The 288358-nt window shown below is 43.6% G+C and overlaps 6 protein-coding genes across 6 annotated transcripts; 2 read left to right on the top strand and 4 right to left on the bottom strand.

Annotated features, from left to right (window-relative positions):
- Nucleotides 1-13528: 13528 nt before the first annotated feature.
- Nucleotides 13529-24889, top strand: LOC309552923 (uncharacterized protein; the record flags this gene model as incomplete). Its single annotated transcript, XM_082253830.1, has 3 exons — nucleotides 13529-13761; nucleotides 17069-17610; nucleotides 24828-24889. The coding sequence occupies 3 exons, from the start codon at nucleotides 13529-13531 to the stop codon at nucleotides 24887-24889; spliced, it is 837 nt and encodes a 278-aa protein (XP_082109956.1).
- A 5247-nt stretch (nucleotides 24890-30136) lies between these two features.
- Nucleotides 30137-31129, bottom strand: LOC309552922 (olfactory receptor 6B1-like; the record flags this gene model as incomplete). Its single annotated transcript, XM_082253829.1, has 1 exon — nucleotides 30137-31129. The coding sequence occupies one exon, from the start codon at nucleotides 31127-31129 to the stop codon at nucleotides 30137-30139; it is 993 nt and encodes a 330-aa protein (XP_082109955.1).
- A 25793-nt stretch (nucleotides 31130-56922) lies between these two features.
- LOC309552921 (olfactory receptor 5G25-like) lies at nucleotides 56923-57693 on the bottom strand (the record flags this gene model as incomplete). Its single annotated transcript, XM_082253828.1, has 1 exon — nucleotides 56923-57693. One exon carries the CDS (start codon nucleotides 57691-57693, stop codon nucleotides 56923-56925), a length of 771 nt encoding a protein of 256 aa, XP_082109954.1.
- A 22885-nt stretch (nucleotides 57694-80578) lies between these two features.
- LOC309553397 (NXPE family member 3-like) lies at nucleotides 80579-106222 on the bottom strand. The gene is made up of 6 exons (XM_082254575.1): nucleotides 106148-106222; nucleotides 101198-101698; nucleotides 97812-98032; nucleotides 96280-96353; nucleotides 81438-81644; nucleotides 80579-81116 (listed from the first exon to the last, which is right to left on the bottom strand). Exons 1-6 carry the CDS (start codon nucleotides 106199-106201, stop codon nucleotides 80584-80586), a joined length of 1590 nt encoding a protein of 529 aa, XP_082110701.1. The 5' UTR covers nucleotides 106202-106222; the 3' UTR covers nucleotides 80579-80583.
- A 55660-nt stretch (nucleotides 106223-161882) lies between these two features.
- On the top strand, nucleotides 161883-162653 carry LOC309552920 (olfactory receptor 11A1-like; the record flags this gene model as incomplete). The annotated part of the gene is made up of 1 exon (XM_082253827.1): nucleotides 161883-162653. One exon carries the CDS (start codon nucleotides 161883-161885, stop codon nucleotides 162651-162653), a length of 771 nt encoding a protein of 256 aa, XP_082109953.1.
- A 6926-nt stretch (nucleotides 162654-169579) lies between these two features.
- LOC309553395 (NXPE family member 3-like) lies at nucleotides 169580-282748 on the bottom strand. The gene is made up of 6 exons (XM_082254573.1): nucleotides 282626-282748; nucleotides 236752-237246; nucleotides 208180-208400; nucleotides 198803-198876; nucleotides 176113-176319; nucleotides 169580-170194 (listed from the first exon to the last, which is right to left on the bottom strand). The coding sequence occupies exons 1-6, from the start codon at nucleotides 282677-282679 to the stop codon at nucleotides 169662-169664; spliced, it is 1584 nt and encodes a 527-aa protein (XP_082110699.1). The 5' UTR covers nucleotides 282680-282748; the 3' UTR covers nucleotides 169580-169661.
- Nucleotides 282749-288358: the final 5610 nt, after the last annotated feature.

The raw sequence follows: 288358 nt of genomic DNA, 5'->3' as shown, positions 1-288358 counted from the left end.
TCTCTGACCCTCTCCTGTAGTGTGTCTGCAGTCTCTGACCCTCTCCTGTAGTGTGTCTGCAGTCTGTGACCCTCTCCTGTAGTGTATCTGCAGTCTCTGACCGTCTCCTGTAGTGTGTCTGCAGTCTCTGCCCCTTTCCTGTAGTGTATCTGTAATCTGTGACCCTCTCCTGTAGTGCGTCTTCAGTCTCTGACCCTCTCCTGTAGTGTATCTGTAGTCTGTGACCCTCTCCTGTAGTGCGTCTGCAGTCTCTGACCCTCTCCTGTAGTGTTTCTGCAGTCTCTGACCCTCTCCTGTAGTGCGTCTGCAGTCTGTGACCCTCTCCTGTAGTATGTCTGCAGTCTCTGACCCTCTCCTGTAGTATGTCTGCAGTCTGTGACCCTCTCCTGTAGTATGTCTGCAGTCTCTGACCCTCTCCTGTAGTGTGTCTGCAGTCTGTGACCCTCTCCTGTAGTATGTCTGCAGTCTCTGACCCTCTCCTGTAGTATGTCTGCAGTCTGTGACCCTCTCCTGTAGTGTGTTTGCAGTCTGTGACCCTCTCCTGTAGTGTGTTTGCAGTCTCTGACCCTCTCCTGTAGTATGTCTGCAGTCTGTGACCCTCTCCTGTAGCATGTCTGCACTCTGTGACCCTCTCCTGTAGTGTATCTGTAGTCTGTGACCCTCTCCTGTAGTGCGTCTGCAGTCTGCGACCCTCTCCTGTAGTATGTCTGCAGTCTGTGACCCTCTCCTGTAGTGTGTTTGCAGTCTGTGACCCTCTCCTGTAGTGTGTTTGCAGTCTCTGACCCTCTCCTGTAGTATGTCTGCAGTCTCTGACCCTCTCCTGTAGTATGTCTGCAGTCTGTGACCCTCTCCTGTAGTATGTCTGCAGTCTCTGACCCTCTCCTGTAGTATGTCTGCAGTCTGTGACCCTCTCCTGTAGTATGTCTGCAGTCTGTGACCCTCTCCTGTAGTATGTCTGCAGTCTCTGACCCTCTCCTGTAGTATGTCTACAGTCTGTGACCCTCTCCTGTAGTATGTCTGCAGTCTGGGACCCTCTCCTGTAGTGTGTTTGCAGACTGTGACCCTCTCCTGTAGTGCGTTTGCAGTCTCTGACCCTCTCCTGTAGTATGTCTGCAGTCTGTGACCCTCTCCTGTAGTATGTCTGCAGTCTGTGACCCTCTCCTGTAGTGTATCTGTAGTCTGTGACCCTCTCCTGTAGTGTGTCTGCAGTCTCTGCCCCTTTCCTGTAGTGTATCTGTAGTCTGTGACCCTCTCCTGTAGTGCGTCTGCAGTCTCTGACCCTCTCCTGTAGTGTATCTGTAGTCTGTGACCCTCTCCTGTAGTGCGTCTGCAGTCTCTGACCCTCTCCTGTAGTGTGTCTGCAGTCTCTGACCCTCTCCTGTAGTGTAACTGCAGTCTCTTACCCTCTCCTGTTGTGTGTCTGCAGTCTCTGACCCTCTCCTGTAGTGTGTCTGCAGTCTCTGACCCTCTCCTGTAGTGTGTCTGCAGTCTGTGACCCTCTCCTGTAGTGTGTCTGCAGTCTGTGACCCTCTCCTGTAGTATGTCTGCAGTCTGTGACCCTCTCCTGTAGTGTATCTGTAGTCTGTGACCCTCTCCTGTAGTGCGTCTGCAGTCTCAGACCCTCTCCTGTAGTATGTCTGCAGTCTGTGACCCTCTCCTGTAGTGTGTTTGCAGACTGTGACCCTCTCCTGTAGTGTGTTTGCAGTCTCTGACCCTCTCCTGTAGTATGTCTGCAGTCTGTGACCCTCTCCTGTAGTATGTCTGCAGTCTGTGACCCTCTCCTGTAGTGTATCTGTAGTCTGTGACCCTCTCCTGTAGTGCGTCTGCAGTCTCCGACCCTCTCCTGTAGTATGTCTGCAGTCTGTGACCCTCTCCTGTAGTGTGTTTGCAGTCTGTGACCCTCTCCTGTAGTGTGTTTGCAGTCTCTGACCCTCTCCTGTAGTATGTCTGCAGTCTCTGACCCTCTCCTGTAGTATGTCTGCAGTCTCTGACCCTCTCCTGTAGTATGTCTGCAGTCTGTGACCCTCTCCTCTAGTATGTCTGCAGTCTGTGACCCTCTCCTGTAGTATGTCTGCAGTCTGTGACCCTCTCCTGTAGTGTGTTTGCAGTCTGTGACCCTCTCCTGTAGTGTGTTTGCAGTCTGTGACCCTCTCCTGTAGTGTGTCTGCAGTCTCTGCCCCTCTCCTGTAGTGTGTCTGCAGTCTCTGCCCCTCTCCTGTAGTGTATCTGTAGTCTGTGACCCTCTCCTGTAGTGCGTCTGCAGTCTCTGACCCTCTCCTGTAGTGTATCTGCAGTCTCTGACCCTCTCCTGTAGTGTGTCTGCAGTCTCTGACCCTCTCCTGTAGTGTGTCTGCAGTCTGTGACCCTCTCCTGCAGTGTGTCTGCAGTTTGTGACCCTTTCCTGTAGTGTATCTGCAGTCTCTGACCCTCTCCTGTAGTGTATCTGCAGTCTCTGACCCTCTCCTGTAGTGTGTCTGCAGTCTCTGACCCTCTCCTGTAGTGTGTCTGCAGTCTGTGACCCTCTCCTGTAGAGCGTCTGCAGTCTCTGACCCTCTCCTGTAGTGTATCTGCAGTCTCTGACCCTCTCCTGTAGTATGTCTGCAGTCTCTGACCCTCTCCTGTAGTGTGTCTGCAGTCTGTGACCCTCTCCTGCAGAGTGTCTGCAGTTTGTGACCCTTTCCTGTAGTGTGTCTGCAGTCTCTGACCCTCTCCTGTAGTGTATCTGCAGTCTCTGACCCTCTCCTGTAGTGCGTCTGCAGTATCTGACCCTCTCCTGTAGTGTATCTGCAGTCTCTGACCCTCTCCTGTAGTGTGTCTTCAGTCTGTGACCCTTTCCTGTAGTGTGTCTGCAGTCTGTGACCCTCTCCTGCAGTATGTCTGCAGTTTGTGACCCTTTCCTGTAGTGTGTCTGCAGTCTCTGACCCTCTCCTGTAGTTTGTCTGCAGTCTCTGACCCTCTCCTGTAGTGTATCTGCAGTCTCTGACCCTCTCCTGTAGTGTATCTGCAGTCTCTGACCCTCTCCTGTAGTGTGTCTGCAGTCTCTGACCCTCTCCTTTAGTGTGTCTGCAGTCTCTGACCCTCTCCTGTAGTATGTCTGCAGTCTCTGACCCTCTCCTGTAGTATGTCTGCAGTCTGTGACCCTCTCCTGTAGTATGTCTGCAGTCTGTGACCCTCTCCTGTAGTGTGTCTGCAGTCTGTGACCCTCTCCTGTAGTATGTCTGCAGTCTGTGACCCTCTCCTGTAGTGTATCTGTATTCTGTGACCCTCTCCTGTAGTGCGTCTGCAGTCTCTGACCCTCTCCTGTAGTATGTCTGCAGTCTGTGACCCTCTCCTGTAGTGTGTTTGCAGTCTGTGACCCTCTCCTGTAGTGTGTTTGCAGTCTCTGACCCTCTCCTGTAGTATGTCTGCAGTCTGTGAACCTCTCCTGTAGTATGTCTGCAGTCTGTGACCCTCTCCTGTAGTGTGTTTGCAGTCTGTGACCCTCTCCTGTAGTGTGTCTGCAGTCTCTGCCCCTCTCCTGTAGTGTATCTGTAGTCTGTGACCCTCTCCTGTAGTGCGTCTGCAGTCTCTGACCCTCTCCTGTAGTGTATCTGTAGTCTCTGCCCCTCTCCTGTAGTGCATCTGCAGTCTCTGACCCTCTCATGTAGTGTATCTGCAGTCTCTGACCCTCTCCTGTAGTGTATCTGCAGTCTCTGACCCTCTCCTGTAGTGTGTCTGCAGTCTCTGACCCTCTCCTTTAGTGTGTCTGCAGTCTGTGACCCTCTCCTGCAGTGTGTCTGCAGTTTGTGACCCTCTCCTGTAGTGCGTCTGCAGTCTCTGACCCTCTCCTGTAGTGTATCTGCAGTCTCTGACCCTCTCCTGTAGTTTATCTGCAGTCTCTGACCCTCTCCTGTAGTGTGTCTGCAGTCTCTGACCCTCTCCTGTAGTGTGTCTGCAGTCTCTGACCCTCTCCTGTAGTGTGTCTGCAGTCTCTGACCCTCTCCTGTAGTGTGTCTGCAGTCTGTGACCCTCTCCTGCAGTGTGTCTGCAGTTTGTGACCCTTTCCTGTAGTGTGTCTGCAGTCTCTGACCCTCTCCTGTAGTGTATTTACAGTCTCTGACCCTCTCCTGTAGTGCGTCTGCAGTCTCTGACCCTCTCCTGTAGTATGTCTTCAGTCTGTGACCCTTTCCTGTAGTGTGTCTGCAGTCTGTGACCCTCTCCTGCAGTGTGTCTGCAGTCTGTGACCCTCTCCTGTAGTGTGACAAGAGTGTCCTTTAAAAGCAAATGGAAATAAAAATGATTCTTTAATGTTTGATTGTTTTTTTTTTTTATAAAGTTTTGAAAACCGTTGGGCAGTGGGCTGGGCATGGGCAGTGGGCTGGGCATGGGCAGTAATCGTGATGCATCGTGATGCATTGCGGAATCGAATCGTATCGAATCGCGACCCTAATAATCGTAACCGCATCGAATCGTGAGGTAAGTAAAGATGCGCAGCCCTAGTATCTTCAGTAACCATACTTGGTGCGATACTCTAAATCGCTGTGAGAAAGGTGCGATTACATAAAACGATAATAATGAATTTAATATTCTCAAGTGAAAAAACTATAACTTTGTGCAGTGATGCAATGTAAAAATAAATGTGAATAGTGTTGCTAGATATATAAATATAAATGACACCAAAAAAATAATAAATTGTAAAAAAGATATAAAATACAAAGGTGTATAAGTGTAAAATCCTCTAAAAATCCTACTCCTAGGTTTGACTAGGTAAAAAACAGTCTAATAGATATACAGTATAAAATCTGCAGGGAACCGCATATATAAAACCTAGATATTAAAAAGTAGCAGACATTTGTATCAAAAATATCCCAACAATAGTATATTAAAAAAATATAGTCCAAAAGATACAGTCCAATCAATTTCTTTCAAGTATATCACAATTTTTCAGTTTGTCATAAGGTGCAAGATCATATAATTTCCAAAGGTGACTTCAGTGCAGGTGCCTTAATATATCTCTTATGGGTGCCAAATAAGGTGATCACTCTGTGCTCCCCACACCCCCAGGACCGCACTCACCAGAAATAATTACCCCTGCAGGGGTAACAGGCCTTGGTATATTATTGCCTCATATGCTTTTCGGATCCCCCTTGGTCTCCCTGGACGGTCCTACAAGCTCTGGGTGCTGTCCTTTGGATATCCTAGCTATAGCCTGCCCGAGTCCGGTCACTCTGCACCTTACATATGTATTCTACGGGTATATATATGGGGAAGAAAGGGCCTCACATAGAGTAGTATTGTCGGGTAAAAAATGTTTATTACGTCCAAAATAATACTCACAATAACAACGGTATCAAACAGCAGGTAAAAGTCAATAGCGGTCGCGCACTTCCGGGACGCCGTGCGTTCCACAGACCGGATATGCGTTCCAACCAGGCGGATATGATGTGATGACGCTCTGCGCATTTCGTCTGTCCGACGTCATCAGGAGTGAAAGGTTCCCTGCTGATTTTATACTGTATATCTCTTAGACTGTTTTTTACCTAGTCAAACCTAGGAGTAGGATTTTTAGAGGATTTTACACTTATACACCTTTGTATTTTATATCTTTTTTTACAATTTATTATTTTTTTGGTGTCATTTATATTTATATATCTAGCAACACTATTCACATTTATTTTTACATTGCATCACTGCACTAAGTTATAATTTTTTCACTTGAGAATATTAAATTCATTATTATCGTTTTAGGTAATCGCACCTTTCTCACAGCGATTTAGAGTATTGCACCAAGTATGGTTACTGAAGATACTAGCTGTTGATACTGGATTGTAAATAGAGCACATTAGGATCTAGAAGATCGCTCTCGCCACAATAACATTAAAATGTGGGGCGTTCCGGAATCCATCCAGCCCTCTGAATTACATTGTTTTGCATCTACTATGTTCTCATCTCTTGTACCAGAATTATCTCCTATAAAGCTCACTATTGATAGGATTCACAGGCTCCATAAGCCACGGCACCCAGAAGATTCCATCTGTAAAGCCCAACCCATTAAATAATTGACAGAAAATTCTAATTCTTTGAAACTAGCGCCTTTATTGGTCCTTCTGAACAAACAAACAAAAAAAATTCAAATATCAATTTCCTATATAGGAGTTTTAATTTGTATCATATTTGATACAGCAGGTCATAATGCTCAAAGAATATATTTTTTTGAACAAAAAAAAACACAAACAAATCAACAAATCCAAAAAAAACAACAATGCAGCAATTTAACTGGCAGGGTGGAAGTCTGTAAGACATAACATTTCAGTTATTTTTACTCATTTTGCGGTTCACAACCTTTTTATTTTGAGTGATGGTAGGCTTGAAAACAGTTTCTGTCCTTGTTTTTTTCAAGTGTAATATAGGGGAGAGGGGATGGGAGTCCCCTATCTTACACTTGAAAAAAGAGCGCGCATGCCCATTGAGAGCCGTGCGCGAGCTCTGAAACGCATCGTGTCATTTCCCATCTCCGGTGACGTCACGCAGCGTGCACTGCGTTCCAGCGTGGTCCTTGGCACCCAGCCGTACCTGGAACCCAGAAGACGGAGGATCCTCTGCACAGCGTCCATCCATCCACCCGACCGGCACGGAGTGTTCCATTCTTCGGGACCCCTGGGACAACATCCATCTCCTAGGAGTAAGTATCTCCAAGGGTTTGAGAAGTTGGATTCATCCTTTTTTACATGGATAGTGTAGGACCCACTGATAATGGGGTACTTTGACGTAGTGGTGGGCTTGAGCACGATATGGCCATATGGTGGGACCAAACCCCCATTTTTATTTATTCATTGATTGCCTTATATTTGATAGTCATTTCTTTTGCATGTGTGCGCTTTTTTGTAAATATGCATGTCTCTTGGTCTATAGCTGCACCAGCTTTAGAAATGCATGTTCAGGGTGTGCTCCCCCAACCTCTTTTTTGTTTGTAACATCCATCTCCTGACATGCCACCGGAGTATACAAGCCAAAACTCTACTTCCATCTAGTGAGTTGTTACTACGTAGTGATTTTAAGCCTTAATAAATTGCTGCACTTAGAGGCGCTCTGTCTCTTTCTTGTACATGTACCCACAGCGTTGACTTCACTGTGTTTCTTGGAGCTAGCCCTTACAGCAGCAACCACCACCTACTGCAATATTGACCTACATCGTTTGGGACTTTATCTTTGGACTATATTCATGGACTTCTTTTATTGTCATTTACAGTCCATTGATTTGTCCCTCCCCTTATCACCCTAACAGTGCCATGTATTGGTCACTATTTTGTATATAGCCATCATCCCATCTAGCCTATACCAGAGCGCTTGCTTCCTTATCTGATTATGTAGGTTTTGGCTTTCCAATCCCAACGTTTCACATTGCCCAGTGGTTCAACACCAATGAAAGAAGAGAGCAGGTTCACAGCTTTGTTGTTATACCATCTCACAATGATGTTTTCTTCCTGATTTACTCTGAAATCCAGAGACCCCCTTCCCTTTGTCTTCAGTTCTTTCTCATCCATCAGTTTGCAGTTCTTCACCCTGTTCATTCGGACTGTCCCTGTGTAGTAGATTCCTCTTTGTTTCAAATGCTCCACCAATGGAACTGATGTAAAGAAGGTTGTCAGCAAAAACTTTGTGATTTTTTCCTGCTGGAAGGGTTGAGGGCATTTTCAGGACAACATCTCCTGTAGCACCAACATCTGATTTCTCTTTGTCTGGATTTTCTCTCCCTTGGCACACGTCAAAGTCGTAGAGATAGCCACTTTGGCCGGCATGTCCTCACATCTTGAACCCCCACTTGTGAGGTTTTCCTGGCATGTAGCATCGTAGATGTGATTTTCCTTTGAAAGGCACCATGATTTCATCAACAGCGTGACATTCTTCAGGAGGTATGCAAAGAAATTGTTGGCGTAGTTTCTATAACCATAGCCTGAGTTTCCACACTTTATCCTTTTTTGCATCCTCAGACACATTGAGGTTGTCCTGAAAGTGAATCAGCGTCAGCAAATTCAGGAATCGACCCCATGACATCACATCACACACTGGGGGGTACCTTGTCTCCATCTCCCAGTAAGCTCGTACGTTGGGCATCTGTACTAACCCCATGTGCATATACATACCCAGAATTTGCTCAATTTCTTGGGCATTTGTGTTCACTGACTTTCCATTTTCTTGCACACTGTACAAGTTTGTTTCTTCTGCAATTTCCTGTAGCATTTCCTCAGTCACAAAATCTTTGAAATACATATATGGTGTCCAGTCAAGCCTCTCTTCAGAGTTTTTCTCAACACGTTCCACAAACTCAACAGATGGAGGTTCAAACTGTTTTCTTTTTCACTTTGCCCCTTGCCAACTGCTTTGGTGTTGTGTTCTCTTCTGGGACTTCTGGGCCTTCATCATCATCATCATCATTACAATCTGGGGTTTCCTCTTTCTCATCATCAATACTATCTGGGTTTTCCCCAATCCTTGCAGTAGGAGTCCATTCCTCATCCTCCTTCTCATCCTCATCATCATCTTCCCTGAGCTGCTCCATGTCGCTTGAATTCCCATCCATAATCATCTTCAGAGCATCTTCAACACTGTATTTTTTTGCCATCTAAAACACACATTCACACAAAAAACATATTATTGTGTATTTTTTCTTTGAATTGGTCAGTTTTTAGTGAAAATCAGTAAGCAAAATGAAGTTGCTATCAATCATACCATTGCAACACCCAACTAGTCATCAATCATCATGATACAGCAAGTTGCATATCACATTTTTTTGCGCTGAATGTACCAAATAATGTAATTTAAACATTTAATTAGTTTACTTGAAAAATAAAAAGACTGTATGTTGCTTGATGTTATTTATAATGCATGAAATACAATAAAATAAAAATTGACTGATTTAGAGTTACATGACCTTATACCCCTTGCTGTATCAAATTTGATACGTCATTTTTAACACGGTTTTACTAAACCATAGATTATGAAATATTAAGTAATTTCACATTGCATCAACCAAGTAACTGTTCCTATTGATGTTTCACATTTTTTTTTTTCTTACCTTAACTTTTTCAAAATTGGCAAAGTTCTTCTGCAAATACCAGATGTGTCCACTTCTTGGTTAACCACTTAAGCCCCGGAGGATTTGGCTGCTAAAGGACCAGGGGTTTTTTTGCGATTTTTTACTGCGTGACTTTAACGGACAATTGCGCGGTCGTGCGACGCTGTACCTAAACGAATTTGACGTCCTTTTTTTCCCACAAACAGAGCTTTCTTTTGGTGGTATTTGATCACCTGTGCGATTTTTTGATCACGCGCTATAAACAAAAAAAGAGCGTAAATTTTGCAAAAATAACAATATTTTTCACATTTTTTTATATGAAATTCCCCAAAAAAAAAAGTAAAAATCAAAATTTTTTAACATTTTTCGGCCAATTTGTTTTATGCTACCTATGTTTGGTAAAAAAAATCGCAAAAAGCGTATTTTGATTGGTTTGCGCAAAAGTTATCGCGTTTACTAACAAAGAGAAAGATTTTTGTCATTTTTGGTGTTTTTTTTTTAACGCGTAATGGCGGCGATCTGCGATTTTTTTTTCGGTACTGCGACATTGCGGCGGACAGATCGGACCCTTGACTGACATTTTTGACACTTTTGGGGTTACCAGTGACATTACTGCAGTAATCAGTGCTATACATATGCACTGTTACTGCAGAAATGACACTGGCAGGGAAGGGGTTAACTTTATTGGACAGGGAGGGGTTAAGTGTGTCCTAGGGGCGTGCTTTCTACTGTGTAGGGACATTCCTATTGGTGTAAAAGCAAAGATCAACCGTTCTACATAGTAGAACGGACAGATCTTTACTTTTACACAGGGAGAACTGACAGGCAGCTTGTTTACACAAGCTGCTCTGTCTTTCTCCCTTCACAGGAGCGATCGCAGTGTGACTGGCGGACATCGAGTCCGCCGGTCACACGCACTGACTTGCCTGTGAACGAGCCGCGATAGGCTCGCAAGTCAGTGACAGGCGAGTGACGTACCGATACGTCACTCTGCCTGGCCGGGGCTGACCGCCGCAGTATATAGTCGTGCGGCGGTCGGCAACCGGTTAATGGCAGTCTTGTAGCATGGCTGGAAAGCTGTCTAGTGAGACGATTACTTCCCCCTGGTGGATTATCCATGTACTGCATGTATATAATTGTATACATCGGGTTTTTCAGGGAAAATATTGTCACGCCGCTCATGCAGAGGGCTCAAAAACTCATGTATCACATATGATACGTTTGGCGTTATAGGGCTAGGGATGTGCTGCTCCGCATACACTTCTATCCTGCCAAAGAAAAAATCCTACAAGTGTCCAGACACCTGGGTACTCTGCCTGCTCCCTACGCAGATATCCAATTATTTGCCAACCTATCTCAACACACATTGCAACAAAGAAGGCAATTGAAATCTCTCACCAAAGCTCTGTCGAACCATAAAATTATTTATAAGTGGCGACACCCAGCAACCCTGATGGTCCCACATAACAGTATTCCTCACACAATCTCTACCATTGAGGGCGGCATGAAACTCCTCCACTCGTGGGGTATCATCCATGACCCCCCCCCCCCTGGGGTATCAGGACCAACAACGGAAGTCTTCCTCCCCTCGTCCGTGACAGCGACCTGGGCCCATGAGAACAAAACCCCACCCATGACCTGCGTATGCTTCCAGTACAGAGCTTCCAGAAGTCCGGCTGGACTACTACCTTAATGTTTAACGTTCAGACAATCTCCTTTGTCTACATCTCGTGGACTATCCCCACTTTCACATCAGCAAGCCTATAAAAAGGAAACATCTTGCTGATTGGATTACACCTGTTGGTGTTATAGTGCGCCATTTAATTCACTGTTAACACACTTTTTTGTTTGTCTTTTCTGTATATTTTTCTATTTTTTTCTCTCTTCTGAGGAGCAACACATAAAGTCCATCATACTGCATTTGCCTGCTGACCACTGGAGGACAGCCAGCCCTGAAGCTGCATCACCTTTTCTACGATCACTTCCACTTTGCTTTACTCCAGAACATTCTCTTCCGAATCCAGGGAGTTTGTAAGTACTTTTCTATTATTACACCACATCAAAAACCACCATGTCCTTTAAAGTCATATCACTAAATGCAAAAGGGATAACCCACCCAGCCAAACGAGCTTCCATGTGGACTACCACCACCTCTCTACAAGGGGACATTTTGTGTATCCAAGAAACGCACTTCGCCCAAAGTTCACCTCCACGTTGTAGCCACAAGCAATTTCCCTTTGTCTACCAAGCATCCGAGGAGAAAAAACGTAAGGGTGAACTCATAGCTATCAGAGACACGATAGCCTTCCAACCGTATGAGGATATCCATGATCCTAAAGGCCGATATATTATTCTTAAGTGTTCTATAGATAATAAGCATTATACTATCATTAATCTCTATGCACCCAACCAACGGCAAATGGCGTTTATAAGAAAAGCCGTGCGTAAGATAAAAAAACTACAGTTTGGCAGTCTACTAATCTGTGGAGACTTTAATCTAGTACCGGACATTGCTATGGACTCAACTGCCAATCCCAAACGGGATGAGTCCCCTCTCTGAAAATACCTATGGTCAAATGAATTATTTGACGTGTGGAGGTGCTGTCATGGGTCAGAGAGGGATTATACATTTCTCTCCCTGCATCACGGACCTACTCACGTATAGACCTCTGCCTGTTTGACAAATGGCTTCTAGACCGCATTATAGCGACAGAAATCCACACGGTCACTTGGTCAGATCACTCTCCAATTAGTGTTACCGTAGCTACGGGTCCGCCTTCCCACTCCACTTTTGTGTGGCGTTTACATAATCACCTCATCTCCAACCCATCCTATGCGGACGAGGCCCAAAAACAATTGGATGAATATTTCTCCTTTAATTTACAACCAGACTCTGGCCCGCTGGTCGTGTGGAATGCCCACAAAGCTGTCCTGCGTGGTGTGTTTATGCAATTGGGTTTTAGGGAAAGGAAGAGAAGGTCGCAGCATATAGATGACATTACTAAGCAACTCTCCACCATTGATTCCCAAAATAAACAAAACCCCTCCCAAACTCTCCATGTGCAAATTTTCGCCTTGAGACAGGAACTTAGAGCTATTTTATTAGAAAGGTATAGAGATAGCTACAAAAAATGGAAAGCATTCACCTACTCCACTAGCAATAAAGCTAATAAAGCCATGGCCTTAGGCATTAAAGGCCAACGCCTTAAAGCTAGGATCCCATATATCTTCCACCCCAACCTAATAGCAGATGCTTTTAGCTCCTATTAAGAAACTCTCTACAATATTAAAGATGACCCAGTGACTCATCAACCCACACCCTCCGAAATACAAGCATTTTTAGATCGCATCAAATTACCTTCCATTCCCCTCCAACAATTGGAGGACCTTAACCAACCCTTTACCGCTCAAGAGATAGCTCGAGCCATATCCAATCTCCCTAACCTGAAATCACTGGGTCCAGATGGTTTCACGGCCGAATATTATAAAAAATTCTCCCGTTCATTAATACCTCTGCTGAGTAAGGTTTTCAATTCTGCTGTCGCCTCCTCTTTTTTCCCTAATGAAATGCTGAGTGCAATGATTGTGACATTACCGAAACCGGGAAGGAACAAAACCATCCCCAAAACTTCAGGCCAATTTCTCTTCTAAACATGGATGTGAAAATATACGCCAAATTAATAGCCACTAGACTTCTTGACGTCCTCCCAACTATTATACACAAGGACCAATCAGGTAGCAGGTCAACAACACAAGATCAGCCTCTTTACGGATTACGTAATTCTCATGATTACTGACCCAACAAATTCTTTGCCGGAAATTCAGAGGACGCTGCAATGGTTTGGTGATGTATCCTTATATAAAGTCAATGAAACTAAATATCATATTCTAAACATTGGTGTAGATGCTACTACCAGCAATCGAATGCAACAACAATTCCCATATGCATGGGCAGACCATAGTTTGTCTTATTTAGGTATCCAACTGACTGCATCACCAAAAACATTATATAAATTCAACTATGTACCCGCATGCACCAAACTCCAGACTGACCTTAAAAAACTGGCGTCCTCTGAGTTTTCCTGGTTAGGGAGATTAGCAGCATTCAAAATGATGTATCTTCTGCAACTATTATATTTGTTCAGAACGCTGCCGAATCCCATCCCAAAACAATTTTTTAGATCTGTACAATCTATATTATCCGCATTTGTATAGCAAGGCCAGAAATCTAGATGTGCACATGTCAAATTGATCAAACACCGCAAGCTAGGAGGAGCTGGCTATGTGGACATATATGACTACTATCTAGCCTCCATCCTCACCCAACTAAGAGAATGGTTTAAACCTGCTCCATCCACACTCTGGAGCGATATAGAATCCACATACTGCAACAGACGCGACCTATCGTCCTTGTTACTATCCACCACTTTGGGAGCTAAGACCCCGACTCATTTCCCTCCTTCTATGATCGCCATGGCCAAGGCCTGGAAATTACTGTCCACACAAAGTTCAATCTTTCCTGACCGAATAGATCTCAAAATCCCAATATCAGCGCTGTACACACTCATAGACCTCTCTTACTTTTCTGACTGGCACAGACTTGGCATTACAGAAATGAATGACCTTTTCCATGACTCTAAAATCATTCCATTCCACACCTTACAAGCTAATTTTAATCTACCTAACAATGCCTACTTTACCTACATGTGAGTAAGACGCTATGTGTCTTCCCTAACTATGTGGCCATTAACTATTCACAAACCGGCCTAGACCTATTGAACGTCACCACCCACCCCCCACCCCCCACCAAAAGGGAATAACTGTCTTCTATAATCTCCTCCAACAAAAAGCAATCTTCACCAAATCCTCTCCCCACAAACAATGGGAAAGGGATCTGGAAACCCATTATTTTTCCGATAGGCATTGGATACAAGCGTATAATTCCATATATTCTTCTACTAGCTGCTCCAATCTATGGGAACTTTCCATTAAAATCTCTATGAGATGGTATCTCACACCTGATAGGGTACACAAGTTTGACAAAGACAATGATGGCAACTGCTGGAGACAATGCGGTCATAAAGAGGATTTCTTACATATCTTTTGGCAATGCCCACTCCTACACACTTAAACAAGCAAAAAATTGGGGGAGCAAACCCTGAACATGTATGTAGCTATGAACCAAGCGACATGTATATTAAAAAAGAATAGCGCACACATGCAAAAGAAATGACTATCAAATATGGAGACAATCCATAAATAAAAATGGGGATTTGGTCAAACCATATGGCCATATCGTGCTCAAGCCCACCACTACGTCAAAGTACCCCATTGTCAGTGGGTCCTACACTATCCATAAAAAAGGATGAATCCAGCCTCTCTAACCCTTAAAGATAACACTCCTTGCTGGGAGAGATGTGCAACTGTACTACAAGAGACTCCTCCTATATCTACTTGATAGTGGACACTGATAGAGTACAGGTGTGTGTGGGAGGTGGGGTGCTCAACCCCAGAAGTCTGGTCAGACCGAATACATAATAAAAAAGCAAAAAAATGGGGGAGCAAACCCTGAACATGTATATCTAAAGCCGGTGCAGCTATGAACCAAGCGACATGTATATTAAAAAAGAATAGTGCACACATGCAAAGGAAATGACTATCAAATATGGAGACATGGTCAAAAATGGGGATTTGGTCGAAGCATAATATGGCCATATGGTGGGACCAAATCCCCATTTTTATTTATGGATTGTTTATTATGTATTCGGTCTGACCAGATTTCTGAGGTTGAGCACCCCACCCCCCCACACACACACCTGTAATCTATCAGTGTCCACTATCAAGTAGATATAGGAGGAGTCCCTAGTAGTGCAGTTGCGCATCTCTCCCAGCAAGGAGTGTTATCTCCAATGGTTTAGAGAGGCTGGATTCATCCTTTTTTATGGATAGTGTAGGACCCACTGACAATGGGGTACTTTGACGTAGTGGTGGGCTTGAGCACGATATGGCCATATGGTGGGACCAAATCCCCATTTTTATTTATGGATTGTCTCCATATTTGATAGTCATTTCTTTTGCATGTGTGCGCTATTCTTTTTTTAATATACTCCTACACACTAACTGGAGCTCAGTCTTTCAACTTATGTCCAATGTCTTCCATTCACACATTGAACCAGCTCCGGGATTGGCTCTTCTTTCCCTTGGAATAGGGGACTTTCCTAAGCATTTAAGACATACCATGACACATATCCTCTTAGCTGCCAGACTCAGCATAAGGAGGAAATGGAAACAGGTGACCGCTCCGTCCATTCAGGGAGTCATAGACCTCACCAATACTCATTTCACATATGAAAGTACATTGTCTCTTAAAAACCACTCAAAAGTTTGTGTGAACGAACTATGGCAACCTTGGTCTCTATGGCTTGAACAATGATTGCTCATTCCTCCCCTCCCAAACATGTTACCTCCACATTAATAGACATATCTTCTACTGCCCCACGCTGGGGCACAGCTGTAGATCCCTGATGGGGTGCCCGAGCGTGGAGCCATGCGACTGCCTCAATGAGTACAATTGATCATAGATTTATGACTGTGTGTGTAAAGGCTGCCTCCAGATGTAAATTCTATTTGTTTCATCAAGCAAAGCATATGCGGTGCAAGGATCCACATCCTTAGATTGTTCACACTTCTCTGAATGCTTTACTCCACCTGATAGTCCATCTTCACCCAATTGTTCTACTGCACTTATATGACCACTAATTATTTCTTAGTGATGATTACTATATCACTCAAAACTGTTATACTGTCATTGATACTTCAGCTTGTGGCGGAACTACCTGGTCAGGAAACGCTGTTTGATTCGTTGTATTGTTGTATGCTCTTACTGTTTATCTCTGTTTTAAATCCAATAAGGCTGGGTTTCCACTAGTGCGACTTCAAAGTCGCGCGTCTTCAATAGCGACTTTGTACTTTGATAAACGCGCGACTTGTGTACGAATTTACGACTTGTTGCGGCTACGACTTGTTGCGACTTTGATGTATGCGACTTGCACATAAAAGATTCCTTTTCCTGCTAGTGATGTAATTCCTTTTCCTGCAAGTGATGTCATTTCCTGTTTTGGAATAGTAGTGTATGTTGCAGGAAACATGTTGGCTATGCAGTATGTTGGAGCAGCAGTAATTATGGCTGCTGTAGCAGCTGTTATTGATGAGGAAGAAGAGGACAGGAGAAGGAGAAGGCATCGCTTCTGGATCCATCCTGTCATCTCCCAAAGGGAAGAGAGAGGCCAGTTCAGGATCCTTTATCATGACCTCCGTGCTCATGAAGACAAATTCTTTAATTACACACGGATGTCAATTAAAAGGTCAGAACATATGTTCATGTCAACTCTTTAACAAATATGTCTCTATGTATGTTATTTTTTACATGGATAATGTTGATAAATGCCATATATGTTTTTTTTTTACAGTTTTGATGAATTGTTGGCTCTGCTCTCCACACATCTAGAGAGACAAAACACTAGATTCAGAAGGAGTATTCCGCCCATAGAAAGACTGATTATCACATTGAGGTAAATTTTCCAACCTACTTACCTCCTGAGGCATTTGGAGAGACACATTATCATGTAATTATCATGTAACATATATGTAGTAGTGGTTGTGATTATGTTTGCCATGTTTTTTTCAACAGTGTCTTTCTCCTGCCTATCTTCTTCCTTCATTTCCTCAGGTACCTTCGTCCAAGCCAGTTTATGCATCATTCTAACATTATTTTTTTATTTTTAGGTACCTGGCAACTGGACATACCTTTACAAGTTTACATTATGAGTTCTTGGTTGGCAAAACTACTGCCAGCTATATTATCCATGATACCTGCAGAGCCATCTGGAATGTTCTTAAGGATTTGGTCCTGAAGAAACCCACTACAGAAGACTGGTGCAAGATAGCAGAATATTTCTGGGACCACTGCAATTTTCCAAATTGTGTTGGTGCAATTGACGGAAAACACATTAGAATATTGAAGCCCATTGGCAGTGGAAGTAAATTCTTCAACTACAAAAAATACTTTTCTTTTGTCTTACTAGCAGTGGCTGATGCCAAATACTGTTTTAGCTATGTAGACATAGGTTCGTATGGAAGCAGCTCAGACTCGAGCATATTTGCGAGATCCACATTCGGAAGAATGTTGAGGGAAGATGGACTTCAGCTGCCACCGGACTGTCCACTACCAGGGACAAACGGACCACCACAGCCATTTGTTTTTGTTGGAGATGAGGCTTTCGCTCTCAGTCATCATCTCTTAAGGCCCTATTCAAATCGGTCTCTGACTGTGGAAAAAAGAGTTTTCAACTACCGCTTAACCAGGGCAAGACGAGTTGTTGAATGCGCCTTTGGAATTTTAGCTAACAAGTGGAGGTTCCTGCACACATCTATCAATTTAAAAATGGATAATGCAATATGTGCAGTCAAAGCAGCATGTGTTCTTCACAACTATGTTGCACTTCGTGATGGGTACAATCATGAAGATTGTGGCATGAATGACATGGAGGGTGCAAGTTTGAGTGCCAGTAGGGGCACAAGCAATGGTGCTACTGTGCGTGAGGGATTCACATCCTTTTTCATGTCTGCTGCTGGTTCTGTCCCCTGGCAGCTGGACGCTATTTCATAATGTATCACACGTTCCAACACAGTCCAATTTTGAATAAAATTCTGTTATGTTTTCCTTATATTTCTGTGCAATTATAACCAAAGTCTGCATATTGTTCCAGTTCTAGCTATAATAAAAATACATTGCTTAACCTTCTGTTTTGCTGTTTTCTACTGTAGATATAATTATATAGCATACACACATTATTGACAGTACTATAGAAGCAAAAATAATCCAAACAAAAACCACAGAGTAGAGTAACAAGGTAATTTTTTTTATTTTTTTTTTTTTTCAAAATTTAGAAAAAAATAAACTTTTTATAACAACATCACCAATGTTTTGGAGATACCAGCACCAAAACAATGAAAAAATAAATTAACAGGTAAAATGTTAACAACACCAAAAACAAAAAAAATTACAATTCCTGGTATATAATTGGAGATTCAGTGGACCCAGAATGAGAAATATTTGATGGGCCAGATGGGCTTGGGTAATCACTTGCAGATCCCTGACGGTATTGCCTTTCCGGGAAAGGCGTAACCTGCATGGGAGCAGGTTGGTAAGGTCTTGGTGTGCCAAGGGTGGAGGCAATAGGGGGCGGTATTGGGTGCAACATGCGGGGCCTGGAGATATTCGGCATGTTGCCATACTCATCGTAGTATGGGCGATTAACTTGGTGCCCATACTGTGAACTTGGTGGTGGTGGTGGTGGTGGTGGTGGTGGGTACTGGTAATTGGGGGGATATGTGTGGTGGGGGGGGGGGGGTTTCCATACATGCTGTAGAGCTTGCCTCCCCAACCACAAAAGATTGGGCGGTTGACATGAGAGCCATCCTTAGTGCATACTTTTTCTCAGGGGGGACCTGCTTGCACATACCCAACAGCACGGTCATGAAAGCAGTGTCATCACACATGCTTTCCTTCATGTGTGCGTTCATTTCCTTCACCACCTTCAGAACCTCCTCCATGGGTTTACCACCCCTAGGATTCGCCCTTGATGAAGACCTTGAGGAAGATCTTCGTGAAGGCCTTTGTTCTGTACTAGGCCCTGGTTCAGCCTCCACCGCAGCAGGAGAATCAATAATGGACAATGGTCTTGATATTACTCCCTCTGATTCCTCACCATCAGGGTCAGGGTCACCAGGGTCTTGGCATCCCTCCTCCTCCTCCTCCTCCGCTGCCGCCTCCTGTGACCCCTCCTGCTGTTCAGAACCAAGTGAGGAGTCTTGCCAGCTTGCTTGGGTTCTGAAATATAATGAATACATTTCAAATTTTAGGAATATTAATATATTTTATATGTCAACTACAGTATCTAAAAAAATGCTGACAACTTACTCTCGCATCTCCAACACCGGCCTTAAAAATTCCAGCTCCTGGGCATGCGCATAAGGGACAATTCTGGAGGACCCAGAACCACTCCTTGCTTCTCGTAATTTTCTGAGATAGCGGTTATAGCAGTCCTTTATGCTTCTCCATCTGGTTTGTAAGGAGTGCACTGAAAAAAAGAAAATAACGGTACTGTACTGTACATATGGGGGCAAGCAGCAATGTGATAAATTGCATATATGAAACACTTACATTTTTCAGTCCGTTCTGTACTTGTAAGACAGTCCCAATTTTCAAAATAGATCCTTGCAATCTCCAGCCATGCTCTCTCCTTCCTCACATGGTCCTTATATAAGGGGTCTCGGGTGTCGTATATTGAGGGGCGAGCTCTGACCAGACGTATAATCTCCTCATTATCATGAGAAGTTCTTTTATTCTTCCTGGATCTTGGCATGCTTGCTGTATATAACACTCTCCTCTCCTCTGCTAACTATGGGAAGTGATGTTCTTGGGAGGTGCAGAGATCATGTGATTTGGGGCGGAACATAACAATAAAAAAAATTTACTGTAAACTTCCGTGCAAATCGCAACGAAGTCGAGACGAAGTCGCGTTCAAAACCGTGTACTGCGACTTCGTTGCGACTTACATTACCTTCTATGAGGGACATATCGCACTAAAGTCGGCCCAAAGTAGTGCAAGAAGCAATTTTGAAGACGCTGCGTCTTGAGTCGCAGCAGTGGAAACGGTCCATATTGAAAACAATGGGTTTTGACTTGTCATGCGACTTGACATGTGTCAAGTCGCACCGCAAGTCGCACTAGTGGAAACCGAGCCTAAAAAGTTTTATAAAAAAATAAATAAATGAGAGAGAAAATAAGAACGAAAATAAAATAAGTAACAAAAAGGAAGAAAATAAACAATATTACCACCTGAAAGGTTTTTTTTTTAGTTTTCATTAAGGTCATTAAATATCAATCAATCTTAAATATATCTTGCTTAAGTAGGAGATTCTGGGTAGTGTGCAACCCACATCTACCACATGTTCAGGAAACGGGTATATGAATCATTAGAGTAGGCAAAGAACTTCTCATAGTTATAGTGAGTTTTCACTCTAATAATGGTGTCTGTGAGATTTGGTGCATCTATTGTCTTCCATTTGGAGGTGATGGATAATCTCGCTGCTATTAATATGTGGGTAACTACTGCCTGAAATTGTGTAGAAAATTTCTCAATACCCAAGTTGGTACAGTCTTTCTCAACCTTTACCACCAAGGAACTCTTGAAAGAATTTCCCAGTCCTAGTAAACCCCTGCTAATAAGTACTATATCCGTACATTAGTATGATGGTCACTGTGAAGAATGCTGCTTCCATGTGTGGTCAGATAGCTAAAAATTCCATTGGTGTCAGCAGTTACTTATCTGAGAGGGATACATTTCTAACGGCTCAAAAAAACTCTTACAACCTCTGAAGGAATACTGTGGAACCTTGGCTGAGCAAGGCTGCATTAGATGTGAAAGATTACTTTGTGCTGTGCAATATATAATGGATATATACTGTAAATATATGAAATAATTAGATAAGTATTCATTCGCTAAATCATTTTTTTTTATTCCTTTCACTTGATTGGGTATTTAATCAGCATGCCCATACAGTACATGGATCGAAATTTGCTGAACCAGGCGAATGACCATCCCTATTTGACCAACTTAAAGCTTCATAAATAATCATAAGCAATTTCGGCTATGGGCCCACTGTAGTACATCCAGTATCTGCAGCTGGTTAGAAACAGCCCTTCCAAAGAAATGCAAAAGCACATTTTTGTTAACCGCTTGCCGACCGCCGCACGACTATATACTGCGGCGGTCAGCCCCTCACAGGCAGAGTGACGTATCGGTACGTCACTAGCCTGGGAGGGTCTGGGGAGCGAGCGCGCGCCGCGCTCCCGCGCGGTCACAGACCCCCCCGCACGTGTGACCGGCGGACCCGATGTCCGCCGGCCACTCTGCGATCGGCGGGGGAGAGGGAGAATGTCAGGCAGCTTGTGTAAACAAGCTGCCTGTCATTCTCCTCGGTGTAAAGACACTGATCACACGGATCTACTATGTAGATTAGTTGATCAGTGTCCTTACAGCTGAAGCCACAGCCAATCACAGTAGAAAGCACGCCCCTAGGGACACACACAGCCCCTCCCTCCCAAATAAAGTTAACCCCTTCACTACCAGTGTATTTTTACAGTAACAGTGCATATGTATAGCACTGATTACTGTAGAAATGTCACTGGTAACCCCAAAAGTGTCAAAAATGTCAGTCAAGGGTCCGATCTGTCCGCCCCAATGTCGCAGTACCGCAAAAAAATCGCAGATCGCCGCCATTACGCGTTAAAAAAAAACAACAAAAATGACAAAAATCTTTCCCTTTGTTAGTAAACGCGATAACTTTTGCGCAAACCAATCAAAATACGCTTTTTGCGATTTTTTTTTTACCAAAAATATGTAGCATAAAACAAATTGGCCGAAAATGTTAAAAAATTTTGATTTTTACATTTTTTTGGGGGGGAATTTCATATAAAAAAATGTGAAAAATATTGCTATTTTTGCAAAATTGACGCTCTTTTTTTGTTTATAGCACATGATCAAAAAATCGCACAGGTGATCAAATACCACCAAAAGAAAGCTCTGTTTGTGGGAAAAAAAGGACGCCAAATTCGTTTAGGTACAGCGTCGCACGACCGCGCAATTGTCCGTTAAAGTCACGCAGTGCCGAATCACAAAATACCCCCTGGTCGTTTAGCAGCCAAATCCTCCGGGGCTTAAGTGGTTAAACAAACTAGTTAGATTGGTCAATAAGTCAATAGCATGTTAATTTTGGATCAATAAAATTTATCATCAAAAGGGCACATTTTATTTTATAATTGTTTTAGTTGTTACAGATTGACATTTACTTTCATATTTAGGGGTCTACATTAGGGGCTAGTTTGATGCTGCGGTGCATGTTAGAATTTTTAAGTAGTTCAGATTTAGCGCTTTGGGTGGTTTTCATTAAAGATGAATAATTTACTTTGTATGAGTTTGTGAAATGTAACAGTATTTGTTATATTGATTTTTTTTTTTCAGTGATGATGACATGGTGCAGAAATGGCTGTGCATTAATCTCAGAGTACATATTTTTGACAAATAAAAATAATATAATTATCCATTTTTGTATTACTTAAAACAGCATGGTTTATACTGGAACTCTAATTTTTGTGTGGGACATACTGTATGAGTTATGACTCAGTGTATGCATAATACATTGGTCTGTTTAATATGCTGTGAGTAGCAGGTGACATCATAACAGTATGTGTAGAAACAGAAAAGCGGCTAAACTCCAGAATTAGCAAAACTCAACAAAGACTTTAAAAGAAATTTAAAAAAAAGCCAATCACTTCTGTATTTTTTTATACAGAAATATGACCGCATCTATACAATAGAAAAAGTTACAATACTCTCTAGTAGGGATGAGACAAATATACCTGGATCGGTTTAAGGCATGTTTAGTGAACACAAGTAAAGTTCGGGTGCCGAATCCAAACTTCATTGAAGTCAAAGGGAACAAAATGTTAAAAAGCAGAAATGGCCATTTTTTAGTCTAATAGGTAAAGGGTTAACAAACAAATATAAGGGGAAAGGGGATGAAAGTGCCCATCAAAGGGGCTCCATTAAGGAACAAACTGCGCTATTACTTAGAAAAAATCAAGTTTAATGAAAAATTGTACATCTCAAAATATAAAAAAATCACCATACCTTCACCACACATAAATTAAAACCCAGTATGACAATGTTGTTGCATACTGAAAAACAGACAACCCGGGCTCACATGCAAACTCGCACGCACACACTGATAAGGGCAGCGAAGGGTGGAAACTGCAGGGGTGGTGGATGACTGACCCAACCCCTTTAAAAGCCTCAGACACGATAGTCACAGTGTCCTGAAGAAGCTCATTTGATTGGATGAGCAAAATGCATTGACGTCAGCACGTCATGTGATCACTCCATGCAGCTATCTACAAGGTGAATATCCACACTGAACAGGACATCCTGGCAACATGAATCCCTTCCATCGGGAGAATACTGATAGTAATTACAGCGAGTAAAGGAACTCAAGACTTTGTTCGATATTCAGTCCTTTTGGCAATAAAGTTACTAATAAAAAAATCCATTCCTTCTCTTTACAGAGTCCGTCCAGGCAGGTCTGGAAGTGGACGGTTTCAAAGTGCTGTGCTATGGGACCCTGATCTTGTTTGGTTTTATTTTTATTTTTATTTCTATTCCTAATGCTACTAAGGTGCTGGCCAATGCATAATTAGTGCATTAGTGAGACAGGCCGATCTTTCAACCAGTTATTAGAAGGTGTGCTTACAAACTCTGAATGTTCTAGGTTATCCCTCAGATTACGCGCTCTCCTAGCCACCAGTAGGGGTCTGGGGCCCACAATCTGATAGATTCCATCTGTGACGAAACGTCGTCGGGTCACGGCGTACTGACGTCATCGGATTGCGACCGGAGAGTGCGGGCGAGCGAAGCCGTCCGGCCGGCGGTTGACAAACATTGCTCCTTCATTCCTGGTCTTGTTGTAAGTTACTTTGCTTTTATTTGGAAATAAATTTTAATGGTTTTACGCTATGGGAGCCTTTTTTTCTTCATGTGGGTGAACACTTGCAATACCTCCGGATATTTGAGGAAACAGCACCCCAGATTAAGGGTCGGGTCCCTGGATGCTTGATCACCATACAGGCTTGACTACTATTTATATTTGGTAAGAGGCGACCCCTATTGGTGTGTCTTATTATTGGCTCCGGGTTCACACTGAATTGTGATCTGCACGTTTTTGCTATATTTCTTCTTTCATATGGTAAGAGGCGAATCTAGCTATAAGAGGTGGTGGTTCAACACGCAAATTTCACACTTTTGCCCTCCTTATTGGCTATTCAATTATTGTTGTCCGGTAAGAGGCGCCTTCAGCCAGAACACGTCATACATTTTTTGATGTTTACCCTTATCACCTTTGGTAAGGGGTACCCATCACATTTATTATTTAATTTAATTTTTATTTTTTGCATGGTCTTTTCAATTCACTGTTATTAGTGATCAACCTTATTGGTGGAGGTTTATTCATTCACACAATTGAACTTATTTTTCAAGAACACTGTGGTGTTTAAATAATTTAGTTTGTAAGGTTTTACGCTATTGCGTTTTTACCTTTACTTCCATGATCCAATGACCATTGAGCTAACCGTTCACGTGGACCTGGATCTACTATCAAGATGACAAGTTCTATTCAAAGAATCTGCCTTTACCTTACCTCAATCTGGTAAGCATACACCCTTAGGGGTTCCTGGTCCTGGATTACATCTTCACTTTATGCTTGGACTGTATGGACTTTATATCTCCATTGATCATTTCATAGCGCGACTTATTTTTACAATACAAACTCTGAATGTTCTAGGTTATCCCTCAGATTACGCGCTCTCCTAGCCACCAGTAGGGGTCTGGGGCACACAATCTGATAGATTCCAGGGGACCGTGTCAAGATAGGCCAAGGTTTAGTTACTATTGCACCCACGTCTTCCCAATAGGTTCTGTATCTGGTAATGATGTTGTCTGGGGCAGGTTGATCAGTATTTCGGCGTGGCTTCCTAGTTTTCAGAAGTTCACTTATTTTCAGCAATGAGGCCCTTTTACAGGAGGCTCTAGTAGTTTTATGAGAGTATCCCCTATCGCAAAATCCCTGGTAAAGGTAATCTGCTTCACACTTATAGTTTTCCTGCCCCGTTGGGATGCCTCTAATAAGAAGTTGCGTGTGGTGACTAGAGGCCAGTAGAAGGGAATTTGTGACAGTCTCCTTCCTAAAAGTCCTGTCTCTAATTTCCCATCCTTAATGAAGATTGAGAGGTCAAGAAATGAGATATGATCATGATTGAAGGGATTGAAGGTGTACATAAGCCTAATGTTTCTATTATTCAAATTAAATTCAGCTAGGAAGTCTTATAACTCCTCACATGAGCACCCCCAAACCATGAGCACCCCATCTTTGTATCTCAGCCACAGCTGAGCGTGGCTGAGGTACAATGATGAACAATAGACTATACTTTCCTCCCACCAGCACAGGTGTAGGCGGGCATATATGCAGGTGCCCCTGGCACCCCCATGGAGGTGCCCCTTATCTGCCTGTAACTCACCCCTAAAAACTGGAGACAGTTGAGGTTTAATGCCAACTCAAGGAGTTCCAAAATTAACTCATTTTGACCACTCATAGATGGAAATTTGAGTTCCAAAAAAAGGGTAACCCCAGCCATCCCCCAATGATGGAGAATGGAGGTGTACAGGGACTCACAACAAAAATAAACTCCACCTACGTTACACAATCATGTAAATGGGAGATGACAGTACCACTGTTTTTTTTTTTTTTTTATCCAATAGCATGGGAAGCTGGGCATGGCCAATGGTATTTTAACCAAGGAAAAACATTTTTTTTAATGTTTCCTTTTGGTGGAAGCAGCTTTAAGGGTAACATTTAAAAGCCATGCCAAAATCATGGAAAGTCCCCCCAAAAAATCCACATCATAATGTTATCTGAGCATACAGCTTGGCTGGCAAAGAAAGGGGGAAAGGGCATGCGCCCCACCTTCCCTGAACCATACCAGGCCACATTCCCTTAACTTGGGTGGGTATCTTATTAAGGGGGGGGGGGCTGGTAAAGCACTTTGTCCCCATGTTGATGATCACCTTGGCTCTGAGGTTGTGGGTAGTCTGTGGGTGGTCTACGAGAATAGGGCTTATTGGAATCTGATATCCCTCTGTACAAATAAAGCGCCTCCAAATACCACTCTTTCTTCCAGTCCCAGTGTCTTCCACTGTTCTGTTCCACCGCAGAAAGGTTTGAGTATGCAATCCTAAGGGGTCTTCTCTATCCAAGGGGTCTCCTCTATCTACTGCCTAAGCAGTAAAGGCTTATCCAGAGCACTACCTGACTGCAGTCCCTGTCCTTTATTGACAAATGCCATCTGTTTCAGACCCATATCCTATGCCACTTGGTCTCTCAGGCATTCTAAGAACATTACCTGCTCTTCTTTGGAAAAAAAATATTAAAGGAAATACATTATTTGTATCACAATAAAATAAATACACACAAACATTGTATGAACATTTTATTAATGTTAAATAAAAGTGAAGAATGAAGACAAAAGGTAAGTTGTTAGGCTACATAAAAGTCCAGGAAAACATGAGAGCTGAAGAGTGTACCTAACCTCTTCCAAGTTGGAAACCTAAAAAAAAATACTGCTGACTACTTAAAGGCAAAAAAATAGTTAAGAATACAGATAACCTTGGAATGTATTTGTTATGTAGGTATTAAAACATCAAAGAGTGTTCTGGAAATAAAAAATATATATATATACATGTCCATTGCATTATACCATCAGATTGTAGTTTTCAAAAAGGAATTTCAAGAGAAAGTAGGAGAGCCTAAATTGTGGGGGCAAAAAAGGTGTAAGTATCTATCCACTGTGACAGGATGCAGCTCTGCCATTGTGAGAATATAGGGAAATGTGACACAGGATTTGTGTTTAAGGTAAATGTGATGTTCCAGACTAGTGTTTATGGCCTGAGAAAGCTGTGTACTTGGCTTTCTCCGGATTCTGACGTTTTGGATCAGAACATTCAATTCTGTGTCCAGGTTTTGCTGGAGACCTGTACACAGGTGTGCAGGGTCATTATAGACCAGGCCGATGATAGCTCAGAGCTCCCAGTTTGGGAACAGCTCCCATTGGGGGAGCTGAAAGGTCTCTTTGAGGGGTCAGAGGGACCATCCAGAAGCCAACAAACAAAGGGTCTCAGTTCAAGGAGTCAGGTCAGCTCCTATTGGGGTGTCAGGAGAACCCCAATCCATAGGCCAGAGGTGGGCCATGCAGCTGGGCACTTTGACTAAAGGCTGTAGAGCCAAGTATTCCAAGAGAGTTGGACAACTCAGTCAGAGTAACTGCTAAGCACAGTGTGGTACTGCAATTGAAGCTGAGTGAGCTTATAAGCCAGGTGACTCTGCATTTTCCATTTACCCTGCATGGGAAAATTTGTGTTGGACTGTTGTTTTACTTTCTGCCATTTTAATAAAAGTGGGCTACAAGGCCCTTAAAAATAACTCCTGTCTACGTGGACTCACTGTATAAACGCATCTACCACAAGAGCTACTTACCCTATGTCACAACCCCAACCAAATACCTTCCCCCCAAAAAATTTAAAATTAAATACATATTGAAAAGTAAACATATGCAAACAATATTTTCTGACAAAGAGATAGGGTTCAACTTTAGGGAGACAATTAAAAATCAAACAGATATTATACAATCAAGTTTAAACATAATCCACAAACAGCTAGTTATTGAATAAAGTGCAGGCAACCAAGAAGGAAAGCGCTATCCAGGTGTTGGTATTATCATAACAGTTTTCTAATGATGAACAGGCCAATGGATGCAAAGAACCGTTTATTGGAAAGGTAGCATTGATAAAAGACAAAGAAGTCAATGAAAGTCAGTAAAATGCCGTTACTGTACCAGACTGGTCTAACCCGATAAGGATCGGTAAATGGCTGCTGTATCCACTGGATGAGGCAATGGAATGGCACTCTGGATGGAAGTGCTGGTCAGGAAAGCCATGTGCAGATGGGAGCCGAGCCCGGGCCCACTGGCACTCACCGCATAACGTCACCGTGACTCAGACACACAGGGCGGAAGTGTTGTACCCGGGAGCAGGAAGAACCAGCCTTAGAGACATGAAAGACTACCAGATGGATGTGGCTTATGAAGGGGGGCGGTGGAATCAGGACATATTCCACACTCCGCGTTCGATTTAAAAAAAAAAAAAACAGAAATAAAAGGTGGCTGGTACTGGTACAGTAACAGCATTTTACTGACTATCATTGACTTCTTTGTCTTTTATCAATGCTACCTTTCCAATAAACGGTTCTTTGCACCCGTCGGCCTGTTCATCATTAGAGAACTGTTATTAAAATACCAACACCTGGATAGCGCTGTCCTTCTTGGTTGCCTGTTGGATGGTCATTTTGTACTGGTTTGGTTTGGGACAATTTACAGTGTGGATGCCACAGTGTTTAGCTCTGGGACTTTGTTGCATATGTATCAAATAAAGTGCATACTGTTCAAACTATAAGGGAATTAGATGGCAGATGCTAATTTCTTAGTACTTCAGAGCAGTTTTCAATTACAGTACATTTATGTACTGTGAAGTGAACACATACATTGACAACCACTTAGAGGGCATAAACTGTTGCAGTCTTTTATATAACATGGCTGTGGGAGTGCTGTTTCACTTTTTGAGCAAAATCGCAAGCGATAGACAGAATGATACAAGTTTGCTGCTAACTCAGCTGTTAACTTTTTTCAATGTAGTGTAATTTCTTGACAGTGATATGAAAAATAGTGTAATGGGTTAGCTCGGTAGCGGGTGTGGGTGACCCCTTGGGTGGGTTTGTTACACAGAGAGACAGCCGAGGAGTGGTTGAAAACAACGGTCTATGGTTTATTCTTCCAATTTGCTAGAAAAAAGTGCAAGCATCCAAACAGCATAAATCAAACAAACATAAAATAAACCCTGGCCACTTGGGGCGTCTACCTTCACAACACAGGAACCTACCTATGGTGTCTGTCCCAACCTAATGCTGGGCAGACACTGCTGGTCATACAGCAGAAGACCAATAGTCTATTTGTTTTCTTTTCACACAGAAAAAGTCAACACCACCTCACCATCAGAAGTCTCTCTCAGCTCACTGCTCTCCTTAACACACAAAGCCTCAGGATGCAGCAATCAGTAGTCATCCTCTGGATAACATATAGCGTGCATCCAAGGTATTTGATCGCTTCTCGGCCTTTTGGCTAAGATCAAGTGTAGTATCTGTTCTTATCAGTGTTGGAATGGAACCTGAAGGTTAGTATCGGTGGTGGCCGAAGTTAACCGGGGCGCTCTGGGCGTAACTGGAGGACCGGAGTAGGCCAAACCAGAGAAAGCCGGATGGTTCCAATGCCTTCCTGATTTGAATGGGTCCGCCCCTACCAGTTTGAAGGGAGCAAGAAAGCTGGGGAAAGACGGTTAGTATTGCTCCTGGATGTAATTGGTGAGGAATTGGGATGGCGGTGGGAGGGCCTTTCCTCCTGGGTTGAATCTGGCCTTGCAAAAGGCTTGTCCCCAGTTGAAGGCAGGCTCTCTCTAAGCTGTCCACGTTCCAAACCTCCTGGTAGGTAAGGGCTACACTCGGTCTGGCCATTGGGCCGGGGTAGAAAAAGCCCGTAGTGTATGTGCCCCTGGGGTGGCAGCCCAGGGGTGCCTTAATTCTCACTGGTGAGGGGCAGCTCGCCTTGAGTTTTTTGGCACCATGGTCACTGCACCTACGCACACTTTTTTAAGCACCTGCCTCTTGGGCAAGGCCTTTTGGCTTCGACCAGAGGAATTTTTATTCCGGCCGGAAAGGCCTGCCCTTGTATTTTCACAAGGGCACTAATTCACCTCTCCACTTCCCTTTCCCCACCTTTTTGTTTGTGTGTGCTTTTTCTTTGTAGTTTGTCACTTTCTGTCACCTTTTTTTCACCTGCACGACTTGTAGGGTGTGGGTCCTCAGGCCCTACCTTGAGTCTTGGGAGGGGGTGGATATGGCCTTTTGGCTTGGTCCGCCCTCTCTCATGGGGTCTCCCTTCGGGGGAGCCCCACTTAGTACTCGGTGGGGGCTGTTTCGGCAGTCCCCCTGAAGAACGGGGTCAGTCCGGTTTCGGCCAGACAGACCATGAGTACCTTAAATCCCTGTCAGGAGTCTTGCGCCCCGGGGGATCGAGGTTCGGGTCCTACCTCTTCGGAGGGAAGACCATTTGTGTTTGCACACCCTGTGCACTTTTTGTGTTCCTCACGTTTGTGTGTGTGCACTTTTTTATGCACCGGGTGAAGTCTTTTGAGTGTGTTTCACACGCTACGGCTTTAAAAAAAAAAAAAATTTGAACTATATGTTTTAGGAGATAAACCATACAGTTTTTAAGGTCTGGACCTGGTTAAAATGCCAGCATGACCATCATTGATAAAATCTTTGTAGACAATCATAAAACAAACTGCATGCTATTTCTTTCAATAAAATAATCCCGCTTTTCTTGCACACAGATAGGTGTTTCTGTATGACTGATTTAATTTCATGGTTCCTCAAGCTGTATATTATAGGGTTCAACAATGGTGTGACCACAGTGTACATCAGAGATACCAGCTTGTTCATATTCAAAGACTGTCCTCTTGAAGGAACCACATACATGACAAACAGTGCCCCAAAGTAGGTACATACAACGGCCAGATGGGAGCTACAGGTGGAGAAGGTCTTCTGCCTCCCGGTAACTGAGGTTATCCTTAAGATGGTCAGAAAAATATACACATAGGTGATGGTTATAAACACAAATGGCATAATTGTCAAGAGGCTAGAAACTATAAAGACTTCATATTTTACTATGGAAGCATCTGAACAAGACAATTCAATTAGGGGGCCAAGGTCACAGAAAAAGTGATCAATCACATTAGAGCCACAGAACCACAAAGTTTGCAAAAAGAAAACTGTGATGAGTGTTATGGCAAATCCTAGTGACCAACAAAATACAACAAGATAATAACAGAGTTTCAGGTTCATAATTGCTGTGTAATGCAATGGCTTACATATGGCAAGGTAGCGGTCAATGGACATGACTGAGAGGAGAAGACACTCCGTGATTGCCACAGAACCTAATAAATAAACCTGAGTAATACAACCTCCAAAGAGCACAATGCCACCCTCTGATAAAATTATATGAAGCATGTTTGGAACTATATTTGAAGTCAGCAAAACATCTGAAAAGGACAAGTGACCAAGAAAGAAGAACATAGGAGATTGAAGATGATGACTGGTCAACACCAATAGAAAAATTACCACATTTCCAGTTATAGTCACCATATAGATGAGTAGGAACCACAAAAAAACAATATACTTGAAATCTTGTAGGTCCTCAAACCCGATGAGTATAATTTTAGTTATATCCGTCCTGTTCATTGCTTATACCACAAAAGAAATCTATAATAAAAATGTGTGACTGATACCATAATAAAAATAGTTGTATTGTAGAAAAACACTCTTCTGAGCAATAGTATTCAAGTTATCCAACAGTATACAGTGAGTGGTTTAGTGACATCCACACCCAATCACTAATATCTCCTTTAGGTGACATTCACATTATCCCATTTGGAAATGCCAGCAGCATCTCTGTGATTCTGCTCATGATTGCAAATTGCGGCAAAATGTGCAACGAGCGTTTGGGGGGCATATTTCTTAATGGCCCTACAAAGGTGGTGCAATTTTGCCATGATTGTTTTGTAACAGAATCATGCTGCAATTGTGGAAAAGTGCATTATTAAAAATCACGCCATGTTTGTTGCCCAAAAAGGAGCAGGAGCATCTTTTGGGTAACAAACACTCATAGGGCAGCCCATTGAAGTGAATGGGCCGCTGCCCTATACGTGAGAAGAAGGAATGTGTGTAATTTATTATTTTAAAATCGCAAGCAGGAACACTCATTCCTGCAACATAATATCTGAATGGGGCCTTAAACCTTAACATGTCATTTCAGATAATGATAATAATAAAAAATAATAATAATGATAGGATAACATTATAATATTATAAACCGAGTGGATTTATAAAGGGTACTGAATGTTCACTTAAGAGTAAGGGTGAGGCTGTGTTCATTTTGGGCAGCTAATAATGTGCAAGGAAATCAATATCAACATTTTCTACTATGACAGCGAATGTAGAAAAGATGGATACATTTTCTCTACTTACCAATATTTTCAATATTTTTGACACATTTTATTATTTAGTGAGTCTATATTAGCATCATTTATGATGAAATGACATAAGAAAAAGACAGAGGGATAGAGCAAAATAAAGATAGATGATAGATAGATAGATAGATAGATAGATAGATAGATAGATAGATAGATAGATAGATAGATAGATAGATAGATAGATAGATAGATAGATAGATAGATAGATAAATCGATAGATCGATAGATAGATAGATAGATAGATAGATAGATAGATAGAACAACCGGTATGCAATGTGTAATAATAATTGTGGGTAGCCCTACACGTTTATAAATTCAATGACTTCTATATTCATTGGGGCCTTATATATACAATTGAGAATTCTCTCCAGGAGAATATCTTGCTAGGATAAGTAATCCCTAGAAAACAGTGCTCTTCAGTAAAAATAGGAATTATTTAACTATTCCCAGTTATCTGGTCTGTAATTTCTGCCAATTTTTGTTTTATTTTGGCCTATTTATAATTAAACTTTTATTTAATGTGAAAGAAAGCAGAAAAAAAAAAACTTATAAATAATAATATCAGTATTTTCTCAGCAATTATTGCCAGAACCTGGCTGTCCTGCTAACTTAGAGACATTGTTACCTTGCCCATTCAAGAAATTACAGCGTCCCCATAATTATCTTGCCGTTGTCTCTACTCCCTTTTTTGTAACTGGGTTACATTGCTTACTAATTGTTGCACAAGCTGATACTGGAGAATTTATAGCCAGAGCGATGAAAGAGTACCAGCAAAGTGAGTATTAGGCTCCACTGGGATGGACAAAAATGTGCGGTTGAGCCAAGTTTTTTTCCCACTGCCAACTGCCCTCCCTTAACCTGCAATAGGCAGAGGATGGGGATGTTTACATGTACTGGCCACTATGCTTCGCTTTATGTTTGATGCAAAATTCTTTTTTTTTTATCAATTATATATATTACGAACATGAAGTACAATACAAAACCAGAGTGAACACAAGCAGAGGTACAATCATGTCAAGGATGCAGGAACTCTAGCATAAAAGGACATGGGTGTTCATATAATATCAAACGTTAGCAACATATATGAATGAAGACAAGAAAGTCTTAAGCTGAAGAATAGTGCAAGTTCATCAGGTGGTTGCATGAGTAAACGTATCTTATATAATTCAAAGAAAAATCTAAGCAACAGCAAAAGGTGTAAGAAGTTGGAGATCGGAAACATAAGATAGGGGTTCGTCAGAAAGGGTAGGAGAAAAGAGAGGAATTAGTAGATAGATAATCGAGATGCCTCAGGGATGCACTGATCAGAGAACAGTTGTAAGGTATGACCGGTATGGCTAATTGAAAGGGTGGGGGGATATGAAGAGACAGCCACAAATAGGCAGGACAAACAGGCACAAGGTCAAAATAAGCAGGAGAGAAGCAAAAAGGAACCTAGGTGTCCAACAGTCAAGGAATCAGGAAATCCCATCATGTTCTATCGCACTGACTTTTTCCATTTCACAAATATCTTGCACAATCATCAGTCATTCTGTAACAGAGGGTACGGAACTCGACTTTCAATGTAACAGAATTAATGCTTTGGCCGCATTCAGGAGATGTTTGAGCAAGGAATTTTTATAAGTGTGTAAAGGCCTGGGGGAGATGTGGAGTAAGCAGAGTTCAGGAGAGAGATGGATGTCCTCAGCTAAGATAGCGGAGCTCAATTTTTGGATACGCCGCCAAAACATGAAGATAAGAGAGCAAGACCACCATATATGGGGCATCGTACCTGTATCTTGATCGCACCTCCAGCAGGTGTCAGTGCAAGGGGGTACCAATGTTTAAGTTTATCAGGAGTTGCGTACCATTGTGTAAGAATTGTATACGCAGTTTCCTGCATTCCAGTGCTCAGTGAGCATTTGTGTGTTGACAAGCAAGCCCTTTTTCGACTGAGAATCAGATATAGGTACATTCAGTGAAGAAACCCATCTCTCTCTGAACCTATTGGGTTTCTGGTTGTGGTGAGCCTGCAACCAGGAGTATGCCAAAGAGATAGTTCTGTCTACTCTTTTACCTTGTGTGCACACCTTCTCTAAATGTGTCAAAGGTCTGTTGAAGAAGTGTTTTGTGTTATGGGAGGCAAGATAGCTGCGGAGTTGGAAGTGTGACCAATAAGGTAGAGGGCGGCCCTGCTTTAGCTCCGAGAAGGTTGTTATAGGTTTAAATATCCCCTATTAAGCAGTCCAAGGCTAGTAGAGGAGAGGAATGGGTTTTCCAAAAAGTCAATTTATCAACTCCAGGATAGAACCCTGGGTTGTTCACCAGTGGCGTAAGGGGACCTGGTATAGAGGGAAAATAATGGTTAATTGCAATTTGCTGGAAAGCTTGTAGGGTGGGTCTAATCAGCAGGTGGGAGATCAGAGATTTGGGGCAGTGTGGCGGGGGGATCCAGGGGGCAGAAGCCAGTGAGGAAGTCGAGAACTAATTTTCAACTGATACCCATTCTTTAGTGGGGGCATGACAGTTCCAGTCAATCACCCTAGCGAGATGGATGGCTAAGTAGTACTGTTTAAAGTCAGGCAAGCCCATGCCACCTGCAGGTTTGTCAAAATGTATGCAAAGTTTTTTGCGGTTCCACACAAATTGTATCTGTAGAGAACGGAAGCGCTTAAAAAAGGCAGAAGGTATGGAAATCACTAAAGCCGGCATGAGGTATAGTAGTCTTGGCAGAACGGTCATCTTGAGAATAGATGCCCGGCCAAACCAGGAAAAATGTTTGGACATCCATGACTGCAAATCTCAAGTAATATTAGATAAAAGTGGTACGAAATGATGTGCATAGAGATTTTTCAGGTATTGTGTAATCTTGACCCCCAGGTTTTGAATGGCAGTAGGATCCCACTTGAACGAGCAGGAGTGTTGAATAGCTGAGAGTTTGTGTGGTGCAAGGGTCAGATTAAGGGCTTCAGATTTATGGTAGTTTATCTTCATATTGGATGTGTAACCGTATGTCTTGAAGGTGTCTAGTAAATTTGGAATCGACGTGGAGGGTTGGGAAACATAAAAGAGCAGGTCGTCTGTGTAAGCAGCAATTTTATATTCTCTATCTGCTATGGAAAGTCCCCTAATGGAAGAGTGTAAATTGTATGAAGGGTTCCAAGGACAATATGTATAGCAGGGGCGAAAAAGGGCATCCCTGGCGGGTACCATTTTGAATATGAACAGGGTCTGAAAGAGTACCATTAATTTTAACATTAGCTGTGGGGTTATGATATAGCCCCACAGCTATATGGAAGACAACAGATATGGGAGACAACGCAAGCATGTTGTCTCCCATGCCCACATGTCTGCAAGTCACAAACATGAAATCCCACACCACCCTGTCGAAGGCCTTCTCCACATCAGTGGACAGGAGAAGGCCTCCAACTTTATCCAGGTGGCATTTGTGAATCAGATCAGGCTCACCGTTTTAAGTATGTTTTCCCGAGCATCCTGGCCAGGCATGAAACCAACCTGCTCTGGCACAATCAGTTACAAGTAGAGGTTTGGCCAGAATTTTAGCTTACAACTTAAGGTCTAGATTCAACAATGAGATGGGCCCGTAGCTAGAGCATTCAGAAGCATCTTTATTAGGCTTGGGTATCACTGTAATGTGAACCTGGGTAAAGGAGCTCAGGACATCACGATTAGTGAGTAGCGAGTTGTAAGCGTCAAGGAGTGGCGTCGTGAGCTGGCGAGTGAAAGTCTTGTAATAATGACCAGTAAGGCCATCAGGTCCAGGGATCTTATTTGGTTTCAGGAAACCAATTGCTATCAGGAGTTCCTCTTCCATTATAGGTTGTTCCAGGGACTTAGAGTCAGCTAGGGATATGTGTGGGAGTTTGCTTTTATGAAGAAAATCTTGGATAATAGAGGCCCTATTGCCCTGCAGGGAGACTGGTTTATGTTGGGCGGGTAAGTTGTAGAGGCTGGAGTAATATACCTGGAAGTGCTTCGCAATCAGGTGGGTGTGTATGCCGTGTATATTAGACGTGAGTTAGTGCCCTGTCCAAAAACTTCCTGGTTTTGTCCCCATGTTCATAGTAAACTTGTTTGCAGTAGATTAACAGTTGTTTAGCCTTAATGTCCATGAGTTGTTTCAAGGCCCGCCTAGCTGATAGGAGAGCTTGAAGGGTGTCGCACGCCAGGGAGCATTTGTGTAGGGATTTTAGTGATGCAATTTGGGTGAGGAGAGCGGCAATTTCTTTATCTCTCTGTTTTTTGCTCTGGGAGCCCCATTTGATAAGTTTGCCATGGATGGTGCACTTATGGGCTTCCCAAACTTTGATAGGGGTAACAGTCGAAGAGGCATGCGTTCGGAAAAAGTGTCCTAATTCGGAGGAGATGTATTCCCGGATGGTAGGGTCCGTAAGTAAAGAGGGATTAAGATGCCTATTAAAGAATGTGTTCACTTTTTGAGAGCAAAGGTCAAGTGTCAGGGAGATGAGGGGTGATCTGAAATGGTTTGGTTCCCAATTTCTGCCACCACAAGGTCTGGTAGGCCATGTTGGGTGATAAAGAAAAAGTCAATTTGTGAATATTTATTATGTACAGACGAGTAGCATGTGAAGTCTTCATGCAAGGTTCTCCAGGTATCAACAAGGGTGAGTGAGTTTAACAGCTCTTTAATTATTTTCAAAGTTCTGTATTTAATACAGGAGTGACCATTGGAGGTGTCCACTAAGGGGTTAAGAGGGACATTAAAGTCACCTCCCAATATGATACAGCCATTTTAACTCATCCACAACCTGCTTGCAAAAAGTGATGTTTGCTGAGTTAGGGAAGTAGACATTAGCTAATGTCACTGGTCTGCCAGAAATGGATCCCATCAGGAACAGAAATCCTCCTTCAGGATCACTCAATTGTTGAGTGAGATCAAATGGGGTGTCTTTACTGATCAAGATGGATACTCCTTTGGCCTTCTTGAGTGGGGAAGGGGCATGAAATGCTTTGTGAAAGTAGTTGGTAGTCAGTTTAGGAATATATTTGATTTGAAAATGCGTCTCTTGCAAAAAGACAAAGCGTGGTTTGGTATTTTTCAGTGTTCTTAAAATAGATGACCTTTTCTCAGGTGTGTTAAGACCTCTGCAGTTGAAAGAAATCAATGTGGGGCTTCTCCCAAGTGCAGAGAATGTCATAGTTGCACTTGGTTAAGTGTATAAAATGTGGATGTGGAAGTCAATTCCGTACTCACCCCACCAGAACCAGGTTTATCAGAACTGACCTTTGAGACGAGGCGGAGAAGGTAAAATGAGAACCAGAGATCGTCAATCAGATGATATGTAGCCTAGGAGAGGCGGGCTGTCCCAAGGTGGCTGTGGGAAATATGACTAGGCAAGGTATCGGGCAGGAAACAGAGTGAAGAAAAAAGAAGCAGGGGGAAGAAAAAGTATGTGTGAGTGGGTACAAAAATGCACAATACAAAATTAAAGAGGCAATGCACTATTCTCAAATACGTAAAACAGTAGGTATCAACGTCTAACAATGCAGAGCACTGAAGGCGAAAAAAAGAAATGTAGTTATAGTGTAACAGTGCAAGGTTCTTGATGGAAAAGAACCAAAACTTAACTACTGACTGTCGGGGTGAGTGGGAGGATCAGTCAGCGAAGCTTATCAAAAGTATCAAAAAAGTCCAAGGAAAAAAGAAAAATATCAGGTTCAGCGTTAAGAACCAAAGCCCCTATAGAGGCAAGAAAAATAAAAACTCGTAATAGTAGGTCTCCCCCCCCCCCCCCAAAAAAAAAGGGCAGCACGTGCACCAAAGGATTGTGCGGATTAGGGATCGCGGCTCTAACCGTCAATCGGTGAGTTCAGATCGCAGAACTTCAGGAACAAAGTGAGCATGCATATGACAGAGACAGATGAGTTGATCAGAAGTGAGCTCTAGGTCCCGGGGACTTGGGGTTCCTGGGGTGGGTCAGCGGACGTCCCGGGTACCTCCAGAGTTTTTGTTCAACTTAAATTTCTTGCTGCTTGTCGGGGTGGGGACGTAAGAGGTGATGAGAGAGGGCTGATAGGTAGATCTGGGGTTTTGAAGTCTGCATACCATTCAGGAACTTCTGTGAAAGGAATCTGCAATGCCTCACAAAAGGATGGTAGATCAGCAGGAGTGTGCAAGAGGTATGTCTTCCCGTGAAAAGGGACACTCAAAGAGAAAGTGAACTTCCATCTATAAGCATGACCTTTAATTCTTAGGGCCTCCAGCAGGGGGCGCATCGCTCTCCTATTGGGGTAGCTGATAGGAGACAGGTCTTGGTAGAGAGAAATGGGATCTTCATTGGATAAAATTTGTGCATTCTGTCTCGCTTTAGTAAGAATTTCTTCTTTTAGACCGAAGTTTTGCAGGCAGCATATAATGTCCCTGGGCGGTAGATTATCAAGGCCTTTAGGTTGGAGGGCTCTGTGCGCCCGTACAAATAAATTTTGGATTCATCCGGTCTTTCAAAGAGATTGTTAAATATTTTAAGAAGAGCCTGTTTGATGTCCTCAGGGGGGACCGATTCCGGTGGCAAAAGTCTTTTTAATGTCGACTGCTATAGCCGTCATATCCGCAAATGTGAGGGGGTGGTCTGGGGCACACTCATCCCTTATCATGTCCTCTGATGCCGAGAGAGACTCTTCCCTGAAGTCGGCCTCATGTTGGAGCTGCGCCATCTTGTCTGCTAGAGCAAGGGACCGGGCCGCTGCCTGTGCCTTGAAAAGGGAAGAGATATTTTTGCTTGAAGAAGCTGGAGTGGAACGATGCTGGCAATTCTGCGATCCGTGGCGGAGGATCCTGCCCATCTCTGTGTGAAGGGGAGACTGTAGGGTGAAAAAGGGCTGTCGGGTTCTCTGTGCTCCTTTATTGTGCTGCCATCCACCACGCCGTCCAAGCCACGCCCCCCGTCCGCTGCAAAATTCAACTGACATGAAGTGACAGGTGGGCAGTAAGCCCACCAAATGCTACACATTCCTATAAATAGAGAAGAGTGGCAAATGCCCTGCAACCGTGTGCAATGCATGTGATTGTGGTTCTTTTGACAGCAAAATGGGGTTAAAATAGGTGGTGAGAAGGCATCACATTGATTCCTCACATAATGTGACTAGGCTTTGGAGCACATCTCGAACTCAGATCGGGCTTCAGAGGCAAGGAAGATTTAGATGCATGTCTAAATTTACCCTTAAGGGTCAGAGGAAAGCCAGGTGATTGTCACTAGAGATGTACCGAACGGTTCGCCGGCGAACGGTTCCCGGCGAACTTCGAACGTTCGCGTTCGCCGCTGCGGGCGAACATATGCGATGTTCGGTCCGCCTCCTATACATCATCATTGAGGCAAACTTTGACCCTGAACATCACAGTCAGCAGACACATTCCAGGCCAATCAGCATACCTCCCTCCCACACCCTCCCACCTCCTATAAATAAGCAAGGGCAGCATCCATCTTAGATCATTTCTGTGTTACTGAGAGCAGGGAAAGTGCTGGTGCTGCTGCTGCTGTTATAGCTGGGGACAGTTCCCGGTCTTGTTAGCCAGTGTTCTTGGTTCACTCCTGCTGTAAGGACAGCACCCCAAAAAGCCCTTCCTAGGGCTGGTATTTGAGGTTTTTTTTTGGATATATATATGTATATATCTATTGTCCCCAAAAGCCCTTTTGAGGGCTGGTATTTGTGTAATTTTTTTGTTCTGTGATATATATATATATATATATATATATATATATATATATATATATATATTGTCCCCAAAAGCCCCTTTGAGGGCTGGTATTTGAGTATTTTTTTAATATATATATATATATATGTAGCATGTCCAGAACCAGAAAAAAAAGATCATATAGGTGTAAAAGGGGTTCCCACCATCCCTGCTCTACTGAAAAATTATCTTTTTTTCTGGTTCTGGACATGCTACAGAGCTGAAACTTCACAGGTACACTTTTTAGACCCCCTAGACACTAAATCACACAAAAAAGTTCTTAAAAATTGTCATTTTTCATAGAAAGCCAATTATTGGAAAAAAAAAAAAACTTAACAAAAAAAAAAAATTCTTTGGATTTATTGTCTGGTGGGTCTAAAAAGTGTACCTGTGAAGTTTCAGCTCTGTAGCATGTCCAGAACCAGAAAAAAAAAATAGAATCAGGGTTAGGGCTAGGGTTAGGGTTAGGGTTAGGGTTATGGTTAGGGCTAGGGTTAGGGTCAGGGCTAAGGTTAGGGTTATTTTTAGTGCTTAGGGTTAGAGTTAGAGGGGTAGGGGTAGGTCTACTAACTCTAACCCTAAGTATCTCACCGTAACCCTAACCCTAGCCCCTAACACTAAACCTAACCCTAACCCTCTAACCATAACCCTAACCCTCTAACCTTAACCCTAACCCTCTAAGCCTAGCCATAAAAATAACTCTAACCCTAAACCTAACCCTAAACCTAACCCTAGCCCTAACCCTAACCCTAGCCCTAACCCTGACCCTAGCCCTAACCCTAATTCGTATTTTTTTTCTGGTTCCGGACATGCTACAGAGCTGAAACTCTTTTTTTATTTTTATTTTTTCTTAATTTTTCCAATAATTGGCTCTCTATCAAAAAATTACAATTTTTAAGAACTTTTTTTTGTGTGATCCCTCTCCGGCATGCCACAGTCCAGGTGTTTGTCCCCTTGAAACAACTTTTCCATTACTATTGTGGCCAGAAAGAGTCCCTGTGGGTTTTAAAATTCGCCTGCCTATTAAAGTCTATGGCGGTTCGCAATGTTCGCCGGTTCGCGAACATTCGCCGATGTTCGCGTTCGCCGTTCGCGAACAGCGAATTTTATGTTCGCGACATCACTAATTGTCACACAACAGGTAGGAGCCTGAATTGATGAGGTTGGCCTCTCTTGTATCTTCGGCCCAGGCCCCACTGAGAGTGGAACAGATGGTGCCAAGGGACAGGAGGAACACGAGTGCCAGCAGGGGTTGATTGCAGAACTTGGGGCTGGAGTTGTAGACTCAGAGTGTCAAGCATCAAGTCAGGAACCTGAGGCGATGCAGGGTAGATCAGCCAAGATTAAACGGGGAACTTTACTGGAATTGCAGGTTCTGGATGTGTGGCTTGCCGGGAGCTCCCGGAAAGCTTGACACAGGAGCACACCCTGTCTCCTGTAGCTGGGATAAGAGGCAACCAGCACAGGCATTTAGAAGTAACGTGGAGCCAAACTGGAAACAGAAGCATAGTTAGAATGATAGCTGGAGTCAGCAACGAGTAGGCAATGAGGTACCGAAGCAACAGACAGGGACAAGGCCAGGAGTAAGCTGAGTTCATAAACAGTATCAAAGGCCAAATCAATAACAAGCCAAGTCAGCAATGGATATCAAACAGAATACATGGAGGACACAGGGGAACAACTGAAGACCAGTCATCACTGAGTATGAATCTGAGCATCCTTTAAATGGGCTGTCTGGTGCCAATGGATACTGTGGATGTGTTCCTGCAAGTGAGCACATTCTTGCCCACATGCACTTGCACAATTCTGTGAATATGGTGCGCCTGGATGCAATTCTATGGGCAATACCATGCACACTTGTGTGTGTCCAATGTGTCACAGCAGCTTCCTGACAGTGTTCTTGCAATCACTGATACCTGAAACTTTATTTTTCAACCAGTCCAAATGGGCCTGAACTAGTGAAGACAAACTTCTACATCTAAGACTCAATCAATGAGATAAGAAGATGGGGAAATGTAAAGATACATTTTTATGATTTTTTATTGATCTCATGCACCTAGTATGACTTTAGAACTGATTAGTCAAATATAAAAGGTCGGTAGCTTGTCCACTATCTACATGGAGTTTATATGTTCTTCTTGTGTTTGGGTGGATCTTCACCATATAATATGACTTCAGAACTGATTAGTCAAATATAAAAGGTTGGTAGCATGGGCACTATCTGCATGGAGTTCATATCTTCTTGTTTTTGCGTGGATCTTAACCATAAAAAAATGGTCCAAGTGTGTGTAAGAAAGAATAGATCATGTAATCCTTTGGGGGTACGGGGACTAATGTAAATAATACTATGTACTCTGTGCTCTGTATTGGTACTCTTCATTTCCTCTTTCATGCTACTGGTTTGGAAGTACCACCTGGAGCACTGTTGGTAGGCCTTGAGTTAGAAGCATTATATTCATCCATTCTGCATGGAAGAGTATTGTTAGGATCTGGGTCTGAACCTGATACCTCTGTGATGTCTGGCCGTGGCACTTCTCACTATGCCACCGGGGATGATGGACACCTCCCTGCCTGAATCCTTGGATACCCTTACTTTGCATCTTTGGAAACTTTGAATTCTTTGCTGCTCCCATAAACTTCCTATTTACGCCATGTCTCTGAACTTCCTGTTTGCCAGATTATTGTGCTCTCTCCAGCCAATATTTTGCTTTCTTTGCATACCTGCTACTGTCCTTATCTTTGCTACCATTTGTGATCAGCCCTTGGCTTGTTAATCGACAATGCTTTCACCTGATCCCATCCAGCTACTACTTGTTACTGACCTCTTGGCTTGTACATCAACTATGTTTCCGCCTGATTCTATCCACGCATTTTCTGGTTCCTTATCTGCTTTATTCGCTACCTGAGCATCGGGTGAACCCTTGTTATCCATTAGAGGGATTTGTGAGCCTTATCCCAGACTGTGACAGAAATTGAGAACATTTGAGCAATTCCTTGACACTTTAGAACATCGGCGCAGTAACACAATACATTTTTGATGATGTTTCTGAAATTTGTGCTGATGTGGGTCACTGGCAAAAAACACCAGCATGCACATTGACTCAGTTTTCAAAGTTCATGTTGGGAGGCTTCAATCATTTGTCCGAGACACCCATCACTTCATCTTTTCAATTACTGGTTTAACTATCACTTGGAAAACAGCTGGTAGGGCTTGATGTAGAAGTCCTATATTAATCTTTTCTGCATGGAAGGGGATTGAAAACAATGAGGTGATACTTTGACACTTTGGATACACTAAAACACAAACACAGTACTTTTTTCTGATGTTTCTGGAAATTTTACTGATGTGGGTCACTGATAGAAAAGCTTTATATGTACATTGACTTGCTTTGATAACCTCTTGTTTAATCGCTTTATTCTTTTATCTGAGACACTCATTACCTCATCTCTCAAATTACTGGTTTAGAAGTACCACTTGAAACACTGTTGGTAGGGCTTTATGTAGAAGGCCTACATTCATCTATTCTGCAAGGGAGATTTGAAACAGTGGTAGATTCCTTAAGACATTGGATATGATGGAACAGGAATACAATACTTTTTTGCTGTTGTTTTAATTACACACAATGTTTTCCTGTTCAATGGGTCAAGAAAAAACAAGCGGAGCGCCTCTAAGTGCAATACGTTTAATGAAGAAATGAACATACAGTGTGAAATGACTCACTAGATAAAAGGAAATGAAGGCTTAGATGCAACGTCCTAAGGTCAAGCTGTCCAATAGCTGATGCCGAGAGAGAAGACGTCAAGATGGTGCTATCCGGTGGATGGGATGGCGGGGAGATGCCGGCTCTTGCTTCCCCGGGACCGGACTCTCGAGGCGGGCTGTGACTCAACGTCGACCGTGTGACGAAGGCAGGGTCAAGGTGCACACGACGCGTTTCTGAGCGTGCGCCAAGCTCGTGGGGAGCATGCACGCTCTTTCCTCAGGTGTAGATGCCGAGACCACTGTAAGCCAGGGAATTTATACACACACAATGTCGACGGTCGACGCTGAGTCACAGCCCGCCTCGAGAGTCCGGTCCCGGGGAAGCAAGAGCCGGCATCTCCCCGCCATCCCATCCACCGGATAGCACCATCTTGACGTCTTCTCTCTCGGCATCAGCTATTGGACAGCTTGACCTTAGGACGTTGCATCTAAGCCTTCATTTCCTTTTATCTAGTGAGTCATTTCACACTGTATGTTCATTTCTTCATTAAACGTATTGCACTTAGAGGCGCTCCGCTTGTTTTTTTTTTTTTCTTTATCCTGTCTACAGATTGACTCCTGTGTAGCTGAGCCGGCCCTTTGTGCATACGTTCATCCCATAGCTCCTCTTCCTTACTATATGGACTTTGCCCCACATCTAGTTATGTAGGTAATGCCTTCATATATTCATTTATATATTTTTTGCTATGTATTGGTCTGACATTTTGCTCCCACATCAGTTGTACCCCAGTGTATCAGAGCGCCAGCCGTCCTTTCCATTTGTGTTCAATGGGTCAGACTACATCCAAGCTTTGTGCCCACTTTGCTCCATCCTATGTCAACTTGTACCTGAGGGGGGGGGGCATAGGGTCTCATCAAGGGATGATCTCTTTATGTACTTGTGCCATGTATTATCATGGTACAGGTTTATAGATTACATATTCATCCTATGAACAGGTTCTTTGACTTTTTTTGGAGATATCAGTAGCAATGTTAAATCATAGTGAATATAATCTCAAGTTCAGTTGAGGATGGACAGCAAAAGATTCAATTTTTAAATGTAAAAATCAAGTGGACAGGTTGTAAACTGATACATAGAAAAAAGGTAACACCATATTGGGGGGAACATATTCACATCCAAGGTCTCCTTTGTGAAGTATACTATATGGACAGTATCTTAGATTTCGCAGGAACTGTACATAAATTCATGATTTTGAGAGAGAGGCAGGAGAACTTAAAGTAGATAAAAATAAATTGAGGACAGTAGGGGAGGATATGTGAGACATTAGGTAGAGTGAAACAGAACAATTCACATGTTAAAACTTGATGAGGAACCTTCCTGCAGAAAGTTGTACCTGGAGCTGCGTCTTGTCCTTTAGTGACATAGGCATTAACTTGGCTGCCTTTCCCCTGGGAAAACCACATATATATCTTTCCCGACACATGCCTCCTCCAACTTTTCCACTCCCTCCTCACTCTATTCCTCCTTCCCTGCCTTCTTCAGCATTCCCCCTATTCCTCTTCTTCCACCCCCCAGTACTTAACTTCCACTTTCATTGAATGCATGTTGTGGAACCAGCGGCACTTTTGGTTGTTACACAGTGAATGCTAGACTTCATGTTTACTGTGTAAGTGCAATTTCCATGACATTTTATTTAAATAAAAATGTTTTACACTAAGAGTGGCTTCTCCTTTTAATATTCCTTGAATGAAAGTCCAGTGGCACTGAGAAGATCAAACAGGGGTAAATAGGGATTGGTTGGAGTGACATTGGAAAGATATTTCTGGGTAATTCTGTCTTCCATCCCTTGCCTTGTGGTGTATCATTATATCAGCATGCACATTTTGATTTTCCTGTTCTTTTTTTTAACAACATTTTATTGAAGTTTATCAGGACAAATCGGTTATAAAGTATGGTACAGGAACAGAAAAGAAAAAATAATACACTATGGCAAAACAATATTGTACATCTCGTGAGAGCAGCCAAGGAGCCTGCAAACTTCCAACAATAGCAATACAGCAAACAAACCAAGGTATTGGGGCAACGATCTGAAATATGTATCGCAAATAATACCAACAGGGGTGAACAGGGGAACAGGAAGGAGTGAAGGGTGGGAGTGTGGGGTAGTCAGGAGGTGAGATGCCAGAACTTAAAGGAGAGCAGGAGAAAGGAAGCACAAAGTATCAAGTATTATGCCATAAGTTCATAGAGAAGTAGGTATGGTGAACTGTGTGGCACATCCAGGTCAGGAGGAAGGCAACTGGATCATGTGGAAGGTGGAGGATTAGCCACTGACAGGTAAGTACGCCATTTTCTGAGGAACTTTCATTGGGCAGAGCCACGGTTATGGGATAGGTCTATGAGGTCCCTCCGTAGTAAGATGCTGAGGTCTTGGCATACCTCCTTTATGGTTGGGGCAGAGGAGGCAGTCCACTGCTTCAGTATTGACCTGCTCGCAATCATGAGACAGTTCAGGAGCCAGGGTTTATGACAGGCTAGGGATTTGCTGTCAAACTTTGAGAGGTGGGCGAAGAGTGTATCCAAGTGGCCAAAAAGAAAAGCGTAGATGTCCTTGGGTATGGAAAGGCCCAACGTGGTCAGAATCAAATGCAGAATCTTGTCCCCGAATAGGGAAATACGTGGGCACGTCCAGAATTTGTGGAGCAGTGTAGGTAAGTAGGATCCACATAAGGAGCAAAGGCGGTAGGTGTGGTCTGGCGACCATTTCAGGCATGGGAGATATGCTCCATGGAGAATTTTAAGTTGTTGTTCCCGCCAGAACTCATTCTGTATAAAGAGGCACGTGGTGTTGTAGCCCTTGAGAATACGGTGTTGAGCCTTGGGGGAGCCAAGAAGTTTATGCCATTCTTGGCGCAAGGGGATATAAATGTGGGAAATCATGTGCCTGCCCTGTATTACCCACTGATCTATTAAAGTAGGCGTAAAACATTTATGTTTGTCTATACATACAGACTGTACAAAACATATATACTGCTGTAAGAAGAGATGATGTGAGAGGGTGATACCATAACATAAGGATAGATCAGTTATGCTGTGAGGTAGACCCGTAGAATCAGCATTCAGTTGTGAAAACCTGGTGGTCAGACCCAATGAGGCCCACTGAGAAAAAGCCTGATCTTGCTGTGCCTGGGGGAACAGAGGGTGGTTACAGATAGCCAGGTGAGAGGAAAGCCTATGGGGGGCTTTCAATTTCTTCTGTATTTCCCTCCAAGCCAGGACTGTATCCCTGATCAAAACATTGTGTCTCAAATTGGGTGGGAGATCCCTGTGCCTGTGATCATGTGGCCTGACCATTTGAGATTTGAGGTTCAGGTTAGTATATCTAGAGTCTCGGGTTATCCAGTCCAGGCCACCCTGTATCAGGCAAGAGAAATTGTATAAGTGGACATCAGGTAGGCGGACCCCCCCCCATCTCTTTTAGATAAGTATAATTTGGGTAGGGCTATGCGTGGTTTACGGCCCTTCCATATGAAATTGGCAATAGCCCTATTGAGTCTGCGAACAACATTATGCTTTAAGAGGAGAGGGATAGTCTGGATTGGGTAAAGGAGCTTATAGAAACTCATCATCTTGAAAAGATGACAGCGGCCCATAAAAGAAATAGGTAGATTGTGCCAATTCTGTAGTTCGGCAATTATCTTATCAATAGTGGGGGAGAAGTTTAAGTGGTAAAGGGATGTGGGGTGTTTGCCAATTTTGATACCCAGGTATGTGATGGAAGTGTGTACCGCTTTGAGCAGGGAGCAGGAGGCCCAAAGAGGTTGGTGTGAGGAGTGAAGAAGCAAGATCTCACTTTTTCAAAAATCTATACGAAGCCCCAAGCATAGGCGATATCGCGTAAATATGTTCTGTATGACAGGTAGGTCGTGTGAAGGGTCAGCTGTAAATATAAGGACATCATCTGCAAACAGCGCTGTGCACAGTTCCAGGTTGCCTACCAGAATCTCCCTTAGATGTGGATGAGTTGTGAGGAGTCTGGATAAAGGTTCAATAGCTAAATTGAACAGGAGAGGGAATAAGGGGCATCAAGCGTAACTATAGCTGTGTCCGCTGTTGAGTTGGCCCGCGTATTCCAAAGCTGTAATGACCTTTCTAATGTTGGAGGTGGCGGACCTCCCTTGGGTAAAACCTGTCTGGGCGGGTTGGATGAGGGAGGGGAGGGTGGAGGCGAGCCGGTTAGCCACTATCTTGGAAAGAATCTTTGCATCTAAGTTGAGTAAGGAAATGGGGCGGTAGGAGCCTGGATTGGTGGGATCCTTGCCTTTCTTATGAATGAGTTTGATATGGGCTTGGTATCCAGTGGGTAAATAGGGACCATCGTTGTATATGGAATTATACAGATCTAGGAGGGTGGGGGCTATCGCGTCAATAGCTAATTTATAAAATTCGGACGTGTAACCGTTCGGGCCAGGGGTTTTGCCAGGGGCTAATGCCTTGACCGTAAGAGTTATTTCGTCAATTGAGATCGGAGCATTGAGCGAATTTCATTGTTCCTGGGTGATAGTAGGGAGCGAAACTGAGGACAGGAGAGACTCCGCCTCTGATTCGTCAATAGGGTCAGGGCCATAGAGATTTTCATAGAAGGTTTTAAAGACTGCATTTATTTCCTGGGGAGAGTCGACAGTATTGCCCTGGGGATCAGTAAGGGCTGCTATAAGAGTCGGGGTGAAAGGGGGATTTTGCACATGGATGCTAGAAATTTTCCTGGTTTGTTTCCAAATTTGTGGAATTTCCAGTCCTGCTGGGAAGCATAGATAGTCTCCTGCACCGCAGCCCATTCATCGAAGGTTGATTTAGCTGTGCGCCAGTGGTCTCTACTTCCCGGAGTGTTAGAGAAGTTGAGAAGCCTTTGAGCCTCCCTAAGAAATGCGCTAGCTTCTTTATAGGCTATAGCAATTTGTTTCTTATGGGCTGAGGCGTAGGAGATAATGCGGCCTCTGAGTACAGCTTTACCCGCCTCCCAGAGCAGCACAGGAGAGCAATCAGGGGAGGAATTATCATGTAAAAAGTCAGACCAGGAATCCTGGATAATCCCACGAGCTCAGGATCTTTGGCTAAATAGGAGGGAAAAACGCCATGTAACTCTATTGGGGGGTGTAGTGAAGGAGGAAATTTCAATGGAAACAGGGGCATGGTCCGACACAGCGATGTCATGTATGCGGGAGTGGGAGGTGTGGGTGAGTAGGATATCGTTCGAAAAGATGTAGTCAAGCCTCGTGAGGGTGTTATGCGGGTGTGAGAAAATGTGTATTCACGATATGAGGGGTGAGCGAGACACCAGGCATCTGTGAGACGTAGGCCTTCAGTAAAGGTCTGGAGCAGGGAGGTGGATTTAGGAGGACAGGCCATGGGGCATTGTGGGCCCCCAGACCTGTCCTCATCGACATTTAAGGTCGTATTAAAATCACCTACTACAAGAAGAGGGAGATGGGCATAATGGGCTAGACGGGATGTAAGGGTTTGAAAAAATTATTTTGTAGGGGAGTTAGGGGCATAAATAGCAGCCAGCACCCAGGTTCGGGAGGCCATGGTTAACTGAAGTATAAGAATACGCCCATCGTTATCAGAGTAGGAGGCTGTGATTTTGCAAGCTAGATTTTTATGGACTAAGACCATAACCCCGGCCTTGCCTTTGACTGCTGGGGAGCCAAAAACCTGGCCCACCCAGAATCTGCGCATGCGGGCAAGGTCTGGGTCAGGAAAGTGTGTCTCCTGCAAGACTGCAATGTCTGCCTTCAGCCTTTTAAGATGTCTGAGGATAGCCATGCGTTTATGCGGGGACTTTAACCCGTTAACGTTCCAGGAGACGACTTTCATTTAAGGGGGGGGGGGTTGACCTGGAGTGGTAAGGGGGCAGAAATAGCAACCGTAAATGTGCATATAATACAGTAATGTAGTTCAACCAAAAATATCAAAAAGAGAAATGTAGCATAGGATGAAGGCACCTGTAATGGACTTGGGTCAGGAGAGGGAAAAGAGGGACCCAACAGGGGTCCAGGAGGGAACAACATCGGGTACATACCCAGTGAAATCTCGACTTCTCGTCTTTCCTCATATGATCAGAGCACTCGCTAGGAACAGCGTTACCGGTAGTCTGTGATGTTCACCCTTCGAATTGTATAAGAAGACAGAAAGAGGACCACAGGGACATAGGCCCAGGATGATGGAGAGGGAGGCTGGCAGCGCAGACTTCCGGCAAGTCTAAGGCCCTAAGAGAAAATAAAAGAAGGCGAGGGATCCCCAAGGGAGCCAATGGTTAGGCAGGTAAAACAAAAATAAGTGCATCACGTAACAACAGTACATGCAATACCTGCAACCCAGAGAGAGACATTAAAATGCAAAGGAACATGTCATAACATAATAAAGAAAAACAAAACATGTTATAGATGCCTTAGCCAGCTTGCTTAATCAGAGTGGAGATGGAGGGAGAGGCACAGGATTTCCTTAGAACTAGAGCAATCATTCTGAAGGGAGTTCAGTGAGGGTGGGAGCAGTGATTTGGGCCCAACAAACAAAGTTTCTTGGCAGGGTCTTTCCTAGGGCTGCATTGATCCCTCAGGCCCGGGGATCTCAGAGGCATGGAGCTGCCAGGGGTTTCCAGAGAGATGTGCAGATAGGATTGAAGATACTGGCTGGCCTCCTCAGGATGAGTAAAGGACTTCTGTTCTCCAGATGGGTCAGAGAGGCGTAGTGTAGCAGGATAGGCTAAAGTAAACTTTATGGCTTTTTGGAATAAGACTTGACAGATGGGCTGGAAAGCTTTCTGTCTTTTGGATACCTCCTGCGTATAATCAGCAAAGATTAGCAGCTTATGGCCATCAAGTTGCAAAGATTTTGAATTTCTGAAGGATTTCAGGATATTCACTCTATCCATATAGTTGAGGTAGCGTAAAATGACCGGGCGTGGAGAGCGGCGCTCATTTGAGGGGGCCCCAAGTCGGTGGGCTCTTTCTGTGGTACAGGGTGCAGTGAGGCCCAGGGCAGAGGGGATTCTTGACACGCAGATGTCATAAAGGGAGTCAACATTAAAAGTCTCAGGCAGCCCAATGATTCTAAGGTTGTTCCTTCTGGAATGATTTTCTAGATTGCCTAATTTCTCCAGAATGTACCTTTGGGTTTGCTTGGCCTGCTGATCCTGGGAGAAAGAGGATTGGAACTCGTCCTCTATGTCAGACATGCGATGCTCTAACTCCGCCAGTCTGCCAGAGTGTTTCCCCAGCTCCTTCCAGGGTTGTGATATGCCCAATGCTATCGCTTTATCCACTGCAGCCGCGATGGTGGTAGAAAGTAGGGCTGCCACAGCTTGTGCCAGGGAGACGATATGGGCACCCGGGATCACAGGTGGAGGATCGCTCTGGGAGTGTGAGGCGGGCGGCGGGGTTGGGTCCGCCATGTTTGCCCCATGTAAGGCCTGGTCCGCGGGCTCACCTCGGGGGTTGTGTTAGACAGCATGGCACCATGAAAAACAAATCTGTCCATAATGACCAGTCCCCTAGTAGCGGGAGAGACTGCCGAGGAGGTCAGATGGCTCTGATGGGCTATGGATAGAGTTTATAAGTAGGTGATGTCGGAGCCGCCGTTCAAAGCGTCCGCTCACATAAGGCGCCGGAACCAGAATTGATTTTCCTGATCTTACAAGAGGTCAAATCAATCTGGTGAGTGTGGAGAGTTTGCTATGGACATGGTAGACTGGAGCAGACGATAAAGTTATTGAAGCATGTGGGTGTATAAGAACAAAACAAATTATTTTTATTAGGGCTTTTATTGGATTTTTGTCATTCACAGCTTTTGTATTAAGTGCCAGCGCTGTTTTTGATATATTTGTTCAATATCTGACACCTTGGTGTTTATTACAGCAGCTGTACACAGTTTTTACAGGGAACACGGGTGTTTACAGTTTATTTTATTTTTTTAAATAGTTTGTAGCACGTGTGGTTTCACAATTACATATTTTTACCCAGAATTATCGTCTTTTTTTTTTTTTTTTAATATTTTCATTTTTGCTAAAAGTTATTAATAGATTTGTTTTTTATACAAAGTTTATTATATATTTTTTCCTCTGAAGCCCGCCCATTCCTTGGTCAAGCAAACATGGCCAGAGATGGCAATGGGTAAAAATATTGGCTGTTGGGAATGGGGGACGACCCAATTAATTTTTTGGGGGCTGTAACTTTTGCAGAGAGTCTCATTTTAATCCCCATTGGCCCTCATTATCCTTTTCTTGTGAGTCTTTCTTTAGAGGGAAAATGGGTCAGGGTAGGCAGCAGCAAAAATTGAGCATAAAATCCTGCAGCTATAGACTGCAAGCCTTCTTTTAGAGATGAGCCACGAAACTCAAAGCAGCACTCACCATCACTCACCCCACTGTCTCCACTAACAGCATTCCTGAGCCAGGATTTTGTGATGGAGCAGAAACCCCCCCCCCCCAATGTTCCCACACTCCCAGTACCTGCATGTCAGCTTGGTACTTCAACCAGCTGGTGAAAACGGTCCTATTAACTAGTATATAGCTTGTCAATTCCACATTAACATTTTACCACCCACAATCACTATTTTATATCTTTTTTTGAAACAGGTAATTCCACTTTTGTGGTGGAGAAAAGAAGAAAATAAAGAAAAAATGATATAGCGTATATACTGTAATTGCGACACAAGTCATATTGTAATTGAATATTTAAAAAAAAATACCTTTCCTTTTCAGTCTGCAGCCGCTGTAATTTTCTGAAAATGCAAAATGGCTGCCTGGAGGTGTTCTATACACAGAATGTATACTGACCACACCCCCAGAAGCATCATTTCCTGCTTGTGTGATCGGCTCACCAACTTCCCCAGAAGTCTACACTAAGATGCAAGTCAGATTTCAGGCATCCCCTGAAAAAAATGTAATTTTTAATTACTTTTGCATATTTTTGATTGATAGGAATACATCTAAAGGGATGCAGACCCAATAGCTTTCCTCATTTGTGCCCTGCAGCTGATTTACCAAATGTCTTTTCGTGTTCTTCTCACTTTTGCTGCGGCCAAAATTTCCACCTCCTGCCATTTCTCCATCTTATTCCCCTTTCCCTCTTTGCCTTTACCAAACATTAATTGACCTCCCCAAATCCAAAAAGTGCTGAAGCTTTATTTTTTTATATGAGAACTCTCTCTGCTGGTCCTGTTATTACTACCTTGTGTCTCTACATTAAGGACTATGTTTACCTTAAAAATGTGGTGCCACTGGCCAATTTGGCCAAGACCTGATACCCGATACCCATTCATATGGGGGGCTGGGATCTAGGGGCCCTCTTTTTAAAGGGGGCTTCCAGATTCTGATAAGCCGCACATCCCCAACCACAGCCCACGGTTGTCAGGAAGAGGCCCTTGTCCCCATCAACATGGGGACAAGGTTCTTTGGGGTGGGGGGAGAGAACCCACCCCCCCATATTGAGCGCATGTGGCCTAGTATGGTTCAGGAGGGGTGGCGCTTGCTCATCCCCTCCCCTTTCCTGCATGCTCAGATAAGGGTCTGGTATGGATTTTGGGGGCTACCCCATGCCATTTTTTTCTTTATTTTTTTGCTGGCATTTTTTTTTGTTATTCAGCTGCCAGCAGGGAAACCCATTGACAGCTTAGGACTCATCAGTTGTTAAGGATTCCGTGGCCGGCTTCCCGACCCCTCTCCTTAACAACCAGATTACATTTCACCCTGGCAGAATGCACTGTGCAGCACTTAGTGCATTGCAGGGTATTTGTGGGGGCACGCACCGGGCAAACACCCTGAAAATTCGGGTGTTCAGGGAATGGCCGAACAGGAAAATGTTCAGCCTGAACTCATGCTCGGACCGTACCATTCACCCATCCCTAGTTGTTAGCTCGGCCTATTCAACTGCAAAATTTTACCAATCCCCCACTTCTCTCTGTCCCTCTCCACATGCATAACCTGATTTATTTTCCATCAAAGCAATGCTTCTGCTTTGACACCCAAGAGCCTGGCCAATTATTTTGTGTAGGTAAAAGGGTTCTATGGAGTTGTAGTTTTGAGGGTTTATTATCTTCAATAGGGACTGACCTTCAAGAAGCTGCCTCTACCAGACTTTTAAAAGCCAGGTGATAATATCACATGGAGTAATGAGGGTTGTTTCTTGCTTTGGGAACAAGGTAAAAAAAATAATAATAATAATAATGCTGGGACATGATTAGGAGAGGGAGGGGAGGTTGTTGTTGTTTTTTTTTTTTTTTCTTGTTTTTATAAATAACCTATTTTTTAAAGGTACAGGATTTCGAGCTGTCACACTGTTACTTCTAGACATGTGCAGCATGGAAAAATGTGTTTTATTTTGTTTCGGATAGATTTTTTAGGTTACTAATTTAGCTTTGTTGATTCGTTTCGGAATTCACTTAGTTTGGTTTTGTTTTGCCTAATTTAGTTTTGTTTATTATTTTCTTCCAAATTCCAAATTTTCAGAACAATTCAAATTCAGATTGGTCGAAAAATGATGGACCAATTTGAATTCTGTGTGAATAATAGCTGGTTGTTAAGGAGCGGACTGGGAAGCCGGCCTCCGCATCCCTATCACCCAATGACTCATCAGCTGTCAGCGGGCTTCTCCACTGAGAGCTCAAATGTCAACAGAAGAATGCTGGCAATAGAGGATTCAGAAAAAAAAACAGTGTGGCGTCCCTCTCCCAATTCATACCAGGCCCTTCGGGTCTGGTAGGGATTTTAAGTGGAACCCCATGCCAAAATTTAAAAAAATGCCCCCCCTTAAATCCATGCTAGACCCTTATCTGAGCATACAGTCTGGTAGGCCAGGAAAGGGGGGGATGAGCGAGCCCCCCCACCTCCTGAACCATTACAGGCCACCCGCCCTTTAACATGATGGGTGGCAGAGACCACCATCCCATAGAGCCTTTTCCCCATTTTGATGCCACCGAACCTGGGCGATGGTTGTGATGGTCTAGGGGTAGGGGGATTATCAGAATCTGGAAGCCCCCTTTAACAAGGGGGCCCTCAGATCCCACCCCCTATATGAATGATTATGGGGCACCATCCTAATAACTACCATAACATGGTACCCCTAAAAAAGTGTAATAAGTGAGTACAGACACAACACGGCGGTGCGGCGGGCATCGTGATTGGCAATGGATCTACATCGGGGGACATTGTTTTTTATTTTTTAATAAAGGAAGTGTCAAACACTTGTGTAGTGTCTTTATTCAAGTAGGGGGTTCACAGAGGGGTTATGGGATCTGGGGACCCCCTTGTCAAAGGGGGCTTCCAGGTTTTGGATTCGCCCCCCACCCACAGACCCCCACGACCACAGCCTAGGGTTGTGGGGAAGAGACAATTGTTGCCATCAACATGGAGACAAGGTGTTTTGGGGTGAAAGGGAAGAGCCCCCCCCCCCAGCCCCAAAGCATCCCCCATGTTGAGGGCATGTGGCCTGGTAAGATTCTGGAGAGGCGCTTGATTGTCTCCTCCCTTTCCTGACCTGCCAGGCTGCATGCTTGGAAAAGGGTCTGGTATGGATTTCGGGACCTGCTTTCTTTTTTTTTGGCATGGACTTCTCCTACAATCCATACCAGACCTGAATTTTCTATTGCGGGTGTCCTGTCAGAATACTGCTACCCATCAGAAAATGTAACGGAAGTGACGTTCTGAGCAAAAAATGCTTAATGTGCATGCACCATGCACTCCAACATGACCGCTATGCATTCCAATATGTTTCCTAACCTGACAGAACATGAAGGCAGAAGCGAACATCTTCTTACACCCAGGCAAGTCTTCAATTGCACACTTATTTTAGCTGTAAACTCACCTTATATACTGAAATACAGTATTACATTTTTAGTATTATAGTATTATTAGTATTAAAGTAAATACAGTGATAAGCCTGCAGGCAGAAGGTGGCGACAGTCATCTTGGTACACCCCGCACTGCTCAGCGGCAAACTGATTATATAGTGAAATAGACTATTTCACTCGGTCATGGTGAAATGGTCTATTTTAGTATATAAGGTGATTTAACTCCTAAAATGTGTGAAATTGAAAACTTGGTTGGGTGTAAAAATATGTCCACTGTCGCCTTCGTGTTCTGTCAGATTAGGAAACCTATTGTAATGCATAGCAGCCATGTTGGAATGCATAGGGCATGCGCAATAAGCAGTTTTGTTCGCAACGTCACTTCCATTTTCTGATGGGTAACAGCATTCTGATAGAACACGGAATTCTTTTATTCACATTTCAGCTCTCAGAGGAGCAGCCATCTGACAACTGATGAGTCATCGGTTGTTAAGGACATGGCAGCCGACTTCCCAGCCCGCTCCTTAACAACCAGCTATTCTTCACACAGAATTTGAATTGGTCGATCATTTTTCGACCGATCAGAATTTGAATTGTTACGTAAATTTGGAATTGGTTAGAAAACTAATATACAAAACAAAATTAAATGAATCTCAGTGAAATGTGTTACTATTTAATTCAGAGATTCGGATACATCTGGATCTCCAAATAACGAAACATTTGTCTGAATTTTTATTCAAACCAAAACGAATTGCACATGTCTAGTTATTTCTTCTACTGTTTAGTTCTCAAAAAGTTCCTCCAGAGGTTGCTAGGAGTTCCTTTAGCGGGGGCGTGGCTAGCCGGGAACCGAGATGGCTGCGTAGAGATACAGCTCCCACTCCACTGAGGTATTCAGCGGCCCGCACAGTTCACCCAGCCGACTGATCCACCCGCCCTGCTCGAGCTCTGCTCCCTTACCTTACAGGGAAAATGACCAGAAAGAGGAATGAAGACCCCAGGCCACAGAAACTCACGGCCTTCTTTGTTCTGCAGTCACATGGAGCCAGGCAAAATGGCGCCGGCTCCTCTCCTCATGCACTTACCCACTCTCCGCAACTCTCTACACAGGGAGGCTCACCTGGGAGACACGCTAAAGACACAGACAAGTCACCTCAAACTTACAACTCTACCCCCATGTCAGGCAGCCCTGCTTAGGCTAGATTTAGACTTGATGAGGACCACAGGGGGGAGAGGGGGAGCCCAGATAGCGCCACGGAGGAAGACACCAGAGACCTGCCTGACTCCATTGAGGAGTTTCCCACCTCCGACAGGCCCATAATAGACACTGTCCTGAAGGACATGCTGGTCTCCCTGAGAAGTTCCCTGCAGTCTGATATGGCCTCCCATATGAACAGAAACAGAGTGGATCATGTTGAGGAGTTCCTTGAGCAATGAGCAAATTCTGACTGTCAGATGAGTAACCGCTATCAACAATGATCTATTTAGCTATCTGTAGGGGGGGATCCCAATGGCCACAAATGTAAGGAGCAATGTACTGCGAACTTTAATATAGTACATTATTAGTAGGGTTTCCTGATTCTTGAAAATCATACTGAAATGGAAAATGCATGTATCCAGTGAAGGCTAAACAGTTAACAGCACTAAAGCTAATGTTTAAAACAAGTTAGCAAAAAATAATTTGCTTCCCTATGTATGTAACCAACAATAAAATGAGTTACAAACAACATTTTTCTCAATAACAAATACATTTTTACAAATTCAATTTTTATAGTTTTTTTTGCACACAGATATGTATTTTTGCATGACTGATTTTATTTCTTGGTTCCTCAAACTGTATATGATGGGATTAAACAATGGTGTGACCACAGTGTACATCAGAGATACCACCTTGTTCATGTTCAAAGACTGTCCTCTTGAAGGAACCACATACATGACAAACAGTGCCCCATAATAGGTACATACAACCGCCAGATGGGAGCTACAGGTGGAGAAGGTCTTCTGTCTCCCGGTGGATGAGGTTATCCTTAAGATGGTCAGAAAAATATGCACATAGGTGACGGTGATGAACACAAATGGTATAATTGTCAAGAGGCTAGAAAATACAAAGACCTCATATTTTACAATGGAAGCATCTGAACAAGACAATTCGAGCAGGGGGCCAAGGTCACAGAAAAAGTGGTCAATTACATTAGGGCCACAGAACCATAAAGTCTGCATTAAGAAAACTGGAATGAGAGTTATGGCAAATCCTAGTGACCAACAAATTATAACCAGATAGAAACAAAGTTTTAAGTCCATAATCGCTGTGTAATGCAATGGCTTACATATGGCAAGGTAACGGTCATAAGACATGGCTGAGAGAAGAAGACACTCTGTGGTTGCCGAAGAACCATACAAGAAGAACTGAGTAATACAACCTCCTAGGAGCACAATACCACCCTCTGATAATATTACATGGAGCATGCTTGGAACAATGTTTGAAGTCAGCAACAAATCTGAAAAGGATAAGTGACCAAGAAAGAAGAACATAGGAGTTCGAAGACGATAACTGGTCAACACCAATAAAATAATGAGAACATTTCCAGTTATAGTCACTATATAGATGACTAGGAACCAAAAGAAAACTAAATACTTGACATCATGTAGGTTTTCAAATCCGAGGAGTATTATTTCGGTTATGTGTGTCTCATTCATTGTTCACTCTACTGAAAATTATAATAGAACATACTTTTTACAATTCAAAAAACTATAATTCATGTGCACTTTTTTTAGAGCTACAAACATTGTCATATATTTTTTGTGGAAAATACATTGTTTTAAGCAGCACAATAGAGCTAAATATATAAAGAATATACTGATCTATACCAATTCTATTGGTTAGTAACAATATGCTGAAGCTCAAAGTTCAGCATGCTTTTCAGAGATCCTAGAGAATAAAATAGCAGTTATTGCAATATTTTATGTCACACTGTATTTGCATAGCAGTCTTTCAAATGCAATTTTTTGGGGGGTAAAATACAATAAAAAAAAAAAAACAAATAATAAAGTTAGCCCAATTTTTTTGCATATTGTGAAAAATAATGTTTCACTGAGTAAATAGATACCTAACATGTCTCGCTTTAAAATTGCATGCACTCTTGGAATGGTGACCGACTACGGTACTTAAAATTTTTTAAAGCGGTGCATATGGGGATTTTTAACAGTTATCTGTTTTGAGTTACAGAGGTGCTAGAATGTTTGCTTTCTAAAGATTGTGGTGAGATTTGAACATTGTTTACATTTGAGGGTGAGACTTACGTATGCCTTTTCTTTGGCGTGAGAGCATTGAGGGATGAGGCACTTTAAAAAAAAAATGTTCTTACTTATTTTTCTAAAAGACCCCACGCCCCTCCTCTGCACTTGAATACTTTGGATTTTTAAATCTGGTGCTGTTGGCTCCCGAGTAAACTGTAAGTAACGTTACTTCTGGGTTGCTACATAAGAGAGCCAAACTAAGCTGATTCCGGCTTTGTTCAGGTCTCTGGCCAGCTGGGGGACCTCCCGGCTGGTCACTCGTTCTCATGGTGGGACGGAAAACACAGGCGGAGTTGTGGAAGGTGGCGGGAGGGGAGGACGTCCCCTTCCGCTGCTTATAATAACAGCCGAGCAACTGATTAGCCGCATCCGTTGTTATCACAAGAAAGCCGACCGTCCGCTCTACCACTCTCATATCACCCCGGTACAACCAATTCAACAACATGACGTACAAGTGCATGATTTTTGCATGAAGTGGTTAACAAAACCAAAAGAAAACAAGCAGGAACATTATAACAAAAATACAGTAGACACAAAGACAGGGGGTGAGAAATAGTCAAACACAAAGAGTATTGAGAGACCAGAAAAATAGGGGCACATGTATCTTCTGAGCATTTAAAGCAGAGTTTCTCAATCAGGGTTCCTCCTGAGTTTTCTAGCAGTCCCTTGAGCAATGGGCAATTTCTGCCTCTCAGATAAGTTCCTAATGACACCATTGTTCCTTTTAGCTATCTGTAAGGGGGTAATTCTTCCCAATGATGACAAGAGTGAGGAGCATTCTTCCCACTGACTGTCACACTAATGTGTCATGAGTTGTAGATTTTTAATTTTAAGCAGGGGTTCCCCAAGACCGGAAATTTATTTCAAGGGTTCCTCTGTGTTGAAAAGTTTGAGAAAGGCTGATTTAAAGAGTAACTCCACTTTTGTTGAGGAAAAAAAAACCTTCCCCTCTGGGTGATCTCTGTACATTGCAGGGATTTTACCAAACTTTGTTGCAGATTCCTACCTTTACTTATTCTGAAGAAATAGCGGTTTGTCTGTCTGTGTCCATGTACAAACTGAATGTGAATGGGAGTGATTATATATTTATTAATCAGCTTCTGCACTTGCAGGATTCTAATGAGGAACGTGGCAGTTTTCAACCCTTTAGAAGTAGTTTTCCTTTGGGAGTATCTCACTAAATATGACCTTTTTCTGCAGAGGGTGCCTTAAATCTGACTTGCATCTTAGTGCAGACTTTTGGAAAAATCAGTAGGCCAATCACACAAGCGAGAAATGACATATTTTGGGGACGTTCTGTAGACCATCTGTGTCCAGAATGCCTCCAGGTAGCCATACTGCATTGCTTTTTATAGAAAAGTACAGAGCTGCAGATTGAAAAGGAAAGATCATTTTGAATAACATTCAATTACAATTTGACTTCTGTTGCAATTATATACGCTATATTATTATTTTTTTTTTTGGTATTTGTGATTTTTTTTCCCATGAAAGTGGAGTTACCCTTTATAGGTTTAGAATAAATCCAGACAGGATCACCTTGATGTTCCCTACTGACAGTGAATTGTTACATGTGAGATATTCTCTCTTTACTTACCAATATCCTGTGTCAGGTTTTCTCATCACATGTTACTTCTTTGTGGCCATGGAGATCTGTATAAAATAATTCTATAATGGGGGAGAAAGAAAGAAAGAAAGAAAGAAAGAAAGAAAGAAAGAAAGAAAGAAAGAAAGAAAGAAAGAAAGAAAGAAAGAAAGAAAGAAAGAAAGAAAGAAAGAAAGAAAGAAGAGCTTAGATAAAAGAGAGATACGGGAGAGAGAGGAAGCGAGTGGAAGGAAGGAAGATACAGAGCTTAGATAAAAGAGAGATAAGGGGGAGAGAAATAGAGTATAGGGAAGGAAGAAAAATGAAGAACTTAGATAGAAGAGAGATACGGGAGAGAGAGGAAAAGAGTGGAAGGAAGGAAGGAGAATGAGGAGCTTAGATAAAAGAGAATTACGGGAAATAGAGGAAGAGAGTGGAAGGAATGAAGATACAGAGATTCGTAAAAGAGAGATAAGGGAGAGAGAGGAATAGAGACTGGAAGGAAGGAAAGAAAATGAGGAACTTAGAAAAAAGAGAGATACGGGAGAGAGAGGAAGGAAGGAAGGATGGAAAGAAAGGAAGGAAGAAAGGAAGGAAGGAAGGAAGGTGACGAGCTTAAATGAAAGAGAGATACAGGAGAGAGAGGAATAGAGAGAGGAAGGAAGGAAGGCGAAGTGATTAGATAAAAGAGAGATACGGGAGAGAGAGGAAGAAAGAAAGCAAGGAAGGAAGGAAGGAAGGAAGATCAAGAGCCTAAATAAAAGAGAGATACAGGAGAGAGAGCAATAGTGGATGGAAGGAAGAATGATGGATGAAGGAATGAAGGACACAAGACTAAGAAAGGAATGAGTGTATAATAAAAGGTATGAAATGGGAACGGTTAAAACAACGACAGAGAGATTAGAAAATAGAGATTGAAAAATAGAGGAAAGAGAGGAATAGAGAGTGAAAGGCAAGAAGAACGAGGGATAGACAGAGCAAGACTTAAAACAAAACTGTAGGAATGAGTGCATAAGAATGATTATTTTTTTAAATGACAGAAAAAGAAAGAGATCACAACATAAAAAAAAAAAAAAAAGAAGAATACAGATAATTAATAAGAGATAGATAGATAGATAGATAGATAGATAGATAGATAGATAGATAGATAGATAGATAGATAGATAGATAGATAGATAGATAGATAGATAGATAGATAGATAGATAGATAGATAGATAGATAGATAGATAGATAGATAGATAGAGTATAATGTACCTTATCACTACTTGTAGATAGCACTGCGCTTTCACAGACGGAGACATGCCATGCACTGGTTATGTATTCCTGGGAGCTCTATATATACCTTTTGAGATTTCTCTATGGAATTGCTAAGTGGTCTCCAGAAATTAGTGCGTTAGTGAAAATATGAATATTTTTTATCTCCTCCTAGCTCTCTGGTGTGTGATCTCTAAACACATTTATTTTGGTCATCACAAAAATAAAAAAATGTTAATGGTAAAGTAAGTATAGACAATGAAAACATAATATTAATAATAATAATAATAACAGCAAAAACATGACAATTTGCATTTGAATTAAATTGTAGAGACTACTAGCTACAGTAAGCATCTTTTATTGTCTCAGTAATTATTTCTAGGTTATCCTAATACAGTATTAGATTGCGAGCATACAGTAATTGGTTCCGGAAACATGCTTGTAATCCAAAGCACTCGTATATCAAAACAAATTTCTTCATAAGAAATAATGGAAACTCAGATGATTTGTTCCATATAAAAAGATTATAACAATGTGATAGGTTGTGTAACCATAAAATTTCCCATCCACAAATGGCGCCTCCACAAGGGGATTAGAAGCAAAATCCAGCAGGAGCTACAGAGAATAAAAGAGAAGAGAGGCGCCTCTAAGTGTAGCAATATGGTTACATTTATTGAAGGTTCAACATTTAGCAACTCACATGGTTGATAATTAAAAGAGGCACATCTAAGTATGCAGGGTAAAGCTGTTCACATACTGTAGACCGCCCTCCGCACCGTTGGTTCTCACCGCTGTCAGTCCGCAGCTGTAACCGGGAAGACTACCCTGCAGTCTTAAAATGAGGCTTGAAGCACTCGTGGAGTGCAGCGTGGAAGGGATAAGGTTGGTGGCAGTGTGGAGGATGCAGTTTTACCCCAGGTGCCTGCATACTTAGATGTGCCTGTTTTTTTTTTTTTTTAAGTAATTTTTATTGGATTTTCAAGATAATACAAAACACATAGTAACATGGTAAACAAAATACTGTATACATTCGAACTTGTGAACATATTGGTTGAAAGAGTATTGAAAACATTCTTAAACATGACTAGCACTAACACGGCCATGACCGCCATATACATCAGAAAATTTACACAAAAGAACATAAAGGGAAGGGAAAACACAAAAGAAAAAGGGGTACACAGCAAGGTGGGATAGTTGCCCATCCACCCCACAGTGCACGAAAGTGGTTGCAGTCACCTCTGGACATGCGTGGACCCCATGAAGCACCCAAATGGGAACATTTCTGCCCCATGGAGCCACCCAAGCCTAAGAATGATATTATTAAGGAAAAGGAAAGAGAAAGAGGTTACACTCTAGAAGCTCGGTATGCCTCCCATAATTGCCACCTGCTGGTAAATTGTTTGAAATTTTGAACAGAGCGTGAAAGAATCTTTTCGTATTCATATGACTCTCCCACGATCTGTAATACCTCCCTTTTTGAAGGCAGCACCTGGCTTTTCCAGTTGCGAGCTATCGCCAATCTGGCTGCATAGAGGATATGTTGGACTATCACCCTACACGAAGGTGGGTACCAGTCCAGCCCAATACCCAGTAAGGCTTGTTCCACTTTTAGTTTATTGAGAATACCTGTAATATCTGCTACCAGTCTATGTATCGAGGTCCAGAAACTTCTTAGGGATAAACATGACCACAACATGTGAACTAATGTACCGACTTGCCCACACCCTCTCCAACATAAGTTAGAGCATGAGCCACTGTTTTTAGCCACCACAGTCCTATACCACCGTAGGTGTATCTTTTGTGCCCCCTCCCTGAAGTTAGAGCATTTGGTAAGTGAATAGTTCAGCCTGAAGGCTTTCAGCAACTGGGCATCTGAAAATGTCTGTTGCAGGTCCTTTTCCCATTTCAATTGATGAGGTGATTTTAAGAATAGGGACCTGTCATGTAAGGAGTTATATAAAATGCTGATCCCCCGTTTGCCTATAGCATCAGTAAAGCAAAACGTATGAACTTGGCGAGGGAAAGTGATATACAACTCAGGTAAAGTGTGTAAAATATGTTTAACTCTGTGGTATGTCAGAAATTCTGTCTTAAAGTCTGGGAATCTCAGGCATAAGTCAGAAAACGGTATTAAGGGAGTGAGTGTATAGATCAGGGACATGATGTAATCCGTATTTTCCCCAGTGTGCAGTACGCAAGTCTGGGGACAGTGCTCTCAACGTGGATAATGCAATAGGTGCCCGATCCTGATCCCCACCCCTGGACCTGTGTACATAAAAAAATTTCCATGCTTGGAGTGTAGCCGAGATGGTGGGGTGGTTAATCATCTTTGTTTTATCCATAAAGGGGAGTGCCAAGATCAGGTCCTTCAGTGAGGGCTGCGGTGCATATAAATGCTCCAGGGAGCACCATAAAGGCGTTTGCCACATAGAAAACCAATGCTTAGACTGTGCCAATATAGCCGCCATGTGATAGTCTTTCACATCTGGAACTCCCATGCCCCCCATCAGAACGTGCCTGGTGAGAGTCTTGTGAGGTGTTCTAGGCGGTTTGTAAGACCAGAGAAATTTACTGACTAATGTCTGCAGGGCTTTGTAAAAATGGTTTGGGACTTGAATAGGTAGTGCCCGGAAAATGTACAATATTTTGGGTAGAATTAACATTTTGAAGGCCGCATTTTTACCCGACCAAGAGAGGTAGAACTTCTGCAGTCTCAGAATGTCGTGGAGGCAAGTAGGGGAAGGAAATTAGCCTTAAACAGGGATGTCGTGGAGTCAGTTAGTTTGATGCCCAAATAGTCCATGGATTCTTCCTGCCATTGGTAATGTACCAAGCTCCGAATCCTAGCCCGAAGCTTGGGGTCCACTGTCACTCCAAGGAGATTAGACTTAAGCTCATTCACCTTGTAATAAGAAACTGATTGAAATTCCTCCAGTATATGTTGAATATGTGTCATTGAGGTCTCTGGGTCTGTGCAAGTCAATATGACGTCATCTGCAAATAGTGAAATGACACGAGAGGTCCCTCCCACATATATACCTGTAACCTCAGGATGGGATCTAACCATCTCAGCAAGGGGTTCCATGAGCATTGCAAAAATAAGTGGTGATAGCGGGTACTCTTGACGCGTGCCATTAGTTATGCCAAAACTTTAAGAAAAAAGGCCCTCGGTGAAAACCCTCGCTGAGGGGGAGGTGTACTAGGCCATAATAGCTTGGGTTATTGCTCCTCGAAAACCAAACTTTTCTAGAACCTGGCGCAGGTAGCCCCAGTGAATCCTGTCAAAGGCCTTTTCGGCATCCAGTGACAGGAGCACCATGGGGACCTTATGAGTGGAGACATGATGGATTAGGCCAAGTAATCTTCTAGTTGCGTCTGTGGCCTGACGCCCCAAAACAAAGCCCACCTGGTCAGGCTAAATTAGGCCAGGAAGGAACTTAGAAATACGGTCGGCCAGAATTCTAGCGTAAACCTTTAGGTCCACATTCAGTAGCGATATAGGCCTAAAATTTTGTGGCTTAGTGGGTTCCTTGCCTGGCTTCGGTAGCGTGACCACTGTGGCTTCTAACATCTCAGCTGGGAATGGGACCCCACCAAGCGCCCTCTGGAACACCCATTCCGCGTAGGGAACTAGGGTATCCACAAACAAGCCATAATATTTGGAAGAAAATCCGTCAGGGCCCGGTGCTTTCCCCTTTGGGAGAGATTTAACCACTTTTGAGATTTCTATAGCAGTAAAAGGGAAATTCAGGCTTTCCAAATCCCCAGGCGACAAGCTCGGAAGAGAGATGGAGGACAGAAATAATTGGATGTCTGATGCAGTGGGTTGAGGAGTCGATACGTCCGCGTTTAAGTTGTATAGGGAGCTATAGTATTGGCCGAAGGCATCCGCTATATCCTTCGGATTGGTCAGGCATTCTCCCGTGGCATGATGGAGTATATATGGTATTTTTTGTTTGGATAGCGTAGCTTTCAAATGGTTGGCGAGCAACTTTCCAGCCTTATTGCCGTGAGAGTACTGCGAAGCCTTAAGCCGCCCAATGGCTCTAGTGTGCTGACCAATCAAAAGGATCCAGAGCTCAGATTGACACTTAAAAAGCTTCTCTGTGCAAGCCGCGGATGGAAGCAATTTGTTTTCAAATTCTAGACGTTTAATAGAGGTAAGAATGTCATCCAATTTCTGTCTCCTTTGTCTCCGAACTCTCGCCCCCCTAGCCATCAACAGACCGCGCATAAATGCTTTATGTGCATTCCACAAAGTATATGGACAGACATCAGGCGTATCGTTAAAAAAATTCAGTAAGTTTGGAAAGGGTCTCCGCATAGGCTTCTTGGTTAGTCAGGAGGCTAGCATCAAATCGCCACCTGTTTGCTCCGGTGGTGCAGGGCACGTCCCCGACTGTCAAAATAACAGGGGCGTGGTCCGACCACGTTATGGAGCCCACAGATGCACGAGTGACCCGTTGCAACAAGAATTTATCCGTGAGGCAGAGGTCAATTCTGGAATAGGAATGATGGATTCTAGAATAGTAAGAGTAGTCTCTTTCCGAGGAGTTGTAACATCTCCACACATCGTGCAAGTCCGCAGATGCCAGAAATGCTGACAAGTCCGCATGGTGGTGGTGCCTCGGATAGTTCATGGACACATCCAATTGGTAGTTAGGGACAGCATTAAAGTCACCGCATAGCAGCACATGGCCCTTGAGCATGGGTTGTAGTTGTTGCCAAAAGCGTTTGATAAATGTAATTTGTCTGGCATTGGGAGCGTAGACTGTCACTATAGTATATGTAGAGTTGTTGATGTTGCAAGATATCACCAGGAACCTGCCTTTCCTGATCCACAAACTGCAAGAGCAGGGAAAATTCAAGAGTATCTTTGAAGAGTAATGCCACACCACATCTCTTTTCGGGGTTGTTGGCATAAAAGGCATGTGGGTATCGTCTTGATGTAAGTTGAGGATGAGTATGGGCCATAAAATGTGTTTCTTGTAGGGCAACAACATCAAAATTTCAAAAAAGTTCCCTCCAAAGCATATGCCTCTTATGAGGGCTATTAAGGCCATTGACATTGAATGAGAGTAGTTGGAAAGACATCTTGTGGAGGAGAGTAAGAGCAATGTTATGTGGGGATGCAGTTAAGTACACTCACTGATTCCACGCCAGTCGCGAGGCCACAGTCCCCTTTCCGAAGGATCCGGAGATTGATGAAGGCAGATCTGAAACAAATCAAGGAGGAGGTCTTGAGCTGCTGCTGCTGGTCAATCCAGGAGGCTAGTAGAGGTCTGGTTATAAAAAGTAAAAAAAAAGACACAAAAAGAAAGAGACAAAATAGAAAAAAACAGTAAAAAAACAAAGCAAAAACGTGTGGGAGTAGGTACTCTGCAACAGCAGAGGTCAGAAAGAGTAAAAAAGGATGACTCTACTGGAGAGTCTGCACGGTATACTTTACCGTTCGGTGGGGGTGTAAACAGAACATATATTAGCCGAGCATGTCACTCGGAGCCTCGTAGCTGTAAAAAAGTATGATTACGAGGGTCACAACAAAAAAAAAAAAACTTAAGGAAGCCATATGCACAAGAAGGAAAATCACTCCGCAGATGGGGTCTGGTGGTCCTCTTGATCCAAGATACCCCACCGTTGTAGCAATGCAATGCCATCATCCAGTGATGTAATCCTGTAATCTCTGTCACCCCTAGTAATCACCAGAGTAGCGGGATAATTTCAACGATATATAACATGATGGTTTCTGAGAGGTTTGGTAATAGTTGAGAGGTTAAGGCTCATTGTATAAGCCGAGAGGTCTGCATAGAAGGACAGGTTGTTTAAGGCGGGTGGAAGATTTGTACCCTTCCGCACCAAAGTCATAAAATTTTCCTTCACCGTGAAAAAAATGAATTCGGGCAATGGTGTCCCAGGGCAACGAGGCAGCAATATGTTTCGGTTTAGGCAACCTATGTATGCGATCGATAGCCATGTCACACAGTGGAACGTCTGGAAGGACTTTCTGCATCAGTGAAGTAAGATAATCCGTTAGTTCCTGAGGTTTGACCGTTTCAGGGATTCCCCTGATCTTGATATTGTTGCGTCGTGATCGGTCTTCAAGATCCGCAACTTTAGATTTAAGCCAGGTGATATCGTCGTCATGTTCGTTGTGAGCATCCACCATAGTGTTAAAGGTGTCCGCAAATTCTCCCATCTTATTCTCAATTTTTTCCACCCTGGTATCTACTGCCTTAACAGCTCTGTTGCACTGGGACATAAGCTGAAGCATGTCTGCATGTATAGAGCTTCTGAGGGACATCATCATGTCCTTCAATAATGAGTCCATGACAGGCAGGCCCTTAGTAGGGAAAGACGATATGGTGTCGTGAAACTCTAAAGTATCATCTACTGCATCCCCTGAGGCCCTGTTATCATCTGTAAGCTGCAGTTTCATTTTAGACATAGCAGGGCTGGCACAGGCAGATCGAGGGGTAGAAGCGGTATGTGGCTCCTCTTGTGAGTCTGCAACTGCTTCGGCATCTCCCGCTGTGTCTGACCGTTCATTGCGTGCAGGGGCCGCCTGAGCGAGCAGCGTGGCACAGCTAGTAGAGGGACCAGCGCCATCTTGGCTGCGTGGCCCGCCCGCGGGATGAAAGAAATTTAGCAGCTTACCGGGTTTGTTCTTCCCTTTCCTCTTCCCCGGTATGTGCTGCTAACGTCCAGCCATCGTGGAGTGGAAGCGGGATGGTAAATATGTGACCCTCGGTGTGTAGATTTGCTCCGGTGTGACTGCTTAGAGAGGAGCTGTGCAGCTAAGCGTCCATCTCACTCGTCGGCCGGCTCCGCCCCCCAGATGTGCCTGTTTTAATCATCAACCATGTGAGTTGCTAAATGTTGAACCTTTATTAAATGTAACCATATTGCTGCACTTAGAGGCACCTCTCTTCTCTTTTATACTTAGTTGTGACATGACGCTACTTCTATATCAAGACATCGCTTGTTTATCAAGTCAAAATGTATCAAAAATGTTTACTCGTCTTGCAAAACGCTCTGAATCCTAGGTTTTACTGTAGTAGGAAAAGTAAATTAAAGTGGAGCTCCACCCAAAGGGGAAGCTCTGCTTCCCCCCCCCCCCCATCCGATGCCACATTTGGCACTTTTCAGGGGGGGAGTAGCTACCTGGTTTTGACAGGCACCCCGTTCCCACTTCTGGGTGATCTCATTGCAGCGAGATCACCTGGAAGTTCGGGCCTCACTCTTCCTTCCGCCGCCACCTGACCGTGCACAAAGCGCAGCATGCTTCACGCATGCACAGTAGGTAACCGGCTGTGAAACCGCAAGGCTTCACTGCCAGTTTCCCTTACAAGCAATGGTGGCAGCAGCACCCGAGAGCTGATGGAAAAATTGGTTGGGGTGAAGACACCACTGGATTCCTGGACAGGTAAGTGTCCCAATATTAAAAGTCAGCAGATACAGTATTTGTAGCTGCTGATTTTAATTTTTTTCTGAAGTAGCCTGGAGCTCCTCTTTAGGCTCGGTCTTAAAGTATATGTTAACCCGCACCTTGTAAAACAACCTATACAGTAGAGTTTACAAAATAAATGAAAGATTTGTGTATAACTATAAAAAAAAAGCAAAAAAAAACATTATAAATACCTTTCCCCCCCTTTTTTTTATAAGTGACCACATACCCTCTGTTCTCAGCTGCATAGGGCGGTGAAGGTGGGGAAACAGCAGTACACTGATCTTCCAAGTGATGGTTGTAAGGAGGAGGGGGTCAGCAGAAGTCTGATCATTGGAGATGAATAGGCAGGGATTCCAGCATACAGTAGCTATAGAACTGACCAGGTTGCGCTCTCCTGCTTAGTGTGGTCGGTTTTTGATAGAGAAGCAGAGGGTCTTGCAGGAACACCAGGGATTTTACACAAAGAAAGCAATACAAAGAGAACAGGATAGTTTGTCATACAAGCACAAGGTACAACAGGCACATATCAGGAATCTGAAATGCTGGGTTTACATATTCTTTAATACTTAGAAATGTTCAGCAGGACTGGAGAACGATGCCCCCTTTCTTCAATAATACTTGCAATATCATTCAAACCTTCCTGAGTAACATACAAATGAACCTCAACATAACTAGCATCACCTACTCATTTGGCCCTTTAACGTTCTGCTCTACCGTTTGGTAGAGCACATTTTGAGTCACGCTAACTCATTGAAAAATGTGTTTTAATTATTTCAACCTGATTAAGCCATTTCTACCATTTGGTTTATGCATGCTATACAAAATAAATCCACTAGATGTCGCTGTGTTATTGAATAGGTTGGCTTCTTACATTGTCTCCTAACGGGAATTTACCATTGACAAAATCACTACAGACAGAATCTCTCGGATTGGCTGATTTTTCAAACGTAAGCATAGTTATTTGATGTATACATGTTTTAACCTCCCTGGAGGTATTCCCGAGTGTGGCTCGGGGTGGAATTTCAGTGCCATTAGCGGTAACCCTGAGCCACACTCGGGGTACCTCCAGGGTGCATAGCTGGATCCGAGTAGAGGTTACTTACCTTGTCCCCGGGATCCTGCGATGTGTCCCTGCAGCATACGCGGCCGGATCTTCCGCCCGATGCTGTGTGCCCCGGCTTCCATCTCTGCGACGTGACGCTCGCAGGGGAATAGAACCGGTGGCAAATTTGAAAAGTAAAACACACAAACACACTGATATATTGTAATCCTATTGGATTACATTACTAAATAAAATAAATTGACATTAGTTTGCCCCCCAGTGCCCTTTCCTGCAGTTTTACTGTACTTCATATATATATATATATATATATATATATATATATATATATATATATATATACTTTAACTTATTTATTATATTATAATTTATGATTTTGTGTTTCAAACTTTATCATACCCGAGATGTTATAAAGAAGAATGCACAGTAAAAAAAAAAATCATATGTAAATAGTTGGTTTGGGCTGCTCATTCTTAAGAATTACATGCAAAATAATGGTACCGCTTTCAGCACCTAAAATCGGAAACAATCATACCGCCAGGGAGGTTAACCACTTCCCGTCCGCCCTATAGGCGATTGACGGCGGGAAAGTGGTTGCATTATCCTGACCGGACGTCATATGACGGCGGCAGGATAATGCGCTCTGCACGCCCCCGGGGGCGCTCAGAGCAGCGATCGGTGATCACACTGACACACCACATCTCCGATCTTGGTAAAGAGCCTACTGACATAGGCTCTTTACCATGTGACCAGCTGTGTCCAATCACAGCTGGTCACATAGTACACAGGAAGAGCCGTTGATCTGTTTTCCTCAGTAGGTGCCTGACAGGCATGAGTAAAGGAGAGCCGATATGTGGCTCTCCTGACAGGGGGGGGGTCTGCACTGGTAATCAGATCATTGATTACCAGTGCAGACCCTCGGGGGGGGGGGTGTCACTAGAACCACCAGGATGCCCACCCATGACCCCAGGGATGCCCACTATGGCCACCAGGGATGGCAATCAGGGCTCAGGGAGCCCACCAATGCCCTCCCCATCAGTGCTGTCCACCAGTGCCCTCCCCATCAGTGCTGCCCACCAGTGACCATCATGGCATCTATCAGTGCCACCCACCAGTGCCCATTATTGCCCACCAGTGCCACCTATCAGTGCCCATCAGTGCCGCCCGTCAGTGCCGATCAGTGCTGCCTATCAGTGCCCATCAATACTGCCTATCAGTGCCCAGCAGTGCCGCCTATTAGTGCCCACCAATGCTACATATCAGTGCTACCTATCAGTGCCACATATCAGTGCCCATCAGTGCCGCCTATCAGTGCCCCCTAATAGTGCCACCCCATCAGTGCCACCCTATCAGTGCCTCCTCATCAGTGCCTGTCAGTGCAGTCTCATCAGTGCTCATCAGTGCAGGAAAAAAACGTATCTATTTACAAAATTTTATAACATAAACAAAAAAACTTTTTTTTTTTTCAAACTTTTTGGTCTTTTTTTTATTTGTTTAGCAAAAAAGAAAAAACCTTGCGGTGATCAAATACCACCAAAAGAAAGCTCTAATTGTGGGGGGGAAATGCTGAAAATTGGCCTGGGCAGGAAGGGGGTGAAAGTGTCCTGCATTGAAGTGGGTAAAGGTGTTACTTAACATAATTATGTAACTTAATATAACAAAAAAATGTCTAACATGGGTTTAATAATTTTAGAAAAACATGCTCTACCAAACGGTTTATTTGGCCGTTTATGGTAAAATTAGCAACAACAGTAAATATGCTGATGTGAAGTAAATTTGTGATAAATTTAGTGATGGAAAGATAACAAATGTAAGAGTTTTATGTAAAATCAACAACTATAAAACAACAACTTAAAAACATCAATTGTTGTTCAAATAGTATATTTAATGTTATTCCATGAAATAGGCTAGTTGATGAAAAAATTATATCAGTATTAATTTTCACCATTTCTGAGACGTTTTCAAAGTAATGGTCCTACGCAAAATTATATAAGAAACAGTAATGTTAATGATTGAATAATTAGGGTTGAAAACGTATAAAGATAATTAATACTTTAGTACAAGTAAAATGAACAATAAAGTTTAACCCCGGGTAACCTAGGCACCTACCAAAGTACAGTCGAGGAGTAATAGAGACAATTGTAATAGAGACAATTAAGTTTCTAGTACAGCATTATAACAATACATGGTTTTACCCATGGATTTTTCCATTCTGTTTTACAAATAATAGATGGACACTAAAACATTTTATGGTGCAAGGTCACGCCCTTTACTGGCTCTTATACCAGAAAATCCTCAAGATTCTGAGGCTGATATGAGTGATGAGGAGGACCAAATAGAGGATCCTGATTATCAGCCTGCACAAGCAGAAAACAATGGAGACACGTCTTTTGAATCAATGGATGAGGAGGAAGTTGCCACAACACCACCAATGAATAAGAAAAGTAGAAAAGCAAAAAACACCCTGATAACAGTTTCCTTGGCAGATCCAAAGGACTCAGTTATCCCTAGTTCACCCTAAGGCCCAAACAAAGGCACTAGGAGAATTTGGAAATATGAAGACATTGACGCATTCCAGGTTCCTGATTCAACGTTTGAAATACCTGATGTTGTAAAGACACCCTTTCAATACTTCAAAACCCTCTTTACTGACAAGATGATAGAACATAGTGTGCACCATACCAATCTGTACTCTGCGCAGCAGTTGGGGGATCCAATCAAAACTAGTACTGAAGAGATAGAACATTCCATGGCAATACTTCTTTTCATTGGTGTTGTCAACTTCCCAGCCATAGAAGACTACTGGCACCATGAGTCACGTTTTAACGTAATGGCTGATATTATGTCGAGAAAACGATTCAAGCTTTTACGCCGATATGTTCATTTTGGTGATAATCAGGAGTAGAACAACAGTACAGACCGATTTTACAAAATCCGGCCACTTTTTGAAATGCTTCGTGAGCAGTGTCTTCTCATCCCATCCACTTACCAGCACAGTATGGATGAAGTCATATAAAGGCACAAGGGCTGGCACTCTCCACCAATATATTGCCAACAAGCCAGACAAGTGGGGCTTTAAATTGTTCTGCCGGGCCAGTTCATCTGGCATCATCCATGACTTACTGCCCTATCAAGGGGCATCCACCTTTTTAAATGTGGTTCTCAGTGAGGAGGAGCAGGTGTAACCTTTAACCACTTGCCGACCGCCGCACGACTATTTACTGCGGCGGTCAGCCCCTCACAGGCAGAGTGACGTAGGTCTACGTCGCTAGCCTGTGAGGGTCTAGGGAGCGAGCGCGCGCCCCCGGAGGCGCGCTCCCGCTCCCGAGTGTTCATGGACCCCCCCCCCCCCCCGCGCGTGTGACCGGCGGACCCGATGTCACTCGGCGATCGTCGGGGGAGAGGGAGAAAGTCAGGCGGCTAGTGTAAACAAGCCGCCTGTCATTCTCCCCGGTGTATGAATGATGATCATACGGTTCTACTATGTAGAACCGTTGATCACTGTTCATACATCTGAAGCCACAGCCAATAACAGTTAGAATCATGCCCCTAGGGACACACATAGCCCCTCCCTCTCAAAAAAAGTTAACCCCTTCACTGCCAGTGTAATTTTACAGTAACAGTGCATATATATAGCACTGATTACTGTAGAAATGTCACTGGTAACCCCAAAAGTGTAAAAAATGTCAGTCAAGGGTCCGATCTGTCCACCACAATGTCGCAGTACCACAAAAAAAATCGCAGATCGCCGCCATTATGCGTTTAAAAAAAACCAACAAAAATGACAAAAATCTTTCCCTTTGTTAGTAAACGCGATAACTTTTGCGCAAACCAATCAAAATACGCTTTTTGCAATTTTTTTTTACCAAACATATGTAGCGTAAAACAAACTGGCCGAAAATGTTAAAAAATTTTGATCTTTACATTTTTTTTTGGGGGGAATTTCATATAAAAAAATGTGAAAAATATTGTTATTTTTGCAAAATTGACGCTCTTTTTTTGTTTATAGCGCATGATCAAAAAATCGCACAGGTGATCAAATACCACCAAAAGAAAGCTCTGTTTGTGGGAAAAAAAGGACGTCAAATTTGTTTGGGTACAGCATCGCACGACCGCGCAATTGTCCGTTAAAGTCACGCAGTGCCGAATCGCAAAATACCCCCTGGTCTTTTAGCAGCCAAATCCTCCGGGCTTAAGTGGTTAAAGGGGCAAACTGGTAATAACATTATGCAAAACCATTGCACAACCACAGCTTTCAGTCGTCTTCTGTGACAACTTCTTTACCAGTTTCAACTTGGTGGAGAACCTGCATTCAAAACTGGGTGTCAAGTGCATCGGCACTGTCCGATCAAACCGCATTGCCTGATGACAAACAAGGAGTTGATGAAGAAAGGAAGGGGAGCTTTTGATTACAGGTCTGCTGATGGGGTGATCGCAGTAAAGTGGTTTGACAACAAGTGTGTCAATCTTCTTTGCAACGCTTGTGGTATTACACCTTTGTCAATTGTCAAACGGTGGAGCAAAGAGGCCCACGCAAAAATTGATGTACCATGCCCATCACTCATTCCTGCATACAACCAACATGTGGGAGGCATTGATCAGACATGCTAGTACACATGTATAAGACCCCAGCAAAGTCAAGGCGCTGGCACTTTCCCCTGTTTGGATACATCCTTGACTGAAGCATCTCAAATTCCTGGCTGGTCTACAAGAGACTGTGGCCTACTGAAAGAGAAACCAATGCCTCTCAAAAGGTTCCGCCTGGTAGTTGCCCACAGTTTGGCGCAAGTCAACAAGCCAGGATCTAAGGATGGCCGACCATTATCCTCTTCTCCACCACAGATGTCATCTCATCAGAAACAATACACTCCAAGACCCTCCCGACCACAACCAGATGTGCGGTACGATAATTGCGGACATTTGCCACTTCACTGTGACAAGTGAGGGCGGTACAACCTCTGTCCAATGGGTGTTTCGAGGTGGAAGTGTCAAAAGTGCCAGGTTTTCCTATGTTTGAATGCCAACCAGCAATGCTTTGTAGCATACCACCAGCGATAAAGTAGATCCAATGCCCCAAAAATATTTGTGCTGTTGCACCACAACACAAAAGAACTAATTGTATTCAATGCTTTAAAATGTTAGCTTTTTAGTTAGTTTGTTTGATGTATCTATACTGATTTTTGGAATTGAAATATTGTTTCTACTTTTACCACAAAGTGCCCTTTCAACCGTTTGGTAGAGCTCTTTTTTGTTAAAAAATATTTGTTCTGTTAAAAAAAAAAATTGATTGTTTGTTCAGTATGCCCAAAGGGAATAAAAAAATGCAAAGACATAATTTGTCCATAGCTTTTTTCTAAGTTAGGACTTTATAACCACTTCTGGACCGGAAGGTTTTACCCCCTTAAGGACCAGATAATTTTTTGCGATACGGCACCGCGTTATTTTAACTGACAATTGTGCAGTCGTGCGAGGCGGTACCCAAATAAAATCAATGTTCTTTTTTTCCCACATATAGAGATTTCTTTTGCTGGTATTTGATCACCTGTGCGATTTTTTTTCTTTGCAATATAAACAAAAAAAGAACGAAAATTTTGAAAAAAAAAAAAAAAAAAAACAATATTTTTTACTTTCTACTATATAACATGAAAATGTAAAAATCTAATTTTTTCATCATTTTAGGCCAATTTGTACTCTGCTACATATTTTTGGTAAAAAAAATTGCAAGAAGTGTATATTGATTGGTTTGCGCAAAAGTTATTGCATCTACAAACTAGGGGAAAGATTTATGTCGTTTTTATTTATGTATTTATTTTACAAGTAATGGCGATGATCAGCGATTTATAGTGGGACTGAGACATTGCAGCTGACACTTTTTACAATTTTCGGGGGACCAGTGACATTACTACAGTAAGCAGTACTAAAAATATGCACTGTTATTATACTATATTATAATATTATACTATTATACTAATGACACTGGCAGGAAGGGGTTAACACCAGGGGCAATCAAAGGGTTAAATGTGTCCCTAGGGGGTGCTTTCTAACTGTGTGGGGGATGGGCTCGCTGCATGAACACAGAGGCCTGTTTATTATGGCAGACCGCTGTTCTGTCTCAAGGGGGAGCAATCACAGGTGCCCGGTGGAAATCTCAGCCCCCAAACCCGCAAATAAGCTTCCTCTGCCGTGAATGAGCATGTGCACGTGCCTCTGGTGGCGTGCACACGCGCACCCCCACTAGCGGTCCCACAAAGCAACGTACAGTTACGTTGTTTCGTGGGACAGAGCCGACCTGCTGCAGTATATGTACTGCTGGCAGTCAGCAAATGGTTATTGTTCCTCATTACCCAACCAACCACTTCCCTCTTCAATAACCTAGATGCCTTTGAAAAATATGTAAAAACTGCAAAACATAAGAATAAATCTAAAAAAATTAAAGGATCTGAATGTCACAATTCCACCTAAAATATAAAGGTGTGTTAAATCATATTTTCACCTGGGAACTTTTATTATATACAGTGGGTACGGAAAGTATTCAGACCCCCTTAAATTTTTCACTCTTTGTTATATTGCAGCCATTTGCAAAAATCATTTCAGTTCATTCTTCTTCCTCATGAATGTACACATAGCACCCCATACTGACAGAAAAACACAGAATTGTTGACATTGTTGCAGATTTATTAAAAAAGAAAAACTGAAATATCACATGGTCCTAAGTATTCAGACCCTTTGCTCAGTATTTAGTAGAAGCCCCCTTTTGATCTAATACAGCCAGGAGTCTTTTTGGGAAAGATGCAACAATGGTGGACAGCCATTTTTAGGTCTCTCCAGAGATGCTCAATTGGGTTTAAGTCAGGGCTCTGGCTGGGCCATTCAAGAACAGTCACGGAGTTGTTGTGAAGCCACTCCTTCGTTATTTTAGCTGTGTGCTTAGGGTCATTGTCTTGTTGGAAGGTAAACCTTCGGCCCAGTCTGAGGTCCAGAGCACTCTGGAGAAGGTTTTTGTCCAGGATATCCCTGTACTTGGCCGCATTCATCTTTCCCTCGATTGCAACCAGTCGTCCTGTCCCTGCAGCTGAAAAACACCCCCACAGCATGATGCTGCCACCACCATGCTTCACTGTTGGGACTGTATTGGACAGGTGATGAGCAGTGCCTGGTTTTCTCCACACATACCGCTTAGAATTAAGGCCAAAAAGTTCTATTTTGGTCTCATCAGACCAGAGAATCTTATTTCTCACCATCTTGGAGTCCTTCAGGTGTTTTTTAGCAAACTCCATGCGGGCTTTCATGTGTCTTACACTGAGGAGAGGCTTCCGTCGGGCCACTCTGCCATAAAGCCCCGACTGGTGGAGGGCTGCAGTGATGGTTGACTTTCTACAACTTTCTCCCATCTCCTGACTGCATCTCTGGAGCTCAGCCACAGTGATCTTTGGGTTCTTCTTTACCTCTCTCACCAAGGCTCTTCTCCCCCGATAGCTCAGTTTGGCCAGACAGCCAGCTCTAGGAAGGGTTCTGGTCGTCCCAAACGTCTTCCATTTGAGGATTATGGAGGCCACTGTGCTCTTAGGAACCTTAAGTGCAGCAGAAATCTTTTTGTAACCTTGGCCAGATCTGTGCCTTGCCACAATTCTGTCTCTGAGCTCTTCAGGCAGTTCCTTTGACCTCATGATTCTCATTTGGTCTGACATGCATTGTGATCTGGAAGGTCTTATATAGACAGGTGTGTGGCTTTCCTAATCAAGTCCAATCAGTATAATCAAACACAGCTGGACTCAAATGAAGGTGTAGAACCATCTCAAGGATGATCAGAAGAAATGGAAAGCACCTGAGTTAAATATATGAGTGTCACAGCAAAGGGTCTGAATACTTAGGACCATGTGATATTTCAGTTTTTCTTTTTTAATAAATCTGCAACAATGTCAACAATTCTGTGTTTTTCTGTCAGTATGGGGGGCTATGTGTACATTCATGAGGAAGAAGAATGAACTTAAATGATTTTAGCAAATGGCTGCAATATAACAAAGAGTGAAAAATTTAAGGGGGTCTGAATACTTTCCGTACCCACTGTAGTTACATAGTTACATAGCTAGTCAGGTTGAAAAAAGACACAAGTCCATCTGGCTCAACCAATAAAAAAAAAAAAGTAAAGAAAACCCAACCATACAATCCCATATATACAATCCTATATCCACAGTTGATCCAGAGGAAGGCAAAAAAAAACCCAGCAAAGCATGATCCAATTTGCTACAGTAGGGTAAAAAAATTCCTTCCTGATCCCCCAAGAGGCAAACAGATATTCTCTGGATCAACTTTACCTATAAATATTAGTACCCAGTTATATTATGTACACCCAGGATTATGGCAGATCTAAATAAATTATATGTGACCAACTTCACCACTGTGCTTCAGAAGATCAAAAGGATTGATTCTGCTGGTGAAACCTCATGCTTACTCGACTAGGCTGATACAAAGCGTAAAAATGACCATACTACCATAAATCCTCCATCTTCTGCAGACCCTCCAAATAAAAATCCCTTTTCTCTCAGGTTATTTTATCATTCCTTATGCTCTCTTTTACTGACCTGATCCAAGTAAAGTGAAGGTATAGGTGTACCAGATATATACTAAAAACCTACCTAGTAAATTGTAGTAAAAAATATAATTTTCCTAGTAAATGCTGCCATCCCCCAGCAGTCCAAATATTGTGTACATATGGAACAAGAGGGCTCTTCTGTCCCAATTTAAGGACTTGGTTATCTTATCGTATCGCTCCAAGTTTAAAAACGTTTTGATTATTGGACAACACAATCTGCCAGAACAATGTTTCACTTTACTAATTTATTTCCTTTTGTATCCCCTTTGACTCCAAAATTCTGACTTTCCACCAAAACTCCAAAAAAAAAAAAAAAAAAAATCTCAAATGCCTAATTGAATATCTTAAAAGAGGATAAGGGGAACAAGGACCAATCCTCCCCAGGGAGGTTCAAGGGGGAAAAGGGAGGGGAGAGGGGGGAAATATAAATTTGGATTTTTCCGGTACCATAACAATATTTTTTCACATAAAAGAATACTTTTTACAAAGTTTTTATTCAAAACAGGTTAAGTGCAAAAAAGCATACAAACATCAATGACTAGTTATCCAAAACAGGGGATACAAATATCCAGGCATATATCCCTCAACATGTTTCACGGTAAAGACCGCTTCTTCAGGAGGATTGTGAAAATATGCATGCTCTGGTAATAATAACACAATATGATCAGTGTACATCAAAAAATGTTATTGGCCTACAGATTCATACAAATAATGGTTAATGGGGAAGAAGATGACCTCATCTGAGAACAATAGTCACCATGGATCAACCCTATCCGGTTAGCCACCAAAACCTCTCACGGCAAGCATGGGAAACATATATTGTAATAGGCTGGTATAAAATAATGGCAAACTTTTTTTTAGAAAGGGTCTGCCAAATATCGGATTGTCACCATGAATGAAGAATGGGAAGCACAGGAAAAGAGGAATAGAGAAGAATAGAGAATCCCCCATAATATAATTTGAATTGTTAAAGGCCAAGCTGTGATGGAATTATGATAAACGAACACTCGTCTGCATTTTTAAATGACAAACTGGCCTTCTTTGACAAAACCTGGAATCTCTGGCTTAAAAGTCTTTCAGATTCCACCTGAGATGGACTAGATGGTTTATACTTTGACTAGAAGGTGTGCACCATTTTCTTCTACACTTTTTCCTACTTCTTTTCCTTTCTGTTCTCTTCATTCTTTTCTTTTTCTCATAACTCGTTCTATGGCTCTAGACCAGTGATGGCAAACTTTGGCACCCCAGATTTTTTGGAACTACATTTCCCATGATGCTCAACTACAATGCAGAGTGCATGAGCATCATGGGAAATGTTTTTCAAAAACATCTTGGGTGCCAAGGTTCTCCATCACTGCTCTAGACTGACAATTACAGCATGCAATGTAGTCTTTGATGAATATGAGTTTAAACGCAGTGGGAGAGAGACGTAACCGTTGAGGCAAAGTTAGATGTGTACCTATACCACCCTGCCCACTTGTGAGAGTGGAGTAAGGAATGGATTGCCTCTACTTTAAGGCTGTTCAGATTTTGCAACTGTGATATTTTGGGAGGGGTGGCTTAGCTTTAAGCCTCATACACACGCAACGAATTTCCGCCGACCGGTCGTCTGTCTTTTGTCCAGAGTGGTGTCTGTTGGTTGGAATGTGCTCTAGACTGCACACAAATTTTCCCGCACGACAGAATTCTACTTCAGAAGTGATGTCATGTGTTGGATTGCTTTGTATGTGTTCTTTCATCTCTGAGCATGCCTAGTCTTGCTCATAATATTTTTCCCCATCGAAATCTGTACTAATGAGACGAAAATCGGACGTGTTTTGATGGTCGACAAAAATTTTTTAGCCTGCACACCAGGATTTTTTTGGCCGAAAAGTCGGAGTCGGTTGTCGGAAGCATCATACTAACAAGCCAAAAATCGGCAGATCGGTCGTCAGACGAAAATTCCCGGCCGAATTTCCACTCGTGTGTACGGGGCTTTAGGCCTGAGTTTTACTAATCCGTTTGTTTTATAGCTATGCTTCCTGCTGTTTACTATGTGGAAACTTACATATATTGTATAACATATAATGTAATACATAATATGCATTTCGGGGTACACTTTCTGCCATTTGTACTAACGTTTGCTTTTGTAATTTTTCTTTTAATAAAAATAAAAACTATTGGAAAAGTAAAAGTAGAAACATGATTCTTACTCAGGGCATATAAATGAAAGCATCAAATCTACCTCATTTTTAATAATTATTTTTGGAGGATGAAGATTTTCAGGTTCTCGGTGGCAAGTGGTCATCTGCCAAACATCAAGAATGGTGACTGGTAGCTTAGAGAACATAGCCCTCATCAATGTGTCCAGCTGCAATGATAACCAGTCACTTCCATGGGGAAAGCGGTAGCCAGTGTTGGCCGATTTGATGATGATCTTCGTTTCAGGGCTGCGCTCTAACAGCCGAGCTACCGCTTCTCTAATGTGATATAGTCGTCTGATATACAGTCCAACAGGGTAAGTAATGAAATGACTCCAGCATGTTATTACGATGATCATCTCTTTCCGGATCCCCAAGTCATTTAACTCTGAAGCAATGTAGTGTAGGTCATGTACTCCGGTACGTCCCATGCGTAAAGGTTTCTGATGGGCTCTCCACTGCACCAAATAATTGAGTTCTGCATCTGTGGCTAGAAGTGGACCTGTCCTTTGAGGCACATGAAGACTGATCACCTTCAGAGCTAAGATTTTGGAAATAAAATGCAAGGTAACATTAACAAATTATTCAAAATTAAGATAATGCTTAGAATGCATCTCTAGGGTTGCATGGATCCAGCCACACAACTGAAATAAAAACAATTTATGTGTAGTGTGGGAGAAGGCAGAAAATAATGTTACATTTGTATTACTGCATGTGTCCCTGCCAGAGATTTGCTCTTGCTTCCTTCCACAGTGACAACTTTGTTACTAGGACAGAAAGCAAGGGGAAATCTACTCAACAGGACACAAAATGCTAGAAAATCTGACAAAGGTTCTACTTGTTTCCTTGTTATGTAACATACTTGGTATGAAATCCACAAGGTATTCCCACCACTGTCGCAATGTAGAGTCACCAAACATGTAGACAATCTTCCCAGCCAAGCATTTTGCTGCTTCACTATGATTATTAAACTGTTTATTGGAGCAGACCAGAGACTTCCAGACATCTTGGTAATAAAATCCTGAAGGGTTTGGATTCTTTAGTCCAGGATTACATGCAACTTCTGCACCTGGAGAAGAATAATACCAGTTACTATTCTCATTACTGCCATCAACATTAGATATGTATATTTGCTACTGAATGTGGCTAAAGCACTAGTCCTAATACATTGGAAATCAACTTTTATACCCTCCCTCGGAGACTGGATACTCAAAGTAGACAACATCTTCATTAACAATGCAATTCACTTCCACCTCACTTGGGTACGTTGGGCTCATTTCAGTTAGGCAGTGCACATACAAATCTGATAAACAAATGGGCTTATCAAGCACATACAGGTGCATCCCATAAAATTAGAATATCATCAAAAAGTTAATTTATTTCAGTTATTCAATTCAAAAAGTGAAACTCATATATTTTATATAGATGCATAACATACAGAGTGATGTATTTCAAGCATTTATTTCTTTTAATTTTGATGATTATGGCTTACAGCTAGTGACAACACAAATTAGGTATCTCAGAAAATTAGAATATTACATTAGACCAATAGGAAAAAAAAAAGATTTTTAATACAGAAATGTTGGCTTACTGAAAAGTATATGTATATTATAATATGCCCTCAATACTTGGTATGGGCTCCTTGTGCATGAAATACTGCATTAATGCAGCATGGCATGAAGGCGATCAGCCTGTGGCTAGAGTTGAGCGGACACCTGGATGTCCGTGTTCGGCTGGTTCGGCCGAACTTGAAAAAAAAGTCTGGGTCCGTGTCCAGGACTTTTTCCAAACTTTACCCGGACACCGAACCCCATTGAAGTCAATGGGGACCTGAACTTTCAGGCACTAAAATGGCTCTAAAACACCAATGGAAAGGGCTAGAGTGCTGCAAATGGCAGCAAAACGCAGTTAAGAGCATGGCAAGTGCTCTGCAAACAAATGTGGATAGGGAAATAACTTAAAACAACAAAAAAAAGAAAAAGAAAACAATGTTCTTCATCTGTGAAGGACGAGGCCCATATGGAGAAGGAGGGAGGTTGAGGTGGCGGTGGATGTGGCGGTGTAGGTAGAAGTGGCAGTGGAGGGGGACAAGGTAGCCAACACTGCTTTTTTTCAGTCATTTTAAATGAGGGTACACCCCAAAAGAGTGAGAAAGATCAAAAATATAACAATGGCTGGGTAAGGTCAGTATCCATCTCTATTCTGCACAAGGTACGGAAAAGTCCTGTGGGATCCATGCCTGGTTCATTTTAATGAACGTGAGCTTGTCAACATTGTCTCTGGACAGGCGGCTGCGCTTGTCTGTGATGAAGCCCCCAGCCGTGCTAAATACACGTTCAGATAATACACTGGCTGCAGGGCACGCCAGCACCTCCAAGGCGTAAAGGGCAAGCTCAGGCCATGTGCCAAATTTGGAGACCCAGAAGTTGAAGGGGGCAGACCCGTCATTCACTACATGTAGGCGTGTGCACACATACTGCTCCACCATGTTGGTGAAATGCTGCTTCCTGCTAAGACGTTCCATATGAGCTGCTGGTGCTGCTGTTTGTTGTGACGTGCTGACAAAGCTTTTCCACATTTCGGCCATGCTAACCCTGCCTTCTGAGGTGCTGGTGGTGCCCTGGTTGCGTTGGCGACCTCTTCCTCCTCCTCCTCCTCCTCTGCCTTGGCCTTGTGCTTCCACTGTGGCCCCGCTGTCAGGTGGGAATGCCAGCAGCATCGCGTCTACCAGCGTGCGCTTGTACTCGCGCATCTTGCGATCGCGCTCCAGTGAGTGAATTAAGGACGGTACGTTGTCCTTGTAATGGGGATCCAGCAGCGTGGCCACCCAGTAATCAGCACAAGTTAGAATGTGGGCAACTCAGCGGCCGTTGTGGAGACACTGCAGCATGTAATCGCTCATGTGTGCCAGGCTGCCCAGAGGCAACGAAAGGCTGTCCTCTGTGGGAGGTGTATCATCTGTGTCCTCTGTATCCCCCCAGCCACGCACCAGTGATGGCCATGAGCTGGCCTGGGTACCACCCTGCTGTGAACATGGTTCCATCTCCTCCTCCATCTCCTCCTCCTCATCCTCCTCATCCTCCTCATCCTCCAGAACTGTGCCCCTGCTGGACAATTGTATCCCTGCAGTTTGTGTGTGCAGGAACCCACCCTCGGAGCCACTTGCGAATGACTGCCCTGAAAGCCTTGGAAATGTTACCTCTTCATCCTTCTCCTCCTTCTCCTCATCCTGTGCCACATCCTCTTTCATCATCGCCCGAATGGTTTTTTGAAGGAGGCATAGAAGTGGGATAGTTAAGCTGACAACGGCGTCATCGGCACTGGCCATGTTGGTGGAGTACTCAAAACAGCGCAACAAGGCACACAGGTCTCGCATGGAGGCCCAGTTATTGGTGGTGAAGTGGTGCTGTTCCGCAGAGCGACTCACGCGTGCGTGCTGCAGCTGAAACTCCACTATGGCCTGCTGCTGCTCGCACAGTCTTTCCAGCATGTGCAAGGTGGAGTTCCACCTTGTGGGCATGTCACATATGAGGCGGTGAGCGGGAAGGCCGAAGTTATGCTGCAGCGCTGACAGGCGAGCAGCAGCAGGGTGAGAACGCCGAAAGTGCGCACAGACGGCCCGCACTTTCTGCAGCAGCTCTGACATATCGGGGTAATTTTTAAGGAACCTCTGCACCACCAAATTCAGCACATGCGCCAGGCAAGGGAGCTGCTATGAGATTTCGCCCGTTATCGCACACCACCAGGCCGGGCTTGAGGCTCGCTGGCAGCAACCACTCATTTGTCTGCTGTTCCATGCTCCTCCACAACTCCTGCGCGGTGTGTGGTTTTTCCCCCAAACAGGCAAATTTTAAAACTGCCTGCTGTCATTTACCCCTGGCTGTGCTGAAGTTGGTGGTGAAGGTGTTACGCTGACCAGATGAGGAGGCGGTAGAGGATGAGGAAGCGGAATAGGAGGAGTTAGGAACAGGAGGCAAACTGAAGCGCCCTGCAATCCTCGGTGGTGAAAGGACATGCGCCAAATTGCAATCCGCCTCAGGCCCATCCACCACTGCATTTACCCAGTGAGCCGTTAGGGCGATATAACGCCCCTGACTGTGCTTTCTGGTCCACGTATCGGTAGTTAGGTTGACCTTGCCACAGATGGCGTAGCGCAGTGCACACCTGATTTTTTCCCCCACTTGGTTGTGCAGGGAAGGGATGGCTTGCCTGGAAAAGTAGTGGCGGCAGGGCACGACGTACTGTGGGACAGCCACCGACATAAGGCTTTTAAAACTGTGCGTCTCCACCAGACGGAATGACAGCATTTCAAAGGCCAAGAATTTTGAAATGCTGGCATTCAGGGCCAGGGATCGCGGGTGGGTAGGGGGTACTTCCTCTTCCTCTGAAGTGTTTGGGAGATGGAAAGCTGAACGCTTCCACGGGACATTGTGGAGATGGTTGGTGACCCAGGTGGTGGTGTTGCCAACAGATCGTCTGTTTGCAGGGTGGCAGGTGCCAGTATCACTACAGAGGTAGATGAAGAGGCCGAGACTGCAACAGAAGAGGAAGCAGGAGGAGTCAGAGACCATTCTTGGTTTTGAAGGTGTCTACTCCACTGCAGCTCATGCTTTGCACTTAGATGCCTGATCATTTAGCTTGTGCTCAGGTTGAGAAGGTTTATGCCTCGCTTCAGGCTCTGATTGCACAGGGTGCAAACCACTCGTGTCCTGTCATCAGCACATTTTCTGAAGAACTTCCACGCTAGAGAACTCCTTTGAGCTGGCTTTGGTGCGCTCGGTCCCTTGCTGCGTTGGGCAGTAGCAGGCGTAGTGTCTAGGGCACGGCCGCTCCGCTTCTGCACCCTGCTCCCTCTTCTGCTGTGCTGGTGGCTCTGTGCGACCACTGCCTCTTCCTCCAAACTACTCAGGTCACCTGCATGACCTTCATTCCATGTGGGGTCGTCCTCCACATCATCTTCCACCCAGTCTTCACCCCTGCCCTCCTTGTCGGTCTCCACAATTCTGAGTGCTGCAGCAGTTGGCACCTGCGTTTCGTCATCATCGGAGACGTGCTGCGATGGTCCTTCCATGTACTCATCTTGAGAAATAAGTGGTTGGGCATCGCTGCACTCAATCTCTTCCACTTCTGGGGCAGGGCTAGGTGGATGGCCCTGGGAAACCCTGCTGACAGAGTCATCAAAAAGAAGAAGAGACTGCTGCATGACTTGGGGCTCAGACTGCTTGCCTGATTTGCAAGGGGGTGAGGTGAAAGACGGTTGGACATCGGCTGCAGGTGCTAACTCTGACCTTTCTGCAGTAGACTGGGTGGGAGACAATATGAAGGAACTGGAGGCACTGTCAGCAGCAAACCAATCTACTATCGCCTCTACTTGTTCTGGCCTCAACAGTTGTAGAGGCGCATGATGCCCTACCAAATACTGCTGCAGGTTCTGTGGCCTACTCACACTTGAGGAAGGTGTTTCACTTGTGCGTGTAGCTGGCACAGATCGACCACGTCCTCTCCTTGCAACAGGAGCTCTACCAGCAGCACCACGACCCAGGCCATGGCCCCTATTTGACGATCTCCTCATATTTCTGTAATTTATGATCTTGCCAAAGAAAGGTGTTTATTGAATTGCGGAACAAAACAACAGTATCGCACAAGTGTATCTCACAGTCAAATATGCAAACAATGCCGCAATTTAATTTTTTTTACCCCAAAAGGGTGTTTATTAAATAGCGGAATAGAAAACCAGTATAAAAATACAACGGGTGTATCTCACAGTCAAATATGCAAAGTATGCCGCAATTTAATTTTTTTCACCCCAAAAGGGTGTATATTGAATAGCGGAATAGAAAAAAGGATATAAAACGGTGTATTTCACACGTACAAACACAGACTAGGCCCCGATTACAATTTTTTGTACACTAAAGGGAGGATGAGGAAGAGGAGGAGTTCGGAAACAGGAGGCAAACTGAAGCGCCCTGCAATCCTCGGCAGTGGAAAGATGCGCCAAACAAATTTAAAAGGTGTATCTCACACGTACCGATACAGACTATGCCGTAATTTAATTTTTTACACTCCAAAAGGGTGTATATTGAATAGCGGAATAGAAAAAAAATTATAAAACGGTGTATCTCACATGTACAAACACAGACTAGGCCCCGATTACAATTTTTTGTACCCTAAAGGGAGGATGAGGAAGAGGAGTAGGAGGAGTTCGGAACAGGAGGCAAACTGAAGCACCCTGCAATCCTCGGCGGTGGAAGATGCGCCCCGAAAATTTGGAAGGTGTATCTCACACGTACCGATACAGACTATGCCACAATTTTATTCTTTTTACCCAAAGGGTGTAGATTGAATAGCGGAATAGAAAATATGATATCAAAAGGTGTATCTATCTCACACGTACAGACCCAGACTAGCCCCGATTACAATTTTTTGTACCCTAAAGGCAGGATGAGGAGTAGGAGGAGTTCGGAACAGGAGGCAAACTGAAGCACCCTGCAATCCTCGGCGTTGGAAGATGCGCCCCAAAAATTTGGAAGGTTTATCTCACACGTACCGATACAGACTATGCCGCAATTTAATTCTTTTTACCCCAAAGGGTGTAGATTGAATAGCGGAATAGAAAATATGATATCAAAAGGTGTATCTATCTCATACGTACAGAACCAGACTAGGCCCCGATTACAATTTTTTGTACCCTAAAGGCAGGATGAGGAGTAGGAGAAGTTCGGAACAGGAGGCAAACTGAAGCACCCTGCAATCCTCGGCGGTGGAAGATGCGCCCCAAAAATTTGGAAGGTGTATCTCACACGTACCAATACAGACTATGCCGCAATTTATTTATTTTTACTCCAAAGGGTGTAGATTGAATAGCGGAATAGAAAATATGATATCAAAAGGTGTATCTATCTCACACGTACAGACCCAGACTAGGCCCCGATTACAATTTTTTGTACCCTAAAGGCAGGAAGAGGAGTAGGTGGAGTTCGGAACAGGAGGCAAACTGAAGCACCCTGCAATCCTCGGTGGTGGAAGATGCGCCCAAAAAATTTGGAAGGTGTATCTCACACGTACCGATACAGACTATGCCGCAATTTAATTCTTTTTACCACAAAGGGTGTAGATTGAATAGCGGAATAGAAAATATGATATCAAAAGGTGTATCTATCTCACACGTACAGACCCAGACTAGGCCCCGAATATAATTTTTTGTACCCTAAAGGCAGGATGAGGAGTAGGAGAAGTTCGGAACAGGAGGCAAACTGAAGCACCCTGCAATCCTCGGCGGTGGAAGATGCGCCCCAAAAATTTGGAAGGTGTATCTCACACGTACCGATACAGACTATGCCGCAATTTAATTCTTTTTACCCCAAAGGGTGTAGATTGAATAGCGGAATAGAAAATATGATATCAAAAGGTGTATCTATCTCACACGTACAGACCCAGACTAGGCCCCGATTACAATTTTTTGTACCGTAAAGGCAGGGTGAGGAGTAGGAGGAGTTCGGAACAGGAGGCAAACTGAAGCACCCTGCAATCCTCGGTGGTGGAAGATGCGCCCCAAAAATTTGGAAGGTGTATCTCACACGTACCGATACAGACTATGCCGCAATTTAATTATTTTTACCCCAAAGGGTGTAGATTGAATAGCGGAATAGAAAATATGATATCAAAAGGTGTATCTATCTCACACGTACAGACCCAGACTAGGCCCCGATTACAATTTTTTGTACCCTAAAGGCAGGATGAGGAGTAGGAGGAGTTCGGAACAGGAGGCAAACTGAAGCACCCTGCAATCCTCGGCAGTGGAAGATGCGCCCCAAAAATTTGGAAGGTTTATCTTACACGTACCGATACAGACTATGCCGCAATTTAATTATTTTTACCCCAAAGGGTGTAGATTGAATAGCGGAATAGAAAATATGATATCAAAAGGTGTATCTATCTCACACGTACAGACCCAGACTAGGCCCCCGATTACAATTTTTTGTACCCTAAAGGCAGGATGAGGAGTAGGAGGAGTTCAGAACAGGAGGCAAACTGAAGCACCCTGCAATCCTCGGCAGTGGAAGATGCGCCCCAAAAATTTGGAAGGTGTATCTCACACTTACCGATACAGACTATGCCGCAATTTAATTATTTTTACCCCAAAGGGTGTAGATTGAATAGCGGAATAGAAAATATGATATAAAATTGGTGATTTTTCAATAGCACATGTGAACACAGCAGTGTCTCATGTCACGGTCAGCTGTGCAGCAGGCTATGAAGGAAAAAAAAATTCCCCTTTAAGTTTGTAATTTTTAAATAGCAGATTAGTACAGACTATGCCACAATTAAATTTTTTTTAACCCAAAAGGGTGTATATTGAATAGTGGAATAGAAAAAAGTGTATAAAATTGAAAATCACTCAATAGCACATGTGAACACAGCAGTGTCTTATGTCACGGTCAGCTCAGCTCAGCAGCAAGCAGGCTATGAAGGGGAAAAAAAAATAAAAATTCCCCTTTAACCTTACTTTTTAATAGCAGATTAGAACAGCAATCTGTAGTGAAATATAGCTGAACGCTGCACACAACAGACTGATAAAAATAGATTTTTTTCTCCCTCCTCCTCAGTGGGCTCAAGTGAGGGCAAAAAGATCGATCACTGCACCACCCCCCACACAGCAAAATCGATGTAGACTGCCCCTGCCTAATCTCTCCAGCCTGTCCCTAAAATGCTCAAAAAGATAGTTTACTGCACCACCCCTCACACAGCAATATCGATGTAGACTGTCCCTGCCTAATCTCTCCAGCCTGTCCCTAAAATGCTCAAATAACTGTCCCTGCCTACACTCCGACATGTCCCTGCATTCTTTTCGGGCACAATTTTTCACTGTCTGTCCCTAATCAGCAGCCAGCACGTATGATGTGTGCTCTCTCCCTAAACTACAGCAGAATGACGCGCCGCGCTGTGGCTCTCGAACTTATAAAGACATGGGTCACATGCTTCAGATGGCCAATCACAGCTACTAATACATTAGTAGGCATGGCTGGGATGGCTTAAGGCACACCAGTTAACCGCTTGTTGATTGGCTGTTGAAAGCCCGCCATTAAAAGCGCGCCATTACATACAAAACAGGAAATAAAATTACCGAACACGGATTTTAAACCCGAACATACAGTAAAGTTTTCGGGTCCGTGCTCGGGTAACAAAAATCCAATTATTCGGTACGAACGTGAATAATACAGTCCGTGTTCGCTCAACACTACCTGTGGCATTGCTGAGGTGTTATGGATGCCCAGATTTCTTTTAGAGCGGCTTTCAGCTCATCTGCATTGTTGGGTCTGGTGCCTCTCATCTTCCTTCCAGGTATTGTTACTTTGGCAGTGTGGGCAGGTTCCAAGTCCTGCTGGAAAATAAAATCAGCATCTCCATAAAGCTGGCCAGCAGAGGGAAGCATGAAGTGCTCTAGAATTTCCTGGTAAAGGGCTGCGCTGACTTTGAACTTGATAAAACACAGTGGATCAACACCAGAAGATGACATCAAATCATCACTGACTTAAAACTTCACACTGGACCTCATGCAACTTGGATTCTGTGCCTCTCCACTCTTCCCCCAGACTCTGGGACCTTGATTTCCATATGAAATGCAAAATTTTCCACAGCCCGTGATGTGTAATGCATCTATATAAAATAAATGAGTTTCACTTTTTGAATTTAATTACTGAAACAAATTAACTTTTTGATGATATTCTAATTTTATGAAATGGACCTGTATATACCAGTCCATTTCCTAGGGCCTGTCCCTCAACAGAACATAATACATTACCCTGACCCTAAACTACCTCCCCCTAAGTTCCCACTCTCTCATTCAACTTGAACTCTTGCTACTCTTACTTTTCCTCTAATCAAACCCTTTCTCTTCACTTTTTTCCTTCCAGTCTCAGAATCATATCTTGGACATAACTACAACATATTGTGTGCTGATGAGGTTTTTTTCTTACCTGCATAAAATTATTGAAATCTCCTTATGCAGATTACACACACACATCCCTTCCAAGATCAGACTTATTCAGTCAACAAACTTGCCATTATACATGATACTATAAAACCACATCTTGCCTTTTCTAGTTTTGTTTAAACATGAGAAATGTTAGTTTGCATTGTACCACTGCTAAGGATGGGCCAAACAGGAGAAATGTTCTAACCCGAACGGTGAAACTCCATAGGAGCTGAACAAAAGATATAAAAAGTTCAAATTTTTAAGACTTATATGCAAGTAATTGGCCATAAAAGTGGTATAGGGGTCTGGGTACTGCCCTGGGGGACATGGATCATGAAAAAAATAAATGTAAAAAACTACATCCAGTTGCTGGATCCAGGATCTCTGCTGAACCCTGTTGGTGACATACACTGGAAGGATTGGCGTGTGTATATGCTTTTGCCCATTGGACCTGCTGGTAACACAGGGGTCTTACTTTGAGGTGAGCGCATATGTGTGCTTTTGGCGAAGGGGATCAGCACTGGACATAGCCTGCCTTTCAGCACTTTATGTGGATTCTATCTGTATATATTTTGATCTTTGGGACTTTACTCTTTCATATGGACTGCACCAATTTGTCTTGTATTTTTCTGGCTCTACACTGTGTACCTGGGTCGGTGTTCAGCATGCATATCTACTTTTAATATTTATATACTCTGTCTGCGCTGATTGGTTTGTTTCATTATAATAAATGTAAAAAAACTATTATATTTTTTAAGAAGCAGTGATCTAAAAGTGCAACAATAAAAATGAAAAATTCCTTTACATATAGTGCCTGGAGGGTCCTCTTAATGTGCCTGTAGAGTGGCGCTTCTGTAGCATACATAAATCTTGCTACAGCAAAAATGATATTTCTGAGGAAAAAAAAAACAAAAACGAGTCTAATCATATTTAAAATGACTTGCGGTGACAATTACCAGCTCCCGGCTATGAAAAAATTTAAGAACAAAAATGGCATGGGGTCCCCCTCAAAATCCATACCAGACCCTTATCCGGGCATGCAGCCTGACAGGCTAGCAAAGGGGAGGGGACAAGTGAGAACTCCCCCTCCTGAACCTCAACATGGAGGGTAGCCACCCCCGAGTACCTTGTCCCCATGTTGATGGGGACAAGGGACTTTTCCTGACAACCCTGGGCTGTGGTGGGCTTTTCTTTTTTTTTTTTTGGGTCAGTGGGTGTGGCGGGCGGCGTTATTGACAATAGATTTACATTGTGGGGGGGACACTATTTTTTTATTTATGAATAAAGGACTTGTCAAAAACTGTCTCGTGTGTTAAACTTTTTTTGCACACTTTTTTTGTGAATGGATAGGGGTACAATGTCCCCGATACCCATCCACATGGGGGGGGGGCAGGATCTGGGGGCTCCCTTGTTAAAGGGGACTTCCAGATTACGATAAGCCCCCCACCCACAGGACCCTGACAACCACAGCCCAGGGTTTCGGGAAGAGGCCCTTGTCCCCATCAGAGTCCCCCTGCCCCAGAGCACCCCCATGTTGAGGGCATGTGGTCTGGTATGGTTCAGGAGGGGGGGCTGTTCGCTCTTTCCCTCCCATTTCCTGACCTGCCAGGCTGTGTGTCAGGATAAGGGTCTGGTATGGATTTTGTGGGGGACCCCACGCCATTTTTTTTCTTTAATTTCTTAACCAGGAGTCATTTTAAATGTGATTTGTCATTTTTGTTGTAGTATATTTATCGCATGCTACAGATGCGCCACTTTACAGGCACATTAAGGGGACCCCCCAGGCATTTAAAGGATTATTTTTTTTTTTTTTTTAACCAGCACTGATGATTCATTGGTTGTTAAAGATGTGGTGGATGGCTTCCGGGCCCAGCTCCTTAACAACCAGCTTATGCTGTGTCCTGATTGGGCAAAGCTTTGCCCAATTAGGGCGCAGCACTGCAGGGTGTTTGTCGGGGCGGACACCTGCAAATTTGGGTGTTCCGTGACAAGCCAAACAGGCAAATGTTCAGCCTGAACTCGTGCTCATTCTGAACTGTTTGACCATCCCTAACTTGTAGTGATACTAATAAAGATGGTTTTTATCCTATGTTTATGACGTTTTTTTTGTCCTTTTTTGACAACCCAACAAATGAAGTCCTGCTATACCTGTTTGGCTAACCTGATTGGGAGCTGCTATTTTATGTACAGTTTCAAGTTAGTACAATGGCACCCCAAACACAGTGTGATTTTGCCGCAATTGTCACGCAACAAATCGTGGCAAAATCTCACAAACAAAATCTTGGGGTGTTTGTTGCCCAAAAGAAGTTCCAGAACTTATTTTGGGTGACACACATTCCGCCACAATTTGTCATGCGACAATCGCGTCAAAATTAAACCGCAATTAGGGTGCCATTGAGAAATAATGGGGTGGCAAATGAATCCCGCGATTTTCCGTGATTCCGAATAGTAGGCAGAATCGTGATGATCCCATCCGTGATTCAAATCACCCAGGGGTGAATGGAGCCTGAAGAGAATAAGTGACTGCTAGACTTCTGTTGCAATCTGACCATCATTTTAACTGTTTAGCTTTACTTATCAATGATTCATACTTTTCCCCATTATTAGGTTTTACTTACTTTTATACCTGGCGCTTTAGCTTGAGCCAGTTTGTCCAAGACCACCTGAAGTGTGACAGTTGCTACCCAGTACTCTACATATGAAACTAGCTAAGTTTTACCCATTTCATTTAGATATGAATACTCATCACCTTGGTATAATAAGAACACCTCAATGGCCAATAATTGTGCTTTTATTGTACTGGGAGATGGTGGGTAGATGTGGCTTAGCCTTCAAGTCAACAAGATGTGAACACTGTTCATAGGGAGAGCAACTAAGGGGTCTATTTCCCAAGTCAGCCATTGGTTGATTGTTTTCTTTAAATGCACTTTAATGAAAACATGGGAAAGTTTTGTTTGTTGTACAGTATCTAACAGTACCCCCGCAGGATCGGCTGGTAAACGGTTCCCCTATTCCTGCACAGCCAGGCAACAAGTATTTTCCACTCGCACACCAGACACAAGAAACAGTCCTTGAGCTTATTTTTGTTGTATTATTAGGGGTTATAACTAGGATGGGATAAAGGGGTTATGGGATGCCCAAATTGACTTAAACGAAAGATGTGGACAACTTCCTCCCTATGTACAAAAATAATGGACAGTCTTTGGTGATCAAGAGTAAAAGCCCCTTAAGGACTAGGAACTCTCTGTCCCTTTTAGAAAATAGCACGGTCTGTTGTAAGCTGTAATCAGGAGTATCTCCAACTCCTTCCTAGAAACTGCTCTTAGTTCTACTGCATGCAGGAACTACTAGCCCATCCGGCTGCTTGTCCACCAGCCCACCTGGCTGCTCTGAAGATCTCCCAGGGTAAAGGATAGGAAGAGTTAAGTATGGCACTATCCTTCTGAAAGGCTTGCTACATGTGGCAATCTTTCCTTGTGATTCTCTGGGTGTGCTGATCTAAAACCCTGACCCAAATTCAGACTCAAAAATTAACCATGAGTCATAACATAAATTTGTCTGCAATAACACTAGTAGCACACTAGAAGGTGCTACAAGTAGTAAAAAGCTATTTTTTTTGGTTAAAATCCATCTCTGGTCAAAACCTGAAACCCTCTCACCCTTCCCCCTCCTCCTCAAACTCATCCTGTGTGTTTTCTGTTTTTTTACCTCGTAAAGTAAAATAAACTTACCTAGGTCCTCCATTCAGGTACCTGCCTGGTGCTGTTTCCAAGTGCAAGGGACTGCTAATACAGTACTAAAGGTTTGCCCAATGTTGTCTGGTCCCTGACAGCCCCTAAATTATGATAATACTCTTCTTCTGGATCCTGTAAGTTCCCTTCCTCTGGGCAGCCAATAAGGAGTGCCCCCATTACAAAGAAAGTGATATGGACAGCCAAAGAGGGATCAGAAGAAGAGAAAAAATACAGACTAGAGCATCATATAACTATAGCTTTAAGTAAGTTAAAAGGGCTTTGGGAATGAGATTGGATGCTTGTTTTGCCCAAAGTTGGGCTTTAAAAAAGGTTAGTTAATAAATCAAGTCGCGCTAAATAGTGAGCAATGGAGATGCAAAGTCCATAAAGTCCAACAGTGAATATGAAGTCCAACAGTGAATATAAACTCAATATCAGGACCAGACCCCTTAAGGGTGTGTGCTTACCAAAAGGAGGTAAGATATATGCAGGTTCTCTATATTAAATCTTGTCACCTTGATGGAAGATCCGGGCCACTGTGATCGTGGTAACTCAATGGTCGTTGGATCATAGAAATAAATAAATAAAGAACGCAATAGCGTAAAACCCAACACATAAATTTGAAGTGACTAGGACACCACTGTGATCATTCAGTGATAGGCATGTATAATAGTGAATAGCCTCCACCAATGTGAATGTTCACAAATAATAATTCAAAGTAATAAAGTTAATTCATGCAAAGGACATGTGATATATACCCCTTACCAATGGAAGATAAAGGTTAACACCATACATTAATTATATCCTACACCGGATCTTCCATCAAGGTGACAAGATTTAATATAGAGAACCTGCATATATCTTACCTCCTTTTGGTAAGCACACACCCTTAAGGGGTCTGGTCCTGATATTGAGTTTATATTCACTGTTGGACTTCATATTCACTGTTGGACTTTATGGACTTTGCATCTCCATTGCTCACTATTTAGCGCGACTTGATTTATTAACTGTCTATTGGGGTGTGGTCACACTTGAAGTTGCAGCTATATACTATTTTGTTTCCTTTAGCGCGGCTATTATTCTTTACTTCATTTTTAAAAAAGGTTAATTTACACGTCTAGGGAACATTTACTTTAAAGTGTATTACTGGTTAGGTGAAAAGAATCAATGCAAAATTAATCTCGTTCATTTTCCCATATTTCCCACCTCCTGTGGAAGTCAACACAGCTCCAGACGGAACTATAGGGTATGTTGATGCTCATAAGAACACTAACTTCAGCTTCCCAATGCACCCAGCCTCTAGAATTGTAACAGATTTGGCACAATGTAAAGGGCAGAATGGGGTTGAGGCACACTTCAATTAGAAATGGCAGGAATAAGTACAATTATGGAGCCTTTAGGCTTTATCTGTACAATATCTATTTAAAGTGCATACATTGTTTTGCTTTCAATAGAGTGGAAGACTAAAATCTTCTGCAAGGTTTTTAACATTGTTTATGTCTTTGATGGACAGATTCATGTCTTTTTTTTATCCATGTGGTCATTGCCACCTGGACACAAAATGAGGGTCAATCTAAAATGTTGCAGTTGTTACTGGAACAGTGGAGACACCTGTTCCAGCACCAGCTGTCTAAGAGGTTATTTGCCCTTACTTCAGGGACATTTGCTCTTATTTACTGTCATGTTTCTTGGAGAAGTGGGGAGAAATCCAATCCAATTGAAAATTGACAGCAACAAAATCAAAAACCAAAAACCAAACAAGGTTTTTTTTTACCCTTCCCTAAATAATAATAATAATAATAATACAATTCTATCTTTGACCATGAAGACTTGCTTTAATTAGTAAAGCTCCTTTATGCATATGAACTGGCAAAGATTTATACAAAAACATAAGTAAATAAATTATGATTTGATAATGGTTTGGCACATGGTTCAAGCAAGTTAGAGTCAGTTGCATTTGATACAAAATATGTTCTTGAAATGTAAAAACCTACCATTTATGACATTCTTCTTAGGAAGGACCTTAAGCGACCCAAGTTTTGAGGGAATTTCTTGCTCAATGAGTGACCTGACAGGATTGAAGAAATAGGGTACTTAAAAGTTGAAACTGTGGCATTTATTGTTTAATAAATCATATGGCATCATTAATAAATAAAAAATGTTGGATAGAAAATTCGAATGACTGGTTGAGTATTTTGGTCACTGTAATGCTTAATTTTTTTCTAGTTTGTGTGAAAAAAAAAAAAAACGGGTGATGCTCTAGTGACCTACTGCTCTTAACATTGTACAAGCCTTTTGTCCAGTATCCCCTAATTGGGTTAGGGGTGCCTCTGCTTGCTCAATGTGATTGTCATTGCAGGCATACCTGGGATGTTACTTCAGTGCCTTACATCACTCCCTGAGCAAACAGCCATTGACAGTTATTGTGAGCTAACTGTCCCATCCTTTTGTCTGGTTTTAAAATAGTCTTGCCTGCTGCACAGTCTGATCTCTCTCCTGAACCCAACCACATCTCTGTATTATTTTGGCACTTTTCTGGCTTGCTGTCTATTTTTCATGTGATCCCAGGGAAGCCAAAGAGCTGTAACCTGAGAGTTGCCAACCAGTCGTGACCAATCACCTTTTTGAGGGGAAAATTTAAGATTGGCGATTTTTAGACATGTTGTGGGCACAAATCTACAGCCAGAGACACCTGGTGATTTACCACAATGAAACATTAGGGAAAAAAAATTAGAACTCTTAAAAGTTTTGAGGGTTCTTAACTAAATAATGTTCTAGGATTTACCTTGTACATCTAGTATTTTTCCACACTGGGTACAAAATGGCAGTTTGACATCCAAGATCTAGATCTGAGAAGCTATGGAAGAACCCTGGAACCATCCTAAAAACATTTTCAACACAATTCTGAGTTTGAAAGTCAGAATTCTGTGATTAAAAGACAGAATTTTGAGTCTTAAAGTCAGAATTCTGAGAATAAAACCTTGGGCCATCCAAAAATGTATCAAACATAGTTTTGAGTATGAAAGTCAGAATTTGGTAATTAAAAGTCAAAATTCTGAGTAATAAATCTGAGATTAAGTTGATTAAGTTGAAATTCTGACTTTCTAACCATAGAATTCTGACTTTTAAATTCAGAATTCTGACTTTCAGACTCAGAATTGCGTTTAATACATTTTTGGTTGGCCCCAGGGCTCTTCCATAGAGTAACAGAGACACTATAACAGCATTTTATTGTATAATTCCTTGTTACAAGAAAACATAAAATGCAATTAGCTGCAGTAGTCAGTTGCAGACAACTTTATTATAAATTTTATTCGATCTGGAAGATGGACAGCCTTGGATCGCAGAACAGCAAGTCAGCAGGAAGCAGCTAAGGGAGTGAGTGTTTTTTTTCAAATATGAGCCACATACAATTAGAAACATGGGAACTGGAGTTGGGCTTTAACTAAACTTTACTATATTGTGACCACAACCACTCAATTGTTTAGAAACAGTATTGACAGGTGAAAATAGAAAAAAAAATTACATTGAGAAGAATGGTATCTCTTTTTTGCTTAGGACATTGCGTTTTCCTCCTGTTGAGTGGTAAAAATATGAGTCACATGGGAGAATCTTTGGCCGCTGACACACCCACTTTTCTCCATTGCGCTGATCATAATATTCACAGACGTCCTGCCCAGGCAAATCAAAATTGCATTCGACCACTTCCTGTGTCCCATTTTTCTCATAGTAGCCATTGAAGAACACCTGTAAGCCAAAAGTAAACAGGTCTCACAAAATGTTCATGAGGATTTCCAGCAAAAATGGAAAAATAATTATATAACTGGGATCTATTACAACTCCCTAAGGAACAAAAGCAAAACTTCCGGTATGCTGTTGCATATACAGTAGGTATTAATGCAATGGTTGATCAGTGTATCTCTTAATACTGAAGCACTAGCAATCAAATGAAGCCATGCATTATTATTATTATTATTATTATTATTATTATTATTCAGCAATGCTACAGATCACCCGCAGATGGAGCAAGACATGTTTTTTTTTTTCATTTGATTATTAATTCATTTTTTTAGATTTTTATTTATTTATTTATCTCAGGTACTCTCAATTTACACAGCACTTTATACATAAACTATATTACCAAAAGTATAGGAACACCTGCCTTTACACGCCACATGATCTTTAATAGCATCCAAGTCTTTGTCCGCAACATTGCTGAAAAATAATAATAATACATGGCTTTATTTAATTTCTGGTGCTTTAGTACTAAGAGTCAACAATAGCATTAAGACCTATATACAACAACATACCGGAAGTTTAGGCCAATGATCAGTGCCCCGATTACCTGCTCTGGTCATCCCTTCGAGGAGATGCCGCTGATTGGCTCTCCTCGCCACACACTCTGACAATATGAGACAAGGAGCGCTGATAAATGGCATATTTCTGCATTTACATGTGACCGGCTGTGATTGGACACAGCCAATCACATGGGTAAAGAGCCATGATTGTCGTGCTGCACACCCCCGCATGCGCGGGAGAGTGGCCGCTTTGGGGAGCCGTCATATGACGTCGTCCTAGAACAAGAGCCGCACAGCTCTGCCATCATTTGATGGTGGGTGGGCAGGAAGTGGTAACATTTAGTGCTTGGGGGTCCCCTTAGTCTGCCTGTAAAGTTGTGCATCTGTACTGTGTATAGAACCTGCTGCAGCAAAACTGACATTTATAAAGAAAACAAAAATTATATTTAAATTGATTTTCCCTGCAAGCTTTCTTTATTTTATAAACAACGGCTTGGGAAGCAAGTCTGTATGATGAGGCCACAATTTAGTGCCAATTTAGTGCAAGATTAGTGATTTTTTGGATGAATTCTGCTGTCTCCTTAGCAGACTTTGGATGGAAATAACATTTTGCACCACAGTGAGCAAGCATTATGTGAAGAAGCCAAATTGTAGGACATTTTTTTTTAAGTAAGGTCTGGTGTCTCATTCACAGACTTTGGATAAAAGTAACTGGTGCGGAAAAATTGGGCTTTGGGTGTCTGTGGTGCCTTCACATTGTAACCTTTCAGAGTCTTGATGAAAGCAAGAATTGGCCTTGCTGTAATAAAATTTAATTTGATGCCCCTGTCAAACAGTTGCAGAAAATTTGGTCATTGGGTGTTTTTGGTGTCTTCACCCCATAACCTTCTAGAGGTACTCTTGATGAAAGCAAGAATTGGATTTGCTGTAAAAAATTAAATTTGATGCCCCGGTCAAACAGTTGCGGAAAAATTGGTCTTTGGATGTTGATGGTGCATTCACACTGAAACCTTCTAGAAGTACTCTTGATGGAAGCATGAATTGGCCTTGCTGTAAAAAAATTTAATTTGATGCACCTGTCAAACTGGTGTGGAAAAATTGGTCCTTGGGTGTTATTGTCATGAAACCTATACCAAAAAATTACTCCCAGATAAAATCAACAACAACAATGCTAGGAAGCCTAGCCAGTTTTGCAGAGATTTGACATCCCAATGACACTTAAACAGCAATGTAGGCACCAGGGGCTTGATAGCTGCTGCTAATCCAGGACTCATTTATTTTGACAAATGTCAGCCGGTTAGTAGAGTCTGTGGAACAGACCCACTCTTTATCTGTCAAAAACCTCCACTGAATGCCCATTTGAAAAGTACATTGGATGCAGGGCAGCAACAGCAGCTCAATTGCATAATGGGCAAGTTCTGGCCAGTGATCTATTCTCATGACCCATAAAGCCATTAGATCACCTACTGGAAAGCTCTCCATGTCTGTTTTTGCCTCTAGATAATCTTCCACCATATGATGCAGATGCTGCTGATGGGATCTTGAAGCTGAAAATCCTGGGTGCCCAGGACTAAAAAAAATGTTGAAATGCATTACTGAGGTGGCCCTCTTTTACACCAATCCTCCTTTGACTGACAGAAGCCTCAAAACTTGCTTTTCCTGACTCGTAGGATGGCCCATTGAATGCATAGAGCAGCCGTGAATAAATGGCAGGCCCACACCAGTCTAATCTGTTAGATCCCCGCCACTCTGCAGTCTTTTATTTCTGAGACCGTCTGTGTCACAGCAACCAATGACGTTGTGTGTGCCCCCAGCCTCACTATCTCTCTCAGCTGTCACTCCCTGCCTGTCCGTAAGGCATGGTGTGACATCACGTGTGTGCCCTGCCCCCTGCCTCAGTATCTCTCCCGGCTGTCTCTCCCTGCCTGTCCGCAATGCATGCTGTAACATCACATGTGCACCTCGCCCCGCCTCGCTATCTCTCTGGGCTTCTGGTTGTCACTTCCTGCCTGGTCGCAATGTATGGTGTGATATCACTTGTGTGCCCCATCTCCTTCAGCAAGGTTCTCGGCACAGCTCCCACTCCCTGTAGCTTGCTACATTTACTGGCTCCCACTCCCTGCCTGCCCTCAAGGTATGCTGTAAGTTTACTTTACAGAGCTTTACAGGGGAACACTGATGGACATACTTTATGTCAAGGGGCAAGTTGATGGGCACATTTTATGTTAAGGGGCACTCTGATGGGCACATTTTATGGGCAAACATAACGGGCAAACAGGCGATGTTCGGGCTGAACTTATGCTTGGCTCGAACCAGGTGTGGACCAACAGTAGTGGTATTACTGCTTTGTGTATTTGAATTGTACACTGACATAGTCAAGGCCTTCAAACTGCAGTGAATACACCACAGACCAGATACCTAAGCAGCATAATGAACAAAAATGGGAGTATCTGCTGGCACAATTTCTCCAAAACCAAAATGTGTTTAGATGAAAAATCTCTGCTCATCACTTCAAGCAGTACAGTGAGGTAAAATGTACTCTTTTTTGGAGAACCTTTTCATTGTTATCTTAACCAACCATGTTGCACTGCATGTATCTAATGAATACTATTACCTTATCAGGACGTGAATCCCTTTTCTGATGTAAAATTGCGATAGCTTCACTGGAATGCATGAGTTTAACAGAGATCTTAGTTTCTCCAGACCACTGAAAAATAAACCTTGCCGTATAGGAACCATTATAATGGTCTGTAACAGAGCCACTCACTCCGGCTTTCAGACTCAAAGAGTGAAGCTTCACATGGAATAAATCCCCGCCATAGTTTTTTGTCCGACCTTTGTGGTCCTTAGCTATAATTAGAACCTCCAGTGATTCACCAATCACATAAGTAGCCCGAGGATTGATTATAAAATATTTAGAAGTCTTTGGGTGGGTTGAAAATCCCAGGGATAAGTTGGTTGAAGCCAGGGGCCATTCAATCATCTTCAGCAGACCGGTAAGCTCTTCACTTTGAGGGCTGGTCACTGGAAATGTTGGTGTGGATGTGGATTTCAATGCAACTGGATAATTGTCCACAATATTGAAATGATCTCTCCATACAATATTGGAAATAATCTGATAATAAACATTGATGAAATAATGTTAAGGACAATGGTGCTAGTTATTCATAATGCATACAGCAGTACAGATATGTCTGATAGTTTACTTAGTATGCAAGAGGAACCTTAGCATGCAAAAGAAACTAGTTTCTGCTGTCAAAGGATATTAAGGATGCTAACAGAGTCCCTAAATTGGTAAGGCTCAAGGTTTTTACCTTCATGCATTCTATGCATGTACACTGGTGACCCCAGAGCATGCAGCTTGGCCTCTTTACGACTGCCCGCCGAAGATGTACTGCGGCCGGCAGGCAGCCGCGGCTGCGCAAATTGCCGTAACTGTACGGCGGTCGCGAGCAGGAGGCTAGGGGAAGCCGATGCAGTGGGCAGGCCACTCTGATTGCTGCCTGACACCCGTGATCTTTCCCCGCTGAGAGAGAAGGACGGTCAGCTGTTGTAAACACAGCTGACTGTTCTTCTCCCTGGAATGATCACAGAGCCCCTGTGATCCTTCTATATAAGATCACAGGTCTCTACGGTCATTTCACAAGCCACCCCCCCCCCCCCCACAGTTAGAATCACTCCCCTAGGCTCCCATTTAACCCCTTGATCATTCATAATGTTAACCCCTTCCCTACAAGTGTCATTTTTACAGTAACAGTGCATATTTTTAGCACTGATTACTGTAATAATGTCACTGGTCCCCCAAATGTGTCAAAAATGTCAGTCAGGGGTCCGATCTGTCTGCCGCAATGTCAGAGTCCCGCAAAAAATCGCAGATCTCCGCCATTACTAGTAAAAAAAAAAAAAAAAACAATATAAAAGACACAAATCTTTCCTGTAGTTAGTAGACACAATAACTTTTGCACAAACCAATTAAAATAAGCTTATTGCAATTTTTTTTTTACCAAAAATATGTGGCAGAAAACAAATTGGCCTAAAATGTTAAAAAAAAAAATAGATTTTTAATTTTTTTTTTGGGGAATGTTATATAGCAGAATGTGAAAAATATTAATTTCTTTTTTCAGAATTGTCTCTTTTGTTTATAGCGCAAAAAATAAAAATCGCACAGGTTATCAAATACCACCAAAATAAATCTCTTTTTGTGGGGAAAAAAGGACGTCAATTTAGTTTGGGTACAGCACTGCACGACTGTGCAATTGTCAGTTAAAGTCATGCAGTGCCAAGTTGAAAAAAGTGGCCTGGTCATTAAGGGGGCAAATCCTTCCGGTCTTAAAGTGGTTAAAGAGGAAGAGCCAGGAGTACCAGCAGGAGACCTAAAAAAGAGAAGAGTTGGGGCTCGTCTGTGCAAAACCACTGCACAAGGCAGATAAGCCTGACATGTTTGTTATTTTTTAAAGAAAAGATGGAGCCTTTAATGTCGCTTTGACAAAATAGGACAAAATAATTGGCGAAAAGGGATATGGTTTAGCCCCACTGGTACTACCGATCATATTGTTTACAAACAATTTAGGTCATAAAACCATCCATAAATAAAACACAAGCCCATATACACGTTCCTTTAAGATGGCAGCTCAGTGCGCAAGCAAGAAGAAACTTGTAGGTAGCTGGGAAGGAAACACAAGCGCCATACTAAGTGCAGTACATGAAGTTTAATAAAATCTCTGTGAAAATTTACTGACAATGCCAAGCCATAAAGTGGGCATTGGAACAGCACTGCAAAATGTCCCTTTCAGCAGAGAGATATCAGGACGGCCTCAGCGGCTGAGCCTGGGGGGGATGCAGCCGGTGGGTGACGGTACTTCCTGGAATCGTAGGGCGATCACACGGCTGGTCCTGATGTCACTTCCGGGTGCAGGGGGATCTCCTAGGCGACGCGTTTACAAAGCATGCACTCCTTCTTCAGGCTTATCAGCGCCATATTAAGAGAGGGCTTATATAGAGCTGGAGTGGCCGCCACTGGGTCCTAAGATTCAGCGGCTGCTTCCAGTAATATAGGCTTGTAGTGTGACCTATATATCACCAGTAATGATAGATACTTGGTGATGGGTACAATATAAGACAATATAAAGGACATCACTCTGCTAACAGGGACATCCTGCAGCGCTGTTCCGCTGTTCCAATGCCCGCTTTATGGCTTGACATTGTGAGTCAATTTTCACAGAGATTTTATTAAACTTCATGTGCTCAACTTCGTATGGCACTTCTGTTTTCTTCCCAGTTTAATGTCACTTTAGCAACTAGTGGCCTTACAGGCCCTATTGACTTACATAACCAAAAAATCCCCAGTCATATAAATTAATGGGGCTGGTGATTTCAATGGTCATTTACCTAAGCACAATTTTTCAACATATATTAGTAAAACCATACATATCATCACAACTACTTTGTGAATTTAGGTGAATTATACCGCATCCTTTCAGGACAAACTGGTCTTTCATTTGATGGTAAATGGTTATGGATATCTGGACAACCCAAAATAAATTCTCCTGCTGCTGACGATCACAGCGATACCACATATGTGTATATTAGTTGCTGTTTGTAGCTGTAGTCCAGTCCAGAAACAACAGTTCTAATCTTTGCTTTTTTTTTTTATCCTACCTAAATCACACTGACTAACTGACACTGATCAACCACTTAAGGACCACTCCTGCTTGAACTGGCATAGGTATACATCAGTCGCACGCCTGCAGCTAGGGAGCGAGCGCACGCCACCGCCTGTGCGCTCCCGCCCCCCACTCGGCAGCGGGGACTCCAATGCACGGTGCTGGTGGCTCCGATTGTCGCCAGCCATCGGCGATCGTAAACAGAGCTGACCTTTCTTTTCTCTGGAATGATCAAAGTGCCTGTGATGCTTCAATATAGGATCACAGGTCTATATGATCATTTCACAAGCCCAACCCCCATACAGTTAGAAACACTCCTCTAGGCTTACATTTAACCCTTTGATCACCCACAATGTTAGCCCCATTCCCGGTCAGTGTCATTATTACAGTAACAGTGCATATTTTTAGCACTGATTACTGTAGTAATGTCACTGGTCCCCCCAAAAGTGTCAAAAATGTCAGTTAGGGGTCCGACCTGTCCACTGCAATGGACCCGCTAAAAATCGCAGATTTCCGCCATTACTAGTAAAAAAAAAAAACAATAAAAATGACATAAATCTTTCCTGGAGTTAGTAGACGTGATAACTTTTGCACAAACCAATCAAAATACGCTTATTGCAATTTTTTTTTTACCAAAAATATGTAGCAGAAAACAAATTGGTCTAAAATGTAAAAAAATTTAGATTTTTATTTTTTTTTTATTTTGGGAATGTTATATAGCAGAATGTGAAAAATATTGTTTTTTTTTTCAAAATTGTCGCTCTTTTTTTGTTTATAGCGCAAAAAAAAAAAAAAAAAACAATTTACAGAGGTGATCAAATGCTACCAAAAGAAATCTCTATTTGTGGGAAAAAAAGGACATCAATTTTATTTCGGTACAGTGCCGCACGACCGCACAATTGTCAGTTAAAGTAACGCAGTGCCGAATCGTAAAAAATGGCTTGGTCATTAAGAGTGCAAATTCTTCCGGTCCAGAAGTGGTTGAAAAAAAAATTAAAATCCTGTCCCCAAAAATACTGATCCTGATCTTGACCTTTGATCCTGTTCTTTATCCAAACACCAGCCCTGGCACTGACCTAGATCAAACCTTTTGTATTTTTTGCACACAGTGCAGGCAGGCTTCACAGTGACTGATCACTGCGGTAGACAATCCGAGGCTATCACAGTGATCAGGTGACCCAGAATCGTTAGGCTCGGGTCTCTCAGTGAGACCATGCAGCGCGCTCCCAGCACAAAGGAAGTTACGCTCCTCCACGTAAAAAAGCCCAGTCTAGTGGGGCTGGCTGTCTTGTGTGAGGTCAGCATCAAGGGATTAAGGAACCAGCTGTACATGCTCCACCAAGTCCTTAACAGCTAGTTATGTTACCAGACCCATTGACCTACATGGCCATAATTTCCCAGCCATGTAAGCAAATGGGATCACAGTGATGTCGTTGACCATACATGAGGAAGACCCTGCCCTGTTGTATATAACAGCTGTCATCCATCAAACTTTGCATTCGGTGGATGATATGTGAATGAGCTGGACATATCACGGCAGCTGAGGTTTTTTTTTCCCTTTTGGTGTTGACATGGATCTGCATTGCTGGGTGACATGATTGACAATAGATTTACAACAAGGGACTATTTGGGGATTTTTTTATTTTTTTTAATAAATGACTTTGGGTGTCTTTGTTTCTAGGGTCACAGTTTTTTATTTTGTGAATGAGTATGGGTATTATGTATTTCATACTCATCGGGAACATGAAAGATACCATCTGAGGTCTTAACTCTCCAGCAGCCACCAAACAATGAAAGATCAGTTTTAGGCTGAATTAATTGAAACCTGAGATTTTTTAAAAATGACACCAAGAAATGATTTGTATTTTACTGGAAGATGTATAGTAAAATTTAGAACTCACCCCTATCAAACAGGCGATGCCCAATACACAGAGAAGGACACAACGTTTCTTCATCCTCTTCGAGTGAAGTTTACAAGCATTAATTATCCACAGCATTCATATCTTTTACAGCTTTGTAGGACTTTGTCCTGTTAACATAGTGATAAATAAGAGATCGCGATTAAATAAATATTGCCATTAGCAATCTCAGTGGCACGCTAGAACGAAAAAAAATGTCAGTCCGGTATATGATGCAAGCAATAATGTGTGCATGATCCAGTTACAGAATGCCAAGTGTATCCAACTGTCTATTGTAATATACTAATGCTTAACTTCAGGTAATACACAAAAACCACATTATAGAGTCCTATAAGGTATAAGCACACCCCCCTGTTCGGTTCGCACCAGAACACCGCAAACAGAAGAAAGGTTTGTTTGAACAAACAAACTCCATTGAAGTCTGGACTCAAACGTCAAAAATCAAACGGCCTCATTTTGAAGGCTGAAATGCAAGTTATTGACCAAAAAAAGTGTATGGGGGTCCGGGTACTGACCTGGGGAACATGTAGCAATGCAAAACAAGTTTTTAAAAAGGATCGTTTTTAAAGGAGCAGTGATTTACTGATTTTAATGAGGCTTAAAGTGAAACTATAAAACTGAAAAATTCCTTCAAATATCGTGCCTAGGGATGTATGTAGCCTGCTGCAGCAATACTGACATTTCTAAAGCAAAAAATGTCATGTACAAAAATACATACCATGCTTAAATTGCATGTACTTGTCATACAGGTGCAGAAATTTGGGCCTTGGTTGTTGGTGGTGCCTGAACTCCATAACCCATCGCAGTTACTCTTGCTGGGCGCAGGAATGGGCCCTGCTGGTAAAACTTCCATACAAATTTGAAATCGCATGAACTTGTCATACAGGTGCAGAAAAATTGGGGCTTTGGTGTTGGTGGTGCCTGAACACCGTAACCCCTCACAGTTACTCTTGCTGGGCACAGGGCACAGGGACAGGGCCTGCTGTTAAAAATTACATAAAACATTTAAATTGTATGCACCTGTCATACAAGTGCAGAAAAATTAGGCCTTGGGGGTTGGTAGTGACCTAAACCAAAAACATTGTTGGAAGCTAACAGAATCAAGGTAGAGGAAAGGGATAGGCAGCATATGCAGTCTTCAAGGGATGGCAGACCCCTAGCAAATTCAGTCAGTTACATCAGCATCAGGGGCCTGATAGCTACTGTTGAACTAGGACTGATTCATTTTAATAAAAGTCAGCTTGTCAACAGAGTCTGTGGACAGACACACTCTTTTGTCCATCACAAAACCTCCAGCAGCTCTGAATGTCAGTTCGGAAAGCACGCTGGAAGCAAGACAGGCCAGTAGCTCAATTGCATATTGAGCAAGTTCTGGCCAGTGGTCCATCCTCAATACCCAGTAACCCAGTGGATGCTCAGTTGGAAAGGTCTCCAAGTATGCTTTTGCCCCAGCAGGTGAACTCAATCCTAACACTAGTTCTGGTGACCTGGAGGTCCCCAAGGAATTCCCTTTATTTACAGGGATTTCCTCTCACTTCCAGTTTGGCTATGGGACAGGAAGTAAAGGGAAATCTCCGAACTGGGACACAGATAGTGAAAAAAAAAATCTAACAGGGGTTATAACACTTCCTTGCTCTATCCAAAATGAAAAAAAATAAAAGTTTTGCCTATATTTCCACTTTAACTTTCAGTAACAAATACATGAAAAAGAGAAGTACCAGTACTATCTAGGAAGCAATAGAATTATATGGAAGCAAATTAATCTCTTCTATGTACTGTAGTTCCAACTTAGTGACAGGCAAGTCTCATGCCGCTTTCAGGCACTCCTTCTGCTTGTGATTGATGATACTTGCCAGTCAGGGGTTGGCGGCATCGCAGGGACTCTTTATTGTTAACAAAACGTCAGGAAAAAAGCAGGCAGGAATCTAGAATGAAGAAGAGCACACCAGAAAGATTGTGGAGTAGCTGGAGGGGTACAGGAAAGAAAACCAAAAGCTGTATTTTTTAGCTGTATATGCACCCATATAATATTCCACCCACAATTCCTCGGTGCAGTGAACTTTTTTTAGACAAGGTCATATTTAAAGAACACCGCTGAAACACAAGCAGATATCACCATCTTTTTTTACCCTGTCCTTCTAAAGGAAAATGTGGTCATGGATAGAGCTATTTTTCTCAAAGAATAGGTGCAGGTACTTCACCCCTTCGGAGTCACCCCTTGTCTCTGCCCCCAACCCACCCCTGGACACCATCCTTGTGTTCCACTCCCTACCTAACAGAACAAAGTTACCTTTTTTGGTGCTAAGTAATTTGTATGGAATGTGCTAATGATGACAAGAAAAGCAGTAAAATAGATCCCTTGCTGCCAGTAATAATAGCACACCCTGTAACAATATGTCTACAGATAGCTATAGTTACAATAGACGCCTCAACAACAAAGAACCAAATACCACGTGCGAGTATGCGTAGCCTGAGAAGCAAACAAGCTATTTGGCTTTACCCCTGAATTATCTAGGGGTAACTTAGCATGTACGTTATCACAAAAATCATGCAAGAGTGCGCAGCTCTCAAGGCGTGGAAGGCACGCTAGCCGTTGTAGTACATTGGGGTAACTTTGCAGGCACACTTGGATGGAGGGAAGATACACCTCATGACCTTTGACCATTGAGGACACACCTCCTGATTTTTACAACCCTAACCTTAACCCTCCTCAGTGTTTGTACCAGTAAGAACCCTAACCCCCCACTGTTTCTGTACCGGCAAGAACCCTAACCCTCCTCAGTGTCTGTACCGACAAGAACCCTAACCCTAACTGTTCTCGGTGTCTGTACCGGCAAGAACAGTAATCCTAACCTTCCTCAGTGTCTGTACCGGCAAGAACCCTAATCCTAACCCTAACCTTCCTCAGTGTCTGTACCGGCAAGAACCCTAATCCTTACCCTCCTCAGCTTCTTTATCGGCAAGAACCCTAATCCTAACCCTAACCCTCCTCAGTGTCTGTACCAGCAAGAACCCTAACCCTCCTCAGTGTCTGTACCGGCAAGAACCATAGTACTAACCCTAACCCTCCTCAGTGTCTCTATCAGCAAGAACCCTAACCCTCCTCAGTGTCTGTACCGGCAAGAACCCTAACCCTAACCGTTCTCTGTGTCTGTACCGGCAAGAACACTAATCCTAACCCTAACCTTCCTCAGTGTCTGTACCGGCAAGAACCCTAATCCTTACCCTAACCTTCCTCAGTGTCTGTACCAGCAATAACCCTAATCCTAACCCTCCTCAGTGTCTTTACCGGCAAGAACCCTAATCCTAACCCTCCTCGGTGTCTGTACCAGCAAGAACCCTAATCCTAACCCTAACCCTCCTCAGTGTCTGTACTGGCAAGAACCATAGTACTAACTGTCCTCGGTGTCTGCACCAGCAAGAACCCTAACCGTTCCTGTGTCTGTACCGGCAAGAACCCTAATCCTTACCCTAACCTTCCTCAGTGTCTGTACCAGCAATAACCCTAATCCTAACCCTCCTAAGTGTCTTTACCGGCAAGAACCCTAATCCTAACCCTCCTCGGTGTCTGTACCAGCAAGAACCCTAATTCTAACCCTAACCCTCCTCAGTGTCTGTACTGGCAAGAACCATAGTACTAACTGTCCTCGGTGTCTGCACCAGCAAGAACCCTAACCATTCCTGTGTCTGTACCGGCAAGAACCCTAATCCTAACCCTAACCTTCCTCAGTGTCTGTACCAGCAAGAACCTTAATCCTAACCCTCCTCAGTGTCTGTACTGGCAAGAACCATAGTAATAACCCTCCTAAGTGTCTGTACCAGCAAGAACCCTAGACAATGTGGGCTATGTGGGACTTTAAGTGAGACACCGGCAGGTATGCCCAGCGTCTCTATCCCTGTATCGGAAAAAAATAATTGAAAAGGATTAAGAGAGGTGCATGGAAGCCAGCCAGCCCCCAGTCTGATGTACTCACCCTCCAGTCTGCCACCAACCAAGTAGACCTGTCTCGATATAAATAAAGAACAGGGGTTTAGTTGACACACATTTGCAAATGCATGTGCAAGCTGCAGAGCCACGACACGGCACCCTGTTTTATCTGCAGTCCTAACACTTTTAAATTTGAGTGTCTCCACTCTGGGAGCACATGGCTGCTAATGGGTGGATGGGAGGCAGGTGGGAGGGAGGAGCCCAAACTTCCCCCAACCCACCTCCATCCAGAACTGGTCTAGTATCTCAATGCTCTAATAGCAATGTTCTTAAGATGGTACAAATTGAAAACGGCCAGCTGAGAAGCATACACCTTCAACCCCTTGGTGGATGCAGTGTAAAACACAGATTGGGACTTTATATGAGGCAATTTGCCTGTATAGCACAATGCCTCCATCCCTAATTTCTTAAAATATTTGGGACTTTACATGAGACAAGCAGGTCATGCTATGGTCTCCATCCCTGTATATGAAAAAACTGGGGTCAAATTAGACCGCATCCACCAAAAATGCACGGAAATCACACGGTGGGACTTTAAATGAAGCACCAGCCTGTAGGCAAGGTGCCTCCATCCCTAGTTACATAGACAATGTGGGCTATGTGGGACTTTAAATGAGACACCGGCAGGTATGCCCAGCGTCCCCATCCCTGTATCGGAAAAAATTAATTGAAAAGGATAAAGAGAGGTGCATGGAAGTCAGCCAGCCCCCAGTCTGATGTACTCACCCTCCAGTCTACCACCAACCAAGTAGACCTGTCTCTATATAAATAAAGAACAGGGGTTTAGTTGACACACATTTGCAAATGCATGTGTAAGCTGCAGAGCCACGACACGGCACCCTGTTTTATCTGCAGACCTAACACTTTTAAATTTGAGTGTCTCCACTCTGGGAGCACATGGCTGCTAATGGGTGGAGGGAGCAGCCCAAACTTCCCCCAACCCACTTCCATCCAGGACTGGTCTAGTATCTCAATGCTCTAATAGCAATGTTCTTAGAGTGGAGACAAGTATAGCACCAATTGATCCCCTGCTGCCAGCAGCAATAGCACCCCCAGCAACAATATGTCTACTGATAGCTATACCTACAATAGACCCCCTACAATAAAATATCAGCAGCAGCAATAGATCCACTTCAGTAACCCTAGACCCCCCCCCCGGCAACAACAATAGCTCTTTCAGCAGCCAGGATCAATAGACCCTCCAGCAGCTGGTAAAAATAGACTCCTCTCTCAACAGTAGATCCCTCCCAGCAGCAATAGATCTCCCAGCAGGCAGCATTAATAGACCATCCAGCACACCCTAGCAACACTTGCCATTACACACACTATACTATCAAAAGCCTTTACACACACAGGAACTTTAATAGCATTCCAGTCTTAGTCCGTAGAGTTCAATATTGAGTTGGCCCACCCTTTGCAGCTCTAACAGCTTCAACTCTTCTGGGAAGGCTGTCCACAAGGTTTAGGAGTGTGTCTTTGGGAATGTTTGACCATTTTTCCAGAAGCGCATTTGTAGATCTGGCACTGATGTTGGACAGTCCGCTCTCTAATTCATTACAAAGGTGTTATATTGAGTTGAGGTCAGGACTTTGTGCAGACCAGTCAAGTTCCTTCACCCCAAACTCACTCATTTATGACTTTATGGACCTTGTTTTGTGGCTTGGTCCAAATGGTGGAGGGAGGATTATGGTGTGGGGTTGTTTTTCAGCGGTTGGGCTTGAACTCTTAAGGCGTCGGCATACCAAGACATTTTGGACAATTTCATGCTCTCAACTTTATGCCAACAGTTTGGGGTTGGCCCTTCCTGTTCCAACATGACTGCACGCCAGTGCACAAAGCAAGGTCCATAAAGACATGGATGAGCATGTTTGAGGTGGAGGAATTTGACTGGCCTGCACAAAGTTTTGACCTTAACCCCAAAGAACACATGCAAGCCAGGCCTTTTCTCCAACACAGTGCTAACCTTACAAAGGCACTTCTGGAAGAATAGTCAAACATTTCCATAGACACACTCTTAAAACCTTGTGGACAGCCTTCCCAGAAGAGTTGAAGCTGTTATAGCTGTGTACCACTACCCCCGCAGGAGCCACTGGTGAATATGGGTATCTCCCACTCTGCACGGCCAGGCACACACAATTCTCCAAGCACACTGTAGTAAAGTATCAGTCCTTGCAGCTTTGTTTTTGTATTTTTATTAGGGGTATTGAACCTGGATAGGGTTAAGAGTGTAATGGGATGCCCACTTGATCAATATAATAGTAAACGCTTCAGGGACAAAACTATATACAGCCTGTATACACTCCTCTCTTTCTACCTCCAGCACAGTCTTGCTTGTAGAGCTACAAATCCCAGGACCAGCTGGCACCATTTGGGTGATCTAACAAAGCTTGGTTAGATCTGTTACAACTGCCCTTTACTGACAGGGACCGTGGGCCCCTATCGTAGTGTAGCAAAAAAAGTTCTAGTGCCCACCTGACTGCAGCTGTCCCTTTAACTAGCCCCCCATGGCCAAGACCCCGCAGTCTTCCCAGACTGACTTAGGTATGCCTCTCGGTCCTCTTGACTGTGACACTCACCAGCCCACTTGGCTGTCTTCCTTCCTGGACATTTGCCTTGCAGTGTTCTCCTGCTGTCTTCCACTTGCTCCCATGCCTCTGGACAGGACACCTCTATGCACCATAGATAAGGTTCCTTCTGCACCACCCAAGTCCAGGACAAAGGTCACCCCCCCCCCAGACTAGGTGGCTCCCCACCAGGGTCACTGACAGCCTAATACTCCCCGCTGAGCTGACCCAGAGTATTTGAGGGGGCTCCACCTGCCAATCCATTTGTTGGGGATCGTTCAGGGCCCTCATGCATACTCCATCGTGTCAAAGGGGCCTGACCTAAGGGGGGGCCACCCCAGGAGTAAGATAGTCAGTGGATGGGTGTCAGCAGCAAAGAAAGTGGATACTAAGGAGAGAGTCCTGAAGATACACTTGGTTCATCAAGTCATCTAGGAAAGAGACTTAAAGCTAAAGTTACCTCAGTGGCAAGGTGTCCTCAAATCCTGTGCATAGTTAATTCGAAGTATCCCACTATTCCCTTCTCCCATCCCTAATTTATCAATAAAACACAAAAACAACTACATACCCCTGGACTGTTTATTGAACGAGCTAAGAAGGAAAGTGAGAGAGACTATTAACGTCAAGGTAGCTATGGTAACCCAGTGGGACCTGTAAGTGTAAAACCCAGCAGTCCTCGAGGGGGCAGTGCTACATAGGAATCTCATTTTAACCTGCCATAGTCCTCCTTGCATTTATCCCATTTCACTGTCCAGTACTCTCTAGCTCCTGTCGGATCTATCTATCCCATTATTTTAGGGAACCTTTAGGTTTCATAGACTGCAGTAATGGTGTCATTCTTCTGCCCTTAGCCATTTACAGAATTCTGTTAATTTTGTGAATGACCAAGGAGTGGGGGGAGGGGGGGGGGGCATTGCATGTTCACCAGTGACATGGCAGGTACTGTTGGATAGAGGGGAGGGAGACCAGTGAACTTCCATGTGCTGATCTCCGCCAATTAGGATGGATGTGGGAGCATCCCTTCTGGAATCGAAGTGGCTGTTGAAACTCCAATACCTTCAATGGAAGAGGCATCAGGGCTTGAATAAACTTCTAATGTCTGAATAAAGAGAATCTGTCATACCAAAATGCTATCAAAAAAGTGTAAAAAATGTAAAAGTTACACCAAAGCACCTAACCCCCCCCCTAAAATATTAAGCCCCTCCTACCAAATGCACACACATGTGTGCATCTACTGGGTGGCACAGTAGTGTAGTGTTTAGCACTTTCACCAAGCATCAAAAGGGTCACTGGTTTGAATTCCAACCATGACACTACCTGCCTGGAGTTTGCATGTTCTCCCTTTGCCTGCATGGGTTTCCTCCGGGGACTTCAGTTTCCTCCCACACTCCAAAGACATGCTGGTAGGCTAATTGGCTTCTGTCTAAATTGGCCCTACTAGGTATATGTATGAATGTGAGTTGGGGGCCTTAGATTGTAAGCTCCTTGAGGGCAGGGACTGATGTGAATGTGCAATGTATATGTAAAGTGCTGCATAAATTGACAGTGCTATATAAGTACCTGAAATAAATAATAAATCTACATATAAAGGTGTCGATTTCGCTATACATGTTACATATCACATCAAATTGAGACCAGTAAACCACTAATATTGTGAACTACCACCAATTTTTTTTTTTTTACAGGGTCTCTGCTTTCAGAAAATATATCATGTATTTTGGAGTTTTGATTCATTCTCGGGCCTAAAATTATTTTTTAAACATGTGAAAAAAATACCTCTGGCACCAAAACCTTTGTCTACATTAACCCCTTGCTGACTGTATAACATATATGTAGAGCAGCAAGGCAACCCTGCTGCGCAGGATCGTGTTCCTAGTATGTGATCTGGCATGTATGGGTAGGGGGCGCCGGCAACCCAGCTCTGCTGTGATTTTACACAGCAGATGCTGATCAGCGGGTGCCGGCCAATAGATTACAGCCGGCACCCGCCAATTGTCTGGAACTCACACAGGACAGGGCTGTGCCTATGTAAACAAGGCAAAGTTCTGTCCTGTCAGCGGGAAGTAATGGATTTATTTTCCCCACAAAGCAGGGAAATAAATCGATTACTTTCCTTAGTGAAAGCAGCACACTGTGTACACAAAAACACTGGCTAGGCACACATTTAACCCTTTTATCGCCCCCTGATGTTAACCCCTTCCCAGCCAGTGTCATTAGTACAGTGACAGTGCATATTTTTAGCACTGATCACTGTATTAGCATCACTGGTTCCCACAAAGTGTCGGTTAGGGGTTTATTTACTAAAGCGAGAGAGGGCAAAATTAGACACAGTTCTGCAGAGAAACCAATCAGCTTCCAGTTTTTATTGCTAAAGCTTAACCAGTTGCCGACTGCCTATAGTATATTTACTACGGCAGTCTGACTCCTACAGGCAAAGTGAAGTAGGGATACCCCACTCGCCTGAAGGCAGCTAGGGGGCACGCACGCTTCTGCGCGCTCCCACCCCCGATCGTCAGTGGGGAAGCCACTGCGGGTGTCAGGCGGCTCAGATTGCCACCTGACACTGGCGATTGCTCCCCGCTGAGAGAGAAGGACAGCTGGCTGTTGTAAACACAGCTGACCGTCCTTCTCCCTGCAATGATCATAAAGCTCATGTGATCCTTCTATATAGGATCACATGTCTCTATGGTCATTTCAAGTCCAACCCCCATACAGTTAGAATCACTCCCCTAGGCTCACACTTAACCCCTTGATCACCTATACTGTTAACCCCTTTCCTTGCCAGTGTCATTATTATAGTAACAGTGCATATTTTTAGCACTGATTACTGTAGTAATGTCACTGGTCCCCCCAAAAGTGTCAAAAATGTCAGTTAGGGGTCCGATCTGTCTGCCGCAATGTCGCAGTCCCGCAAAAAATCGCAGATAGCTGCCATTACTAGTAAAAAAAAAAAACATTAAAAATGGCATAAATCTTGCCTGTAGTTAGTAGACACAATAACTTTTGGCAAACCAATCAAAATACGCTTATTCTGATTTTTCTTTTACCAAAAATATATAACAGATAACAAATTGGTCTTAAATGTTAAAACAATTTCGATTTTTCCATTTTTACTTGGGAATGTTATATAGCAGAATGTGAAAAATATTGTTTTTTTTTTCAAAATTGTCGGTCTTGTTATATTTAAAGGGCAAACAATAAAAAAACACAGAGGTGATGATCAAGTACCACCAAAAGAAAGCTCTATTTGTGGGAAATAAAGGACATACGTTTTATTTGGGTACAGTGTTGCACGACCGCAACACTAGTAAATAAATAATAAAATAAATACAAATATTCCATAGTTTGTAGATGTTAAAAATTGTGTGCAAACCAATCAATATATGATTATTGGGATTTTTGTTTACCAAACATATGTAGCAGAATACCCATTGACCTCTATTTATGAAGAAATTAGATTTATTCACTTTTTATTGGATATGTTTTATAGAAAAAAGTAAAAAAACAAATTGGCCTAAAATGTTAAAAAAATTAGATTTTTACATTTTTGTTTTTGGGAATGTTATAGCAGAATGTGAAAATTATTATTTTTATTTTTTTTTTCTAAATTGTCGGTCTTGTTTTATTTAAAGGGTAAACAATCAAAACACAGAGGTAAACAAATTCCACCAAAAAAAAAAAGGCTATTTGTGTCCAATTAAAGACATACATTTTATTTGGGTACAGTGTTGCACGACCGCACAATTTTCAGTTACAGTAACGCAGTGCCATATTGAAAAAAATGGCCTGGTCATGAAGGGGGGGGGGGGTAAATCTTCCCGGAGTCAAATGGTTAAGGTGTAAGCCATCCTTGGCATCTAAGATGTACATCCATAAATGGTAAGCTTTGTGCTTTCTAAAGCCAAATCCTTCAATTTTACATAAAGGCTTTATTTTTTATTTTTTTATATATAATTCTTTATTTTAAAGGGTATGCATCATAACAAACAGACACAATGGCATTCACATCTGTTAGGGTCATACGCCATCATGACTAACATAAGCCACAAATCTATGTTCATATAGACAGAATATAACTGCACAACAAGGCTTTCAATTAACTTTCCTATCCCTTCTGTCTTTCCAGTGTTTCGCATTGCACTGGCACATTCCAAAGAATGCAAAGGACCTTGGAAGTTCTTCACTTGAGTTTACAGCCTAGCTTTTAAAATGCAAGTCAGTGCAGAAAAAAAAACACATTCAGTATATCTTTGCAAAACAACTACTGTATTTTCTGGCGTATAAGGCTACTTTTGAACCTCAAAAAAATCCCCCAAAAATGGGGGGTCGTCTTATACGCAGAGTATAATATCTCCAAGGTAACCTAAGTATAAGTATTACCGGTAGATGAAAATTAGGAGGGTCGTCTTATACGCCCAGTCGTCTTATACGCCGGAAAATACGGTACTTTAACCCATGTTTTGTCTTTTTAACTTTTACCTGCCCTAAAAAACCTTTTATAATTTGCACACATGTTAAAAGCTCAATTTATACCTAAAATCTCCACTAAAATATTAGAATATTAGTGTAAGCAAACACCCATTTTTTTTTTTTTTGTAAAATAAAAAACAAGGAGTCGAATTATTAGTTATCAAATAAATTGATACAAAGCATATCAAGTCTTAAAATATGGTCTGACTCAGTCCATTCTGATGGTTTTGGAAAGGCTGAATGGCTTGGGCCAATATGCCCCTCCAACATCTGCTGGGTGAAGTATGCGCTTTCTTCCGTTATTGAGGGATCCTATCTGTAAGTGTTTTTTATATATTATATTATATTATATATGTTTTTTTTAACACTTACAGATAGGATGCCAGTATTATCCCTGCCGAAGGGGGTCATAAAAACCTCGAAACGCGTCGGATATCTGGTCCTGTTGATTGCGGTTCTGTTTTCATCATACACACAGTGTGCTTGCATTGCTTGTTTTTAATGCATAACCAACTATTGTTGTATTTTTTTCTATGTGTACTCAATAAATATAAATCTTTTATACATATATGTTCTATTTTATACTATTGTGCCTATAAAGTCCCACCCCTAGGGGATTTTTTTGTCAATGCCCTGGAGATACCACCAATTGTTTGATTTTCTATCAAAATTAGAGCTCAAGTTACACTCTAGTGCTGATCTCACTCCCTTTGAAGTCATGCATAGAGAACTCCCCGAATCCAGACATTTAGTGTCCCAAATGTACAAACTAGTGTTAGGCACCTGCTCAACAACTGTTCCTTAATTCATTAGAGACTGGGAGAGGGAGCTTAAGCTGGAATTTTCTACACCCCTAATACAAAGGATCATTAAACTAGCTCACACTTCTTCCATTAGTTCCCGAATTCAGGAGTCTTCCCAAAAATTCCTCACTAGGTGGTAGAGGACTCCAGCTGGCATAGTCCAGATGTTCCCCAACGTCAGCAATAGATGCTGGAGGGTTGTGCCCAACGAGGTGCACTTCTCCACATCTGGTGGTCTTGTCGCAAAATTCATTTTTTTTTGGGTAGTTATCACACCCTGGTTAAAAAAGTTGTCTCTCAGGCCAATCTCCAGCTCTCCATTTCAGTTTCTTTTTCACTGGACCCCTGTGTGCAGGGCAATAGGGTTATGTTTATTTTTTTTAATTATGTTTATTATTTATTTGTGGCTGTTAATGGTTGCTAAGGAAGCAGTTGTTGCTGAAGGGTTTGCTATGTATTTTGAGGACCTTTTGGAGGGATCTGTGTACTATTTTTTTTTTTAAAGAAGCCAGTAGGGAAATGTATCTTGCTGTCAATTAAAAATACTCATCCAGTTCGAAGTTTATTTATTTTTATTATTATTTATTTGTGGCTGTTAATGGTTGCTAAGAAAGCAGTTGTTGCTTAAGGGTTTGCTATATATTTTTAGGACCTTTGGAGGGATCTGTGTACAATTTTTTTAAAGAAGCCAGTACAGAAATGTATCTTGCTGTTAATTAAAAATACTCATCCAGTTCGAAGTTTATTTTTTTTTATTATTTATTTGTGGCTGTTAATGGTTGCTAAGGAAGCAGTTGTTGCTCAGTGGTTTGCTATGTATTTTGGGATTCTTTGGAGGGATCTGTGTACCAGTTATTTTAAAGAAGCCAGTACGGAAATGTATCTTGCTGTCAATTAAAAATACTCATACTGTTTAAAGTGAATAAAAAAAAAAAAAAAATAATTGTTGACATTGTAACATGTTCCCCAGAACAATGCCTATACATACCCCATGCTTAAAACCCTTTGCATTTTAACCCCAAATAAGGAACTTTTGATTTGCGGGATTCGGATACCTTTAATTTTGATAGGGTTCAGGTTTTTTGAAGTCCACCAAACCCTGCTCAAATTGAACCCATGGCAGTTCTACACATTACTATTCCTTACTACAGGAATAAGGCAAAATAAGAAAATAATCCTAGGACATGAGGGGAAGATAGAGATTTGGGATAACATTTACCTTGACATACACTTTAATTAACTTTGAAGGATCCTTCAACTTCAATGTAATCTGCCATTGGTCCCAGCATAAACCAAGACAACTCTCAGTAATTTTTTATTTGTTTTATTATATTATATTAAGATATTACAAGAGTTTGTTTGATATGAAGGTATCTGATATATCATATTTGACGTATATTGATATGTATTATTATTTATTCTAGAAATTATGATATTACTAGAGTGTGTTTGATATGTATGTACCTTTGGATCCTGAAGACATACACTTTAATTAACTTTGAAGGATGCTTCAACTACCATGTAATCTTCCATTGGTCCCAGCATAAACCAAGACAACTCTCAGTATTTTTTTTTTATCATTATTGTTTTTATTATAATTTTTTCCAGATATTATATAATGATATTACAAGAGTTTGTTTGATATGAATGTATCTGATAAATTATATTTAATGCATATTGATATGTATTATTATTTATTCTAGATATTATGATATTAGAAGAGTGTGTTTGATATGTATGTACCTTTGGATCCTGAAGAAGCTCCGTAAATGGAACGAAACGCGTAGATCCACAAGCATATCATATAATCCAAAGTGCTTGGACAGACTATGGCCAACAAAACCCTTTCTGATATTGGACAGATGTTCACCCACCCTTATAGCTAAAGTGCGTATTGTCCTCCCCACGTATTGAAAAACCGCATTTACAGCGAAGTAGATAAACTACTCCACAGGTATGACAGGGTATAAAGCCTGTGATCTTATATTCTTTTGCTGTGACTGATGACTTAAAAGTGGGCGTTTTTAAAGTCCTTCAGTTAAGGCAAATATTACACCTTCGGCATGGGTAAAATCCCTTTAAAGAGGTTGTAAACCCCATAGAAATTTATTTTTTTCTTTTTGCCACCTGCAAGTTAAACACATAATGAGCTAGTATGCATCGCATACTAGCGCATTATGAAATACTTACCTAAGAACGAGCCCCCGCCGTGCCGTCCGCTTACCTGTATGACGGGCGACATGTCCAGTCATCCTTCTTCCGGGATCGCGGCATCTGGCCATCTGATTGGCCGGAGCCGCGGTGACGTCACTTCCGCTCACGCGCGCTTGAGCCGACGGTCACGGCACAGAGCTCTGAAGGAATGGCACGAGCGACCGTTCCTTCAGAGCGCATGCGCCAGTGATGTCACTGGCTGCATGTAAGGTAAATATCTCCTAAACGGTACAAGTTTAGGAGATATTTACAGTACCTATAGGTAAGCCTTATCATAGGCTTACCTATAGGTACAAGTCACAGAGGAGGGTTTACTTCCTCTTTAAATTGCCAAACATTACTGGTTGTGTGGGTTTATCCACTATGGGGCAACCATATCCCTCAAAGTGCGTGCTTTCCTAAAAATGACACTTGGTTTCTCAGGGAGGGTAGGTCCCAATACATGATCACTTTTTAAAACCTTCCAATGTTTATTAATATCCCTATTGACCCATCTGTATTGGTTTGAGAATGTTGTCCCAAAAGCAGTGTCAAATCTGGAATTATTAGCATTCCTTCTCTTAGGCATTAATAGATCTTTTCAATCCAATTTGACAACAGATGGTAAATCCCATTCCAAATTACATGGGTCATACCCCTTCTGCAAAAATCTATCTTTTAATGTGCTAGCCTGCTCTTGATAATCTTGCAGTTTGGAGCAGTTATGATGTATTTGTCTGAATTGGTCTTTGAGGATGGATGTTAACCAGGAAGGACGGTGGCATCTATCCAATGAGATAAAGCCATTCCTGTCTGTGGTCTTAGAAAATATTTTAGGTACAAAACTATTGCCTTCCCTTGAAATAAGCAAATCCAGATAGTTGATAGACTCCAAACTCCAATCATATGTGAATTTAATTCCGCATATATTGGAATTTAGGGCTTCCATGTATCTGTGGAGGGAGGTCTTATCACCCCTCCAAAAAAAGCGGGTATCGTCTATATATCGCCTCCAAAAGAAGAAATTGAGGTTCCCACAAAAAATAGATCTATCCTCCCATAGTGCTATGAACAAATTTGCTGGGCTGGGGGCAAATTCTGTCCCCATCACCACACCAGTTTTCTGTAGGTAGTACTTCCCTCCATAAAAGAAGTAATTATGTTCCATCCCGAACTTTTTTTTCAAATATTACTTTATTAAATTTGTTCCCAAAAAACAAATATATACAGCATAAACAATACGTCAAGGGTACATAATTCATATGGTATATAGGATCTTTTTAAGATGTCCATATCTTACGATATCATTTCTCACAGTCTATCAAGTATACTCCATATTCATATTATTTATACAAATTTTTCATATTTATATCCTAAGACATCTCCTTTCCTTTTATCTTCCTATAATACTGTTCTCCTCCTCGTTTTCTATTCCTAAAAAACAAACAAAACAACCCTAAGAAAAAAAAGAAAAAGGGGGAGGGAAAACCATCCCAAACTTATCACCCCTCCAAAAAAAGCGGGTATCGTCTATATATCGCCTCCAAAAGAAGAAATTGGGGTTCCCACAAAAAATAGATCTATCCTCCCATAGTGCTATGAACAAATTTGCTGGGCTGGGGGCAAATTCTGTCCCCATCACCACACCAGTTTTCTGTAGGTAGTACTTCCCTCCATAAAAGAAGTAATTATGTTCCATCCCGAACTTTTTTTTCAAATATTACTTTATTAAATTTGTTCCCAAAAAACAAATATATACAGCATAAACAATACGTCAAGGGTACATAATTCATATGGTATATAGGATCTTTTTAAGATGTCCATATCTTACGATATCATTTCTCACAGTCTATCAAGTATACTCCATATTCATATTATTTATACAAATTTTTCATATTTATATCCTAAGACATCTCCTTTCCTTTTATCTTCCTATAATACTGTTCTCCTCCTCGTTTTCTATTCCTAAAAAACAAACAAAACAACCCTAAGAAAAAAAAGAAAAAGGGGGAGGGAAAACCATCCCAAACTTTAACCACTTTAAGACCAGAAGGATTTGCCCCCTTCCTGACCAGGCCCTATTTTGCGATTCAGCACTGCATTAATTTAACGGACAATTGCGCGGTCGTGCGACGCTGTACCCAAATATGTTTAGCACTGATTACTGTAGTAATGTCACTGGTCCCCCCAAAAGTGTCAAAAATGTGAGTTAGGGGTCCGATCTGTCTGCCGCAATGTCGCAGTCCCGCTAAAAATTGCTGAGCGTCGCCATTACTAGTAAAAAAATAAATAAAAATGACAAAAAAAATTCCCCTAGTTTGTAGACGTGATAACTTTTGCGCAAACCAATCAATATGCACTTATTGGGATTTTGTTTACCAAAAATATGTAGCAGAATACAAAGTGGCCTAAAATTATGAAACAATTAGATTTTTAACCACTTAAGCCCCGGAAGATTTTACCCCCATTCCGACCAGGGGGTATTTTGTGATTCGGCACTGCGTGACTTTAACGGACAATTGCGCGGTCGTGCGACGCTGTACCTAAACGAATTTGGCGTTCTTTTTTTCCCACAAACAGAGCTTTCTTTTGGTGGTATTTGATCACCTGTGCGATTTTTTGATCACGCCCTATAAACAAAAAAAGAGCGTCAATTTTGCAAAAATAGCAATATTTTTCACATTTTTTTATATGAAATTCCCCCCCAAAAAAATGTAAAAATCAAAATTTTTTAACATTTTCGGCCAATTTGTTTTATGCTACCTATGTTTGGTAAAAAAAATCGCAAAAAGCGTATTTTGATTGGTTTGCGCAAAAGTTATCGCGTTTACTAACAAAGGGAAAGATTTTTGTCATTTTTGTTGTTTTTTTTTTTTAACGCATAATGGCGGCGATCTGCGATTTTTTTGCGGTACTGCGACATTGCGGCGGACAGATCGGACCCTTGACTGACATTTTTGACACTTTTGGGGTTACCAGTGACATTTCTACAGTAATCAGTGCTATATATATGCACTGTTACTGTAAAAATACACTGGTAGTGAAGGGGTTAACTTTATTTGGGAGGGAGGGGCTGTGTGTGTCCCTAGGGGCGTGCTTTCTACTCTGATTGGCTGTGGCTTGAGCTGTAAGGACACTGATCAACGGATCTACATAGTAGATCCATGTGATCAGTGTCTTTACAGCGAGGAGAATGACAGGTCGCTTGTTTACACAAGCTGCCTGACATTCTCCCTCTCCCCCGCCGATCGCCGAGTGGCCGGCGGACATCGGGTCCGCTGGTCACACGCGCGGGGGGGTCCGTGACCACGCGGGAGCGGGAGCGCACCTCCGGCGGCGTGCGCTCGCTCCCTAGACCCTCACAAGCAAGCAATCTAGCCCTACGTTAGTTTGCCTGTGAGGGGCTGACCGCCGACGTAGATAGTCGTGCGGCGGTCGGCAAGTGGTTAAAATCTTTTACTGGGAATGTTATATAGCAGAAAGTAAAAAATATTGTTTTTTTTTCAGAACCGTCGCTCTTTTTTTGTTTATAGAGCAAAAAAATTTAAATCGCAGAGGTGATAAAATACCCCCAAAAAAGCTCTATTTGTGGGAAAAAAGGACAACAATTGTATTTGGGTACAGAATTGCATGACCGTGCAATTGTCTGTTAAAATAACGCAGTGCTGTATCGTAAAAAATGGCTCGGTCATTAAGGGGGAAAAACCTTTCAGTCCAAAAGGGGTTAAACTAAAAAAAAAACAAGACTTTAGTATAACTTTAAGTTGACGACACCCCGAAATCGATTCGCAAAACGCAGTGCGATTTGCAGACTTGGGTCACATGGGTGAGAATAATCATGCAATCCAATTCTGGTGCTGCCAAAAATGTTACATTTTTGGTACAAATTCGGTGTGAGCTTAGCCATACAGAATATTGGCTCAAATCGCGCTGCTGACGATTCGCATGTTTTTTTTATAGAGGAACGCTATGCGATTCCTGTTCAAAATGACGTGTGGTTTCTCGCACCGCATAGTGTAAACCTGGGCTCAGAACTATCTGCAACCCACCTTCTCCACCCTGGGAATGTAAGTGTAAATGTAAAAAAGTTGTGTGAAATAACAACTGACATTTCAGCAAGAGCTGGCCTGCACAGATCAAGGGACAGCAAAGAGATTGTGCTTTAAAGGTTTAGCAAGCCTCCCCCACACCTTCCCAGGCTGAAGCAGTTAATATTTCACTTATTTTTTTCTTTTTTTATAACCCCAATGTACATTCTTTTCTTAGATAAACTTGAACAGTACATGCTACTTGTTTAGTGGACCTTGTCATTACAGAAGATATATACTGTAGAGATGAAATAAACTCCACTTTTGTGGGGGAAAAAAAAAGCAAATAGAAAAAAGTAATATAGCATATACAATTGCTATACAAGTCATATTGTAATTAAATGGTATTAAAAATTACCTTTCCTCTTAAAACTGTATCACTGTAATTTTCTGTAAAATGCAATATGGCAACTTTGAGACATTCTGTACACAGATGGTATACAGAATGCTCCCCCCAGGTATGTCATTTCCTGCTTGTGTAATTCCCTTACTGATTTTCGAAAAACATCTGCACTAAGGTACAAGTCAGATTTTGGGCATCCTCTGCAAACAAAATGTAATTTTTGGTGTGATACTCCCAAAGGGGAAATCACATCTAAAGGGATGCAGACCCTGCCTGTGACAAACTCACTCAGGACAGGGGCTTTAGGAAGGGACTGCAGGCTAGCCTGTTGCCTACTGACTATAGGCTCTGGCTTGTGAGGGAACATTGCTCTTTGTGAGTGTATGCTGGGGGGACCCTTGGAGCAGTGGTGGCTCGTCCATACAGGGCGCAGGGGCGCCGCCCTCCTAATCCCTTATCTACATGCAGGGCACTGGATGCATGGATTTCATCGGGTCTTTTTTTTTTTTTTCAGAAGCACATGATTAGACCTGGAGGCTCTAATTGGCTTCACCCAAAGCCCACCCAGTTAATATTCGCTAATGTCTCCCTGTTTCTACTCAGGGGCAATCAGGAAGCGGGTCCTGAGTCCCGATTGGCCGGGAGTCCTAAGACCAGATTGGCCGTGAGTCCTAGCTCCTGATTGGCTGGAAGGAGAATCGACTGCCAGGACTCCGGAGGAGTCGCAGGGGTGAAGATGCCACCTGCATGAGGTAAGTGCAGGGGCTGGTGGGGGGCCTGACAGGTGATCAATCGATAGAGCGATGGGAGGGTTATGTGGTTGGCTGGCTGGGGGGGGGGGGCAAGTAAATTAAGCACCACTGCCTTGGTGTAATGTTACTTTGGATTCAATGACATCTCCCCAAGACACACAGACTCTGGGACACTAGGTGTCAGGACCCGGACTTGAACCTGGGACCTCCAGTGTGTCTGCCAATGACTCTTGAATGATCCTGCTGTGAATCTTTATTGCCTTGAACCTTGAACCCTTTGCTCCTCCCATGAACTTCCTGTTATAAGCCATGTCTTTGCACTTCCTGGTTGCCTGAATATTGTGCCTTCAACAGCCAATATCTCGCTTGTCTCTCCTGCTGCCGTCCGTATCTTTGCTATCATCCGTTATCGACACTTGGCTTGTTCCTCGACTACGCTTTTGCCTAATCCCGACCTGCAACTACTTGTTACCGACCTTTGGCTATTCCTAGACTACGCTTCTGCTTGATCCTGACCTGCTATATCTGCTACTGGACCCTGGCTTGCTCACCTCCTGGTGGGGCAATCCTGAGGATCGCGACCTGATACTAACACGCAGCAAAATCCATCTCCACCATCAGGAGCGCTGGTGAACACCGGTTAGTACTTAGATTCCGCACCTCAGGTGAGCCTGCGTCATCTGCCAGTGTGACCTGCCTGTGTTCCTATCCAGCTGGTTCCTGTGTAAGCTGATATAGCTATTGGTCTTCGAGCCTGACTCCAGATCGTGACAGAATATTCAGGCCCAAAACATGGAGGCCGTTGTAGCAGCTGCTGTGGCTCCTTTCAGGGTACAAATCTCTGAGTTGCAGGCGTTTGGTATTACCTACCAGGAAAAGTTTGCTGAGTTACAAACAGAAGTGAAAGGGCTACAAGAGGACATCCTTGATCTGCACAGACAGTTGCGGGACATGCGTTCTCAAGATGCTGTTGCGGTTGATACTAGCACACGAATGCCCCTCCCACTCAAGTTTAATGGCGACCATCACAATTACAGAGGTTTCCTTAATCAATGTCGTATATACTTTGAGATGCAACCTGCTGCATTTACTTCTGACAGGAAAAAGGTGCTGTTTATCATCAACCTCCTGACTGGGGAAGCCTTAGCCTGGGCCTCCCCTTATGTGGAGAAAGATGATGTCATCCTGGATAATTTCAATAATTTTGTGGCTGCCATGAATCAAGTTTTTGATGATCCTAACCGCTGCGCTACTGCTGAGGCAAAATTGCACAATTTATGGCAGGGGAGGCGCTCTGTTGCTGAGTACACAACTGAATTCAGACGTTGGATTTCAGATACCAATTGGAATCCAGCAGTGCAAAAGAGTCAGTTTCGTCAAGGACTCTCTGAACAAGTAAAAGATGAGCTTGCCCAAGTAGAAAGCCCTGATGACCTTGAGGCCTTTATTAAATTATGTATTCGAATCGATCAAAGACTTACTGAAAGGAGAAAAGAGAGGCAGGGAATTCTAGGCAGTAATGGTGGCATGCGTTTTTCTACTACTCAGTATACTCCTAAGGGTCCAAGAGTTCTTTCAGGTTCTGACACTCCTGAACCTATGCAGGTGGATGCTATTAAAAGATCTATTACCACTCAGGAGAAAAAGACAACATTCAGAAAACGTATGTCTTTATTGTGGAGAATCTGGGCATTACGCAATCAATTGTCCCAATAAATTTAAAAGAACAATTGCGGCAACAGATCTTATGGTATCTGAACAAATAAACTCAATTTCTCAGTCTGTCTCTCCTTTGATTCAAGAAGCTCATAAAGTTAATTTGTTATCTTCTCATTTTGTCATCCCTGTAAAGCTTATCACTGAAAGCAGTGAAATACCTTGCTCCGCTATGCTGGACTCAGGGGCCGGGTGGAACTTCATGGACATTGAATTTGCCCAAAATAATAACATACAAGGAAGAAATAAATTTGCCCCAATTGATATGGAAACTATGGATGGCTCACCTTTGTCTTCAGGACCTGTTACCCATGATACTGTCCCACTTGAACTCTTAATCGAGACTGACCATCAGGAGACTATCAGTTTTCAGCTGATCACATCGCCTAAATTCCCTATCATCCTGGGCATTCCTTGGTTCACTATCCATAATCCTTCCATCAACTGGGAGACACGTTCTTTAAAACTTACCTCTGACTATTGCAAAGAACATTGCAAAAGATCTTACCAAGTAAGCCCACCACCAACCCAGGACTCTCAAGCAGCTATGGTAACTACCCAGTCATACGAAGACCTGCCCCCACAATATCTTGAATTTAAGGATGTTTGTGATTAAAAAAATGCTGATCAGCTGCCTCCACATCGCTCTTATGATTGTCCCATTGAATTGCTTCCAGGGGCAGCGATCCCCTTTGGCCGTCTTTATTCCTTATCTGAACCTGAACTGAAGGTGCTCAGGGAGTGGCTTGATGAGAATCTAAAAAAAGGTTTTATTAGACACTCAACTTCTCCTGCTGGAGCGGCCTTATTCTTCGTAGAGAAAAAGGATTCCACCCTGCGTCCATGTATTGACTACAGGGAGTTAAATAGGATCACAATTAAAAATCGCTATCCACTTCCACTAATTCCAGAAATGCTTGAGAGACTACGCTCCGCCAAGCTCTTTACCAAATTAGATTTACGAGGGGCATACAACCTGGTCCGCATTCGTCCCGGAGATGAATGGAAACCTGCTTTCAGAACCAGATATGGACATTTTGAGTCTTTGGTTATGCCTTTTGGACTTTGCAATGCTCCCGTGACCTTTCAACATTTCATTAATAATGTTTTTCGAGATTTGTTGGATCAGTTTGTAATAGCATATTTGGATGATATTCTAATTTTTTCTGATAATTTGGAAGAACACCGCAAGCACGTCTGTACTGTCTTCGAGAGACTAGGGCGGAATCAACTTTACATTAAACTAGAGAAATGCGAGTTTGAACAAACTAAGATCCAGTTCTTGGGATACATCATTTCTTCTGAAGGAGTGAGCATGGATCCCAATTAGATCAAAGCAGTGGTGGATTGGCCTGTCCCTAAGAATGTTAAGGAAATACAGCGATTTGTTGGATTTGCCAACTTTTACAGAAGATTTATAAGGAACTTCTCCAAGGTAATTGCTCCAATTACGCAACTGACAAAGAAGGGGGTGCCCTTTTTGTGGTCACCAGAGACACAGGCCACCTTTACTAAATTAAAGACTCTCTTCACTTCTGCACCAATACTGGTACATCCAGATCCAGAGCTACCTTTCATCGTAGAAGTGGATGCTTCAGATTCTGCTGTGGGAGCTATCCTTTCTCAGCGAATTGGCGAAAAAATGCAGCTCCATCCTTGTGCTTATTTCTCCTGACTGATGTCTTCTGCTGAGAAGAATTATGACATCGGAAACAAGGAGCTGCTGGCAATTAAGGAAGCATTTTCTGAGTGGAGGCATCTGTTGGAAGGGGCTAAGCACTCTGTAACCGTTCTCACGGATCATAAAAAATTAGAATTTATTTGTTCTGTCAAAAGACTGTCATCTAGACAAGCACGTTGGACCCTATTCTTCTCCAGGTTCAATTTTGTTACTTCGTACCGACCTGGGTCAAGGAATGGTAAGGCTGATGCTCTATCGCGGATGTTGTCTGGGCCTCTCCAGGAAAGCAACTCCGAATGTACGATTCTGTCTCAAAATAACTTTCTAGGGGCCACAAGTTCTAAAACTTTTTTTAATCTTCTTAAGGAGGTGTATAAGAATGACCCACTTCTTAATCATCCTCCTAGGAACATTAATCTCAAATACAAAAACAGCTTTTGGACTCAAGCGCATCGCCTCTATGTACCTGAATATGTTCGGGTAGAAGCCCTCAAATTGGTTCATGACTCTAAACTTGCTGGTCATTTTGGGGTTTCTAAAACAGAAGAACTCTTATCACGTACCTTTTGGTGGCCTGGGTACAAGAAGGATGTCAAGAGATATGTGGCCTCGTGTCTGACATGTGCTCACAATAAGACACCCCGATCTTCTCCTCTGGGATTACTTCAACCACTGCCTGTTCCATCAAGACCATGGGGGTCAATTTCTATGGACTTTGTGGTTGATCTTCCCCTTTCAAAAGGGATGACCACTATCCTGGTAGTTGTTGACCGTCTCACTAAGATGGCTCATTTCATACCAGTTAAAGGTGTACCCTCAGCGGAGCATACTGCAGAAGTAATGGTTCGAGAAGTTTTTAAACTACATGGAATTCCTGATGATGTAGTGTCCAACAGGGGAGTATAGTTTACCTCAAAATTTTGGAGAAATTTTTGCTCAGCTTTGGGTGTAACAATTAATCTTTCCTCAGCTTTTCATCCTCAGTCTAATGGTCAGACCGAGAGGACCAATCAAACTTTGGAGCAATACCTTCGATGTTTTGTGAGTTATCTGCAGGATGACTGGGTTGAATCATACAAAAAAATCCTGGCGCTGTAGGACAGATGTTCAGGGGTCCCAAGATGAAGTGAGGTGGACGAATTGTAACCAAAAAGCCAAACAGCCAAAAGTCATGTCAGGGTTGCAGCCTACCCAAAACCCAGATCCTGACTGAGAAACAAACTGTACAACAAATAGATGGGTATGTTGGCGCTCCCAAAAACGATGACAATGAGCTCTTATAAGTCACTTGTCTTAATTCATCAAATTGGCAAGTTTATTTAAAAAGCCTAAAATAATGATAGTGATAAACAATGGAATCCACTGTGATGACAGCAAATGTCCGACGATGAGGCAATACCTTAAGGGAGGATCCTCCCCGTTTTGTGGCCACTAATGTCCTCCCAACTGTCTGACAGCTCACACGGTGGTGTGCTGTGCCCGACTTAGTGAGGCTGCCTCTGCTTTAGTTTCCCTGGTTACGAGGCCAAGCAGGGTCCGTTGAGTATGTCTCCGTGACTCAGCTGCGGGCGACCAGTGACGTCATCTTCCAGCGCCACCTCAGCCGCTCGAGGTTAGGAGTGGACGCCGCGGTGCAGCCTGAACGATCCTCGCGGCCGGAATGATTTGTGGGAGTTGAGGTTCTCCCACTTTTCTTCTCCTCTCCTCCTCCCATTCCTCTTCCAGCCCCTGAGTGTTTCCATCTTTAAGGCCCTACACCCGGACAGGCGTCTCCACCCTATTTCTGGGTCCTCCCTTAAGGTATTGCCTCATCGTCAGACATTTGCTGTCATCACAGTGGATTCCATTGTTTATCACTATCATTATTTTAAGCTTTTTAAATAAACTTGCCAATTTGATGACTTAAGACAAGTGACTTATAAGAGCCCATTGTAATCATTTTTGGGAGCGCCAACATACCCATCTATTTGTTGTACTGATTGGGTTGACTACCTTCCTACAGCAGAGTTTGCTTATAATAACTCTAAACATAGCTCCACTTCCCAAAGCCCCTTTTTCTTGAACACTGGATATCATCCAGTTTTTATTCCAAATCTCCCTATCTCGATTCCAATTCCTGCTGTTACCGACAGATTAACTACATTACAAGAGATTCAAGAGAAACTGATCGATACATTGAAGAAAGCCCAGGAATATTACAAGAAAACCGCTGACAGACGTCGTAGATCAAGTCCTACCTTTCTCGTAGGTGACAAAGTTTGGTTATCTACCAAAAATTTGAAGGTTCATGTTCCGTCTGCCAAATTGGGTCAAAATTTTGTAGGACCTTTTGAGATTTCCGCTCAAATCAACCCAGTCACCTTTCGCTTAAAACTTCCTGACAATATGAAGATTCACCCGGTTTTTCACATATCACTATTCAAACCGTTTCATGAAAATCCTTTTTCGGGAAGAAGTCATCCCCCTCCTCCACCTGTGGATGTTCAGGGTGAAGAAGAATTTGTGGTGGAGAGAATTCTTGACTCCAGGATCTTTAGGAACAAGTTACAATATCTGGTCCAATGGGAAGGATATGGGCCAGAGGAAAATTCTTGGGAGCCTGAAGAAAATGTTCATGTCCCTAGATTAACAAGGGAATTCCACCAAAGATTCCCTCTTAAACCTGGTCCTAAGACATCCAGTGGACATCCTGGGAGGAGGAGAGTACTGTCAGGACCCAGACTTGAACCTGGGACCTCCAGTGTGTCTGCCAATGACTCTACTCGCTGAGCCACCTGGAATGCTGGACAGCTCCTTGGACAAACCCTTGAATGATCCTGCTGTGAATCTTTACTGCCTTGAACCTTGAACCCTTTGCTCCTCCCATGAACTTCCTGTTATAAGCCATGTCTTTGCACTTCCTGGTTGCCTGAATATTGTGCCTTCAACAGCCGATATCTCGCTTGTCTCTCCTGCTGCCGTCCGTATCTTTGCTATCATCCATTATCGACACTTGGCTTGTTCCTCGACTACGCTTTTGCCTAATCCCGACCTGCAACTACTTGTTACCGACCTTTGGCTATTCCTAGACTACACTTCTGCTTGATCCTGACCTGCTATATCTGCTACTGGACCCTGGCTTGCTCACCTCCTGGTGGGGCAATCCTGAGGACCTCAGGTGAGCCTGCGTCATCTGCCAGTGTGACCTGCCTGTGTTCCTATCCAGCTGGTTCCTGTGTAAGCTGCTATAGCTATTGGTCTTCGAGCCTGACTCCAGATCGTGACTCCAGATCCATGTTAAAGGCCTAGCTGCCTATTGCAAAATGGGGACTGCTACGCACAGTCAGATTCATGGCAGATGCTAATGTCATCAGCTCAACCACCTGTCTTCCACACATTGTTGATTGCTGTGATTACCTCACCTATTGTCCACTGTGGGGATGTGTTTACATGCATAATATTGTGTATTGTACTTCGTGAGCTGGATAACGGCAAGTCTGCTAGTTAATTAACTCAAGGTAATTAAATCACTGTCATCTATTAGTTGCTTGTGGAAAAGTAGAATACTGTTTGTGTTGGTTGTTCCTTAGATATGGTAATTATATTTCTGTATGCATTTTCAAATGATAATGTAATCAGGCACCTGACCTGGTGTGGTATATATTCGGTGTGAGTTTGTTCAATAAATATTCCAGATCTTATACAAGCTATTCTCAGCTTGTTTTGTATGGGGGGCGGCTAGAATATCTGATATCTATGTTCAAAACTCACAGAAGCTCAGAAGAGCATTGTGGGTTGCGGTTCCGTTACACTGTCGCTTTCCTTATTTGAACCCTGGAAGTGCAGCAGCTGATTCATAATTATAAAATCACTCCCATTCACATTAATGAGTCATCTGCTAATGTTGGTCCACAGTGTTTTATCAAGTCCAAAGTCAGCGCAGCCCTCTACCAGGAAATTCTAAAGAACTTAATGCTTCCCTCTGCTGACTATCTTTAAGCTCAGGCCTGCAGATGTAGGTGCAGCCTAAGCAAAAGGCCTACACGACTTTGTCTGACAGTCTAGGCTAAGACAGAATTGGAGTTAACTGTTAAGGAATAAGGATAAAAGATAGGTCCTGGTGGTCTCTTGGCGGGTAGGTGGTGCTTCTTGCATCAGTTGCAAGGTGACAGCATAGGACAAAGATTCTATCTGCAGTGGGGAACAAAAAATGGAGGAACTTGAGAACATGTTGGCCAGAGAGGTCCCCAATGGCTGCATGCCCACCTATCAGGTATGCTGCAGGGGTCGGAGCAGGTGCCCACTACACCTGCACCTGAACGCCAACATGCTAGGAGGTCATGGCCTCCTGTACATCTGTCCTGCCCAATGTTTCAGCAGGGGAGTGCTTTAATTACCAGTGGCGACCGTTTGCCCGGGGCGGCTGAGACTGCCAGGAGGAGAAGACGAGGTGCTGGGGAGCCGCTGGCCTATTGAGCCTACATCTGTGCGGTACCAGAGTGTGGCTGCTGCGGGGCCATCCAGGCAGATAGCACGGCGGGAGAGGAGGAGCAATCCAGTGGCTCAGGCTGAAGTGGCCGCCACCGCCGATAACGTCGTCAGCCGGCGCCTGGAGCCTGCATACCGGGCTGACAGCTGGAGCAAGGAGCGACAGATCAGAAGAAGGGGAGCTGTCTGAGGAGGGGGAGGTGGCCACATGAGAAGACTCCGTGCCAGTGCATGATCCCGGGTTGCAGGGATTCGGACACCCGGTTGTGCAGTCGGAGGTATTGGCGTGGTGTATTACAGGTGAGTCCTCAGAGGTGTCAGGTTCCCCGACAGTGGCATGGACAGTGCCAAGGGCCTCCTCCGGTTTGTTAGGGGATGGGTCCCACACAGTATCCACCATGTTAGCCCCGGTTCAGGATCCCGGGGTACAGGGTGCATCACCTAATTTGACAGAAGGCGGGCAGGTGCAGGCGCCAGCATGGGGGGCTGTGGAGTCACACAGAACAGGTGCGCATCTTAAACAGGAGGTGAGAGATAGGGTATGGAAAGGTGAATATGTGGAGATATTTTCACTATTGCTCCTTGAAAAATGTAGCTTAAAGTTAAAGTTAAAGTTAAACCAGACTAGAGTAAAAAAGAGGAGGAAGAGAAGCGGCATTATCGCTTGATCCCCTGAAAGTTTGGTAACTGGCTTCAGGCGTTTAACATTCTGGCCAGTGTTATAGAGCATTGCTCGGCACTTTTTTATTATTTGGGTTCCATTAGTGAGGCTCAGCAAGTGAATGGGGGCGTGGCCTAGTTGAGGTATGAAGAGCAGTTCAGGCAGCGGATGACGGTTAGACCATTGTTAAAGGTGGGACCACAAGGACATTAGCTTGTGGATAAAGACTCAAGCGCAGGCCCCTAATGTTCTCTTTCAGGGGGGGCCGGGGGTGGGCCCCCAGCCTCGTTACCATCTGCCGCAAAATGTAAGGGGTTTTGTTGGCAGTTCAACAAAAGGACTTGCAAATTTGAGGTGTCCTGCCATTTCCCTCATGAATGCTCCAGATGTGGAGGTTCTCATTTCCTTGCAAATTGCTTCAAGCAAGGTAAAGGTAAGTCCTTTGAACCTGGGAAAAGAGAGGACTCTTGTGAAGGTGGAAAATCTGGCACCGTATCTAAGTAGGTATCCCAAGCGGCGATCCTTTTGTTTTGGGGTTTTTCTGAGGGTTTTTTGATCCGTAGCGCATTGTCCAGCATACCTCTTAACTTGAGGTCAGCAAAATTACACCCAAACAAGGTTTCTGAGAAATTGGCCAAGGAAGTTTCTTTGGGAAGGGTGGCGGGTCCTTTCTCATCCCAGCCAGTGGATGATCTTGTTGTTTCTCTGCTGGGGGTGGTTCCAAAGAAGGAAACCAATACATTTTGTCTGATACACCATCTCTCGTACCCCAGGGGTGACTCAGTCAATGATGCTATTGACAGAAAACTGTGTGCCATATCCTACGCATCATTTGATAGGGCAGTGGGTTGGGCTTTGAAGTTTGGTACAGGGGGCCCTTTTGGCAAAAACTGACATTGAGTCGGCCTTCAGACTGCTGCCACTTCATCTGCACAGTTTCCGCCTGTTAGGATGCGTCTCGGAAGATCAATATTTTCAAGATCTCTGCTTGCCCATGGGTTGTTCGATTTCCTCTTCTTTGTTCGAGCTGTTCAGCTCATTCCTGAAATGAGTAGTGAAGGAGGTGTCGGGCTTAAAGAGCAAAAAGATAACCTTGCATTCGCTGCAGTCGCTCCTGGGGAAGTTGAACTTTGCCTGCCACATTATGCCGATGGGTAGGGTTTTTTGCAGGGGGTTGGCTTTGGCGACATCTGGGATCTGGGCACCGCATCATTATATCAGACTGACTAATGAACATCGGGAGGATCTAAGGATGTGGCAATTGTTTCCAGAGAACTATAATAGATGTATTCTTGGGGAGAGGGTTCTATGCTGGGCAATCTAGTGCTCCTGGAATTTTTAGCAGTGGAATTATGGCATCTGGAGTTCAGGAACAAAAGGGTCCGCTTTCATTGTGACAATATGGGGATGGTGCAGGCTATTAATAATATTTCCACTTCCTCTCCTCCGGTGGTTCATTTCCTTAGACATTTAGTTTTGCGGTGTCTGTATCTGAATTGTTATGTCTGTGCTGTGCATGTGCCCGGTGTGAATAACGATGTGGCGGATGCGTTTCTCGTTTTCAGATTGAAAAATTCTATCTGCCCAGGCCACCTGTGGGAAATCGCCTTTGAACGGTAGCTGGCCTCTTTCCTCCCATATGGGGTGCTTATGAGAAGGTTTGGTGTGAATGGCATGTGCTGGTAAGTGGATGGTTGTTTCAACAGTGAGGATTGACTATGTACACTTCTGTACTTCATCGGTAGGAACGTGGAGGATCTATTTTCTGTACCTGTATGACAAGTATCAAATTTGTATGGATTTTTTAGCAGCAGGGCCCCGTTCCTGCACCCAGCAAGAGTAACTGCAAGGGGTTATGGTGTTCAGGCACGACCAACAACCAAGGCCCAATTTTTCTGCACCTGTATGACAAGTACATGCGATTTGAAATTTTTATGTATATTTGTATATGACATTTTTTGCTTTAGAAATGTCAGTACTGCTGCAGCAGGCTACATACATCGTAGAGATGCACTACTTTACAGGCACATTCAGGGGACCCCCCAGGCACGATATTTGAAGGAATTTTTCATTTTTATTGTTTCACTTTAAGCCTCATTAACCTCCCTGGTGGTATGATTCTTTTGTGTTTTAGGTGCTGAAAGCGGTACCATTATTTTGCAGGTAATTCTTGTGAATGAGTAGCCCAAACCAACTGTGTATATATATATATATATATATATATATATATATATGTATGTGTATATATATATATATATATGTACACAGTTGGTTTGGGCTGCTCATTCACAAGAATTACATATATACGTATATATACATTTTATATATATATATATATATATATATATATATATATTTATTTACATAAAAAGTACAGTAAAACTGCAGGAAAGGGCACTGGGGGGCAAACTAATGGGATTTTTTTTAATTTTGAATGGTATCAGTGTGTTTGGTGTGTTTTTACATTTGAATTGGCCGCCGGTTCCACCCCCCCTGCGAACGTCACGTCGCAGGAGACGGAAGCCGGGGCACGGAGAGGATCGGGAGGAAGATCCGCCGCGAGACACCGCCGAGACACATCGCTGGATCCCGGTGACAAGGTAAGAAACCTCTCTTACAGGATCCAGCTATGCTTCTGGCGGTACCCCGAGTGTGGCTCGGGGTTACCGCTTTTGGCTCTGAAACTTAACCCCGAGCCACACTCGGGAATACCGCTAAGAAGGTTAAAATCAGTAAATCAGTGCTCCTTTAAAAACGATTGATTTTGAAAACTTTTTTTTCATTGCTACAGGTCAGTACCCGGACCCCCATACCCTTTTTTGGGGGCAATAACTTGCATTTAAGCCACCAAAATTAGGTTGTTTAATTTTCAAGGTTTGAGTCCCATAGACTTCATTGGGGTTCGTTTGTTCGAACAAACTTTTCTTCTGTTTGCGGTGTTCTGGTGCAAACCGAACCGGGGGGGGGGGGGGGTGTTCGGCTCATTACTAGTTATATCTATCCACAGACACACAACTCTACTCCCACCAACCCATTAAGAGCTTGGCATATGTGGGCACAAACTTTGTGCTGATTGAAGCACCACATCTCTGGAAATGGAACCTACCATCAAACTCTAAATAATTGTGTGTCAACAAGAAATGGGTACCTCAATAATCACATTCTTCAGATCCTGTGTATGCTCACTGTAACAATTCAAGTGATAATGCAATGCTTCTATACCTAACTTGTGAGAAATCAAAGAATATAAAGAGAATACATCACAAGAAACCCACTTACCTTCTCCTTGCCACACAAGGAGCCCAGATCCTGGATCTAGAGAACAAGGTAGTAACACTGCGTAGCAGCAACAACCTGGAAAGGAGCTTGGACATTACCCATCAGGTGCTGGCGGAGGCTGGCATAGAGGAGGGTGGAGACGTGGAGATGCAGGCACCAGAGGTAGGGAGCTGGGTGACAGTTAGAGAGAAGAGTGCTAGGGAGGCCAGTCCTGAGTTGGAACACCCCAACAAATATGCCAAGTTGCATGACACTGGGGATATCAGCTCAGGAGTGGCAGTGCTAGAGCAGGCGCCCTCCCCCAGCTGCCAGGGGAGCGGCGGCTCCAGGAAGGCGGGGGGCCGTATCTCAGAAAAGGTTAGACAGGTTGTGGTAGTGGGTGACTCAATTATCAAGAGGACAGATAGGGCAATCTATCAAAACTATTGCGGTAGCCAAACAGTATGTTGTTTACCGGGCGCTCGAGTTCGGCACATCCCAGATCGGGTAGACAGATTATTGGGCGGGGCTGGGGACGACCCAGCGGTCATGGTACATGTGGGCACCAACGACCAAGTAAGAGGAAGGTGGAGGATCCTAAAGAACAATTTCAGGGACTTAGGGAATAGAGCCACACCAGAGAGGCAGAAGGAGATTAGGGAACTTAACAAGTGGCTGAGGAACTGGTGTAGGAAGGAGGGGTTCGGGTTCCTGGAGAACTGGGCTGACTTGCTGACTGTCAGTTACCGGCTCTTTAGTAAGGACGGGCTGCACCTTAATGGGGACGGTACAGCTCTTTTGGGGAGGAAGATGGCCACAAAGTTGGAGGGGGTTTTAAACTAGGAGGGAACTAAGGTCAGAGAGTATTATTGGGGGTAGTATCAAGGGTACTCTGTGTATCGGAAGGACAGGAAAGGAAAGAGGGGTGGGGGGGTATGTCTCTATGTCAAGAATAATGTAAGGGTGGTGGAGAGGAGTGATATTATGGAAGGGTTAAGTACGGAGTTAGAATCCATGTGGGTAGAACTCCATAGGGAAGGTGATGAGGGGAAAGTAATTGTGGGGGTTTGCTATAGGCTACCCAATCAAAGGTAGGAGGTGGAGTTTGAATTTATGGCACTGTTGGGTAAAGTGGCAAAGCTGGGGCCAGTCATCATATTAGGGGACTTCAACTATCCTGACATTAACTGGGAAGAGGGGATTGCACACTCACAAAAGGCCCGTCTCTTCATAGAAACCTTACTGGACAACTACATGTCTCAGATGGTAGATTCTCCTACTAGAATGAATGCAGTGTTGGATCTATTATTTACTAATGACCCAGATCTAATCTCAGATGTAGGAGTCCGGGACAACTTGGGTTCTAGAGATCACAGGTCGATCAAATTCAGCGTAAATCACTACGTAGCAAGGCAGGGGGGCAACATAAGAACCCTAAACTTCAGAAGGGCAAACTTTCCCAAACTGTGCTCAATGATAGAGGAAATAAACTGGGACAAAACCCTAGGATCACTGAACACGGAGTAAAAATGAGATTGTTTTAGGAATATATTAAACAAATACATCTCACAATGCATTCCTATGGGAAATAAATTTAAAAGAGCCAAAGCCAAACCTGGCTTGCTTAGCCGTAATGTAAATAAACTTATTAGAGAAAAAATGATGGCCTTCAAGAAATATAAATCGGAGGGGATGTTATCGGCTTTCAAACAATACAAGGAATTAAATAAGAAATGTAAATACAAAATCAAAATGGCAAAAATTAAACTTCAAGAGACAAATAGCGGAGGATAGTAAAAAGAACCCTAAGAAATTCTTTAAATATATCAACAGCAAAAAACACGAGGTCAGAGCATGTTGCACATATAATTACCGATGATGGTCACAGAGGACAAGGAAAAGGCAACTGTGCTTAACCACTTGCCGACCGCCGCACGACTATTTACTGTGGCGGTCAGCCCCTCACAGGCAAAGCAACGTCGCTAGCCTGTGAGGCTCTAGAGTCCGCCGGGCACTCGCAATTGTCCGTTACAGCGGGAGAAAGGCAGGCGGCTAATGTAAACAAAGCCGCCTGTCATTCTTCCCTGTGTAAGAGTGGAGATCATACGGTTCTGCTATGTAGGACTGTTGATCTCTGTTCTTACACCTCAAGCCACAGCCAATCCCAGTTAGAAGCATGCCCCTAGGGACACACTTAACCCCTCCCTCTCAAATAAAGTTAACCCCTTCTCTGCCAGTGTCATTTTCACAGTAACAGTGCATATGTATAGCACTGATTACTGTAGTAATGTCACTGGTAACCCCAGAAGTGTCAAAAATGTCAGTCAAGGGTCCGATCTGTCCGCCGCAATGTCGCAGTCCCGCAAAAAAAAATGGCAGATCGGCGCCATTACTCGTTAAAAAAAACAACAAAAATTACAAAAATCTTTCCCTTGGTTAGTAAATGCAATAACTTTTGCGCAAACCAATCAAAATACGCTTTTTGCGATTTTTTTTTTTTTTTTTTTTTTTTTTTTTTTTTTACCAAACATATGTAGCATACAACAAATTGGCCTAAAATGTTAAAAAAATTTTGATTTTTACATTTTTTGGGGGGAATTGCATATAAAAAAATTAGAAAAATATTGTTATTTTTGCAAAATTGACGCTTTTTTTTGTTTATAGCGCATGATCGAAAAATCGCACAGGTGATCAAATACCACCAAAAGAAAGCTCTGTTTGTGGGAAAAAAAGGACGTCAAATTCATTTAGGTACAGCGTATAGACAAAGGGGACAGCTAACCAACAAGAGGATAATAAAAAAGTACAAGTATCCACGTCCCAATTAAATGTGAAGAAGGAAGATGGATGGGCCGAGGGGACTTTTAAAGGGATATTGTCATCAAGACAAATAGCAAAAAATCCACATATATATAAAAATACACAAATTTTATTGATACAAAACCAAAAATAAAGATAAACATTAAAAGTAACTATTATCGTGTTGACAAAACACCAATAATATTACAGCATACAGAGCAATTGGGCAGTACATACAATATACAGGCTTAGGAGAGCCAACTATCCACGGAGGGTGGGTGTAGATCACGCTGTCCACTGCAGACCTATGCCAGAGATGGTATGACTGGTGGGTCTGGTATGATGGACCTGGGTGTCTAAACCCAAACCCAGCCCGACATGTTTCGCGGGTAACCGCTTCCTCAGGGGCAAATAACGTGGGTATGTATATCAACAATGCTACTAGAATTTTGAGAGAAAGCAAAGTCAGTGCATATCTATTTGGGAAACATATCACATAATAAATCTCATAATGTAAGGTCAGAACAGAGGCAAGCGCCAACTAACATATAACCCACCTGTATAGCCGGTTCTAAAAACAACTGGGGACCTAGGGGGTCACGACTGGGACTAGTACCCCCCCGGCGGACATGGGAGCAGTCCACACCAAATAGGGGCCCAAATCAAAGCGTTTAAAGTGACTGTATTCTAGATAATGAGAAATATATAATCAAAATTGGATAATTGCATAAATGCTTGTATATGTCAACTCCATAGTAGGAGGAGGACTTACCAAATACAGTGTACTGTATGTAATTCATTTAGGTACAGCGTCGCACGACTAAAGTCACGCAGTGCCGAATCACAAAATAGGCCCTGGTCATGAAGGGGGTAAAATCTTCCGGGGCTTAAGTGGTTAATGCTTTCTTCTCCTCAGTCTTTACACAGGAAAAGGAGGGGTACACTGACCACGACTGTATGGTTAACAGTAATTCACAAGACTTGCCGCTATGGCTAACAGAGGGGGAAATCAGGGAAAGGCTGTATAAAATTAACACAAATAAATCACCAGGCCCGGATGGTGTACATCCGAGAGTACTCAACGAACTCAGTAACGTTATATCTAGACCACTATTCCTGATCTTCGCTGATAGTATTATGACAGGAACTGTACCAGGTGACTGGATAAAAGCTAACGTGATACCAATATTCAAAAAAGGGCAGAGGCATATCCTGTGTAATTATAGGTCAGTCAGCCTGACATCAATAGTATGTAAACTTCTGGAGGGGATGATAAGGTTGTTCGGAGAGGAATTCTGGTGACTGATTTCGCACGCCTGTCTGACCTTCCGTAATAGGGGGTCCAACTATCTGGTCATTTCCTTTGTACACCTGGAGTCCACTGAGGTCTACCGGTTCCATGGTCCTTATCCGGAGGTTCTGTGGTTGTTCGGAGAGGAATTCTGGTGACTGATTTCGCACGCCTGTCTGACCTTCCATAATAGGGGGTCCAACTATCTGGTAAGGGTACATCCTCCTTTTTGTGTGATCTCAGCCAAGAAACTTCCTTTGCAAGAATTTTGTTGGATCTGTGGCTACATTTTCAGCATTTGATTCCTTTTCCTCTATATGGACTTATGGACATTGGTTCACCTCTTTTCTTTTAGTTAGTTAATTTATCTAGTGGCGCTGTACCATCTTCACGATGATAAGGGACTATATCCAAGAGTTTGCTAAAATCAATAATATCATCAGAAGTAATCAGCATGGGTTTACAAATGGGCGTTCCTGTCAGACCAATCTGTTAACATTCTACGAGGAGGTTAGCTATGAGCTAGACAGTGGGAGACCAGTGGAGGTTTTGCCTTTTGCTAAGGCGTTCAATACAGTTCCCCACAAAAGGCTGATTTATAAATTAAGGTCCACAGGCATCCACCACATCTGGAGTATTCTGTCCAGTTCTGGTCACCACAAGGTTTGCTGTTGGATACGGTACTGGTTAAAGGGGCGTGTCCAAAGGGTGGTAGTAAATAATGCATCCTCGGACTTGTCTGAGGTGGTAAGTGAGGTCCTCCAAGGCTCAGTTCTGGGTCCAATTTTGTTCAATTTATTCATAAACAGCATTGAGGACGGGGTCAGTAGCTCAATCTCAGTGTTTGCAGATGAGACAAAATTGAGCAGGGCAATAACTTCACATCGGGAGGCAGAAATCTTGCAAAATGACCTGAACAAAATAGCAGAGTGGGCATTTTCATGGCAAATTAGGTTTAATGTGGATAAGTGCAAGGTATTGAACTTAGGGACTAATAACGCATTGGCAAAATACATGCTAGGGGGGGAACCGCTAGGGGTATCAAAAATGGAGAAAGATCTGGGAGTCTTAGTAGCAGATAGACTTAGCAATAGTATGCAATGTCAAGCTGCGGCTGCCAAAGCCAACAGAATCTTAGCATGCATAAGGAAGGGAATGTATTCCAGAGACAAAACTATAATCCTTCCACTTTATAAATCACTGGTCTGACCACATCTGGAGTATTCTGTCCAGTTCTGGTCACCAGTCCTCAGAAGGGATGTGTTGGAGCTGGAAAGAGTAGAGAGAAGGGCAACACAACTTATTAGGGTATTAGAGGACCTTAAATACGAAGAACGTTTAGAAGTGCTCAATTTATTCTCCCTGGAAAAGAGACGCCTGAGAGGGGACATGATAGCAATTTACAAATACCTCAACAGTGATCAGAGCATAGAAAATAAACTATTCAGTCGCAAGGAATGCACGAGGACATGAGGCCATACAATGCGATTAGAGGAGAATCGTTTTAACCTCAGGCTACGCAGGGGGTTCTTTACAGTAAGGGCTACAAGACTGTGGAATTCTCTACCACAAATGGTAGTAACTGCGGGGAGTATGGCTACTTGACTTTTGGACATACATCTCAAGGATAAAAACATTCAGGGGTATGGGAAATGATCACACCTACACAGGTTGAACTGGATGGACTATTGTCTTTATTCGACCTCATCTACTATGTAACTATGTAATTCCTTCCAAGTTCTGTATCAAATGTGTTCGTATCTTTGAGCTGAGAGGGATTTTCTGTACCAAAGGTTGTAACAGTTGATCAATCAAAACACTCAACCCCTCGTTCAATGACCCAATACTCACAGCAATTGGTCATTATTTGATATACTGTAAGTGATTTACTTGTGTACTTTGGATAAGTGATGAAAGATTGGTATGACTATTGGCGCTTTTCCACTGCATGGAACCGTACCGGTTCGGCACGCTTTTGTGCTTTTCCACTGCTGGTACCGCATGGTATAGGGTCAGAACGGTTCGGTACGGTACGGTATAGGTTTGCTTTTCCACTGCATGGAACCGACCGGTATGGTACGGTACGGCTCTGAAAAAACAGTACCTACTCGTTTGTGGTTCCAACAGGTACCAAACTGGTACCATATCCCACAATCCTTTGCATGCAGTCACTACTAGCCACTGATTGGTCAGAGAATCCCACCCACCCCGTTGTTATCCCACCCACTTAACTTCTTTAGTGGAAAAGCAAACCATACCGTACCGTACCGAACCGTTCCGACACTATACCATGCGGTACCAGCAGTGGAAAAGCAAACCGGGCCAAGCAGGGCCGAGTAGAGCCGAGCCGGTACTAGCCGGTACTTGCAGTGGAAAAGTGCCATAAATGATCAAGTATGATGATACTTCTCACCTCCTCCTCATCCCCTATGGATCTTGCACGTGAGATACAATTCTCCAGTTCCTTTGCACATTAATGTGTAGGATCCACAGTTAAAGATTAATATGTGTCATTATTATTTAATTGTCTTATAGCTTTTTTGTAATATTTTTCTCTGTCTAAAACTGCTACAGCCCTTTCCTTATCAGCAATTTTTATGGTTAATTATGAATTCCTTCTCAGGTCATTTAGAACATTCCTCTCTATTTTCTATTATTAAAAGGTGAAGTATGGAAATACTTTTTTTTTTTAAATAATACTTACTTAGGTGGATGCAGTCCCCGCCGGCTCAAACACCACCGATCGCTCGGTTCTCACAACTCCCTGAGTAGAGAGCTGCTAACTGTCAGTCAGCAACTCTCTGCTTTGCCCCCCCACGCTCACTGGAGCATTGGGCTGTGGAGGGGTGGGAGAAGCCAGGTCAGGCTGAGCCGGGTGCCTGTCCAGGCATGTGGGTGGATACCAACCATATGGTCGCGATCTTCCCCTAGCCTGTTCTGTTCTGTGATGCCAGCCGATGACAGGCTTCAACACACTGTCTGCTGAAAACGGGTCACAGGAGTGCAGAGCGTATTGCACTCCTGTGATTCACAGAAGAAGTACAGTCTAATGAGGTTGGTTGGACTTCTCCTTAAAAAGTGATTGCAAAGGTGATTAAAAGAAAAACAAACACTTATGTTACACATTGGTATTGCACAGAGCAACACTGATTCTCCTATTCTCGGTCCCCCACGGGTGCTACTGGCTCCTCAACCCCCCCCCCCCCCCCCACACACACACACACACAATTGCCTCTATAGCAAGCTCTGGAGACATTTGTGCATTCTTGCTTATGATCTGGCTCTGTGTCCATTGACACACAGAGTCCAGCTTGGCCCCACCCATTGCTCCCTCCTCACTGGCTGTGATTGACAGCAGAAGATCTCACCGCTGCCTCTCTGTCCAGTGCGTAGGGAGAGAGAGTATAGAGAGTCACTGCTCTTGTGCACATGATTGAAAGTATATGGGGGGGTGGGGGAATGGCACCCAGAACTTTTTTTTACCCTAATAATTAGACTGCATTAAGGTTAGAACCTTGTACCTTTAGAACAACTTTAATCCTGACCCTCCGAACACTGGGCGTTCAGCGCTCTTCTTCCAATTTTCAATTTAAATAAATCCTGTGAACACGTAAACATGTTTCACATATTTTAATTCATTTTTAAGACTGTGGTAAAATAGTACATTTTCTGTATTAATTGTTATCATTGGCGTGATGGTATTCTGTAAGTATGGTTTAAAGTAGCAATAATCAAAAATTACATATTGCTTCTTGTATGGGCAAAAAAGAGAAAAGGCGCCCCTTCCAAAGGAAAAAAAAATGCTTGGGTCTATATAAAATAAGGTCTAATGTAATTGGTATATATATATATATATATATATATATATATATATATATATAGTATATATACAGTATATCCGGGCTCCAGATTATTGTTTCTGAATGGAGAAAGGTGTTTTTTCAATTTTGTTTGAGTTTTGTTATTTCTGGATTAGGTTTTGGAGTTTGGAGATTTCAAAGAGTTTTGGGAGGGAAAAAATCCCCAACCTTCTGTTCAGGTCTTGCAGGAGACTAGCAGGCTGTGAGTGCAGGTGTGCAAAGCCCTTTTAATGAAGGACCTGGCCAAATTGCAGGGCTCCTGTTAATAGACAGGTAGGCTCCACTCAAGAGACAGCACTCCATGCTGGAGGAGAGATTCCTTGGCCATAGGACTGAGAGAGTTCAGACACCTAAGCGAGCCTGGGAGACTAAGAGAGCCAAGATGACTAGGTGAATCCAGGTGACTGAAGGAATCTGGAAGTCTCGGAGGAGTGACAAAGCCCAGGGTTTCAGGAGAACCCTTATCAAGAGGCCAGGGAGTGAGTCCATGCAACACGGTGCTGAAATTGAGAGAGCCAGGAGAACTGAGAAAGGGTCACAGAAACAAAGGGGTACTGTGTGAGAAAATCTGAGGGGCTAACTTAGAGCCAAGGTTTAAGGCCTAAGCAGAGGAGCTACTGAAGATGGAATCAGGTAGCCCATAATTATTTTTCATTTTGCGTCTTGACGATGGAAACTCCTGCATGGGCAACTATTTTTTTCCTGCTGAACTTCGAGTTTATTTAAAAATAAGTGGGCCATCAAGCCCTAAACCACCGTTCGGACGGGCAAGGACTTACTAAAATTGCTTCTAACACTGAGCTTCTACCAAATAATTTGTTGTTTAGCCCTGCTTATCTTTAATGGCATTTCTCCTTTTTGTCTATATAAGAAGCAATACATAAATCATACATTTTTGAGTATGTCGGTTATTGCTACTTTAGACCATATTTACAGAATACTATGACACAAATGATGACAAGTAATACTTTATGTTGTCTATTTTACTATGGTCCTGAACAAGCATGAAAACATGCATACAGCATTGACCAATGTATAGTGGAAACATAGCTATATTGTTACCAGTACTCCATTTGATGGTTATACAGTATATCAATATATGGTCTTCAAAATACCTTTTATATATCATAGGTTTTATAGAAAATTATACTTTAAAGTTTTAAGTTAGGGTAGGAAAGGTGGTAAATAGGATAAAGGCTGGAAAACCTACAGGTTTGTTTATCCATGCCGTGTTCCATGCCAGAAAAGGTTAAGTAATTATTATTTCCACTAAGGGGCTACCAACTGTGCTCTGGGGATCGAAGATTTAATTGATCCCATAGAGAATGAACGATGAAAAATACAGGCTTGAATGGATCTGCGTATACATAAAAACCCTCACTCCGTGAACATGTAGGGCTTCTCCAAATATCTGTCTTCAAGTCTATCTATCTATCTATCTATCTATCTATCTATCTATCTATCTATCTATCTATCTATCTATCTATCTATCTATCTATCTATCTATCTATCTATCTATCTATCTATCTATCTATCTATCTATCTATCTATCTATCTATCTATCTATCTATCTATCTATCTATCTATCTATCTATCTATCTATCTATCTATCTTTAAGCTTTATTTTTCATACTTTCACTCTTTCTGTCTCTGCAGTTCACCTGCTTATATTCTTACTTTTAAGGTTTCCCTTAGACTGCAGACTCTCAGCTCCTTTGAACCAGAGGCTGATGTCACCACTCAAGTGGGAGCCTTACCCTCTGCTTCATTTACAAGAATAATACTAGGAGAACAGAACAGAAAAGCGAAAACCAAACAGGCAAGTGAAAAGGCAAAATCATTATTTACACAATCCTGGATCAAAGTTCCATCACACTGTATCTTTACCACCACTTCTAGGAATGGTAACTCTTGTTAGGGAATTCATAACCCATGTCTTGTAATTAAACAGGGGGTTTAAGTTGCACTGTAGGGCACGTTGCACTCAATGCAGTTGGCTAAACCATAGATAAAGAGATCACATGTGTCACATAAAAAATATAATTTACTCATCTGGCACTCTTTAGACAATCAATAACACCCAGGGCCTGTCCTTAGATGTGATAGCTGCTGTATTTTCTTTTTTTTAAGGTTTATTCTCCTTTACTTTTCCCTGTTACATGTGCTAGTAACCCACCTACTGTCCTAGGTAACACACACCTACTCACAATGCTGTGTCTATGAAGAAGCAAATTTGTCACCCTAGGGCAGGACTACATAGATCTCACTCTTTTTTTTCTCCATAACATGGAGATGGATAGAGATTCTGCAGTACTGTTTTTTGCACTTCACATTTATTTAAATAGTATTTCAACAGTATCTTTACCAGGCCACATGAAACCAAGTAAAATAAGTTTTTATTAGGGTTTACATATACTTGAAGACACAGTTAAAGTTGAAGTCCAGGCTTTTCCAAACTAAGCTTAAGCCTGCTCTCCTCCCCCCCCCCCCCCTTCTAATACCTATTGTAACTACTCTTGGAACTGCTAACCCTCTTGGACCTGGACACCATCTTGGAGGGAGAAGAGCAGGCTTGTGCGACTTGTGTAGTGGCAGTTCATTTCAAGGGTTTGTAAAGCTGGCTCATCCCCTTCTAGTTACAGACAGATGTGATAGGAGTCTCCTGTGTATGATCACCAGGGCTAGAGAGCAGGTGTGCTGTCAGAAGAAGGCAAGGCATGAGCCCCTTCTAACTTCTCTGTGAAAGGAAAATGAGTATACATACCTATCCTGAGGACCTTCTGGTCCAGTCATGTGATTTGCTCCCAGTGGTGGCTTCAGGGGAGAGGAAGGACAGCCGACAATGGATTACCCATAGTAAGTCTATGGGTGGCGCCACCTCACAGGCATTGTAGTCGTTGTTGGCGATCTTTCCTCTCTTCTAAAGCCAACTGTGGAGGAGAATTTGTGACCAAACAAGAGTGCCCTTAGGATAGGTAAGTATAAGCATCTTCCTTTCACAAGGAAGGTAAAATAGGAGTAGGATGGAGGGTTTAAGCTTAAGTCTGGACTTCCACTTTATAGCTTAACTCTAGGAATTAGAAAACATCTACCTTTGTAGTGCCCTCCACATTGCAAGGGTTGGATGCCTAGGGTATATAGGAGCAGGCAGGATTACTTATCCCATACCCAGTTTTTACCAGCTTCAGTGGTCTCCTCATCTCCCTTAAGCTCCAGTGTGTGGACGGCCCCTCGACATCATCACATGCAATGCAGGGCTATTAACCAAATATTAACCAATTTATTCAAGCATGCAACCCTGGCTAGAAGTGCCCCAAAGAGGATGGATTGCCAAAGGGACCCTGCTGGAGTACAGAAAGAGGTATGTCTTCCTATACCTGCACCCCTAGATACAGCTGACTAGAAGGGTGGATTTTTTCTAATTCCTGAGGTTGGGCTTTAACTATTGTATTTGGATTACAGGATGCAGCACTTTCCAGAATAAGCTAATAGCGTGTTAAATATTCTTTGTCACATTTCACTGTTATACAAACAGATGCAGGTACCGCCCCCTGATGTCACTACACCCCGTGCGGTCCACGAGTGAGGTGTTCATTCCACCACAGACTCGGACAGAAGGATTTCCCTGTTCAGGCTCTCCACTTCCACCAACCCTCCTGCTGCTGGACGGCCGAAGAAGACGGAGCCACAGGGACAGGAACAGAACCTGAGTGATGTCCTGATATGCCCGCTATACACTACTATTTTGTAAGTGTTATGTCTTTATGTGACAACAAACGTTGTTAATGCTGCACTTAAAGCCGCCTTCTCCCCTTCTTATCCATACAAACAGATGCACATGGGCCAGAGATTAAATGATCTCTGAGATGATCGTTGTAAAACTAAATATAGATAAAAAATGATGATTATTTCACTAATATTCATATAGCACAACAGCCCCTTCTGTACCTGTTACTGATAAAGTATCAAAGTTTGAGTCATGTTGTGTGTACAGTATGCAAAAAAATGTTGTTTTTTGGGATGATATACAATTTCAATTATAGGATAGTTTGCACTGTGAGGGTGAAATAGCAGAGTCCTACATGTACAAGTACACTTTCCTTTGAAGATCACAGACATGAGATGACTGTCATACAATCCACCAAATTATGGTCATACTTTCAGTTGGCTGCTGGCACTCTGCAGACATCTCTTTGAACAATAGGAGTTTTTCCAGGATGATTGATGGGATGTGTAACAGACAAATGAACATAGATTATGTCTATTTAGGCCCCAATCATTCTAAAGAATGAACCCTTCAGAAAGGACCAAGGCAAGCCATAGATTACTTGATCTATGACCATGGGTGGAATTGCTTGATTCCCCCATCAACACTGTGTCCCGCAGTGCCATTGTATTCTACTGGGGGGAGAGCTGTTTCTGCAGAGAGAACACAGTGATACTATAGCAGCTAAAAAAAATCCAACATGCTGGTTATACCCAAGTCGAACAATAGATCAACTTAAGTTTAATCAGCCTACCCATTCCTTGGATCGAAATTCGTCCAGTCTCTGGCTACTAAACTGGTCACATTTAGCATATGCACCCTCTGCTTTGTAGCCCTTTTTGGAATTCTTTAAAGAAAACCTGTCTTTTCATTTCCTGCATTTTCCATGCACTAAGATATGTTTCTGGGGGGCATTCGCTACACCATCTACATAATGCCTCCAGGCTGCCATATTGCATTACACTTTACAGAAAGTTACATCGCTAAAGAATAAAAAGGACAGGTCATTGTTAATAACATTCAATTACAATATGACTTGTGTTGCAATTGTATACAGTATATTATTATTTTTTTATTATTTTTTTCCCCACAAAAGTGTAGTTACCCTTTACAACAACTGAACTTGTGCTAGTGAACACTGTTACTAGACTGAAAGTGGTGGGGAATCTTAATCAGATCTGGTTGTCACTGGGACAGTAAGTGGGATTTTCCAATGGCAACATCTGTTTTGGTATTCCTGGATTGGGTTTTGGAGTTTGGAGATTTCATAGAGTTTTGGGAGGGAAAACATCCCCAACCTTCTGTCCAGGTCTTGCAGGGGACTAGCAGGCTGTGAGTGCAGGTGTGTATAGCCCTTATAATGAAGGACCAGGTCCAAAGTGCAGGCCTCCTATTAGCAGACAGGTAGGCTCCACTCAAGAGACAGCACTCCATGCTGGAGGAAAGATTCCTTAGCAATAGGACTGGGAGAGTTCCGACAGCAAAGCGAGTCTGGGAGAAACAAGATGACTAGGTGAATCCAGGTGACTGAGGGAATCTGGAAGTCTCAGAGGAGTGAGAAAGCCCTGAGTTTCAGGAGAACCCTTATCAAGAGGCCAGGGAGTTGGCCCACGCAGCACTGGGCTGAAACTGAGAGAGCTAGCAGAGCTTAGAAAGGGTCACAGAAACACAGAGATACTGTGTGAGACAGTCTGAGGGGCCAACCCAGAACCAAGTTTTAAGGCCTAAGCAGAGGAGCTACTGAGAGGGAACCAGGTAACCCACCATTATTTTTCATTTTGTGTTTTGACAAAATGGAAACTCCTGCATGGGTAACTTTTTTTTCTTGCTGAAATTTGGGTTTATTTAATAAAAGGGGGGCTAAACCACAACTTGGACCTGCATGGATTCACTAAAATTGCTTCTAAAGCCTTGTACACACAATCAGACTACTGGACACATTTTCTTTAGTTATTTGTTGCATGCTAGTCTCATATGGAAAGTGAAGAGGTTACTTTCATACGAAAATTCCCATACGACAGAATTCAACTTCAGAAGTAATATTATGTGTTGAATTGTTTTGTATGTATTTTTTCGTTTCCGAGCATGCCTAGTCTTGCGCTTATGATTTTTTTTTGGGCAAAAACTGTACTAATTAAACGAAAATCGGAGGTTGTGTTTACGTACGATAAAATTTGTATAGCCTGCACATCCAGTTTTTGTCGTATGAAAATTCGTATTTGGCTGTCGAAAGCACTATACTAACGATCCGAAAATCAGCAGATCGTTCATCAGACGAAATTTTACTTCTGATTTTCTTATTGTTTGTACAAGCCTTTACACTAAGCTTCTACCAACTAATTTGTTGTTTAGCCCTGCTTATCTTTATTGACACTTCTCATTTTTGTCCATATAAGAAGTAATATGTACCGTATTTTCCGGCGTATAAGATGACTGGGCGTATAAGACGACCCCACTAATTTTCAAGTTAAAACATAGGTTTTGGGCAATACTCGCCATATAAGACTACCCCCCTTCCGAAGCAAGGCAACACCATTGAAAAACATCAGATTTATCATAGATCTCCAAGGTACCCTAGTACTGTAATACATGTCATCTGTCATAATATCTCCAAGGTACCCTAAGTATTACCAGTAGATGTAATCTCAAGACGCTGGCTGTGCGGGAATCCTGTACCGGTATACCGTATGTACCGTAGCTTCGGCTACATACAGTATACCGCGCTGAGCCAATCACAGTGAGCGATGTATTCTATTATTAAATGCAAAGCCTGCTCGGATTGGCAGAGTCAGAGAGGCGGGCTGATGTTACTCCACCAATCTGAGCAGGCTTTGCATTCAATAATAGAATACATCGCTCTCCCTGATTGGCTCTGCGCGGTACACTGTATGTAGCCGAAGCTATGGTACATATGGTATACCGGTACAGGATTCCCACACAGCCAGCATCTTGAGAGATTACATCTACAGGTAATACTTATACTTAGGTTACCTTGGAGATATTATACTCGGCGTATAAGACGACCCCCCATTTTTGGGGGATGTTTTTGAGGTTCAAAAGTAGTCTTATATGCCAGAAAGTACAGTATATATATTTTTGATTATGTCTGTTATTGCTACTTTAGACCATATTTACAGAATACTATCACACCAATGATGGCAAGTAATACTTTATATTGACTATTTTACTATGATCCTGAACAAATATGAAAAAATGCATAAAGCATTGATGTATTAATGTATAGTTTAAACATAACTATATTGTTAACTGTACTCAATTTGATGTTTATACAGTAGATCAATATATGGTCTTCAAACTACCTTTCATATATCATAGGTTTTGTATAAAATTATACTTTAACCTCCCTGGCGGTATGATTATGTCAGGAATTACATACCAAAAGCGGTACAATTGTTTTCATGGAAATTTGGCGTTATGTATTATAGGCCTACAATTCTTAGTAATTACTGACTTAAACCTGACCAAAACAAGACTCTAGTAGACATCCCAGATGTGATAAATTTGAAACACAAACGCATGAATTATAATCGAATCAATAATATTATTTTATTATTTAATATATAATATATATAATAAAATTATATTATTGATTAGATTATAATTCATGCATTATATATTATAGATATATGTGTGTGTGTATATATATATATATATATATATATATAAAATATATAACGCATGAATTATAATTGAATCAATAATATAATTATATATATATATATATATATATATATATATATATATATATATATATATATATATATATATATATAATATATATATGTGTGTGTGTGTGTGTGTGTGTGTGTATATATATATATGTATATATATATATATATATATGCATATATATATGTATATATATATGTATATATATATAATATAAAATGTGTTTTGTGCAACGTTTTTTTTTTTTTTTTTTGAATTTCCCTCCCTAGTTCCGCTCCCATGCAGCATTGCTGCTGCAGGGAACGGAACTAGGAAGTCATCTGACCGACGGAGGGACGGAGGAGCGGCGGGACTCTCGGCTGGCGATCTCAGCAATGAGAGATCATCGCTGGATCGCCAGGATAAGGTAAGAGAACACCGCTGCGCTCTCTGCAATCCACCCCGAGCGTGACTCGGGGTTACCGCTCCTGATATGAAAAACCAACCCCGAGTCACGCTCGGGATTACCGCTAAGGAGGTTAAAGCTTTAAGTTAGGGTAGGAAAGGTGGTAAATAGGACACACAGGTTAGAATATCATTTGTTTTAAAACATTTATTCTTGGAAAAGCTTTCTAAGAAGGGATTTCTGTGGACATGATAGGTGGCACATGAACATTTATACAACCAAAATTAAACCATGCAAAATAGTTTCACTGTGAAAACAAAAATAATATTATTAATCCAGAAATAACTCGGTGATAGCTGCACTCACAATATGTCCACATAAATAATAACCAAAACGATTCAAACGGAAAATGTTGTGCTCTCCATAAAAAGTGCATAAATATATAATAGAACATCCAAACAAGTTAAAAATTCTGTATACATCATTTATATGTGCAAAATGAATTATTTCTTTAAATTAGAGAAAGTTCATATAGAACCAAAAATCCCCAAAAGTTCATCAAAGATATAAAGTGCTCTTGTGCAGAAATGTTCATTAATACACCTATATGTTTAGCAGGATTCAATGCTCCAGTGTGAATGAGAAACCTCTTCACTCCCAGAAAGTGCACACCCACCTCCAAACTGCTTAAAGCGGTTGTATCCCGCTTTTTGACACTTTTACCTACAGGTAAGCCTATAATAAGGCTTACCTGTAGGTACAAATAATATCTCCTAAACCGGCACGGTTTAGGAGATATTTACAGTGCATGCAGCCGCTCGCGCGAGCGGCGCATGCGCTCTGAAGGTCCGGGGGGACCTTCAATTAACTTGCCGGGAGCTTGCCGGAAAAATCACTCCCGCGCGCGGGAGTGACGTCATCGCGGCTCCGGCCAATCAGCGCGCTGGAGCCGTCTCTTCCGGCCAATCAGCGCGCCGGAGCCGCCGAACCCGGAAGAGACGACGAGGGATCATGGCAGCGCCCGCATCGATGTCCGGGGGTCCGTGTCGGGGCTTCGTTTTAAGGTAAGTTAAACATAATGGGCTAGTATGCGATGCATACTAGCTCATTATGCCTTTGTCTTGCAGGTTTTTTTTTTTTTTTTTTTTTTTTTTTTTTAATATAGGGTTTACAACCGCTTTAAAAGCTAATTTGACTACAGGATGGGAGTCTGGCTGCACCTTATCCCAATAACCTCATAAAGTAGATGGATAACATGAGCCAGGATTCCAGGGTGGGTTGTCACATACTGTACCAAGAGGGTCATCCGTGGGCTCAATCAAAGGGAAAGACAAGGAGGAACTCATAATGTAGTAATTCAAAGGTCAAAACATTTTGATGAAGATTTAAACTACTTACAAACAGGGAGGATCACATATAGTGTAGTCAGTCATATGCAGGCACCTAGATAGGTGCAGTAAGGTCACCACTGTAGCTCCTGGAAGCAAGTTTAATTCAAACAAACATTAGCAAGGGATGCAGGAGTATATCCTATCCTATATGTTATACTCCTGCATCCCTTGTTAATGTTTGTTTGAATGAACAAACAGCATTTGTTGTTCAAGTGTGCAGGAGGCCTAAATCCCTGGACCTGCTGATCCTCATTGGAGGAACTATCTGCTTCTTTTTTCAACATATGATCAATTTGCACAGTTCAGGCTTTTAACAGATTCATAATATAAGGTGATGAGCCTTAGCACATGACCCATGGTGCCTAATAATTTCAAATGACACCCCAACATACTATTACAGTAGAAAGCACTGTGACTGCAATGCGGCAGACTATAATGCAGATCCTATAGATTTGGTTTACTAAAGGCAAATAGACTGTGCATTTTTGCAAGTGCAGTTGCTCCAGAGCTTAGTAAATGAGTTAATGCTTCACTTTACGAAGAATAACCAATCACATGCAAAGAAAAGAAAAGATTTTTTTTTATTACAAACGTTTTTTATTGGAAAATTGAGTTACATACAGGATATGATCAATGTTCATATTGACAATAAACAAGAAGAGTCAAATACAAAAATACTCTACATAGAATTGAACAGAAAGCGGGGAAATGGTTACCTTTAGTTAGTATATTGTGAATACCGTAATGGGGAAACAGTAGGATGGGGGACGAGACCATGATAAAAATTTCCTAAGAAATTAGATTATCGGAACCTGTACTAGTCCATTGCCTTATAATCAGAAAAACACATGTGAATTACAATAAATGGGTATCCCAGAGTTCCCATTTCTTATCAAAGAGATACATTGTGTCATAGAAAGTATGATGGATTCGTTTTGATAGTTTTATCATCTCCATCCTGACCAACACTTGTGACCAGGAAATTGAGGAGGAATGCCAATTTAATGCAGTAACCCAATGAATGGCTATAAAGAGTGAGTGAGTCAGTCTTTCACAGGGAATGGGAACATCTGGAATGGGGGTAAAGAGGAGACATATTTGCAAAGTTATTGTAATGGGGCGACCTGCTATGGAGGATTATTTTGTGGCTGCTTGTTGCCAAATGGGCTTAAGATGCTTACAACTCCAAAAAATATGGATAATGGAACCTGAATCTTGGCAGCCACAAAAACATGGGAGAGAAAACATAGGGTATATATTATGGAGCTTAGCAGGTGTCAAATACCATCTTGTGTGAAGCTCAAACATGGTTTCAGTAATAGCGAATGACCCAGTTCTTTTTGAGCTTTTTCCCAACCTCTCTTCCCACTCAGGGGGGTGAGAAAGTGAGACTAGCATCTGTCTCCCTTGTGTCATTGGTTTAGTTTTCTCCTCGAGAAACACTTCATTGAGGTATATATAGATACGTGAGATTATACCTTTATCCCTAGACATAGACTCACATATATGTTCAAATTAAGTATTTTGTAAATGGGATATTAGTGAACCTCTACTATGGAAGAAATGTTGGATTTGAATATATCTAAAATACTCAGAGGGGGGTAAATTATGTTCTGAATAAAGTTGGGAGAAGATTTTAAATGGGAATCTGATTTGAAGGGTTTAAATGTAGTTAAACCACTGGAGAACCACAAAATAAAGTAGTCTCTTTCTTGAAAGACCGGAGGAAAGTCGGGATCACCTATAAAGGAGTATAGAGGTGTGAGCGGGGAAACAAATTTAAATCTTCTGCTGTATAGAGACCAAAGATGGAGCATTTGGAAAATGATGCCGTTAAGAGGAGCTATGTGACTTGGTTGTATGGATCTAGACCATAATAGGCCTGGAAGGTAGTATGGGTACACCTAGTATGTTTCAAATGTTAGCCAAGGAACATTTTCCATTTTGAGTGAGCTTGAGTGAGTCTTGCAGCCAAACAGTAACACCATAAATCAGGGAGGCCAAGACCACCAAGAGGTTGGGGTCTATACAGCAGAGATCTGTGAAATCTCGGTTTCTTGGAATGCCATATACATTTATTGACGCCTCTCTGAAGAGGTCCAATGTAGGATTTAGAGACATATATAGGGAGGGCTCTGAAGAAAAAAAAGTATTTTGGGCAAAATCGCCATTTTTATAGATGTGACTCTGCCTAGAACATAAATGAGATAAGTAGCCCACATTTTTAATAGGGATCTAATGTGAGAGACTATTGGGTGATAATTATTGTGAAAGAGGGCTTGAAATGAAGGAGTAAATTGTATCCTAATGTAACGGAAAGATTGAGTGCACCATGCAAAAGTTAAATGTTGTTGCAGAGTGGCCATCAGATCACTTGATATATTAATTGGCATGGTTGAGCATTTAGACAGGTTAACCCCCAGATCTGATTTGGTTGGAAAGACTCTAATAGGGATGTCAAGTTAGGTAACACAATTAAGGGATTAGTTAGGAATAACAGGACAACAGGACATCATCTGCGTATTGACTAAGTTTAAATTTCGCTTGGACCTTTACAATAGACTTTGATGTTGACATTTTCGGAAATGGCTCTAGACAGGGGTTCTATTGCTAAAGCAAAGAGGAGTGGGGAAAGTGGGGACATCCCTGCCTGGTGCCTCTTTGTAGTGGGAACAATTGGGAGTTATTACCAGGTAATTTGATGTGGGTCTAGGGAGCTTGATACAGAGCATAAAAACCTTTGAGGAAATCTTCTGTAATACCAAATCTAGGTAGTAGATAGTCTAAGTATGACCAGCTAATGCTGTAAAAAAAATGCATTTTTGCTTGCATATGATTGGATGATGGAAGCCACCATAGCTCCCTTTCGTTTACAGGGCTCTAGAGCAGTGGTCTCCAAACTGTGGCTGAATGTGTCCCTTTGCTTGCCTTTATCTGGCCTCCAGGGCACTATTATTCTCATTGACACCAACAAGGGGGTACCATTCCTTCCACTGATACTAACAGTGGGGAACCAATCTTCTTACTGACACCAGCAATGGGGCATAATTTTGTCCCACTGATAAAAAACTGTTAAGCACAATTCCTGCTACTAATACCAATGATGGGTCACTACTGCTCCTTCCACTTGCTATAAGCAAGTAGTGACCCAATAAGTAATTGTTGTACTCTCACTGAAAATGGGGCATTTTCTACTTTCACTGGCCACTCCGGCCCTCCTAAAGTCTGAAGGACAGTAAACCTGCCCTTTGTTTAGAATGTCTGGATACCCCTGCTCTAGAGTGCAACTGCTCTTTCAAAAGTGCACAGTAATTTTGACTTTAGTAAATCGACTCCGCGTTTTTTGGTGACTAAAAAAAAAAAGGGGGCGGGGGCACATCTGTGTTTTTTGCTGCATTTAGGGTGTGCTGCTAGCCCATTCAAAATAAATACGATGCCTTCAAGTAATAAATATTGGTTTTGTACTCTGCAATTGCAAGTTAAAAATAGTGCATGCATGCATACTTGCAAAACGATGGGTGTATTTATAAAAAAAAAAACAATGGCATATACATTTTCCCAGTGAAAGTGTGCATACATTTGTTCTGTCAAATGAGGAAAATATTATTAGGCTATTTCCTGTGCTGTTCAAATGCCTTTCATTGATTTAACACAGAAAATACTGCATTTGACTAGTAGGTGGCAGTACGTACCCCATGATACTTAGCCATGTAGTGGTCAAATGTGGTATTTAACATTTTATATTTATGAAAAACAATTGACCAAAAACTGGATCAAATGGCTTTAAAAGAACAGGAGAGAGGGAATGGGTAAAGAACCAGCCTACTATATGCTCAGTTCCTGGTAAAGAAAGTAATTTCTACAGACAACTAGGGATGATCGAACAGTTCGGGTCGACCATCGGTTTGACCCGAACATTGACTGTTCGAAATTCGGCCAAATTCCAAACTTTTCGCGGAAAAAGTTCGGAACTCGGCAACCAGAACCGACCAAAATGCAATGGGACAGGAACTGGGCTTTAAAAGCCAGTGATTGGACCAGAACCATCAGTAAAAGCCAATTGTGGGGGCAGGAGGATGCTAGGAATGTGATTGGAGTGACTAGGGGGTCCAGAGGCCAATCAGTAGTGAATACGCCCCCCAGTATATAACATAGCCCCGCCAAATCTCTAGCACTGTAATACAGGGCTGTGGAAGAGAGTGGAAGCAGTTCTGTTGTTCTGTTACTCCTGCTTCAAAAGTGTCATTTAGCAATTATTAGTGTGAGGAAAGGGATATCTAGTGTAGTTAGGGTACTATTTTCCACTATAGTTAGATTCAATAATCTAGTTTCTGTAGGGAGAGTGTTAAGTGTCAGGGTGACCATAGTGTAGTGTAGGGTGAACTGACTCTGACTGCTATGGCAGGTTGACCAAACTCTTCCATGTCAGGGTGACCACCATAGAAAAAAGATTGTTTGTCTTAGAATTGCAGTAGAGCAGGGATAGGGCTCCGCTACTTTCACACCTGGGCGTTTTTGTTGCAGGCATTTATTGGGCATTTTATGGGCGTCTTTGGAGGCAGGCATAACATCTGAACTTTTGTATAGGGGTATATATACACACACACATATATGTATATAAACACACACATATATAGGTGTGATAGGAGCGGAGCCACATCCCTGCAAATAATTTCATTAGCGCAGGCATAGGGTTCCGCTACTTTCACACCTATATGTGTGTATGTGTATATATACATATACCCCCTACACAGAAGTTCAGATGTCATGCCTGCCTCCAAAGACGCCCAAAAAATGCCCAATAAAACGCCTGCAACAAAAACGCCCAGGTGTGTTGTTGCAGGCGTTTTTTTGGACGTCTTTGGAGGCAGGCATAACATCTGAACTTCTGTATAGGGGTATATATACACACACACATATATGTGTATATATACACATACACACATATAGGTGTGATAGGAGCGGAGCCACATCCCTGCAAATAATTTCATTAGCGCAGGCATAGGGTTCCGCTACTTTCACACCTATATGTGTGTATGTGTATATATACATATTTGTCTGTGTGTATATATACCCCTATACAGAAGTTCAGATGTCATGCCTGCCTCCAAAGACGTCCACAAACAAGCCCAATAAACACCTGCAACATAAACGGCCAGGTGTGAAAGTAGACAAACAATCTTTTTTTTCTGGTTCTGGACATGCTACAGAGCTGAAACATCACAGGTACACTTTTTAGACCCCCCAGACACTAAATCCAAAGAAATCTCTTTTTTTTTTTCAATAATTTTTTTCAATAATTGGCTCTGTATCAAAAACGACAATTTTTAAGAACTTTTTTTGTGTGATTTAATAGTCCCTGGGGCATGACCCAGAACCCTAGGCACTTTTTAGGGGCATTTCTTGGGTTTTAGGGTTTCAAAATGGTGTTTTTTGATTACCGAAGTTTGGGTCCCATTGATTTCAATGGGTTTCTGGAATCCGGACACGAACTTTCGGGAAGTTCGGATGTTCTGGTCAAACTGAACTTTTCAAAAGTTCGATCATCCCTACAGACAACGTCCTGTAAGAGAGTATAATTGAATAATTTATTTAGATGGTCCTCCCACCTTCATCACCTCTCCTGAATAGTGATGAACAGACTCTGCAAATCGATCTTTTGAACTATGGATAATAAAAGAGGTAATGCAGAATTGCAATTATGTATGCGCAATTATTAACTTGCAATTTTAGAGTATTTGCATACTGAAAAAAAAGGTTTAGTTCTACTCTAAGGCCCAATTAACAAGTGTTTTAGCTTGAAGCTCCTAAACGCTCAACATCCTGTGTATTTCAGCGGTGACTATACACATATGAATGCTTGGCACCTGATGCTCCAAAAGCTACACATGCTCAGGTTGTGGTAAAAATGGGCATTTTTGACCCGATACTCTTGAACGCCTGAAAACGCATGATTTGAGCATTTCCATGTGATTTTTCCACATGTTTTTCAAGCATTTTTTCATGTATTGTTTTTTCATTGAAAAAACAAAAACATCTGAAGGTTCAATACACATGTAAAAACTTGAAACACGTTTGTATACCAGTACAAATAACATGCAAAATGTCTCAACAAAAATCCGCCTGAAAACACCTGAAATTCACTTTGCTCATGTGTGAATACAGCCTAATGAGGCATGTATATTATAATAGTTTGTTGCATTAATATATACAGTATATGTGTAACCACAATGCTTCTCCTTTTTCTTCCCCTTCTCCTCCTTCTCTTTCTCCTCCTTCTTCTCCTTCCTCTCCTTCTTCTCCTCTTCTTTCTCCTTCTACTCCTTTTCTCCTTCTCCTTCTACTCCTTTTTCTCCTCCTCCTCCTCCTCCTTCTTCTCGTCCTATTTCTCTTTCTCCTCTTTCTTGTCCTATTCTGTCTCCTTCCCCTTCTTCTTCTTTTTCTCCTTCTTCACTTCTTTCTCCTACTCCTTTCTTCCTTTTTACTCCTTTTCTCCCTTCTCCTTCTTCTCCTCTTTCTCTATCTCTTTCTCCTACTTTCCCTTCTCCTTTTCTTCCTCCTTCTTCTCCTCCTTTTCCTTCCCCTTTCCTTTTTTCTTCCCCTTCTTCTTCTTCTCCTCCTCCTCTTTCTCCTTTTCATTTTCCTCCTACTCCTCCTTCTCTTTATCATTTTCCTTCTCCTCTACTTTCTCCTTCTTCTCCTCCTTCTCATCCCCTTTATCCTTCTTTTCTCCTCCTCCTCCTTCTCCTTCTCCACTTTCTCCTTCTCCTTTTCCTCCTTGTTCTGTCCTTTCCCCTTCTCATTTTCATTCTCCTAATTCTTCTCCTCCTTCTTATTCTACTTCTCCTTCTTCTCCTCATCTTTCTCCTTCTCCTCCTTCTTCTCCTTCTACTCCTTCTGCTCCTTTTGCTCATCTTTCTGCTTCTTCTCCTCCTTTTTTCTCCTCTTTCTGCTTCTTCTCCTCCTTCTCCTCCTTCCCCTTCTCATTTTCCTTCTCATCTTCTTTCTCCTTTTCTTTTACCTCTTTTTTCTCCTTTTCCTTCTCCTCCTTTTTCTTCTTTTGCTCCTCCTTCTCCATTCCCCCCATGTTCTCCTTCTTCTTCTCCATCTTCTTCTTCTCCTATTCTTTCTCCTTTTCCTTCTTCTTTTCCTTCTCCTTCTCTTTCTTTTTCTCCTTCTCCATTTATTCCATTTTCTCCTTCTTCTCTTCCTCTTCTTTCTCCTTCTCCCTTTCCTGCTTCTCCTCCTCTTTCCCCTACTCCTTTTCCTTCTGCTTCTTCTTCTCCTCCTTTTTCTCCTTCTCATTTACCTCATTCTACTTCTCCTTTTCCTCTGTCTTCTCTTTCTCCTTCTCCTCTCAATTTTTACTTGCCTACAGCACATACAATGAATGGGACACACATTTCAGAAGTAAAAATTCTTGGGTTTGGAAATCTTCAAGATTTTAAGTATTTTCTTTTCTTGTTATTCTTAATCATCTATCTGTTGACCTTAACTGGAAATGCTGTCATTATTTTATTGGTGTCAACTAATTATCGCTTTCAATCACCAATGTACATTTTGCTGGGCAACTTGTCCTTCTCCGATATCCTGCTAACTACAAACATTGTCCCTAGCATGCTCAATGTAACATTATTAGAAGTTAGCACTGTGTCCCTTAGAAGCTGTATTGTGCAGTATTTAGTGTATGGAGGTTCAGCATGCATGGAGTGTCTTCTGCTCACTGTTATGTCATATGACCGCTACCTGGCCATATGTAATCCCTTGCACTACACCACAATTATGGACCTCAAACGTTGTTTATATCTGGTTTTATGTTCCTGGTTATTAGGATTTACTGCAACACTCATCCCAGTATTGATCATGCAAACATTGTGGTTCTGTGGTCCCAATGTGATTGACCATTTTTTCTGTGATTTTATCCCTCTCTTGGAATTATCTTGCTCAGATGTATCTGTAGCAAAGTACGTGGTGTTTGCCCTATCCAGTCTAGCAACAGTTCTACCATTCGGGTTCATCACCTTCACATATGTCTGCATTTTTTTGACCATCTTGAGGATTACTTCAGTCACTGGAAGACAGAAAACCTTCTCCACTTGTAGTTCCCACCTTGCCATTGTATGTATTTATTATGGCGCACTTTTTGCTATGTATGCGGTGCCCTCAAGCCAGCAATCTATGGCCGTGAAAAAGGTGGTTTCACTGATGTACACTGTGGTCACCCCATTACTGAACCCTATAATCTACAGCTTGAGGAACCAAGAGATCAAGTTGGCCATACAGAAATATCTGTGTGCAAGACAAGCTAAAGAAATTAAATAAGGTTAAAGCGGCGTTCCAGTCATACCCTAACTAAGCCTAAATCTACCCCCCCCCCCCATTCTGAGAACTATTCTATCTACCCTGTAAAAGAAAAGATGTCTTTATTTACCTATTCTCAGGCTGCTTTGGTCCGGTCACATATTCAGCATGGGGTTCAGTGTAAAAGGAGGGACAACCAACAATGGCTGCAGAGCAAAGATATCACCCATAGGCTTACTTTGGGGCAGCAGTTGTCGGCTGTTCCTCCTTTACACTGAAGCCAGCACTGAAAGCCATTAATGTGAAGAGACTTTGCTACAATGTAAAGTAGTGAGTGCACAGCTAAAGTAGTGAGTGTACAGCTTGTTTAACAGTGTAAATTGGCTGTCCCCGCAAAATAACGCAACACACAGCCAATAATGTCTAAACTGCTGGCAACAAAAGTGAGTACACCCCTAATGTTAAGACAAATGCCACTGTCACTACAAAAAATGTGTGTATGTGATATCCATTCAGCCTTAGCTGACTATTGGTCATACTGTGGGTCAGCTCTCTAGGCATCATATCTGACACACTTGAGAGCCTTAAAATAATGTGAAAAGATACAATTAGGTCCCTTTAGTAGATCCCAGGACACAACATCCTGTCAATTCCACAGGAACACAAAAAAATATATACAAAACAATGTGACAGAAGCAATAGCTATACATTTTGAAGGTTAAAGGAGATCTTCAGTCTTAAAAAAAAAAAAAAAAAACCATAATAGTCAGCAACTACAAATACTGTTGTCATAGGCGTGCGCACAGGGTGTGCTGAATGTGCTAATCACCCCATACACCAGGGCTTTTTCTCTGGCAGAACCCTCTTCCATCCCGGTGCAGAAGCAGCAGCAGTGATGGCCAGGTCTTGAATCATGGTAATCGGGGACCCTGTTCCCTGGTACAGTCCCCAGGCACACTGGTAACACACAGCCCACACCTGCTCCTCATTGATGGGTTGATCATCTGATTTCAGCACCTGATCCAGGGACAGCTCTCTGCATCCCACCACCTGCCTTCCCTGGCATCTGAACAGCTCCATCGCTGGGAGGCCACACAGCCAACCTTAGACTGGCCATATGTGTTCAATTTTCCTTTAGATTTACCTTACACTATGTAGTGCAAGGGCTTGCCTAATTGGGTACAGTTGAAAGTTGTTTAGTTTTGACCTCCTATTATATGTTTTTTGGTAAATCTAAAGGAAAATTGTACAAGACAATTAAACATGTATAGCCAGCCTAATGCCTCGTACACACGCAACGATTATCGGCCGACTTTTGTCCAGTGTTGTTGTGTTGGTTGAAATGTGCTCTAGACTGCACACAAATTTTCTCGGCCAACAAAAACCAACTTCAGAAGTGATGTCATGTGCTGGTTTACTTTCCGTGTGTATTTTCTTCTCTGAGCATGCCAAGTCTTGCTCATCAGATTTTTGTCTGCCGAAATCTGACTGACTGACGGAAAATGGGGCGTTGTGTTGACGGTCAACAAAAATTTTATAGCCTGCACACCAGATTTTATTCGGCTGAAAAGTCGGAGTTGGTTGTAGTTGTCGAAAGCATCATACTAACAAGCCGAAAATCGGCCGATCGGACGTTGGCCGAAAATTTTCGGCCAACTATCGATGCGTGTGTACGAGGCATTAGTCTCGCCTACTCCCACCTACTTACTGGGAAATGTCACCAGCTGGGAGAGGGGGCTGGAGGGTCCCAGGGAGAGGACTGGGATGGGGACCGACAGGAGGGATCTTGTGATAGGGACAGACAGTGGGATCCTCTGCTAGAAATGTGATAGGGACCACTGTCACTATTAAGCGGTGGCCTAGCATTGTACAAAGCATGGTTTTGTTTGAGCTGCCCTCCACTACAGACACGCAGGCAAATGTAGGGGCTGATTCACATGTGCTTTGATTTCTGAAGAGCGATCAGCGTTCAAATCACTCTTCTAAGAGAATTTGAGAGGTGGCGAGGAGGCGTTGTATAGCCTCCATGCCGTCTATTTTAACCCCTTGAACTCCGCACTGCATGCATTTCCAGGTGCTTGCAGAGTAATTCCATTAACTTGAATGGGTTATATATATATATATATATATATATATATATATATATATATATATATCACGCATATGTATGTGTGTTTGAGCTTTGGGGTGGACACCCTAATGCAATAGGCTGCGCATACCTATGACTGTAGTTGTGGAGTTTTAAAAAAGGATACTTACCTGTCCAAGGATCCAGCACTATCCTCACCCAAGCTGGTTCTTCATCGGTCTTCGGGTCCCCAGCACAGGCATGTTAACTGTGGGAAACTGTCTGTGACTCATTGTGACTCATGTATGAATTGCACTTTGTAAATGGTCCTGCAGCCTCCTTGGACCTTTGATGTGTCCCAGAAAGTTGAGTGCAAAGAAGGGGGGAGAATTCCTGCTTTGACGGCCTAGGTGGTAGGAGTGGGTACCTGCTAAAACTATGTACCTTCTCCCCCTTACAAGAATAAAAAATCCAAAAGTGGGAAAGGAGGGGGCATAAAGATGTTAACTTCCCTTTTAGGGCGAATTTCTGCTTTAATGTAAATAAAATGTACCCTTTTATTTCTATCTGCTGTCACCACAGTTTTCTAGTGATTACACGAGTGCCATTGGCTCCCGCTGCTGTCAATCAACGTCAGTAAGCCAATGAGGAGAGAGAGGGGGTGGGGTCTATACACGGCTCCATGTCTGAATGGATACAGAGAGCTGCGGCTCGGCTTGGCTTGGGTGCCCCATAGCAAGCTGCTTGCTGTGGGGGCACTGTGCCGGAGGGAGGGGCCAGGAGAGACAAAGAGGGACCCAAGAAGAGGAGGATCCGGGCTGCTCTGTACAAAACCGACTGCACAGAGGAGGTAAGTATAACATGTTTGTTATTTTTAAGCAAAATAAAATGAGACTTTAGTATCACTTTAAAGCTGCACATTATGATTCTAAACTATAAAAGTGCTAATGAATGCAACATTTTAATCATGAATTAATCATTAAATGTAATTTTTAAATCCAAGTAGAGAAAATTTCTAGTATCAGCCTCGTAAAGTCCCTTTTTAGCAAGGCTCCGGGTCATTCCTTTAGTGTTAACCATGAATAATTGCCCTAGAATTATTGTTCTTATTTGGTGGTACATGGCTATATATAATATGTGTAACGAAAAATTACATTTTCATACATAGGCTCCTCCAACAAATGTGTTTATGTTCCTATGTGTGCATATGTGAGGGGCAGAATGTGCTCAACTTTTTAGGGGGAGTTTCTAAATGCTTGGGTGTAACTTTTTTTATATCACATATTACTGTGTGACAGGATCTTTTTAATTTGAAATCAGGGTCTATTAGAGGTCTCACTTGCCTTCCTTTGAAATGAATAGAGCACAGGTTACGCTCCATTAGCTTCAACCCTGATCATGGCAGCTGGAAAAAACTACACTAGAAACAGTAAATGATATTATACACGTTGTTTCTTGGTTCTTTGCAACTAGGGGAGATCAGCAAATGGATCTTGCCTGGTCTCCCTCACCTCCACCCAGCAACACCCCCAATGTGGGTCACGGGATGCAGGTGGGACAGCAGAGAACGAGAGCAGCATTGCAGGGGATATATATATATATATATATATATATATATATATATACAGTGCCTTGCGAAAGTATTCGGCCCCCTTGAACTTTGCAACCTTTTGCCACATTTCAGGCTTCAAACATAAATATATAAAACTGTATTTTTTTGTGAAGAATCAACAACAAGTGGGACACAATCATGAAGTGGAACGACATTTATTGGATATTTCAAACTTTTTAAATAAATAAAAAACTGAAAAATTGGGCGTGCAAAATTATTCAGCCCCCTTAAGTTAATACTTTGTAGCGCCACCTTTTGCTGCGATTACAGCTGTAAGTCGCTTGGGGTATGTCTCTATCAGTTTTGCACATCGAGAGACTGAAATTTTTGCCCATTCCTCCTTGCAAAACAGCTGGAGCTCAGTGAGGTTGGATGGAGAGCGTTTGTGAACAGCAGTTTTCAGTTCTTTCCACAGATTCTTGATTGGATTCAGGTCTGGACTTTGACTTGGCCATTCTAACACCTGGATATGTTTATTTGTGAACCATTCCATTGTAGATTTTGCTTTATGTTTTAGATCATTGTCTTGTTGGAAGACAAATCTCCGTCCCAGTCTCAGGTCTTTTTCAGACTCCATCAGGTTTTCTTCCAGAATGGTCCTGTATTTGGCTCCATCCATCTTCCCATCAATTTTAACCATCTTCCCTGTCCCTGCTGAAGAAAAGCAGGCCCAAACCATGATGCTGCCACCACCATGTTTGACAGTGGGGATGGTGTGTTCAGGGTGATGAGCTGTGTTGCTTTTACGCCAAACATAACGTTTTGCATTGTTGCCAAAAAGTTTGATTTTGGTTTCATCTGACCAGAGCACCTTCTTCCACATGTTTGGTGTGTCTCCCAGGTGGCTTGTTGCAAGCTTTAAACTACACTTTTTATGGATATCTTTAAGAAATGGCTTTCTTCTTGCCACTCTTCCATAAACGCCAGATTTGTGCAGTATATGACTGATTGTTGTCCTATGGACAGAGTCTCCCACCTCAGCTGTAGATCTCTGCAGTTCATCCAGAGTGATCATGGGCCTCTTGGCTGCATCTCTGATCAGTCTTCTCCTTGTATGAGCTGAAAGTTTAGAGGGACGGCCAGGTCTTCATAGATTTGCAGTGGTCTGATACTCCTTCCATTTCAATATTATCGCTTGCACAGTGCTCCTTGGGATGTTTAAAGCTTGGGAAATCTTTTTGTATCCAAATCTGGCTCTAAACGTCTCCACAACAGTATCTCGGACCTGCCTGGTGTGTTCCTTGTTCTTCATGATGCTCTCTGTGCTTTAAACGGACCTCTGAGACTATCACAGTGCAGGTGCATTTATACGGAGACTTGATTACACACAGGTGGATTCTATTTATCATCATTAGTCATTTAGGTCAACATTGGATCATTCACAGATCCTCACTGACCTTCTGGAGAGAGTTTGCTGCACTGAAAGTAAAGGGGCTGAATAATTTTGCATGCCCAATTTTTCAGTTTTTTATTTGTTAACAAAGTTTAAAATATCCAATAAATTTCATTCCACTTCATGATTGTGTCCCACTTGTTGTTAATTCTTCACAAAAAATTACAGTTTTATATCTTTATGTTTGAAGCCTGAAATGTGGCAAAAGGTCGCAAAGTTCAAGGGGGGTGAATACTTTCGCAAGGCACTGTATATATAGGCACTTCAGTTTATATCAGTTTATGTTAGTATTGCTGAAAAAAACGGCGTGGGGTTACCCCCAGTCCATACCAGGCCCCTCCGGTCTGGTATGGATTTTAAGGGGAACCCAGTGCCAAAATAAAAAGAAACGGCGTGGGGTTCCCCCTAAAATCCATACCAGACCCTTATCTGAGCACACAGCCTGGCTGGCCAGGATGGGGGGTGGGGGCAAGCGAGCGCCCCCCCCCCCCCCTGAACCATACCAGGCCACGTGTCCTCAACATGGGGGAGTGGGCGCTTTGGGGCAGGGGGGCTCTGCCCCCCACCCCAAAGCTCCTTGCCCCCATGTTGATGGGGACAGGGGTCTCTTCCCCACAACCCTGGGCTGTGGTTGTGGGGGTCTGCGGGGGGAGGCTTATCGGAATCTGGAAGCCCCTTTTAACAAGGGGACCCCCAGATCCCGCCCCCCCATGTGAATGCATATCGGGTACATGGTACCCCTACCCATTCACCAAAAAAGTGTACAAAAAAATAATGACAAAAGCCAGTTTTGGAAGTCTTTTATTAAAAAATAAAAAAATACTGTCCCCCGATGATCAGTCACCCGAAAAATAGAAAAAAAACAAAGAAGAAGATCCTGCTTCTCCAGACGCTTCCTGTGGAATGAGCTGTTTTGATTTTGACAGCTCACAAGCCGTCCCACAATGCACTGCTTAAGTGCAGTGAATAAATTACTGATGTCAGTAATTTATTCACTGCACCAAAAGCAATGGATTATGGGGCCAAGTCAGAGCCCTACAATAGAGCTGTCAAACTCAGATAGAAGCTAGTTAGCCAGAGAGAGTCCAAGGTTAATCAGTTGGCTGGGTGGCTTAGCTGGTAGAATAATGGACTTGCAATTTAAAGGCTGTGAGTTTGAGTCTTCAGGCCAGCGGGTGATTAATATTAACTATGGATTTTAATTAAAACCTATTAATTTTCCCGTCCCTTCTGAAGTGACGTCAGTAATTTATTCACTGCACCTGAGCACTGGATTATGGGGTGCTAGTGATGTAAGAGCCCTATAAAAGAGCTGTCAATCTCAGATAGAGAATTGTTAGGCAGAGAGAGTCTTAGGTTATTCTGCTGCCTCGGTGACGTAGCCGTTAGAATAACAGGCTAGCAAGTTAGAGGCTGTGGGTTTGAATCCTTGGCCCAGTGATTAATAGTCACTTACATTTAAGCCTTTAAAATGAGGACTTGTGATTTTTCATGTTCGTGTTCGTATGTTCACTAGAACATTTCCCCTGTTCGAGATGTTCTGGTGCGAAACAAACAGGGGGTGTTCGGCTTATCACTACATATGACATATGTTGGTGGCATTAAAAGGGTTCAAGGAGGTTTAATAAGGTCCACTTCTGCATAAAATGTATTCCTTGATGCTGATTACATTCACTATAAATCGATAAGACAAAAATACATAATTTATTTTAGTTTATTCCAACAATCAAGTTTACATTGAGAGGCATATACATAAAAGTTGCAGACCAATCAAGCCACAGTAGGCTTGTCTACACTTGCCCGCACGTGTAGCTATCTGCTAAGTAGATTTTTGCATCTGCAACCAAAGCAGTGCATAAAATTTTGTATCCTCTATATATTTAGCAGGTGTTACTTAGACCTGGACATCCCACTGAAGAATGTGCACTAAACGTTATAAAAACACACCACTGATTGTTAATGAGGACATATAAACGAAAGCATCAAGTCTACCTCATTTTTAATAATGACCTTTTTAGGGTGGATATTTTCAGGATCACGGTGGCAAGTGGTCATCTGCCAAACATCAAGAACTGTGACTGGTAGCGTAGAGAACATAGCCCTCATCAGAGTGTCCAGCTGCAATGATAACCAGTCACTTCCATATTCAAACCCGTAGCCAGTGTTGGCCGATTTAATGAGGATCTTTGTTTCGGGGCTGCGCTCTAACAGCTGAACTACTGCTTTCCGAATGTGATGTAACCTATGGATATACACTCCAACAGGGTAACTAAGGAAGTGGGTAAAGAATGTTAACACGATGATCATCCCTTTTCGGTTCCCCAATCTATCCAACTCTGAAGCAATGTAGCGTAGTTCATGCACTCCAGTACGATCCATGCGTAAAGGTTTCTGGTGGGCTCTCCACTGGACCAAATAATTAAATTCTGCATCTGTGGCTAGAAGCGGACCTGGATGGTAAGGCACATGAAGATCTATCTTCTTCAGAGCTAAGATTTTGGAAATAAAATGAAAGGTAAAATAACAAGTGAATCAAAATTAAGATAATGGCTGACTGTATCTCTAGGCAAACTTTTTTTTTTTTGCTGTTTGTTGCACTGGCAAATTTTTACTCAACACAAGGACAGGAACTAAGGGCAAATCTCTCTAACAGGCAGACAACTGAAATAAAAAGAGATAGCTTGCACTTGCACTTTTTTTTTAGTTTTGGATACAGTGGAGAGGGATTAGAGCACTTGTCAGTTGTTATTGCTGTCTATGCCCCCGCTATGGAGATTCACCCTCTTTATTTGTCCTGTTTACCATTGAAAGTATACAAAACCTGGGACGCATTTTATAAGCAGGCCAGTTGGGAATACAGCTCTCAATGAATACCATAGTGGGCACAATTTTTATTTTTACCTGGGTTATAGCAACAATTTGGTGGTGGGTTAGGAGATTTATGAATAAAAGATATAACACATAAAGTGAAAGATTAGGCCAATTTATGAATTAAATGCTTTGAAGAAGCTGACACTCAATCAGTGGAATTACATGCAACACTTTGTCCGACCTTTGCCTAATCCCATCAGATCGAATAAAGAGTTGAACCCTATGGATAAAGTGTTGAACCCTATGGATAAAGAGTTGAACCCTATGGAAAAGCTATGTAACAAAGGTAAAACATGGTTTGTCCCAAGTTTATAGGATGTTAACCGATCTGGAGGGAAAGAGGAAACTTCCTTTTATTGAAAAATGGGAAAGAAAAATTGGAATCAGATTAGAAGAACACGAGTTTGAAGACTCTACTGAAAGCCGCACACTGCACCGCTAGAAATGTGAATACCATAGAGTTGAATTATAAGTGCCTCTCCAGATGGTATTTTATACCGGCCAGGGTGCACCGTTGTCAACCCGAGAAGTCTGGTTGGTGTTGGAGGGGGTGTCAGGTTGAAGGATCAATGTTTCATATATGGTGGGAATGCCCTAAGATCCCTGTATTTTGGTTGAGGATATAATATCTTACTAATCAAATTACAGACAAGGAAGTTGCGGGTGACCCCTGGGTAGTGATGGACGAACATCTGCTGGGATGGTTTGCGAACGCGATCGGTGAACTCATTCAAATGTTCGCGAACCATAGGTTCGCGGCGGACCCCATTCATTTTAGTGGCAGCGACAATGAAAAACCTCCAGGTCATATTTGCAGCCACAAAATACTGTACTTACTAGCTGTGCACACATAATCCCACAACATGGACACTGACATACCAGAAGCATTAAGGTGATAAAAAATATAAATTGGCGCTCCTTTTACAGTATGGTGGATGATAGAGTATATGCCAAGATAAGGTATTATAGTAAAAGCACACTAAGGATATCAAGATGTAAAGTGAAGGCAGTTTCTGTACAGAAAGCACAAGAAAGTGCAATAAAGCCAAACAGAATGGGCTAGATCTGTGACATAAGTGACAACTTCAAGTAAAATAAAATGTTCAATAACATAAAATACTTATTCAGCAATAGATGCCAAAAGAATGAAAGTGCTTAAGTGCACTTTATGATACCATAAAAATATGGACCTGATGATACGAAGGTGAAATGTGCCACCAATAAATAAATGTAAAGATAGATGAGTATTTTCAAACAATAAATATAAAGACGATAAAAGTGCTCAAGTGCAATAATATCACCAAAAATAAATATAAGACAAATGATGCTAGGTGAAATGTACCACCAGTAGAATCATATACAATGAATAGCGTACAATGCAAAGTGATGTGAAAGCAATAAAGTGCTTGAATGACATATAAACACAACAAATCACAAAAAATATTTGAACAATTGTCCAGGTGAAAAATAGTGCAATCAGGTGGTGTGTTTCAAAATAAAGTGACTCTTGTGACTCTTCTCAAATATAAAGTGACTCTTGTGATTTTCTATTGTTGTCTGTAGGGATAGCGTGTCACCCAAGTGAGCTTAATCCTTAAATGAGTGCAATGGCCGCTCACCCCCATATACACTCATAAGAGCGTTTTGTGATCTGTATCACTGGATGAGGGGGGGGAGAGAAGGAATCCTGGTCTTCCTCCACAGGTTGGACTGAGGCCAGATCCTCTTCCACCTCTAGGGCTCGAGTGGGGCCAAAAGGGAACCTCTAACTTCACTTTGGGGAGTGCTGCCAATGATATGGTGCTGTGCCGTCTCCTTAGTAATAATGCTCCCAGATGGTGATCCTCCTAAATGGGTCTCTCCCATTCAGGGGACAATAAAATGGGGCCTCATAGTGTAGTAGGTAAAATACGTTTTATTAAAAGACTAGTAAACATTCACAGTAAGGTATGTACAAATGCAGAACCGCCGATGCGGTAAATTCGATGCTTCCGGTCTCGGCCGTAGTGACGTCACCCTGCTCCTCCCGACGCGTTGCGTCACAATCTCGTGTCTTTATCAAGGGATAGCACTTTCTTGTGCTCTCTGTACATAAACTGCCTTCACTTTACATCTTGATATCCTTAGTGTGCTTTTACTATAATACCTTATCTTGGCATATACTCTATCATCCATCATACTGTAAAAGGAGCACCGATTTATATTTTTTTATCATCTTATTTTTCTTATAGTGGTGACACTGTAAAATTGGCAGCATCCTTTTTTTTTATCCTTTATTCAGAATTTTACTCTATTTCTTCATCATTGAAGAGTTTCTTTACACATATTTGTCACATCAATCACACTATTCTCCCATTGATATTGCATTGGTTCTTTACTCTTGTATTATACCAGAAGTATTGCTATTGGAAATGTGTCCATAAATTTTTTTCTTTTTTTCAGCAAAAAATGTTTATTTTTTTTTCTAAATCAGCCAGAACTGACAGCAGCTGGTAAATACTTGTCAAATACATATAGGGTCCGTTCACACATCTGTAAAATAGGTCCGCATCCGTTTCACAATTTAGCGGAACGTTTACAGACCCATTGATTTTCAATTCCAGTCTGAAAAATTAGGCATTGACAGGATAAAGAAGTAAGTGTCGGCCAGTACAGGCCCCAAAAATTAGCCAACAGGCGTTCACCTGACAGAAAAGAACTTTGTATTTTGTGGCTGGAGGTACATTAGGCATTCACAGGATAAATAATTGTTGGCCATTACAGGCCCCAAAAATTAGCCAACAGGCGTTCACCTGACAGAACCTGTCCTCCTGCAGAGTTTGTACAGGTAGTTGTTAACTGCACGTTTCTGCTGGAGCAGCCTATCAAGCATATACAAGGTTGAGTTCCATTGCATTGGGCAGTCACAAAAAAGACGTCTGATGGGCAGGTTGTGTCGCCGCTGAATGTCAGCAAGGTGAGCCATGGCTGTGTAAGATCTTCTGAAATGGCCTGGGATTTTCCTGGCCTGCCACAAGATGTCCTGGACCCCAGGGTATTTGACAACGAATCGCTGCATGACCGAGTTCTGGACGTGTGCCATGCACGGCACGTGTGTAATTTTGCCCTGTTTCAGCGTGCTCAGCAGATTGGCACCGTTGTCGAACACCACTTTACCAACTGTCAAATTGAGCGGTGTCAGCCACTGATCTGCCTGTGAACACAAAGCTGAAAGGAGTGCAGGACCAGTGTGGCTCTTGGCTTCAAGGCACAACAGATGCAGCACAGCATGGCAACGTCTCACCTGGCATGTGGAATAGGTTCTGGGGATCTTAGGCGGTGCAGCAGAAGATACGGTAGCAGTGGAAAAGGAGGAGTCAGCCGAGGAGGAGAGGGAGGATGGAGGAGAAGAAGAGGCAGGCCAGCATGCAATCCGTGGCGGTAAAACCAAATCTACATGGGTGCCACAGGTTACATGCTAGACGGCCGTCAGAAGGTTCACCCAGTGGGCAGTAAAAGTGATATACCTAACCTGCCCGTGTTTGCTAGACCATGTGTGTGTGGTCAGATGTATCTTGGCACCGACACTGTGTGACAGAGATACATTCACTTGCCGCTGAACATGGCCATATAGCTCTGGGGTGCCCTGTCATTTTGGGGGGCCACTGGTCTATCACACCAGTTATAAAAAATATTTTCTAGTAACTTTTGTCATTGTATGTAGCAGAGTTAACGCAGCGAAAGAGGCAAAATTTCTGCAGTACCCAAATACATTATAATATGCTTTCTATATTAGAAAGTATATTATAAGTGTATTACACCCCTATATAGTGCACACCAAACAATAGTACACCTATACCAGTCCTTAAAAGGACTTTTGTGGACCTATTACCGAGCGATTTGTGTCACTGACAGTCTGTCCCTGCTCCACACAGCAAACCTCTCCCTACACTGACAAAAGGCAGAATGTGAAATGGCCGCTAGATCAGGTCTATTTATAATGTAGGGGGTATGTCCATGTGCTGAAATGTTTCAATTGGCTGTCCTGTACCACCTGATGGATGTGTCATGGGTCAAAGTTCTTCACAATGTAAAAGAATATGGCGGGCGCGAACATCACCATATGTTCGCATGATCGGCGAACAGCGAACGAGCAAAGTTTGCCGCGAACCACTGGGTATGTTTATTGCACAAAACGAATAGAATACAAAAATGTTATCGAAATTCAATTGTTCCAAATCTGCTTAATGCCGCGAAGGGGACAATCCCCAAAAAATGGTTAGAAACCAAAGTCCCCTACTATTAGGGATTGGTTTAGGAGTGTCAATTATTTGTACTATATGGAATTTATGTGTAGCAGAGATGAAGAACGCATGGACAATTTTTCAAAAAAGTGGAAAAAAATTGAAAGATTTAAAAAAAAAACTACAGATTGCATATGAATATGGGAAAATTAATCGCTCTCTTCGTTCCTCTCAAAACCTCCTGCTCTCTAGCTCCCTCATCACCTCCTCCCATGCTCACCTCCAGGACTTTTCCAGAGCCTCTCCAATCCTATGGAACTCCTTACCCTAATATGTCCGATTATCTCCTACTCTATTAGCTTTTAGACGATCTCTGAAAACCCTTCTCTTCAGAGAAGCCTATCCTACCCACACCTAACAACTATACTTCCATTTTCTCCATCAGCCCATCCCCCACAGTTATTGCCTTCTGTTTCACTTGACCCTCCCTTCTAGATTGTAAGCTCTAACGAGCAGGGCCGTCCAATTCCTCCTGTATTGAATTGTATTGTAACTGTATTGTCTTCCCTCATATTGTTAAGCGCTGCGCAAACTGTTGGCGCTATATAAATCCTGTATAATGATAATAATAATAATAATAATAATAATAATAATAATAATAATAAATTAGGAAAACTATTACTATAGGATATTCTGGAGTTACATAGAAGTCGAGTAGAACAATAGGGAAGTCATTGATATGGCTGGGAGATTGGAGAGGAGGGGGGTGGGAGGCAAGTGGGGAAATGTGATATCTTTTTTCCTATAGTGTTTTTTTTTTTAATTAATTAAAAAAATAAATTAAATAAATAAAATAATTTAATAAAATAAAGTGAACGTAAAAGAAAATCCCAAATTTTGGGTTGCCTCCAGAAAAGTAATAGAGGGGAAATCTTCCAATGGGGACATTACTTCTGGTGATCTGGGGGGCCCCAGGTAATTCCCTTCATTTGCAGGGATTTCCTCTAACTTCCTGTTGGGTTATGGGACAGGAAGTGGAGGAAAATCTCCCTAATGGGACACAGATGGCAAAAAAAAAATCTGACAATATAACCCTTCCTTAGTGTATCCAAAATGAAAACAAAAGTTTTGCGTATACTTCTACTTTAACATGTATTTGCTGCATGTATCCCAACTGGAGATTTGCCATTATTTCTTTCCACAATTATAACATTTTCACTAGGACAGGCAGCAAAGGGAAATCTTCCCAACAGGACACCAGTAACAATAAAAACCTGATAGGAGTTCTTCTTATTCCCTGTTCTTCAACATACTTGGTATGAAATCCACAAGGTATTCCCACCACTGTCGCAGTGTAGAGTCTCCGAACATGTAGACAATCTTCCCAGCAAGGCACGTTGCTGCCGTAGTATGATGATCAAAATGTTTATTGGAGCAGACCAGAGACTTCCAGACGTCTTGGTAGTAGAATCCAGAAGGGTTTGGATTCTTTAGCCCAGCCATACATGCAACATTTGTACCTAGAGAAAAAAAACATAAAAATCACCCTTCTCATGATGCCGTTACCATCAAATCTTTTTTTTTTTTTTTTCAAATATAATTTTTATTAAAGTTTCCGGGTGAGATAGTATAATACAGAGTCCAATAAACAAAACATATCATATTCAATTATATTCCTACATCAATCTGTTCATAACACAGCTAATTTCCAATGGGCTCTTCTCACCCTAACTTCCTTATTTCTATATATAAAACAAATCAACCCCAAAAAAAAAAAACCCATCAAATCTTTTTTTTTTTTAATTATGCATAATTATTATCTGTAATTATATTTTATTATGAGTAGTCATAAAATTACTAATGAACTCAGCTGTTGGAGAGCAAGCCATACGTAGACTCCTGAAGCAATCTAAATATCCAGTCTCAAAGTGGAACTTTAGTCAGAAAGCATAAAAAAAATAAAAAAAAAAAAAATAAGTGCCTATATTGCTTAAAACTCAGCATTACACAGTCTCACCATGCTTTGTACATGCTTTATTGCTTTCCATTTTTGGCATTGTGCCGAAAAATTTGAACCACTAGAGGCCGATCTGCTGACAGCCTAAAGATTTACTGCTGCTCAGGGGCTCTGAGCTTAAGCAAAATGACAGCCTCCAGCAAGAAGAAACAGAAACAGCGCTGGAGGTAATTTACAGAACATACTCATTTTGGTAGCATAATTATTAACCGCTTCCTGATAGCAGATTAACTATTACAGGGCGGCGGCACTGTGCAAGATCACGTATATATATATATATATATGATCCTGCACTTGTGGGTTTCGGACGCGAGTGAGTGCCACCGGCGGCCCGCTCCCGATGTGATTTTAGACGGCAGGAGGTGATCAGCGGGTACCGCGGACCCGATCTTTACCGGCACCCGCTGATCGTTTGCCATGCTGACAGATTTGGCATTCTGTAAACAAGTACAAAAAATAAAGGAACAGAGCGCACACCGCCCTAGTGTAACACCATTTATTTGAAGTTAATAGAAGCCATAAAAACAGGTACTCACAAACAGATAGGAAGTCATGCATGGAAATAAATATCCCCCGATGATGTTTACAGGGCTCTCTCCTCCTAGTCTCGGTGGCTCAGCTGTTCGTCCTGCACTGATCAGTGAGTATCGTACGGCTAAGCCAACCGCCTCGGATTACTCAAGGAGACTCGATGTGGTGCGCCTGCGCACGGTCCAGCCGCCGCCACACACCCTCCAAGAGCAGGATGCTGTAGCCACTCAGAGAAACTGACAATGCGGTTAAGCAGAGGGAGACTCCTGGTTGAGATCTGAAGAAGGAGGCTACGCCTCCGAAACTTTGTCCTTAGCAACCCCATGCAAGTCATGCTCTGGGTCCCGATCGGGGAGTCTCCCTCTACCACCAAAAGAAAGCTCTATTTGTGGGAAAAACAAAGGCATATATTTTATTTGGGTAGAGTGTCACATAACTGCGCAACTGTGAGTTAAAGCAACGCAGTGCTGTATAGAAAAAAATGGCCAGTGGTTCCCAAAAAGTGTCAAAAGTGTCAGTTAGTGTCCGCAATATCGCAGTCCCTCTATCAGTTGCTGATCGCCGCCATTGCTATAACAATTTTTAAAAAATAAAAATATCCCATAGTTTGTAGATGCTATAACTTTTGTGCAAACCAATCAATATACGCTTATTGGGACTTTTTTTACCAAAAAAATTTAGCAGAATACAGATTGGCCCAAATTGATGAAGAAATTACATTTTTAGAAATATCAGAAAATTTGGAGTAAATGGTATAGTATGGAAGGGACTAGTGAGATATAGAGTAGATGAAAGGAATGATCAACTTAGAGAATTGTAAATGTAATTTGTAATATTATGTGTGTTTCTGATATGCAATAAAGAGTATAAAAAAAAAAGAAATTCAATTTTTTTTTTTTATTGGATGTGTTTTAGAGCAGTAAGTAAAACAAATATATATATATTTTTTTAAATTGTCAGTGGTCCTTTGTTTCTAGTGCAAAAAATAAAAAATGCAGAGGCGATCAATACCACCAAAAGAAAGCTCTATTTGTGGGGGAAAAAAAAAGGACATACATTTTATTTGGGTACAGTGTCGCACGACCACATAACTGTGAGTTAAAGCAACACAGTGCCATATAGCAAAAAATGGCCACTGGTTCCCACAAAAGTGTCAAAAGTGTCAGTTAGTGTCCAATTTCCTCGCCGCAATATCGCAGTCCCTCTATCAGTCGCTAATCGTTGCCATTACAATAAAAAAAAAAAATTATCCCATAGTTTGTAGACGCTATAACGTTTGCGCAAACCAATCAATATACGCTTATTGGGATTTTTTTTTTTTTTTTACCAAATATATGTAGCAGAATACATATTGGCCCAAATTGATGAAGAAATTTGATTTTTTAGAAATATCAGAAAATTTGGAGTAAACGGTGTAGTATGGAAGGGACTAGTGAGAGATAGAGTAGATGAATAGAATGATCAACTTAGAAAATTGTAAATGTAATTTGTATTATTATGTATGTGTCTGATATGCAATAAAGAGTATGAAAAAAAAAAAAAAATCGATTTTTTAAATTTTTTTTTTATTAGATGTGTTTTTTTCAAAATTGTCGGACGTTCTTTGTTTGTTTCTAGCGCAAAAAAATAAAAAACGCAGAGGCGATCAATACCACCAAAAGAAAGCTCTATATGTGGGGGAAAAAAAGGACATACGTTTTATTTGGGTACAGTGTTGCATGACCGCGCAATTGTTAAATCAAAGCAGTGCCGTATCGCAAAAAATGGCCTGGTCAGGAAGGGGGGGGGCAAACCTTCCGGACCTGAAGTGGTTAATGTGGAATACTTGCTAAAGAACATTATATTTTATCAAGCTGCTATGGGTAAAGTTCCTTAATAAATGATTATATTATTCTTGTTTAGCTTTACTAATGGCTCATATATATTCTCTCCATTATTAAGCTTTACTTGCTTTTATGTGTGATTTTTTAGCTTTACTACCCTATACCCTAAGCCTTGGAGTGTGCAACACATGAAATCAGCAAACTCTCCCCAACTGGGTATGAATTCATCAATACCCACCATCTTGGTTTATTAGGAACACTTTAATGGCCATAAAGGTTGCTGTTATTAATACATTTGTATCAACTTGCAAGCTTCTGTGTTGCTTTAGTGCTCAAAACTTTTAACCTAAAAAAATAAATGTTATATAATGCAAATCTGCAAAAAAAAAAAAAAAATCCAATCTCTTTGCAAACAATTGATGAACATTTTAAAAATATATAACAAAAATGTGTAAAAAAAAAAAAAAAAAAATAGAGCTGCTATACACCCAATATGACTCTCATGGTGATCACTGCAATCATGAACTCAATGCAATTCGTACTGCGCTGGTGGGAGCTAAAATTCTTATGCAAAATTGGAAACAAAATCCAACTACTGACATGAATATTACGCGTAACAACATAGAAAGTGCCGCGCTAAAAATGTGGAAATATTTGGATGGATCCAATATATGTGTTAACCCGTGATTATATATATATATATATATATATAAAAATCAAGAAAACCATGAGATAATACATCTCATATGGAAGGTGCAACGTGCAAACTTGTGCAAAAATATATGATATGAAATGTGATCACACTATAGCCTTTAACAGGGGCAGACTGGCAACTTTTGGCCCAGGGGGCAAATACAAACCAGAGGCCCATGGTGCAGTGACTTGGTCCCTCTCCCACTCTCACTCTTCCCCTCTCCCTCCTGACCCCCATTTCAAGCTGAAGCCCTGCTCCAGATACTCTCTACTTACTGACGGAATTTGGGTTCCCGACCTGGCCAGCAGGGGGTGTTTGGGGGGAGCTGGCCAGGGGGAGAAGAGTCTCTAGTGGGGCATAGAACCGGCTTCTGCTCATACACAGTTTACACCATCTATGCGGGGGGGGGGGGAGAGAGGCCTGCGCTCTGTCCTTGTTTTCAACCCACACTCAGTAGGTCAGTAGCAGAGACTTTTTACTTCTCTTCACTAGGAATCCTTTAGGCATGTCTGTGGCAAAAGCAGTGCAGCCTTTTTATGGGGCATCAGAACGGCCCAGGGGGCAATTGCCCCCCTGCCCCCTGGCGCAGTCCTCCACTGGCCTTTAAAGAAAGAGTGCAACAGTGTAAAGAGTCCTCAAAGGTATAACAATTGTATAAAGTAAATGTGTACATATAAGGTGAAATCCATAAATATGAAGACAATCTTCAGTGATCCAGTGAAGAAAAAGGAGAAAAAAAAAAAAAACACCAATAGTGCTTCCAACACCAAACAGGAAAATTGCAGAGATAATGGACTCTAATGCTGTTAGCATACAGTCATACATGCATAGGATATTTAAGCCTTGCTGGGACACCCTTGGTATCAGATTCCTCCTCCAATCTTTAAGGTGTGGAGATGATGGACTCTCACCATAGAGTCGCATGAACGTAGGGTGATAATATAAAAAGACAAGGTGCCTCTAAGTGCAGTAGGCTCTGAGTATTTATTAGAAACCAAGGACAGAAAAAAGATGGGGTTTTGTAGGCTCAAATAAGGTGGTCAAATTATCCAACGCCACACAATAGTAAAGTTAAAATACATATTTATTAATTTAGTAGGCAAAAAAAGCATGAGACAACATGCCTAGAAGACACACATACAAATAACAAATATAAAATAAAAATGAAGAACACAAGGTAGGTAACCAGATAGTGGAATCTCAGTCAAAAAAGGATGGATATGGTCCCTGTACAGCCAACGCGTTTCACTTGACTTCGCTTCTTCAGGGTTTAAGAGACCAGAGAACCGGCTATTTATTAGGTTAAAAGTATAAAAGCACTCACATTTGGTGAATGTGACTTGGGCATAGCAAAGATCTGTCTGGAGTCTTCCTATCCGCTGTGCTAAGTGGTTGCAATGAGGACATCCTGTGATCCGCTTCCTGTAGATGTGTCCTTTCATCTGTGTCCCAGCTGAGTCGGCATGAGATTTCCTGAAGGCAGGGTAGGGGCACAGCGGCCGGTGTCCAATAGAGCGGGTGGTGGGAGGTTACATGTTTTTGGAGCTCAGCTCCTTCATCGGACCTTGGTCCTTCAGGAAATCTCATGCCGACCAGGCTGAGACACAGACGAAAGGACGCATCTACAGGAAGCGGATCACCGGATGTCCTCATTGCAACCACTTAGCACAGCGGATAGGAAGACTCTAGACAGATCTTTGCTATGCCCATGTCACATTCACCAAATGTGAGTGCTTTTATACTTTTAACCTAATAAATACTCAGAGCCTACTGCACTTAGAGACACCTTGTCTTTTTATCTTTATTACTTTCCGAGCAGCTTCTCCTCTCCAGTGCTGCCGAAGTGCAGTGTCTCACTTAAAGCCTTCTGTATTCCACGGAAGCGCCCATACAACAAACCCTTGTAGGGTGATAAGACCTTGCTGAAAACAACCCTTAGTATCCGATACCTCCTCCAAGCTTTAAGGTGTGGAGACCTCCGGTCTTTTAAGTGCTCCAAAAAACAAACATGCTCCACATAGTGTGATACCATCCAAAAAAATGACTTTATTTAAAAGTAAACAACTTACATTTTCCATGTATGAACAGGCAATTCACATAAAAATCGCATGTAGTAGCAGATGGGCGCAATGTTAGAAAATAAGCTCACTCCAACCCCAATATCATGTGCAGTGTTAACCTCTCCATGCCTAAGCCTTTTTCCTGACACTTGTTACTTATAAATAATCATTAAAAATAATGAAATATAGTGTTTATTCTTTTTAAAACTTTTATTGCTATGCCACAAGACAACAACTCCACACTCCCATTATATAACAGCATTGTTACTACGTTTGGAGAGTCTGTATTGTGTATCAGTTACCGCACTTCCTCGTTCTGTTCAAGTGTCATGATGTCATCCCAGTCCCACCCCTTTGCATTTCATCACGCATCATGTGACTTCCTCAGGGGGGATATTCATGTAACTAGTTGGATTTTGTTCTAATATTGCTCAGGTTATTTCGATCACACCAGAACTGTACAAACTGCATTGAATTCAAGGGTGCTGTTATTGTATTGTAGATGGTGGGTCTATGGGGCTTAGACTACAAGTCAGAAAAGTCAAGACTTTTAACCGGGGTTTCCCAACTTGGGTTCTGCAGAACTTCTATGAGAGGTCCCCAGGGGTTCCACCGCTGGATGTGGCAAAGATGTAGAAAGCAATGTATACAGGAGCAAGGTAAGGAGAAGGCTGGCAGGGATAAATACAGTGAAGAACATGCAGGTAGCTGGCAGTGCAGTGAGAACAATCACTACCCTCCAAGAAGTGGACCTAACAGAGACAGTGGCCATGAAGTGGCAAGGACAACAATGAGGAATCGGTTGCCTTTATCACACACTATAATGCTCAAACTAAAATTGTGGCAGCTGTGGTGCAGGTAAGTGCTTCCTTGAAGTGGGCATATAATAGAAAAGCAGCCCTACCTACTGTATTTATTTATTTATTTTTTTTTTTACATTTCTTCAGTTACTTCCTGGTTTCTTGCCTAGGCAAATTATGTTGTGCAGAATATCCCAGGAGTCTTCAGGAGAGGAGGAGGGGTTTTCTCAGCTAAGCACACTCTCCTGCATGCATGCTTGAACTGCAGGGCAGAGGAATTCCAGGAAGTAAATGCTACATGAATCAACTGCCCTTACTTAAGATTGCCACGGACAGAAATGCTAGGAGGGTGTTTTTCAAAGTGATTTCTACACAAGATAAAGTATGGAGACATAGATGGATGGGGGAGTTTGCTTTGAATATCAAAAATGGATTAAATAGTGTTTTTGGTTTATGTTGCTCAGATGCATTGAAGATCCGCTTTAACCACTTCCATACAGGGCAGTTACAACCCCTTCCTGCCCAGGCCAATTTTCAGCTTTTAGCGCTGTTGCATTTTGAATGACAATTGCGCAGTCATGCAACACTGTACCTAAACCAAATTTATGTCATTTTTTTCCCCACAAATAGAGCTTTCTTTTGGTGGTATTTGCTCACCGCCAGTTTTTTTTCTTTTTTGCTAAACAAATAAAAAAAGACCGAAAAGTTTGAAAAAATATATATATATTTTGTTTATGTTATAAAATTGTGTAAATAGATATGTTTTTTCCTGCACTGATGAGCACTGATGAGGCCACACTGGCAGGCACTGATGAGGAGGCACTGATGGGGTGGCACTGATGATGAGACACTAATATGCAGCACTGATGGCCACTGATAGGTGGCACTGATATGCAGCACTGATGGGCACTGATATGTGGTACTGATAGGTAGCACTGATAGGCGGCACTGATGGGCACTGATAGGCAGCACTGATGGGCTCTGATAGGTGGCACTGATGAGCACTAATAGGTGGCACTGATGGGCACTGATAGGCAGCACTGATGGGCACTGATGGGCACTGATAGATGGCAATGATGGGCAGCACTGATGAGGAGGGCACTAACAGGCTCTCTGAGCACTGATTGGCATCCCTGGTGGCCATGGGTGGGCATCCCTGGTGGCCATGGGTGGGCAATCACTGGTGGCTCTAGTGGTATCCCCCAAGGGTCTGCACTGGTCATCAATGCTCTGATTACCAGAACAGAACCCCCCCTGTCAGGAGAGTTGCCGATCGGCTCTCTTCTACTCGCACCTGTCAGGCGCAAGCTGAGGAACGTCGATTCAGCAGCACTTCCTATATACTATGTGACCAGCTGTGATTGGACACAGCTGATCACAAGGTAAAGAGCCTACGTCATAGGCTCTTTACCAGGATCAGAGATCAGATTTGACACACCACACCACCGATCGCCACTCTGCGCGCCTCCCCCAAAGGGGGGGCAGAGCTGCCTATTCCGCTGGACGTCATATGACGCCCGGCCGCGATGGGACAACCACTTTGCGGCTGTCATTTTACTATATGACGGTCGGGAAGTGGTTAAGTTATAAGACAAACAATAGTGGGGGTAGTTCTTTCACTTCCCAGTAACTCACTATACACAAATCCTCACACTACCTGTAACGTACCTGGTAATGGAACCTGAAGAGTAGAGGAAGGCCTCTCTTACAGCTCTGGGTCAGAAGCCCTGGTAAAGTAACAGGGAATGAAGGAGCACCAAGTGTGATCGCAAGTGCCTGATAAGACTTTCCACTGGAGAATGCTGATGTGTGTCATGATATACAGGAGCAATTGACTGGTAGCACACTGGCAGAATAGCAGGAATGGATGACAGGCACAACTACACTAGTATCAGGTGCAGGAAGAAGAGCCAAGGCAAGGTCAGACAGTGCAGGTCAGCAACTAGCATGCAGATCAGACACAAGCGGCAGGCAGAAGAGTAGTCATCAGTCAGGCTGGGGTCAGTAACAACAAAGCAGATGAGCAGAAGGATACGGCAGAAGCTTTAATAGCTTAGAAATAACTTGTACTGCAGACAGAGTGGTCAGATGATTAAGCTTCCACCATAAACAGGTGTCCAAATAGGGAAAGGCGGCTGAAAATTGTGGGTCTCCCAAAAATGTAACTAAGGGAGATACTTTAGAGATTAAGTAATACTTAAGGTTGGTTCCACAAACAAAGAGATTGTGATGCTATGGTGTTAATAGGGGCTATGAGGGTGTGAGAAACTGAAGATGACCAGTTGAAACCCGGTAAGTACAATAAATATGGATAAATGGAAGAGGATTCAAATTGAATCCAGGGAACTCCAACTCCAATATGTTCCATTGTGCTAGCTGAGTGAATCTGACTGCCAGATAGTATAGCTGAAACTGTAAAAGGCCAAAACCCCCAGACAATGGAGAGGCACATAAGAAGTGTTTAGAGAATCTAGGGTGTTTATACACCTAAGTAAATGTATTCATTTCTCTTTAAAGACCATCCAAATAGGACCTAGGAACAATGATAGGTAAAGCAATAAAGAGGTAGAGCAATTTTGGTATTACCATGATTTTAATTGTCGTCACTCTTCCCAGTAAAGAAATAGGGTTGTATTTCCACAGTTTGAGCAGATCACATATATTTGAAAAGGCAGAGACATAGTTAGACTGAAGTACTGTATGTCAGTAATTGTAGGTGTGAGGGTGTGACAGAGTGCCCCTTCATCCACAATCAGGTGCAGGTTCCTTTAATTTAAACTCCCACAATCCTCTGGGCTCCCAGTATCCCCTGAGCTCTTGGGGATATCAATTCTGTATCCTCCCTGCTTCCTGTGCTCAGAGAGACCCTGCCTGATGGAGCAGCAGTGACTGGGCAAGTGAACTGTCACCAGGTGCTGGGTTCTCCCCCATTAAGTTTGATGTGCGGGCCACCAGCTGTAAACACAAGAGCATGCAGCATCTATCTAAGCCCCAGTCACTGGAGAGGACTTTGCTACAGTTCGTTTGGAGAGGCTGTCCTTGCAGTGGGGTGGCCCTTTCTTCAGCCACCAGAACTTCCTGACTGAAGACAACAGCAGCGGTGCCAGTGTGAAGCCTGTGCCCGCCGTAGATGCACCCAGCCATTGGTTTTCCAGAACCTTCCTTCATAAGGTGGACACATGAGAGACATAATCTTCTTTGTCTCTCATAAACTTAAAGTGGAGTTCCACCCTAATTTTATACTTACCTCCATCTTCTCGCTCCGGGTCACCTGAAAAACAAATTGATAATCGCAAATTTTTTTTTTTTTTTACTTACCTCGTTTAGAAGAAAATATACTTACCTTACTTCCTTCTTCCTCCCCTCGGCAGCCGCGGTCCGTCGTCACTTCCTGGCTCTGCAATGATTCCTAGGAGCTGAACGTCATAGCTCCCAGGAATCATTGCGCCTGCACCGGCCCCGACGTCAGTTCCGGCGCGCGCGCGTCATTCCCTTCTAAACAGCTTCCCGGAAGTGACGTCGGGGCCGGTGCAGTGCATCGTGGGACCGAAGAAGAAGGAAGAGGACGCCGAAGAGGATCGCGCTGGCTTCAAGCTGCCCACACCTGAGTTGGCAGCGCTGGAGAATACTTTTTCAAGGTAAGTATTTCTCCTAAAAGGTAAGTGCAACCCGGGACAGATCAGAGGCTAGCCATTGTGGAATGTACTAGCCCTGACTGTCCCGAGGGTATTTTTTTAAAAAAAAATGTGCACTGGGTGGAACTCCGCTTTAACTAAACTCAGGAACTCTACTGCCATCTAGTGGCCATTTGTAGAATTGTTCTCACATGTTCCATTCCTGTTTTCCCTACTGTTAATATTAATGTTCTATACTGCATTCCCCTATGCAATGTTATGTTTCATTGTTTAGTAAAGTAGAAATTGCATATCACCACTGGTCTGATCATTAGAGATGTATAGAACTGTTCGCCGGCGAACAGTTCCCGGCGAACTTAGCATGTTCGCGTTCGCCGCTGCCGGCGAACATATGCGATGTTCGGTCCGCCCCCCATAAGACATCATTGAGGCAAACTTTGACCCTGAACTTTACAGTCAGCAGACACATTTCCAGCCAATCAGCATACCTCCCTCCCACACCCTCCCACCTCCTATAAATAAGCAAGGGCAGCATCCATCTTAGATCGTTCTGAAGCAGTGTGTGTAGTGAGAGTAGGGAGAGCTGCTGCTGCTGCTGCTGCTGCTGTTAAGCTAGGGACAGTTAGTCAGTGTTCCTGGTCTTGCAGTGTTCTTGGTCCACTACTGCTGTAATATCAGCACCCCAAAAAGCCCTTCTAAAGGCTGGTATTTGTGGTTTTTTTTTTATATATATATATATATATATATATATATATATATATATATATATACCTAGCGTCCCCAAAAGCCCTTTTAAGGGCTGGTAATTGAGTTGTTTCTTCATATATATATATATATCTATATCTATCTAGTGTCCCCAAAAGCCCTTTTAAGGGCTGGTAATTGAGGATTTTTTTTATTTATATATATACATATATATATATATATATATATATATAGTGTCCCCAAAAGCCCTTTTAAGGGCTGGTAAGGTAATAGATTTTTTTCTTTATATATATATCTATATATATCTATTGTACACTGCAGTTGCCTGCCCGCTGTGTGTGAGAGGCCACAGACCTACCACAGACTGTACTGTGTGCACACCACACTCATTTCGGGTGGCACAGGCACAGTACCTGGCATTTTAAAAAATATTTTTTTTTCCTATGTCATAATTGCAGTGAGTGCTGTGTCAGGTCCACAGAGTGCACTGTACCCACTGCAGTGCACTGCCCACCACTGATATATATACGGTGGCACAGCATCTTGTTGCAATAAATTGAAAAAAAAAAAATATTTTTTATTATTGCAGTTGCCTGGGCTGCCAGTTACTGTCAGGTCCACAGAGTGTACTGTGCCCACTGCAGTGCCACTGTGTGCCCACCCACCACTGATATATAAGGTGGCACAGCAGCTTGCAAAGTAAAAAAAAATATATATATTTTTTAATTGCAGTTGCCTGGGTGCCAGTGACTGCTGTCAGGTCCACAGAGAGTGTACTGTGCCACTGCCCACCCACCACTGATATATAAGGTGGCACAGCAGCTTGCAAAGTAAAATAAAATATATTTTTTTAAAATTGCAGTTGCCTGGGTGCCAGTGACTGCTGTCAGGTCCACAGAGAGTGTACTGTGCCACTGCCCACCCACCACTGATATATAAGGTGGCACAGCAGCTTGCAAAGTAAAATAAAATATATTTTTTTAAAATTGCAGTTGCCTGGGTGCCAGTGACTGCTGTCAGGTCCACAGAGAGTGTACTGTGCCACTGCCCACCCACCACTGATATATAAGGTGGCACAGCAGCTTGCCAAGTAAAAAAAATATATATATTTTTTAATTGCAGTTGCCTGAGTGCCAGTGACTGTCAGGTCCACAGAGTGTACTGTACCCACTGCCCAACACTCCTATAGGGTGGCACAGCACCTTGCACTCATAGTACACAACACATTAAAAAATAAAATGACAGGCAGAGGCAGGCCACCCCGCAAGGGCCGTCGTGGTCGTGGTGCTGTGATTTCCTTAGGCCCTAGAATAATGCCCAGTGTTCAGAGGCCACCACAGACCCTGAACTCAAAAAATTCTGAGGCCATAGTTGACTGGCTTACACAAGACACCCAATCGTCTACAGCTTCCGCTCGGAACCCTAATGCACCATCCTCCTCCAGCTCAGCTTCGGGCACCTCTCAATTTACCACTCGCCAGCCCGCCGGCACCACCACCAACACTAGCACCACAGCCGCTTCACTTGATCCGTCAGAGGAGTTATTTTCACATCAGTTTGAAGAAATAAGTGATGCGCAACTATTAGTGCCAGAGGATGTAGATAACGGGGATATGTCTCAGTCAGGCAGCATTATACACATGGACGTACATTGTGATGATGATGATGTTGTACCTGCTGCTGCTGCCTTTGCTGAGTTGTCAAGTGAAGCGGCTGATGATGACGATGTGTCTGTGGATGTCACCTGGGTGCCTGCTCGAAGAGCAGAAGAAGAGGGGGAAAGTTCAGATGGGGAGACAGAGAGGAGGAGGAGACGAGTTGGAAGCAGGGGGAGGAGGTCATCGCAAGGAGCTAGTGGCGCAGTCAGACAGCATGTAGATTCGGCACCCGGGGTCAGCCAGACAGCACGCCAATCAACGCAAGCTGTTGCCACCACCAGAATGCCGTCCTTGCAAAGCTCAGCAGTGTGGCATTTTTTTTGTGTGTCTGCCTCTGATATCAGCGATGCCATTTGTAACCTGTGCCAAAAGAAACTGAGTCGTGGGAAGTCCAACACCCACCTAGGTACAACTGCTTTGCGAAGGCACATGATCTCACATCACAAACGCCTATGGGATCAACACATGAGTAAAAGCAGCACACAAACTGAAAGCCACCATCCTCCTCCTGGTCCAGCATCTTCAGCCACGTCAACCACTGCTGTCCTCCATGCCCCCTATCAACAACCCGCCCCTCCGCCTCTCACCTTCAGCAGTTCCTGCTCGTCACCTGCCCACAGTCAGGTGTCTGTCAAGGAAATGTTTGAGCGTAAAAAGCCAATCTCGCAGAGTCACCCCCTTGCCCGGCGTCTGACAGCTGGCTTGTCGGAACTCTTAGCCCGCCAGCTTTTACCATACAAGCTGGTGGAGTCTGAGGCCTTCAAAAAATTTGTCGCTATTGGGACACCGCAGTGGAAGGTACCCGGCCGAAATTATTTTTCACAAAAGGCAATCCCCAACCTGTACTCTATTGTGGAAAAGGAAATCATGTCACGTCTGGCACACAGTGTTGGGGCAAGGGTCCATCTGACCACTGATAGCTGGTCTGCAAAGCACGGTCAGGGCAGGTATATAACGTACACTGCGCATTGGGTAAACCTGCTGGCGGCTGCCAAGCATGGAATGCGTGGCTCTGCTGCAGAGGAGTTGGTGACACCGCCACGACTTGCAGGCAGGCCTGCTGCCACCTCCTCTACTCCTCCTACTCCATCCTCTTTGCTAACCTCCTCGGCTGAGTCCTCTTCTGCTGTTGCGTCTTGCTCCACACCAACTGCACCCCCCCAGCTCCCCAGGGGCTATTCCACATGCCGGATACGACAGTGTCACGCTGTCTTGGGGTTGACTTGCCTGAAAGCAGAGAGTCACACCGGACCAGCACTACTGTCCGCCCTGAATGCACAGGTGGATCAGTGGCTGACCCCGCACCAACTGGAGATCGGCAAAGTGGTGTGTGACAACGGGAGCAATTTGTTGGCGGCATTGAATTTGGGCAAGTTGACACATGTGCCGTGCATGGCACATGTGTTGAATCTGATTGTGCAACGTTTTGTGCAGAAGTACCCAGGCTTACAGGACGTCCTCAAGCAGGCCAGGAAGGTGTGTGGCCATTTCAGGCGTTCCTACACGGCCATGGCGCACTTTGCAGATATTCAGCGGCGAAACAACATGCCAGTGAGGCGCTTGATTTGCGACAGCCCGACACGTTGGAATTCAACACTGCTAATGTTCGACCGCCTGCTCCAACAAGAAAAAGCGGTCAACGAGTATTTGTATGACCGGGGTGCTAGGACAGCCTCTGCGGAGCTGGGTATTTTTTTGCCACGCTACTGGACGCTCATGCGCAATGCCTGTAGGCTCATGCGTCCTTTTGAGGAGGTGACAAACCTAGTGAGTCGCACTGAAGGCACCATCAGCGACATCATCCCATATGTTTTTTTCCTGGAGCGTGCCCTGCGAAGAGTGCTGGATCAGGCCGTAGATGAGCGTGAAGAGGAAGAGGAAGAGTTGTGGTCACCATCACCACCACCAGAAACAGCCTTACCATCGATTGCTGGACCTGCGGCAACACTGGAAGAGGAGTGTGAGGAAGAGGAGTCAGAGGAGGAATGTGGCTTTGAGGAGGAGGAACACCAACCACAGCAGGCATCCCAGGGTGCTCGTTGTCACCTATCTGGTACCCGTGGTGTTGTACGTGGCTGGGGGGAAGAACACACCTTCAATGACATCAGTGAGGACGAGGAATTGGACATGAGTAGCTCGGCATCCAACCTTGTGCAAATGGGGTCTTTCATGCTGTCATGCCTGTTGAGAGACCCTCGTATAAAAAGGCTGAAGGAGAACGACCTGTACTGGGTGGCCACGCTACTAGACCCCCGGTATAAGCAGAAAGTCTGTGATATGTTACCCAATTACCGGCAGTCGCAAAGGATGCAGCAGCTACAAAATAAGTTAAAAACTATGCTTTACACAGCGTATAAGGGTGATGTCACAGCACAACGGGAATCCAACAGGGGAAGAGGTGAAAGTAATCCTCCTCCTACCACCACAACCACGCCGGCAAGGACAGGACGCTTTACAGACGTCTTGTTGATGGAGGACATGCGGAGCTTTTTTAGTCCTATGCATCGCCACAGCCCTTCGGGGTCCACCCTCAGAGAACGACTCGACCGACAGGTAGCAGACTACCTTGCCTTAACTGCAGATATCGACACTCTGAGGAGCGATGAACCCCTTGACTACTGGGTGTGCAGGCTTGACCTGTGGCCTGAGCTATCCCAATTTGCCATTGAACTTCTGGCCTGCCCCGCTTCAAGTGTGCTGTCAGAAAGGACCTTCAGCGCAGCAGGAGGTATTGTCACTGAGAAGAGAAGTCGCCTAGGTCAAAAAAGTCTTGATTACCTCACGTTTATTAAGATGAATGAGGCATGGATCCCGAAGGGACTGACAGTGGGGGATGCATTTGACTATAAAAGGCCTGGTGATGACTGAGATGCCTTGGCCTAAAAATGGTCCACACGCTGCTGTATATAATCATTCTCTGCATGCCGGATGACTTACGTGACGCCTCCGCCACCAACTACGGTTCAAGCCGCAATGTTTTAGTGCACTTTCTGCCTTAAAACCTCAATTTTTCAGGCCGCTGCTACAGCAGCGGCTGCAACAATACCTACTTTTTCATGCATGTGTACATGCCTAATTTTTCTGGCCTCTGGTGCTACACTGTGGCTGCAAAAAAACAAAAAAAAAGGCACATACATGTGTCAATTCCCCTTCGTGATCGTTACCTTGTCGTGGTGAAGGGGCTTGCGTATCACAATGAAGCAATCACCTCTAGGATTGTGTTGGCACACCCCAGATGATAAGGTCGTTGCTTCATTGTGTACAGACCAAAAGCGATCCGCAGGATAATTTTTCATAAAAAAAAACATTCATTTTCTTTCATTCTTTCTGCGGAGCTGGGTATTTTTTGGCCGCGTTACTGAATGCTCATGAACAATGGCTGTAGGCTCATGCGTCCTTTTGCGGAGAGGACAACCCTGTTGGTCAGTCGAACCCAAGGCAACATCATCAACCTCATCCCATATGCGTTTTTTCTGGAGCGTGCCCTGCGAAGAGTACTGGATCAGGCTGTAGATGAGCATGAAGAGGAAGAGTTGTGGTCCTCATCACCTCCAGAAGCAGCCTTGTCGTTGTCAATTGCTGGACCTGTGGCAACGCAGAGAGAGGAGTCTGAAGAAGAGAAGTCAGAGGAGGATGTTGGCTTTGAGGAGGTGGAATACCAGCCACAGCAGGCGTCCCAGGGGGCTTGTTCTCACCTTTCGGGGACCCTTGGTGTTGTATGTGGCTGGGTGGAGGAAGAGACCTTCAATGATGTCAGTGAGGACAAGGAACGGGACATGGCTAGCTTGGTATCCAACCTTGTGCAAATTGGGAGTTTGCGGTTGTGCAAATGGACTGACTGACTGTTAAACGGGGAGTTTGGTCTGTCAGAGTTTGGTCTGTCACTGTGAAGCGGGCGACGGGCGTAACCCTTACACTACTTGACCGATAAAACATCATACCTGATCGTATTCACACACTGGATGTTTTAGTGCTGGTTTACACTGCCGCTACCACTAAAGTAGCGTCGCTTCCAGTGCGACTTTGGCGCGACTTAGCGCGACTTTGGCGCGACCTCATCGCGAGGCGACTTTTTATTTGGCCAATCACAATATCATGTTTTGTGACCGTCACCTAATTTCCTTTTCCTGTTTTTTGTTTTACATATTTCCCCATGTGTGCAGTGTTGTCTGTGTCATAGCTCAACTGATAGGCATGTTTGCCTTGGCATATCATATTTCAGCTTGCCAGAAAGAAAAAAAGACAGCTGGAAAGACACTGCATTAGTTTTCTACTAAAAATCATAAGAAAAATGCTGTTTTTTTGGGTTGTGGACATACTACAGAGCTGAAACTTGACAGGTACACTTTTTAGACCCCCCAGACACTAAATACAAAAAATGAAATGCCTGCCTAAAAAAATGCCCGATAAATGCCTGCAAGAGAAAAAGCCAGCCGCAGAGAAGCCGTATTACTGAAAATATAATAAAAATGCTGTTTTTTAGGGGTTCTGGACATGCTACAGAGCTGAAACTTGACAGGTACACTTTTTAGACCCCCCAGACACTAAATACAAAAAATTACATGCCTGCCTAAAAAAATGCCCGCTAAATGCCTGCAAGAGAAAAAGCCAGCCGCAGAGAAGCCATATTCCTGAAAATATAAGAAAAATGCTGTTTTTTAGGGGTTCTGGACATGCTACAGAGCTGAAACTTGACAGGTACACTTTTTAGACCCCCCAGACACTAAATACTAAAAATGACATGCCTGCCTAAAAAAATGCCCGATAAATGCCTGCAAGAGAAAAAGCCAGCCGCAGAGAAGCCGTATTACTGAAAATATAAGAAAAATGCTGTTTTTTAGGGGTTCTGGACATGCTACAGAGCTGAAACTTGACAGGTACACTTTTTAGACCCCCCAGACACTAAATACAAAAAATGACATGCCTGCCTAAAAAAATGCCCGCTAAATGCCTGCAAGAGAAAAAGCCAGCCGCAGAGAAGCCATATTCCTGAAAATATAAGAAAAATGCTGTTTTTTAGGGGTTCTGGACATGCTACAGAGCTGAAACTTGACAGGTACACTTTTTAGACCCCCCAGACACTAAATACAAAAAATGAAATGCCTGCCTAAAAAAATGCCCGATAAATGCCTGCAAGAGAAAAAGCCAGCTGCAGAGAAGCCGTATTACTGAAAATATAATAAAAATGCTGTTTTTTAGGGGTTCTGGACATGCTACAGAGCTGAAACTTGACAGGTACACTTTTTAGACCCCCCAGACACTAAATACAAAAAATGACATGCCTGCCTAAAAAAATGCCCGCTAAATGCCTGCAAGAGAAAAAGCCAGCCGCAGAGAAGCCATATTCCTTAAAATATAAGAAAAATGCTGTTTTTTAGGGGTTCTGGACATGCTACAGAGCTGAAACTTGACAGGTACACTTTTTAGACCCCCCAGACACTAAATACAAAAAATGACATGCCTGCCTAAAAAAATGCCCGCTAAATGCCTGCAAGAGAAAAAGCCAGCCGCAGAGAAGCCGTATTCCTGAAAATATAAGAAAAATGCTGTTTTTTAGGGGTTCTGGACATGCTACAGAGCTGAAACTTGACAGGTACACTTTTTAGACCCCCCAGACACTAAATACAAAAAATGACATGCCTGCCTAAAAAAATGCCCGCTAAATGCCTGCAAGAGAAAAAGCCAGCCGCAGAGAAGCCGTATTCCTGAAAATATAAGAAAAATGCTGTTTTTTAGGGGTTCTGGACATGCTACAGAGCTGAAACTTGACAGGTACACTTTTTAGACCCCCCAGACACTAAATACAAAAAATGACATGCCTGCCTAAAAAAATGCCCGCTAAATGCCTGCAAGAGAAAAAGCCAGCCGCAGAGAAGCCGTATTCCTGAAAATATAAGAAAAATGCTGTTTTTTAGGGGTTCTGGACATGCTACAGAGCTGAAACTTGACAGGTACACTTTTTAGACCCCCCAGACACTAAATACAAAAAATGACATGCCTGCCTAAAAAAATGCCCGCTAAATGCCTGCAAGAGAAAAAGCCAGCCGCAGAGAAGCCATATTCCTGAAAATATAAGAAAAATGCTGTTTTTTAGGGGTTCTGGACATGCTACAGAGCTGAAACTTGACAGGTACACTTTTTAGACCCCCCAGACACTAAATACAAAAAATGACATGCCTGCCTAAAAAAATGCCCGATAAATGCCTGCAAGAGAAAAAGCCAGCCGCAGAGAAGCCGTATTACTGAAAATATAAGAAAAATGCTGTTTTTTAGGGGTTCTGGACATGCTACAGAGCTGAAACTTGACAGGTACACTTTTTAGACCCCCCAGACACTAAATACAAAAAATGACATGCCTGCCTAAAAAAATGCCCGATAAATGCCTGCAAGAGAAAAAGCCAGCCGCAGAGAAGCCGTATTACTGAAAATATAATAAAAATGCTGTTTTTTAGGGGTTCTGGACATGCTACAGAGCTGAAACTTGACAGGTACACTTTTTAGACCCCCCAGACACTAAATACAAAAAATGACATGCCTGCCTAAAAAAATGCCCGCTAAATGCCTGCAAGAGAAAAAGCCAGCCGCAGAGAAGCCATATTCCTGAAAATATAAGAAAAATGCTGTTTTTTTAGGGGTTCTGGACATGCTACAGAGCTAAAAATAGACAGGTACGCTTTTTAGACCCCCCAGACACTAAATACAAAAAATGACATGCCTGCCTAAAAAAATGCCCGATAAATGCCTGCAAGAGAAAAAGCCAGCCGCAGAGAAGCCATATTCCTGAAAATATAAGACAAATGCTGTTTTTTAGGGGTTCTGGACATGCTACAGAGCTGAAACTTCACAGGTACACTTTTTAGACCCCCCAGATGCTAAATCCAAAGAAATTTTTTATTTTTATTTTTTTTTAATTTTTCCAATAATTGGCTCTCTATCAAAAAATTATAATTTTTAAGAACTTTTTTTTGCGTGATCCCTCTCCAGCATGCCACAGTCCAGGTGTTAGTCCCCTTGAAACAACTTTTCCATCACTATTGTGGCCAGAAAGAGTCCCTGTGTGTTTTAAAATTCGCCTGCCTATTGAAGTCTATGGCGGTTCGCCCGGTTCGCCGGTTCGCGAACATTTGCCGATGTTCGCGTTCGCCGTTCGCGAACGGCGAATTTTAGGTTCGCGACATCACTACTGATCATTTTTCTGATACCATTACACAACAAGGGTAATACCTTAATAGGAGACAGAAGTATCAGACCAGACAAAGGGAAATGAGACCTTTTCCCCCGTGGCTGAGGATACATTAATTGGTAATGCTGTTGATTAAAGCCCCGTACACACGATCAGATTATCGAACGATCTGTCGTCCGTTTTTTGTGGCATGCTAGTCTGATGTGGAAAGTGAAGAGGTTATTTTCATACAAATTTTCCCATACATTCTACTTCAGAAGTGATGTCATGTGTTGGATTGTTTTGTATGTGTTATTTCGTCTCTGAGCATGCCTAGCCTTGCTCTTAAGATTTTTTTCCGTTGAAATCTGTACTAATGAGACGAAAATCAGACGTTGTTTTGATAGACGACAAAAATTATATAGCCTGCAGGATTTTGCGGCCGAAAAGTCGGAGTCGGCTGTCGAAAGCACCATACTAACAATCCGAAAATCGGCAGATCCGTCGTCGGACGAATTTTCCCTTCAGATTTTCTTATCGTGTGTACGGGCCTTTAGATTAATTTTCAGACCAGAGAGGGAGGTACATTTTTGTAGGAGTAAGAGGAGGTTTTGAAGGGAGAATATTGGTTGGGATTAAAATAACATAATGCTGTCTGCATACATATAAAGTTTAAAGTGATGCTAAAGTCTTGTTTTTTTTTTTTTTTTGGTGAAAAATAACAAACAAGTTATACTTACCTGCTCTGTGTAATTGGTTTTGCACAGAGCAGCCCAGATCTACCACCTCTTGGGTCCTTCTTCAGTGCTCCTAGCCCCTCCCTCTTGTTGAGTGACGCCACAACAAGCAGCTTCCTATGGGGGCACTCAAGCCAAGCCGCAGCTTTCTGTGTCCATTCAGCTACGGAACTGCAGCCCAGCCTCGCCCTTCTCTCTCCTTATTGGCTGACTGGCTTTGATTGACAGCAGCGGGAGCCAATAGCGCTGCACTGCTGTCTCAGCCAATGAGGAGGAGAGTCCAAGGCAGCCGAGAGTCTCCTGCAGTATGGCTGGATTTAGATGGGGCTTAGGTAGCTATTAGAGGGACTGAGGGGGGCTGCTGCACACAAAAGGCATAGAATGCATTAGGATAAAAAAAACCTTCTGAGTTTACAACCAATTTAAGTATGGTTTTCTGTTCATTTGGAATGTGAGCTTCTCAGTGGGTGAGGCAGCTTCATGATTTTTGTTGATTGTTTTTAATGGTTTTTTTTGTTGTGTGTTTTTTGTTTAGTATTGTTTTGTGTGTGTTTTTTTTTTTTTTTTTGCTTTATTTACTGTATTGCTTTGTATTTTGTTATTAAGCGGTGTCCTTCCGTTGTTGACTAGTGCTTGGTCCAAATTTATCCAAACTCTGGACACTCTCTTTGTTGTGGCACTGTTTCTGGACTGCCAGTTATCTGGCCTCCCAGGGTGGAGTCACAGAGCAGGTTGGTTTTATGCAGTCCCACTTCCCGATGCCATTTTGCTACACCCACTGGCGCAACTTAGGTGCCAGCAGGTGGAGGAGAAAGGCCCACCCAAATTACATGGGCATATTATATTTCCCTTAATGATAGGGCCCAGAAACTCATCGTGTTGAGATGGCTCTTGGAATACCATGGGGCCACATATATCCCCAAATGGACCTGCCTGTCTTTAATATCTTCAAAGTTCAAACTGGATTTTGTTTTCCCTTTTAGAGTTGCTTGTTTTGGATTGATGATCTTTCCGGATTACTTCATTGAAAGATAATGGTGCCACTGCAGTTTTGACCATGTGAAACATGTTCCAGGAAATATAGTATATTTATACACACACACACACACACTATATATATATATATATATATATATATATATATATATATATATATATATATATATATATATATATATATATATATATATATATATATATATATATATATATAGATACAGTTCTGTCACAGTATGTAGCTCATGGCATGCACACCTACACCCACCCAGTAAAGGCAACACCCACCAATGCATTAATTCTGTCTCTTCGTGTCTTAAGTACTCACACCTGTGGATCAGGAACACACACACTCTTGGCAAATGAAAGAACGCATCAGCATATGTATTTGTGCAGTGTAAACCGAAAAGAGACAAATGTCCCAGGCTCGGGCCATGATCAGTACTATTCAAGTTGTAAGTTGTTGGGCATGTGGAGGGTACAAAGCAGGAAATGTCAACTTTGTGATGGCTGCTTCCCTCAAATTGTTGACCAAACACATTCATCACTCATTATCAGCATGCAACATTCAAATAGGAACGCAGGATCACACATATCTGCCCACAAACACACAGTTCTAGATTGGGTGCAAAATCACAGTCACTTTCTTTAGAATGTCCTTTCTTGGTTTTCCATTATATGAAACCCGTCAGAAATATAATACCTTGTGAAAATGAAACTAGAACAACAGACAAACTTCTAGCTAGGTAGTGGAAGGTTTGTGATTCGAACCAACGACCCCCGTTGCTACAAAGCAGAAGAGCCAACTATTTGGCCACTGTGCTGCCGCACGCATGGAGCCTCCATCTCTGTGGTGTTAAACAGTCCTAAGTCCCTGGGATGCCTAAAGTTAATCAATGCAAATGTACCCTGGAAGTCCTGACTGCCATTCAGCAAACTGCTTCTGTGATATGCCATCTGGGTCTAAGGCTGGCATATCACAGAAACATTATTTTAGGCCTGTTTGCTGGGTTAGTTATTTATGTTGGAACATGGGAGAAGGGTTTTTCTTGGAATTTAAGTTTGCTTTTTTTTTTTTTCTACCTGGAATTAGGCTTTAGGCAAACGATTTAGCAATCATCCATAAAATAAGTAACACAATGGTTTAAAAATGGTTTAAACAAGTTAGAATGTAAAAACACCTACCACTTGTGGCATTCTTCTGAGGTAAGATGTTAAGTGACCCAAGGTTTGATGGAATTTCTTGGTCAATCAGTGACCTGAGAGGGTCAAATAAAAAAAAAAAAAAAAAATTGCTTAAAAGATAAAGTTCTTGGTATACATTTATTATTAAAGCTAATGCTATCTTATGAGCAGAGCCCTCCTAATCTTCCTGTATTTAATTATATTGTAATTGTACTGTTTCGCTTTGTTTGTAAAGCTCTAAACCAATTGTTCGCAATTATGTTTAAAGATCTAATAATAATATATAATAAATAAAAAAAGTTGGACAAAAGAAAGGCATGCCTGTTGATTATTTTGCTCACTGTATTGATTTAGCTATTTCCCAATATGTTTAGTACACATAAGGAAAAAAAAAAAACTGCTGTATTACCATGGTCCCATTTCCAGCCTTTTAATTTCAATAGATTTTTTATTAGTTTTCGTGAATAAAAGAGTAAGAAGTACAAAAATAACAAAAACAACAACGTGACTCGCAGGTCATCGCCAATGGTAAAACAACCTCACACAGGTCGGATCAGTTCCATAACAAAATATAGCATAAGATACAAACGGTAACAGAGCAAAAGAGAGGAGGCGGGGACTAGCCCTTCCCACCCCCGAGCCCACATCCCCCGCTCCTTCTAAGTAGTCGGGCAGACAAGGGCCCAAGAAGGCAGGACCCGCAATGCGGAAGGAGCCGCCCTCATCCGCTCCAATCATATATTGTAGCCAGGTAATGAATCGTATGAGGGTTCCGATTTTCGAACTTTCGGACAAACTATGGGGAAGGTAACGGTAGAGGGAAAAGGGGGGGGAGGGTATTGGGGGGATACAGTCACAAACAGGTAGAGGTAAATCTAGATGTCCAAGGTTCCCAGAGAGTAGCACAGGATGGTAGTCTGTTAGCGGAAGAGGCAAACATTAGCTCATAGGAAGCATGGGTTTGAACAATTTGGATAGTTTCAGTCAGCTCAGGGGTGGCTGGTGTTGTCCAGTGGTGCAAGATAGTTAAGCGTGCTGCCAACAGAACATGAAGGACAACCACCCTAAAGCAGTGGTGTGTATTCTCCATGTCCAAAGAGCAGAGCACCATAGCCGGGGACAGTGAGAAGGGGGATCTCAATATTTGGGCAATAAGCGCCGACACCACTCTCCAGAAGAGTGCAAGTTTTGGGCAGTCCCACATTATTTTAAACAAGGAGCCGATGTGACCGCAACCCCTCCAGCAGAGAGATGACAGATGAGGGGCAAATTTGGCTATTCTAGTTGGAGTGAGGTACTATCTAAGGTTCAGTTTATGTGTCATTTCCCAGAGGTTGGAGCATTTGGTGGCACGAAAAGTGATGGAGAGGGCTCTTTGCCAATCTGAGTGAGAGAAGGATTTACCAAAATCTCTTTCCCATTGTTCATAAGGGGCGGATTTCACAAAGGTAGTTTTGTGGTTGATGAGGTTATAGAAAAGGAATATGCCCTTGTCCTTAGGGGAGGGAGAAGTGAGGTATTGGGCCACTCTCCAAGGGACAGCTACGACCTTATGATCCGCAGAGTGCAAAAAATGGTGAATTCGAAGATAGGTATATTGTTCTGAGGGGGGAGGTTAAACTCTATTTGAAGGGAGCGAAACGTCTTAATTGCTGGGCCAACCAAGAGATTGTCAAGGTGGGAGATGCCTCGTTGGGACCACAGGGATAGATTAAGGTCAGGAATGACGAGCGTTAGGGTGTCGATAGAGAGAGGGAGGGGTGTATGTGGTCCTGGGTCTCCGCTCCTTGACATTAGGACTTTCCAGGCCACCAATGTCGCTAAAATAGGCGGGGGGGGGGAGAGGACGGGGGCGTGCCATGTATTTTGAAGCCAAGAGGAATGTCCGTAGGTTCCCTCCAGGAATTTGGGCGGCCTCCATTTGCACCCATAGATTCCCTACCACTGGGGTCATCCAAGCTCTCACTTGGGCTAGCAGGGCAGCAGTGTAGTAGTCTCGTATGTGAACATGACCAACTCTACCAGCCTTTCTGTGTAGGAGAAGTTTGCTAAAGGCGCATCGTACCCGTTTGCCTCTCCAGAGGAAGGAGTTGAGAAGTGACTGGGCTTTACTGAAGAAATGGGTGGGGACCTGGATTGGGAGATTGCGGAACAAATATAGTAGCTGGGGGAGGAGCAACATCTTGAAGGCCACCAGCCTGCCGGTCCAAGATAACTCAGTTTTTGCCATATTTTGAAGTTTGGTTTGCATAGTCGCTAGGAAGGGGACGTACTTGGCCTCGTACAACCTCCGCGGGTCGGGGGTCAGAGTCGTACCTAGGTATTGCAATTCCTCATCTGCCCACTTATAGGGGAAGAGTGATTGCAGCCTGCTGCGCACATCTGGAGGGATTTCCAGGGGCATAAGGTTGGACTTTGAGTTGTTGACTTTGTAATATGACACACTATTAAATAGAGAGAGCGCTGCATGTACTGCGGATAAAGATCTATCTATGTCAGTGAGTATGAGTATTACGTCGTCCGCAAACAGACTTATGGTGTGTGTGGAACCCTGAACAGTCAACCCTGAAATATCGGGGTGGGGGCAGACATAGATAGCAAAAGGCTCCATGAGGAAGTCAAAAATGAGTGGGGAGAGAGGGCACCCTTGCCTTGTATTGTTAGATATTGGAAACGAGGCAGACAATGTTCCTGAGAGGACTTGCGTCGAAGGAGATGTATAGATTGCCATAATCGCTGAATGTATGGGGCCTCGAAAGCCAAAATCAGAAAGGATTTGGGCCAGGTAGGACCAATGGATCCTGTCAAACGCCTTCTCTGCATCCAAGGTGAGGAGCAGAGAAGGCGTCTGAGACTGCCAGGCAAAATGGAGGACGTTTATCATTCTACGGGTGGCATCAGAGGTTTAGCGTAGTCTAATAAATCCTTATTGTTCAGGGTGGATTAAGTAGGGTGCTATCTCTCCCACTCTTACAGCAATCATCTTGGCATACAGTTTGAGGTCACAGTTCAATAACGAAATGGGACGATAATTTTGGGGTACCGTAGGTTCCTTACCTGGTTTAGGGATAGTCACCACAGTAGACCTAAGCATCTCTGAGGGGAAGGTTGAAGAGGCAACTGCAGCATTATAGACTTTTGTTAAGTGAGGAGTCAGGATAGTGGCGAAGTGACAGTAATATTCCTCTGAGAAGCCATCGGGTCCCGGGGATTTATTCGAGGGCAGGGACTGAATCACCCTAGCCACTTCTGCAGCTGTGAAGGGGGCATTGAGAGTTGAGAGGTTCTCAGTCGACAATTTGGGTATGCAGAGACTTGTGAGGAAGGAAGAAATAAGATCGGGAGACGGTTGGATTGTGGATGGGTCCTCCTTTAAATTATATAGGGAACGGTAATATGCTCCGAAGGCGTTAGCTATGTCTTGTGGATGGAAGACCTTCTGTTTGGTAACCGGGTGAAAAAGGAAAGGGGGCTGCAGTTTTTGTCTCAACCCTTTGAGACGATTGGCCAGCAATTTCCCGGCTTTATTTCCCAGGGCATAATGGGTAATTTTGAGTCTCCTGGATGTGTATTCAAACCCATCCAGGAGCAGGGAGCGAAGCTCGTGCCTGGAGTTAGATAGGGTCTTGGAAATTGACGGGTGGGAAGAATTTTATTTCGGTTTTCTAGAGAATGTATTCGCGAGATAAGTTCATCTAAATGCTGCGTGCGTTGCCTCTTTTCCCTCGCCCCTAGTTTGATAAATGTTCCTCTGATGACGGCCTTGTGTGCTGTCCATAGGAGAAAGGGATCGCCAGCAGAGGAATCGTTATCAGCAAAATAATCGCGTAAGGCTTGTTCAATCCCCCTCTAGCGTAGTAGGGTCGTTGAAGAAGCCTAGCATTCAATCTCCAAACGCGAGCAGTGTTTAAGGAGAGCGCGTCCTCCAGGACCAGCGAGACCGGAGCATGGTCAGACCATGTGATCTCGCCAATCCCGGAGGACACAGCCCTCATCAACAGGGCCCAATCTAGCAGGAAGAAATCAATTCTGCTGTAGCTAGCATGGGAAGTAGAGAAAAAACTATAGTCGCGGGCAGTCGCATTAAGACACCCCCAGACATCGAAGAGGCCGTACTGCATGATCAGTGCGTTCAGTTCTGGGGGTCTTCTTCTATGTGAGGAGGTAGAATCCTTTTTAAAGTCTGGAGTAATATTAAAGTCCCCAGCAAGCAGAAGTGAACCCTGCTGTTCCCTCTGGACCACTCGCATAAGTTTGTTGAAGAAATGTTGCTGGCGTAGATTGGGGGCATAGGCGTTGACTATAGTATATGTATGCGAGTTAAGCTGGCAGACCAGAATAAGGTATCGGCTTCCCGGATCTGGGATCTCTTTAAGTAGCTGGAAGGAGACAGAGTCCCTGATGGCTATCATAACTCCCTTCTTTTTAACATCAGCATTGGCAAAAAAGGCATTCGGGAAGCCAGGATGGGAACAACGTGGGGGATTGGAGCTGCAGAAATGTGTTTCCTGTACCATGAGTACATCACAGTTTTGGGAGGTGGGCTCATGCCAGAGTGTCCTGCGTTTAGCCAGATGGTTCAGTCCCTTGGAGTTTATGGATAAAAATTTAAGCCCCATGGGAGATCAGGTGATGTGTGCTGGGGAAAGTTGAGAGTTCCATGGTACTCACGGTTGGTAGACATGCTGCTCCCGGGCTGGGGTCTTGCAGCTTGGAATCTTGGTCCCGGCTTGTATTGTGCAAGGAGCAGTTCCTGAAGACCTCCAGAAGGTCATGACTGTAGGTAGGGAAGTCATGGGAAGAGAGGGACGAGATAACAAAGTAAATACAACAAAACAGTGGAAAACATCCGTGAGGATGGTAGAGCATAGAACAAACGGTAGTGCAGCGAAATGCTGCTCAGGTCAGGGGGAAGGAAAAAAACAGTCAAGGCACCAGGAACCTCGACTTCCAGAGGCTCAGTTACAGTAGGTGGAAATCAGCAACCTTCACTTGTGCTTCTTAGAATTTTTGGTGGTGACCACTCGCCATTCCTGCTCAAGGTGATTTGTAGAGGGGGCCGGCAGATTGGTGGTGGGAGAGGCCGGCAGGATTCTCCATTCCCTGAGGAGAGCAAGGCCCTTTTCCAAGGAGTCTACGATGTGTGTGCGCCCCTCACGGGTAATCACTAACCTGGATGGATAGCCCCATCTATAGGTGATGTCATGGTTGCAGAGGGGTTTAGTGATAGTGTTCAAGCTGCGCCTTTTCTGCAAGGTATATTGCGACATATCTGCAAAGAGTTGCAGACCAGCAAATTGGGGATCAAGCTGCGGTAAGTTCCGAGAGAGGCGCATAATGCGGTCCTTAATGTGGAAAAAGTGCAGTCTCAAAATCACATCACGGGGAACATTGTCGGGCAAGAAAGCAGGTTTGGGCAGACGGTGAACTCTGTCTATGGTGAGGTCCAGGTCAGCAGAGTCAGGTAGTAGGGCCTTAAAGAGAGCTACAACATAAGAACACAGACCCTCCTGGGGTACGCTTTCGAGAATCCCCCTGATTTTCAAATTGTTTCGCCGTGAGCGGTCCTCAATATCTGCAAGCTTTGCTTTGATCCAATCCATATCTTCTTTGTCGCTCCTGGGCATCTATGAGATCATTTATGGGGAAAGCATATTCTCCCATTTTCCCTTCCACATGATCAACTCTTCCTGAGACTGCCTGCAGGTCTGTACCAATTTTGTGTATGTGGGAGGCAATATCAGCCTGAAGGGAACTGCGAAGTGACACCAGCATCTCCTTCAGGACTGTGTCCACTACAGGCCTGTTAGTGGTGGGGAAAACTTTGATGGAGTCAGGGAGGTCTCTCGTGTCATCCTCCATAGTGCTAGCGGGGCTCCCCTCACCTCCCTCAGGGTCCCCTTCTAGTCTAAACCAAGCTTTGGCCAGGCTCCCCGACATGGGGGTGCAATTGTAAAGCGGGGGTGACTTGCCTGATCCGTTGCCACGACGAGGAGATGATCCACAGCTGGAGGAGGTGAGTGGGGAAGCCGTAACCTCATGCTGAGAAAGGGCGGTGCCATCTTGTCTGGAGACCGGCGGATTCTGGAGGAAGAAGGCCGTGAGCTTTTTAGGCTTCGAGTCATCTTTTCTCTTACGTGACATGTCGTCCAGGTCGCAGGGGTACTGTGCGGGTGGAGAATGGGGGATATGGAAGGCTGGTGAAGCTCTAAGAGTCGCTTTGAGCCGAGTGGAAGTGGGAGCGAAGTCACAGCACGTCCATACAGGTTCCCGGTTGGCCACGCCCCCCCCCCCATTTCCAGCCTTTTATTCAGCATCCCCCCATCAAGATCTGGGGTGCCACTATTTGCCCAAGACAACTGCCAATGCCACCGACACAATGGCTTACATATCTGAGAATCCCTGGCCATGTGAACAGAGGGGCAGGGGTAGTGGGGACATCACTGCTCAAATATAGTCACTGGCCACATTTGGGTAATGATGTCACTACTACGTCTTCCCTTTTGATACAGCTGATGACAGCTTGGGGAGGCAACAAGTAGCATCAGGTTTGGTGATGTGCTGCATCTGTTGGGTTTTTACTTTCAGAGAGTTGGTGGTTGGTGAGCATCAATGCTTGATGAAGGATTTACAATGAGGGATATTTTTGGGGATTTTTGTTTTTAATAAAGAACTTTTCAAATGTGTGGGTGTCTTTTTTTCTTTGAACAGTCTTGTGAATAAGAAGGGGTACACCTTAATCATTCACGTGGTGGGGGGGGGGGCAACATTATTTTTAAAGGTAGTTCCCACATTCTGATGTGACCTCCACAATCACCAGGCTGGGGATATGGGGGAGAGGCTTTTATCCTCATTAACATTGAGACAAGATAGTTTCCCAGCAGTTTAAATTGGCAGCAAATGACATTTCATTGCTGGCTTCTTAGCAATGTAATTTACCAAAACGTTTTTGCCTTTGTATTTAGTCAGTGCTCAAGAAAAACTCTGCTCACAGGCTGAAATGAATTAAATACTATTTTATGCAATAGTACGTGTTTCCCAGGGCAGTGCTTCCCCTTACTCCATGCTTATTTTTTTTACAACCCTTTGCTACCTGGCCTAGAAAATGGGCATTTTACATTTTTCCAGATTCAGCTCTTATTGATTTCAATGGGGTGAACCCGCCCCTGCTCTGGAGGGGGCCCATGCAGCTGGTAGAGAGAGGCTGTCAGGCCAAACCCCCCACCATGCATCAGCGCTGGGAGCTCTGTCAAACAGTGAACACACTTAGCAAAGTAAAAGCAAAGTAGGGAGAGGTGTCTTCCCAAGTGCTGTGCTCTCTGCCTCACCCTACAGTGCAGTACCCGGCTGTGTGATTTAAGGTACTGTTCTGATGATTTTTTTGAAAGGCTGTGTATATAATGTATACATACATACTGTATATATACTAAACAAAATTATGAATGCAACACTTTTGTTTTTGCCCCCATTTTTCATGAGCTGAACTCAGAGATCTAAGACTTTTTCTATGTACACAAAAGGACTATTTCTCTCAAATCTGTCTAAATCTGTGTTAGTGAGCACTTCTCCTTTGCCAAGATAATCCATCCACCTCACAGGTGTGGCATATCAAGATGCTGATTAGACAGCATGATTATTGCACAGGTGTGTCTTAGGCTGGCCACATTAAAAGGCCACTCTAAAATGTGCAGTTTTACTGTATGGGGGGGTCCGAAGACCAGTCAGTATCTGGTGTGACCACCATTTGCCTCACGCAGTGCAACACATCTCCTTCACATAGAGTTCATCAGGTTATTGATTGTGGCCTGTGGAATGTTGGTCCACTCCTCTTCAATGGCTGTGCAAAGTTGCTGGATTTTGGCAGGACCTGGAACACGCTGTCGTATACGCCGAACCATAGCACACTGCAGAGCATTACAATTATCCCATGATACACTCCAGAGCATTCCACGCTATCAGGGTTGCAAAGGTCACACTTGTGACCTGGGCCCTGGTGTCCTGCCACCGTGTGGGCTACAAGACGGCAGAAAGGGTGCCCACTGCAGAACATGTGAAAGGGTCCCACTGCGGAGGCCATAATAAAAGGCACCACAATGGGAGTAAAGGGCACAAGTAGGTCAGGGGGGCCCTTCATGGTTTCTTGCACCGGGACCCTGAAGGTTCTAGTTACGCTTCTGGGGGTTAAGGTTCAGCATCTGAGCTTCCTTGAACTGAATTCAAGGCGGTTTAGCTCATCCCTAATGTGAGCACCTGTCTACCACCAGAGAGACCAAGTGCCATGTAAAACATTAGGAAAACAATGTGAACTCTGGAAAGTTTTGTGGATTCTTAACTAGACCTAGGATGTGCTTTTTACATCATAGAGTCCTTCTCTAGGTACAAAACAAAGCACTGTCAATTTGACAGCTAACTGGCTGTGTAGCATAGCCATTATGTAGCTCTTTTGGCAACAATCATTGTAACAGCATTTCATGTATTATAGTTAATAATACACTACATAATTACACTATATTACCAAAAGTATTGGGACACCTGTGTTTACACACACATGAACTTTAATGGCATCTTAGTCCGTAGGGTTCAATATTGAGTTGGCCAACCCGTTGCAGCTATAACAACTTCAACTCTTCAGGGAAGGCTGCCCACAGGATTTAGGAGTGTGTCAATGGGAATGTTTGTCCATTCTTCCAGAAGCACGTGTGAGGTCAGGCACTGATGTTGGACAAGAAGGCCTGGCTCAATGTCTGAGCTCTGATTTATCCCAAAGGTGTTCTATTGGGTTGAGGTCAGGACTCTGTGCAGGCCAGTCAAGTCCCTTCACCCCAAACTCGCTCATCCATGTCTTTATGGACCTTGCTTTGTGCACTGGTCCAAATCATTTGGTGGAGGGGGGATTATGGTGTGGGGTTGTTTTTCAGGGGTTGGGCTTGGCCCCTTAGTTCCAGTGAAGGGAACTCTTAAGGCATCAGCATACCAAAACATTTTGGACAATTTCATGTTCCCAACTTTGTGGGAACAGTTTGGGGACGGCCCCTTCCTGTTCCAACATGACTGCCCACCAGTGCACAAAGCAAGGTCCATAAAGATATAGATGAGCGAATTTGGGGTGGAGGAACTTGACTGGCCTGACATCAACCCGATAGGACACCTTTGGGAGGAATAAGAGCGGCGACTGTGACCCAGGCCTTGTCGTCCACATTAGTGCCTGACCTTACAAGTTTATTTTATTTTTTCAAATGTACACTCTGAATAATGTAAAAGAATGAAGCTGGAGTTAGATTTTAACTAAACCTTACTAGATGGTGGATAAAAACACTCAATGATTCAAGAACATTATTGCTGTACAAATTGAAGGTAGAAAGAACAAAAACAATTACATTGAGAAGAACGGTTTCTCTTCTTGGCTTTGGATTTGCCGGTTTTTTCCTGATGAGTGGTCCCGGTATGAGTCACAAGGGAGCTTTTCTGGCCGTTGACACACCCACTTTTCTTGATTTTGTTGATCATAATATTCACAGACGTCCTGCCCAGGTAGGTCGATATTGCACTCAACAACTTCACGAGTTCCATTTTTCTCAAAATAGCCTTTAAAGACCACCTGTAAGTCAAAACTAAACACATTCAGTTCTAACAAACTGTTAATGAGCATTACCAGGAAAAATGGAATAATACCTATCTGACTGTTGTATCCTTATAATAAAAAAATAAAAGTATACCTACCCACTGCAACTCCCATATAAATAAAAAATGAGACTCCTTTTACATCTTTTAGTATTGGAGAATTACCAATTACATGTAGGAAAAAGGGGGAGAGCTAACCCAAGCGTGCCATAATCCGAAGGGAAATATACAAGAAAAAGGGAGGTCTAACAAATGCTGACCTAGAATGCGGACTTTAGGGGCACATCATTGGATAGATAGTAAATTTAATAAAAAAATCTAATTTTATTGATTCATTCTTAAAATAGCAGTATAAACAAACCCCCGAAAGGTTAAAAGATCGAGGGGATGATGTCCTCAGTGAAGATTCATAGTATACACAACATGGGGTAAAGCCATTGTCAATATACAATACATGTAGTTCAACAGAAGGCTAGTCTGGATAAAGGTTAACGCGTTTCGTGGCAAGCTTCATCAGGACCACAGATGGATATACATCTTCTTAATAAGAAAAACATGACAGTAATTAGTAACATACATTTAGCATAGAAAGAGGCTTAATGAAGAGTACAACAATGTATGGTAATTGTAATTATTCAGATAGACCAACCTCTTAAGGTGCAAAGTTGCATATTGCTCACGACAGGTATAGAGGGCAGAAATAGGACCCCCGCACACCAGTATGGAATACTAGGTAATAAAATAATGTATATAGCATTGGTGGACAAAAGCTCATTGACATACAGTCCATATAAAAAGGAATAATGATTACCCTGGAATCTCGATATAAGGTAAGGGACAGCTGCGGCACATATAATAGACTATAATAGATAGTGTGATACCAGAAAATAAACTAATATATATATATATATATATATATATATATATATATATATATATATATAAAAACAAAAACAAAAAAAACATAAAAAAAAGGGGCATAAATTTATGGATATAACCGGTGACATATTTACCTTATGATGAAGTGAAAGGACATAAGGGCCAATAGAAAAGGAAAAGAAGGAGACACTGGCATTCACATCCAACAGGGATTGGAGTCCAATGTGATTAAGTGAAGAAACCCTGAGCAGCTTTTATGTCTGTAAAAAATGTATTAGATATGCAGCTATGATATTATATTGTAGGCATAATCTATGGAAGATCTATGTTGGATGATTGTGAGCATGTTGAATTACGTACTACATGCAACAGCCAAACATAGGGTCGCTCGGTGATGTAAAGGTATGGAGCAGCCAATGTAGAGGCGCCCCAGAAAAAGGAACCACCCAAACTGGGGATCATATGTATGACGGGTGGACCCACACTCTAAGATGTCAATCACCGTCCATGAGTATAAGGGGTACAGTAGGCCCAAGCCTATACAAACGTAAGCAAAAGGATATGTGATGGGGGATAAGTAGAATGAATAATAATAAATGCTGTTAAAAGTAGCCCCGAGGGGTGCAGAGTGAGGGTAGAAAATAACATACCTGTGCGCACATACAGAAAGCCAACTACACGTCCCGCTGTAGGATGTGGTGTGCGGGCGCCCTAAATACCGACCAACACACCGGCCGCTAATCGGCGCAGGTGTGCCGCTCCGACCTATGATGTCAGAAAGATACGCCACATTCGTTCCAAGCTGGAATGCACGTAAGCCGGAAGTGCGGTCACGCACCGGAAGTGACGAGCGCTCGCCAGGCACCAAAAGGAGGTGGATCATCGCGTTAAAGTCCATTCCCAGACAGTGGGCAGGCCGCAAGACCGGGGCAACGTGCGGGGAACGATGAGCCTGTTTGCAGAGACTCATGCATATGCACAAGAGGGGTCCAAGAACTGAATAAAGCAAACGCTAAACACAAACAAACAAATATATAAATGTGTATATGTAATAAAGTGGTGTACAATACATTGTAAAATTAACATTATGAGTAACATTGTTATGGCGGGAATAAATAAATAATACATTTCTTCCTGGTAAGGAAATCATGGGCTACTTTCAAATATAGGATATTGGGGAAAGGGACATGTCTCAAATAAGACTAGGAATGTCTAAGAGGGATCATATTGAGGTATGGGCAAGAAAGATAGTGGGATATTTGGATATGCCTATCCAGCATTCCACACCAGCCAGTAATGGTATATATTAATGGTATATATTAAATGATAGAGGAGAGAAAAGCAAAGAAGACAACAAGGACCAGCCAAAGAGAGCGAGGAGGGTGATTGTACCAGAGAAGGGAATCATAGCTTATAATGAATGATCCTTAAAGGAAAGGTTTGAAACTGAGGGCGTCATTGAGGCCAGGGCTGGAGGTAGCTTGGAGGGCATATATCCAATGGGCCTCACCTTGGAGTATGATTTTGTCAAATTCACCACCCCTGGGGTTTTCTAGAATTCTCTCGAGGGCCGCAAATTTCACTACCTTGGTATTGTTTTTGTGATAAAGGCCTAAATGCCTGCCAATAGGGGTCGACAACAAGTTGTTTTTGCCATAACCAATATGTTCTTTAATTCTACGCCAAAACTGGAGTTTTTTGTTGCCTATATAGTAGGCCCCACATTCACAGAACATGATATACACAATACCAATAGTCTGGCAGTCTACATAGTGCTTAATAGAATGCAAGTGGCGATTGGGTAAGTATAGTGACTGGTTGATGAAAACGTAAGTTGCCACATCGCCATGCACCCACTGTATCCTTATCCTGTATGTGTCTGAACGTCCCTGTAGATGTCATGGCCACAGTGAATTTTCATCTTAGAGTGTGTGTCCACCCGTTGTACATATGATCCCCAGTTTGGGTGGTTCCTTTTTCTGGGGCGCCTCTACATTGGCTACTCCATACCTTTACATCACTGAGCGACCCTAGGTTTGGCTGTTGAATGTAATGGGTAAGTCAACATGCTCACAATCATCCAACATAAATCTTCCATAGATTATGCTACAATATAATATCATAGCTGCATATATGATACATTTTTTACAGACATAAAAGCTGCTCAGGGTTTCTTCACTTAATCGCTAGGGATGGCTTTGCGGTTCGCCCGGCGTTCGGTTTGCGCCAAATTTTGCTCATTTGCAGCCCGCCAATTTTGCAAACACATGGCATTGCTTGCGGCGGCCATATTAGTTTACATTGGGGAGAACTTTGACCCATGACACAGCCATCTGGTGGAACGGGACAGCCAATTGAAACATTTCAGCACATGGACATGCCCCCTACCTTATAAATAGACCAGAGCTGGCGGCCATTTCACATTCTGCTTTTTGTCAGCGTAGGGAGAGGTTGGCGAGTGCATCAGGGACAGATTGCCAGTGACACAAATAGCTCTGTTAAGATCCACAAAAGTCCTTTTAAGCCCTGGTATTTGGTATAGGTCTACAGACTTTATTCAGTGTAGGGACAGGTATGCTGTGTGCATCAGGGACAGATCGTCAGTGACACAAATCGCTCTGTTAAGGTCCACAAAAGTCATTTTAAGGGCTGCTATTTGGTATAGGTGTACAGTCTCTTGTCAGTGTAGGGGCAGGTATGCTGTGTGCACCAGGAACAGATCATCAGTGACACAAATCGCTCTGTTAAGGTCCACAAAAGTAATTTTAGGGGCTGCTATTTGGTATAGGTGTACAGTGCACTATAAAGGGGTGTAATCCACATATAATATACTTTGAAATATAGAAATATATTATATAATATATTATAGTGGATTTGTATTGTGCACTGTGCAGCATTGTGACTGGTGTGGTGAGCGTTGCTGCAGCAATACTACAAACAGTGACAAAAGCACTTTTAATGTATTATAACTGGTGTGGTAGACCAGTGGCCCCCCAATATCACATATTGAAGTGGGGTGTTATCTGAGTATACTTTCATAAGTGTATTTGTGTCCTGCAACAATATTGCCTCTTTTGCTGCATTAACTCTGATACACACAGTGCCAAACTCACTATTTTTTTGAATAACTGGTGTTATAAACCAGTGGCCCCCCAATACCACATTTTGAGTGGGGTGTTATCTGAGTATACTTTCATAAGTGTATTTGTGTCCTGCAACAATATTTCCTCTTTTGCTGCATATACTCTGCTACACACAGTGCCAAACTCACTGGCCAATTTTTTGAACAACTGGTGTGATAAATCAGTGTCCCCCCAATACCACATATTGAAGTGGGGTGTTATTTAACAGTATACTTTTCAAAGAGTGTATTTTAGTCCTGCAAAAATGTGGCATCTTTTGCTGTGTTAATTGTGCTACACACAGTGACAACAGTTACTGGCCAATTATTTGTAAAACTGTTGTGATAAACCTGTGGCCCCCCAATGCAACAGATTGAAGCGGGGTGTTATCTGAGTATACTTTTATAAGTGTATTTGTGTCCTGCAACAATATTGCCTCTTTTGCTGTGTTAACTCTGATACACACAGTGCCAAACTCACTGGCCAATTTTTTGAACAACTGGTGTGGTAAACCAGTGGCCCCCAATACCACATATTGAAGTGGGGTGTTATCTGAGTATACTTTTACAAGTGTATTTGTGTCCTGCAACAATATTGCCTCTTTTGCTGCGTTAACTCTGATACACACAGTGCCAAACTCCCTGGACAATTTTTTGAACTGGTGTGATAAACCAGTAGCCCCCCCAATACCACATATTGAAGTGGGGTGTTATTTAACAGTATATTTTTCTAAGAGTGTATTTTAGTCCTAAAAAAATTTGGCCTCTTTTGCTGTGTTAACTGTGCTACACACAGTGACAACAGTTACTGGCCAATTATTTGTAGAACTGGTGTAATAAACCTGTGGCCCCCCCAATACCACAGATTGAAGTGAGGTGTTATATACCTTTTTCAAGATATACTGAGATTCTCTAGAGACTTTTGTCATAGGGTAATTTAAAAAATGACAGGCAGGGGAATAGGCAGGTCCTTACGCAGGGGTGGCAGGGGTAGAGCAGGAGTAGTAGGCCGGAGCCAAAGTGTGAAGTTTCAGAAGGTGCGTTCAATTACATTAAAGGACGCACCAGACTTGGTTGAGTGGCTCACTCAGCCTTCCTCTTCTGCACCCTCCTCATCCTCCCTATCTCTACCCTCTTCACTCTCTGCTGTGTGCACCCCCAAAGACCCCCACCACCACCACCACATACCCTCCGCTTGAGTCACTGGAATTATTTTCCGATCCATAACAAGACTTTTGCGATGCTCAGCCATTGTTGGCATTGGATCAAGAAGAGGAGGTAGCAACAGCCGCCACTCAGCAGTCTGATGACAGTACCCAGATCAGCCCAAGGAGGTTGGTCCCTGCTGTTGCTGCCTACTCCGGGATCTTGAATGTTAGTGTTGGGAAAGGTGATGTGGATGATGATGTGTCTATGGACATCACATGGGTGGCCACAAGAGAGGAAGAGGAGGGGAGTTCAGATGGAGAGACGGACCAGCAGATAGGGAGGAGAGGCAGGCAGAACTTGCATTGCACAAGAGGTACAAAGCAAACTGCAAATGTATCAGGAGCGAGCGATCTACCATGTACAGTCACATCTGGCACTCCCATGACGCCGACACATGGCTCCGCAGTGTGGGCTTTTTTCAATGTGTTCATTGCTGACAACAGTGTTGCCATCTGCAGCCTTTGCAGTCAACGCATAAGTTGCGGTAAGCCCAACGCTCACCTAGGGACGACCGCCTTAAGAAGGCACCTGAACTCCCATCACCGAGCCCAGTGGGAGCAACACCATCAGAATCCACAAAGCCACACTCCAGGCTCTTCTCCTCCTCTCTCCTCCCAATTGTCCTCCACTCCACCTTCCATGATGCCGTCGCCATGTTGTTCTGGAAAAAGACAGGCTTCTGTGCCCCAAATGTTGGAGCATAAAAAAAATGATGATGCCAGATAACCCTTTTCCCAACCAACGTTTGACTGCTACCTTGTCGGAACTGATAGCTCGCCAACTACTGCCATATCAACTGGTGGACCTGGAGGCCTTTCGTAAATTTGTGGCCATTGGAACACCACAATGGAAGGTCCCAGGCAGGAAATATTTCTCTCAGAAGGGCATTCCAGAGCTGTATGGCCATGTTCAGCGGCAAGTGAATATATTTCTGGCACAAGTGTTGGTGCCAAGATACATCTGACCACAGACACATGGTGTAGCAAACATGGGCAGGGAAGGTATATCACTTTTACTGCCCACTGGGTGAACCTTCTGACGGCCGTCAAGCATGTAACCTGTGGCACGCTTGTAGATTTTGGTTGTACCGCCATTGATTGCATGCAGGCCTGCCTCTTCTTCTCCTCCTCCTCCATCCTCCCTCTCCTCCTCGGCTGACTCTTCCTTTTCCGCTGCTACCGTCTCTTCCCCTGACCCGCCCAAGATCCCCAGAACCTATTCCACATGCCAGGTGAGACGTTGCCATGCTGTGCTGCGTCTGTTGTGCCTGGAAGCCAAGAGACACACTGGTCCTGCACTCCATTCAGCTTTGCGATCACAGGCAGATCAGTGGCTGACACCACTCAATTTGACAGTTGGTAAAGTGGTGTGCGACAACAGTGCCAATCTGCTGAGCGTGCTGAAACAGGGCAAAATAACACACGTGCCACGCATAGCACACATCCTGAATTTGGTCGTGCAGCGATTCATTGCCAAATACCCTGGGTTCCAGGACGTCTTGCGGGAGGCAAGGAAAATCTCGGGCCATTTCAGAAGATCTTATACAGCCATGGCTCGCCTTGCTGACATTCAGCGGCGACACAACCTGCCCCTCAAGCGTCTTATTTGTGACTGACCGACGCGATGGAATTCAACGTTGCATATGCTTGATAGGTTGCTACAGCAGCAATGTGCATTTAACGACTACCTGTACGAACTCTGCGGCAGGACAGGTTCTGGGGAGCTTAGGTTTTTTTTCACCTCGCCAGTGGCTGCTCATGCGCGACGTATGCAGACTTCTGCAGCCATTCGATGAGATCACCAAACTGGTCAGTCACGGCCAAGGCGCCATCAGTGACATCGTACCTTATGCCTTCTTTCTGGAGTGTGCATTGCGTTGTGTCATTGATCAAGCCATCGAGGAGCAGGAGCAGGAGCAGGAAGATAAGCAAGTCAACAGCAGCAGTCTGAAGTGGAGTCAGAGGAGGATGGTGCCAGGGGAATGAGGAGGAGCAAGAAGAGCATGCTTTAAGCCTTTCTGGGATCCCTGGTGTTATCCGTGGATGGGGGAGGAGAACGAGGACGACATTATCCTGGATGATAAGCTGGAGGCAGGCCTCTACACCGCTTCCAGTTTAGTGCGAATGGGGGTCTTCATGCTCCAGTGTTTTAAGGGGGACCCCCGTAAAAAAAGCATAAAGGGCAAGGACCAGTACTGGGTGGCAACGTACTTAGACTCCCAGTACAAACAAAAATGGCGGAAATGTTACCAGCATCACAGAGGGCGGTCAGAATGAAGCACTTCCAGGCCTTGCTGCGAGAAATGCTGCATTCTGCTTTTGCGTGCACAGGCAAAGGAATTTCCAGTCACAGAGAGGCAGTTAAGGGTAGCAATCCAACAGCACAGTTTGAAGATGTCTTGGTCACTTCTTTCAGCCAAACCATTGACAGCTGTACTCTGGATCCAGCATCAGGGAAAGCCTAGACCGACAGGTGTCCGACAACATCGGGATAACGGCCGATGTGGATGCTCTGAGGAGCGATGAACCCCTGGACTACTGGGTGGGCAGGCTTGACCTCTGGCCAGAGCTTGCACAATTTGCAATGGAACTGTTGACTTGCCACCCATCCAGTGTCCTGTCCGAAAGGACGTTCAGCGCAGCAGGGGGGGTCGTGACCGATAAGCGCACTCACTTAGATCATGACAGTGTAGACTACCTCACATTTATAAAAATGAATGAGGCATGGATCTCTGAGGAACTCAACACATGTGACCAGTAGACCATGTTTCACTGAAATTCCTCATTACAGGCCACAAATATCCGCCAGACCGCCATCCACCCACAACAATTCCTGGTCCTTGTCTTCACTAAATACAAGGCATTTCATGTGCATTGAATGCCTAATTTTTGGGGCCTTTCATGGCCGACAATGATTTTTTCTGTCAATGCCTAATGAACCTTCAGCCACAGAATACAACGCTCTTTGCTGTCAGGTAAACCCATGTGGGCTAATTTTTGGGGCCTATTCTGGCCGACACTTACTTCTGTATATTGCGAATGCCTAATGTACCTCAAGCCATCAAATACTACATTCTTAGCTGTCAGGTGAACCCATGTGGGCTAATTTTTGTGGCCTATACTGGCCGACACTTACTTCTGTATCCAGTGAATGCCTAATGTACCTCCAGCCATCAAATACTACGTTCTTAGCTGTCAGGTAAACACACGTGGGCTAATTTTTGGGGCCTATACTGGCCGACACTTACTTCTGTATCCTGTGAATGCCTAATGTACCTCAAGCCATCAAATACTACATTCTTATCTGTCAGGTTAACCCATGTGGGCTTATATTTGTAGCCTATTTTGGCCGACACTTACTTCTGTATCCAGTGAATGCCTAATGTACCTCCAGCCATCAAATACTATGCTCTTAGCTGTCAGGTGAACCCATGTGGGCTAATTTTTGTTGCCTATACTGGCCGACAATTACTTCTGTTTCCTGTGAATGCCTAATGTACCTTCAGCCATCAAATACTACATTCTTAGCTGTCAGGTAAACCCATGTGGGATAATTTTTGGGGCCTATAGTGGCTGACACTTACTTCTGTATCCTGTGAATGCCTAATGTACCTCCAGCCATCACATACTACGTTCTTAGCTGTCAGGTAAACTCATGTGGGCTAATTTTTGGGGCCTATACTGGCCGGCACTTACTTCTGTATCCAGTGAATGCCTAATGTACCTCCAGCCATCAAATACTACGTTTTTAGCTGTCAGGTAAACCCATATGGGCTAATTTTTGGGGCCTATAGTTGCCGACACTTACTTCTGTATCCTGTGAATGCCTAATGTACCTCCAGCCATCAAATACTACATTCTTAGCTGTCAGGTGAACCCATGTGGGCTAATTTTTGTGGCCTATACTGGCCGACACTTACTTCTGTATCCAGTGAATGCCTAATGTACCTCCAGCCATCAAATACTACACTCTTAGCTGTCAGGTAAACCCATGTGGGCAAATTTTTGGGGCCTATAATGGCCGACACTTACTTCTGTATCCTGTGAATGCCTAATGTACCTCCAGCCATCAAATACTACGCTCTTTGCTGTCAGGTGAACCCATGTGGGCTAATTTTTGGGGCCTATACTGGCCGACACTTACTTCTGTATCCTGTGAATGCCTAATGCACCTCTAGCCATCAAATACTATGTTCTTAGCTGTCAGGTAAACCCATGTGGGTAATTTTTGGGGCCTATACTGGCTGACACTTACTTCTGTATCCAATGAATGCCTAATGTACCTCCAGCCATCAAATACTATGCTCTTAGCTGTCAGGTGAACCCATGTGGGCTAATTTTTGGGCCTGTGCTGGCCGACACTTACTTCTTTATCCTGTGAATGCCTAATTTTTCAGACTGGAATTGAAAATCAATGGGTCTATAAATGTTCCGCCAAATTGTGGAATGGATGCGGACCCATTTTAGAGATGTGTGAATAGACCCTATATGTATGTATTTGACGTATTTACTGGCTGCTGTCAGTTCTGGCTGATTTATGAAAAAAAAAAAAAAAATTGCTGTTAAAAAAAAAAACATTTTTAGGACAACTTTTCCAATTGCAATACTTCTGTTATGACATTTTCCATGTGGTGGGACTATTTGTGCACAGATAGTAAGTCTTTTGTGGCGGCAGATATGACCTAAATATTTTTAAAGTTCGCCTCCCATTAAAGTCAATGGGGCCCGCCGCGAACTTGCGGTTCACGGACATTTGAGAACGTTTGCGGCTGACGTTTGCGAACCACCCCAGCCGACGTTCGTCCATCACTTTGCCTAATGTACCTCCAGCCACCAAATACTACGTTCTTAGCTGTCAGGTGAACCCATGTGGGCTAATTTTTGTTGCCTATACTGGCCGACACTTACTTCTGTTTCCTGTGAATGCCTAATGTACCTCCAGCCATCAAATACGACTTTCTTAGCGGTCAGGTAAACCGATGTGGGCTAATTTTTGAGGTCTTTCATGGCCAGCACTTACTTCTGTATCCTGTGAATGCCTAATGTACCTCCAGCCACAGAATACAACATTTTTAGCTGTCAGGTAAACGCGTGTGGGCTAATTTTTGGGCCTGTACTGGCCGACACTTACTTCTTTATCCTGTGAATGCCTCATTTTTCAGACTGGAATTGAAAATCAATGTGTCTGTAAACGTTCCATCAAATTGTGGAATGGATGCGGAACCATTTTACAGAACTGTGAATGGACCCTATATGTATTTGACGTATTTACTGGCTGCTGTCAGTTCTGGCTGATTTATGAAAAAAAATAATAATTTTTGCTGTTAAAAAAAAAACATTTTTAGGACAACTTTTCCAATTGCAATACTTCTGTTATGACATTGTCCATGTGGTGGGACTATTTGTGCACAGCTAGTAAGTCTTTTGTGGCTGCAGATTTGACCTAAATATTTTTAAAGTTCGACTCCCATTAAAGTCAATGGGGCCCGCCGCAAACTTGCGGTTCGCGGACATTTGAGAAAGTTTGCGGCTGGCGTTTGCGAACCACCCCGGCCGATGTTCGTCCATCACTTTGCCTAATGTACCTCCCTCCAGCCACCAAATACTACGTTCTTAGTTGTCAGGTAAACCCATGTGGACTAATTTTTGGGGCCTATACTGGCTGTCACTTACTTCTTCATCCTGTGAATGCCTAATGTACCTCCAGCCACAGAATACAACGTTCTTTGCTGTCAGGTAAACCCATGTGGGCTAATTGTTGGGGCCTTTTATTGCCTACACTTACTTATTTATCCTGTGAATGCCTAATGTACCTTCAGCCACAGAATACAATGTTCTTAGCTGTCAGGTAAACGCATGTGGGCTAATTTTTGGGGCCTTTACTGGCCGACACTTACTTCTGTATCCTGTGAATGCCTAATGTACCTCTAGCCATCAAATACACAAATTGAAAATCAATGGGTCTGTAAATGTTCCGCCAAATTGTGGAATGGATGCGGACCCTTTTTACCTTTTTACAGATGTGTGAATGAATCCTATATGTATTTGACAATGTATTTACCGGCTGCTGTCAGTTCTGGCTGATTTATGAAAAAAAAAAAAATAAATTTTTGCTGTAAAAAATAAAAAATAAAAAATTTAGGGCAACTTTTCCAATTGCAATACTTCTGTTATGACATTGTCCATGTGCTGGGACTATTTGTGCACAGCTAGTAAGTCTTTTGTGGCTGCAAATATGACCTAAAGGTTTTTAAAGTTCGCCTCCCATTAAAATCAATGGGGCCCGTTGCGAACTTCCGGTTCGCGGACATTTGAGAAAATTTGCGGCTGACGTTTGCGAACCGCCCCGGCCGATGTTCGTCCATCACTATTAATCACATTGGACTCCAATCCCTGTTGGATGTGAATGCCAGTGTTTTCCTTTTCTATTGGCCCTTCTGACCTTTCACTTCATCTTAAGGAAAATATGTCACCGGTTACATCCATAAATTTATGCCCCTTTATTTATGTTTTTTTTATATATATATATATATATATATATATATATATATATATATATATATATACTTTTTAGTTTATTTTCTGGTTTCACACTATCTCTTATAGTACATTATATATTTGCTGATTACAGAGTGTCTTTTCTGTACATACACGCCTGTGCCGCTGCCATCCCTTACCTTATATCGAGATTCCTGGGTAATCATTATTCCTTTTTATATGGACTGTATGTCAATGAGCTTTTTGTCCACCTATCTTATATACATTATGTTATTACCTAGTATTCCATACTGGTGTGCGGTCCTATTACTGCCCTCTATACCTGTCGTGAGCCATATGCAACTTTGCACCTTAAGAGTTTGGTCTATCTGAATAATTACAATTACCATACATTGTTGTACTCTTCATTAAGCCTCTTTCTATGCTAAATGTATGTTACTAATTATTGTCATGTTTTTCTTATTAAGAAGATGTATATCCATCTGTGGTCCTGAAGAAGCTTGCCGCGATACGCGTTGACCTTTAGCCAGACTAGTCTTCTGTTGAACAACTATATATCATAACATGTATTGTATATTGACAATGGCTTTACCCCATGTTGTGAATACTATGAATCTTCACTGAGGGCATCATCTCCTCGATCTTTTAACACCTTTTGGTGTTTGTTTATACTGCTGTTTTAAGATTGAGAGCCGGTTCACACTGGGGCGACTTGTCAGGCGGTGACAAGTCGCCGCGGGTCGCCTGCCATAGATTAGCACAGTGCCCGTTCTAATAGGAGCGACACAAGTCGCTCCGACTTAGAAAAAGGGTCCTGAGCTACTTTGGGGTGACCTGGAGCGACCTGCATTGACTTCAATGATATGAAGTCCATGCATGCCGCTCCGAGGTCGCGGTGCGAGCTGCGCACCGCGACTTCACAGGTCGCCCCGGCAAGTCGGAGGCAAGCCTATGTGAACCGGCTTTGAATCAATAAAATTCAATTTTTTTATTCAATTTACTGTCTATCCAATGATGTGCCCCTAAAGTCCTCATTCTAGGTCAGCATTTGCTAGACCTCCCTTTTTCTTGCATACCAATTACATGCGGTCATGTATTATGACTATTGAAATTGTGATGAAATCTCAACTTTACCGGTATCTCCCCAACTTAACACCCCATGTTAACAGGTACAATCAATACTCCACTTATTTTTTTATTTTTTCAATATGTTTATTGGTTTTATGTTAAGCAAGGTACAAGTCGACAAACATGTGAAGGTAGGTACAGATCATGTAACGTACAAAACATCTGCAACTATATGAAACTGAACATAGCAAGTGTACATTAGCTCGGACATCATATGTTCTGTGTGGACCTCTTCCGGTCTCTCAATTTGGCCAGGAGGTCCACTATAGCGGCTTGCTGAGAGCTAAGTACTCAAAAGGTATCTACCTTAGAAGGGAAGACCTGACCTTTGAGGTTCATTGGCGAGGGGGGGGGGGAGAGGAAAGGGAGGTATGCCAGCACTAAGCAAAGGGAGAGTCATTAAGAGTGTTTAGATGTCCATATTGACCAGTTGCTATCGAAACGGGCACAGGCAGAATTATTGAACGCCAAGGCTCGCTCGAATTGATGGTGGATGTTAACCGTGTTTTTTAGTTCTGGTAGAGTAGGGGGCTCAGTCGATTTCCACTTTCTAAAGATGAGATTGCGGGCCACCAGGAGGACATGGGTCAACACGGGTCTCATGGTTAAAATTCCCATTGTTGTAGCTAATAGTTGGAAGATGCGTCTCCAGTAGCTGGAGAGAATAGGGCAACTCCATAGAATGTGTAGCAGTGACCCGTGTCCTCCACAACCACGCCAGCAATCTGGATAGGAGTTGGGGAACAGTTTGGCTAGCCTGGTTGGGGTGTAGTACCATCTGTGGATTATCTTGAACATCATCTCCCAATGGTTGACACAGTGGGAGTAAGAGTGTATCCCCCGTATGCATGTTTGCCATTGGTGCCAGGACACTGAGGTCTGTAAGTCTCGTTCCCACAGTTCCATAGGTTTCGACTTAAGGGGTGCACGCTTGTTATGTAGGAGGCCGTAAAAAAGGGATATACCTTTAGTTCTGCTTGAGGGGTTGAAGAAATTGAATGAGTCCCAAGGTGAAGGGTAGCAGTGGGAATGGGGTATTTTAGAAGAAAGTGTCAGATTCTAAGTTATGTATAGTGTAGGGAAGCGGGTAAGTGGAATTCAGAGCGTAGGGTGGACCACGATTATAGTGAAGAGTCTTCCCAGAACTGTTGTGTGGAAGTGAGGCCATAAGATTGGAGTGGTGCCATATTTAGGGAAGGGATTATACTACTCAGTACATGAAGGGGTGTTGGAGGGAAGGGACAGGCCGGCTGGGAGGGGGGTTGCGCTAATAAATGTCTCCAGGCCCGGAGGGAAACTTGAAGGGGAGGTGGATAGCGGACAGTATTGGACCCGTGAACCCAAATTTTAACAATACATGGTGCATGTAGGTCCAATGGACCCTATCAAACGCCTTCTCTGCATCTACTGAGAGAAGCAGAGAAGACGTTCGTGTAACTTCAGCATAGTGCATTAAATTCAGTATACGCTTAGTGGCATCAGAGGGCTGCCTACCCCTCGTGTACCCCATCTAGTCGCATTGTATTAGGGATGGCACTATATCAGCCAGGCTGGTTTGGGTATAGTTACAATGTATCATCTCAGGGGGAAAGGGGGAGTCAGCGGCCGCTGCTGTGTAAATGTTACATAGGTGAGGGGATTGGACGGAGTGGAAGGTCTTGAATTATTCTGCAGGGAGGCCATCTGGGCCAGGGTATTTCCCATTAGGAAGGGATCTTATTATTGTCTCAATTTCTCTAGTGGTTACGGGGGTGTTAAGAGTGGCCAAGTGGTCTGAGGTCAGAGAGGGGAGTTTCAGGTCTGTCAAGAAGGAAGAGATAGCCGTCTCGGTCGGTTGGGGGGTGTCCGGGTCGTCTTTCAGGTTGTATAGCGTGCTAAAGAAGTCCGCAAATTGATCAGCAATGTTCAGGGGGTTGACTGCCTTGTGTTTGAGGGTTGGGTGGATTAAGTGGCTTATTTTGGTGGTCGCTCGGACTCCTTTTAGTTTGGTAGCTAAGAGTTTGCCCACTCTATTAGCGTTAGCGTAGTAATTGAGTTTAAGCCTCCGAAAGTGTTTATCATATTGTTGGGTTAGGAGAAGTCTTAGTTCTTCCCTAAGGTTGTGGAGGGTAGTCTCTCGGTCTAAGGAGGGAGAAGTCTTGTTCAGGATGTCTAGGGCATGTATTCGTGTGATCAGTGCGTCCAGTCGGGATGTGAATAGTTTTTTAGCTCTGGCACCCTGTTGGATAAGAATGCCCCTAATGAAGGCCTTATGGGCATACCATATAGTGTAGGGGTTTGAGACGGAGCCGACATTGTTGGCGAAAAAGTCCCTGAGATGCTGGGAGATTACTTTTGAGGAGGCAGGGTCTTGTAAAAGTTTAGTGTTGCAACGCTAGATGGGGGTTTGAGGGGGAAACAACCCCCAGCAAAATTCTCAAGGTAATAGCAAAGTGGTCCGACCACAGTATGTCTTGAATGTTGCAAGAGGAAACCTTTTGGAGGAGCCATTGGTCCATAAAAAACAAGTCTATGCGTGAGTAGGTACAATGTCTGGGAGATAAATAGGTGTAGTCTCTCTCATTAGCGTGGAAACACCTCTAGACATCGTACAGTCCTATAGTGTGCAAGAGTCCACTAATAGAAGTGGGCTTCATGGTTCTGGGGGATGAGGAGTCCATCTTGGGATCGGCAGTAAGGTTGAAGTCTCCACATATTAAAAGACCACCATATTGGACTGACTTTATCTTCTTAAAGAGTTGGCGGAGAAATCAAAATTGGCGACTGTTCGGGGCGTACAAAGTAACAAGTGTGCAGGGCTGTGAATTAATATTGCAGGTAACAATTAAGTATCTGCCATCAGGGTCGTTAATAGTCTGTAGGGATCGGAAGTCCAGAGTGTCCCTGATAGCCCGCAATACCCCTCTTTTTTTCACAGGAGCATTGGCGAAAAAGACACGTGGGTAGCGTATGTGGAAGCACTTCGGGGGGTCTGATGCTTGGAAATGTGTCTCTTGGATGCATAACACGTAAGCCTGGGCTTTTGTGGCTTCTTTCCACATTGAAAAGCATTTAGCCGGGTGGTTTAACCCTTTAACATTCAGGTATAGGCAATTAATAGCCATCATGGTGATGTGGAGGAATGTGAGCTGTGAGTGGGACATTACTTAGCGTTCTGAGGATCTCGGAGGGTATTCAGTGGCAGGTGTGGAGAGGCATACCAGAGTCTGGAGAAGGAGCTGCAGTTTTCAATGGAGGACACTGTCTCTTCAAAGGAGCCTTGTGGATAGCTGGAGTCGAGTTTAAGATGCTTCGGAGGGTCTTGATGCTGGTATGATGCTGCATACCGGAGAGAGCACAGGGGGAGGGGAAAGAAGGAGAGGGGGAGAACAAAACAAAAGCAAGCATAGCATGGTATTAAAAAAGGACCTTGGGAATGTCTGGTGAGCAGTGACAACTGCTAAAAGTTGAGAGGGGTAGTGAACTGGATGCTAGAAGTTCCGACAGGGGAGGAATCCTGTGTGTATAAGATTGTAGCAGAGATTGTGCCTCTTCAGGTGGGAGTCTTTTTTTGGAGTTGGAGTGCTTGTGGGAGATAATTTGCCAGTCAGTGTTGATCCTATGGGGGCTGGGTCCTCCTTGGTCGTTGTGAGGGGGGTCCGGGATAATGCCCCAAAGGCGTAAGACATGAATGCCTTCCTGGATGGTGGAAACAGAGGTGGTGGTGCCATTGTGGGTTATACTGAGAGTGGCAGGATACTTCCACTTGTGTGGAATTTGATGGTTACAAAGCACCTTGATGACTGTGGCCAAATTCTGATGACGTTGGAGCATGTGTCTGGACAGTTCAGGGAGAATTTGTAGGGTGGCGTATTGTTCCGGGTGCTGCGTGGCTTTGAGGAACACTTCTAGGATAAGTTCCTTGCAGCGATAGAAATACATGCAAAGGAGAATGTTTCTGGGGACCTCGTCAGCTAGGAAGGACGGTTTAGGGATCCTGTGAACCCTATCCACTGTAAGGTCTAATGGTGTCAGAGCAGGGAGCAGTGCAGTGAATAGGTCCTGTACATATTGGGGGAGATGAGAGGCTAGAACTGTTTCAGGGACCCCTCTGATTTTTAAATTGTTGAGGCGGAAGAGGTCCTCCAGATCCGCTAACTTGTCTTTAATCCACATTACTTCATCTTTAGTGGCAGCATGTGAGTCTACTAGAGTATTGAAGAAAGTGGAGTATTCTCCCATGGTGTTTTCCTCATAATCAAGCCTGTCGCCTAGGGCCTGTACTTCAGCTCTGCAGCGTCTCAGTGCTGCTATTACATCTCCCTGGAAGGATGATGTGAGAGATTTCAACATCTCTTTTAGGACAGTGTCCGAGACAGGTTGCCCAGTGGTGAGAAAGCTGTCAGTGGGATTAGGGCCTGTAGGTGGGGTGCTGTGAGGCCTGGGGCCCACTTACCTCGATGCTGGGATGCCAGGTGTCTGTGCCTGGGGATTTCATCCTGGGCCTGGATTTAGCAGGGCTGCTGGTGGAAGGTGAGGAGGCTGAAGATCCCCTGCTGTGTGATGGAGAGGGGGGTGTGGATGATTGGCCCCATTCTAGCGGCGGGGGTCTAGCCTGGTCATCCGGCCACACGAGGCTGGTGGCGCCACCATTTTTAGGTAGGCCACGCTGCAGAGGGGGGGGGGAAGAAGCCCAAGAGCTTCTGAGGCTGCGGCGGCATCTCCTTCTTCCGCATAATAGCGAATGATGCAGGGGCTGAAATGAGGTCCAAGGCTAGACGGATGGCCAGGATGAGGCGCGGATTTGTGGGGATTCCTCTCTGTAGAGTGCTCTCGCTCAGGTGTCCTTAGCGGAGCTCAGTAGCCACGCCCCTCAACGCCGCCACACTGACACAGCCAGGACTCAGGGCTGTCTACACCTCTCCTGCCTCCCCTGCAGTGGATCGGATGACTTGCTGTAAAGCCTGCTTTCCTATCACTCATGTGAGTGCATTACCTTTTATGCCAATAAAGGATTGTTTTAATACTACACTCAGGTGGCGCTGCTCTGTTCTCTTTCTTTTATTTGCCACGCCCCTCAATACTCCCCTTATTCAACCCTGCTACTATACTAGAGATGTCCCGAACTCTTCGCCGGCGAACAGTTACCGGCGAACATCGCTTTTTCGCGTTCGCCTCGGCGGGCGAACGTATGCGATGTTCGGTCCGCCCCCTATAAATCATCATTGAGCAAACTTTGACCCTGTACCTCACAGTAAGCAGGCACATTCAAGCATACCCTCTCTCCCAGACCCTCCCACCTCCTATAAAAAAGCAAGGATAGCATCCATCTTAAATTCATTCTGAAGCTGCAGAGTTAGTTAGAGCAGGGAGAGTGCTGCTGAATTAATAGGGAAATCATTAGCTAGGCCAGTGTTCTGTGTCCACTCCTGATGTAAGGACAGCGTCCTTTTTAGGGCTGGTATATCAGTCTGCTTTTATTTATCGGGTGGCACAGTACCTTGTAGATAAAAAAGTCATTTAATTTTTACCCTTTAATATAATTGCAGTTGCCTGCCAGTGTGTGTCAGGCTCACAGACTGTACTGTGCCCACTGCCCACCACTCATATAGGGTGGCACAGCACCTTGCAGATAAAAAATTAATTTAATTTTTCCTATAATAAAAAATAAAATTCATCCAGAAAAAACAGGAACTGGCTTTTTCATTCGAATTTCAGTAGCGCAGGGATGGTGATAACCTCTTACCAAATAAATAGGATGATAACATATACCAAAATATATGAATCAAATGTGATAAATATAAGCATAAAATCATAAATACATAAAAGCATGAAATCACATCAATAGGAGTCCATAAAGTCCATAGGTATAAAGTGCATAGAGCAATGAAAGTGCAAACATGAAGGATCACAGGTGCGACTTATGGGGATCACCCTTGCTTGCCACCACCACACAGTGCCGGGAGAAGTATCTGAAATTCAGACTCACCAGGCGCCTATGCCTAACCACTCTCATGGACTATAGTGCACTATAAATTTACCAGGAAATCTTCCAGAGGAGTCTTTGCAGCACAAATCAGAGATCTGGAGGAAACCTGATTTTACTATATGCTTTACTATATGCTGTTGTTGGCTAGCTGTTGTGGCCAGGTCTCCAAGATGGTGCCCGCAGCCATGGGAGTGCTTAACATGGCGGCTTCGACAGCACAGAGTAGCTCCCTTACACAGAACAGCCACAACAGCTATTCTCCACCAGCATTACTTGATTCACTGTCTTCAACACCCTTCTGTAGCCCAGCAAAAAACGGAAATCAGGCTGTCTGATGTTGATCCATATGATACAGAGGTGAGCCTGTCACATTCTATCATTTCTGGGCAAAGGGAACTTCAAAACCCTATAGCATAATTCCCTACACTGAATCAACCTGTACTAGACTCAGCTTTCAAGGACATGTTAGAGTCCCTTCAATCTTCCACCTACTCAGATATAATGAATATGATGAACCATTTTAAAGCTGATATTGATGATCTAAATAACAGAATTTCTCACATCGAATCTAAGATGGGAGAAGTTACCACATCTTTTAATGATCTGGTGGATGCACAAAAAAAAAAGCAGAGGAATTAGATTGGATAAAGGCTAAACTGGCCAACTTAGAAGACCGCTTCCTAATAAATAATGTTAAAATCAGGGACATACCTGGGGCATGGCTTGGCGATAGGACGCAGATCTCTCTAGCTTCTGCTCTGACCTTCACAACCACCGGCTTTAGCACCACACTAACGCCGCCACACCGACACTGATGGGCCGCCACAGCTGCAGTGAGGGTCGCCAAGCTCCCGGCACCCACAAAGAGGGAGAAATCAGACTTTTTTTTGCTATTCAGGCCCTAGCACAAGAAGCTCGCAAAGCTCCCAAGATGGCACCAACCCATTCCACAGGATTTCCAGACCCTGCACAGTTGAGCACAAGACAATGCTCCCGGTCCCCACAGGACTCAGACCACGGCTCTACCCGCTCCCGGAGCCCCTCACCAAGCTCAAAAGACTTCCGGGGAGGCTGGGAAATGGAATCTTACATCAAGGCTTTACAGTACCTACACGCCATGACATAGAGGCCTATGGTACCAGGCTGGAACATACATATAAGCAGGAGCTCTCAGACCTCCGTAAAGACTTGGGCCACAGAGTTGAGGAGATAGAGCAAGTACTGGAAGAGTTTATTGCAAAGCTTAATGATCATGATGCAATTCTACAACACCACACCATACAAATACAGCATTTATATTACAACCTGAATGATCAAGAAAACAGAAGTCGCCAAAACGACATCCGCATATGCATCCTCCCTGCAAAAGTGGAGCCTAAAAATCTGGCTGCTGCAGCCATGTCTATCTTTAACCAGCTTTTGCAATTGCCAAAGGATTCTCCTATTGAACTGGATTGCATCCATAGGGCCCTGGGCCCTGGCAACCCTAATCCAGCTTATCCACGTGATGTAATTTGTAGAATCTACTTTTTAAAAATTAAATCTGATATCATGCAGACTGCTCGCTCACAGAACACTATTTTGTTTAATGACGCACCTGTTATGTTGCTAGCTGATCTCTCCAAGCAAACCTTGGTGATGCATGGAACTCTCAGACCTGTGACAGAGGCACTGCAAGCAAAACGAGTCAAATACCGCTGGGGCTTTATTGCGAGAGATAGTCGTAAGCTGGATGTGTACCCATTTGTGGAAGTGTTGTGGAAGTGTTGACTAACCACTAGTGATGTCGCGAACCTAAAATTCGCCGTTCGCGAACAGCGAACGCGAACATCGGCAAATGTTCGCGAACCGGCGAACCGCCATAGACTTCAATAGGCAGGCGAATTTTAAAACACACAGGGACTCTTTCTGGCCACAATAGTGATGGAAAAGTTGTTTCAAGGGGACTAACACCTGGACTGTGGCATGCCGGAGGGGGATCCATGGCAAAACTCCCATGGAAAATTATCTAGTTGACGCAGAGTTGTGTTTTATTCCATAAAGGGCATAAATCACCTAACATTCCTAAATTGTTTGGAATAACGTGCTTTAAAACATCCAGTGTGTGTATACGATCAGGTATATTGTATCAATCAGGTAGTGTAAGGGTTACTCAAAATCAGATTGGAATCCTGCGAGCTACCCCCCTAATCTAGATTTTACAACTGCCGCAAACACCTCACTCCTCAGAAAGTGCGCTGTGCTATATAAATACAATAAATAGTGTTGCGCAACAGTAAAAATCTGCCTAGTTGCTATTTCAACGATATTGGTGACCAATCCAGATTGTACTGTGTATGGTGTGCTATCCAAAAATATAAAATAAAATAAAATAAACCTGTGTGATATAAATTGTTTTGTGAAAAGTCAATGTTTTCATGTGATTCCAATGCTGCTGAGTATATCAATAAATGTGTTATCCGCTTCAATAATCATACAGTGTTACCAAATATAAAGTGCTGTTTTCAACAATTTATATCACACAGGTTTATTTTATTTTACATTTTTGGATAGCACACCATACACAGTACAATCTGGATTGGTCACCAATATCGTTGAAATAGCAACTAGGCAGATTTTTACTCTTATTTATTATATTTATAGTGTAAGGGTTACGCCCGCTTCACAGTGACAGTCTGACCAAACTCTGACATACAAAACTCCCCATTGTCATGGACATGCAATAAATGTCTGGTAGTTTACCTGTCCCTCCTTATCCTTCCTCATTCCTCATGTCTGTATTAAGGGCAAGACCATTCCTTCTGGCTGTTTTTATTATCTCTCCTCCCTGTTTGGCTCCACCCCAGGCCATTACAGGAAGTCTATATTAACCAGTGCACTGCAGGCCAGCTAGCTTTGCTGTTCCCTGTTGCTAGTTTCCTGTGTGCTTGATCTACTGTGTACCGACTTTGGCTTGGCTCTGTCGCTGACTGTTCCTGTTTGGCTGTTACCCCGACCTCGGCTTACCCATCACCATTCCGTGTGTCCTGAGTGGCTGCTTCCCTTCTCTCCCTACGGAGCGTGACCTGGGGGACCCCAGGGGCCGCGACCTGGGCCCAGCTGCAGCCAAGTCCATCCTCACCACTAGAGGCTATGGTGAACACCTGCTGGGTCTTAGACTCCGCGCCCTGGGGAATCTTGGGCTCATGTTCCGGTCCATCCGCAGCAGTCTGCTATCGGGTTCACTACCTTGCGCTGCGCCCCTGCCTCCAACAGGGTGCAGTTGTCACCTGGCCATTGGCCAACAGTCAGTCAGTCCATTTGCACAACTGCAAACTCCCCATTTGCACAAGGTTGGATACCAAGCTAGCCATGTCCCGTTCCTTGTCCTCACTGACGTCATTGAAGGTCTCTTCCTCCACCCAGCCATGTACAACACCAAGGGTCCCCGAAAGGTGACAACAAGCCCCCTGGGACGCCTGCTGTGGTTGGTCTTCCACCTCCTCAAAGCCACCTTCCTCCTCTGACTTCTCTTCTTCAGACTCCTCACTGCGTTGCCACAGGTCCAGCAATCGACAACGACAAGGCTGCTTCTGGTGGTGATGGGGACCACAACTCTTCCTCTTCATGCTCATCTACGGCCTGATCCAGTACTCTTCGCAGGGCACGCTCCAGAAAAAATGCATATGGGATGAGGTCGATGATGTTGCCTTGGGTTCGACCGACCAGGTTTGTCACCTCCGCAAAAGGACGCATGAGCCTACAGCCATTGTGCATGAGAATTCAGTAACGCGGCCAAAAAATACCCAGCTCCGCAGAGGCTGTCCTCTTTTTTTTTTTTAATTAAAGAAAATTAATGTTTTTTTCTATGAAAAATTATCATGCTGATCGCTTTTGGTCTGTTCACAATGAAGCAACGACCTTATCATCTGGGGTGTGCCAACAGTGCCAACACACTCCTAGAGGTGATTGCTTAATTGTGATACGCAAGCCCCTTCACCACAACAAGGTAACGATCACGAAGGGGAATTGACACTTGTATGTGCCTTTTTTTTTTTTTTTTTTTGCAGCCACAGTGTAGCACCAGAGGCCAGAAAAATTAGGCATGTACACATGCATGAAAAAATAGGTATTGTTGCAGCCGCTGCTGTAGCAGCGGCCGGAAAAATTGAGGTTTTCAAGGCAGAAAGTGCACTAAAACATTGCGGCTTGAACCGTAGTTGGTGGCGGAGACGTCACGTAAGTCATCTGGCATGCAGAGATTAAATACAGCAGCGTGTGGACCATTTTTAGCCCAAGGCATCTCAGAGTCATCAGGCCTTTTTTAGTCTAATGCATCCCCCACTGTCAGTCCCTTCGGGATCCATGCCTCATTCATCTTAATAAACGTGAGGTAATCAAGACTTTTTTGACCTAGGCGACTTCTCTTCTCAGTGACAATACCTCCTGCTGCGCTGAAGGTCCTTTCTGACAGCACACTTGAAGCGGGGCAGGCCAGAAGTTCAATGGCAAATTGGGATAGCTCAGGCCACAGGTCAAGCCTGCACACCCAGTAGTCAAGGGGTTCATCGCTCCTCAGAGTGTCGATATCTGCAGTTAAGGCAAGGTAGTCTGCTACCTGTCGGTCGAGTCGTTCTCTGAGGGTGGACCCCGAAGGGCTGTGGCGATGCATAGGACTAAAAAAGCTCCGCATGTCCTCCATCAACAAGACGTCTGTAAAGCGTCCTGTCCTTGCCGGCGTGGTTGTGGTGGTAGGAGGAGGATTACTTTCACCTCTTCCCCTGTTGGATTCCCGTTGTGCTGTGACATCACCCTTATATGCTGTGTAAAGCATACTTTTTAACTTATTTTGTAGCTGCTGCATCCTTTGCGACTGCCGGTAATTGGGTAACATATCACAGACTTTCTGCTTATACCGGGGGTCTAGTAGTGTGGCCACCCAGTACAGGTCGTTCTCCTTCAGCCTTTTTATACGAGGGTCCCTCAACAGGCATGACAGCATGAAAGACCCCATTTGCACAAGGTTGGATGCCGAGCTACTCATGTCCAATTCCTCGTCCTCACTGATGTCATTGAAGGTGTGTTCTTCCCCCCAGCCACGTACAACACCACGGGTACCAGATAGGTGACAACGAGCACCCTGGGATGCCTGCTGTGGTTCGTGTTCCTCCTCCTCAAAGCCACATTCCTCCTCTGACTCCTCTTCCTCACACTCCTCTTCCAGTGTTGCCGCAGGTCCAGCAATCGATGGTAAGGCTGTTTCTGGTGGTGGTGATGGTGACCACAACTCTTCCTCTTCCTCTTCACGCTCATCTACGGCCTGATCCAGCACTCTTCGCAGGGCACGCTCCAGGAAAAAAACATATGGGATGATGTCGCTGATGGTGCCTTCGGTGCGACTCACTAGGTTTGTCACCTCCTCAAAAGGACACATGAGCCTACAGGCATTGCGCATGAGCGTCCAGTAACGTGGCAAAAAAATACCCAGCTCCGCAGAGGCTGTCCTAGCACCCCGGTCATACAAATACTCGTTGACCGCTTTTTCTTGTTGGAGCAGGTGGTCGAACATTAGCAGTGTTGAATTCCAACGTGTCGGGCTGTCGCAAATCAAGCGCCTCACTGGCATGTTGTTTCGCCGCTGAATATCTGCAAAGTGCGCCATGGCCGTGTAGGAACGCCTGAAATGGCCACACACCTTCCTGGCCTGCTTGAGGACGTCCTGTAAGCCTGGGTACTTCTGCACAAAACGTTGCACAATCAGATTCAACACATGTGCCATGCACGGCACATGTGTCAACTTGCCCAAATTCAATGCCGCCAACAAATTGCTGCCGTTGTCACACACCACTTTGCCGATCTCCAGTTGGTGCGGGGTCAGCCACTGATCCACCTGTGCGTTCAGGGCGGACAGTAGTGCTGGTCCGGTGTGACTCTCTGCTTTCAGGCAAGTCAACCCCAAGACAGCGTGACACTGTCGTATCCGGCATGTGGAATAGCCCCTGGGGAGCTGGGGGGGTGCAGTTGGTGTGGAGCAAGACGCAACAGCAGAAGAGGACTCAGCCGAGGAGGTTAGCAAAGAGGATGGAGTAGGAGGAGTAGAGGAGGTGGCAGCAGGCCTGCCTGCAAGTCGTGGCGGTGTCACCAACTCGTCTGCAGCAGAGCCACGCATTCCATGCTTGGCAGCCGCCAGCAGGTATACCCAATGCGCAGTGTAAGTTATATACCTGCCCTGACCGTGCTTTGCAGACCAGCTATCAGTGGTCAGATGGACCCTTGCCCCAACACTGTGTGCCAGACGGGACATGATTTCCTTTTCCACAATAGAGTACAGGTTGGGGATTGCCTTTTGTGAAAAATAATTTCGGCCGGGTACCTTCCACTGCGGTATCCCAATAGCGACAAATTTTTTGAAGGCCTCAGACTCCACCAGCTTGTATGGTAAAAGCTGGCGGGCTAAGAGTTCCGACAAGCCAGCTGTCAGACGCCGGGCAAGGGGGTGACTCTGTGAGATTGGCTTCTTACGCTCAAACATTTCCTTCACAGACACCTGACTGTGGGCAGGTGACGAGCAGGAACTGCTGAAGGTGAGAGGCGGAGGGGCGGGTTGTTGATAGGGGGCATGGAGGACAGCAGTGGTTGACGTGGCTGAAGATGCTGGACCAGGAGGAGGATGGTGGCTTTCAGTTTGTGTGCTGCTTTTACTCATGTGTTGATCCCATAGGCGTTTGTGATGTGAGATCATGTGCCTTCGCAAAGCAGTTGTACCTAGGTGGGTGTTGGACTTCCCACGACTCAGTTTCTTTTGGCACAGGTTACAAATGGCATCGCTGATATCAGAGGCAGACACACAAAAAAAATGCCACACTGCTGAGCTTTGCAAGGACGGCATTCTGGTGGTGGCAACAGCTTGCGTTGATTGGCGTGCTGTCTGGCTGACCCCGGGTGCCGAATCTACATGCTGTCTGACTGCGCCACTAGCTCCTTGCGATGACCTCCTCCCCCTGCTTCCAACTCGTCTCCTCCTCCTCTCTGTCTCCCCATCTGAACTTTCCCCCTCTTCTTCTGCTCTTCGAGCAGGCACCCAGGTGACATCCACAGACACATCGTCATCATCAGCCGCTTCACTTGACAACTCAGCAAAGGCAGCAGCAGCAGGTACAACATCATCATCATCACAATGTACGTCCATGTGTATAATGCTGCCTGACTGAGACATATCCCCGTTATCTACATCCTCTGGCACTAATAGTTGCGCATCACTTATTTCTTCCAACTGATGTGAAAATAACTCCTCTGATGGATCAAGTGAAGCGGCTGTGGTGCTAGTGTTGGTGGTGGTGCCGGCGGGCTGGCGAGTGGTAAATTGAGAGGTGCCCGAAGCTGAGCTGGAGGAGGATGGTACATTAAGGTTCCGAGCGGAAGCTGTAGATGATTGGGTGTCCTGTGTAAGCCAGTCAACTATGGCCTCAGAATTTTTTGAGTTCAGGGTCTGTGGTGGCCTCTGAACACTGGGCATTATTCTAGGGCCTAAGGAAATCACAGCACCACGACCACGACGGCCCTTGCGGGGTGGCCTGCCTCTGCCTGTCATTTTTTTTAATGTGTTGTTACTGTTGTACTATGAGTGCAAGCTGCTGTGCCACCTTATATATCAGTGGTGGGTGGGCAGTGGCACAGTACACTCTCTGTGGACCTGACAGCAGTCACTGGCACCCAGGCAACTGCAATTTAAAATATATATATTTTTTTTACTTTGCAAGCTGCTGTGCCACCTTATATATCAGTGGTGGGTGGGCAGTGGCACAGTACACTCTCTGTGGACCTGACAGCAGTCACTGGCACCCAGGCAACTGCAATTTAAAAAAATATATATTTTTTTTTACTTTGCAAGCTGCTGTGCCACCTTATATATCAGTGGTGGGTGGGCAGTGGCACAGTACACTCTCTGTGGACCTGACAGCAGTCACTGGCACCCAGGCAACTGCAATTTAAAAAAATATATATTTTTTTTTTACTTTGCAAGCTGCTGTGCCACCTTATATATCAGTGGTGGGTGGGCAGTGGCACAGTACACTCTCTGTGGACCTGACAGCAGTCACTGGCACCCAGGCAACTGCAATTTAAAAAAAATATATATTTTTTTTTACTTTGCAAGCTGCTGTGCCACCTTATATATCAGTGGTGGGTGGGCACACAGTGGCACTGCAGTGGGCACAGTACACTCTGTGGACCTGACAGTCACTGGCAGCCCAGGCAACTGCAATAATAAAAAATATTTTTTTTTTTCAATTTATTGCAACAAGATGCTGTGACACCGTATATATATCAGTGGTGGGCAGTGCACTGCAGTGGGTACAGTGCACTCTGTGGACCTGACACAGCACTCACTGCAATTATGACAGAGGAAAAAAAAAATATTTTTTAAAATGCCAGGTACTGTGCCTGTGCCACCCGAAATGAGTGTGGTGTGCACACAGTACAGTCTGTGGTAGGTCTGTGGCCTCTCACACACAGCGGGCAGGCAACTGCAGTGTACAATAGATAGATATATATATATATATATAGGAAAAACTCTATTACCAGTTACCAGACCTTAAAAGGGCTTTTGGGGACGCTAAATATATATATATGTATATATATATAAATAAAAAAAAAAAACCTCAATTACCAGCCCTTAAAAGGGCTTTTGGGGACACTAGATAGATAGATATAGATATATATATATATATATATATATATATATATATATAAGAAGAAACAACTCAATTACCAGCCCTTAAAAGGGCTTTTGGGGACGCTAGAAATATATATATATATATATATATATATATATATATATATATATATATATATATATATATATATATATATATAAAAACCACAAATACCAGCCCTTAGAAGGGCTTTTTGGGGTGCTGATATTACAGCAGTAGTGGACCAAGAACACTGCAAGACCAGGAACACTGACTAACTGTCCCTAGCTTAACAGCAGCAGCAGCAGCAGCAGCTCTCTCCCTACTCTCACTACACACACTGCTTCAGAATGATCTAAGATGGATGCTGCCCTTGCTTATTTATAGGAGGTGGGAGGGAGGTATGCTGATTGGCCTGGAATGTGTCTGCTGACTGTGAGGTTCAGGGTCAAAGTTTGCCTCAATGATGTATTATGGGGGGCGGACCGAACATCGCATATGTTCGCCCGCAGCGGCGAACGCGAACATGCGAAGTTCGCCGGGAACTGTTCGCCGGCGAACAGTTCTATACATCTCTACTAACCACGAGTGGTATTACTATCTTGTGCCTTGATCTAGGCAAGGCCTTCAAACTGTAATGCACATGCCACAGAGTTAATATGTTTTTTGTTTTTTCTCACACCAGCAGCTTAATGAGCAAAATTGGGATTACCTGCGTTAGCACAATTTCGCAATTGCAAAAAGTTCTCTATAAGCAGCAAATTGTGATAAATTCTTCTCTTTCTTGAAAAACTTTTACATTATTATTTTAACTATCTATATTCCATTTACATTTATCTGATCAATTGCATTACCTTGTCTGGTCGAGTATCCCTCTGATGATGTAAAATTGTAACAAGTTCACTGGAATGCATGAGTCTAACAGAGATCTTAGTTTCTCCAGACCACTGAAAAATAAACCTTGCCGTATAGGAACCATTATAATGATCTGTAACGGAGCCACTCACTCCGGCTTTCAGACTCAAAGAGTGAAGCTTCACATGAAAAAAATCCCCTCCATAGTTCTTTGTCCGACCTTTGTGGTCTTTAGCTATAATTAGAACCTCCAGTGTTTCACCAATCACATAAGTAGCCCGAGGATTGCTTATAAAATATTTAGAAGTTTTTGGATGGGTGGAAAATTCTAAGGATACATTGGTTGGAGCCAAGGGCCATTCAATCATCTTCAGCAGATTATTAAGCTCTTCACTTTGCAGGCTGGTCACTGGAAATGGTGTAGATGTAGTTGTCCGTGCAACTGGATGACTGTCTGCATTGGAATAGTCTCTCGATAAAATGTTGGAAATGAACTGGAAAGAAACATTTATGAAATAATGTTAATAATTATTGATGCTAAGTATCCATAAAGTAAAAGTACAGGTTCACTGTTTTTTTTAAATACAAATTTTCTATATTATACTGTATTAATTTGGTTCATTTAAAGCCCAACTCCAGGCTCAGATCCTCAGTTGTTCCTACCTCCCTGGATGCCCCCCAAGGTGTAGGTCTATAATTTTGTTTCTACTTACCTTTTTCAGAATCTTAAACTATGTGATGCACTGGACTTTCTTCTTGCACCTGGGAAAGTCAATGTTGATGTAGAGAGCAGCATTGACCCAATGATGATCAGTGCCTCTTTTTGCTTAACCAAATATAAATTAAGTGGCCATGGTAAAGCCCCCTTTGAGAAGGGGTCATGAGACTCATTAATTCATAACATGTATTCTCTGTTGAATGTAAGTTGTGCATTGGCTTTTAAAATTGGAAAAGGAGGACTTCTTATGGTGGGGTAGAAGTATTGTTGCAGAAGGCAGTTCTGGGTTAGAGGTGAATATTGCAGTCTGAGCTGCTTTTTTTAGTTTTCGCCCTGCCTTGGGGCCCATTTTATTAAATAACATTTCACATTTTTTTAACATTTTAGGCCAATATGTTTTCTGCTACATATTTTTGGTAAAAAAAAATAGCAATAAGCGTATTTTGATTGGTTTGCGCAAAAGTTATTGCGTCTTCTAACTACGGGAAAGATTTATGTAATTTTTATAGTTTTTTTTTTACTAGTAATGGCGGCGATCTGTGATTTTTTGCGGGACTGCAACATTGCGGCAGACAGATCGGACCCCTAACTGACATTTTTGACACTTTTTGGGGTACCAGTGACATTACTACAGTAATCAGTGCTAAAAATATGCCCTGTTACTGTAATTATGACACTGGTAGGGAAAGGGTTAACAGTATAGGTGATCAAGAGGTTAAATGTGACCCTAGGGGAGTGATTACAACTGTGGCGTGGCTTCTTAGATGACTATAGAGACATGTGATCCTATATAGAAGGATCACATGAGCTCTGTGATCATTTCAGGGAGAAGGACGGTCGGCTGTGTTTACAGCAGCCTACCGTCCTTCTCTCTCAGCGGGGGGCCATCGCGGGTGTCAGGTGGCAATCGGAGCCGCCTGACACACGCTTTGGCTTCCCCACTGACGATTAGGGGCAGGAGCATGCAGCTGACGGCGTGCGCTCACCCCCTAGCTGCCACCAGACGACAAACGTACGGATATGTGGTTTTGCCTGTAGGAGCCACTCTGCAGCCGTATATATATATATATATATATATATATATATATATATATATATAAAGTAAACTGTCGGCAAGTGGTTAAAATATTTGCCACCTACAAGGCCAATATAGTTTGTCTCCAGGTCACCTATTTTGCCACTTACGCTACACCTCCAGACCACACTACCCTTCAAGCACTCCTTCACCAACATTCCTTGCTGGATACTTGTGGGAATGTAATCTGCCAATACACTTTCTACTCCCACCCGCACAAAGCTTTCTCGAGAATAGATCATATCTTCATCTCCATTGGGATTAGTCCAATATTAATCTCGTCCCCCATACTCCTGTTAGCATGGTCATGTCTGACCGAACGTGGTGTATTATTAATTTCTTACTGACTTATCCGACCCTTAAAAGTGGACATAAAAATAGCAATCAAAGAATACCTCATTCATAACACAACCTCTGAAATTTCACTGCTTTCCTGTGGGAAGCTCATAAACTGGCCATATGCAAGACTTGAATCCAAGTAACATCTCGATTCAAGAAGTACTGTCGCCTTCTACATCAAAAATTAGATTCCAAATTCCGAAGCTGCTACACCTCCTTCCAAAACACCCTAACAACACAGATAAAAAAACACATCCAGATAAAGCTCAAAGCAAGCAAATCGAGGCACTTATACCATACAACATTCTTAGCCTAGGCCCATAGAAAACTGGACCATAGCATTAAACCAATTTACTTGGAACTTTCCACCGGTATTCATGCAAGCAATCACCTTAAAATACTACATGAGTTTTGCCCCTGCCTCTTTATAGTGCTGAGACTCCTCTGAATCAGTCCCTGGCGGACTCTCTTTTCTTAGGCCTTACTTTATCTAAACTTATCACCATTCAGTGAGACCCACTAGAAGGCCCAATCACTCTAAAAGAAGTTCTTGTGGCCATAAGTTCTTGTGGCCATAAAATTGCTTAAACCTAACAAATGACCAGGCCAAATGGCTTGTTGATGGCTTACTGTAAAAATGTGCTGACCTCCTGGTCCTAATGTTCATGTCCACCTTTAATGTCCTCCTCGATTCACAACACTAAAGCCCCGTACACACGTACCTATCGTCGGCCGAACGATCGTCCGTCTTTTGTCCAGGGCTGTCGTGTGTGTTGAAAACTGCAAAAGACTGCACACGAATTTTGTCGTCCAACAACAGCCGACTGCAGAAGTGATGTCATGTGATGGTTAACTTTCCTTGTCTTTTCTGAGCATGCCCAGTCTTGCTAATCTGCTGTCTGTTGGCCGAAATCTGTACTGACTGGGGAAACAATCGGCCGTTCTGGTATTGGCCAACAAAAATTTGAATGCCTGCATGACAGATTCTGTTCGGCCGAAAATGCGCTGTCGGCTGTCGGAAGCATCATACTAACAAGCCTACAATCGGCCGATCGGTCGTCGGCCGAAAATTTACGGCCGACAATCGGTACGTGTGTACGGGGCTTTACGTTTGGAAAACTTGACTCCTGTTATCACCATGATCCCCAAGCCACACTCCACGTCATGGTAACATTTTAGGCCCAGAACCCTACTCAATTTGGATGTAAAATTACTGGCTAAAATCCTAGCAGTTTGTCTCAATCCTATCACTGGTCCCCTGATTCATAAAGACCAAGTGGGATTTATCCCATTATGTCAAACCAGTGACAATATGTATTAATCCATGTGGCACACACCCATTGCATCCCTTTCTGCCTTCTTTCCCTTTATATTAGGAAGGCATTTTACCTTCAACACATATTACCCCTCTGGGGTTTCAGACCCCATTTTTTACAATGGGTAGTCTCCCTATATCATGAACTGAACGTTTATCTAAAATACACCAGGCATGTAGGGTTGCCCTTATTCCCACTCCCTTTTGCCACTGCCATTGAGCCCATAAGACAGCTGATCCGCCCAGACCCCAACATCCAGGAAGTGAAACTGGGAGGGCAGCATCATCAACTGTGCTTGTTCATGGGCGATGTGCTGCTCTTCATTACTTCACCCCTTACTTCCATACTCAACCATCTTCACATGGTGGAGAGATTTGCCCATATCTCAGGTCTCTTGGTCAGCCTTCAACCTATAGACTACATTCCCATTCCCTTGTATGCCAAACCACCATCTATGAATAAAGTTGTCAAACAAAGCAGAGGGCCTATTTAAAACCAACTACCCTTCCATGTCGTCACACCTTTCCTACTTTCTTGCTCACTGGGCCTCACTGCCAATCTCCTGGCTAGGGAGATTAAATGCAGTCATAATGTCTATACCCAAAATTTTGTATCTTTTTTAGGTACTACCTACTGCTATTCATATCCTTCAATGCAGGGTCACCTCCTTTTATATGGAAAACGTATAGATCTCGACTCTCCCACCATGTATGAGAACTCTTTGAACTCCAAGGTGGAGTAGATCTTTCCAACTTCGCTAAATTCTATTATTCAGCACAACAGGCTCAACTCATGAAGTACCATGCTATTTTTAAAACATCGCTCTAGGTACACATAGAGGCAGTTGAATGCAACCCACTCTCAATAGCAAATCTGCTGTGCCTTAACTGTACAGATTGACAATATATTATAAATCTGATAGTGAAACATCCTCTCACCCCTTATGCAGGGCCATAGCCTTCAATAGGCAGGCCAGGAAGCTGCCTAGAGTGCCAGGGTAGAGGGGCAGTAAAATCCAGATTCTGCAGAGGAGGGATGGGCACCTCGGACTTACACAATCTTGTGCTGGCCGCTTTTGATGAGCTAGAAGTCCCAGTTCTTTCAGTCCTTGCTGCCGGGCTGGTGGAGTAATTCGGCTTGCCCTGCACACTGCCTGATTCCTGCAGCAAGTAAGTGCTGAGAAAATCAGGCAGAAGAAGAGGACTGGCAGGCTGGGGATAGCTAGCTGAAACTGGAAGTGATCAGTACAGGCAGAGGCAGCAGAGTCAATGTGATGTCCATCTAGCAGCTCAGCAGCCAGCCAAGCAGTGAACACAGAGGGATTGCCAGCAGCAGCAAAAGTCACAGGAAATGTAGAGTCATGACCAGGGGCGGACTGACCATTCGGGCAATCGGGCACTGCCCGAGGGCCCGGAGCCAGTAGGGGGCCCGGTAGGAGGTTCTGTCTGTGCACTTCAACTTGTTGCAGAGCGGTCTCCGTACATGCTACTCCCCCAGCAGTCCAGTTTGCTGTCTGTCCCAATAGATCAATGACATGCGATCGGTCGCCCCATCCACCCCATGCACACAGACTCCTTTTCCTGAGGAGAGGACAGTGAACAGCATACAGAGCAGAGAGCTCAGTGTTCGGGCAGAGAACAGGGAACACCCCTGCAAAAGAGCTGTGCATAGCAAGCCCCGCCCCTCCCCTGCAGCCCTGATCTCCCATACATTCTGTTCGTGACCCCAGCTGGGAGGATCTGGGGATGATCTTGTGTGTGGATGGATCTTGCCTTCTAAATGCAAATCATAGGGGTAAAAGAATATTCCCAGACTCCCATACATTACACATACTGCTATGAAAGGGGCTGTGAGGCAGCAGATTGAAATATAGAGCATACAGCAGCTCTAGATCTCGGCTGCCTGAGCCCAGAGGAGAGCAGTCTGGGGTCATAATTGTGAGTAGCAGACATATTTACCCCCCTCTCTCTCACCCTTACCCCCTCTTTCTCTCTCTCTCTCTCACCTCACCCCTCTCTCACCCCCTCTCTCTCTCCCCCCTCTCTCTCTGTCTCATCCCCTCCCTCTTTTCCATCTTACTCCCTTATCCCCCCTCTCTCTCTCATCCCCTCTCTCCCATCCCACTCTCCCATCCCCCCCTCTCTCTCTCATCCTCTCCCTCTCGTATCCCCCTCCTCACTTGCCCCCCTCTCTCTCTCTCTTTCTCTCTCTCTGATCTCCTCTCTCTCATCTCCCTCTCCTATCCCCTCTCTCTTTCTCTCTCTCATCTCTCTCTCTCATCTCCATCTCTTATCCCCTCTATCTCAATTCCCTCTCTAATCCCCACTCTCTCTTATCCCCCTCTCTCATCCCTCTCTCTCTCCCTCTCACACCCCTCTCTGTCTCACCCCCCTCTCTCTCTCTCGCTCTCATCTCCCTCTCTCACCCCCTCCCTCTCTCTCTCTCATCCCCTCCCTCTCTCTCTCTCACCCCCTCCCTCTCTCTCCCCCTCTCTCTCTAACCCCTCCCACTCTCTCTCTCGCTCCCCCTCTCTCACTCTCTCTTGACCCCCTTCTCTCCCCCCAACTCTCTATGTCACATCCCCTCTCTCTCTCTCTCTCTCTCCCCTCTCTCATCACCTCTATCTCTCCCACCCCCCTCTTTCTCACCTCTCTCTCCCCTCTCTCTCATTCCACTCTCTCATCCCCTCTCTCTTTCATATCCCCCCTCTCCTTCTCATCCCACTCTCTCATCCCCTCCCTCTCTCTCTCATCCCCTCTCTCTCATCCCCCCTCTCTCTCTCTCATCCCCTCTCTCTCTCATCCCACTCTCTCATCCCCTCCCTCTCTCTCATCCCCTCTCTCTCATCCCCTCTCTCTCTCTCTCATCCCTCTCTCCCCCCTCTCTCACGCCCTCTCTCACCCCCCACTCTCTCTCCATCCCTCTCTCTCTCTCATCCCACTCTCTCATCTCCTCTCTCTCTCACCCCCCTTTCTCATCCCCTCCCTCCCTCTCTCATCTCTCTCTCTCTCATCCCCATCTCTTGTCACCCTCTCTCATTCCCCGCTCTCATATCCTCTCTCTGTCTCTCACCCCTTCCCCTTTCTCACCTCCTCCCCCATCCTTCATCTCTCTCCTACTTTCCCATCTCCCCATCTCTCTCTCCCACCTATTCCTATCTCTCCTCCTGCTTTTCCTTCTTCCCCCTTCTGTAGGAGTTTATGTATTATTTCAGGTTCTCAGTAAAAAATATGTTCTGTCAGTAGATTTTCCATGTTTTATCGGTGGGAAAAAAAAAAGTTGTGGCAACCCTGTCAGGAAGGTGCTGATAGGAAACAAACAGCTGCACAAGGCAAGTAACCCATCAGTCATGTAACCAGCAGGCACTACCTTCAGCCTCCGAAAACCACACCCCATACTTTCTGCAGTACGCGCTGAACATTTTTCTCTGGCATTAGGGCCAAAATTTGGATCTTGCACATAGGCCCACTGCTTTCATAAAACACCCTGGTTGCATATAAAGATGGCTCCTGCACAGCAGCCATCTTTAAACATGGAAGTGCTTCTACAGAAAGAATTCCTTGACTTCCTTACAGGCTATGCTGCAGTAGATTGTTAAAATGCCCCCTCTATGCAGCTGAGCTGCAACAACCAAGATCAGGCTCACGAAGGTTCCCAAAGGCATGGTAGGCAAGCTTTCTCGGATGGCTGTCACCTTTGAACCTGTCAGGTGTTTGGTGACTTTCCAGCAATACCAATGTGAATCTCTGTGAGTCTAAGCTGCAGTCAAGAATTGGGGCCCTTCTGTGCAGCTGAGCTGATATGTGGAGGATGGCTGCCACAAACGCATGTGGGCAGTGCAATATGTAGTTGGGGCTTTGTGTTAGTGTGGCTTGAGTGTGGGAGGGGACACAGGGGGCCCCATGATCTCCTATTGCCCGGCGGCCCCATGAGTTGTCAGTCCGCCACTGGTCATGATAGCACAGACACACCTTTCCCAATGCCCTGACCATCGCCCTATGTTCTAATATACAGTAGGGAGCAGCCAAATGTGATCGGACAGGCTTCAGAACAACCAGATTCTGTGAAAATTTTATATGGAGAAAACTGTACGAGAGAGTGGAGGAAGGGATTAGGAGGGGTGGAAGGGAAGAAAGTGGAGTCACCTCCTCAGTCTCTGCAATAAGCAAGGCTGTGTCTATTAGGTAAAAACATATTTGCGTGGTAGAATATGTTAAAGAGCCATGATATGAATGTTGAATAACTGTTTCAGCCCTGAGTGGGCATTAGTCATAGTTAAAAATAGGGAATGCATAATTGCAGATCTGTTCAACCTTTTGCAACCTTTATTCAATTTTTAAATGATCTATATCTCATCTTGCCTACTACATTTATCAGCATTAGACAGAAATGATTAAGGCAGTGCTACTATCTGAGAGTAGCACAGAAAGTTCTCTGTAGAAAATATGTTAATTATTTCCCAGAAATTGTGTGTGTAATAGGGCAGCTCTGTCCCACCCTAATCCTCCCTTCCTAATGCTCGCTTTACTTGTGTTGCACAACCCCCCATATGAGCCATTAGGTAGATTGCCTAGATCATTTTTCTCAGTGGTTTCCTTGCTGCACAACACACAGTTCAGTCACTAATCAAGCTGAAAACCCAGTCTAGAGGTATTCTTTTTCATTCTGATGCTTTATTGTAGAACTTGGATAGGTAGTGGATAATGGTAGGATACTCCAGTAACCCTTAGCAATGATTTGAGGACATGAGTTAAGCCCTTGTTGAAGTAAGGTGTGAACTGGGCTTTTTTTTTTTTTTTTTTTTTTATTCCAAAAAGTTTTTATTGAGGAAATGCAAGAATGTACAGAAGACATACAGTCTCTTGAGAATTTCTAAAAGTATAACCAAAGTTAAGCACCACAGCTAATTTAAAGAGTATTACATAGAACTTGTCAATAAATGGATAGGAATGTATGGTAGACAATGAACAAAGTTAAAAGTGGTCACACAATAACACGTCTAGTAATAACTGCAAAAACTGCTTCTTGTATAACTACAGTTTGAAATACTTATGTCAAGAAGAACTAAGCATCTTTACTGAGCCTAAGGAAGGGCGTGTAATGAGTGGATTAAGCCATTGGAGCGTGTATATCTCATGCTCATTACGTCCTATTAACCGCAGTGTAATTATCTAAAGAACAATCAGAACGGCTTGCGGTATGTGGTTCTTGGGAATAAAGCGCAGGGTGTGTTGCAGGCATTATTACCCTCACGTACAGTCGCAGAACTGGGCTTTGAAGTAGCAACTTGAAGAGATTTATCTTCCTCTATGGACAGTCCAAGTAAAGTCCTTTCACTAGAAATTAAATAGACTAAGCTGTTTAGGACACAGGACACAATGTCCCCTTTAAACCAGCTGACTCTAGCACACAACAGAAGGCCTTAGCACATAGTTTCTAGGATCTCTCTAACCAGTCTGCACTCCATAATGTTCTTAGAAATATTAGTTGACTCCTTCCAATATCCTTGTGACACTTCCACCCTGTGATAGCAGACTATCTCCTCAGACGACAGTGTCAGCTTTAAGCAACTTTCAGCAAAGCAGGCCTCCAGGTCGACCACCTGAAGCCTTGGAAACCTGCAGGCACATGGCATAAGAGCCTAAGGAGTTAGCTGCATTGGCTTTGGGTCAGGGATTGATGGTTGCATTATTAATTTTGATGGTCATGTCATGGAGGGGGCCACGTCTGGGGGGATATTATCATCTCTGTTTTAAAGAGATTTATGCAAATTCTAGAAAAACATGGCCTTTTAGGCACACATATATAAAATCTAAAACTTTTATTCAAAACAAAACAAATTTCACATCAATTAAAAAAACCATATAAAATCAGACAGGTGTAATTGAATAACTGACCAAACCATATGCTAGCACCACCTAGGGTGAACAGGCAACCCAGGTCCCTGTGATGATAGCCAAACAGTTGGAATTGGTCAGCATCAATGGTAAAAGCTTGACATGTTTCGCAAAATATTTTGCTTCTTTAGGAGCTCATTTAATTATTAGGGATGATCGAAACGGTTCGGGTCCACCATCGGTTCGGCCCGAACATTGGGTGTTCGAGGTTCGGCCGAATTTAGAACTTTTTGCCCAAAAATTTCGGAATTCGGCAACCAGAACCGACCAAAATGCAATGCTTCAGGAAATGGGCTTTAAAAGCCCGTGATTGGACCAGAACCATTAGCAAAAGCCAATTGAGGGGGCAGGAGAATGCTAGGAATGTGATTGGAGTGACTAGGGGGTCCCTAGACCAATCATTAGTGAATACGCCTCCCAGTATATAAGATCGCCCCCGCCATATTCCTAGCATTGTTATACTGGACATGGAAGAGAGTGGAAGCAGTTCTGTTAATTTTACTTTAAAAGTGTCATTTAGCTATTTATTAGTGTGAGGAAAGGGATATCTAGTGTAGTTAGAGTGCTCCTTTACACTTAAGTTAGCTTCAAAAATTTAGTTTCTGTAGGGAAAGTATTAAGTGTAAGGGGACCGTAGTGTAGTGCAGGGTTAACTGGCAGTGACTGCTATGGCAGGGTGACAAAACCCTTCCATAGCAGGGTGACCGCTATAGAGAAATGATCATTTCTCTGAATTGCTTCGGCACAGGAATATGGCTTCTCACCAGCCAAGCATTTTTTATGCTGCAGGGGCTGCCACTGCCAGTGCTTTTTTGAGGACATGTTTGATGTCAGACATGACATCTGAACATGTGTATAGGGGGTATATATACACATATATGTCTGTATATATACCCCTAGACATATATAGGTGTGATAGTAGCAGAAATAAATGCTTGCGCTAATGAAATCATTTACAGTAATATATTTCTGCTACTATCACACCTACAGTATATATGGCTAGGTGTCTATATACATATAATTATGTGTGTATATATACCACTATACACAAGTTCAGATGTTTTGCCTGCCTCAAAAGAACCCAAAAAAATGCCAAAAAAAACGCTAGCGTCAAAAAAAATGCCCAGGTGTGTTTTTGCTGGCATTTTTTGGGGGGTTTTGGAGGCAGGCAAAACATCTGAACTTGTGTATAGTGGTGTATATACACACATCCATATATTTATATACACACCTAGACATATATAGGTGTGATAGTAGCAGAAATAAATGCTTGCGCTAATGAAATCATTTACAGTAATATATTTCTGCTACTATCACACCTATATATGTCTAGGTGTGTATATAAATATATGGATGTGTGTATATACACCACTATACACAAGTTCAGATGTTTTGCCTGCCTCAAAAGAACCCCAAAAAATGCCAAAAAAAAACGCTAGCGTCAAAAAAAAAATGCCCAGGTGTGTTTTTGCTGGCATTTTTTGGGGGGTTTTGGAGACAGGCAAAACATCAGAACTTGTGCACAGTACCACTATACACAAGTTCAGATGTTTTTCCTGACTGCAAAGAACCCCAAAAAATGCCTTCTATTAAACCGGCAAGGTGTTACAGCAGCAAAGCCAACCCCCTGAGCTGAAAGTTTTCTAATACAAACAATCTTTTTTTTTATGGTTCTGGACATGCTACAGAGCTGAAACTTCACCTGTACACTTTTTAGACCCCTCAGATACTAAATCCAAAGTCAAAAATCTCTTTTTTTTTAAATTTTTTAATAATTGGCTTTTTTATCAAAAATGACAATTTTAAGAACTTTTTTTTGTGTGATTTTGTGTCTGGGGGGTCTAAAAGGTGTACCTGTGAAGTTTCAGCTCTGTAGCATGTCCAGAACCAGAAAAAAAGATCATATAGGTGTTAAAAGAGGGTCCCACATCCCTGTTCTACTGAAAAATTATCTTTTTTTTTTTTCATGGTTCTGGACATGCTACAGAGCTGAAACTTCACATGCACACCTTTTTCAAAATCAAAAAATCTCTCTTTTTTTTTTTTTTCAATAATTGGCTTTTTTATCAAAAATGACAATTTTTAAGAACTTTTTTTTGCATGATTAATAGTTAATGGGGCATGGCCCAGAACCCTAGGCACTTTTTAGGGGCATTTATTGGGTTTTAGGGCTTAAAAATTGTGTTTTTTGATTACCGAAGTTCGGGTCCCATTGATTTCAATGGGGTTCTGAAATCCGGGCCTAACTTTCGGGAAGTTCGGATGTTCTGGCCGAACCGAACTTTTCAAAAGTTCGATCATCCTTATTAATTATTCCTAAAACGTCTCTACTGATAAGAAACAGGGGTAAGCATAAGTAGCTCTTCAAAAAAATAGCGTCAACGTATGTGGAGTGGCTCAATAGAATTGACTTATATGACAACAATATTGGGCTATCTCACTTTAAATACTCATAAAAAGGATACCCAGGGATAAAGTGTTGATTGGATTATATGACTGTGAGTAGTTAGAGTAAAATGTATCAAGCTGGGGGGCGTGGCGACCGCCGTCTAGCATGGCCGCATAGTCTCTGAGCTCCGCTCCACTCAGGACCATATCGGCACATATCAAGCCTCCAGCTCCCGATCTCCACGCCAGCTGCTGCTGCCTGACACCCTCCGCTTACCGGGACTCCTGCTATGCGGAGACGCCGCCTCGATCCGCTGCACATACCGAAGCTGTCCACCTTCTTCTCTCCCATGCAGCGCGATCGCTGCCAAGATGGCGCCGCGGCCGGCCCTCCGCCTCAGACTTCACAGGCGCATCCATCCAGGGACGGACCGGACAAGGAGCAACGGAATCCTCTACTCCAGGCAAGTCTTCTGCCCTCCTCTCCTTCCCCCACGTCTGAGCCGTCTTCCCCTACATCGAGGAGCCCGGCCAAATCTAGGCCGCGGTTTGACCACCAGCTCCATGAGGCCTACTCATCCCCTATGGACACGGTTGCGGCCCCCTCTCCAGATCCCTTTGGCAACTTCACCCCATCTGACCAGCCTCTCTCAGTGACCCTCATGCTGGACATGCTGAGAACCCTCAGATCATCCATCCAGTTGGACATGCAATCCTGTATTAGAGAATGCAAGGCAGACATCTCCCACCTTGGTGAAAGGGTTAACCTTGTTGAGCAGCATATGGGAGAATTCACCTCTTCCTTCAACACCTTAGTGGACTCTCATGCCTCTCACCATAACATCATCTCCTCCATGCAAGCAAAGATCGCGGACTTAGAAGATAGGTCCCGCAGGAATAACCTGAAAATCAGGGGAGTCCCGGAGACCATCCTGCCTCACCAACTCCCACACTTTGCCAAGGACCTCTTCCTAGCGGTACTCCCATCCCTCTCCAATGCGGATCTCACGATTGATAGGATCCATAGAGTACCCAAACCCTCTTTTCTGCCTTCTGAGATTCCCCGTGACGTGCTGCTGCGTGTCCACTTTTTCCAAGTTAAGGAACATCTCCTCTCAGCTTTCCGCAAACGCACGGAACTACCCCCCCAGGCTGCGAATCTCCAAGTCCTGCCGGACCTCTCCCAGTTTACCCTGCAGAGGCGCCGCAACCTCTCATCTATCACGAAGGCATTGCGGAACCACCAGCTTGTTTACCGCTGGAAGTACCCGGCCAAGCTTGAAATCACCCGTGAGGGCTCGAGACATTATGTTTCCTCCGTAGAAGACGGCATCCGCCTATTGCGGACCTGGAACATTCTGCCTGAAGAGCAACCTGCCCGCGACAACTCTGTTGCTCCTTCTCCGGAACATCTCCGCCAAGAATGGCACACAGTCTCCTACAAGCAACCGCCCAAGAAAACCAAGGGAACCAGGAATGCTTCCTTCCTCCCACCACCGACCTGAATCCTGAGTGTTTTGCGGGTACTTGTTGATGTACCCGTTCCCCCCCGTTGCTCGCAGTGATTACTGCTCTGGCCTCACTGGGGCCACTTTTTTACCCCTTTTTTGGTTGTTCCTACTCTTTTTTGGATGTACCATACAAGGTCATTATGGCTACCCCTTGCTCCCACGCCTGTATCCTACCCACCACAGTTCTGGTACCACCCTCCCTTTTGCTGACTATGCTCTACCTTTTGTCCCTATCTCCTGGACTGTAGCTCTGCTCATACCCCGTCACTACTGGACTGCCATCCCTCAGATCCACTACTACTCCTCAGACCGGCCTGCCTGTGCTCTGCGAACTATTGGCCTGCTGCAAGTTGATGTTTTCCACCACCTTTGGCTGCTAAATCTTTTGTTGGCTTCTCCCCATGGGGGTTAAATTTGTTTCGATAAATGCCCGTGGTCTCAACCACCCGGCAAAGAGGAGGTCCCTCTGGCAGGAAGCTCTAGACCTCCATGCAGATGTCCTTGCAGTTCAGGAAACGCACTTCAACAGCCAGTCATCTCCGAAATGCTCCCACCCAGCCTTCCCCCATGTATTCCGAGCCTCCGCCGCAGAGAAGAAGAGAGGAGTTCTCATAGCGATAAGAGACACTGTCACGTTCACCCTCACAGATTCTACCATTGATACGAACGGTTGGTATATTGTTTTGAAATGTGTCATTAATAACATGCCTCTCACTTTGGTAGCTGCATATGCCCCTAACATGCGTCAAAAGAAATTTCTGCGTAATTTGTTGAAAAAAGTTTCCCTCTCCAACTATGGTAACCTGTTATTATGTGGGGATTTGAATGCGCCTGTCAACCCTGACCTCGACACCTCCTCCTCTCACAACAGGAGGCCCGCCGCCTTGGCGGACCTGCTTGAGTCTGAGGATCTGTACGATGTCTGGCGTTGTCTACATTCCACAGATAGGTCGTACACTTACTACTCCCCCAGTCACAATTCCTACTCCCGTCTAGATTACTTCCTAGTGGACAAATGGTTACTACAAAGAGTCTCTGGCTCTTCTATTCACGACATTGTGTGGTCGGATCATGCCCCGATTTCCCTCACACTCGAGGATAGTAACTCCCTCTCCCTAGCAAGAGTGTGGAGATGCAACGCATCTCTCTTCCATGATCCCGCCACTCGCGATGAGGTCTCCCAACACCTACAGCAGTTCTTTTCCCTAAACTTACCCTCAGACACGAGCCCCCTTAATAATTGGTGCGCCCACAAAGCATTTGTTAGGGGTATCCTCCTGAAGTTGAACTCCAGGCTCCGTAAGTCCTTCCGCTCCAAACTTGATACCCTCCTTACAGATATCCGTGCCCTTGATGCCCAGAATCAATCCTCCCCTTCCCCTGCCTTGGCCGACAAACTTTCTAACCTTCGCAACTCGCTTAAGGAACTTTTGTCCTCCCAACATGACCGCTACATGCGCACGCTGAAGCTTAACTACTATGCTAACAACAACAAGGCTGGCAAGCTCTTGGCTAACCGCCTGAAAGCCCGTAGAACCAAGACCAAGATATCGTCCCTTACCCACCCACATTCCCACGATACTCTGACTAACCCTCAAGCAATTGCTGATGCATTCGCTGATTACTACTCCTCCCTGTACAATCTAGGGTCCTGCACCTCTACACCCCAACCCACGAACACCACTATAGATTCCTTTTTGTCCAAGCTACGTCTTCCCTCCCTATCCTCCACGCAATTGGAATCCCTGAACCAACCCTTCACTACCGAGGAGATCTCGGCTGTGGTCCGCTCCTTGCCCCTTGGCAAATCTCCGGGCCCGGACGGCCTATCCTCGGAATACTTTAAGTCCTTCCTCCCTATTTTGTCCCCACACCTCCTAACGACGTTCCAAGCCGCAGCTGTCAGTGGCTCCTTCCCCAAGGAGATGCTGTTGGCCCATGTGGTTACTATCCCCAAGCCTGGCAAATCCCCAGACTCCCCTTCCAATTATCGCCCTATCTCCCTCCTCAACCTTGACGTTAAGATTTATGCCAAACTCTTGGCATTCAGACCTTAACATATTCTCCCTTCTTTGATTGCCCCAGACCAGTCCGGCTTTATGCAGGGCAGACAGCCATCGGACGCTACGCGACGTATGCTTAATCTGATCCACCATGCTGGGGCCAGTCGGACGCCTTCTCTTCTTCTGTCCATAGATGCGGAGAAGGCGTTCGACAGGGTCCACTGGGGGTATCTCAGGGCAGTACTGCACAAATTTGGGTTCCAGGGCCCAATTATGTCATCCATCCTGGCCCTTTACTCCTGCCCCTCGGCTAAAGTTTTGACCAACGGTATGCTCTCCAAAGCTTTCCCCATTACAAACGGGACCCGTCAGGGCTGCCCCCTGTCACCGTCCATCTTCAATTTGGCCATAGAACCACTGGCTGAAGCCGTGCGTTCACATCCGCATATAACTGGTTTCAAATTGAACCGCCAATCCCACACTATCAACTTGTTCGCGGATGACATAATACTTTCCCTATCAAATCCGACAGTATCCCTCCCCTTTGCCCATGCCCTCCTACAGCAATTTAGTAATGTCTCCTTCTACAAGGTGAACTTCGCCAAGTCAGTCGTACTCGACCTGGGGGTGGGGGCCTCGGCTAAAAAACACCTATCTACCTCTTTGCCCTACGTTTGGACGGGTCAGAGTATACCCTATTTAGGGATCTTCCTTGCACCCACTGCCCCCAAAATGTCCTCCCTTAACCTGGACCACCTTTTGACCCAACTAAACAAAGATGTGGCGTCCCTGGCTAAACACGAGATTTCGTGGGTGGGTAGAGTAGCCACCTTTAAAATGCTCCTACTACCCAAAATCCTTTACCTTTTCCGGACCCTTCCAATCCCCCTATCCGCCCCTCAACTTAACAGACTGTCCTCATCCATGAGACGCTTCCTGTGGCAGGGGAAGCGAGCCAGATGTGCTGCAAAATACCTCTCTCTCCATAGGAGAGTGGGTGGCCTTGGCCTCCCCGATATTGAGGACTACTATAAAGCCTCTATACTCACCCAACTCTCATGCTGGTTTAAGGACCCGAATCACTCCTGTTGGGCTTCATTGGAGGCATCCTGCTCGCACACCCCCGATCTCTCCCTCCTACTGTTGGCGGACTCATGGATCCCGATTAACCTCTCCAACCTCCCACCCCCCACCAAAGCTTCCATCCTTGCCTGGAGGTCACTGATCTCCCACTCACAATCAGACCCTAACACCACCAAGGTCAGAATACCTATCCCAACCCTGGAAATACTGATCCCCCACCTATCCCTCAACCATCTCAAGACAGGGGACATTCTTTGGGTTGATCAACTTTATACAGGCACGCAATTGATGACTTTTGAATCCCTCTCCACCAAGTATAGTCTCCCGGCCAAGGCCAGGTTCTCTCATTCCCGTATCTCTTCATTCTTACTGAGGCATCCCCCCCCGACTATCACTGTTAATTTTCAAGCTTGGAACCACCTCACTCACCCAAAGCCACACACGAGGGGCATTTCCCTCTTTTACTCCCTGTTCCACCATAAAACGCAACTCTGTAAGACTCCCTTCATGCATCACTGGGAAACTGATTTAGGTAGAGAATTTTCCCTTGCCACATGGGCTCAGGCCTTTAAATTTGCCTACTCCTCCTCCCACTGCATTAATCACTGGGAAACGTTCCAGAAAATCCTGACAAGATGGTATAGGACCCCCCAACTACTGGCCAGGTTCTACCCTTCCTTGTCTCCACTTTGTTGGAGAGGATGTGGACAACATGGGACCATATTCCATCTCTTCTGGTCTTGTAAATCGCTGACTAGTTACTGGAAGAAAATCTTCTCCATTGTCTCCCAAATCACAGGCAAGATGGTGGACCCCGACCCAGCCCTAGCACTTCTCCTGTTGGGCTTTGACGCCATCCCACCTAAGGCAAGACCACTGACCTCACACATATTGTTAGCCTCAACGCTAGCTATTGCACGTCACTGGCGCAGTTTGTCACCTCCCAACCCTTCGGAGGTGATCACCCAAATCCACCTTAATGGCCACTACGAACACCTATTAGCCTTGCGAACCTCCTCCCTCAAAACCTTTGACACCACCTGGAGCCCTTGGTGGCAGTGGCGGACTGGATCCCCCCCGCCGCCGCTTCCACCTCAGGTCCCCCTCCCGGGAAGCCTCAGTCCTCCCCCTTCTGGAACCACCATCCATAGAGCAGAGCCTCCCCCCCCCCTCCCCTCTCCTTTTCCCCTCATTCCATCTACACATCCCTCCACCTTCAGACCGGTATGAGTACTTAACCCCCTCTCCTTTGACATTTGTGGTACAATTGTTTCTTACTTACTTACCTGTTGATTACCGTTGTCCTGCCTACGTTGGTATATAGCTGTAACCCATGACCGCTTGTATGTACGTTTGTTGATCGTGTTATTCATGATTATTCTTTTGTTCCAAACATTGTTCATTCTGGCTCTGCGGCTGCGTCCGAGAGCGTATTTTCTAATTCATGTCTTTTTTTTTGAAAAACCCAATAAAAACTATTTGAAATAAAATGTATCAAGCTAAAGAAGCGTCCCTTGTTGTATCAACAGTGGAAAAATTGTAAAGCACTATGTTCCCAAAAATCTTTCCTAGAATGTGAGGATCCAGGTCCCTACCGATCACCACAAGCCAGCCCTGCACATGTTGATCAAGGTGGTGTCTGGCGCCTGAAGGGGTGGGTTAGGGAGTAGAGAGATGGATTTGGGTGTCTTCAGCATAGAGATGGTATTGGAAGCCATGTGAGTTTATCATGTGACCAAGGGTAGGGGGGGGGGCGTGGCGACCGCCGAAGAGACTGGCTGCATGAGCTGAGAGAGCTCCCGCTGATCGGGTAATATCAACGCACCAAGGGACCTCTGCCACTAACTGCTGCCATATCCCCCTTTCTGAAGGGCCACAGCACCGACAGACATGCCCACGAGACACCGAGAAGCCCCACAACTGCTCAAAATCACGAGCCTCATCTCCGCCGGGCTATGCCAAAATGGCAGCGGCACCCACTCTGCACACTTCGTGGGCGGTGCTCTAGTGTCCGCCTAGCAGCATTTTAATCACACAGCAGACACGGCAGGCAGAGCACTGCAGGATGCCTCTGAGTGCAGATCCCCATCCACAGGCAGCCCAGCTAAACAAAGACCCAGGAGGGATGTGGCAGATGACATTGATGACCTTGAAAATGATGCCTTTGACCAGAAGGTGAGTGCACACCCTGACCAACCCTCTATGGACACCAATGTGAATGACTCCATTGCTTCCTTTCCTACCAGCGGACAACCTATATCCGACACAACCTTAAAGGACATGCTCTTATCCCTGAGTGCCTCAGTACAAACAGACATCCTGACAGGTTTATGTCACTGTAAGGCTGAAATACATGAAATAGGACAGAGAGTGGGTCAGGTGGAGGAACATCTTTTAGAATGCGCCACGTCTTTCAATACCATGGTGGACGCACATGAGGCACACACTGAGGATATCAACTGGATAAAGTCCAAGATAGGGGACCTGGAGGACCGATCAAGGCGCAACAACCTTAAAAAACATGGTATACCAGAGTCCATTACACCTGCTTAACTGCCACACTATGTAAGGGACATTTTTCTGACAGCAGTGCCTAACCTGTCCTCCGCAGATCTTACCGTGGACCACATCCATCGCATCTCTAAACCCTCCCACCTGCTTAAAGAAGTACCCTGAGACGTGCTCTTCAGGGTTAATTTTTTTCAAGTTAAAGAAAGAATTTTGGAAGCCTTACGTAAGATTGACAAACTCCCGGAGAACCTCAGGGACATTCAAATATTTCCTGATTTTTCTCAGTACACCATGCAACGCCGTAACAACTTGTCCACGTTTACTAAGGCCTTGCGTAACCATAACATAGTCTATAAATGGAAGTACAGTAAAACCTTGGATTGCGAGCATAATTCATTCCAGAAACATGCTTGTAATCCAAAGCACTCTTATATCAAAGCGAATTTCCCCATAAGAAAAAATGGAAACTCAGATGATTCGTTCCACAACCATTTATTCATAAGTCCTTCAGTTTATAGTCCATATAAAAAGATTATAGCATTGCGATAGGTTATATAACCATAAAATGTCCATCCACAAATAGCCGCTTCCACAAGGGGATTAGAAGCAAAATCCATCAGGAGCTACAGAGTATCAAAGAGAAGAGAGGCTCCTCTAAGTGTAGCAATATGGTTCCATTTAATGAAGGTACAAGATTTAGCAACTCACATGGTTGATGAATAAAACAGGCACATCTAAGTATGCAGGCATCCGGGATAAAGCTGTCCACATAGACCATCTTCTGCACCGCCGGCTGCCAGTCTGTAATCCTGACCGGGAAGACCACCCTGCAGTAAACCGATCTGAAAGCAGGGGGCAGCATGGAAGGGATGACCTAGATGGCGGTGCGGAGGATGGTCTATGTGGACAGCTTTAGCCTGGATGCCTGCATCCTTAGATGTGCCTGTTCCAATCATCAACCATGTGAGTTGCTAAATGTTGTACCTTCATTCAATTTAACCATATTGCTACACTTAGAGGTGCCTCTCTTCTCTTTTATACTCAGCTGTGGCTTGAGGCTACTTGTATATCAAGACATCGCTTGTATATCAAGTCAAAATGTATTTGAAAATTGTGCTTGTCTTGCAAAGCGCTCTTAAACCAAGTTACTCTCAAACCAAGGTTTTACTGTATCCTGCAAATCTCGTAATTACCAATGATGGCACATCCACTATCGTCCGCTCCCTAGATGAAGGTCTGGGATAGAACATCATTCCAGCACCACCTCACAACCCACACCCATCTAATACCAACAAGGTATCCACTCCCTGGTCAAGAGTCCCGCAGAGGCCTGCACCGCGTATATCGGAGGTCCCTTAACATTACTACATACTATACCTACTAGTTATACCCGATCTCCAGTATAAGTACACACCACCGTACTCTTTCCCACAACACTTGCAGCTGCAGCTGACCGAGGTTCCCTATCTCTGTGTAAGGGCCTCACTTTGTTTGTTGATCCCCGCTGGATCCCATGTTAGTTGACCTTTTGCTTGTTATGCCTGGAGCCAAGCAAATCACCTACCATTCATCTGAGCAAACCAGTTCTATTATGAAGTGGAGCACTTCGCTTGCGTTCTCTTCTCATGCCAGAGCTGGTGGTGGTGACATTGTACGGTGGTTCCTATAACTGACACCAATGGCCCTGCATTAAAGGCACTGTGTATTGCTCTGGCACTACATAAACAAAGACTTTTGAAGGACTCTGTTCTTGCTTAGTTGGATGTTTTGGATTATTTATGCACTTTAGATATTTGCACTTTATGAAAGGAGGATAACACCATCCCTGCGCTACTGAAATTCTAAGAAAAAGAATCTGTTTTTTTGTGATGAATTTTAATTTATGTATAGTTGTCACTGAGGCTTTATCAACTGTGCGATGTGAAAATTACCTGCAAGACGCACACTGCTATGCGACCCAAAGTTGTCGCTAAATAAAGCAGATGTGTGTGACGCAGAGTAGCAAAGCCTTTTGCAGTGAACTTAAATCCTCAGTGACAACTTAACGCCTGTTCTTGTTGTAAGTGTTAAGTCCACTGCAAAAGGTGTCAAACACATCTGCTTTATTAGGAGCAAAAGAAAGTAATTTTTGAAGGTTTGGCATGCTATAATTCTGGTTCTGGACATGCTACAGAGCTGAAACTTCACAGGTACACTTTTTAGACCCCCCCCCCCCCCCCCCCAGACACTAAATCCAAAGAAATCTCATTTTTTTTTTTTTTTTTATAATTTTCTTTCAATATTTGGCTCTCCATCAAAAACGACAATTTTTAAGAACTTTGTTTTTGCCTGATTCATAGTCCCTGGGGGATGACCCAGAACCCCAGGCACTTTTTTAGGGGCATTTATTAGGTTTTAGGGCTTCAAAATGATATTCTTTGATTCCCGAAGTTCGGGTCCCATTGATTTCAATGGGGTTCGGGAATCCGAACCGAACTTTCGGGAAATTCGGGTGTTCTGGTCGAACCAAACTTTTCAAAAGTTCGATCATCCCTAATCACTAATGGCACTAGGCAGGGGTGTCCCTAGTCCCCTAATATTTTCAACCTCCTGATAGAGCCCCTTGCTGAGATGATACGTTCACACCCCCATATTTTAGGGTTTAACCTCCCTGGCGGTACGATTCTTTCAGATTTTAGGTGCTGAAAGCGGTACCATTATTTTGCATGTAATTCTTAAGAATGAGCAGCCCAAACCAACTATTTACATATGATTTTTTTTTACTGTGCGTTCTTCTTTATAACATCTCGGGTATGATAAAGTTTGAAACACAAAATCATAAATTATAATATAATAAAAAACTATAAATAAGTTAAAGTATGTATGTAAGTATACATATATATATATGATGATCGACTATTGGTCGGAAATGCGTTGGACGTGTCCAGGCTTGTCTTCCGGGTACTGACATTACACTGCAAGCCGTCTTCCGAGTTGTATGTGATCCTCCTGTGTCTGCCTGTGAATGGTCGCATCTCATGGAAGGTGGAGTCCGGGCTGTGATGGGAGATTTATGAGCAGCGCTCTGATCCCTGGAGCTGATCTTATCATACTGAGCTCCCAGCTGGTGGAATTAACCCCTTATGTGCCTGCTTCTACCATTTGCTAGACCCGGAGGATCGAGTTCACCCAAGGGAGCGATCTAGGACCACAGGGAACCACAAGGCCCAGCAGTTACCTTCCAGGCTCAGGAAGCCACAGGCTCTAAAGGTATTTTTACCGTAAGGTATTTAAGACCCACTACCTCTGGTGAGTGCATACCCCCACTGTTCCAAGTCACGCCCAAGTACCAGCAGTTGGACTACTGGAGGACCCAGCACTAAGCACTTGCACTTTCCCTTACCTGGCACTGAAATTTTGATTCATGCACTAAAGTCACCTATGAACTGTTTATTTGGACATTTTTGGCACAATTTTTGGCACTATTCTGCACTTTATGCTAATCAAAGTATTTATTTAAGGTTGATGTTTATTGTGATTTATTTATGAATATTAATTGTGAATATCCCTGGTTTACTACCACATAGTTGTGTGATCTACACAATACCTTTATATATTTATATATACAATTTTTACCACTTGATTGCCAATTTTACTATCCAAGGTATGAACAAGCAGTTGTTCACCCCTGAATAGTACCAGCAAGCGCTATATTAAATCCCAATATCCTGGGATTTTCACTCTTTTACTCACTACATATCATATAGCAGCTGCTATCATCACCCCTCACTCACCTTTATTTATTAACCCTTTCTCCCCCAGTTAGGACCATAGGCGCGAGGGATATACACCTATTGAAGTATATATCTCTTCCAATTAGAAATAATACTTACACTCATTTTAAAACAACATGGCACCCATGGTTGTCAAGGTCTACTGTCTTAGTGATAGTGTCTATGTACCTCTTGACTTCTAGAATTAAAGCGGAGTTCCACCCTAAAATTATACTTTATATATTATAACTTCTCGCTCCGGGTTACCTGAAAAACAAATGGATAATCGCATTTTTTTTTTTTTTTTTACTTACCTGGTTTAGAAGAAAGTATACTTACCTTACTTCCTCATCCTCCCCTCGGCGGCCACGGCGATTCGTCACTTCCTGGCTTGCAATGATTCCTGGGAGCTGAACGTCATCGCTCCCAGGAATCAATGCGCCTGCACCGGCCCCGACGTCAGTTCCGGTTCAGGCGCCGTCATACCTTGCTAAACAGCTTCTAGGCATGCCCATAAGCAGTGCAGGGATGACGCTGCGGCACCGGAAGTGACGGCGGGGCTGGTACAGTGCATTGTGGGACCGAAGAAGACGGAAGAGGACACAGAAGAGGATCGCGCTGGCTTCAAGCTGCCCACACCTCAGATGGCAGCGCTGGACAATACATTTTCAAGGTAAGTATTTCTTCTAAAAGGTAAGTGCAACCCGGGACAGATCAGAGGCTAGCCATTGTGGAATGCACTAGCCCTGACTGTTTTTTTATTTAAAAAAACGTTCCCAGGGTGGAACTCCGCTTTAAGCTTAGATTTTATTCTATTGTGTTTTTACTCCCTTTGCTAATTTGCTCACCAGGTATCCCATTACATAGCAAGTAATGTTTATATTCAGTTTCTCCTGTCAATACGTTACTGTCAATATTCTCTTCTTCCTACGTTGAAACCACTTGATATGTGTATTGTACCACCACTAAGTGTTACAGCTATGTATACACAATGTCGTATTTCTTGTTATCTTGAAAAATTTAATAAAAATGTTGTTGAAAAAAAAAGTGACCAAGGGAAGAGGTGTAGATAGAGAAGAGAAGGGGTCCAAGAACAGAGCCTTGGGGGTCCCTTACAGAAAGAGGAAATGGAGAGGAAGAGACAAAATTGGAGGTAACACTGAAGAAGTGCTAACAGGTAGAAGGAGAACCAGGATAGAGCAGAATTGTGAAGGCCAAGAGAGTGGAGTTTATTGAGAAGGAGCTGGTGGTCAACAGTATCAAAGGTCACATAGAGGTCTAGTAGTAGAAGCATGGAGTAGTAGCCATTGGTTTTAGCAGTTAGTAAACAGTTAGTGAGTTTTATTAGGGCAGTTTCTGTCGAGTGGTGCGAGCGAAAGCCAGACTGTAAGGGACCTGTTTTTTGGCAGCTCAGTTTTTGTGCTGGAAGCCTGCGGGGCTTGTTCCAAGCACATAAACATGGCCTGCCAAACGACGCATATGAGCAGCGTGTTGGCATTAAAGCCCAACTTTTTTCCGCTACAGATATGGGTTACTGGGGTGTAAAGGGGTTAAAGAGGATTGGTTGGATGGCGGTAAAATGAAGCTCAGCTGAGTGTTTTGAGTGGTGAGTGCTGAGTGCTGAGTGTTCAGTGATGATCTCTTCCCCTTATGAAAATGTAAAAACGTAACGCAATACTAAGTATGGAATGTCTACGACCTACTGTTAAATCTGCACAGCAACCTTCTGGATAATCACAAGACATGTAGTTTGCAAGTGTACATTCATGCGCTATTCTTAACAGAGTGTTTGCAAAGAAAAAAAAGGCTTGATTTCTGCTTTATGGAGACAAATAGAGAATCAATTGGGGTTGGAATCAAAATAGGATGGGTTCCAATTCAAAAATTCTGAAGAAAAACAGGAATTCTCCAATGACAGCATGAGGAGCAGATTGGACCAGATGTGGAACCAATTTATCAATCATAACTTAAAAAACAGCATTATGTAATACAAGTTTAAATCATCAAACATCAAATCGGCATAAAACATATACCATATAGTACTGCAAAAGATACATGGCAATTATAGATTGATTAAAAGATAGCAATTATTTAAACTTGGCGTATATTATTATATTGTTTCGTAATAGTTGCTTGTGACGGAACCGTCGACCCACACCGTGCTTGTGGTCTTCCGTCAGTATACGGCTTCCTCCAGTCTGGACATATAGAGATATTCCAGCCGCCCCCCATACAAAAACTAGCCTGAACTTAGCTTGTATGTGTCTGGAAACAACTAACTCCTTTATTAAAACAAGCAGCAGATTTTTATACACTTGAGAAGCATGACAGTCACTACATGAACAATGGCCTGAACATTTACATAAGCATCACATAATGAATAGATAACAAGGTAGAGCTGACTCATGGCTAATCCCATCTAGACAAGGTTATCATTCACATGCTAATTAGCTCAGCGTACTTAAGTCAGCCTGGAAGCCCAGACTGCCGGCACCAAAAGTAAAACAGATACAAATACACATATTATAGTGTAAATACTGAGAACCCACAGTAAACAATAGATGATCAAATCAACATGATTTACAATCCATGGAAGACAGGTGTTTGGGCTGATGACATGCATCTGTTACAAGTCTGATCAACTTAAGCAGTCCAAATCATCAATTTATCTGTCACATAGTTTTTTCAGTCTCAGTGACGGCGAGTACCGTCACATTGCTATTTCAGGACAAACACTACCTTGTAGGCATAAACGTCATCCAAAGTTAACATACAGAAAATATTCTGAAAATAACACAACATAACATAAGTTGTGCTTAAAAGTTTCAATACCTTTGGAGAATTGGTAATACTGGTAACCATTTTTAAAGAAATAATTTGTAAGCAGGAAAATACATTTATTTTATTTCTGATGGGATACATATTCAACTGTAGGTCATAACAGAATTGCACAATCAAAAAACAAAACATGGACACAAGTAAACAAATGAAATGACCCCTGTTCAAATGTCTGCATGTAAGGGTAGAGAGCGTGTTGCAGTAGGCAGATGACACCTCCCCCATATGTTCCCCATTAACTCGTTGGGCATCAACTATGGGTCACATAAGATGGTTCTTTGGGCTACACAAGGAGATGAACAGGGTCACTCATCCCAGCACAGGGGTAACACCTTGCTCAATGGCATGCTCACCCAATGCCTGGGACTAGCCGGGGGCTCCGGTCGTGTGAAAATCATATATTAAGGCAGTCGCCCAATTCCGAGATGAGCAAGTGTGCAGTGTTGAATGTGGAGTCCCTCCAAAAGATGTTCACCCTTGTCCTACAAACTTATACTAGTATATGTGTTGCATTAAAAGGGACATGCAGAGTCTATGTCCACTCCACTAGTCAGAATACCTCTGGTACCTCACCCCCAGTAACAGAATGGAGTCCCGCCGAGCATATAGCATGGGCGGAATGCGTGCTCCACTTAACCCTTCTCATTCTGTTGCAAGTGACCAGATATTAGGTCTCTGTAATGCAAATGCCCTCCTAGTGACCAACAGAGACAGACAGCTAGGGAAGAGCCGAACATTGACCCCCCTCCGTGCTGGAGAACCTGTCATCTATTCAGGTACCATGCAAAGAATTGGTTGCTGTTCTTATTTCTGGTTACCCATAGCAACTTCCTTGCTAGTTAACCTTTTGTTGTAGTGATGCTTTACAGACCCCAATGTGCTAATTCAGACCCAGGTTCCTTAGAGAGGCGCCAGGATCGCACATGCACCCTTTGAGTAAATTCAGACCAGGCTTTGAGCAGTGTAAACAACTTTACTGAACAAATGGCAGAACATGCACAACATGCTGCAATGTTCTTTCTCTAACTAAATGTAATGGTGGCTGTTCCAGGTTACTTGTATGGGTGTAGCATCTTTGATAAAAGTCCAACTTGGCAATTTCTCGAAAAAAAAGGAGTTCATGTCCTTCGGAGTATTCTGATGGATCGGTTTCTTAGGACATAATTTAGAGTCTCCATACATGCATCCTGAGCCTGCTCTAGATTTCCATGCTCTTTCTAGGTTTTTCCCCCTTGCTCTAGGTCCTCCGTTATATCACACAGGAGGGAGGCTGGACCCCAGAGGAAAACCTGAAAACACACAAGAGAAGGTGGCGCAAGCATTAATGCCTTGCCTTCCAGCCTAGACAGCTGGGTAAGCTGACTAAACAAGAGTAGGCAGCTTGCCCACATTCATACCCTTAGGTCTTAATCCTGTGTATTGCCCTCTTTAGCATTAATGACAGCATGCAGACTTTTGTAATAGTTGTCTTTGAGGCCCCAAAATCTTGCAGTTGGTGTAGCTGCCCATTCGTCTTGGCAAAATGCCTCCAGGTCATGCAAAGTCTTCGGTCATCTTGCATGAACCGCACGTTTGAGAGCTGCCAAAAGATGACCCCTCTCTAAACATAGTGCTTATGGTTGTGACCATAAAGCTCTATTTTGGTCTCATCACTCCAGATTAAAGTGTGCCAGAAGCTGTGAGGCCTGTCAAGGTGTTGTCGGACATATTGTAATCTGGCTTTTTGTTGCATTGGCGCAGTTAAGACTTTGTTCTGGCAAATCGACCATGCAGCTGATTTTTGTTCAAGTATTGTCGTATTGTGCTCCTTGAAACAACCACAATTGTTTCTTATGTGATTCACACTGCAGGGGAGTCAAGGGCCATGATGTAGTGTGCTGCAATAAAATGCAGACATGCTGTAACTCCCTCCTCATTGGCCTAACTCTCCGCAATGTCAGGTTATAGCTATATAAAATTATAAAGTTGATGAACCATAAATTTGCCACATGTAATTTGACCTTTGTATGACACGATAAAATTGAGTGCAGGAAGAGAAACCTTGAGAGAGTAGGCCCCCCACACAATAATGTTGACAAACTCTTAATAGTGCAAATTAGGCTACAAGCTTGGGTAACTATTCAGTCACAATTGACAATACAAAAACGTTCCCATCTTCAAGGTCTGTAAATAAAGAGATGTGATAAGGACTTGAAACTCAAAGTGAAAGAGGAAACGTCATTAACAAAGGAACAAAGAAATAGACTGTCTTTTTTGTTCTAAGGGTAAAATTATCTAGCCCTGAGACATCCAGTATTGACTAAGCTGAACATACAAGGCTAAATCAAAGTTGGTGACTAAATGTGTGTGTATATACAGTACATATAGGGTCCATTCACACATCTCTAAAATGGGTCCGCATCCATTCCACAATTTGGCAGAACCTTTACAGACCCATTGATTTTCAATTCCAGTCTGAGAAATTAGGCATTCACAGGATAAAGATTTAAGTGTTAGCCCACATGCGTTTACCTAACAGCTAAGAACGTAGTATTTGATGGCTGAAGGTACATTAGGCATTCACAGGATACAGAAGTATGTGTCGGCCAGTATTGGCCCCAAAAATTAGCCCACATGGGTTTTACTGACGGCTAAGAACATAGTATTTGATGGCTGGAGGTACATTAGGCATTCACAGGATACAGAAGTAAGTGTCAGCCTGCATAGGCCCAAAAATTAGCTCACATGGGTTTAACTGACAGCAAAGAACGTAGTGTATTTGATGGCTAGAGGTACATTAGGCATTCACAGGATACAGAAGTAAGTGTCGGCCTGTAAAGGTCCCAAAAATTAGCTCACATGGGTTTGACTGACAGCAAAGAACGTAGTGTATTTGAAGGCTAGAGGTACATTAGGCATTCACACAATATACAGAAGTAAGTGTCGGCCTGTATAGGCCCCAAAAATTAGCTCACATGGGTTTAACTGACAGCAAAGAACGTAGTGTATTTGATGGCTAGAGTTATATTAGGCATTCACAGGATACAGAAGTATTTGTCGGCCTGTATAGGCCCCAGAAATTAGCCCACATGGGTTTAAATGACAGCAAAGAACGTATTATTTGATGGCTAGAGGTACATTAGGCATTCACAGAGTATACAGAAGTAATTGTCGGCCTGTATAGACTCCAAACATTAGCTCACATGGGTTTAACTGACAGAAAAGAACGTAAAAAAAAAAAAAAGAACGTAGTGTATTTGATGGCTGGAGGTACATTAGGCATTCAGAGGATACAGAAGTAAGTGTTGGCCTGTATAGGCCCCAAAAATTAGCCCACGTGGATTTAACTTACAGCAAAGAACGTAGTATTTGATGGCTAGAGGTAAATTAGGCATTCACACAGTATACAGAAGTGTCGGCCTGTATAGGCCCCAAAGATTAGCTCACATGGGTTTAACTGACAGCAAAGAACGTAGTGTATTTGATGGCTAGAGGTACATTAGGCATTCACAGGATACAAAAGTAAGTGTGGGCCTGTATAGGCCCCAAAATTAGCTCACATGGGTTTAACTGACAGCAAAGAACGTAGTGTATTTGATGGCTAGAGGTACAGTAGGCATTCACAGGATACAGAAGTAAGTGTCGGCCTGTATATGTCCCAAAAATTAGCCCACATGGATTTAACTGACAGCAAAGAACGTAGTATTTGATGGATAGAGGTACATTAGGCATTCACACAGTATACAGAAGTAAGTGTCGGCCTGTATAGGCCCCAAAAATTAGCTCACATGGGTTTAACTGACAGCAAAGAACGTAGTGTATTTGATGGCTAGAGGTATATTAGGCATTCACAGGACACAGAAGTATTTGTCGGCCTATATAGGCCCCAGAAATTAGCCCACATGGGTTTAAATGACAGCAAAGAACATAGTATTTGATGGCTAGAGGTACATTAGGCATTCACAGGATACAAAAATAAGTGTCAGCCTGTATAGGCCCCAAAATTAGCTCACATGGGTTTAACTGACAGCAAAGAACGTAGTGTATTTGATGGCTAGAGGTACATTAGGCATTCACAGGATACAGAAGTAAGTGTAGGCCTGTATATGCCCCAAAAATTAGCCCACATGGGTTTAACTGACAGCAAAGAACGTAGTATTTGATGGTAGTATTTGATGGATAGAGGAACATTAGGCATTCACACAGTATACAGAAGAAAGTGTCGGCCTGTATAGGCCCCAAAAATTAGCTCACATGGGTTTAACTGACAGCAAAGAACGTAGTGTATTTGATGGCTAGAGGTATATTAGGCATTCACAGGACACAGAAGTATTTGTCGGCCTATATAGGCCCCAGAAATTAGCCCACATGGGTTTAAATGACAGCAAAGAACATAGTATTTGATGGCTAGAGGTACATTAGGCATTCACAGGATACAAAAATAAGTGTCAGCCTGTATAGGCCCCAAAATTAGCTCACATGGGTATAACTGACAGCAAAGAACGTAGTGTATTTGATGGCTAGAGGTACATTAGGCATTCACAGGATACAGAAGTAAGTGTCGGCCTGTATATGCCACAAAAATTAGCCAACATGGGTTTAACTGACAGCAAAGAACGTAGTATTTGATGGTAGTATTTGATGGATAGAGGTACATTAGGCATTCACACAGTATACAGAAGTAAGTGTCGGCCTGTATAGGCCCCAAAAATTAGCTCACATGGGTTTAACTGACAGTAAAGAACGTAGTGTATTTGATGGCTAGAGGTATATTAGGCATTCACAGGATACAGAAGTATTTGTCGGCCTGTATAGGCCCCAGAAATTAGCCCAAATGGGTTTAAATGACAGCAAAGAACATAGTATTTGATAGCTAGAGGTACATTAGGCATTCACAGGGTACAAAAGTAAGTGTCGGCCTGTATATGCCCCAAAAATTAGCCCACATGGGTTTAACTGATAGCAAAGAACGTAGTATTTGATGGATAGAGGTACATTAGGCATTCACACAGTATACAGAAGTAAGTGTCTGCCTGTATAGGCCCCAAAAATTAGCTCACATGGGTTTAACTGACAGCAAAGAACGTAGTGTATTTGATGGCTAGAGGTATATTAGGCATTCACAGGATACAGAAGTATTTGTCGGCCTGTATAGGCCCCAGAACTTAGCCCACATGGGTTTAATTGACAGCAAAGAACATAGTATTTGATGGCTAGAGGTACATTAGGCATTCACACAGTATACAGAAGTAAGTGTTGGCCTGTATAGGCTCCAAAAATTAGCTCACATCGGTTTAACTGACAGCAAAGAATGTAGTGTATTTGATGGCTAGAGGTACATTAGGCATTCACAGGATACAGACGTAATTGTCAGCCTTTATAGGCCCCAAAAATTAGCCCACATGGTTTTAACTGACAGCAAAGAACGTAGTATTTGATGGCTAGACGTACATCAGGTATTCACACAGTATACAGAAGTAAGTGTCGGCCTGTATAGGCTCCAAAAATTAGCTAACATGGATTTAACTGACAGCAAAGAACGTAGTATTTGATGGCAAGAGGTAAATTAGGCATTCACACAGTATACAGAAGTAAGTGTCGGCCTGTATAGGCCCCAAAGATTAGCTCACATGGGTTTAACTGACAGCAAAGAACGTAGTGTATTTGATGGCTAGAGGTACATTAGGCATTCACAGGATACAAAAGTAAGTGTGGGCCTGTATAGGCCCCAAAATTAGCTCACATGGGTTTAACTGACAGCAAAGAAAGTAGTATTTGATGGATAGAGGTACATTAGGCATTCACACAGTATACAGAAGTAAGTGTCGGCCTGTATAGGCCCCAAAAATTAGCTCACATGGGTTTAACTGAACGTAGTGTATTTGATGGCTAGAGGTATATTAGGCATTCACAGGACACAGAAGTATTTGTCGGCCTATATAGGCCCCAGAAATTAGCTCACATGGGTTTAACTGACAGCAAAGAACGTAGTGTATTTGATGGCTAGAGGTATATTAGGCATTCACAGGATAAAGAAGTATTTGTCGGCCTGTATAGGCTCCAGAAATTAGCCCAAATGGGTTTAAATGACAGCAAAGAACATAGTATTTGATAGCTAGAGGTACATTAGGCATTCACAGGATACAAAAGTAAGTGTCGGCCTGTATATGCCCCAAAAATTAGCCCACATGGGTTTAACTGACAGCAAAGAACGTAGTATTTGATGGATAGAGGTACATTAGGCTTTCACACAGTATACAGAAGTAAGTGTCGGCCTGTATAGGCCCCAAAAATTAGCTCACATGGGTTTAACTGACAGCAAAGAACGTAGTGTATTTGATGGCTAGAGGTATATTAGGCATTCACAGGACACAGAAGTATTTGTCGGCCTATATAGGCCCCAGAAATTAGCCCACATGGGTTTAAATGACAGCAAAGAACGTAGTATTTGATGGTAGTATTTGATGGATAGAGGTACATTAGGCATTCACACAGTATACAGAAGTAAGTGTCGGCCTGTATAGGCCCCAAAAATTAGCCCACATGGGTTTAAATGACAGCAAAGAACATAGTATTTGATGGCTAGAGGTACATTAGGCATTCACAGGATACAAAAATAAGTGTCAGCCTGTATAGGCCCCAAAATTAGCTCACATGGGTTTAACTGACAGCAAAGAACGTAGTGTATTTGATGGCTAGAGGTACATTAGGCATTCACAGGATACAGAAGTAAGTGTCGGCCTGTATATGCCCCAAAAATTAGCCCACATGGGTTTAACTGACAGCAAAGAACGTAGTATTTGATGGTAGTATTTGATGGATAGAGGTACATTAGGCATTCACACAGTATACAGAAGTAAGTGTCGGCCTGTATAGGCCCCAAAAATTAGCTCACATGGGTTTAACTGACAGCAAAGAACGTAGTGTATTTGATGGCTAGAGATATATTAGGCATTCACAGGATACAGAAGTATTTGTCGGCCTGTATAGGCCCCAGAAATTAGCCCAAAAGGGTTTAAATGACAGCAAAGAACATAGTATTTGATAGCTAGAGGTACATTAGGCATTCACAGGATACAAAAGTAAGTGTCGGCCTGTATATGCCCCAAAAATTAGCCCACATGGGTTTAACTGATAGCAAAGAACGTAGTATTTGATGGATAGAGGTACATTAGGCATTCACACAGTATACAGAAGTAAGTGTCGGCCTGTATAGGCCCCAAAAATTAGCTCACATGGGTTTAACTGACAGCAAAGAACGTAGTGTATTTGATGGCTAGAGGTATATTAGGCATTCACAGGATACAGAAGTATTTGTCGGCCTGTATAGGCCCCAGAAATTAGCCCAAATGGGTTTAAATGACAGCAAAGAACATAGTATTTGATAGCTAGAGGTACATTAGGCATTCACAGGGTACAAAAGTAAGTGTCGGCCTGTATATGTCCCAAAAATTAGCCCACATGGGTTTAACTGATAACAAAGAAGGTAGTATTTGATGGATAGAGATACATTAGGCATTCACACAGTATACAGAAGTAAGTGTCGGCCTGTATAGGCCCCAAAAATTAGCTCACATGGGTTTAACTGACAGCAAAGAACGTAGTGTATTTGATGGCTAGAGGTATATTAGGCATTCACAGGATACAGAAGTATTTGTCGGCCTGTATAGGCCCCAGAACTTAGCCCACATGGGTTTAACTGACAGCAAAGAACATAGTATTTGATGGCTAGAGGTACATTAGGCATTCACACAGTATACAGAAGTAAGTGTTGGCCTGTATAGGCTCCAAAAATTAGCTCACATCGGTTTAACTGACAGCAAAGAACGTAGTGTATTTGATGGCTAGACGTACATTAGGCATTCACAGGATACAGAAGTAAGTGTCGGCCTGTATAGGCCCCAAAAATTAGCCCACATGGGTTTAACTGACAGCAAAGAACGTAGTATTTGATGGCTAGAGGTACATTAGGCATTTACACAGTATATAGAAGTAAGTGTCGGCCTGTATAGGCCCCAAAAATTAGCTCACATGGGTTTAACTGACAGCAAAGAACGTAGTGTATTTGATGGCTAGAGGTACATTAGGCATTCACAGGATACAGAAGTGTCGGCCTGTATAGGCCCCAAAAATTAGCCCACATGGGTTTAACTGACAGCAAAGAACATAGTATTTGATGGCTAGAGGCACATTAGGCATTCATACAGTATATAGAAGTAAGTGTCGGCCTGTATAGGCTCCAAAAGTTAGCTCACATGGGTTTAACTGACAGCAAAGAACGTAGTGTATTTGATGGATAGAGGTACATTAGGCATTCACAGGATACAGAAGTGTCGGCCTGTATAGGTGCCAAAAATTAGCTCACATGGGTTTAACTGACAGCAAAGAACGTAGTGTATTTGATGGCTAGAGTTACATTAGGCATTCACAGGATACATAAGTAAGTGTCAGCCTGTATAGGCCCCAAAAATTACCCTACATGGGTTTAACTGACAGCAAAGAACATAGTATTTGATGGCTGGAGGTACATTAGGCATTCACAGGATACATAAGTAAGTGTCAGCCTGTATAGGCCCCAAACATTACCCTATATGGGTTTAACTGACAGCAAAGAACGTAGTGTATTTGATGGATAGAGGTACATTAGGCATTCACAGGATACAGAAGTGTCGGCCTGTATAGGTGCCAAAAATTAGCTCACATGGGTTTAACTGACAGCAAAGAACGTAGTGTATTTGATGGCTAGAGTTACATTAGGCATTCACAGGATACATAAGTAAGTGTCAGCCTGTATAGGCCCCAAAAATTACCCTACATGGGTTTAACTGACAGCAAAGAACATAGTATTTGATGGCTGGAGGTACATTAGGCATTCACAGTATACAGAAGTGTCAGCCTGTATAGGCCCCAAAAATTAGCCATTCGAAGGACATGAAATGCCTTTTATGCCGCTGTATTTAGCGAAGACAAGAAATTGTTGTGGGTGGATGGCGGTCTGACAGATATTTGTGGCCTGTCATGAGGAATTTCAATGAAACATGGTCTACCGGTCACATGTGTTGAATTCCTCAGAGATCCATGCCTCATTCATTTTTATAAATGTGAGGTAGTCTACACTGTCATGAGCTAGGCGAGTGCGCTTATCGGTCATGATCCCCCCTGCTGCGCTGAACGTCTTTTCGGACAGGACACTGGATGGGGGGCAAGCCAACAGTTCCATTGCAAATTGTGCAAGCTCTGGCCAGAGGTCAAGCCTGCCCACCCAGTAGTCCAGGGGTTCATCACTATGTAGTCGGACACCTGTCGGACACCTTTTTTACGCTCCAACATTTGAGCCACAGAAACCTGCCTTTTTCCAGAACAAGGTGACAACGGCATCATGGAAGGTGGAGTAGAGGACAACTGTGAGGAGACAGGAGAAGGAGAAGATGCTGGACGGTGAGAGCCTGGAGTGTGGCTTTGTGGGTTCTGACGGTGTTGGGCTAGGTGATGGGTGATTTCAGGTGCCTTCTTAAGGCGGTCGTCCCTAGGTGAGTGTTGGGCTTACCGCGACTTATGCGTTGAATGCAAAGGCTGCAGATGGCAACAATGTTGTCAGCAACGGACACATTAAAAAAAGCCCACACTGCGGAGCCATGTGCCGGCGTCCTGGGAGACGTACAGATGTGACTGTACGTGATTGATGGCTCACTGCTGATACATTTGCAGTCTGCTTTGTACCTCTTGTACAATGCAAGTTCTGCCTGCCTCTACTCCCTATCTGCCGATCCGTCAGTCCGCCAGTTCTACAAATAATTGGCCAGTAACTGTTCTCACTGTGTGTAGCACAGTTAACACAGCAAAAGATGCCAAATTTTTGCAGGACTAAAATATAATCTTGGAAAATTATACTGTTAAATAACACCCCACTTCAAAAATTGGCCAGTGGGGGCGTGGCCGGCTACTGATGTGAGAGCAGCGCGGTTCCGGAGCTCTCTCCTGCTTGCCCTGATCCTTCAGTGATCCTGTGGAACCCCGAGCCGCTACTCACCTGATTCCGACGCCCGTGTACTCCTGATCCCTCGGTGCATCAGCGGAGATGGTGAAGATCGGTCCCCCTGGTCCGGAGGCGCCTGGATCCCGGCCGTCGGCCTCCCTCCTCGAGCGGTCCCAAGATGGCGCCGGCCCGCCACGGAGCTCGAGCCAGCCAGCTGCTGCTGCACGATCCTCGCAGCCATCCGCCTCTCTCTCCCACGGAGGTGGTTCGGAGCCTGACGACTCTTCTTCCCTGCATCGGCATGAGACTGTGAGTGACCTTCTTCTTTCCTCCCCCCTGGACCCCACTGCTGAGGCAGGGGTGGGGGTGGATAGGCCTGAGCCATCCCTTGCTGCCATCATGGATGCCATCCGCCATTGTTAGGCCTCTCTCACTACTCAAATTGAGTCTGTGAGGATGGAAATGTCATTCATAAAGCAGGATGTCCATAATCTCCGCCATAGGGTGGGCAACGCGGAACAACGTATTGGCGACCTGGAGGATGCCCACCGCCCCTTGCAGGCCTCTGTGTCTGATTTACAGAGGGGTCACACGGCCACCATTGATAAGATCACTGACATGGAGGATCGCCTCCGACGTAATAACCTCCGCTTTCTGGGATTCCCTGAGGGGGCGGAGGGAAAGACCCCCGAATCATTTATGGAAAAGTGGCTCCTTGACACCTTTGGGAAGAATGTTTTTTCTCCGTTATTCGCCATTGAACGGGCGCACAGGGTGCCGCTGCGCCCCCTGCCACCAGGGGCGCCACCTCGTCCTCTTCTCATTAAACTTCTGCATTTCCGGGACAGGGAGGCTGTGCTACGGGCCTCCAGGGAGAAGGGCCGTGTCTCCTACAATAATAATGCTATCTCCATTTTCCCTGACTTCTCTGCAGCCACCCAAAAGCAGCGGGCCTCCTTTATGGCAGTTAAGAGGCGGCTGCGTGATCTCCAGTTACCATATAGTATGCTTTATCCTGCCCGTCTCCGGATCATCTCTCAAGGCAAGGCTCATTTTTTCCAGGATCCTCGGGAGGCCGCGCACTGGGTGGACTCCTTGGGCCGTGGCTCTCCTGGCCGCCAGGACCGGCGGTCTCCTCCTAGATGAAAGACTGTCTATCTGCTGATAGTCTGGTTGGGCTCTGGGCTCGTCCTGGTGCTCTTCATGGACCCTCTCTCCCTTTTGGGACAGATGGCTATTCCCTTTTTCTGAGGGTCGGGGTTCCTATTTTTCTGTTTTTTCTGATGGGCATTTTTGGGGTGGGGGGGCTCCCCCCTCATCTCTTTCCTTTTTATTGTTTTTTCTCGTTTGTCTACTACTGGACGAGCAGATCCACGTTTCCCTGCATTTGACTTCCTTTTGTTGTTATGGGCTACAAAGCTCTCAATTGTTGGGGTTTGAGGGCCGGGTGGGCTAGGGTGGGGGGTGGGGGTGTTTGTTACTGTTGCCATCCGCAACCTGCGGGTCTAGGCGGGTTTTTTCTCGCTGGTTTGTTTGTTTGCACCATTTTGATCCACAGGGTCGGTACAGTTTTTCCTTTTTTTGTTTCTGGGGTCATGCTCTCTCCTTATGCGATACAGTTGATTTTGTTTACTATGTTACTGTGGTCACTTTTTTTATGTCTTATGTGTACTCCTTTTTCTGGGCTCCTCTCAGATGCTGGTTGTGCCTTGGCCCTTCGGGGTTTGCCTGTTTTTGGGCTGACCTACGGGGCGCTAACGCTGATTGTTGGTATATTTCTATGTCTACTCTACGTATAATCTCATGGAACGTCAGGGGGCTAAATTCTAAAGTGAAACGGTCTCTGATGTTTGACTATTTAAAACGCCATAGTCCTCACGTTGTTTTGTTGCAGGAGACGCACCTCCAGGGGTCCAGGGTTATGGCCCTTAAGCGGGCACACGTGGCGTATGCGCTACACTCTACATACTCTTCCTATGCCCGAGGCACGTCCATTTTAATTGCCAAATCCGCTCCAGTCACTATTAAACATTTAAAGACGGACCCCTCGGGGTGCTTTGTTATCCTTGTTATTGAATATTTAGGTAAACCTTATACCCTGGTGAATGTTTATGTCCCCCCGCCGTTTACTAAGTCATTCTTTGACCGTGTTTTGGGTTTGGTTTTGGAAATGGCGGAGGGCCCTCTTATTATGGCGGGTGACTTTAACACGGTCCTCGACAATGCTTTGGACCGCTCTGGGGCTGCTTCTTCCCAACATACCCCCCTGCGCTCCTACTTAGACAAATTGGACCTCACGGACGCCTGGAGGTGGAAACATGGGGGGATTACTGAGTTTTCTTGTTATTCGAGCTCACACCACACTCTATCTAGGATTGACCTCTGTTTGCTCTCTCGGGAACTGCTGGGTCCGCTCTCGGGGATCAGGTACCTCCCTCGGGCGGTATCTGACCACTCCCCTTTGCTGGTGGACCTTGCTTTGGGGTCCCCACCTAACTATAAACTGTGGCGACTGAGCCCTCTGTGGCTGGCGGACCCCGCGGTGACTGATCAGGGGCTCACGGAATTGAATTCTTTCTGGGCGCTCAATGGACGGGAGGGGTCGGCACTGCTGACCTGGGACGCCTTCAAGGCCACTATGCGGGGCACCTTCTCGTCTGCCATAGGCCATGCTCGGAAGGCGCGTCAGACCAAGTTGGTTGACGCCGAACGGGCATTGCATACGGCTGAACGGCAATACTCTGACGACCCCTCCCCTCAGAATCACGCCGCTTGGCGGGCCGGAGCCCGTGATTTGGATCTCGTCCTTATTGAGCGCACCCAGAAAAAACTGTTATATCAGAATCAAAGAATTTTTGAACTGGGGGACAAAAACAGTCGCTTGTTGGCCTACTTAGCTAGGCCGGATTTTCAACCTTGTATCATTCCCCGGGTCACCAGCCAGGCCGGTGTCATTGTAGAACAAACTCCTGATATTCTTCATAGTTTTGTTGAATTTTATTCCTCTTTATACCGCACCAAGGCCCATTACACTATTATCGAACTTGATGATTTTTTATATGATATTGAATTGCCCGCATTGTCGGTCGACCAATCTCGCTTCTTAGACTCCCCTTTGACCACAGAGGAGATTGACAAGGCCGTAGCTACGTTTGCACATAATAAGACACCTGGCTTGGATGGTTTCCCCATTGAATGGTATCTTCACTATAGGGAATTGCTGGTCCCCCATTTGTTGAAAGTGTTTACTTGTGCTCTGAAGGAGGGACGTCTGCCACCCTCCATGACGGAAGCCCTTATAGTACTCATCCCGAAGCCGCGCAAGGACCCTCTTCTCTGTGAATCGTACCGTCCGATCTCACTTATTAATACAGATGTGAAGATTTTGGCCAAGGTCCTGGCGAGACGGCTGAATACGGTTGTCACGGACTTGGTCGGGGCGGACCAGTCGGGGTTTATTCCTGGCCGGTCTACCTCGATCAACTTGCGTAGACTTTTTACCAACCTTCAGACGACTCATGATTCTGTGGGGGCCAGGGTTGTGGTAGCCCTGGACACTCACAAGGCTTTTGATTCAGTGGAGTGGCCTTATCTCTTGGAGGTATTGGCGAAATTTGGATTCGGATCGGGGTTCATAAAATGGGTACAACTTCTATATTATCTCCCTCGTGCCCGTATCAGGGTCAATAATTCCGTGTCTGACTCCTTTCCCATTTTTCGGGGTACTAGGCAGGGGTGCCCGTTGTCCCCGTTACTTTTCGCCCTGGCCATTGAGCCTTTGGCTGCGCAGATCCGCCAGTGTGCGGCTGTTGCGGGCTTTGTGATCAGTGGCTTGGAGGAAAAGGTTTCCTTGTATGCGGATGATATGTTGATATATCTAGCGGATCCATATCAATCCCTCCCCACTCTATTGTCCATTATTGATCGCTTCGGTCACTTCTCGGGTTTCCGGGTGAACTGGAGTAAATCTACTCTGTTCCCCCTGGATCCCCAGGTTCTGCCCCCTTCTCTCGCATCATGCCCTCTCCAGGTGGTAGATCGGTTTTCGATACTTGGGGGTTGACATTCAACTTCCCTTGTCTCGTTTCCTCCCCAATAATTTAGATCCCTTGGTTGCCCGACTTAAATCTTCTCTACAGCTCTGGTCCCAGCTTCCTCTCACGGTTTTGGGTAGGATCAACATTTTTAAAATGATGTTCCTTCCCCGATTTCTGTATGTGTTGAGTCACTCCCCGATATATGTTACCAAACGTCGTTTCCAGGTCATCGATTCGCTCCTCACTTCATTTATCTGGGGGGGTCGGCCGGCACGTGTGGCCAGAGATGCGTTACAGTTACCTGTATTAGCGGGGGGACTGGCGGCGCCCAACCTACGCCTTTATTATTTTGCCTCCCAGTTGGCACACGCACATTGGTGGTTCCATCCCGAGGACAATCATGCTGCGGCGGCCTTGGAGGCGGCTATTTTCACGTCCTATGAATCTCTGCAAAATTTGCTGCACCGTAGATCTACTATGGGCAGGCCGAACACTGCACTTATCTCGGTCACTCTACGGGTTTTTGCGGCTACCGCATTGGGTGAGGCCGACCCTCCGGGGTCGTACTCCCCTAATGCCCCCCTTTGGCACAATCCTCGGTTTCGGGAGTTTTTTGGTCGGGACGACGGTATTTTTTGGGCCCGTCTTGGGGTGAAGTCTGTTGATCACCTGTATGTCCGGGGAACCTTCCGGTCCTTTGCGGACATGCAGTCCACTTTTGCTGTACCATCTACGGCTCATTTTCGCTACCTCCAGCTGAGACATGCGGCGGCTGCGCAGTTTGGCCTCCGGGATGTCTCGCTGGAGCCATCCCCCTTGGAATATCTCCTCTCTGACTCTTCACATGAGAAACTGGTCTCCACATATTATCGTAGGCTTTTGCATTCTAAGTCTAAGCGCTTGGCGGTGGTTGAGTCCCAGTGGCGTGAGAACGTCCCGGACTTGACGGAGGAGGTATGGCATGACGTCCTTCCTGAACAAATCCCGGTTGTAATTTCCTCTAGGGATAGAGTCATACAATTAAAATTCCTGTATAGGGCTTACTACACTCCCCTGTTCCTTCATAAAATTGGTACATTATCCTCCCCTCTCTGCTCTAAGTGCTCTGATGGTGTGGGATCCTTCTTTCACATGTTTTGGGAATGTCCCCCTGTCCGTGCCTTTTGGTCAGGGGTGACGGCCTTTATAACTGATATCTCTCAATTGTCCAATGTCTGTAACCCCCTTCGTTGTCTCCTAGGATATGTGGATGATGAGGATGCTCCGGCTCGCACAAAACTATTTCTGCGTTTGCTCTTTTTCTATGCTAGGAAAGCTATTGCTCTCCGTTGGAAATCTTCCACACCCCCTGACGTTCCACTTTGGATCTCTATTGTTAATCAGGCTCTGCCTTTGTATAAACTGACGTATGAGGCCAGAGGATGTCCGAAGAAATTCAATAAAATCTGGTCCTTCTGGGTAGACTCTGATCTTACTGCCTCCTCGGTGTCTGACGCCTCCTAGGCGATGTCTAAAGTGCCTTCTTTAGCTCCGCATGTGTCGTTATATATTGCTTATAATAATGTGTTACCCCCCCTTTTACCACGATTACTGGGTATTCTCTGTACTGTGGTTCTCTTTTGTTAGATGATTGGAGAGGATGCTTTGTATGTTCTGTATCCTCTCTTTTATGTTGCACTGCCATTTTTCTTGTGGTGTACTGTGTTTTGTTTGTTTAATAAAAACCTTTAAAAAAAAAAAAAAAAATTGGCCAGTGAGTTTGGCGCTGTGTGTACCAGACTTAACTCAGCGAAAGAGGCAATATTGTTGCAGGACACAAATACACTTGTAAAAGTTTACTCAGATAACACCCCACTTCAATATGTGGTATTGGGGGGCCATTGGTCTATCACACCAGTTCAAAAAATTGGCCAGTGAGTTTGGCACTGTGTGTACCAGACTTAACTCAGCAAAAGAGGCAATATTGTTGCAGGACACAAATACTCTTGTAAAAGTTTACTCAGATAACAGCCCACTTCAATATGTGGTATTGGGGGCCACAGGTTTATTACACCAGTTCTACAAATAATTGGCCAGTAACTGTTGTCACTGTGTGTAGCACAGTTTACACAGCAAGAGGCCAAATTTTTGCAGCACTACAATACACTCTTAGAAAATGATACTGTTAAATAACACCCCACTTCAGTATGTGGTATAGGTAGGGCCACTGGTCTATCACAGCAGTTCAAAAAAAAATGGCCAGTGAGTTTGGCACTGTGTGTATCAGACTTAACTCAGCAAAAGAGGCAATATTGTTGCAGGACACAAATACTCTTGTAAAAGTATACTCAGATAATACCCCACTTCAATATGTGGTATTGGGGGGGGGGTTGGTCTATCACACCAGTTATAATACATTATAAGTTCTTTTTTTACTGTGTGTAGTATTGCTGCAGCAACGCTCAGTCACACCACACCTGTCACAATGCTGCACAGTGCACAATAATACTACTAATCCACTATAATATGCTTTCTACAAAGTATATTATACTGTGGATTACCCCCTCCCTCCCCCCTTTTTAGTGCACTGCACAGCAATACCAAAACATTTGCAGCCCTTTAAATGACTTTTGTGGACATTAACAGAGCGATTTGTGTGACTGCTGCCGATCTCTAACTGCCCCTAAAGCACAGACTGGATACCTGCCCCTAACCTAACCCTAAAAGATACCAGTAGACCTATACCGAAATACCAGCCCTGAAAAGGACTTTTGTGGATCTTCACAGAGCTATTTGTGTCTGGCAATCTCTCCCTCATGAACACAGCAGACCTCTCCCTACGCTGGCAAAAAGCAGAATGTGAAATGGCCGACAGCTCAGGTCTATTTATAGGGTAGGGGGCCTGTCCATGTGCTGAAATGTTTTAATTGGCTGTCCCGTTCCACCTGACGGCTGTGTCATGGGTCAAAGTTCTCCCCAATGTAAACTAATATGGCCGCCGCGAACAACGCAATGTGTTCGCAAATTTGGTGGGTAGCGAACAAGCAAAATTAGCCGCGAACCGCAAGGCCATCTCTACTGGAATGTTATAAAAGCAGAAATCACAAGAGCCCAAGAATTTGATTCATATTAATATAATGGGTTACAGCAAATCCCCACATCACATTATAGGGCAATCCCAATTCCAATGATGTAACTGAACTGTTAGCCAATGGGCAGGTGAGAGATGACCAGTCACTGCCCACTTCTGAAACCACCACTGAGGAGACAATATTGGTTGGGGAGTGGTCAATACAATCAATAGTTTCTGATCATATAAAAGAGGACACGTGGAAAAAGAGAGGACACTGAAAAAAAAAAAAACCTGAAGAACACACCTAAAAGGAGAGACGTTGGAAGACCGCTGCCATTGACCACTGCCCACCTTACTGATCTCTTGCTGTTAAGACGAACCACCATACCTTGAACATTTTTTTTCCCTTGGAAGGAGTGGTGAGATATAGACTTAATAATTTTTCCTTAACACATTTGCTTCCAAGATAGTAGGAACTGTATTGTACTGTCTGAAATTTTATATATGATAATTTACATTGGGTAGGGCAAATTTATATGTTCATTTTTTTCCCCACTGAATTAATCGATTTTATGAATTGAAATTTTTTTGTCTAAGGTTAAGACTAATTTAGCAGATTTATTAAATTTAAAACGTATTTGGGTATAATTGTGTATTGTTCTTTGAGAGAAGTTTCTTTCTTTCCTACGGCCGCGGAAAGTGAGAAACTGCCTTAAGAGTGGTCAGGCATTTTGTTTTTGATATTTTAAATCACAGTTAATTTTACTTTCTGTCTGGTTGTATCTTATTCTGTTTTTGGTTTCTAAAATGTATTTCTAATCACATAGTAACTGTGCAACATATCTTTGATGTTATGTATGGAATATGAATCACCAGTAAATGTAGTTTTGTATGTAAATATATATAATTATACTTGTATTTTAATCAATTATATTTATTAATTTAATTGGGAGTGGTATACTATTCAGTGCCTGAACAAAATCGATCAGGTTTTTTTTAGTTATTAAATTATTTGCCGTAATCGGCTGGTGGGACTGCGTAATAATTCTATTGATAATTCAGACACCGCCTTTTAGTAATAAATTAAAATAATCAGATTTTATACCACACTGCATGACAGCAAGTTATCCCCTCTTCAGTCTATCATAAATGCCTTTAGTCTATCATGAATCACCACCTTATCAATCGTTCAGTGTCCACCGCCCCTCTCTGCCAACCCCTTTACTGGCTTTCCATTGCCCAATGAATAAAATTCAAAACACTAACGATAACATACATAGCAATTTACAACTCTGCCCTGAGCTACATCACCAATCTTATCTCCAAATATCACCCAAACCATCCTCTCTGCTCCTCTCAAGACCTCCTACTCTCCAGCTCCCTTGTCTCCTCCTCCCATGCTCATCTACAGGACTTCACCACAGCCTCTCCCATCCTCTGGAACTCACTACCCCAATCTGTCTGGTTATCTCCTACTCTATCCACTTTTAGGCAATTCCTGCCTTCAGCTAACAACTGAATCTTCTACTTCCTTCATCAGTTCATCCGTCACAGTTACTACTTTTTGTTTTACCAGTCCCTTCAAATTAGATTGTAAGCTTCCAGATTATTTAGATTAGTACTACTCATTCCGATCCTGAGGATGATGGGGGGTGTCGACGACTCGTGGCTTGGTGACATTGTTCCCCTAGGGGTTCTGAGTTGGGGTGGTTCGACGCCTCTCTTCTCCTCCCGTCATCGGAATACACTATGTTAACCTTTACATGCATGATGTCAAAGTACTCCTGTACGAAGCTTATAACTATTGTTTGAACACTGTATCATCAACTTTTGGATAATGTTCTACCTTGTTGTTATCGTTTTCTTATATCACATTCTGTTAATGTGATTTTCTGTTTTTCATTTGTATTTGAAATTCAATAAAAATGATTGATTGAAAAAAAAAAGATTGTAAGCTCCCAGGAGCGAACCCTCCTATCCCTCTTGCATTGAATTGTCTTGTTGCTATATTTTCTTCCTTTATATTGTAAAGCACTGTACAAACTGTTTGCGCTATATAAATCCTGTATAATAATAATGCTGCATTTTACTGCAGCACACCGTACCGAATCTTGGAACTGTACAGCAGTGCAGACCATCGTGCTACTGTACAGTGCCATGAATGAAGTGTACTTTTTACAGATGTTAAATAAAGTTTGTATAAAAAAAAAAAAAAAAAAAGGGAGCCCTGTTAAATCATGTAGCATACTGCTTCCTACTGCAGCCAGGAACAGACAGCTGCCGGAGCAGAAAAAGCTTAAGTTTGAATCTGGTCGTACTGATAGCATAATTATTTTGACAAATATTCATCAATGTAGAGTAAGTTTGAGAAATCAAAGGCAGGTTTGCCTGAAGAGAGCCCACTTCTTAGGCCCCTTTCACATGAGCGCCTCTGTTTTGCAGATCCGCATGCTCAGGGGGGGATCGCTCCGCTGATCCCCGTAGAGCAATTGGATGACAGGCCCTGTCTCTCACTGTGCAGAATGGAGACGGACCCAGTCCCACTCTCCTTTATGGGGAAATCAGGTGAAAATAGATCGCCTGTCCTTTTTCATCTCATCATATCTGTTCTGATCTGCCAGACGGATGGAAAATAAGACCACCAGGATTTTGTGGACAGGATCAGATTGGATGGCGGCGAATGTAATCGGACACGTCACCACTGATATCCGCCACTCCATAGGGGTGAATGGAGGGTACAATCAGGTCCGCCTGAAAAACTGACAGGGGGACCTGATCGGACACCCTGTGTGAAAAGGCACAGGGACACATTAGATGTCCAGTAAGTGCACAGTGGCAGCTGAAGGCATCCAATTTGTCCCCAAGCCAAATCCAGTGAACAAGCTATACAAAAATGGCAACCTCCCAATTCATAACTAGCTTTTAAAGTGTGGTGCACACAGAATGTCATTGAACATTGCACATCACAAACAAACTTACCAGCTAGCATGCAAAAAAAACAACAACAAAGACTACCTGGTATTGGTAGAGTTAGGAGTGCCCTTTATAGTGGAGCCTTGGCTTTGCAATGCATTGTGCACAAATGTTTGCAAATGTGTGCAACTAACCCCACTGTTTTTATGTAAATTGTTAGACACGTTCAATTTTTTTTTTTGGCAGGCTAGCTGTTAGATGTGCTGGGAAATTTTTGGTTTGTTTGTGATACGCAAAGCCCTTCCGTGTGCCCCTTACTTCAAACGTTAGTTATAAATCGATCTGTAGTGTTTACCTAAACCTGAAATATCCATTTAATTGGAATGATTATTTAAGACCGAAACCTAATATTTCTAAAAACTACATTAATAAATTAGTTAAATTTGCCTGGAAGAAATACAGTATATACTTAAATTTAGACTTACCCCCATAAAACTGATGATGACCAATGCACAGAGAAAGACCACTGGTTTCCTCATATTCTTCAAGGGAGGCTTACAGGTGTTACCACTTCATAATAAATGTATCTTGGACAGCTTTGTAGGACAAACAGTATAGACCTTTGCCTTTTTGTGATACATCAGAGAATACAGTGAAGTATTCCCAGGGGAAAGCCAGAACAATGAAGTTTCAGTGCAATAAATAATGCAAGCATCAATGTCCTGCTAGCAAGAGCTATGTACAGAATGCAGAGTGTATCCAACTGTTTCTTGTTACATATTACCAGAGATGTATAGTAACGAAGTAGAACTACTTAAGTACTGTACTTAAGTATCGAAATGCGGTATCTGTACTTTCCTAGAGTAGAATTTTTTTCTCCTACTTCTACTTTTACTTCACTACATTTTTTCGATGATTTCGATACTTCTACTCAAGTATTTTTTTTTTGTGCTGCATCGTTACTCGTTACTTTTAAAAAAAATTACCACTGCCAGAACAGTAGATGGCAGGTTGCATAAAGCTCAAAAAAATGTGTATAATGTCATTTGTAAATCAGCGCATACGAAAATAAAGGCTGTGTATAATAAAAGCTGCTATACCAAATCTTTCCAATAAAAAGAAAATATGAAACAAACAAATAAATGGTGCTACAGCGCTTAAAGTGCATCAAGAAACTACTAACAAACACAGGTTAATCATTTGAAATAATAAAAAACAATATGATGTTCAAACGTTTGACTTCTTTCTTTAATAACTACATAACACAGTACTTGTACTTTTACTTTCAGTACTTGAGTAGAATTTTTTTTTCAAAACTTCTGGTACTTTTTACTTTTAGTACTTAACCTCCCTGGCGGTATGATTATGTCTGGAATTACATACCAAAAGCGGTACAATTCTTTTCATGGAAATTTGGCGTTATGTATTATAGGCCTACAATTCTTAGTAATTACTGACTTAAACCTGACCAAAACAAGACTCTAGTAGACATCCCAGATGTGATAAATTTGAAACACAAACGCATGAATTATAATCGAATCAATAATATTATTTTATTATTTAATATATAATATATATAATAAAATTATATTATTGATTAGATTATAATTCATGCATTATATATTATATATAGATATGTGTGTGTGTGTGTGTGTGTGTGTGTGTGTGTATATATATATATATATATACACATATATATATATACACACATATATATATATATATATATATATAATATATATATAATATATAACGCATGAATTATAATTGAATCAATAATATAATTTTATATATATGTGTGTGTGTGCATATTATATATATATATATATATATATATATATATATATATATATATATATATATATATATATATATATATATATATATATATATGCATATATATATATGCATATATATATATATATATAATATAATATAAAGTGTGTTTTGTGTAACGTTTTTTTTTTTTTTTTTGAATTTCCCTCCCTAGTTCCGCTCCCATGCAGCATTGCTGCTGCAGGGAACGGAACTAGGAAGTGATCGTACCGACGGAGGGACGGAGGAGCGGCGGGACTCTCGGCTGGCGGTCACAGCAATGAGAGATCATCGCTGGATCGCCAGGATAAGGTAAGAGAAGCTCCGCTGCGCTCTCTGCAATCCACCCCGAGCGTGACTCGGGGTTACCGCTCCTGCAATGAAAAATCAACCCCGAGTCACGCTCGGGATTACCGCTAAGGCGGTTAAGTAGCAAATTTTTTGAAAAAACTACTTGCAATACTTAAGTAAAAAAAAATGTTGAATACTTTAGTACTTCTACTTAAGTAACTTTTTCTGCGAGCACTTCCACTTCTACTCAAGTCACTTTTTGATCGAGTACTTGTACTTTTACTCAAGTAGAAATTTCGAGTACTTTATACAAGTCTGCATATTACATATCAGATCTGGGTACCAGCTGATCTACGTAAACTTGTTTTACCTGCCCAAACCTGCTCACCTACTTGACAATGGCAGTCTTGTAGTCTAGGTTTCTCCATCACACAACTTTGCTAGGTCCTTGAATCCATTAGACCTTCCTGTAGACTACAATTCCTGTAGACCAGTTTTCCTTTTGGTCTAGAATTAGCCCCAAACTTTGAATTAATATTCAAACTGAAACTAAAGTCCATTGTAATTGCGTTCTACCCATCTACACAATGGGGTTGATTTACTAAAAGTAAATGGTCTGTGCACTGCAAGTGTACCTGCAAGTGCACCCACAAGTACACTTCAAGTGCAAGGCAAGTGCAGTTGCTCTAGATCTGAGGGGGAGCACTGAAATGAGGGGAAGCTCGGCTGATTTCTATCATTCAATCATGTGCAAGCAAAACTGCATTTTTTTTCCTTGTGTGGTTCTAGAGCAACTGCACTTGTATATTAAGGCTGATGTTTGCCTGGTCTGGGACATTGCATATGGTGACTCAGTGCTGTGATCGGTGGAGGCCGGTGCATTGGGGGCGCCGCCCCCCCATCCATGCGTCCGGACGCATGGAGTTCAATGGGGCTTTTTTTTTTCTTTAGTCACCTGATTAGAGCCAGAGGCTCTAATAGGCTTCAGCAAAGGGTGGACCCGGGGTGCAGAGCCCACCCATTGTGTGACAATAGTGATAGCAAAATTCGCTATTGTCACATGGATCCTCCCCCTGGCCAATCAGGAAGCAGGTCCTCCTGCTTCCTGATTGGCCGAAAGGCAAACCCCATGCCATTGGCAAAGGAGGAGGCGGGAGGACTGAGGACTCGAGGAGACGCGGGGGGACTGAGGAGAAGCGGTCGCTGCCTGAGGTAAGTGCACTGGTCTCACGGGGGGGGGGGGGGGGGGGGCATGCTTACGCTGGTCACTCTGCATTGAAAGGGGGCACGATGATCTCTCTGTATTGAAAGGGGGCACACTGATCTCTGCATTGAAAGGGAGCATGCTGGTATCTCTGCATTGAAAGGGGGCACGCTGGTGATTCTGCATTGAAAGGGGGCACGCTGGTGATTCTGCATTGAAAGGGGGCACACTGGTCATTCTGCATTGAAAGGGGGCACGCTGGTATCTCTGCATTGAAAGGGGACACGCTGGCACCTCTGCATTGAAAGGGGGCACGTTGGTGATTCTGCATTAAAAGGGGGCACTCTGGTGATTCTGCATTGAAAGGGGGCACGCTGGTATCTCTGCACTGAAAGGGGGCACGCTGGCATCTCTGCATTGAAAAGAGGCAAGCTGGTGATTCTGCATTGAAAGGGGGCACGCTGGTATCTTTGTATTGAAAGGGTGCACGCTGGTATCTCTGCATTGAAAGGGGACACACTGGTATCTCTGCATTGAAAGGGGGCACACTGGTATCTCTGCATTGAAAGGGGGCACGCTGGTCAATCTGCATTGAAAGGGGGCACACTGGTGATTCTGCATTGAAAGGGGCCACGCTGGTATCTCTTCATTGAAAGGGGCCACGCTGGGGATTCTGCATTGAAAGGGGGCACGCTGGGGATTCTGCATTGAAAGGGAGCACCCTGGTGATTCTGCATTGAAAGGGGGCACACTGGTGATTCTGCATTGGAAGGGGGCACGCTGGCATCTCTGCATTGAAAGGGGGCACGCTGGTATCTCTGTATTGGAAGGGAGCACGCTGGCATCTCTGCATTGAAAGGGGGCACGCTGGTGATTCTGCATTGGAAGGGGGCATGCTGGTATCTCTGCATTGAATGGGGGCACACTGGTATCTCTGCATTGAAAGGGGGGACGCTGGCATCTCTGCATTGAAAGGGGGCACACTGGTCATTCTGCATTGAAAGGGGGCACGCTGGTATCTCTGCATTGAAAGGGGGCACTCTGGCATCTCTGCATTGAAAAGGAGCACGCTGGTGATTCTGCATTGAAAGGGGGCACGCTGGTGATTCTGCATTGAAAGGGGGCACGCTGATATCTCTGCATTGAAAGGGGGCACGCTTGTATCTCTGCATTGAAAGGGGGCACGCTGGTCATTATGCATTGAAAGGGGGCACAATGGTCTCTCTGCATTGAAAGGAGGCATGCTGGCATCTCTGCATTGAAAGGGGGTACAATGATCTCTGCATTGAAGGGGGCACACTGGTCTCTCTGCATTGAAAGTGGGCACGATGATCTCTGTGCATTGAAAGGGGGCATGCTGGTCTCTGTGCATTGAAAGGGGCACGCTGGCATCTCTGCATTGAAAGGGGGCATGCTGGCATCTCTGCATTGAAAGGGGGCATGATGATCTCTGCATTGAAGGGGGCAGGCTGGTATCTCTGCATTGAAAGGGGGCACGCTGGCATCTCTGCATTGAAAGGGGGCACGATAATCTCTGCATTGAAGGGGGCACGCTGGTATCTGTGCATTGAAAGGGGGCACGCTGGCATCTCTGTATTGAAAGGGGGCACGATGATCTTTGCATTGAAGGGGGCACGCTGGTCACTGTGCATTGAAAGGGGCACGCTGGTCTCTCTGCATTGAAAGGGGGCACGCTGGTCTCCCTGCATTGAAAGGGGGCACGCTGATCTCTGTGCATTGAAAGGGGGGCACGCTGGTCACTGTGCATTGAAAGGGGGCACACTGGTCATTCTGCATTAAAAGGGGGTACGCTGGTCGTTCTGCATTAAAAGGGGGCACGCTGGTCATTCTCCATTGAAAGGGGGCATGCTGGTCACTGTGCATTGAAAGGGGGCACGCTGGTCATTCTGCATTGAAAGGGGGCATGCTGGTCACTGTGCATTGAAAGGGGGCACGCTGGTCATTCTGCATTGAAAGGGGGCATGCTGGTCACTGTGCATTGAAAGGGAGCACGCTGTTCATTCTGCATTAAAAGGGGGTACGCTGGTCGTTCTGCATTAAAAGGGGGCACGCTGGTCATTCTCCATTGAAAGGGGGCATGCTGGTCACTGTGCATTGAAAGGGGGCACGCTGGTCATTCTGCATTAAAAGGGGGCATGCTGGTCACTGTGCATTTAAAGGGGGCACACTGGTCATTCTGCATTAAAAGGGGGTACGCTGGTTGTTCTGCATTAAAAGGGGGCACGCTGGTCATTCTCCATTGAAAGGGGGCATGCTGGTCACTGTGCATTGAAAGGGGGCACGCTGGTCATTCTGCATTAAAACGGGGCATGCTGGTCACTGTGCATTTAACCGCTTGCCGACTGCGCACAGTATATTTACTGCGGCAGTCGGCCCCGGCCAGGCAGAGTGACGTAGGTCTACGTCGCTCGCCTGTCACTCCTTCCAGAGCCAATAGCGGGCGGGCGCGCGCCCGCCGAGGCGCGCGCCCGCCTCGGCTCGTTCACGGAGGAGTGCGGGAGTGTGACTGGCGGACCCGATGTCCGCCGGTCACACTACGATCGCCGCTACAGCGGGAGAAAGACAGAGCGGCTTGTGTAAACAAGCCACCTGTCAGTTCTCCCTGTGTAAAAGTGAAGATCAAACAGTTCTACTATGTAGAACTGTTGATCTTTGTTTTTACACTAGTAGCCATGTCCCTACACAGTTAGAATCACGCCCCTAGGACACACTTAACCCCTCCCTGTCCAATACTGTTAACCCCTTCCCTGCCAGTGTCATTTTTGCAGTAACAGTGCATATATATAGCACTGATTACTGCAGTAATGTCACTGGTACCCCCAAAAGTGTCAAAAATGTCAGTCAAGGGTCCGATCTGTCCGCCGCAATGTCGCAGTACCGCAAAAAA

The sequence above is a fragment of the Pelophylax lessonae genome (assembly GCF_965119305.1).
Source record: "Pelophylax lessonae genome assembly, chromosome: 4".
Taxonomy (NCBI): domain Eukaryota; kingdom Metazoa; phylum Chordata; class Amphibia; order Anura; family Ranidae; genus Pelophylax; species Pelophylax lessonae.
This window is presented reverse-complemented; position numbering and strand designations above follow the sequence as displayed.

Coding starts and splice junctions, on each gene's coding strand:
- LOC309553395 (XM_082254573.1), bottom strand. CDS start 282,679: ATGAGGAAACCAGTGGTCTTTCTCTGTGCATTGGTCATCATCAGTTTT. Junction 237,247..282,625: donor TCATCATCAGTTTTATGGGG/GTAAGTCTAAAT, acceptor GTTTCTTTCCAG/TTCATTTCCAACATTTTATC. Junction 170,195..176,112: donor CCTTGTGGATTTCATACCAA/GTATGTTGAAGA, acceptor CCAAAATCTTAG/CTCTGAAGAAGATAGATCTT.
- LOC309553397 (XM_082254575.1), bottom strand. CDS start 106,201: ATGAAGAAACGTTGTGTCCTTCTCTGTGTATTGGGCATCGCCTGTTTG. Junction 98,033..101,197: donor GGGATTCACGTCCTGATAAG/GTAATAGTATTC, acceptor TTTGGCTTACAG/GTGTTCTTCAATGGCTACTA. Junction 81,117..81,437: donor CCTTGTGGATTTCATACCAA/GTATGTTACATA, acceptor CCAAAATCTTAG/CTCTGAAGGTGATCAGTCTT.